General features: G+C 40.4%; 4 protein-coding genes across 7 annotated transcripts; 3 read left to right on the top strand and 1 right to left on the bottom strand.

Annotated features, from left to right (window-relative positions):
- Positions 1-66,859: 66,859 nt before the first annotated feature.
- Positions 66,860-185,123, top strand: Awh (LIM/homeobox protein arrowhead). 2 transcript variants are annotated; one of them, XM_019046648.2, is made up of 6 exons: positions 66,860-67,575; positions 126,862-127,043; positions 168,139-168,353; positions 177,414-177,659; positions 179,248-179,358; positions 180,409-185,123. In XM_019046648.2, exons 1-6 carry the CDS (start codon positions 67,516-67,518, stop codon positions 180,483-180,485), a joined length of 891 nt encoding a protein of 296 aa, XP_018902193.1. In that variant the 5' UTR covers positions 66,860-67,515; the 3' UTR covers positions 180,486-185,123. The 2 variants fall into 2 exon arrangements, with proteins under 2 accessions (XP_018902193.1, XP_018902192.1); XM_019046647.2 differs by having other exon boundaries at positions 66,861-67,575; positions 168,136-168,353.
- A 5,771-nt stretch (positions 185,124-190,894) lies between these two features.
- Uch (Ubiquitin carboxyl-terminal hydrolase) lies at positions 190,895-197,767 on the bottom strand. Of its 2 annotated transcripts, none has more exons than XM_072301880.1 (7): positions 197,627-197,767; positions 196,617-196,745; positions 195,927-196,072; positions 194,392-194,533; positions 193,313-193,388; positions 192,295-192,353; positions 190,895-191,445 (listed from the first exon to the last, which is right to left on the bottom strand). In XM_072301880.1, the coding sequence occupies exons 1-7, from the start codon at positions 197,750-197,752 to the stop codon at positions 191,359-191,361; spliced, it is 765 nt and encodes a 254-aa protein (XP_072157981.1). In that variant the 5' UTR covers positions 197,753-197,767; the 3' UTR covers positions 190,895-191,358. The 2 variants fall into 2 exon arrangements, with proteins under 2 accessions (XP_072157981.1, XP_072157982.1); XM_072301881.1 differs by having other exon boundaries at positions 197,744-197,767.
- Positions 197,768-199,403: 1,636 nt separating this feature from the next.
- Positions 199,404-207,127, top strand: LOC109033892 (uncharacterized protein CG1161). Of its 2 annotated transcripts, none has more exons than XM_019046741.2 (5): positions 199,404-199,583; positions 200,973-201,073; positions 201,797-201,911; positions 202,851-203,003; positions 204,540-207,127. In XM_019046741.2, exons 1-5 carry the CDS (start codon positions 199,515-199,517, stop codon positions 204,699-204,701), a joined length of 600 nt encoding a protein of 199 aa, XP_018902286.1. In that variant the 5' UTR covers positions 199,404-199,514; the 3' UTR covers positions 204,702-207,127. The 2 variants fall into 2 exon arrangements, with proteins under 2 accessions (XP_018902286.1, XP_018902287.1); XM_019046742.2 differs by having other exon boundaries at positions 199,405-199,583; positions 202,851-202,976.
- Positions 207,128-211,805: 4,678 nt separating this feature from the next.
- Positions 211,806-213,666, top strand: LOC109033896 (mitochondrial ribosome-associated GTPase 2). Its single transcript, XM_019046747.2, has one exon. The coding sequence runs from the start codon at positions 212,193-212,195 to the stop codon at positions 213,402-213,404; it is 1,212 nt and encodes a 403-aa protein (XP_018902292.2). The 5' UTR covers positions 211,806-212,192; the 3' UTR covers positions 213,405-213,666.
- The last annotated feature ends 1,626 nt before the right edge of the window (positions 213,667-215,292 follow it).

Here is a 215,292-nt window from a genome sequence, read left to right as displayed (position 1 = left end):
CCCCCTCCCACTCCCTCCCACTCCCTCCCACCCCCTCCCACTCCCTCCCACCGCCCTCGTCCACCCCCTGTGAAAAGTCCCGAGCTTTGCGGCTGGAGAAAATCCACTTTGAAAAAAAAGGAGCAGAAAATGAAGGAAAAAAGCGGTGAAAAGACAGCCAACGTGCTTGATGTTACTTGACGATTTGAAGCTGGCTCTCTCGGCTCTCGGCTACCGTTTGTGCCCCTTGTTGCCAATTTTTACGTGGATTTTTCAAGAAATGACAGTGAGAAAGTAAAACTTAGAGTCCCTTTATACTGAGCGATAAGACAATGTGAATCCATTTCTGATTGGTTACCTCGAGTTACGTCGAGAAAAGAAATTTGTAGGAAAGAAATTAAGTACCGGAGAACAAATTTGTGAGAAACGTATGGAATGGACTGTTCCGAGTGAACAGAGGTTTGAAACATACTTATGAAAATCGTCCGAAATGATTACCTCAATGCAGTCAATGGAGGCAGACAGACAAGTAAACAAACTGGCTGGCAGATTATTCAATGTGGAATGTGCAGTTTGTCGTGAGGCTCTCCCCCATTCCAACCCCCTCCCCTTCTGAGCATCCCCCTTTCATTTGTTAAGATGCGGCACGGTGCGACTAGTGTCTTTTCAACATTCCAACGCGGCACACTAATTTGCGAGCATTGTTTCAGTTGTCGAAACTCTGGAAGGCAAGGCAACGCCGTGAAACGGTGAAACCGCAACACGCACAGCTTCACTCGCCGCCCGAGGCCCGACTGTCACTGCAACATCCCAGCTGCATCTCCCCACCCACCCCTTTACCCTACTTCATGCCGCGAGCATGCTTTTCTTCTAATGGCAGCCGGCTGATTCTTGAAATTGATAGACAAAGAAGACAAACGAGATATAAAGGGATCCTACTGGTGGGAGCGAGTGGTTGCAAAATGCTCTTCTCAAAAAAGTCTCATTTCAACGAGTTTGATTCATTTTTGTTCGTGAGACAATCCTGTAATTGCGATTTGAATTTATAGATGAGCCGAATATGTCAAAATCATGCAAATGTCAAGTTCCTGCCTCCAATATCACCTATCAGTAATGAAGTCTTAGTACAGTGGAGTTGAGTATTTCAGCAGTGGCGTGGCGTGAATAATCGATTATCTATACCTCGCCATTTGAAGCTATGGTAAAGAATCGATTACTAAGGTGTTCGCTGCGAACACCCTGATAATCGATCTTTTTTCATAGGTTTAAATGGCATAACAATCGATATATCGCAATTCACGCCACGCCACTGCATTTCAGGGGTTCGAGGCGTCGCCGAAATACGCAAACCATGATTGCGCGCGACCGTGTTTCCGGTTCTTAGAATCGTATTTTTGGTTCCCAGCATTGGACTTTCCGTCCTTGTAATCGTATTTTCGACTCTTTTGACCCAACTTTTAAAGTATTAACCTATTTGACCGAGCTTAGAAAAAATTCGGTCTAATCCATCTGAATTATTGAAAATCTGGCTGATTATTGAAATTGATAGACACGGCGATAGACAAATAAGACATATGGAGCGATCCTGGTTTGAAACAGGTGGTTGTTATAGACTAAGGGAGAAAATGATGGACTAACAACTATAGGGTCTCGTGATTTGCCGTTAGTTTGTCTATGACTTACCTCCTTTGCCCATTTCAACCATCCGCTTCCACCAATACTACCGCTTTATTTCCCTTTTATCTTCTTTGTCTATCGCTCTGTCTATCAAATCAATGATCACCTCGCTGGAGGGTTAACATTCAGAGCAGTGGAGCCATCTCAGCCAAATTCAAGGGTTGACAAAAATTTGTGGGCGGAGGCATGTGCATGAGGATACGGTGGGAAGAGGGGGGGGGGGTGCGAAAATTTAAAAAAAATGATTTAAATGCTCTGAAGTTGATTTAAATTGATCAAAAAAGCCTCAAGAGAAGATAAACTTAAAATGCGAGGGGCGGGGGAGGACTAGCTGGCTTTTTCAATATTGACACCTCTGAACCAGAGTTGGTACCCTCTATGATGTGAAGTTAAACTCGCGTTAAATAAACGTTGCAAAGCTGTCACATTTTGTTTTCCATATGCGACCCTAGTGTTGAAATGAAATAAGTACTGCAGAGCCAAAAGGTGCCCAATTCACATTTTTTAAATAATCGAGTTAGTGTCGTTACGGAAATCTCCGATAACGATTCCGCGTGTGTGGAAAATTTAGTGGCCTTATCTTACGTCGGCTATGAGATACAGGATTTCGAAAATTGGGATTCACATTAGACCCTGGTAAAAATTGGCAGTAGATTCTGCGTCCCAAAATACCATAGACCTACAGCCGGCTGTAAGATTTCCAATAGCTTCTATAGCCGGCTACACAATTTCTTATAGCCTTTCATAGCCGATGGCGATTAAGCAACAGCCAGGCGATAAAGTTACTAATTACGGATGCTAGGACTTAGTGAATTTTTGGACTACCGCTCTCTTTTTGGGCCGTAGTATCTTGATTTATTTTGCGAGAAAAGCTCCGTACTTTTGATGGATGCCTGCCATTACTAATATATTAGAGCGCCTTCAGTTTCGTATGATACTGTGCAATACCTCTGGTGTGAAATAGTTGCTTCAAGCGCCGTGGCAGGCGGGCAGCCAGCGCGAAACACGCATTGGCGCCTACAAACCTAACTGGGATACTTCACGCGTTGCGCAATGCGTGAAGTATCCCTGTTAGGTTTGTAGGCGCCAGTGCGTCGCCGCTCCGCTTTGTGCTAGGCTCTAATATTTAATCTGGCGGAGTCAGCGTTTTTCAACTCATGAATTTGAAATGTTTGCACGCTCTGTATGGATTATTCTCATGGTAATTGATTAAAAAAAATATGTATTAAAGGAAAATATAATGTGTGTCTTGTAAATATTAAGGTGATTCCGTATCAAACTTAATGATTTTTAAAGCGCACGAATTTCTACACAATTTCTTATAGTCTTTCATAGCAGATGGCGATAAGGTGTATAATCCGGCGATAGGAACTATAGCCCGCCTTCATAATTTTTTATCGCTTCGTATAGCCCGGCTCTATGATTTTCTCCGCTTTCTACAGCCAGCTATATGATTTTCTATCGCCTGCTTTAGCCGGCTATAAGAATTCTTACAGTATTTTTCGCCGTATTTTTTACAGCTCCTATCGCCAATTTTTACCAGGGAGTCAATGGGGCCGACTCGCGGTTCTCTCCTGATATCTCGAATCAGAATGGCTATAATGGAGTTAGGTACTTTTTGGCTCTGCACTGAAAAAAAAATTGCTTGGCTCAAACATGCTGATTCTTGAATTTGCCGCCAAGAATATTTTCTATCTTGATTCGAGCTGAATTTTCCACGATACAAGAAAAATAATGCTTATGGGCTAAGCAAAAAATAAGTTTATACTAAGCATCAAAATTCTTGATTTAAAAAAAAAATACCTCTTGGCGGAAAATTTAAAATTCCTTGTTTTTCAGTAAGGGATCCTGAAATAGCTATTGGGCACTCAATATCCTCATTCTTTCGGTGAAGTCCAAACTATTTAAAAGTCGCTGCAACTAACTGAATCCCCATGCGATAGCGCAATAAAATCTGTGCAAAATGCGATCCACGTCCATACGCACTGGATATGTCACATGAACATTCTATACATCTCCCTCCCCCTCCCCCTAAGCACGACCCAGATTCAAGAGAGGGCGCCTCGTGAAATCCGCGACGAGAGGAAAAATGAGGCGGCGACACTATTATGACAGGAGGAATCAAAGTATGAATGGCAAACAGTCGGGGTTCAGGGCGCTAACGTAATTACCCCTTTCCCTATCTCGAGCGAGTCGAGTGTCACAGAGCGAGGGGCGGGGGGCGGCGACCGCAGGGGGTGGAATATGCCTGCCGGACGATGCGCCTTGATGATAGGCAACCCGAGTTGCAGCGGGCTATCATTACCTCATCTGAGACCACTCGACCACTCCTCTGCGAAGCCAGACCTCCACCTGCGCGCTGCGCCGACAATTGCGGAATATTGAAGCCGAATTTCCAGCAATTATACTTCTCGCGTCTTCTCCCTTTCACCCCTAGTTGCGCCGCCTCCGTAAGTTCCGTAACCTCGTTAGCGCAGCCACGAATATTTACTCAATATTGTTCCTCGGGCTTCAGCCTAACTCCCCGTCCAACAACCTATTGTCCGTCGATTATTCTGACGAACAGGTCCACGCCCACTTTCATTCGCTCATATTTACCCCGGCCCCTGTTTTGACGTTTCCTAAATGTTTCGTGTGTTTGCGTTTTTCTTGTATTTCTTTTCAACAGTTGCTGCGACAAGTGGATTAGTTCATTTGAAAACCCAAAATGTTCAAACCGTTAAATTTTTACGGAGGGGAAAAGGAACGTTTACTAACGGGATGTATTTCTATCAAACAGAACTATGTGCATTAAGACATTAGCCGTGAGACCCATAAAAATATGTGCATAACAGGGCTCACGTCATAATGCACATAGTTTTGTTTGATAGAAATACGTCCAAATGAGCAAAGTCTATGCCTAGGCCGTTGCAGAGGTTTAGAGCACAATGTGCATATGTGTAGTTTTTTTTTATTTCGATAAATATCTGTTTAAAGTTTCGAAATGGAATGGAGCCCTGTGGCGGATAGCAAGTTCAAGCTCACTTTTTGGTGCTTGAAAATTGGATTTTGGTAGTGAATTTTTCGCAGAATATTTTAAGACTAGTTTTAGTTGAAATCATTAATATCTCATTAAAATACAATTTTAAAAAGAAAAAAATTAATTTAAATACATTAAAAAAAAACTGTACGTGGGTGCCTTTTTCTCTGGATCCCTCATTTGTTGTCTCTTAGAGTGGTTGAAGTGAGTCAGGGCCAATGTCACAATTTTACTGGAGTGCTATTAAATTGATGAGCAAAGTACAATTCAGATTACAGTTAGATTACAGTTACAGAGTACAGTTTAGATTTGCGCGTGTTTGGAGGAGATATATTGTTTGTAAAACGCAAAACAGAATTTAATTACTCGTATCATGAAACATAGAGACTGGAGTGAAAAATAGGGGTGGCATAAAAACTGTCAGGTTAGAATTTGACATTATTTACTCCGCAGCGCAATTTGTGGCTACGACGAAAAACACAATCCCTGGAATAGATAATTATTGCTGCACAGAGAGTGTTATCTGGCCACATTCAAAATTGATATATATTTATATCATAATTGCTATATAATTATGCAAATTATGCAAAATTGCCAATTATGCAACGTTAAAATACAACCCTCATCCCGAGTAACAGAATTAATGCAAGGATAATATTGAAATAGTTTGTAATTTTTATTGCAATTGGTGCGTGAATGCCGATTATAAACGATAAATGAAATGAGTTTCAAGCGTAAGAACGGAAGGCAATCCAAAAAACAAAAATTGCAACTTATTTCAATTTGATTGCAATGAACCTCAATAAAAGGAGCTCCTTCAATTAATTAGTGAAGACAATATGCACAACACTCGGATACCATAGCAATAATTTTACCATGTAATGCAAATCGCAATCCGTGCTCTTTGGGATACTTCCTATTGTATCTGATTCCTCTAAATGTTTAGTTGGGAAACGCTATTGCGCGTGGCTTTTCAAATTCCTATTACATATTTCTGTGGTTCCGTCGAAATTCATTTCCCTCCTTGCGTGCGGAGGCTCAGAACTGAAAGAGTTGGTCCGGGCGACAGCGACATCGTTGACGAGGAGAGTGGAGCTGTTTCGTGAAACCGAAACCGATAATTGGGAACATTTTTGGTGTTTGCCGGTGAAATTATGAGGGGCTTTCAGGGAGCGGGAGAAATTCTATGCGGGGGCTCACGGCACGGAAGAAAGTTTGCTGACAGCATGGAAATTGGATCAAACTTGAAAGGGCTCCCGAGTTTGGAAGCGAAAACGGGGAGGTTTTAGCTCCAAGCATGAGATTTAAATGCAATGTTGTCAGATTCGTCGTTGGGTGAAAGTACGTTGCGTTTTGGGGAATAACCCACTTCGTTTCCGTCCGAAAGAGGGAAAAACCATTAAAAATTTTAAAAAAAAATTAACAAAAAAAAACCAACTGCCCATAGCATAACATTACTGACATAGCAACAAATAATTAAATGCTTTGAACAAAAAGAAGAAAAAATCACTAATAATGTGGCCCAATCTGCACGGAAAAAAATGTACTCGATTGATGGATGATGTGGATATTTCCAATTAATCTTGGTAGTACCCCAATAAATTAGATTCCTATCCCAACGGTGTGGCACAACCCCAACTTGAGTTGCGGCACTATCACAACGGACCACTAGACAAGGTACGAATTTAAGCATTCTGATACATGATACTCAACCAGAATTTCACGTAGAACACGATTCGCGCAACGAAAATTACTGAAACCAAATCCTGACGGCGATATTTAAATTTTTATTTCACATTGGTTACGAGGAATTTGAACTGCCCGCTCACAAGAAACTCAAAGCTCTACGTGAGTCAAATCGCGCACTACAACGGTTACAGCAAGCTTCTCGATCGAGCAATGTTCATTTCCCACCATGTGTTTTTCAAACTATAAGCAATTTGCTACAGCTGAGCCAAAGCGTCAAGATTGAGGTTGCCAGATTTTTATATCGCAGAGACGTTCATGATAACGTTTAGCGCGCGATGTGAATCACGTAGAGCATTGAGTTTTCATGAACGGGTGGTTTGAATTCACGCATCAAGAATCATTAAATATCTCCGTAAGGAGATAATTGCGGTAATTTTTGTTGTACGCATCGTGTTCTACGTGAAATTTTAGTTATGAAACATGTATCAGAATGCTGAAATTCGTACCTTGTCTAATGGTCCATTGGACGTATTTATGCTAAAAAGAACTGTCTCACGCAAACCCTATGCACATATTTCCTTTTAGCATAAATACATTCAATTAATGGAAATATCCATATCATCCAAGAAAGTGAGGTAGTGCCACAATTTTAGGGCATAGCCCCAACCCTTTTTTATGTGTACGTAGCAAAGTTGGTAAATAGTTCTGGGTCCTTTTTAATATGCAGAGAAAGCACGGCAAAGAAATTTCAAAAATTTCAGTTAAAATAAAAAAAATTTGAGCTCTGATAAGCAGCAGTAAAATACTGTGGGGGAGGGAGGAGAGTATTCACTGACAAGTGTGGTCTGATCTATTGATGAGGTCTAAAAAGATCCAAAACGTAGTAGATCGCTCTTGACGTGATCCCAGCTTAGTATTCTATTGCATCTGCCTGAGCTGAACACTCTCTCCCCTTCAGTCTTGTAAAGATATCTCTTGGTGCTCAAATTGTTTCCTCTAATTAAATTTGTTGAAAAGTTTTTGCCTTGCTTTCCCCGCAAAATAGTATGGACCCAGAACTATTTTACAGTGGCGAGGGAAGAATGGTCGATTATCGATATTTCCTAATCTTAAGTAGAGAATCGATTCCTAGAAAGTTCGTTGCGGACACTGTTTATTGATCCATTTCCATAGGTTTAAATGACAGATCAGTCGATGTATCGCAAAACAAGCCACTCTACTGCTATTTTACTACCATGACGCTTAGAATTGTCGATGGTATGTCACAGTCATTCTAAATGTATTAAGGACGCGTGTACTTTGGTCCTCTTTTAAAAGGTCTTCTAGTACAAGAGAGACAGTCGTAAAAATTTAGGACGGAGTAATGGCGTTTTTTTTCTTTCTCCTTTTTTTGAATGGCATTTTATATAGTTTTTGTTATTTACCTACGAGAGTGCTGAAATCCCTGCGGAGAATGGGGGATTTCTGTGGGCAGTCTGATAACTCTGTTCGGGGGATGCATCGACGCGGCGCGGGTGGATCCCTGCGCTGCTCAGCGTGGAATGTTGACTGTCCCGAGGGAGGAGATCCAAGGAGGAAGTCTTTCACGCCCTGTTGAGCATATCCCTTTTCCACGCTCCCGACCCCCTCGCCCACCCCCAACCCCGCCTTCCACGCCGCCGGCCAAGAGCCACCCCCCTTCACTCCCGCTCCCCCAAAACAAGCACAATTCCCCCGTATTTTTCTCCCCGTCTCCCTTATTTTCGCCTCCACTTTATTTTGATCTTCAATTTTACCCCCCCCCCCCCCCTTCTGTCCCATCCGTGCCTGCATTCTAATTCCCTTTTCCGCCCTCGTCACTTTTCCTCGAGTTCACCCCCTCGACGTTTCCGCCTATTTATCTACCTGTGTCTCTCTTGAACTTGCTTGTATTCTCTCTGTGAGATGTTTCGATTTTGCCTCCTTGGACGAATCGCCCTGAACTTAATAAAAAGCGGACTTATGGCGTTCCTTTAAAAATCAGTTGCGTGCATAATGGAGCTCTTGCATGTGGCAGGAATTTGAAATCGACGCAGCCAGCAATTTCTGATCACCTGTGACATATTGATGGACAAAAAACGAAACCTCGTTCCTCGTATCTTCATTGTGTAGTCCAGGCGCCTGGTAAGTCTACCTGGAATTTTGGGTACACAGCTATATTTTTTTGGATGTTTTTTGGGTCGCTGAATCCGAATCTGAAGTTTCCTGCCGCGTATCTGGTGAGCATTTTCCGCCATTTTGAAAAAATGGCCTAAAAAGGCCTTTTTTTGCGGTTTTTTTGATATAGCGGCTATACGCATGAGAAAAAGTCCCGGATTTATTTAATGTTTTGAATATCTGACATAATTTGGAAGAAAATGGTATATGAATATGCTAGGTTTGCTCAAAAATTGAGGAACCTCGGATCTCGGAACTTTGGAACGCTTCGGAACTTGGCTGACCGCGGCGAGCCGGATAGCGCGTTGACGGGTGCGCCGCGAAAACGTGAATGGGCACGATGTTCACGATGTTGTATCTTCCTCAATTTTTAAGCAAACCGAGCATATGTATACACCAACCTCTTCCAAATTACGCCAGCTATTCAAAACAACAACTAAATTCGGGACTTTTACTCATGCGTAGCCGCTATATAAAAAAAAACCGCAAAAAAGGCCTTTTTAGGCCATTTTTTCAAATTGGCGGAAAATGCTCACCAGACACGCGGTTGGAAACTTCAAATTCGGATTCAGCGACCCAAAAAACATTAAGAAAGCCAAAAAAATCTCTGTGTACTCGAAATTCCAGGTAGCCTCATTTTTAGCTACCAGGCGCCTGGACTATGTGAGGATCAAGTGGACTCCGTCTTGTCATCCTGACATCGCGAGGAGTCTCAGAGTTCGTGTTCCTTGCAAGGATGGGCATTTCAAAGAATTTCTAGGTTCGCCAACCATCAGTAAAAACCGGAAAATATCGAGAAATTCTATGTTAGCAAGAAAATGTACGAACATCGGTTATGGATTAGAAATATCTGTAGTGCTTCAAGCATTTTTCAAATATATTTGATTCACTTTATCCATCCAATATGTTTATATTTTAAACCAAACAAGTATCGATCCATTCGCGCAAACGATCAGGAAATCTCATGTAAAATATCAGAAAAATATAAAAATAAATGTTAGTTGACACTCTAGTTTGTGCAATTATTTCCGCAGGGACTGGCATTCTATTGCCCGAAAATAACAACATTTTTATCGTCTTGTCTGACAGAGGAACACAACAAAACCAAAAGGCTGTCGGAAGGAAGGCGGGCCGTGAGATCAGTCCGACATGCAACTATTTTAACTCTCCGGATCGCAAATTGCGTACGCGGCAAAATTGAAGGCGTTTGTGACTCCAATTAGACATGCGGGATTGCGTGCCGCTACCTCAGTATGAGATACAACTATTTTAACTCTTCGGAGTGCAATTTGCATACGCGGTAAATTTGAAGGCGTTTTTGGCTCGAACTACACGGTGCGTTGTACCGAATTTCAAGAAGTCTGTCATCTCATCTTGCAGGTTTCATCTTTATGTAAGGCGAGCAATGGGTGCAAAAAAGTACATCGCTATTTGAGGAAACCACGGTATGTCCTATTGGAATAGATGACGTCACACACATGTTCCTATGAAGGGCGATATCTTTATTGATACTGGACGTGGAAACCGGGTGTTTGGACAAATAGGTTCATTTTTTGCTCATCTGTAAGCTTAAATAATCAACACACGATTCCATGGCCAGCATAACTGACTCTCAGATACGGGACCTTTTTAATAAGGAACCACGAGTCCTGACTCATTGGTAAAAACACGTATGTGCCAGTGGCAAGGAGTGAATGGTCGATTATCGATATTTCCCCATTCGAAGCCATGGTGAAGAATCGATTATTAAGGTGTTCGTTGGGAACACCCTGCCTATCCATCCTTTTCCATATGGACTAAAATAGAAGATCAATCGCAGTGCTGCCGTTCTATTTTACCAAAGATTTCGGGGTTCGCCGAATTGATTCCAATTTCCCAAAATGTTTCGGGCAAAAATTTCGAAAATCGCCCGGATGATTTTCCAAAAATTGCCTAATGCGATAAAAAAAAAACTCATCAAAGATCAAATAATTGGCTAAACTAACATGCAAAAACCCCGAAATTCAAGAAAAGTAAGAAAATAGCTGAAAACTCAGAAAAAAGTTCCGATCGTTTGAAAAGCCCCAAAATTCGGAGTTAATGCCGGGAAATGGCAGCTCTGATCAATCGATACATCGCAAAGCACGCCACACTACTGGTACATGTACGTTGTTTTCTAAACTGAGCCAGAAGTTACGATTCCGAATAGATCATATTCGATACATCAAACGAGTGAGATTCAGGGCCGGATTTACCTATGGTGCATCAGTGCAGCTGCACAGGGCGCCAGATTTTGAGGGGCGCTAAATGTTGGGTTTTTTTCCAAACTCTGCAAAAAATTGAGAATTGCGTCGAAAGTTCAGAAACTCTGATTCTTGATTGATTGTATAAAGGCAATGGAGACACGGACAAGAACGGCGAGACAAGGTTGCGAGGCGGCTTGTCCCGCGTCGCGACAATACGTTTTGGTTTCTGCCCCAGAATCATTCACTCACTCGAAAAATTCGTATTTAGTTAGAGTTAGCACGTAGTAACCAAAGAAGACCGTCGGGTTGAGATATGCGCGGGCGGGGGGGGGGGGGGGGGGGCGTGCGAGGAGGGCGCCTCGAAAATTTCTGCACAGGGCGCCAAAAACGTAAATCCGGCCCTGGTGAGATTGTATCGATATCGATCGGTTCAAAACATAAACATAGCCTCAAAAGTCAATTGAGTAATCCGACGGAACGGGTTTCTTTTATAGATTTTAGATTCGTATGAGTGCTAATTGGCCAAAAATAATAAAATTGCTAAGAAATCTCTCATTTTTAACTTTTCTAATATATATCTTAAAATTTTGGTTTGAGGTTATGTTCTATTGTTTTGAACCAAACGATACATCGAGCCACTATCGGATACGATCCATTGAAAATGAAGTTTACATCGAGACGAACTAAATACCTCAATCGATGATGTCACCCTTTGGAAATCGACAAAATCTCAGCGGATTCCGCAAAAGAGCATCCCCTCCTCTCCTCCCTGTCTCGAGAAGTGGCGACAAGTGACAACTCGCAGTGGGGGGGGGGAGGGGGCATCGCACCGACGCGACGAGGCTGCGGTGGCGAATCGCTGATCCGCGTGGCGGAGGGCGGGGGCGGGAGGGTTCACACCCGAGGGAGAGAATGCGCAGAGGTCGGCGGGGCGAGGGAGGGGGTGCGAGGGGGCGGGGGTGGGGTTGAGCGCAGTAAATGGCAAGTGAAGTGAATAACAAAGAGGATACGGCGAGCATCGAACAAGCGGGTGCAATCAAAAATAAAACGTAATCAATGAGGAGCCCAAGTTGATGCTCCAACCCCCCCTCCTCCTCCCCCACCCAACGGGTCCACTATTTTCCTGCGCTAGGAAGAAACATAGTATGAGCATTCGAACACTGCCAGATTTCTCTAAACAATCGAGGAATCGAGTGAAAAACGCTTAGATTTTTCCTTTCGATTTTTCGGAGGGCTTCATTTGAGATTTAGTCCACTCCGCGGGATAATCTTTCGGGGGAGAATATGTATACCTCTGCCTGAGAACAAATATTTTACCAGGGACGATTCGTCAATGTTTGAATGTTCCTAGGTCGTTTTTGTTTAGCACGACTGAGCTCTGGGAGCTTTGGCCCCAAGCGCCGAGGAAGCTCGGCTCTGAGCTTTGCCCCACCTTCCTCATTCCTGGCGTTTTTGTCTCACTTTGACACTTTCTATGGCCTTTCCTCCTTCTTCTCGACTAACTTACGGAATCGTTCTGCTCCTCAGCTTTTCCTCACACACTCGCACCCAGTGTCCCCAAAGGCGAAATGTGAGTGATCGATTATCGATATTTCCCCATTCAAGCAGTGGTAAAGAATCGATTATTAAGATGTTCGTCGCGAACACCCTGTTTGTCGATCCTTTTCTATAAGTTTAAATGGCATAACAATCGATACATCGCAAAGCACGCCACGCCATTGCAGGATCGAACTGGAGCCACATATCGTAGTATCCGTGGGACTCTGCACAGTGGTAAACGATACCAGTCAATTTACAAACGTTAGTGCGCCTTCATTTTCGTCTGATACTGTGCAACACTTCCGAGGCGAAATAGTTGCTCAGAGCGCCTGCAGGAGTATCGCTTCGACTTGATAGCAGGAGATCACGATAGCCACAGTTCCACATTTTCTCTTCGACGACGGAGAGGTTAAGAACATTTTTACCTCAATTTGTGACGTTGCAAGTATTTCACTACCTATTTTGTGCGGGTAATCAAATACGAACACTTAAAAATCCGCCTTAATTTTTCCGAAATATCGAAAAATTTTATTTTAATGTTTCATCCAAGTCTATTTTGCCGTGAATGAAGTTTTGAGAAAATGGGCTCGGAAGTGTCTGAGCGAAAAATTTTATTAGGAGAATCCTCTGATATTTTTTAAATATGACGCCCAGTAATCCGAGAGACTCAGAATTTGGGCGGAAGATCAAAAATCGACTCATTTTATTTTCATTCACGTAAAAAGGATCTTTTTAATTTTCGCGTTAGGTTAATGTTAGGCAAGACAACCGTAAGTGTTATCTTGTTACACGTCCATGGTTGCGTTTTGAACAAACAACAAACAAACTTCTAGTTTAGAAATTGGCAAAAAGGCGCCATTTTACTCAAAGTCACAACACTCGTAGCTCTCTGGTGGAATAATGCTCTTGAAAAACCCTGCATAGACGATCAAGTTCCCGAACCAATTCCGATCAAAGTAGCATCAAAGTGTCGGGAGTCATCAGTCTCAAACTCATTAATTTGCTTCATTTATAAATGAAAACTTGGCAGAAATGTTTCCTGTGGCAGGAAATGATGAATGGTGGCACTCCGTTCTGATCTTACTTCGAACAAAAAAGTGCGGCCCGTCAAAATCTGATGGTAGATGGTGACCACCAGTCATCAGCATGTCTACTTTGATCGGAATTGGTTCGGAATTTGATCGTCTATCCCGGGCTTTACGACTGTTAAGTTCATAACAACGTCAATTGGACCGCGTTAAGCAGAAAGGAATCAAGCCACATTAGCTATTGCCAAAGTTAATCAGGCAATTTAATTTTCAATATGAATACATAAAAAGCTGAATTTTGGGCAAATTTCAGTAAATTTTCTGCATTGTACCAAATTCCTTAAAATTTTCAAAGGAATCCGCGCAAATTTCTCTTGTAAAAAATTAAATCGCCCAGTCATATTTAGCAATAGCTCATGTGGCTTGGTTCCTTTCTGCTGAATGCGGTCCAACTTTTGCGCACTTATGGCTCTCTTAAAAATCTCGTTTCTGTATAATGAAGACGAATTTAGCTCTTTTAGCGGCATCGGTGATTCCATGCATCTAGGTAAATCAGATTAGAGAAATTTCAAAGAAAACTCGATTTAAAAAATTTGAAACTCACGGCTCTCTTGGCTATGGCGGCAGAATTTGGACTATTCTGCCAAACGGAACTATGTGCATTATGACGGGAGCTCTGTTACGAATATATTCTTATGGGTCGCAGGGCTCATGTCTTAATTCAAATAGTTCCGTTCGGCAGAAATACGTCCATTTGTATGCTCTCCTTAAACTTGCCGCATTCCTCGTCGAGGCCCTATCGGAACATTTGGATCGTGAATAGCCGGACTTTGGGCGGTGGGTGGTAGGAGGGGGGAGGGGGGAAGGGGAGGAGAAAGGGGGTGAAGAAATCGGGGGAGCAGAGTCCGGACGCGGACTGTGTTGACACAGTGTGAGAGGACGCGGCCCGTGCCCGTAATGGAATTAGCCCCCGAAGCGAGGGTAGCGCTGTCCTCCGCCCCAAAAACCACCTATCTGGACAGGACGCCCGCTCGGAGTTGGGTGGTTGTTGAAGGGGTGCGCGGACAGGTCGCCCTGCTGAGCCGGTAGCGTCCGGATGCCGCAGCTACTCAATTAAGGGCACCCGACCATGTAAATTGTAAATTGTAGCTTTTCATTACCATAATTTGGATAAAGCGCCCTCCCTTCCTCCCTCGTCCCTCGACCCTCCCGCAACCCCCTCCCACGGCACCCCCACCCCGCTCCACCCCCCGCTCTCATCTTTGCGGTTCCCCGTGTCCGATTCCTACAAATTCTCCGTCCGATTCAGCCGCCGACCGCTCAACCCGTTCACTATTATAGAGTCTTGTCAAACTGCATATGCAAAATGAAATTTCAACCATTTTTCAGGGGCTGCGTATGCAACCCGCACCAATGGACCACTAGACAAATTACGAATTTAAGGTGATTCGATGGACGGTATATTTTGTGTCGGAACGACATGCAATATATCGCATCGATTAGTTCCATTTTTTCAGCTACTCGTCATTTTTCTCGAAGTTTGAGATCGCAATTCTGTTCTCAGGAGACTAAAGAGTTCATGTATCAATTTTGACGAACGAATTCAACGCAATAAAGGCGTGGTTTTTATAGAGGAAAAATGTCGCATATTCGATACTGACATCGAAACTGCACTCGAATGCATTTTTCTTCTAAACAAATCACACCTTTATTACGGTGAATCTGTTTGTCAAAATTGGTAAGTGGATTCTTTAGTCTCCTAGGAACAGAATTGCGATCTCAATATTTGAGAAAAATGACGAGTAGCTGAAAAAATGGAACTAATCGATGCGATATATCGCATGTCATTCTGACACCAAATATGACATCCATTGAATCACCTTAAGCATTCTGATACATATTTTAACCAGATACGTATGATACGAGTCTTGCATCAAAAATTACCGAAATCAACTCCTACCTAAGATATTTACGTTTAAATTTTACATTGGTTACGTGAAATTTGAATTGCTCGTTCACGAGAAACACAATACTCTACTTGAGTCAAATCGTGTACCACAACGATATTAGGCAGGCCTCTTAATCAAACGCTGTTCATTTCCCACCCTTCTCGTAAACAATTTGCTATAGCTGAGCCAAAGCGTCAAGACTGAGATTGCCATATTTTCGCATCACAGAGACTGCCACGATAACGTTTAGTTTGCGATCTGACGTACGTAGACCGTTGGTTTTTCATGAGCGGGAGAGTTGAATTTACGCATCAAGAAACATTAATATCTTGGGGAGGGGCCAATTTCAGTAATTTTTGTTGCACGAATCGTGTTATGCGTTAAATTTTGGCTAAGGATCATGTATCAGAATGCTTACATTCGTACCTTGTCTAGCGGTCCAATATCCGAGAGTTCGGGAAAAATCATGAATTTGATTCCAAGTTTCTTTTTTTTAGTAAGCTTTCAGTGTTGTAATGCGTACATCATGGCGTACTGAGTCCATCATTTTCCACCTCTTATACTGTTTACCGTAAAAACCACTTGTTTTAACAGGACCACTACCTTTGTTTCCTTTGTCTATCGCTTTGTCTGTCTCTCTCAAGATGGTAAAATATACTCATCTTCGAAGATTTTCTTTCGTTTTGTAACATGGTCAAAAACAGTCTCTTGATAAATTGCTCCTTTTTCGGACACTTGAGAAATACACTGAAATAGAGTAAAAATGAAACTTCGTCATTAGAGAAACCGCAGCGGCAGTTATTGCTTGAACTCAAAGCGGGTTTTATCGGCATAGAAATACAGTTTTCATTTTAAGAAATGCACAGCGTCGTATTTCAATGCCCAACAACGTACATTAAATCACCACAGTCAGTCCGAACCGGAGCTAAAATTATCGCAAAAAGTTTGTCTCATCATGAGGTTTCATTTGAACCACATGTTGATGAGATTCCCTGCAGGTTTCCAGAAAAGGAGGCAAAAACAAAGTCTTTTTTCCGACGGATCCTTAGTAGTGGACTGCAAAACAATTTTCCTGTGGAAAGTTTCACTTTTTATCTTTATCAATTTCATTCCCTGTTTCAGTGCTGAAAAGAGATCGCATGAGGAAAGTTGTATTGGGTATCCAAAGTTGGGTCTCATTTTGCCCTCGCCTGGAAATAGTTAACAGAATGATTGTTCCATGCAGTTCTGCAGTTCAATTGTGGATATTCAAATAGTTCTTCTCAAGGTGATTCGACGGTTGCCATTTTTGTGTCAGAGCGACGTGCGATGTATCACATCAATTCGTTGCATATAATTTCAGCTACTTGTCATTTTTTTCGAATTTTGAGATTGCACTTTTGTTGTCATGAAACTGAAGAATTCATGTACCTAATTTGACAAAGCAATTCACATGGTTTATTTAAAGGAAAAATATCGCATTCGATACTGATATCGAAACCGCACTCGAGTGCGATATTTTTCCTCTAAAAAAACCGTGCCTTTATTGCGTTAAATTTCTTTGTCAAATTTGGTACATGAATTCTTTAGTCTCGTGACAACAGAGGTGCGATCTCAAAATCCGAAAAAAATGACAAGTAGCTGAAATTATGGAACGAATTGATGCGATATATCGCACGTCGCTCTGACACAAAAAAAAAATGGCAACCGTCGGACCACCTTAAAGGATAAGGTGTTAAGTAAATTCTGAGAGATGACATACCTGCATCGACATTATTAACAGACGTTTTTTCGCTTTATAATGAAATTGCAGAAAATGCGAGAAAAAGTTAACTATTTTTGGCTGATTCCGAGTTAAAACAGCGGGAGGTTTTGGACATTGAAAGCTACCTTTGTTTCCGACGATGCAAATTTGAAACTGAACTTAAGTTTTAAAGTGGGTAGAGTTCATGGCAAAAATGTAAATATGCGCAATTCCAGACTGCGCCAGAGGATAGTCTGACGTCACTTTTACAAGTCAAATAAATGGAAGAATCACGATCGCGATCTTCCGTTGCAATCTAAAAGTGCGTCACCTTATTTGGTGTGGACTCTAATGATTATAAAGTGCAAAAGTTGCCACGTAGGAGCTTCTTGAGAGCGTTTTATATTTTTAGGCAACATCCGGTCCATATAGGCATGGGCATAGTGTGGACCTTTGTCTTCTCCTTCCAACATCAAGAAAAAAGCTTCCATTCCATATTTTTCTGCACGAAAATTCCATTCATTTCAAAGAGAATTTCGTCTCTTCCAAACAGAAATACATTATGAATGTCATCACCGCACTGTATGTGAAAATTTAATAAAAGAACATGGGTTTTGGTGCACAAAGCGGAAGGGTGGTTTCACGATAACTGGAATAGTTTTGTCGCCGTAACAGACAACACATTTTTTGGCCATATATTTTTAGTAGTAATTATCACTCGATTTTTTTGTATTAATCTACACAGGGTTACATTTTATAACGCTTTTCAAAGAGTTATCGCTCTACTTTTCAATTTAAATATATATATGGCCGAAAATGTGCTGTCTGTTGAACTGATTTTTTACTGCGTAACAGATGACACATATTCGGAAATTACATGATATTAATAAATTGAGAAGTAGAGCAATTAATCGCTTCCAGGACTTTATGTCCACCGCTATTAATGTCCACTAAACGTTAAGTCCAGTCTTTATTAAGTCCGCATGATTTAATGTCCAACCATGAATATGTCCAAAATCGTCCAAATTGTGGACATGTTATGTCCATATTTTTTCTTCTCATTTAGATGACAGGAACCACCTCAAAAATAAATGCATACTACTACTACCTTCCATTCTTAAAAACATTTCATTCATGAATCAAGTCATGAAAGAGAACAGACTCTAAGAGTAATTAAAACATATGTTCATGGTACACTGTACGGATATGATAAGATGAAAACCAAAGCGGGAGCCTAGGAAACGCTCCAATGCCAAATTAAACTTTTTTCAGTAACAGATGCAGTCAAAATTGAAAGTCCTCTTTAACTATTTATTTTGTGCGCCTTCAATCTTATAGGATACTGAGCAACGTCTCTGACGCGAAATAGTTACTTAAAGCGTTGCGGCACGGCAGGCAACCAGTGTGACCCGCGCACTGGCGCCTACAAACCTAACGAGATACCAAACGCGTTGCGCAATGCGTGAAGTATCCCGTTAGGTTTGTAGGCGCCAGTGCGCGTTCTCCGCTGCTAACACGCCGCTCCGCTCTGAGTTAGGCTCTAGTACTTAGACTCGCGGAGTCAGCGTTTTTCGACTCATGATTTTAAAATCTTTGCACTCTCTGCTTTGATTATTCCCTTTTAAACTGATGAAAAAGAAATATGTACTACTGGAAAATATAATGTGTTTTTTGTAAATATAATAGTAGTTCCGTGTCAAATTTAATGATTTCCAAAGCATTCAAATGTATTCTTTTATGTTTTGGGCTTTTACTGTGCTGCAGCGTGGTGTAAGCGCAACTAAACGCTCAAAATTGGACGTATTTGACTCAAGGAGGTCGATGTACAAATAAGTTAAAAACAAAAAATTGCGTGCTTCTTAGTTTTTTTCCTCTTTTATTAATTTTTGTATAGTTTCTTTCATCACAACTACGGCTCATCGAGATTCATATCGATGCCATTGCTTGGAAAAGGTTTTACAATAATATTTACCACGTTTTAAAAATGTAAATGTTTTTAAAATGAAGTAATCAATTTCATTAAAAAAAAAAGAATGTACATTTAAGGCATATTGTATATCGGAAATTTCAAGAATAGAAATGAAACCGAGTATTTACCAAAGACAATTTGAAAAGATGAATCAAAAGAAGAAATTAACATTTCATTTAAAATATGAGTTACGATAACAACACCTCATTCTCTCTTAATTTTCTCATTTCGATGTTGTCAATATAATTTTACACGCGGACTAAAATATGACGATTGAATTTGATTTTAGTGGACTTTACGTTTGTGGACTTAACTTAGTGGACTTCTAGGTAATGGACTTAACAATAGTGTGGGCTTTAGAGCTGTGGACGTAAAAATTGTGGACGAAAAGTCTGTGGACCAATTAATCATGAGAAAGCGTTATAATACGTGACCCTTCGAAGATTAATGCGAAAAAATTCCAGTGATTGAGTGATTATCATTTCTACTAAAAATATGACCGAAAAATGTGTAGTCTGTTACGGCGACAAAACTATTCCACTTATCGTGAAACCACCCGGAAAGGCCTTGTGGTCCATGTTACCCCTCCGCCAACGAGGTAAGTTCACGCTTCAGGCCTGTATCTCGTTCAGATCATATCGATGATCGAAGTGCAAAACCACGTAACTCCACTGCGTTGTTTCAAAATTTCCGCTCCAATTTTGATTTCTCTAGAGGAGAAACGAACTAACTCGCTAGCTTCAAATCGGTATTGAATATTCGACCAAAATCGAAAAAAAATCAAGGAAGCTTTTGAGAAACTACTTTGAGTATAGAGTTCATCAAAGAAAATATAAAGTATGATGGAAACAGTTTGCAACGTCGCTATCAGAGATACGTGGTTTTGCACTTTGGCCATCGATACACCTTGAGCAATGAAGCTTTTTCCTCGACCGATGAATGGACGGGTAACTTACGATGAGGGGACAGCGAGCAATGCTGCATGCCGCGTTAAGTGAGAACGCTGTATGAGCCTTTGGACGTTGCAAAATTTCTCCCAACAAAACTCGGATTTTTCAGAAAACTAGCAAACTTATTTTCAGAGTTTGCCACAGAATTTTACTATCTATGTATACTTAACCATTCATTTCTGAGAACTTCCTAGAGCAGTACTGCCGTGATAAGAAAGAACGCCGTATGAACATTCGAGAGTCGCCAAATTTCTCTTAATAAAAAATGTATTTTCGACGACATTCATACACATTTTTCTCTGAAATTCTCGGATATTTCAGATGAATTTGCGTACAAAATAGTCTAAAAATTTTAGAAAAACATACTCACAATTAACCCAGTAAATTCGGTTTCCGTCGAAGGAAACTTGGCAACGTCTGAAGGCTCATACGGCATTTTTCCTTAGGACGGCGGAATATAAGTGAGTGCTCTCAAAAATCATGATTTTATTCGATGAAGTTAGGCAAAAAATGACTGCACATACGACGTTTTCTCTTGAAACGAGAGTAATAGCTGGCGATTGTCGGGTTTGGACCACCAGGTTCCTTTGCCAAGGAGCCGAAGCGGATCGAGGCGAAGATCAGAGGTCGGTTGCGGCGCGTCAAGAATCGAGCCAGGTTATTTTACTTGCAAAAGCCCCTAAACGCCATCGGGATCCCGTCGTAGTTAAGTCTTTTTGGAAAAAAATTGCTCGATTGGACGTATTCGGCCTGGGTGCACGAGCGCAGGATGCGAGACAAGTGGACGCAGTGAAGGTGCGGGCGGTGACAGATGAAAAGGTTGCCAAATTTCCCTCAAAAGTCTACCTTTTCAGAATGCGCGTTTTGAGAGCCATTTTCATTGCTTGTAGTAGGGCAAACCGCGAAGGAGGGCAAAACGGAAGATACACGTATAGAAGGACATATGAAAACTTTGCAATTGATATTTTAAAAGTTTGGTGTGACTCGAAAGTCTGGAGACTACGAAATTTCAAAAAGAAAGATATGCAACATTCAATTCTGGGTCAATTATACGAAGCTCGCTTTCAAAAATGGCAAACAATGTAATTATCGCAGGCATTTTATCAAAAGCCAAGGCAGATTACTCAAATTTGGACCGCTCACGAAATTTTGTACATTTATCGCGAAGAGATCTTTCAATATTTTTTGAAAAATAACTCACCAAAGTTACGAACTCCCCTGATCCCTTCCTTTTCAAACACTTCTTATAGATCAATAAGTTATAATTTTAAAAATGATGTATTTTATGACATGGTGACAATTTCAAGATAAATTTTCGTTCAGAAGCTAAAAATTGTTTAAAATACAAATGTACGATGCACGGGTTAACAGGGAATTTTTTCTGACAGGAGGATGGAACTTTTTTGTCCGAAGTTAGGGGGAAAAATTCCGTATACTGTATTAGAAAAGCGGGATTTTACATGAAATCAAACTGAATTATGATGGACACATTTCTGTCAAACGGAACTATGTACATTATGACGTGAGCGCTGGTATGCCTGATGTATTCTTATTATGGGTCTCGGGGCTCATGCCTCAATGCACAAAGTTCCAGTTGATAGGGATACGTCCCTATGTGCCAAGCGTATGTGGAACTCATGAGTCGTGGACATGGTAATAGAGCCTTGCGGACAGGGCTCATGAGTAAAAGACTCGGATTCGCGGAATCGGAGTCTCCATCGTCGCCGCTGACGTCATTGGCACTTAATAATTCCCGTTCATTCTTAAGGCCCTCTATTAACAAGCACACCCCATCTTTCCCACCTGCGCATAGTTCTGTTTCGTAGAAATACCTTCATTTGAGGGAGAAAAAAATTTGACTTCCCAATTCAACTTTGGCTTCAATCAGTTTAAAATGCTTAATACCCTTAGTGCCGCGCCCCGGCCTCCAATAATGAAACCGTCTCTGGCCACGTAATTTATTAATCTGAGAATTTTAAGGAATATTTCAGGTCAAGTCCAGAAGGGTAAATCTCAAGAAATTTTGCCACCCTGGGCAGAAGCGTCGGATAGTGGCGTGTGCCGGGCCCTATTCACACCGATCGATGATTAATATCGCTCGGCGGCCAACAATTCAACAATCGCTAATCAAGGATTTCACCGCTGGTGCCGCATGCCGTCCACTGCCCGCCGCGCCGACCGCCACCAACATCGGTGAGCAACCCGTCTCAAAAACGCACAAGCCGCTACGACACGCCACACTTTGGTCCCACAGCCACATTTCAATGGCATTAAATCAGATTTGAGCGGCTTGGAGGACAAAGCGCATAAGTGTAGTTTTTGAGAAAATCGAGATATTAATGTTTACAAGTAAAATTAGTCTTAACGCATACCTATTCTGTGAAAAATTCGCTCCCGAATTCCAATTTTTAAGCATAAAAAAGTCAATTCGAACTTTCTTTCCGCCATAAGAATCCATGTCATTTCGAAACTTCAAACGAGTATTTCTCGGAATAGCAAAAACTGCACTTTTGCGCCTTGTACTCTAAACCCCTCATTTGTTGTTCGAACCGTGCAACATGAATTTTTTTTTGGGGGTCGCTGAATTTAGAAATTACCAACAGTATTAAAAAAAACCATGCTCTGTTTCAATTTACAGCTCTATTGTGCTAGCTCATTGTGTCCTCGATCAGCCGAAAAAAAAATCTACCAAGCTTAACATAAGCTCAAATGTATCTATATCAATTCAACGGAGAAGATACTATTTTCAATTCTAGGGGGTCCAGGTCCCCCGTGCCCCCCTTCGAAGTCCATGTCATGGATATAAAGCATGTTCCAATCGTGATATCGTCACCTTCCAGGCAAAGTATCACAAGCGCCATGCGACGTTTAAAAATTTCCGCCGCCATTATATTTTTTTACAGAGAAATTGTTCAACGAACCTGTCCGAAAATTACACCGAATTTTCTTTGTGCTGCCGTTAAAATTTAGTGAAATTTTCGAACAGATTCAACCAACAATTTCTCAGTAAAAAAATAAAATGGCGGCGGAAATTTTTAAACGTCGCATGGCGCTTGTGATACTTTGCCTGGAAGGTGACGATATTATCTTTGACAAAAAGAGATAAGCCGTTAACCACCGTCCATACTTAGGTCTTCTGTCTTTGAGTTGCAGGTGAATTCGTTCCTGTGACAGGTTGCTAATGGAAAAACTCTGAGATTACAGCGGCGAAGCGGAGTGTGGTGGCTACTTCTGCCCGGGACGCTCATATCATAAGCCCATAAGGGTGCGGGGGGGTGGGGTTATGGGTCATGCACGGCATGCGTCTCAGGTTGTGTGCTCGAATTTGAATATTTGTTTAGTTATAGGCAGGCGCCGCTCAGGCCGCTCAGGCCGCTCACTCACAGAGTTATTTTATGGCACTTTCAGTTCCTAGTCCATCCTTGGTTGCAAAATTACGCCTAAAAGTAATACGAATTTGTGTAAGGGTGTCTGTCTTTGTTTTCTCCGTTCTTAACACTCTATCTATCTGCTGTCTGCAAATTCTTCAGGTTTTTTTTTCCTTTCGATTTCTTAACTTTCAGTCAGACGCATTATGAGAGATCGCGGTTACCGATGGCGAGGCGCGAATATCGATTATCGATAGTTCCCTATTTGAAGCTGTGATGAAGAATCGATTACTAAGGTGTTCGTTGCAAACACCATTTTATCGATCCTTCCTCATAGATTTAATTGGCAGATCAATCGATATATTGCAAAGCACGCCACGCCAGTGGCGGTTACCCGTTTTTTGACTTTGAACGCCAAATTTCCGCCAAACGCTTAACTTCGAGAATCATTCAGACGTGAGTATCGTATGGATTCAATTCAAAAGATCCCTGCATTTATCAACTTTTTTGGCCCCTAGCAAAATCACATTTGAGTCTTTAGGATTGATTTTTCCCAATAAAGCTTTAGTCGAAATGAATCACATCTAACCACTTTCGGTGTATGCATGCAATATTTTTCAGTTATTCACGATTAAACTTCATTTTGGAATAAATAAACAGGGCCGGATTAAGGGGGTGGCCACATGGGCCACGGCCCATGGCGGCAAATCTAAGGGGCGGCAGAAATTTGAAACGTTTTAATGTGTAGGTATAAAAAAAACGGATTTAGAAAAAAAAATACAAACGAGAAAAGGCTACAAAATCTCTCATTTCCTGAGAGTTTAGCAATTTCTAATTTTGTCGTCTTCCAGTGATACAAGAGACGCCACCTTTACTCAGTCGAGTTAAGAGAAAAACCAAACACACAATTTGGCCTGGAACGGTGCGACTTAGGGAGAAATGATGACGAGGACTTGAGATGAAAGGGAGAAGCCCTCGGCGCGGCAATCGGCATGTAACATAATAGCGCCTACAAGACTGCACGAATACTTCACGCAGTGCATCAAACATAGTGCGGTCATTGCGGTCAGCGTGAAAACGGATAGCGCCTACAAGAATGCATGAATACTTCACGCATTGCGCCAAACACAGTGCGGTCAGCGTGAAACGCATAGCGCCTACAGGACTGTCGGAATACTTCACGCATTGCGCCAAACATGGTGCGGTCTGCGCGGCGGCGGAAGTTAAAATCATTGAGCCACATTTATGTTTGTTCTTTCATGATTTTTTCGTTCATTTCTTATGAATGGAAGGCCTTGTCCACACAGAGATAGGTTTACGGAACTTAACTTTCGCGCAAAGTTCCGTGAACTTTTGCTAGTAGTGTTGACAGGGCTTTCCCAAAAAATGTGTTCAACACGAAATAATGCGTCTTATGCACCCCTCCCCCGCTGGCACGTTCATTTGATGATTTTTATCGAATTTCAAAACGAATGAGAAGGGGGCGGCAAAATATAGGCGGCCCATGGGCGGCAAGTAGGTGAATCCGGCCCTGTAAAGAACCACTAATTTTGCTCATCAACACAACAGCACCTACCTGCACATGGAAACTACTAATACATATGCTGCCTCTCGAATGAGCAAGGCGTAATAGTTCCTCATTGCAAAGTATAGTCCAAGTAAAAAATGAAACTGGACTCATCATCCATAAATACTTTGAAGCTAAAACATTAGAAATCCATTTGGGGGACACACTCGGTGTGGAATAGGCATCGTCTAAAACTCTTTGCGAGTACTATCACATACGTTCATACTTCTCAACTGAGCGTATGATTCGAGATCTAATGGGGCGAGAGCTAGAGGAGCGAAATTCAACTGCAATGTTACAAAATTTCACCAGCAAGTTTTTTTCCTTATTCATTGGCTTGAGTATATTTTAAATCAAAATTGAAGGAGACATGATAAGAAATGAAGAAAATTCACTCAAATTTGGAAAGAAAATTCACAGCCATTCTTGAGTAAATGCACGTATCGTATTGTCGAATGAAAGTATGAAAGTTTGCGATGTTGCAATGCTATAGTAACCCTTCTGGTTCTCAACTTCTTACTCATTCAGCCGTCAGATTTTTAGGGGTCGAGTCCCCCCGGGTAGCTTCCCAATTTTTTTTGCCAATGTTTTAGATTTCTGTGCAATGTGCAATGTTTAGAATGGGATTCGTCAAGCCTATTCGATCCTCCATGCCTCACGCAAAGGAGTAATTTTCTTGAGGAGGGTGGCAAGGAGGCTTAGGCGAAATAATATTGCGCGCGCAGTGGGACGGTAACTTAAAACCGCGGTGCTTGACTTGAGAGGCGTGGCGGGGGGGAGGGCGAGGGAATAAAATCGATGAGAAATGGCGGGGAGGGGAGGGGGCGAGGCGGAATAAAAATGGGAGTAATTGATTGATTTACTGTGAATTAAAAGGCTGTTAACTGGAGAGCGGACTGCGGTGTGGTCCCCGGCGGGGCGCCGTATTAACTCCATATTAACATTGTATATTGTTTCCAACATTGTCCGTCTCTCTTTTATTGCTTATCACCCACGTGACCACCGGCCACCGGCCACCAGAGCCTCTCCGCCGTCCTAGGGAAGAACGCCGTATGAGCCATCGAACGTTGCCGAATTTCATTTACTGAAACACGAAATCTTCAGGGAAACTTTTGAATATTTTTCATTCAATTTTTCAAAGAATTGTATTCAAATTTACATCTGAAATATCTGAAGAATTCAAGGAGAAATATGGATAACTTTTTTTTTAAAATAAACGTTTAATTGGAAGACATTTGGCAATGTCCAAATGTTCTCACGGCGTTTTTCCTTGACACGGGAGATTCTTCCCTGGGTTCCTATTTCAAGTGTTATTCGTCCTTGCCACGTATGTGTCAGTGTCACACTTTATGCTCATCTGTTTGTCACAGAAAGTCCACTTTATGCCCCCTGGACTTAATTTTCAGTGTGCCACTCATTAATACTGTACATACAGTAGAATATCTGGATAGGGAGATTCTTCTTCATTCTTCTTCCGGGAAGATGGAGAAAGGGTACTGATTTCTCATCTTGTCCCGACCAATCCACACCTGCTGACCGTGCTACCGCTTTCTTAACATATTTCAGTCGAACGGTAAAAATTTCCCATCGGCACCGACAAAAGTTGGGAAAAACGGAAAAAATCCAGGCTCAACTTGGTCAGCCGGAAATGAGTGAAAGAGGACATGAATTTTACGTCCTTTCTTGATCAATTCCATCAACTCAATGATTGATTTTGCCGAGTAACCTCTTTTCGATCGATTTTTTTTTAGAAATTTCCATTTGTGTCAAAATATTGTTGTTCAAAAAACTCCATATCCTACGCTCCAATACTTATGAAGTATCTTTTACTTTCTCTCGTTGACTCTTCAAAAAGCATCTACGTGTCAAAATATCATAGTTCAAATAACTCAAAATTCCGTGCTCCAGATGGTCATCATTCGGGGAAAATGGCAACGAGGCAGGCTGGGACTGGTCATAAGACCAATCTGCCATCGGCGGATACGCCCCCTTGGCGCGCCGAAAACGCGCCCCTCTAACGGATAACAAAATGAGATGAGAAAAAAATTTACGACCGAGAATATATGCGGAAAATTTCTTAAATAAACGGAAGAAGAGAGAGTTAGAAGTAAAGAAAGGTGCTTTTACGTATGATAGTGGTAAACAGAGGTCCAATTAACTACTTTCTGAAGCGTGAACACTTTTCTGTGAAATTTTCACATTTTTGTTGACATGCAGGCGCTTTATTATCCCCATCCTTCATTCACTATGTGTAATTACCTTAGAGGCAATGGTCGGTTCGATTTTTAGATGTACGCACCCTTTATAGACCTCTTGAGAGACCTTTGAACAAATTTTTTCCTTTTCAAAATGACTATTGATTTGGGCATACCATAGCATATCTCGGGCAAACTTAACTGTCATTTATATCGAAATTAAAAAGTAAGAGGCATCTAAAGTGTAGAACGCAAGATGGATGTCTATTGCATATATGAAAGTAAGCACAAATGTAAGACGCGATGGCGTGAGTCGTGAACTCGCAAAACTCTGCTCTATGCTACTAGTTTGAAGCACCGTTCCGAATAGGACAAACGGACACAAACAAAATATGGAACTAGAGGGAGGGAAAGGATGCGTGTTTACGACGGCGCAGAGATACAACTATTCGTACTTGATGGACGTCCGTCCTGCGTTCGAAAAATTGAAGGCGCGATGACGCGAATCGTGAGCTCTCAATGTTCTGCTATATGCTGTCAAAGACGCTCAGATTTGGGAGAAAAGTTAAAACAGGGGCCCGAACACGTCTCTCCTACCTTCGGTTGTGTTTTTCACGTAGTCCTTGGAGCACCATTACGAATGAGACAAACGCAAACAAACACAATATGAAAATAGAGAGAGGGAAAGGATGATCGTTTACGACGGCGCAGAGATAGTACAACTATTCGTACTTGATGTTTCAATGATGGGAATTGTTTAATATGTAAATTTTTATAATTTTTGTAAAAAGCCATTTGTAAGACTTTATAAATTTTACACTTTTATACCTTAAAAAATGTCAAGAACTCGTTTTATAAACCCAAAATTCAAATAAAATACTATCTATCTATCTATCTATCTATCTATCTATCTATCTATCTATCTATCTATCTATCTATCTATCTATCTATCTAATTGAAATTTTGAAATGTTTTGGCCTCGATCTCCCCACAAAATGGTGTGAACTCAACATTATTTTGCAACCCTGTTGCATACAGTTGGCGAGTCGGGCCACATTTCTTTTCTTTCTCTCTTGTCAGGCAAATCGTCATCAGAATTATTTTGCACTTTAAGTAGGATCTTACGTTCCTTACGTTAGACTGCAAATTCATGGCATTTCACATAGATAGGTCAGTCATTGAGTTACTGCGATGCACCTGCATGAGGCCCCTTATCAGTTGGTCATTGTATTGCTGAAATGTATAACGACAGCAATTTAGATAGGGACATAGATCGAAGACACGCGCGAGGCATTTTCTGATCCCCTGCCGGGGCTCCCCTAGGGTGCGTCAAAAAAAATGAAAGTCTGAAATGTTCCGCTCCCCAGGCGGCAATCGATGACGTTTGGTAAAAAAACATGTTTGCCAAAATTTGGGCCAATTTCAACCATTTTAAATGGTGCCAAAGGTCAATTTTGTGATGAAATTATGATATTTTGGTTTAGACCTCGATTTCGCACAAAAAACTCAATTTTACGCTGAAATCGTGCGTTTACGAGAAAAATGCCAAAGAACTCGACTTGTAGAGGATGAAATTTTACACTAGGAAGACGTCTTCGTAACCGATAAAAATCAAATTGAACTAGAAAAACTCAACTCGGTATTTATTTTTTTGGTCCTCAGAATTTCCGAGGTCTTAGAAAGTAGAGGTGTAAAAGACTCATTTTTCACGAAAATAAGTCGAAAGAGGGTGTAAATGAACTGTAGGCAAGTGTTGAGGATGCAAATGTCATCAGAACTCCTCAGTTTCAAAAAAAGTTCCAACTATTTTGCACAATCCTCCAAAAAGTGCACGGCTCGAGAAGCAGGATCGTGCTATAATAGTAAGGGGAAAGTGCGGTTTGACCGGAAAAAATTGCGTAACAAACTTTCCCTATGTAATCGTCATCAGTAGGTCCCCCTGAACAACTTCCTAAAAGTTAAAAATGGCCCGACCCCGGAATACCCCTCAAAAAAGTTAAAATTGAAAATGGCGGCCGTAATAAGAGGGTCCGGAAAATCGGTATTTTAACATGCTCATTCTGTCTCATCATGTGAGGTATCATTTCCTATGTAATTTTGGTCGTAGATTTCATAAATGAATTCCACAAGGCCCTCCGGCCAAAGGGGGCGCGCTCTAAATCAAAGGTGGCGGCCAAATGTGAAAGGCAGGAGGCTGCATTTTTTTAAATATTCACCGAAGGAACAAGGAAAGTGAATTGTCTTTATTTTCATGTATTTATGGCCAAGAAACTTAAATTTGATGTTATAAATGTATTTAATAAAGGAAAATAAAGGAAACATACGACTACCGAGAGAAACGTAAGCTTAGAAGGGGCCTTGCGGAATTCATTTATGAAATCTACGACCAAAATTACATAGGAAATGATACCTCACATGATGAGACAGAATGAGCATTTTAAAATACCGATTTTCCGGACCCTCTTATTACGGCCGCCATTTTCAATTTTAACTTTTTTGAGGGGTATTCCGGGGTCGGGCCATTTTTAACTTTTAGGAAGTTGTTCAGGGGGACCTACTGATGACGATTACATAGGGAAAGTTTGTTACGCAATTTTTTCCGGTCAAACCGCACTTTCCCCTTACTATTATAGCACGATCCTGCTTCTCGAGCCGTGCACTTTTTGGAGGATTGTGCAAAATAGTTGGAACTTTTTTTGAAACTGAGGAGTTCTGATGACATTTGCATCCTCAACACTTGCCTACAGTTCATTTACACCCTCTTTCGACTTATTTTCGTGAAAAATGAGTCTTTTACACCTCTACTTTCTAAGACCTCGGAAATTCTGAGGACCAAAAAAATAAATACCGAGTTGAGTTTTTCTAGTTCAATTTGATTTTTATCGGTTACGAAGACGTCTTCCTAGTGTAAAATTTCATCCTCTACAAGTCGAGTTCTTTGGCATTTTTCTCGTAAACGCACGATTTCAGCGTAAAATTGAGTTTTTTGTGCGAAATCGAGGTCTAAACCAAAATATCATAATTTCATCACAAAATTTACCTTTGGCACCATTTAAAATGGTTGAAATTGGCCCAAATTTTGGCAAACATGTTTTTTTACCAAACGTCATCGATTGCCGCCTGGGGAGCGGAACATTTCAGACTTTCATTTTTTTTGACGCACCCTAGGGCTCCCCGGCCGAGGTCGAAGGGCGCCACGAGCCCCCCCCCCCCCCCCCCCCGAGAACCCGCGAGGGCGGAATCGGCACGAGAGGAGGGGGAGTTGCAAATGATACAAAGGACACATCTCGCCTGAGTCTACACGGAACACAATCCTATTTCGGAGCTTTATTATAGGATTCCCTGCATCCTCATTTATATTCGCTTTCAATTTGAACAGACAGTATTTTTTTCTCCCCTCCCTCCGCGCCCTTCTCGCCGCGAATTTATTCCCTCCGTTTTTTTCCTTCCTCTCTTTTTCCTTGCAGCGCTCTGTTTTTGAATCCATAACTACCCCTCCGCGAGGGATGAGGGTGGGGATCCCGTTTGTGTATTTAAACGCGTTTTATTTAAATATACTCGGAGCCGTAAATGACTTACTTGATCACCATCCGAGCCGAAGCTCACCTTTTTTCCGCCTTCGGCCTGACATGATAATGCGCTGAGGAAAAGCGTCCTATCAACATCCGCATGATGCCACATTTTTCCTTAAAAAAAGCCAGATTATCTTGAGAATTAGTTTCTTATTTTTCCTTTCAAATTTGCACTTTCAAAAAAAAAAAAAAAAAAAAAAAAAAAAAAAAAAAAAAAAAAAAAAAAAAAACACCCAATGCAAGACAACCTATTTCATCTCATACAATTTTCACTACTATCGCTTTATTTCTCATAGAATGCTGACATAAATCCCTACACCTACTATTACGCTTCTACCCTCTCATTCTAGTTATAACTAAAATTACTCTCCATTTTTTCAGCTCCTTTCCAGGGCCGCAGTATCCCTCGCATATAAAGCCTAAAATACAACTTGAGCAGCTTCAACAACAGTTTCAAGAGTTAGGGACTCGTTGATTTGTATAATTTTTTGCCGTGCTATTTTTACACCATTCATCTTGCATGGATTCTCTTAAAAGATTCAAATTTCCCTTTGGATTTTTTACAGAATTATCTTTACTTGTATTTTAAGATGTAAAAGACAGATATCCATAAATTGATTTGAAACTAAATATTTTGTTGGAAGAAATTTGGCAAATTTTGAGTGTTCTTGTGGGACGTTTCTTCCTTAATAACGCGGTTGTATGATAATGTGCTTTCGAGAGGTTACCCGCAAACGCTTCGTTCACTTTTTCGAGAACCTCTCCATTTTTATCACGTTGATTTACTCCTGAGGTGACTCAGTAGCAGGTGCATGTCGAAAATTATTCACATGATAACGCATTTTTTTACCCTTTTCATTTTCATAGATATATTCACGCTTTTCACTCAGCTCATCCTGTCCTATGTTCGTTGCCAAACTCGGAACGTTTTCTGATACCAAATGATCAATCGTATACTTTAATTTTATAAGGGGTTTTATTGGACAGCAGGGATTTTCGATCCCCCCCCCCCAAAAAAAAAAAATCATGCACATTCCTAGGTTTTCTGGCTCTTCTAATTTTCATTTTACATCAAATTCATGTAAATACCTCCAATATCCATGTTCACGATTTTACGATGATCAGTGGTTGACCCTGACGAAGGCTTTTAGATACTGAATCCCAAATCTGACCCAGATTTGATACTGCCTTGAAATGCCCGTCTTGGGATTGGGGCTCGTAGCGACTAAAAATCCTTTCCTGGTTAAAATCGCAGGACCACAAACGAAACACTCGGTGTTCCTTTGCGATATACAGGGTGATCCAAAAGTCCCTTCCACCCCCTCTAACTTTTTACCTAATTGAGGTAAAGATTTGAAACTTGGCGGATAATCCTAAGTCAAAGGGAGCTACTTTTTGGCCCCCCTAAAATTTTCAGGGGGGCCCCCCTTGGGGGGGAGGCAACGGCCCCCAACTTTTAATTTTCAAATGGGAAGACCCCCTTTGTGATAGCTCGTTCGAAAGAGCATAAAAAAAGAAAACTTTTCGCGCAAACCCGAAGTCAATAACTCAAACCGTTTCAAAATGGCGGCCGGTTAAAGTTCAAAATGGCCGAAAATTCACACCGGTTATTTGTCGATGGATTTGCGCGAAAATCGGTATGAAGGGGTATTTTGACACGAGAAAAACGAATTTGACGTTAGATTTTCAAAAAAACCGAAATTTCCAAAATGGCCGCCGGTTAAAGTTCAAAATGACAAAAAATTGATTTTTTTAGAAATCTAAGTTCAAATTTGTTTATCTTATGCCAAAATACTCTCAAATTCCAAGTTTAAGGCAAATCCATCAGCAAAAAACCGAGGTGACAATTTTCGGCCATTTTAAACTTTAACCGGCGGCCATTTTGGAAATTTCGGTTTTTTTTGAAAATCTAACGTCAAATTCGTTTTTCTCGTGTCAAAATACCCCTTCATACCGATTTTCGCGCAAATCCATCGACAAATAACCGGTGTGAATTTTCGGCCATTTTGAACTTTAACCGGCCGCCATTTTGAAACGGTTTGAGTTATTGACTTCGGGTTTGCGCGAAAAGTTTTCTTTTTTTATGCTCTTTCGAACGAGCTATCACAAAGGGGGTCTTCCCATTTGAAAATTAAAAGTTGGGGGCCGTTGCCCCCCCAAGGGGGCCCCCTGAAAATTTTAGGGGGGCCAAAAAGTAGCTCCCTTTGACCTAGGAATATCCCCCAAGTTTCAAATCTTTACCTCAATTAGGTAAAAAGTTAGAGGGGGTGGAAGGGACTTTTGGATCACCCTGTATAGATTGATCTGACATTTAAATCTATGGAAAAGGATCGATTATCACGAACACCTTGATAATCGATTATTTTCTACTGCTTCAAATGTAGAAATATCGATTATCGATCCTTCACGCCACGCCACTGTTCCTCGTCCTGTTGTTTGTTCGCCTGCCTGGAAAATGACTCGCTAGGTCATTGAACGAAGTAGGACACATCGCATCGGTGGAACACTGAAACACTGCCGAGACTGAATGTGCGCCTCCAAAATCGTGCATAGGCAATTTCACGACTTTGGAGCACGTTGATTTGTATCACATTCTGTCACGCTCTTTCCACGATCCTGCACACTAAACGCATTTGCTCATTACATCGGTTAAAATTATCACATTAGACGACTTCCCGCGGTCAAATATGATGCGTTCTTGTACCAAATTCGTTTGCTTATTTTCTTTTTTCCTACTCATACGAATTTTTCAGTGGTTTCAGTTGGAACTGATTTCAAGTTATGCGACCAAAAACGAAACATTCGGCGTTCCTTATTGTCTTCAAGTTTGTTTGTTTGTTTGCCTGGAAAATGACTCGCTGATGCATTGAACCAACTTGAAAACATCGGTCGAACATTGAAACGACGATAGTATCGTTTACACTAAATGCGTGCCTTCAAAATCGTCGCGTAGGCAATTTCACGACCCAGGAGCATGTTGATTTGTATCCTTTTAGCCGTCCTGTTTTCAGATTCTCTAACTAAAAACCTTCATGTTTTAATATCTCTTAAACAGAAGGCAGAGAGTTTTACCATTCCTGCTTTTTTAGATGATCATCGTATTATCCAACGTTACCCTGTAAATTTAATGCAGTTCGTTTAGTTTTGATTTTAAACCATGTAGATAGATACAAGGAAATACTTGTAGTAGTTACGTTATATTTAAATAAAATTCCCCTAAAAAAAACGATAAAAAAATATTCACGTAAAATGGACTTATTTTTCCAGGAAAAGCGGCAACACTTTAATATCCCCGCCCTCGGGCCGAGCCGTGGCTGGCCACAGGGACAAGCAAAAAGCGGGGCAAGTGCGATCCCAATTGAAATCGGAATCGTCGCGTATTTAGCTGAATGGATTTCGTGGACGAGTAAATTACAAGCTAATAACAAGTTGTCTCTTGGGCTGTTTGCGGAGCCCGCTTCTCCCTCCCCCTCCCCCGCCCCCGGTCCCCGGTCCCGTCGAAGTGGTGGAAGGGTTGAGCCCGCGCGGCTCTGGGCATGTAAGGTGCTAATCCTCTCAAATCCCTTTACGGGCATCTGTCGTCTCAATTCGCATTGTATGCACACCGCACCACCGCCACCGCGCCGCTACTAAGAGAAGGGACTCTGTGCTCATTGCTCTGATCGTCCCTTCCACTGAGGCCTCTCTTTTTTTGTCGCGATGCATTTCCATCCTCATCGTGAGACCTAGCCCTCGATATTCAAGTTAGAGATGTTGATAAGAGCTCAGCAGCAGCGCCTGCTGGAGGGTATGGATTCGATCGACATGAATCGATCGAAAAATAAAAGCGTGATTCAATCGACGTGAACCGATAGACGACGCGACGCTTCCTTCGACAAATGATCCAGAAACCGATGTCGATTTGATCGACATGAATCGATCGAAAAATAAAAGCGTGAATCGATCGACGTGAACCGATAGACAAATGATCCCATCGACAAATGATCCAGAAACCGGTGTCGATTCGATTGACACGAATTGATCGGAAAGTTAGAAGTGTACACCGTTCGACCAGATTCGATCAACAACCAGTGATCTTTATCCGCAATTTAATCCACGATAGGTAAACATTTCAAGGAAAAATTAACTGTATCTGGCAAAAAGGAACCAAGCCACATCACCTACTGCCAAATTTATTCGGGCAATTCAATTTTTTACATGGAAACGGTTCTGCGGATTTTAGTGCAAATTTCAGAGAATTTTCTGCATTGCACGAGAAAAATTCCTTAAAATTTTCAACGGAATCAACACAAACGCTCTTCTGTAAAAAATTAAATCGCCCGGTTAAATTTGGCAATGGCGGATGTGGCTCGGTTCCTTTCAGCTGAACGCGGTCCAAATATGCGTACATTTCCCAAAAAATGACTGTTCGGCATCATCCGGATGTTCTTACGGCATTTTCCTTTAAAACAGCAGTATACTTGGCATGACGAGTCTCTCGATTTTTCAAAATCGGTTCGGGAACGTTCCGACAGTTTTCCGCAAAGGGCCCGATCGGGAACCCGCGGAAAAGCCGAGGGAGGAACAAGATGGGCGTTCCCTTCACCTCCTCCCAGATCCACCCCAACGCGAACGACCCCCCCCCCCCCCCCTCCCGACGCGTGATACGCGATGGGGGTCGTATGAATGGCGAGCACGGCGCTCCATAATAGGAAAAACGTTCGAATTTTTCATACGCTCGGCAAATAACCGGAATTTGAAATGCAAATCGCCTGGAGCCCCGGTCCCCCCCCCCCCCCGGTGCTCGGTTTCGCGTTTTGAAATCTGTAGGAGGCACGTGCGACGTGCGAGAGTGCACTTACCGGGGGAGGAAACGGGGGTGGCCGACGTACGGAGGGTGGCGGGGACGGCGCGGAGGGGTGGGGTTGAAGGGCCATCGGGACGTGAAAAGGGATGTTTACCGACAATTTGATTTCGAGCTCGTCTTTTCGTCGTCGTCGTGTCGACACCGCCTGTTGTCAGGGCGACTGGAGACCGGACGCGCTGGAGTACCTGTGTACGGGAGAGTATTGCCATCTCTGTGCCGCTCTCTGATTGGTTCACCAGTTTCAGGCTATCGTGGAGCTCCAAAGTTGGACCAATGTAACTAAACCCGACCCAGAGGGACACGCATCATCGGCTGAGAAATGAATAATAATCACACTCAAAGCTTTATTTTCGGCAAAAATATTCTTCAAAGTTCAATCCGAACTCAATTCAGAAGTTGGATATTATATAAATAAACTATCACTTCCGAAATCACGTCTAAGACTTTGCACAACTTTTCCGCCATCTTGTTTCTTTACGTCGGGCCAAACTAGGAGCAGAGGGGCTGGGGTTTGTTCACATAGGTCCAACTTTAGGGCTCCATGATAGCCGATCAATCAGAGAGCGGGACACTTTTTATGTTGTAAAAGGATTGGGATGGCAATACTCTCCCGTATACAGGTACTCTAGGGCGCACTCGGCACTCGAAAGCCAAAATGCTCCCTTCCCGTGTTACAAGTGGAGTCTGCGACGAGCTGCGAGATACGTAAGAGCAGCCGGCTCATTATCGAAATTGATAGACAAAGCAATAGACAATGAAGATACAGGGAGTATGGAGCGATCCTATCCGTGGTTGAAACGGATGGTTCCTATAGACTAAGAGAGAAAATGATGGACGAACTATAGGGTTGCCGTTATTTGGACTGCGTTAAGCAGAAAGGAACCAAGCCTCATCAGTTATTGACAAAACCTGTTTTCTACAAGAGAACGTTTGTGTGGATTTTTTTGGAAATTGAAAGGAACTTGCTTCGGGCTATGCAGAAAATTCACTGAAATTTGCACAAAAATCTGCACTGCCGTTTTCATGTTAAAAATATAATTGCCCATTAAATGTGGCAATGGTTAATGTGGTTTGGTTCCTTTCTTTCCGCTTAGCGCGGTCTAGTCAGTCCAGTTCGTCCATTCCCTACCTCCTTTGCCCATTGCAACAACCCGCTTCCACCGAAAGGATTCCTCAATACCCCTTGTTTCTTCTTTGTTTATAGCTTTGTCTATCAACTATCCGTCTCCACCAATGAAATCGCTCCGTTTTCGCGTAGCTTTCTTTGCCTATAGCTTTGTGTGATTTCAATAATCAGCTCACTGGATTCACACCGGTCATTCCTTGAACAATTCCTATTTTTCTTGCGTTATTTTTTAAATATCTGTTCATGTGTATTGTATAAATCATGAAGGCTTGAATAAGCAAATAGAGCAAGAGTCAAAAGTGTCAAGTTAGATTCACTATGATTCCACTATGATTACACAAAAAACTGAGACACAACTCCTGAATAGGTTTAATGGACATAAATTTCTAAACGCGTAAGATTTTTCTGGCCTAGCTGTCAAATTGAAGGCGTCCTACGCCCAAAAATATACGGGCTCTGAGTGTCGTTCTCCATGGCTCGGATTGAGACTTAATGTCTTCAAAATTTTTCATTTTTGCAATTTCAAGCAAACATTTTTGTCTGTGCAAAGCTAAAACAATTCTAATCACATATTGTCATACTGGAATGCATTATGTATGAATCCGGAAAAATTAAAGTTATTTTATGAAAAAATAAGGGAGATATAGACATTTTAGTGGGACCCAAGTTTTCTCCCTGGTTTCAATGGAAAATGCCGCCTGCAGATGTCTCAACGTGGCAGATTTTCTCATTTCCAAACCTATTTTTCTAAAATTTCCCAAATTGGATAAAAATCATGAAATATACTGCGAACGCAGCTCATTGAGCACTAGATCGTATGTAGCAAAAAGGAACCAACACGATTACAGAGTTTTCAAATTCGTGCGACTTCTTCTTTTCTTCTAAAAATACATAATATATGTACAGTATTTAATTTTATGGAATTATTTCTCTTCAAAATTAACAATTTTTTGGTGGAAAGAAAAACTATTCACCATTTTGAAATGTTTTTTTATGATTTTGAAGAAGCAACATTTTTACTGCACTGTCATAACGCTGGTTCCTTTTTGCGAAATGCGATGTACTTACTCAGATGCAAGCGGTGCTAGGTCATTTTTCCTAATTATTTTTTTCCTACTGCAAGTTTTCCTAGTACTTTTTTCCTACTGGTTTTTTGTCCCATTACAGTAAGTCCTACGAGTGAGATCTCCCAATGGCTTTTTTCCTAAGACTGTTTGTCCTAATAATGATAGAAACGTAAAGATGAGTATAGAGCAGAGAGAGATTTTTCCGTCCTAACCTCGCAACTTGTATTTGTCTCTAGGAGACACCCTCGCTGATAACCTAAATATTTGATAACCTGTGCTTTTCTAATAAATTCAAGTGGTGACAACTGTTTTGCTGACAACATAAAAAATTTTCCGTAAAATCCCTTTTGTAAATTGATTGTTCAAACACCCTTAGGAAAAAAGCCAGTAGGACATTTCACTCATAGGACCAACTGTGATGGGACAAAAGACCTGTAGGAAAAAAGTACTAGGAAAACTTGCAGTAGGAAACAATGTTTTAGGAAAAATGACTTGCCACCGATGCAAGCAATTAAAGTTTTTCGTGCAAATTCTCCATTGCATTCCCTCGTGCAAATTCTCCATTGTTGTTTTAGCGTTTATCCGCTGAAATTAAAGGAGTTTTCCATCTAGTCGCGGCGCGGCGTCGGGCGGCCGGAGTGATAAAGAAGGGGGCGTGGCAATGATGACTCGACGCGCCGCGCGCCGATACACAAACATAATCAATTCGCCGGCGCTAGCCGCTCCTCGCCCTCCCCGCTTCCATCTCATTCGTCCATTCCTCCATGCGTCGCGACGCTCCATGGCGTCCCAAGTCCGTTTCCTGCTCTTCAGTTGAGAGACAGAAGCGTTTTCTCACTGAAATCCAATCAGACATTCTCAAAAAGACTTAAGTGTCAGAAATGAAAATACGACCCAGATAAGACATAATATTTTTACAATACTGGGCAAATATTGTCAGTATTGTCGCAATATTTACACAATACTTACAATTTTTTGATAATATTTTAATCAAAATTATTTTTTTAAAAAAGATTTAAATAATCTTTTTTTAGTATTTTTAAAAATAATATGTTTACCCAAAATATTGTAAAAATAGTTTCACAGCATTGGCACAGTATTTCACAGTATTTTAAAGTATTGGCACAGTATTTATGCCAAAAGGAAATGTAATGTACACTTTTAACATTGGCTCAATGTTTAACCAATATTGGTCCAATTATTGCATAAATATCCAAACAATATTCTTTAAATATTGGCTAAATATTTCTGTCTTATCTGGGGAGCAATATACTGCCTTGCTAAGGAAACACGCCGTATGAACCATCAGGCGTTGCCAAATTTCCTTTGATAAAATACAAATTTCCTGGTAAACTTATGAATATTTTTCTCCCAACTTTTCAGATAATTTTGTTCGCAATTTCATCTAAAGATTCTGAATATTTACAGGAAAAATATTTATAACTTTCCTCAAAAATAAAAATTTTATCGAAGGAAATTTGGCAACTCTCGAATGTTCATACAACGTTCTTCCTTGGCACGGCAGTATAGTAGACACCGTTTTAATCAACCCATTTTAAACCTAAAGATAATTGATAACGTGCTTAATTACTTCATGGCTTTAATATTTCACCGCTAGCTCTGAAATTCAGAGCGCGTCATAAAAACGATTTCTGCTGGGATTTTTTTCGAATTTCCTATTTTGGCGCTTAAGTTTGTTTGAGAATGACCGATTCAATTCGGAGGAAGTCGGATATTATGGAGCCTACGCGCATTCCTACCTCGCCTTCAATCTTTGAGATAGGCCAAACAACAACTTCAGCGCAGTTGCAGTTTTCCGTGGTGTCTAGGATTCTTGACAATTTTCATGATATTTCCTCGAATTTTCCTGATTTCCGGGCGCTCATTCCGAAATGAAGAGTCAAAGTTTTATCCCACCTCCCCAGGATTTTTTCTGAGAAAAACTGTAAAATCCCTCAGAGTTCCGGATATATTAACATGGATTTTTTCATCTCTTGGCCGATTTTTTGCCGTAATAAGATACTGCTAGGGAGAGAATAATTTTCTCTCGGGAGAAATTAGTTAGTGTTACGGAGAAGGCGTAGCCCCCTAGTATAATTACCTCCTCGATGATTTGCGTAATTTTGGTGTCTATGAATCTTGTCTCACGGTAAAATATGTCCTCCACATCAGACGGAAAGGAGCCTCCGCATTGAAAAGTCGAAATTGAATCATTACCTACGCACCACTTGGAAAAAATTGCATATAGACGGTGAAAATACCAGACCACGTTTTATATCAGACCGTTTCATCAATTTCACCAGTCATTCTTCAAACTTATTATATCTCTCTTTTGTTTCTACAGTTTCAATTTAAAGCTGCATCGTCGTTTCTAATCACTCCAAACATCGCGCGACCCCTAGTCAGCGCGTAAAGCATATTAGCGCCTGCAAGAGTGCAGGAATACTTCACGCATTGCGCCAAACGCAATGCGGTCGCTAGCCGGCGTGAGACGCATATCGATGGTGAAACTACCAGACCACGTATCTCGCATTGTGACGTTGCAGACCTCCTGTCATCTTTTTTTTTTAAATTGAAAAACCACTCAACGTCAATACTTGATAACTCCCATGTTTTTTTTTTTTTTTTTTTTTTTTTTTTTTTTTTTTTTTTTGCTTTATACGAAGAAAATTCTGTAAAAATTTCAAGAGCTGATGTTAATTTTTGCTTCTTCTTTTTCTTCTTCTTCATCTTCTTCTTCGAAAAAAAAGGAGTGGATATTTTTAAACACCACAAACGAGATACGTGGTCTGTAGTTTCACCGTCGAAATCAGTGACGTGGCGTGCTTTGCGATATATTTATCGATCTGGCATTTCAAGCTATGAAGAAGTATCGATAAACAGGGTTTTCGCAGCGAACACCTTAATAATCGATTATTTACCACAGCTATAAATGGGGAAATATCGACAGATCGCAAAACACGCCACGCCTTTGGTCGAAATACAAACATTTTGGCACAAACAAGCCCAGAATGATCACATTGAACCTAAGTTATGACAGTTTGGAGTTTTGAAGTTCAAATAAGTAGCTTTGAAAAAATGCTTAGCGAACTATCTATTTGCCACGGACAAAGCTCAAAACTGAGTCAATTCTTTAGCGAATCAGCGCGCCAAGTCCACTCTTTGAGCCGTTCAAAAATTGCCACAGGTGCAAATCAATTTTGTACAGGAATATTAGACAATCTCACCGGAGTGGAACCTCAATTATGTATTTAATTGATCTGAAAGAGTATGTTTTCCATACAGGTAATTCCTGTAATCAACCACCCACGTACAAAAGTAAACCCTGTCTTTGGCAATTTCGAGAGTTACGATGGACATACGTCCTCTGAAAAAAAAATGATTCACTCATGAGACAATGAAGCAACTCCACGCCGCACCCTCTGCTTATGTACATCGAAAACTGGCTAAATTGCTTGGAATTTAATTCCTGGCATTATATAGAATTGTAATATTCGAATAATCAAAGTTCATTTTTTTCACCCTTTAAAAAAATTGCTTCTTTCCGCTAACGGTCACAAATCAACGGTGAAATTGTGTAAAAACTAGAATCTCGTGTACGGCGGTGTTTCAAAATCTCCGCTCCCGTTTTATTGTATCAAAGGAAAGCGAACCAACAGAATTACTTGACATTTTCATAGCACAATGCTGACAGTTCCCATAAAGCATTTTCAAACTGAATGCGAGACAATATACTTCATGAATGTTCGAAAAGCGAAGGATTCTGTATGACAGCTTATGATACAAATATTCAAACTCCGGTGCGAGCGGTGCGAGGTATCCGCGAAACTGAAGGCGTTTTCGACTGGTGACTCAAGCTTGTACAGGGATTGAATAAACCTGCATCCTCCGTCATTTCTTTAAGGACGAGTCAGGGTCCATGAGGATCTTATACATTTGATAGAAAATTTGCAAAATGTTAACTTAAATAAAGAAGAACATTGAGGAGGAGGGAGGAGGTTTAAGAGCGACACTATGAATATTTTCCAACCTGTGGAAAATAAATTTTGAGAAGGGGTTTACTTTTTGCAGCGTAGCAAACCGAGATGCTCTGAAGTTTCACCATCCATATGTCACAGGCAAATAGTCAAATCAGGCAATTTTATCAAATACCCAGGCAAAAAGTCAAATTTTCAGCGTTCACAAGATTTTTCATGTTTTCTCAAAGACCTCTTGAATTTCCAATATTTCAGAGTAAAAATCCATCAAAGCGCAAACTGTCATCGTATTTTTCGTTAAAAAATGCTCCTTATATTTTCTAAATTGGCGAAATTGTGAAAACTCTTTATTTCATAGAAAAAATGCTGCATATTTTGAGATAAAAATGTGCAATTAAGTATTCAAAAAATGAATGAAGCAAGTTTTCACAGAGAATTCCTTCTCTCATAATCAGAGAAGTAATTAGGCCAAAATCAGCAAAATAATCAGAATTTCAGTCTGAGTAAAGAATATTTGATGATTTGTTTAGACATTTGATATGATGCCTGATTTGACTCTTTGCCTACGACAAACATACTGTTGAAACACTTAAAAAAAGGCATGCTTGATCCCATGGTCTGGTCGCGGAGCCTATAGTTTTGCTTAGAGTCTCTTTATACTGAGAGTCAAGACAATTTGAATCCATTTCTGATTGGTTGACGTATAGGCCTTCACAGTGTCACAAACGGGAATAAAGATTACAGTTTCACCGATTGCAAAGATTATAATCTGGAATGGACCGGGGAATTACGGGTTCGGCAAGGAACAAACGGAATGAGGGAAGGAACGGAAAAAGGAATTCGAGAATGGGCCGATCAAAGATTACGAAAAACGTTCAATTTCTTTAATCTTTATTCCCGTTTTTGACTCCATGAAGGGTGTTGTCTTGACTCTCAGTATAAAGGGACTCTAGTTTTGCTGTCTTAATCTTAAAAGTGGAATGACCGAGAGTGTTTACTTTGAAACATCCGCTGCAAAACTCCCTCGGGAGCACTTATACCGCGCAGCACATATATCGGGTCATCGGGCGCTGCCGCGCTGCCGCCCTCCGAGGAGAAAATCAAGAGTTTTCCTCTAATTAGCTTAATTGTCGGGAGACCAATACAAGACCCAATAATGGACCGCTAAGAGAGCTTCGCAAAGATCAGTGGCTTCGATGACGGCACAACTAATGGATTCTTGAAACGCGATGAAAACAATAGCTCTGCTCCTGTGTTGTCACTTATCATGGATTTTTTTCTTCATCCAAATCGTCCCGCTGCAACAGGTAAATTCTACTTGAACATTTTTACGTGACATCGAATACCGTCTGGAAAACTCATTACGATTTTGTTATATCTTTACGGTTATTCACGTACAGCACCCTGTCGTAAGCAGAAAAATTCATAATTAACAACATTTTTCCTAATACTGATGATTGAACGGATCGTTTCACATTCCGGATGTGTGTGATTTTTAATCAAGCGTGAGTATAGCAGACTTGAACTTTTCACTTGAAAAATGACGTGATGGCCAGCAGACAATTTTTTGGAAAAAAATTATCAACAAATGCGATACTTACTAATCCTTTGTTTTCTTTATCGGGAACTACGTGATTGACTTACTTACTTTCTTTTTCGCCCGATGAATTTTTAAAATTCATCGGGCGAAAAAGAAAGTAAGTCAAATGCTATACTTCTTTGATCTTTGTCCTATCTTCGATTTAAACATATTCTAGAGCCATTAATTAAATACATTTTTATGCATTTCAATTTTTTTTGCCATATATCACTTTTTCGGAATTATAGAACTCAGCAGTCATGGAGGTACAATTTTAACGTGTTCTGTGAAATCACGCAGGTGCGTCTTATGTGAATGTCCTGAATATTAGAGTTGACCTTTTTTGGGCCAATTTTGGTTTCCAATTGTAAAGTCCAATAGATTCACATTTTCATTCAACGTTTATTCCAATTTATTGTATGAAAACTTTCGCACTTTGCGATTCAAATAGGAAAAATTTCCATTCAACAGAGTCGGAGGAAAAGTGATACGAAAAATTTAACCGTGTGAATTGGGCGCAAACAATTTAGGGGCATACTTTAAGATTTCTTAAAGGATAACTCTTCTCCCCCCTCCCAAGCAAATTTTGCCCCCTCCAAAAAGTTTTCACCCTCTAATCAGATTTGGCTTAAATGACACACCGTATAAAACTCGATCCTCGGCAGTTATGTTTTTTATCTACGAAACGATTTAATTGACCTATTGGCAACGGTGCCATAGCTAAGAGCGGCGCGGCGGGCTTTGCGTATAAATCACGGGGGGTCGACTGACAGTGGGACCGGGGCCCTGGCGCGCATGCAAAGTCGGGAGGTCAGCACCAATGGGAAGCCGAGAAGAAGTAGTTAGTTGCAGCGCGCGCGACCCACCGGCTACCGTGCTACAGAACTTGCACCGCTCGCCATATACGCTATTAGCAAAATCTATCTAATCGATCTTCGCATCGAGGGAAATCTATGTATACTTATTATATCTCATTGGTATAGCGTGGAAACAGATAATGCCATTAAATTATTTGGATCCAATCTAATTTCATCGAGAATTCGTATGGTGACGTCACCATTATCAGCGTCTGCAGGCGAATTTCTACGACTGTATTCGGTCGATTTTTTTACCTTTCCAAATTCCATTGTGACAAAACGGATTTCTTTCCGGACGACGCCGTCGGTGCGTCTGCATCATTCGATTTTGATGCTGGCAGCAATGACGACCACATCGAAAATAGCCTGTGTCACACTATCAAAACTAGCCATCAAAATATCAAGGTTAGGTGTTGTGATTGGCTTATTCTATGACTTGGACCAATCAGAGCACTTGACCAGGGTCGGATTAAGGGGGTGGCCACATGGGCCGCGGCCCACGGCGGCAAATCTAGGGGGCGACAAATTTTGCAATTTTTTTAAATGTAGGTATAAAAAAATCGGATTTAGGAAAAAAAAAATACAAACGAGAAAAGGCTACAAAATCTCTCATTTCCTGAGAGTATAGTAGTTTCTAATTTTGTCGTCTTTCAGTGATACAAGAGACAGCACCTTTACTTAGTCGAGTTAAGAGAGAAACCAAACACACAATTTGGCCTGAAACGGCGCGACTTAGGGAGAAATGATGACGAGGACTTGAGATGAAAAGGAGAAGCCCTCGGCGCGGCAATCGGCATGTAACACATATTAGCGCCTACAAGACTGCATGAATACTTCACGCATTGCATCACACGCAGTGCGGTAATTGTGGTCAGCGTGAAACGGATGGCGCCTACAAGAATGCATGAATACTTCACGCATTGCGCCAAACACAGCTGCGGTCAGCGTGGGACGCATAGCGCCTACAAGACTGCGTGAATACTTCTCGCATTGCGCCAAACACGGTGCGGTCTGCGCAGCGCGGCGGCGGAAGTTAAAATCATTAAACCAAATTTTGTGTTTGTTCTTTCATAATTTGTTCGTTCATTTATTATGAATGGAAGGCCTCGTCCAATAGAGATAGGTTTACGAAACTTTACTTTTGCGCAAAGTTGACCGTGACCTTTTGCTAGCAGTGTTGACAGGGCTTTCCCAAAAAATGTGTTCAACACGAGTAAACGCGTCTCATGCACCCCTCCCCCGATGGCACGTTCACTTGATGTTTCAAAACGAATGAGTAGGGGGCGGCAAAATACCGGCGGCCCATGGGCAGCAAGTAGGAAAATCCAGCCCTGTCTCATTGTAGGGAGATCTCTACCGCATGTAGCACAGATACGTCCAAATAAGTCATGAAGTCTCTGTTCATCGGAAGCTGTGTTATACCTAGTAATCTTATAATTCTTCAGATTTTCACCGTACGTCCAAAATTCCCCGCTTCTGTAACATTTTGATCCTGGGGAATTTTTTTGAATGTCTCTGAGGTGCACTGAATTCTGATAAAGAAATTTTCAAAAGTTGTATTTAAAGAATGGAATTCACCATTTAGGGAAACGTACATTGGTTATTTCAGAGGGCAACATTGTCGGATCGTGCAAACTTACCTCTAGGGGCAGAAAGGGGGGGGGGGATGAGAGTGAGACGATGAGACAATAAATCTCAGTAAACACGTTTTATTGGTTTTAGAGAAAATTTATGAATTGAAGAGAGTTTCAATGTATGCGTGTGGCTTGAGAGCCGCATCTTGGAGCTTGTCTATTGCCCTCTTATGACATATTGCTTTACCGCTTGCGCAGCCTCCTGTCGCAATGTTGCCGAATCTAGTTCGGGAAAAATTTATCGCCTTAATAGAGCCCCAATGAAATCACCGAAAGGCACTAATCCATTTCGTCTTTTTCAACTTCCTCTCTCTTTCCCTCTACTATTTTATTTTTTTATTTGGCTCGCTGAACTAAAATAAGATACCGTTTATTCCTTTTACTTGTTATAATCGTATGCACACGGTTAAGATGAGAGACAGGTGACTCAGCGGCGTTTCAAAAGTTCCGCCTCAATTTCATTGACTTTGAAATTGAGTCATTTTTATCGCCTAAAAGTTTTATGACTGAGGCGAGAAATCACAGGTGTTTTAAAAAAATTACGTTGATCAGTTATTTTAGTCTACAAATTAAGTGCGATGCATGGAAAGCCCGCAAGGTTCTGACCTAAGATACGTGGTTTTTTAGATAAGCAACCAACGTGCATATGATACGCTAAAATTTTGACAATCATAACAGTTTATTTGATGCAATTTCATTAATCTTACAAAGAGGTCAATTTGAAATTGTGAGTTTAGTCTGTAGAGGCTAGTTCAAATCCTAAAGTAAGCAATTTTTAGAACCATGATAGTCTCAACTTTCCACTTAAACTTTTGCGATCAAAGATTGGATAGAAGCTTAATGGTCCTTGTAAAATTTACTTCCGACATAATTAATAATTATCAAAATTTTGTCGATGAATTTGCGTATTTATTGTTCTCCAAATGGAAAAAAACCCGGAAAAAAGCGTATAGTTACATGCAAGTGTGACTGATTTTGACGCAGGTAAGCAAGTTGGTATCATAAAAGGACAAAATTAGTGGTTTATACGTTTCGAAGCTTCAAACACGTATTTCTCGAAATAGCAAAAGCTGTATTTATGCGAAGCCCCTCAAATAAAGCTTTCCAAGGAAATGAGCTTTTTGAGGAACAACCGGACCACATTTTGCACCAAGGAACCACCATGTGTGGCTCATTTTAGAAACAACATATACGATTCTCTATGAAGAAAGGCGCTTTTAAGGAAGAGCCAGAGACAATGGTTCCTTATTGCAAAATATAATCAAGCTGTGGATATGACCCTAAGTTTGGCAACAGCGGTGCGGCGGGATGCATCCGCGCGAATGCAGGCGAGAGCCGTGAGCGACACTCGTCTCTGATTTGTGTCCGAAAGAGCTCAGAGCCCGAGCGGAGCGGCGAGTAATTATTTCGGCGTGTTTGTTTTTCTCGTTTCATTTCATCGTTCGCAGAAAAAGCTATCTTTGTATCCTGTCCACTGCCCAGTCCCACTGCACACTGGACCCAGACTCCAAGGCGTGTGCCCTGCTCCCCCCTCCACCGCGTTTTTATCACCCCCGCCCATCCCAGCATCCCCCGCCGACCGCGCGCTGAAGAGATACGAGATGAAAATGGAAATACCTCACGAATATATGAGATGCGCGCTTTGTTTATTCGGTTGCCTCGACTTAAAATTGCGTTTTTGTCGCCCGGAGCTTGCGCTGTTTGTTTATTGGCGCTCAAATAAAAGGATGTTTATTTCCAATTATTTCGTCGCCTTAAAATAGGACCGTCCATGCGGGAAAATGGAAAACCATTCAGGGGTTTTAACCCCCCTCCCCTCCAGCCCTGCAGATCGATTCCTTTCGCGAATGCAATTCTCGATTCGAGCTGCACCACGCGAGTGAAACAAGGCTATCTGCCGGCCGGATTTAAATATTATTATTACCTTTTATAAACTCGACGGCGAATATTGTCTTTTTACTAATTGAACGATTTAACCAAAATAATTCTGACTGGATTTCACGGTGCCTAATTTCTCTCATATTTTATTTTTGCAAAAGTTAACTTAACTGCATGACGCCTTTCAACTTTTTCTGGATTGCCACTGGCTCATGAAGTATATACTCCCAAAATTGTAAGTTTTAGTGTATAGTTTAGGTATATTTTCGATAAAATAAAACGTAAGAACAAATTTGCAACGTCTGATGCAGTTAGGCTAATTCAGAGGGAATCCGTGCGATGATTCCTCCTCTTGTAACAGTGCCCGTAATTTTTGACCTAAAGCAGCCTCCTAGCTCTCATCCATACCAAATCCAACCTTTTTACAGATGAATTTTTGTTCTAATTTTTCAATAAAGATAAGATAAAGTTCTTCTATATGAGCAACGCATCACTTGAATTTGTATGGCGCCGGGTGAATCATCGACTCATGAGCCCTGTCCACAACGCTCTTGTCGCAGCCCATGGCTCATGAGTGCCGCATTTAGTTGGCACATAGTTCCGTTTGGCAGTATATAAACTCTCGCTTTTCCATTTCTCCAAAGGGAACCAAGTCCACTTCTATACGTTGTTTTTTATCCAGCTTTCTAGAGCGCACAGAATCTATCCCACTCGTCTATAGTTCCGTTTGGCAGTATATAAACTCCCGCTTTTCCATTTCTCCAAAGGGAACCAAGTCCACTTCTATACGTTGTTTTTTATCCAGCTTTCTAGAGCGCACAATATCTTTCCCACTCGTCTATAGTTCCGTTTGATAGAGATACGTCCAATTCATCACCTAACTTAATCTACTCAGTCGGTATTTTTAGAATATTAGTATAAAATACTAAGTTTCAAACTTAAAACAGAACATAAACGGAAAGATAAGTATTAGTTCTACGTCAAAAATTAGAAGATCAATTGCAATGAAGTAAAAATGTAGAGAAAATGGAAGCCGCGATGATGTTATCAGTTCTATTCCTCATTCAAAGGTTGGAATTTTTCTCGAGAATTTGGAGACTTAGCTTCGACTATAAAACAAACAATATTAATTAAGGTTACCAATTGAATAGAGATCAATGTGTACATTATTATTATTAACATCTGTTTGATTTAATTTAAACTCCTTTTAATTGGAAATTAAAAATCTTTTATGTACTGATAAAAGAGTTAGCTTTAGTTATTATCAGTATCAAGAGCTGAGAATGAAATTCTCGATTCTTTGACTTGTGTTCCCATGAAGAGTGGGATATTGATTTGCTGACACTGATTTGCTCACCAAGTGTAAGGAGTGAGACTTGAAGCGGAAAAGCGACAGAGCTTTAATAGCATAATAATCAGGCGATGAAGAGGGTGAGGGGGCGTCGGCGGGCGCAATGGGCGCACGGCGGCGCGTGAGCAGTGAGCAGTGAGCAGTGAGCAAGTGCGCGAGATCCGTATTGTGGAGGAGCAATGACTGCGACGGGCGGGGCGCGCGCCGTGTTTAATCCCGCGGAAAGCTAACATTTTCCCTGGAGAACTCGACAAGTGCACATTGTGCGCGGCACACGCCTCAGAGGTGAGTCAATGAGTCCAGTCAAGTTCTCAGTCTCGCCGGGACATCGGGCATCCCCAAGACTTATCCGGAGGCATTACCAACCCAGGCGGAGCGTCCTTCCTCACATGCCTCATTCGTATGCTAGAAAAAAAAGTTGGAAAAGCTCAGCTCCCCGGTCTCCAATACTGCCGTGCTAAGGAAGAACGCCGTATGAGAATTTGAGAGTTGCCAAATTTCCTGCAATAAAATGTTTATTTTTGACGAAAATTATCAATATTTTTCCGAGAAATTTTAGACTTTTAAGATCAAATTACGAGCAAAATTATCTGAGAAATTGGAAGAGAAATATGCATGAGTTTTGTTGAAAATCAGTGATTTGTTAAAGGAAATTTGGCAACGGCTGAAGGCTCATCCGGCGTGAATACTGCCGTGATAGCTGAAAGAGCAGTATCGTAAGTGTCAAGTTTTCCAAATCGAGGTTTCTTCAAAATTCGTCTAATCTCTTTTAGATGAAATCACGGGATAACAGAATATAGCTAAAACAGCAGGATTAATCTTAGTTGTATAAAAACTAGACATATGAGGAAGCTGTTAGTGCGCAACGAATGATGTGGTTACAGACAAAACAGTAGTGAGTGACATTTTTCCTCCAGAGAACCAGTTAAAACAGTGCGTTCAAGTAAAGTGCCGCCGCTCTTCTGCCAATTTCTAACCTGAAAATGAGTTGTTTTTTTGAAACCCCGTAGCTCACTGAAAAAAAAATCTCGGTGTATTTACTAGGAAAAGGGTAAAATTACCAAGAATTCAGGGTTCTATATGATCCCAGTTTTTTCTTGGTAAAATTACCATTTATGGAATTGGCAATTTTACCAAGAAATCTCGGTAAAATTGTTGAACTTTCTCGGTAATTTTACTGGACCTTGGTAAAAATGCCAATATTTTTTATCGACTGTGGTAAAATTACCGGGATAAAATGGCAAAGTTACCAGGAATTGATTACCAATAAAAGTGGTATTCTTACCTGAAAACAACAGTAAAAATACCGGTTTTTAGGTAAGCTTACCAGTCTACCTTGGTAAAATTACCAATAATTGGTAAAAAAAGTGAGATGGTAAAGGTACCAATGGACCTTGGTAAAAACGCCGAGAATTTTTTTTCAGTGCTGCCCTTGTCCGGAATAAAGTGAACAACTGGGTGATTAACCTTTGGAGGACTTGATTAGGAGCTCAAAGACAGGAGTCGAGGACGGCAGAGTCCCCGGGGGAGTGACAACAGAGAACAGAGCTAATTCAATGATGAGCAACCTCAGCTGGACTGGATTCGGACAGGAGTCAAAGAGTGTCGCGTGACCGCGCACACGTCACGGCATGTTGCCTAACCAGGCGGGCGCGGCGCCACGCTTCAATCTCCACCTCACACCGCTCTATTGATTCTGGCCCAGTTAACACCCCTCTCCACCCCCCGCTACGCCCCGGGTCCTTCGTATCGCCAGAGGCAGATCCAGCTAGAATCTGTGGAGTCCGCACGCCAAATAAGTTTCCGCACTTCTAGATTCGGACAGAAGATCGTCTCACATCACATTCATATGTAAAGTAACCGAAAGAATCAAGATGACGGATCTTTTATCGCAGTCCAAAAATGGGTAAGCTCATTTGGTGTGGTCTCTACCTATGTAGCGACAAATTTGCCGTGTCTCTACCGCTATTTGAATCATTCACCAATTTTAGGCCTCTCGTGGGAATTTTTGTAAACAAATCTGATCCGAAAGGGTGTCGGAATATATTTTAAGGGATACAGCCAACGTATCTGCGAACATTTTTTGAAATCTGAGGTCTTTTCAATGTATGCAGTTTGATGACCTGACGCATTCGTGCATTGCTGGTTTTTGACACTCGATTAATTTCATGTAATGCAATGGTTAGGTACGAAATTTGTACGCGTGCGTATCATTGCATGCGTATCATGCAAATTCGTACAGGGGTGTACTTGAAAATCTCTGCAGGCAGATGGAACGACATGAAGTGGCTTTCGAATGGATCTTCAGTTTTGCAAAATGCAAACTGGCAATCGATTAGTTTCAAATTTTAACCATTAGATGGATGATTTTGGTAGAATCAAAGTTTAAATCGCTACATAAATTATTAAGTTACGCACCTAGAAAAATGTGTAGGGGGAGAAATAGGTGGATGGTATAGTCAGGTAAGAATCAGGGCCGGATTAAGGGGGTGGCCACATGGGCCGCGGCCCACGGCGGCAAATCTCGAGGGCGGCAAATTTTGCAATTTTTTAAAATGTAGGTATAAAAAAATATCGGACTTAGAAAAAAAAAATTACAAACGAGAAAAGAAGACAAAATCTCTCATTTCCTGAGAGTGTAGTAATTTTTAATTTTGTCGTCTTCCAGTGATACAAGAGACAGCGCCTTTAATTAGTCGAGTTAAGAGAGAAACCAAACACGCAATTTGGTCTGGAACGGCGCGGCGCAGAGAGCAATGATGACGAGGACTTAAGATGAAAAGGAGAAGTCATCGTCGCGGCGATCGGCATGTAACACATATCAGCGCCTACAAGACTGCCCGAATACTTCAAGCATTGCATCAAACACAATGCGGTCATTGCGGTCAGCGTGAAACGGATGGGAGGTTGTAAATTCCGCCGATTTTATTTTTCTGGAGTGTAAATTCCGCCGATTTATCATTCCCCCGATTTGTGAATTCCGCCGATATGACGTCCACCCAAAATGTAAATTCCGCCGGTCAATGTTTTTGAAACAGGATTTGTAAGTAGTGCAAATTTGCTTACCTCTATGTCTATGAGTTGAAGTCGGAGAGGAGAGCGTAGAAAATAAACATTTAGGGTGTAGAGAGCCCCACGTCAAAAAATAAAACAAAAAAGAGACCCATGTCGTAAGAAGACCAACAGTTTTTCACTTTTTCACTGTGCTGAAACGGTATGAAACTGGTGTCTGGTTGAGACGCAATAAAATCATCAGTGAACGAATCATCAACATCATCAGGGTCCAAGTATATCAGGCCGAAAAAATGATGGAGCCAAAGACCGATTTCGGATTTTTCATCGTTATAAGCTGTAGCGAGACCGAGCGCCAAAATTTTACGGTACCAGGACTGCGTAACATGAAATCGGCACAGAATAATATAAATATCGGGCCTGGTTTTTTTTTATCGCGGAGTGAATAGCGGACTCACAATCGAGAACGCACTCATTGTCAGTAGGTTTAAAGTTTGGGCATCGTTCTTTGATAAAATCGGTAATCTTGTCATATGCAGCTGTTTTTTTGTTCGGCAGGATGGCAAAAACTAATGGAATATAGTGACCATTTAAAAACCCGTGCACTGTAAACATCTGATAACATCAAGATAACATCTTAACTTAATGCTCTTGCCGAATATGAGTGCCGTTCCAAAAACATTTTCCTTTTCCTCCATCGGCGGAATTTACACTCGCTCGGTGGCACAGCTATCGGCGGAATTTACACTTTCGGTGGATGGAAAATCGGCGGAATTTACCCATTTTCGGCGGAATTTACTAGCGCCCAAACGGATAGCGCCTACAAGAATGCATGAATACTTCACGCATTGCGCCAAACACAGTGCGGTCAGCGTGGAACGCATAGCACCTACAAGATTGCGTGAATACTTCACGCATTGCGCCAAACACGGTGCGGTCTGCGCGGCGCGGCGGCGGAAGTTAAAATCATTAAACCCTATTCATGTTTGTTCTTTCATACTTTTTTCGTCCATTTCTTATGAATGGAAGGCCTTGTCCACACTGCAGAGATAGGTTAAGTTTTATAAACATAAAACTTAACTTTTGCTTGTACTGTTGACAGGGCATCCCCAAAAAATGTGTTCAACACGAGTAAACGAGTCATATGCACCCCTCCCCCGCTGGCACGTTCACTTGATGGTTTTTATTGATGTTTCAGTACGAATGAGAAGGGGGCGGCAAAATACAGGCGGCCCATGGGCGGCAAGTAGGTAAATCTGGCCCTAGTAAGAATATAAGAAATTATAATTTCCGGCCACGTTGCGTTGGCCTAGTGGTCAGCGCGTCTGACTCTAAGTCAATAGGTCCTGGGTTCGAATCCTGATGATAGCGTCTAATTTTCACGGAATTGACGAGTAGATCTGCTGAAACAGATTCTACTCGGCCCTAATCCCTGAAAATTTGAAAAGCCTGGAGCATGGTTGTGCCTAAATCCCTCGATGTCTACGGACAATAAACATACTCTAAAGTTAGCTGAAGGTGCTAGACACGCACCCATAAAACCAGCAAAAAATAAAAAAAAATTAAAAAAATATAATTTCTCTTGTGAAACATTATAATTTTCTCCTCCTCCTTTTTTTATTCCTTGTGCCAAACTGTATTGTATCAAAACCGAGGAATCGCATCTAAGAAATCATGGGTGGAGTCAGTGATGCATTACTGGGTTGCACCTTATTAGTATGCTAAAAAAAGTTGAAAAAATGTAGCTCCTCCATGTCCAATAGGTGATATTACTTTTAAAAAAAATTCCTGTAAAGTTTCAAACCGATCGGTACGTTTTTAGAACTTGCGCGAGCGACTTTTCTTTAAAGAAATAAAATCTCAAGTTGTCAATTTCTAGAATTGAATAATCGTGTCTATATGTTCTAAAATTTCTTTTTCTGCGAGAGAAACGCGTCTCGTAGAAAAAAAATACATCGGTACAAAAGTGAGGAGCGTAAATTTTACATGAAGATTACCTTCGAAGTGAAAATTATTTTCAAAATTATCACCGATTTAGCACATTACTTGGAACAGAATTCCTCCGAGGTCGGAAATAATTCTATTTGCTCTCCAATAGAATACGAAAAAAAGTTTTCCCTGTTTAAATTTTCGGTGAATATATTTTGGAATAAATTTAAGGAAAAATCACAGAAAATTTCAAGAAGACATATTTAATTTTAATCTTTAAAGAACATTAGACAAAAATAAAACACAAATGAAGGTGTGTAACGTTTCAACCAGAGATAAATAGGTTTTTTCGCGTGTAGCCATCGATATTTGACATCATTTAGGGAAGGCGTTCGTGAGATAACTATTCGACCACGGGTGACGCCCATATTGCCGCTCGCTGTGATTGAAGGCGCGAATACACGCAGGTGATGAATGCACTTAATCAGTGATGTTTTTGAAAACAATATCCACTTCAAAGTTGATTCTGATGGAAAATCGTACGCCTTTCACTTTTTCACCGATGCATTTTCCTGCTATGAGACGCTTTGATCTTGCAGAAAACCCCAATTCTTGATCATATCGATAGAATACACTTCCTGTAGATGAGCCCGCTCTATTCAGATTAACTTACAAGGAGCTTGCGCAGCGCCTTCGGCAAGTTGGGTGCCGGAGCTGCCAGGGGGCGTACCCCCAAGGACCATTCTACACATCAACGTAATCCGATACTAGAAAATCGAATTAAATATGAGGAGAGAGATGAATTTATTTGGGAAGGCGCAAAGCTCCGCGGCGAGAAAGAATTGAAAAATAATCGCTTGACTCGCGAGGAAAGTAGCGAAAGGTGGGAGAGGGGCAGAAAGGGGTTGAAGAGCTCCGTAATTAGGGGATTAAACAGGAAACTGGGAAACTCTTGCCGTTTGGACTCGGATGGATTCCGTCTCTCCCCCGGAGGGAGTCCCTTCGCCTTCTCGCTGTCTCTTGGGCGTTTCTCTCCCCCGCGAGTCGCGACTCAGGCCTCTTTGCTCTTCTTTTTCCTCCCCGCGCACAACAAGAAAACCGGAAGTCGACGGCAAAAAACCTGCGAGGCTCCAAGGGAAAGGATTCCGTCTTGTATCCGTCTGATTGACTCCATTGTCCTCGGCGAATACTCACGATGCTCTCACCACCGACTCATTCGCCCAGCTGTTTTCCATCCTCTGAAAATGAAATATCCCCGGTGGATGATCCTTGAAATTGATAGACTAAGCGATAGACAAAGAACTCAGGGTCGGACTGGCTCACATCTCAGGGCGTAGACCCTTAGCCGCGACTAAAGGGTCGTAAAGTGATATTTTGCCCCCCTCCCCGGGGGGGGGGGGGGCAGGCCGACGTGAAAGGCGGTCCAGAAATTTCTGGCAAATCAGCACAATTTTACGATATTTTCAGGTTCGAAGTTTATTGAGTAACCGCGCAGAGCGACAATTGCAAAATTGAACAATTTTAAGTAACTGGGAGACTTGGGAAATGAAACAAAAAAGAATATAAAATCTCTATATAGGTCTCTCAAGATTTAGACAACTTCTTTTGATGTATTGAAATTTCGTTAATAACTCTGTTCGTCGTTTTTCTATATTTATAATGTGTTAAATATATTTTAATACATCTGTTAACTCATACCTCCTGTATTGATTATTTTGTTGCAGCCCCTATTTCCTAGAGCTCACTGATTGATGGCGTATGGCGGATGAGCGGTCAGCGCGGCGGAAGGGGGGGGGGGCGACGCTGATCCGCCGCGCGCCACCATGAGCTTTTCGCGCCTACGAGTACGTCGCGGCATGCACGTATACCGACCTGTAGCGGCTAAACCATCAAAGATACGGCCAAACGGACGAAATTTACGACCTGAATGGCCGCAATTCGAGGATTTCCACTGGGAAACGACTATACTTTTGCCAATTTAACCATTTTTATACCTGCGCCCTTTAGGGCGCTTGAGAGACCCCTAAAAATTTTTTTAAAATTTTTTTTCAAAACGATTTCTTATTTTTTTGGGCCGCATCACGTTTTGAAAAAACTGCCCATGAAAATTTCTCAACTTTTAAAAATAAGGGACACCCTAACCCATGCATCATTATTTCCAGAAGAATTGAGCCAGAGTTTGCGATCCATAATGAGCCAGTTCGGCTGAATTTTTTTATTACATATTATGAAAGTCCTTGGTGAAATGAGTATACAGAATTTTTTTCAGATTTTTTTGAGCCCTCTGGCTCTGAGAAATCTTACTTCAAAAACGCCAAAAATTGAAGGTCTCTGAAACGCTGTTTGAATCGCGCGGGCTGAGAGCTGACGTCACACTTTAGGTGGTGACCACCCTTGGTTTATTCCGAGTTAGTCCGAACAATATGGCTGCTGCCCGGTTTGTTTATTTAGCGAAAGTTTCTAGCTGTATATTGTGATTTAGTGGTAAAATTTGACGAGAAATTTGTTGAAACATTTGGTTTCGTCACAAATTAACTCTTTCTTGATGAAACAAGGCGTTAAAGTTCGCGAAATTTATTCACCGGGCGACCGCGAGTGAGCATCGGCTATCGGAAACGACGGGCTCGTAAACAAACGAAGATTGATAACAGGAAGGATCCAAACAACTCGGAATCTTTTAATTTTCTTTACCTTTAAACCATTTCTGACTTCTACAAAGCATCTGACAATCAGTTTTATCGTATTTTACAACCTGGAGCTAGAGTCTATCGGCTCATTGTGATGTGTATTCAGAGCATTCTGAAACAGAAAGTCAGTTCTCATAAGTTCACACCCAGACATTCTTTTCTTGGATCATTCGCTTTTCATTTTCGCCTCAAATCAAGTGTTTTGTAGTTTCCTTATCTGAAGTATGTGGTTTTGAATTCATACAAGAGTTTGAAGTTCACCTTTTTTTAGCATTAAAGCCTGTTGAGCCCTCAAATATGGAAGTCAGAATATGGAAATCGGTCTCAAGTGCTTTCTCCGATAACTTTCAGAGTTTTTATTTTCATATTTAAGAGACAATTATGAGATGATTATCCTACTATTCCTGGTATTTCTGATTGAGAGTCAACTTGTTCACTTGATGCATTCACTTTCCTTTCAAAGAATGAAATATTAGAGGTGACTCTCAAACACTGCAACCGAGAAAGGGCCTTTTTGCATCCAGTGACTCAATTACGTATTGACTACGGTGTTCAAAACTTCTACTTTAAGTTTAGATTTTAAATGGAAAACAAGTCGACTTACTGCTCTACATATTCACAAAATTTTCTGCACGTAGAAGATATAAATATCGCACACATTTCAGAAATTTTGTCGAATAATTTTTCCATTGGGACATCAAGAGAAGCAATCAGACTAAAACTTAGTGAATGTAGGTAAGTACTTTCTCAGATTAGCCATGCCACTACTTTTCCTCGCTTTTTCATTAATCATTATCCACAAAGTTAAACATACTTAATCTAAATGTTACACTAAACTCGTGTATTTAACCTGACAGTACCTCAGTAATTATAATTATCTTACCTGTTAAACTGTATGATGCAATGAAAAAAATTTCACTTCGAGACAGATGATCATTTCCTGGTTGATACCTTCGCAAGTCTAGTTGGAATGTTGATTCAGCCGTGGCACTCACCGGAAAATTCCTTCCTCCATCGGACCTTTGATGATTCATTGTCGAATTAGCTTTGAACTGATTAAATATAAATGACACCATAAAGTGTCATTTATTAGTGAATCAGAGATCAAAGTATAAATTTGAAGCTGCAAGAGCAGTAATTTCATCTGGCAAAACTGATCATGCACCTACATGCAAAACCTCCTTGAGACGGATCTGAGAAACTTTGAGTCACCAAAAGGAGGTATTCATATTCACTTATTCATTACACACACAATTTTCTGCAACTGGTGGAATTTCTTTGCTAAATTACAACGCTTAAGAGAAGGTACTGCTAGTAGAAAATATGCGATAATACCTAACTAACCTACATTACCGGTGTATGCACTAGAGTGGTAACGCATAAAGAACAGACACGAACAAACACTGAAGGAAAGGGCAGGAGTGGATTAAGTTACTGTAGTCTCTAATTTACTTCTGAACTGTTAATTTGAAGAACCATAAGACACATCTTTGATGTGTAATCACTTGGTACGGACCAGAGGAACCTTGAACTGTAGGTAATCATATCGGTAAAGTTTGAGGGCTCAACAGGCTTTAATGCTAAAAAAAGGTGAACTTCAAACTCTTGTATGAATTCAAAACCACATACTTCAGATAAGGAAACTACAAAACACTTGATTTGAGGCGAAAATGAAAAGCGAATGATCCAAGAAAAGAATGTCTGGGTGTGAACTTATGAGAACTGACTTTCTGTTTCAGAATGCTCTGAATACACATCACAATGAGCCGATAGACTCTAGCTCCAGGTTGTAAAATACGATAAAACTGATTGTCAGATGCTTTGTAGAAGTCAGAAATGGTTTAAAGGTAAAGAAAATTAAAAGATTCCGAGTTGTTTGGATCCTTCCTGTTATCAATCTTCGTTTGTTTACGAGCCCGTCGTTTCCGATAGCCGATGCTCACTCGCGGTCGCCCGGTGAATAAATTTCGCGAACTTTAACGCCTTGTTTCATCAAGAAAGAGTTAATTTGTGACGAAACCAAATGTTTCAACAAATTTCTCGTCAAATTTTACCACTAAATCACAATATACAGCTAGAAACTTTCGCTAAATAAACAAACCGGGCAGCAGCCATATTGTTCGGACTAACTCGGAATAAACCAAGGGTGGTCACCTAAAGTGTGACGTCACAAATCGGCGTCCGCGCCACGGCCCGGATTCAAATAACGTTTTTGAGGGGCACGATTTTAAAATCGCATTTTCTCCCCTTAGCAATTTTTTTCAAAACTTTTTATTGTGCTCATCGTTTTTCTGGTGAAATTTTACATATAGTGCAATAGCTTTTAAGCCAATCCCTCACCAGCCGAACTGCCTCATACTGCTTCTAAAAACTAAAAGCCAGGAATGATCATTTTCGGGTTTTCGGGCTCATGAATCCGAAAATATGTACTCCAAAAGATATTTTAACCTCATCGAAAAATGAAACATTCAATCCAGAAGATACAAGATTTTCAGTAAGAAATTTAGAAATAAAGAGATAGGAATACGTGTACATTAAAAAATGTACCAGAGATCTAAAGTAGGCTGCAAGAGGTCCCATTCATTAATGATTTTGTTGGCGACGTCACCGAAAAATTGGAGCCTACTTTTGCAAGATTAAACATAAGTAAATTTTATTGAGATTCACTGACTGATTGTGGTTAGTTTCTTTTGGCTTCTCTCTTGAATCCTGAGGTTTAGCGAACAAGGTGCAGTTATATTTTAATGATATGTTCATTAACCCTTAGCTGCTGATGCCCGGTTAAATTGACAGGAGACTTGTTTAAAAAACGCGCCACGCGAGTTGTAGAGGACCGCGGTACATACAAGCCGTAGATGTAGGTCTGTAAATATTTGTACATTAAAAGAAGAATCAATAACTTCAAAATGAAAAAAGAAGAAAGAATTGAGGAATAACAGAGTCGAGACGTAATCGGGCCTAGTTTTTTAAAAGTGTCTCTTGAATCTGAGCGACACCTCATTGACAGCATCGGGCATTGCGAGTTCACGCCTAGCGTCATGGCGCCTCCAATTTTGCAGATGCAACACGGCCATCCATCATGTACGAATAGTTGTATCCCTGCGCCGTCATTAACGCGTCTCCTGTTACTTTGCTCTATTCCCATACTGTGTTTGTTGTAGTTTGTCTTATTTGTATTTGTAGCGGTGCTTTAAAAGATGTATGAGCAACACAGCCTTAAATACATGTAGGAGAGCCGTAATAATCGAGCCTCGTTTCTTAACTTTTCTCACGACACCTCATTGGCAACATAAAGCGGAGCTGCAGAACATCACGAATTCACAGCTCGCGCCGTCGCGCCTTCAATTTTGCAGATGCAACACAGACATCCATCAAGCACGAATAGTTGTATCTCTGCGCCGTCTTTCCATTTCATTTCCATATTGTGTCAGTTTCATTTGTCTTATTTGTAGAGGTGCTTCAAGCGCTACGTGAGCAACACAGCCGAAAATAGGATGTGCCTGAATCAATTATCCTATCCCCCCCGGGTCCCCCTTCCGCCACTCCCCGCTCCAAGTGTCAGGGTCCTTAGGCGAATCCAAACAACATGTACCAATCCCTCGAGATATATGCATCATCGATGAACATAAATTCAGTATTCTTTCACTTCGCGCTCTGGAAAAGCAGTTCTTATGATGAAGCGGATTTCCTGAAAGAAAAACAAATTGCTCGATTTTTAGGTAACTTCGGGGTTTATGAGCTTGAATTTTGGAAAATCTTACTTCATCAAAATCCTCTAAATCTCATCAGAGAACCCGATTCCAAAAGCGTATAAGTAGCAAGAGAAAATTTGCTCGAGACAATTTTATTCATTTACTCCATGCCACGTAAAAGACCTTGATGAGGTGCATTTACAGTATTTTTTTTAAAACACTTTCAGAATAATATGGAAAATTGGAGGAAATGGATTTAAAAGTGAAAAACCCGCTTGTAACGTCATAGAATAGCATGTCGCGGCACATGTATTTTAGAACATTATAGAGAATTTTTTTGATAACATCCAACAACTGCGCAATTTAGAAATGGAGGATATTCTCGTGCTCAAATCACCGAGCAGTTTCTAATTTTTTTTCTTTCTTTTTTCTCCTTTTTCTCCTTTTTTTCTAATTATAAATGAGATTCGTCCAATAAACATGTGAGGATTTGCCACGCTTGAATGGGTATCGGGTCTGAAAGGGAGCTTGGGGCTCCCCCTCTCTTCTCCGGAGATTCTACTTTGCTACTCCGAGGAACTTTTCGTGGGGTATAACTGCGTGATATTTGTATCATTTTTAAAACTTTATTTTAGTACATTTTTCAGTAAAAGCAGCTCATAATTTCACCTGAAACATCTCAATTTTAAAAATTTCCTCGAGGAAGACCCAGGAAATCTAGATGAGATGTCCCTCTGTGTAAAGTTTCTGAAATGCCAGTTGGCAGAATACAAAAATTCCCAGTTCCGCCCATGTAACTATGTTCGTGCTATAATGCTACGTGACTACATTGGTTGAGCGGCTTGAATGGTAGCGCATCAGACACGGGGCTGGAAATCTTGATCGAAGGAAAACACTGAAAAAGAAACTAGAGTTACAGCTGAAGCTTGATCTAGCTGTAAGGTCCTGTGAGGTGGCAAGGCCCGATCGGAACTTTTCATATCGTGCCAACGAAGAAGGGCGTATGAGCATTCGAATGCTGCAAAATCTCCCCAAATCAAAGATACATTTTTGAGAAAAAATTCGATAATTTTTCTTCGATATTTTCAGAGTCTTTAGATTAAACCGTGTATAAAATGTTCTTACAAATTGGGAGTAAAATATTCGAAAGATTTCCAGAAAATTTGCATTTTATAGAGGGTAAATTTGGCAACGCACGAAGGCTCATACGACTTTTCTTCTCGGGAGGGTGAAGCCGGGGTCGAGAGCGGGCATGCCGCGGCGGAAAAAACCGGGCAACGCTGCTGTGCTAGGGAAGAACCTCGTATGAGCCTTCAGGCGTTGCCAAATTTCCTCGGACAAATCAGAGGTTATCAGGGAAATTTGTGAATGATTTTCTACCGATTGTTCTGAGAATTTCGTTTCTAATTTAATTTAAAGTGTTTGAAAATTTCAAGGAAAAATATTCATGATTTTTCCCTGAAATAAATCTTTGGTGAGAGGAAATTTGGCAAGATTTGAATGCTCATACGGCGTTTTGTCTTAGGTCGGCGGAACGGTGCTCGTGGAGAGGAACCTGTCGCAATGAGATTATCTGTGGCGGTGGCTGGGTTGGGCGCGTGGGGCGCATCGAGGGCGCTACACGCACACACTCATACCCAGCGGGCGCTACACACACACACTCGCACAGAGAGGGCCGAGGCCGGGGCGTCACAAAGGGCGACTCCCGGATAAGTCTATTAGGAGCCAACGACATGGCAAATCGGATCAACTGCCTCCCCTGCCTCCCCATCCGAGGCGGCGCCGATGTAGCCAGTGGCCCCGAACAAAGCGATTATTTTCACGAGTCTCGTGGGAATCTCAACCCGAATCATCGAGTCGTTTTGACTTGTGCCATATTGTAAATATTATTTCATAGCCCGCCACCGCACCGCCCGACCGCACTTGTCCCGCCAACACGGGGCTATTAGCTACACTACACTCTATTAGTCCACCGAAAAATGATCGCTCCTCTGACGCAGGCGCCAGGGTGCTACTCCTCCGGGGAGGCTCACGTTGCCTAATCCAGGGATTGAAGGCGAACTGGTTCCATCCAATGGGGAACACAAAATGAGAAGAACACATACATATGTGAGGAATATATACATATACACGAGGAATTAAACCTATAGGATATTAATCGGTAAGATACAAGAAAATAAGCAAATATATGAAATGATTCTTCTTTTTATGATTTCACAATGAAAAAAAAGATTCGTAGAATTTACCATTTCATCACGCTGTATTTCACACAACGTTAATTTAGAGTCAATTCTGCCAGAAGAAAGGTAAACGTATTACTATATGGTACAGGTAGGTAACCATAACTCTGGCAAAATCGACTAGAAGATTGCGGTATAGAATTTGCAATTCCTTCACGCTGTGTGAAATACAGCGTAAAGGAATGGTAAATTCTATCGATCTTTTTTTACCATGTATATTGATAAAAATTAATGAATTCTTTAATTGAGGGGCTTGGAGACAAGGCGCATAAGTCCAGTTTTTGCTGTTTCAAGAAATACTTGTTTAAAGTTTCAAAATTACGTGGAGCCTTATGGCGGAAAGGAAGTTTAAACTCACTTTTTCATGTTCTAAAGTTGGATTTTAGTTTTGAATTTTTCACAAAATATACTTTCAAATTAGTTTTGGTCGAGTTCATGAATATCTCAATTTTTTTTAAAAAAAACTGCCCTTAAGAGCATTGTCCTCTAAGCCCTTCAAAAGAAGTCTTTAAGCAACAAAACTCTGCAATATACCCAAACATTAATTTAGAGCTAAAGTTAAAACTGAGTCAGTTTTAACTTGTTTTGTACGCAGTGAGCTTAAAACACGCTGAGGCTGTGATTACAACGAATGAACATACATATAATCAAACTGCTGCAAATAACTATACTGCTCCCAAGACGCTAACATTGCCTACTCAAGGTATTGAAGGCGAGCTGGTTACAATAAACAAAAATGAGTTAGACAGTGGGGTGCGTCACCGAAATGATGACATATTTTTGGTCGTCATTTTGGCGACGCGTCCCTGTGTTTACTTCCGATTCCAAATGTATGATGGTTCTGAAATGATCATATTTCATAACTGAGCAGTGTCTTCGAGGAAAAATTAATTTCAATGCATGAATAAAGTAGAAAACGTGGAGTAATGTGAAGGTTATGTGGTTGAAAGAAAAAAAAAATTGGCCTCCGGCCAATTTATGCGCGGCGCTTCGCGCCGCGTACCGGCGCTACGCGCCGGCATTTGGGGGGCTTCGCCCCCCCATCCGCTTAGCGGATTGGTGCGGGGACCGCACGGGACTTTCTCGCTCGAGCCGGCGCTTCGCGCCGGCATAGACACTTTTACTGGAATATTTAGAAAAATACTGCCAATTTTACAAAATCATAAAGTTTGATTGGAATTTTGATCACAGGATAATAGTTATGAAATTTTTATTCAAACCACTGAACTTTATTGTAAATGTCTTCGCGATATGTGATGAATTCATATATTCGGACTCGACTTGTTGATTTTATGAGGCATCTTCAATTAAATATGTAATTGATTAACAAAGTCTCCTGTCAAAGATGGCGATCCGTAAAAATCTTAGCTTTTCTACGATTCATTAGGATCCATTAGATTCATTGACATCATACTTCAGATACGATTTTATATTATAATCTCTCCTTAAGCACGGTCGAAAGCCATCAAATATCTACTTGAATGGGTAGAATGACTATTCGATGTTCAAATAGTCTTAAAACTAAACGGTTTTCGCATAGCATCTCCCAAATTTTAAATTTGGCGGGCGAATCTACCTGCTGGAAGGTTCACCACACGCCCGCCAGGAGCGCCATCTCCTTACCGCGTATCCCTGTAATTCAAAGCGAAAACAATAGAGAGCGCTGAGAGCGCCATCTCCTGTGCTGCTGTCGACAAAAGTCAACAATTTATAACCTCCTTTATTAAGTAACAAGCATTAAATCAGTCATATTTGTGCCGTATTATTATATTATATTATATTTGTGCTTAGTACCTCGTAAAAAGAAACCGCGAAAGATGGAATCTGCCGGGATTCTAAATTCATTAACAACAAACATATTAGTATTTAATAAAGATGTAAGTGTCAGTTGTTGCGTCAGCTTGATGACTCATAGTAACTATATAAGTATTGTAAGTACCTACCTAATTAGTTGTCTAATTTTGCTTGGTGTATACCTAAGGAGTAATTTTGGAAATAGTATATGATGCATTATATAATGCATTTGAATTCCTAGGTTTCACCTGACTCAAAGCGTTTGCTGCTATTATCTAGAAGCGTTCCGACTCATTTATCAGAGAATTGAGCGTTTCCTATCGGCCCCTCTGCAATTATGAGATTAGTCCAAGAATCCTTTAGGAACTTAAATTAATGACTCAGATGGTGCTTTTGAGCCAACTTTCAAAGAATTAAAGGCATTTTTTCAAAATCTACAGTCCATGAGCTCTCCGTGTGACCGAAGTGCTCTCCTCGCTATATGACGCGTAACCCTTCAATTTTTAGTTTAGTCCAAAGACCTCATAGGAACTTACATTATTGAACCAGGTGGTGCTCTTATGCCAACTTTCGAAGAAATGAAAGGCATTTTTTTTCAAATTTACAGTCTTTGAAAATGAGTTGTTTGTGTGATGTCGCGGAGCAAAGTGCCCTACTTTTGGGCCTCGTAATCCCTTGAATTTTGAGTTTAGTCCAAAGATCTTTTAGGAACTAAAATTAATGACCCAGGTGATGTGCTTGATGCCCACTTTTAAAGAATTAAAGGCATTTTTCAAAATTTACGGTCCCTCAAAATGAGCTTTCCGTGTGATTTTGCTGAAAATGGACCTTTAACCCAATTTGACCCTAGCCCCCCCAAATTTTAGCGTACCCCAAAATCGTTGGACGTGCATAAGGAGACCATAAATATGGTGTTCTGTGAGGATTTTGAATGAAATCGAACAGATAGATTCTGAGATATCGCTGTAGACAGATTTGGGGGACGTCGGACGGACGGACACACATTTTTTCAAGTATGGTTATTTTGACTCCTGGGACCTTAAAACGTCTAGAAATGATGAAATTTCAACTTTTTTTTTTTTTTTTTCTTGGAGGATGACAATACTTCCTCTCTACCCTAGGGGAGCGAGAAAGTAAAAACTCACATTTTCGCACCAATACCCTTCTTCAATTTTGAAATTAGCTCACATTGAACTCTTAAAAGTTTTTCCGTTTAAAATATGTTTGAGCCAACCTTGTTAGTGGACCCTTGGAAGACAAAAATAAATACATGTGATAATAAATAAACGGTGGTAATAAAACTTCGGCTTTTTGGCCTTTTAGGTGAAAAGGACCCTTAGGTTCATAGGCTTGAATTGTTACTACATCACTGAAAAAAAAGTATGGCAACACCTACTATAAGCCTACTTGATTTTTTAGACAGTGATACTCTGTAAGGCGAAAATAATCAGAATTAGCAGGATTCATCAGAACATTCAGAACTCTGGTGATACTAACCAAAATATGTTAAATGATACCGTAGAGTCGGTGTTTATTACCACACTCGGATTGCTGTGTCGGAGTATGATAAAATCTACCATATTTTTTTTCAGTGCGCAGTAGTACAGTAATAGCCATCTCTCCTGGTAAAACAATCCCTATGTTTCGCTTAAGAATTTAGTTACCAGCACTATGGGAAAAAATTCGCTTGGATCTAAAATCCAGCCTCTTAATAATATTGACAAGAAAAAATAATCTTGATTCAATCCGGTTTTTCCTTAAATCGAAGAGCCGAGCTTCTTGATTTAGGCGGATTTCCTTTTGATCCAAGCCAAAAGTCCGATTGAATCGAGAGTTTTTTTTCTTGTCAATGCTTTTAAGAGTCTGGACTCTAGATCCAAGCGACTTTTTTTTTCCAGTGAGTTCGTAAAATACGTACCTCTGAATTTCGGATTTTCGATCCCCCCTTCCCCCACCATCATTATTTGGGGCTTTTTCTCCGTGAGGCCGTATCCTTTAACACGTAAAAACAAAATGGTGTAACGCCCTGCTTCACACGTGGATTGTAACTTATTCAATGCATGGCCCCAAAATGTGACTAAAAAATTTCAATTTTCAATCCGCTGTCGGCACACTCGACAAATAGGTGAAATCTGATGGTAGGGCATAAGCTCTGAGAATCTGGGAACCAGGAAGAGTCGAAGGGAGACGCTGAAAGTGATTACACGCGGAGGGGAGGGGGCGAAGGGGGGCAGACGAAAACTTTCGCGGAGGTGGTGTGAAACAAAATATAATTTCAGGAACAAACATGTACCCGTGCACGCAGACACGCGCGCGCGAATCCGCGAAAAACCGCGCACGTTCAACGGGAGCCCCACGAAAAAACCGCGGTTCTTCCGTGAAACTCCCGTAAAAGTGTACGTTTCACGGGGCCGCGGCAAGGGGGAGGGGGGGATTTGTTTGAGTTGATAGGAATCCTGTACGGGAGCCGGGACGTGATTCCCGGCCGGGGGACCGTGGCCCCGCCCACCGGTGGGCGCCGACCAATGGGCGCGCTGGGCGGGGCCACCGCGCACTCGGCCAACCGCGGCCCGCTCCTCGCGGTCCTCAGTATCGCTTCGAACGAACGCGGCGCCCAGCGGTAGCGCGTATCCGCTCCTGACCGGAAACTCACTCCGAAACCGACGAATCAAAACAAACCACGCGCGGGAAAACGACATTTTTCAAAATCGACAAGCGTGACCTTCGTCTCATCGCGCCGTGCCTCAAAATTCTAGCGAATACAGTTGAATTATGAAATAATTCGCATTCCGGTCGCGATACCCTAATCTAACTTCCGAGTTTTTACATCTGAATTGTTTATTGTTTTTCTTCGTGATCGTAAGGGAAGGAACCCCTGAATTTTTAGTCTGTTGAATTTTTTAATCCTTTTTTGTTGCCAGGAGTGTGTCGCTCTATAGATCATCAATTTTTCCCTCGAGATATTTACTTTTTTTTCTTTCTCAGTTCTCTAATGTTTTGTTTTCGGTTGGAAGTGATGTGATTTTTTTTATTTTTTGCCATGTGGGCAAGCCGGGGGGTTCACCCTTCAAGGCTTCATTTTCGTTTCAAAATGGTGATAGTGCTGCCCACGAGGATTGTGAATAAGGCGTTTCTCATGAACGCAAGAATCACCCCGTCGGATCGATAGGAGGCAAAAAGCAGGGATCACCTTATCATGACTGCAGTTATCTGAGCGAGAAAATGCTGCAGGAGTCAAGATACAAACATTTCACGGTGCCCACCATCATCAAGGGCATGAAGGTAATTTAGGATTAAATTATTTGTTTTAACCCCCCCCCCCACCCACCCTTTTTTCGAGGATGACTATTTTTAAAAATGGCAAATTCACTGGAAAAAAAGTCGCTTGGATCTAGAGTCCAGACTCTTGAAAACAATGACAAGAAAAACTACTCTTGATTCAATCGGAATTTTGTTTGAATCAAAAAAAAATCCGCTTGAATTAAGAGGCTTGGTTCTCGATCCAAGCAAAAATCCGAATGAATCAAGAGTATTTTTTCTTGTCAATGTTTTTAAGAGTCTGGACTCTAGATCCAAGCGACTTTTTTTTTTTACCAGTGTATGTAATTTTTGAAATTGAGATGATTGTTTTACCTACGCCGATTCGTTATTATTCCTGAATTAACCGTTGCGAACAAGTATAATTAATAAATGGGGGGAAAGATCTCGCATGAGTGTCATTAAGGGAGGCATTGTCACCCCCTGATGTCGCTTACCTTTTTCTATGGCCCGTAAAGTTTTTCAAATAACTTTCCTGATTTTAATACTTTCTATCTCCCGGAAAATTTCTCTCCTTTTTGAAAACTTTTGGCCCCTCTTGGATTTTGCTGAAATACCACCCCTTTTAAAGTGTCAAAGGGGGGTGCACTCTCGGAGCGTCGAAAATTCCTTGGCATACGAAAAAATGTTAAATTCACACAAAAGTGAAAAAGTAAATTTGAAACGCATTATGTTGTTCTTGCGTGGATCTAGTATTAATCACGATAAAAATCTATAAATTCGGGTACGTTTAATTTGGAGGAAGGTATTAAAAGGAAGACATTTTATCGTTGTAATATTTTCTTTCTTCCTGGGAGGGAAAACCCGTTACAAGTAATGTTTAAGAACTAAACATTGTTCAATATTTTAACTCCGTAACATCTTGAGTATGCTCTTATTTGAGATTCTAAAATCACCAATAATTCTCGTTAAAATCCCTTGGTGAGAACACAACCACGAAAAATGTACATGTAAATGTAGTGATAATTCGCATTTTCTTACAAATAAACAGGAAATAGGTAAAGAGGAAGAAAAAAGATTGAACTTTCCTAAGTGGGCATGGTCGGACACGTTTTAAGCTACATAGCTCTTGCAATTTTTCATTCAAAGTTTATAGTTAGTAAGTTTTTTATCGACCAAAGTAATCGTGAACTTCAAAAGAAGCACCATTATGATATCATACTTTCAGATCACACAAGGTCTGTCAATTTTAGAGTTTCCCTTCCACGTAGAGCATCACGGCTCAAAATGAAAGCTGTAAAGATCACCGCAAAGACTTGGAAGATGCATGGTTATTTTAACTCAATCAATGATAAATTTCAAAATTAACCTCTTCAAAAAGATTGATAACAAAAAAAAAAAAAAAAAATACCTTAGATCTCAAAACCGTTCGTTTTCTACATTTACGCAGAATTTGAGTGATATATTTCAATGTTTTCAATAAACTCTGCCCCGCGTTAAAGACGCATAATTAATTCCATAATCTTTCCAAACTACTCCTGTGGTTAGTACGAGGATCCACAGTTTCAGTGAAAAAAATATGAAACCAGATTTGGCGTGCTGGAGTATGTAAAAGCCATGCCCTCACTACGATCCAATTCTATCATATAATAATGCTTTGTTTTGAAATTGATTTTATATGAACGCATAAATAATTTAGATACTGTAATAATAGCCGTGCATTACCTGAATGTGCACATGACACCTATTATTTTTATCCTTTCGTCGCGTTTATCGCATGCCTATTGTCTATAATAATCTGCGAGAAAGTTGAAAATGTGCGAGGCCCCCTATTAGTCGTAACAAATGTACTACATTTTGCGGAATGGTACAGCTATTTTCGGCTCATTCCAGAAACAGCATAAATAGATGCCATTGTTTCTCTCTGCAGATGTATGCTAGGAATAGGCTCCTCATTGCAAAATACGCAGTCCAAATGATATGGTCTTCGTTGTATGGTTTGGCCAAGATTGTTTTACGGTGCATTAACGCCAAAACCTATTAATAGAAACATCAAGATGGAAGCATACGTGTTTTCCATGGTACAAAATATGTATACTTTTTTTACCCTCCTCCCTCCGCCTTTCTATGACAGCGGCGATGTGAGAAAAGCCATTAGTTTTGTCATTTTATGAAAAAAATTGAAAGGAAGAAGAAGAAGAAAAAACACACGTGTTGAATGATTCGAGGACAAGATTGCTGGGATCTTCCGTTGAAGTAAAAAGTTATTAATAAGTAAAGCACTTCACCTGCCTGGAAACAGTTTGTTTCCCAGGAAATTTTTGTTGTGACGTCATGGCCCGGACTGAAAACAAGTTTTTTCGACCATGCTTTTAGCTACTCCGTTGCCACCTAAGACAGTATATCTGAATATTTTCGATTTTATTTTATTGTTGCCGTAACGTCGCTGAATTTTAAAATGAAAAATTCGGAACAATTTCCATGCTCATTTTTGCTCCTGAGTATTTCATACAAAAAATAACCATTAAATGTGACCTCGCAAACGTTGTCGCTGGAAAGATTTTTTTTTATAATTCAGCAGTCGAAAAATCGGAATTTGAGATTTCAACGAATGACTTTCTCTCTTGTCGGTATGGATGATAAAATTCTTGCAATATGGTCCATTTTTCATGTCATAGAGGAAGTTCGCTTGTATAATAATCCCCCATTTTCACACCCTGAACGTAGTAAATTAGAATTCTGAATAGATTTTACGTTAGAACCTCGTTTTTTGAACTGTAGACTTTAGACCATAACTCTACTTTGGTTTGACTTTCATGGATGTTTTTTGTCCCAACATTTTTGTAGGACCCCTTCCTATGCTCTATGCATTATAGCTCAATTTTGTTTTTCTGAATCAAGTCCCCATACCCTATTGACGATCGCAGACAGGGAGACAGATACTCTGAATAATAAATATTCTATCGTCATATATATTTATGATGCTTCATTTTTTAGTACAGAGATTAAACCATTTCAATTCGTAAATTGCACCTCCCATTGCACTACCTACTTTATTATGCTACTTATTTTATCGCCGCACATTACCTGTTAGAATAATTGATAATATTTTCACCCTCTGTTACGTAAAATATACATTTTTGAATGAGAATATACAACAGTAGAACGTTCGCTATGTCATAAATACAATAGTGAGCATATTTTAGTGCGATGTTGACTCTTACTTTTTTTCTTTAACTGAATTATCACGGCGTAAGATGCCTACTTAAACGTGAACATGAAACTTTGTAAAAAAAAAAAATTCCGTGCGTCACGCAGTAAAAACGCACGTTTGTTACTCTCAGACGCCACTAACTTTGATTTCTCTGATTAATATGTCGCAGGCAACTGTATAAAAGTCGCTGATAATTTGCAAGCAAGTGACTTGTATGCTGCCTCCGATGAGCGCAATAATTCGCATCGGTTAAAAGTTGAATAACCAAAATCATTGTTAATAATCCAGCCATTCAATTTCTTTCTGACCTGAAATATATTTGAATATTTTGGTGCAAAATAATATGTTTGTATTCCCTTGCAAGTCATTGTCGTTTCCTACACGCAATCAAGCTAAAAACATTTTAAAATCATATAATTACTTAATGCTTAAATCCTTGTATTTGAAAAGAAAGTGTTGAAATTGAAATTAATACAGATACATTTTTGTAGGCCCGGAAATATTTTGAAACATTTTTAGTTTTCAACTTTCGATGTCCAATTTTGCGCACGGTATAAAACTCGTTGAAAGCTGAAGTGAATATCATAAATGTTTTGGAAGTTGGAGGCTGACAAGGCGTAGCAAGAGATGTAGCAGCTGTTATGATGTGATGTCATAAATTTGAGGAAAGAAGATTTATGGCAGGTGGAATTGGAACGAGATTTATTTATAACGTCACATCTTAACGGATAAACAAAATTGGCACATTGAAGTAGGCTTCTTTAAACTACCAGATGCGTATTTGGCATCGTCCTGCGAGGGCGAATGTAAATGGAGTGACATGACAATTGGTTGCAGGTTTTTCTGTTTTTGGAGACGTACAAATGATTGCGTCATTGGGATCTCCACCCCTGCCGCTCATACGTTTTCTACGTTTTGCAACTGGAAAACATCTCCGATACAATGCTATAAGCACTTTAGGGGCTACTAGTGCTTCACATGAGCTATAGAAACACTTTTTCCTTATTTCCATGTGTTTCATTCGATGTATTGAATGGCTTTTCCGAGCAGCCAATGACATTGAGGATTCAAACTCCGGTTACTTTTTATTTGTATTTTTTGGCGTTTCACAAAATTATTCCTCTGCGTTAATTCCTTTAATTGAGCCTGAGAAAAGACATGGCCACAAATATCAAACCACTTTTTCCTTATTTCCATTTGTTTCATTCGATGTACTAAATAACTTTTTCGTGCAAACAATGGCATTGAGGATTCAAACGCCCAATATACTTTTTACTTTTATTTCTTAGTATCTCACAAAATTATTTCTCCGAGTTGATTTCTTTAATTGAGCCTGAGAAAAAGATTCCCTTGAGTTAATTCCTTTAATCGAGCCCGAGAAAAAGACATGACTACAAATATCAAACCATGATAGCGGTCATACGTCCAATAGAGTTTCGATTATCCTTGCGCGGTGACAAGAAGCTGAGCTATCGCGGTTAATCAAAAATCAAGCTTGGATGTTTAGCTTGGAGGAGTGATCAGAAGGCTGTATTTTAAAATCATCCTATCAAATCAAATTTCCAATCTATCAAATTTTAGACAGAAATGTACTTATTGGTTCAAAATACATACATTTCCCTGAAAAGAAGTAACTTTGACAAACATTCATTCCATCGCATATCTTAGTGTTTTAGTAGTATTTTAGTGATTTAAAAACACAAAACAGCCAGCCGAAAAAATCGTGGATAATCGAATCGCGGATATTCGAGACTCTGTATCTGAAATCGTGAAATATCTCACGTGAAACTTAAAGCAAAGACGTGGCTTGCTTTGTGATGTATCGATTGATCTGATCTGCCATTAGAACCTATATGGAAAAGGATCGATAAACTGAGTATTTGTAACAAACACCTTAAGAATCGATTCTTCACCATAACTTTAAATGGGGAAATATCGATAATCGATCATTCACGTCTTGCCACTGATTCTAAGATATGGCTTTTCATGAAATTCCTGGCTTCACCTTCGCGTCGTCGTAAACTCGGCCATGCCCTTATCGCGGACTTTTCTTCGAAAAGAACGTAAGAGTGGTGTATTCTCAAGGGCTTGCATTTCCATTTTTACCGAGTTTAAGGCTGATCTGCCGTGCTGAGGAAGAACGCCGTATGAACATTCGATAGTTGCCAAAAATCCTCCGATGAAAGTATCATTTTTGAAGAAAGTTATGAACATTTTCTCTCGAAATTTACAGATGATTTATATCTGGCTGCAAAAGAAATAATCAGAAAAATTGGAGGAAAAATATTCACAAATTTCGCAATAAATTCGTATTTTATCAACGGAAATTTGGCAACGCCTGAAGCTTCATACGACGTTTTTCCTTAGCGATGGCGATTATGCCGCGGTTTCTAGCGTGTGATCTGGAGCTGGCGGCGGGAGCGGCGGCGTTTAGCGGACAATGTCTTTTCACGTGCATCGTATGTTTCCGAGTGTGAACACTACTTTTCCAGCTCGGAGTCATGGTTCACGCGTCTGATCCGTCGGGAATATTCAAATCGGCGTGAAAACGAGAGCATGCTTTGACGAGATTATCCTTAAGTTGTTCTGTATTTATGCGCGCGGCGCTTGGGAAAAATAAAAAAGCTCTGGCCGAGTTCAAACGCTTATTTTCGAGCGGGCCGCGACATTAGAATATCCTCAACGCTTGACATTATCCACGGACAGCGCCAAAGCAAAGCGCGCCAACCATTCTTCCACATCTTATCGCGAGAAACCGTTGAAAGCGAATTGTCGCGCGTCATACTTACAGATTCTCGACGAATTTCACCAAGAAAAACTCGTCAACCAAGATGAACATGTTCCATGTTAAAAATTTGTATAAGTTCAATTCCAATTGGACGTATTTCTGCCGAAGGAACTATGTGCATCATGACGTGAGCCCTGTTATGCATACATTCTTATGGGTCTCGGGGCTCATGTCTTAATGCGCATCATAGTTCCGTTTGGCAGAAACACGTCCAACTGACCCGTTCCGCCGTGCTGAGGAAAAACATCGTATGAACATTCGAGAGTTGCCAAATGTTTCTCAGTAAAATATTTATTTTTAAAGAGAGTTATGCGTATTTCCTCTTGAAATTTTCAGAAAATTTAGTTCTGATTGCGAATCAAATTCTCTGAAAAATTGGAGGGAAAATACTCACAAAATTCTCGAAAAATTCGCATTTTAACAGAGGAAATTTGGCGACTTCTAAGTAAGTCTTCTTCTTGAAGTAGTAAGAAAAAAAGTTCTGAAGGCTCATATACGACGTTCTTCCTTAGCGCTGGCAGTATTAGTATTGTTCGTGATCAGATAATATATTTTAAGGGCTTCGCACTGCTATTTTTCCTGCAGTGTATGTAGAAATTATCTCGGATTTGCTTTATAATGATGAGTTTAGCGTTCGGTTTATCATTCGTAACCTAATTTACAAAAATTCGTCTAGCAAAGTGCTCACACCTACATCCATCAGTGACGAATTAGGCGAATTTTATTTCACTTTTTGCTCAAACGGTTGCTCGTCAATCATCATTTGGGAACAATTAACGTTGACCTTCGAACTAAATTTTTTCCTCGCTGATTACATTTTTCAGATTGTTAGTGCGGGGTTTCTAAAATATGCGCGGTCTCTGTTTTGCCGTGCTAAGGAAGAACGCCGTATGAACCTTCAGGCGTTGCCATATTTCCTTTGATAAATCACGACTTTCCCGGTAAAATATTGAATATCTTTCTCTCAAATTTTCAGATAATTTTGTTCTCAATTTCAACCATAGTTCCTGAAAATTTCAGGGAAAAATATTCATAAATTTCCTAAAAAATAAACATTTCAGTGAAGGAAATTTAGCAACTCTCGAATGTTCATACGGCGTTTTTCGTTAGCAAGGCAGTGTTCTTGTATCATCACAAAATCGCGTTTTTATCGTTCATGTGCACATAGAAGTTAAGAAAAAATGTAAATAAATTACGAAAAGACGATTATTTTCAGATTTTATAAATATTAAGAAAAGATCTTTCAAGGAGTGGTTTCCAAAGGGAGCTTTCTTATCTTAATTTACAACTAATAATATATATGAGTGAAAATGAGTGAATGATCTTGCAGCGCGGCACCACGAGTGCTCATTAAAATATTGCGGAATGCCGCCGCCGAAAACGTCCTCTGTAGAATGCAAAAAACGTTTGGTTGATGAACCACGAAAACCCACGATTACCCAGCCAAAGTGCAAAAACTTCAAATTTGGGAAAAAAAACTGTGAGGATCGCATAGACTTGCAAAAAATAACAAAACCCATTATATCCGCAAGTTTCTGCGAAAAATTTCACGTTACAAAATCCTGGCTTTTCATATTGATCGGTTGGTATATTGCTTCTGGCATCTTCGTGAGGAATAAACAGGAGGAAACAAAGCAATTCAGCCCAAAACTAAGTCTCTGTACTACGGTTCAAGAATTTCTTGAAGCGTTCAGCGGATAGGCAACCGCTTCTCGTTTTCGTTTTGCCACATGAGTTCTTCTACAGTAGAGCGCTCAAGCGATTGAATGGCTCACCCACTCACCCAGTTAAACTTGGCAAAAGCTTATGTGGTTTAGTTCCTCTTTGCGAAATGCGGTCCATGCATGAGTATTAGCGATTGAAAACTCGGGAAATGGGTCATTTCAAACGGTGCAAAATTTGCACTGTTACGCTTATGGACTGTCATAGATTTTATTCTGGAAGGGGGGGGGGATTGCGCCTGACCCTGAAGACCACTTCTCTGTGAGAGAACCTGAAATTTTCGGTATCGAGCCGTCTTTGAACCGAACGCTTCAATCAAATAGACATATTTCTCAGTGCATTTCTGAGAGGGGGGGGGGGGTTGCCTTAACCTATTCCTCTTTTCCCCCCTGCGTAGGTGGCGGGGCCCACAAAAAAACCACGGTACCTATTACGACTTATTGAGTTGTTAAACTCCCCGTTGGTCTCGTCGTGCCCTCCCGTTTCCTGCGTCCGCATCCGTCCCGCCATGTTGTCAAATTTCGCAAATTCTCAAAATCCATCGCCGGAAAGTGCGCGTTTTCCGGTGCGGATCGGCAACGTGGCCGTCAGGTGTGCAATGAAAAATGAGCGCGGGGCCCACGGGGCCCACGGGGCCGAATCGGCGGTAGGGCCCCTCGGCCGGCGACGGGGGGCCCCATCGCGTCGCTCATCACCTCCGATCGAAGCGATGAACGGATCCCGGGATCCCGAGGTTTTTTTTGAATATTCAAATTCGGAAAATCATTCACTCCTCATTGTCGTCATCGCCTCGTCATGCTCGACCCCTGCATGAAGTCGACGTATCTCTGCCCAACGGAACTATGTGCATTAAGACTTGAGTCCTGAGACCCACAAGAATATACGCATTACAGGGCTCATGTCACAATGGACATAGTCCCGTTCCAGCAAACACGTCCAAGTGAATCATGTCTGGGACAGCACCGTCCATCCTTGGGCTTCAGGAAAACTTGCATTGCTGCCTTTCCGAACGCCCTGTGTGAACTCGACCATTTGGAAGCTTGCATGCGAAAGGCGTCTAACTGAACTGAAGGTGTGGTGGCTACTTCCTCACCTTTCGGTCAAAGTATCACAAGCGCCATGCGAGGTTTCAAAATTTCCGACGCCATTTTATTTTTTTACTCAGAAATTGTCGGTTAAATCTGTTCGAAAATTTCACTGAATTTTATCGGCGGCGCAAATAAAATTCAGTGAGATTTTCGCATAGCTTCGTTGAACAATTTCTCTGTGAAAAAAGGAAATGGCGGCGGAAATTTTGAAACGTCGCATGGCGCTTGAGACACTTTGGCTGGAGGGTGACGTCTTTTGTTTTGGGGATCATCTTGATGATTAAGAAAGGTATACAAACATCGGGGAAGATAAGGAGTAAAAAGCAAGAGTGTGGGACCCGAAGTTGGGATGATTTGGATCTCCCAAGTTTTCGGATTGCGCATCCAGTGGGTCTACCAAAACAGGCTGGCTAAAACATCAGTCTGCCAAACATCTGAGGTATACCGAAATACTTCAGATGTACCTTTCCGTATGGGAATATCGGAAGACTTGACATGTTTGACCTAAACTTTGGCAGCTGGGCCTCAAGTTTTTCGAATGCGCAATCTGAAAACTTCAGAGATCCAAATGACCTCAACTTCGGGTCCGCGCACGGAGTCTTATTATCGTGCTGTGTATCATTAAGCAAACGGTCACAGTTTGGGAAGGGGCTCTGTTTTAGCGTTACAGACTTCATATCAAAAAGTCCACGTTCGTCTTACAACTACGACGTTTTAAGACGCACGGAGAAAAAAACTTCGTGCGTGGGACCCGAATTTGAGGTCATATGGATCTCTGAAGTTTTCGGATCACGTATCTAAAAACTTGAGGTCGAGCTGCCGAAGTTCGGGTCAGACATCTAAAGTACTTCCATATATATACCGAAGGGTTCGGGTCATACATCTGAAGTACTCCGGTGCATACCGAAGTGCCTCGATGTCTGACCCGAACTTCGGCAGCTCGACTTCAAGTTTTCGGATGCGTGATCAGAAAACTTCAGAGATCCATATGACCTCAACCTCGGGTCCCATGTACGAAGTTTTTTCTCCGTGCGGGAAGGGACCAAAATCCGTGGAAATAACGCGTTTTGAATACTTAAGCGCCCCCTCTCGACCAAAGAGGATACTGAACCATGTAAAGGCGGGAAAAGCAAGCGAGGACGGCCGGGGTATGAGACGCGCGCTACGCAGATTAGAAGATGCGCGTACTCATCCGATTAACTCGGTACGGACGGACTCGAGAGTACTCGAATTAATTTCCGCTATCATGCACCTGTTATGAGCCGCTAAGAGAGATGGATCCGCCCGAGTTTTCATCGTCTAAGAATCACCATCCTGGATAGAGGTCGGGGGGGGGGGGGGCGTTTATGAACTCCACTCTATTTGGAGTCCCGCTCCATCGCCTCCAGGTTGGAATTTGGATCCCCGCATGAGTGACCCACCAAGTGTGTGATCGCACTCGTGGCGAGATTGGGTCCCAAGAGATGACCCGTCATCCACATCAACGTTCCACCATCGAAATTCAACCAAGCCGCGTTGCCATCGCACGCTCTTCATGAATCATAGATTCAATGCAACTTAAGGTGGTTCGACGGTTGCCATTTTATGTGTCAGAGCGGCGTGCGATATATCGCATCAATTCGTTCCATAATTGGACGTACATTATTTCTATCAAACGGAACTATGTGCATTAAGACTTAAGCCCTGACATCAATGAGAATAAATGCATAACAGGGCTCACGTCACAATGCACATAGTTCCGTTTGACAGAAATGCGTCCAATTTCAGCTACTTGTCATTTTTTTTTCGAAATTTGAGATCGCACTTCTGTTGCCATGGGACTAAAGAATTCATGTACCAAATTTGACAAAGAAATTCAACGTAATAAAGGTAGGGCTTTTTCAGAGGAAAAATATAGCATTCGAGACTGATATCGAAACTGCACTCGAATGCAAAATTTTTCCTCTGAAAAAACCCTGCCTTAAAAACGTTGAATTTCTTTGTCAAATTTGGTACATGAATTCTTTAGTCCCATGGCAACAGAAGTGCGATCTCAAATTTCGAAAAAAATGACAAGCAGTTGAAATTATGGAACGAATTGACGCGTACATCGCACGTCGCTCTGACACAAAAAATGGCAACCATCGGATCACCTTAATATCGTACTCGTTGTCTCTCAGGTGAAAGATATTTTTAAAAAAACAGCGAACCGTGAGAGGACAGAAGCGCTGGGTCTTAGGGGCCGTTCAAGTGTTACGTGACGCACTTCGAGGGGGAGGTGGGTTTGAGCCAGCGTCACGGTGCGATACAGGGGGGAGTGTAAAATGTAGTACATTTTTTTTCTTCTTTTCCTCTTTCTGCTGTTTTCCTTTTCTTCTCTTTTTTCCCTCTGTTTTTGGCTCGAGAGAAGAGGTGTCAGCCGTCAACAAACGCTGTTCCTTTCGCCTGGCTACGTCATCAGAGCCCGCCAAAAATATTGTTTCTAACTGATCCAATTTTTGGCATTTTCAAAACGGGTTTCCATTTGGGGTTTTGAAAGATCCGAAAAAAATCCTAGAAGCTCAGTTCACACAGTATTTTCAAAAAATGAATTTCAAAAAAAAAAAAATGGGAACCACCGACGACCCATTCTAGGGAGAATTTTATGAATTTAGGATTCAGGTTTGGCAGCGTCGGAGGAAATAGCGGCGTCGGCGAATCCGCTTAGGTGTGATTGATACGCGATGGAGTTCGGTGTGGCACCCGATCCAACGCGATGACTTTGAAGCTTCGGCTGCGGCAGAGCTTCGCGCCTCTCCCTCTTTAACTAATGGTCCGAGCCTCATTTGCTCCGAGCGCCAGCATTTACCATCCATCTCACCGCCAGCGATAATTATTTGCCGGAATAAGGGATCGATTCAATTCCCCCCCCCCCACCCCCTCCGACCCAGTTCAAAGGCCCCCAGGTCGGACCAACCGATCCCATAGTCATGCTGAATAAGCTCACAGAATCTGGAAGGCACAAGGCTCTGCTATCGGTCGTGTATATAGCGCCTCGATGACTTGAGGCGCTCTTGCATACGTCGAGAATTAGCAATCAAGTGATTTCTCTTGTTTTAATTTTCGCGAGAAACACGATGGTGCCACAGGTTTCCTCTGAAATGATCTCCCAAGCTCAATGAAAGCCATGGGCGTGAACGGAGGCGATCCAGGGGGGCATGACCCCCCCCCCCCCCCCCAGAATTTAAAATTGTATCAGGTGGCTTTCCCAGAAATTCTGGATGGTGGGAAAGAATCTCGTCTAGGACGATTATCTCTGTTAATGTAGAGTCTTAAATAAAAACACCGTGTACATTCAGTTGTAGTATCTTCTAAAATTGTCATCGTGGAAGCCTGAAAATGAGTCCAAATAGATTTAGAGATTCCAGAATTTTTTGGGGGTGGTCCCGAGGCCCCCCTATAAACTGAGGTGTATTCCATACCCTCCAGACCCCCCAGTGATAGGGGGCCATGGCATCTTCTATCAATTCTATGGACCGTATTCGATGGTGGTTCGAGGTATCGTTTGGTTCAAAACAATAGAACACAACCTCAAACAAAATTTTTAGGATTTAAGTTGGAAGAGCTGAAAATGAGGAAATTCCTAACAATCTCACTTTTCATTGGCATTTGGTACTCAAAAGAATAAAAAACCTATCACGAAAGACCCGTTCCCTCAGATTTCTACATCGACTTTTGAGGCTATGTTTACACGTTGAACCGATCGATATCGATGCAATCTCACCTGTTCGATGTATCGAACACGATCTATTTCCGCCCCACGAGAACGAGTTCAAAATGGGCGCCACAAAGTATCCCACGACTCTCATTCAAAACGCAGGAATAAGCAACAATTTTTTTTCTCCTAGAGACCCCACAAAAACAATACGCGTTCAGGTCACCCGCTTTTTTCGCTTTGGGTCCCCGCACACCTTCCTCGATCGTCGAATGTATGGAGCTTGGCAGAAGGGAAATATTTACTTTGTCGGATGAGCCTTTGACACGCATTTTGCAATGATAAGGAGGGCTCATGTGAAAAAGGAGACATGTCCGCGTTGCTGAATATCATGCAACTGCTGCGGTGACGGCCGGCCCCTCGCTTGGAACAGGATTCCCACTCCATTCACGCAGCGTCGAACCGAGTTGGCACGCCATTCTTCCCGTTTTTCCGCACTCATTTTTTCAACGAGTTTGTTTACACTCACACACACTCACACGCGCGCACACTTGACTCGCATACTCAATGTAAAATGGCGGGGCGCTTCTGTATGGGTCCTGTGCTAAGGAAGGAACCTCATATGAGCAAATGAACGTTGTCGTATATTTGTCGATAAATTTCGAATTTTCCGGCTACGTGAGAATATTCTTCTTTGAATTTTAAAGAGATTTCGTGCGCAATCTGAACAGCATGAAGCTAATAAGTCATACCTACATCGGGTGAGCCGTGAAAAAAAGGAAAGAAATCGAGCATAATACGATATTTTGAAACGTTGCGATGAAGATACGCATGTCGAGCAATATGTTTCCAGGCCTACATAATGACATATCGATGACCAAAGCCGGAAACCGCGTATCTCTATTGAGATGTTTCAAAATGTCCGCTCTTATCCCATTTTTCCGAGGATAAATGGCCAACTTTTTGGCTTGAAAATTTTTTCAAAATATTCTTCTAACAGAGAAGAAAAATTAAGGAAGTTTTCAAGGAAACGTTGACTAGTTTTTCGGAGAAAAATAAAGTACGACAAGAATTTACAGCGTCGCTTGGCGAACGGAGATACGTGATTTTGCACTCAAGCCATCGATGTAGGTGTAAAGTTGACCTAACGCATTCCGCACTTCATCTAACATGTCTGAAAATTTCAGGGAAAATATTCACGAATTTCTTCAAAAATGAATTAATATCCGGGGAAATTAGGCAATATTGGAATGGCCATACGTCGTTTTTCCGTAGGGCGGGAGCACGGGTGCCCGGAAAGTTTTACTCGGACGCGACACTTGTCACTCTGGTTCCGACACGTCTCCATTCTTTCCTAGCACCCGAAACTCGTCAGCTGGCGCCCAACTTTTAGTTGACGCCACGCTACGCGGCAAGAGGAGAGGGGGAGGGGGGGGCGGTTACAGCTGTATTATTCAAGCCGGATCAAACTTGGCTCGGGAAACCTAAGAGAGGATTAGTGCAGAGCGTTACGTTTAATGATTAGGTCTCAAGCAACATCGTACTTTTTGGGGGTCAAAACGAAGTTCTTGCATGCCTCGAGGATTTGCGGTAGAAGTACTTTTTTACATATTTGATATCGTGAGAAATACGACTGTGCCACTGGTTTTCTCTGAAAGGACTGCTAAGTTCAAAAAAAGCTCTCACAGTTAAGGCCGTAATGAAGAGGGTCGATTTTCCAATGGTGAAAATCCACCTCTGTAATTCTTTATGGAGCGATAGGGACCAAATCGATGGCTGAAGTGGAAAACCACGTATCTCCATGTTGGTGTTTCAAAATCTATGATCCTATTTCCTTTTGCAAAGAGAGACAAGCCGACTGTGTAGCTTGAAATGTATACGGAATATTCCGCTCAATCGAAATCAAGGAAGTTTTCATGACATTAAGCTGACACGTTTCCAAAGGCGGAAATGAAGTATGCCGGGAAATCTGCGACGCGACGTCGCAAACACGTGGTTCCGCACTTTGGCCATCGATATGGGATCGGATCCGTGAAAAGGAACCTTATCTTACAGGATCAACTTTTTCCTCAAGTCTTTGCAAGAATGCATAGAGGAAGAAATGTTGAACATTTTGGCCTAATTTTGACCATGTAATCTCAAATCTCAAACAGGACCAGATTAAGGGGGTGGCCATATGGGCCGCGGCCCATGGCGGCAAATTTTGCAATTTTTTTAAATGTAGGTATAAAAAAATCGGATTTAGAAAAACAATTACACAAGAGAAAAGGCTACAAAATCTCTCATTTCCTGAGAGTATAGTAATTTCTAATTTTGTCGTCTTTCAGTGATACAAGAGACAGCACCTTTAATTAGTCGAGTTAAGAGAGAAACCAAACACACAATTTGGCCTGGAACGGAGCGACTTACGGAGAAATGATGACGAGGACTTGAGATGAAAAAGAGAAGCCCTCGGCGCGGCAGTCGGCATGTAACACATATTAGCGCATACTATTATACGTCATATTAGACTACACGAATACTTCACGCATTGCGCCAAACACAGTGCGGTCAGCGTTAAACGCATAGCGCCTACAAGACTGCGTGAATACGTCACGCATTGCGCCAAACACGGTGCGGTCCGCCCGTCCGCGCGGCGGCGGAAGTTAAAATCATCAAACCAAATTTTGTGTTTGTTCTTTCATAATTTGTTCGTTCATTTCTTATGAATGGAAGGCCTTGTCCATCAGAGATAGGTTTACGAAACTTGACTTTCGCACGAAGTTCCGTGACCTTTTGCTAGTAGTGCTGACAGGGCTTTCCCAAAAAATGTGTCCAACACGAGTAAACGCGTCTTATGCACCCCTCCCCCTGGCACGTTCACTTGATGGTTTTTATTGATGTTTCAAAACGAATGAGAAGGGGGCGGCAAAATACAGGCGGCCCATGGGCGGCAAGTAGGAAAATCCGGTCCTGATCCCAAAGGAGATTTTAGTCCTTAAATTTCATGGCACTTACTCATAGGTCGTGGACAAAGTGGATGAATGTTTGCGAAATGTTAAGGAAAATTGTCTCCCAGAAGATGAGGTCCCTTTTCACAGGTTTGGTCACATGCTCCCTATCTTTGCATGGAGAATTTGATTGAATATGGAAGTACGAACTTTTCGCATAAGGTAAGCAATTTCCTCCATTCGGGCCTCAACTTTGAGTGCTTTTATCATAGGCGTACTTAGGTCATTTTGCTAGAGGGGCCGGCGCGGGGTATTTCAATGACGTTTTCTGATTGGTTAATCAAACGACCAATGAGAAAGCAAATCGATACAAACTTGCTCACAAAAAAGGCTTATATTTTTTTAATATAAATAAAAAAATTTAATTTTTGAGTCAATTTGGCAGCGTTGAAATGTAGTTACGTTCTTTCTTGGGGGAAAAGACGAATTGAACAACGCACGAGTGCTCTGCCGTAGCACGGCAGAACGACGTATGAACATTCGAGAGTTGCTAAATTTCCCTCGATATAACATGTATTTTTAACGCAATTGAAGCATATTTCCCCTTGAAAATTTCAGCTATTATATGTAAAATAACTTGCGTACAAAATTGTCTGAAAATTCTGGAAAATAATAATCGCAATTTTCCCAGTAAATTTGCTTTTTATCGGTGGAAACTTTTCTAAAGTCTCGTTTTTTCTTTAGCTTTTCCATATCAACGTAATCCGATACTGAGATGCTACGATAAAAAACGTATTTTTTAAAGCAATTTAAGCATATTTTCCCTTGAAATTGTCAGATATTTCAGATTAAACGGCGTACGAAATTGTCTGAAAATGTTGAAAAATAATATTTACAATTTTCCCAGGAAATTCGGTTTTTATCGAAGGAAATTCGGCAACATCTGAAGGCTCATACGGCGTTCTCTTTTAGCACGGCAGTGTTGTTAGGGGATTTTTCCGGTGGCGGAGCAGCATGGAGCCGGAGCGAGGAGCGGAAGCTTGTTACTCCCAGGGAGGGGGAAGGGGGAGGGGGAAGGGTAAATGGGGAGGGCGAAGGATGAAGGGGGAAGGGGGTGAGGGTAGGGTGGAGCCAAAGCGCGAAACTTTGCAAACAAGGGGTTGGATTGCCATCTTGTTTCGATACCTGCTCGAGGGGTGGCACTGTCGCTGCGCCGCGCCGCGTAGGGTCCAAGCTCCCCTTCTCATCCAAACACGAAACGCCAACGGTGTGAAAAACCTCGCCGAGCATCCCGACATCGCTTTCGCCATCGTCCTCTCCGACACTCCAAACGCGTCGCACATCGTGCTATTAAATTGCAGGATCTAGCCAAAACTGTTAATGGCTCGAACTCTTCAATAATAATAATGAACCGATTTTTTTCCAAATCACGTAAGTGCAAAATTTCGAATGCGAGATAAACATGAAAAACCGTTTTATTAGCTTCCTTGACGATCTCCGAATTCCAGAAAAAGGTGTGTTCTTTTGGAAGGCTTTTTGAAATCAGGAATTGATTGATAATAATAGAGAAAACAAAGAAAAAACAACCCCTCTGCCACCAAAACAGAGATTGGAGCTTACGTGATTTGGAAAAGAATCGGTGCAATTGAGGAGCTTGAAGGACAACGCGCATACCTAAGTGTAGTTTTGGAAAAAAAAATAAGATATTCATGATTTCAATAGAAACTAGTTTGAAAGTATATTCGGTGAATAATTAACAACTAAAATTCCAATTTAAAGCATCAAAAACTGAACTTACACTTCCTTCCTGCCACAAGGCTCCATGTAATTTTGAACCTTTAAAAAGGTATTTCTTGAAATAGTAAAAACTGCACTTATCCTCGTCCTCCAAGCCCCTACATTAATTCATTCAATAAAGTGTATCACTACGATAAATTCACACATTTGTAAATGTACATCAAGATGGAAACGAGTTATATTTTCGTAAATATACCTACTCCATAAATAACTCCATAATGTCTGTTCATGCTCCACAATGTAAGGGCCGAAATCAGTCCTCAGCAGCGCTCCTCGATTTTTTTTTTTTTTTTTTTTTTTTTTTTTTTTTTTAATTCGAATTTTGGCCAGATTTTACGATCCGATACCGCAGTGTGCGTAACTGCTGGTGCGTAACCGTGGCGTATTGTAATGGGCTCGCGGTGGCAACGAGATCCGGAGGACATTTTGGCGGCGGCTCACCCCGTAAATTAATCACTTGACGTTAAACTGCAATGTTGTTTATTTTATTCTCCCCTTCCTGCCAACTCCCCACCACCATGGTGCGAGAGTGGATGCGAGTTGTTTCGGCGAATCTGAGCGTGGGTAGTGCGAGGCCCCGGCTCCCCCCTCGCTGTGACACTCTCGTTATTGGCATGTTTTACAAATTATCTTTTTATGTTAATAAATATGCTTTATCGGCCCCGAAGCCCCGCGGTCCCGCCGAGAGACCGATAAAAAAAGTGCGCCGTTTCATGCGCTTTTTCGGGACTAAACGCGGTAACTCCCGCTGTTTCAGTCGGAGATCAATTCGTCGCTCCTCAGACGTAAGCGCGTATCTCGATTTACACGTGAGCCCTGGGTTACATTCAAATCCATTTTTTCTGGGGCTCATGTGGAAATTGGGTTACGCCTTCACGTCTGAGGAGCGACGAATTGAGGCGTTGTTGGCTGCAGGAAGAGCATTTCGACGGCGTAAGTCCGCTATCACGTAACTCGTTTGCTGCGTCTGAAAATCTCCGCCTCTATGTTATTCTTTTGAAGGAGAACAAGTTGACATCATTCCTTGAAGTTTTTGCAGAATTTTCTTCGCACAGAGAAGAGCAATCACGGCAGTTTTGAAGAATTTCCGTTGGGTAGTTTTATCCGTTTAAAAGATAAAGTATGGCAGGAAGTCTGCGACGTCGCAAACCGAGTTATATGATTGCCGACTTACACCGTCGAAATGTTTAAGAGTGTATACTTTTCTTCCTGCTCTACAACGATCGGTGCTAGATATATTCACATTCGGACAAAAAATATTCGGGGATTTTGATTTCTTGACAGATAGCTGTGATGTACTTGTTTAGTTAAGACTCACTTAGAGCTCCTATACAAAAAAAAAAAAAAAAAAAAAAAAAAAAAAAATAAAATTATCTAGTTCCATGCAGCTCAACATGGTCGAATAGAACTTCCTGACACACTGAATAAAGTTTCAAAAAAATCCTGCACCGTTGAAAGTAAACTGTCGGTATATGACTTCCAAGAAATTGATTTTTGATCTGAAGACATTTGGCAACTTCTGAAAGTTCATGTTGTGTTTTCCTGTAGAGTGGCGGAACAACATTTAACCAAAAAGGGCACTCTTATTTTCACGTGAGCCGTGGTCACGCTTTATTGTTACGTAAAGATTGGATGCAAATTCACGACAAAGATCCGTGCCAAAATTTGTATAGAGACTCCTTTTCCTTGGTGCTGTCATATTTTGCACATCTTCGTACTTTTCTCTGTCTTTACGCAGACGCGAGCGACAAATTTCTACTCTGAGGGGAACTTTTGAAAATTCGAATGCTCTTTAAACTGATCAAGTGGTGATTCGGCGTGGCTGATTTCTAGCAAAATCAGGCTCATATTCCAATCTTAAGCATTTTGTCTTCCGACAAAACAGATGGTTTCAACTTTCCGAATGCACATACTCTTGCATGTTTCTGACGCAGAGATCTCGATTACCCAATATTTTGAAAATGAACTTAATTCAATCAATTCAATAATTTGAGAGATTTTTAAGGAGGGTTTTGATTTTCACGGCAAGGGCCCTTGAACGCAATCGGCACGAGCCCTTGCTTGGACCGCTCCCCACCATCCCCCTACGCCCAGGTGGTGTACTCCAAGGGATGAGATTAGCTGACTGGGGTATACAGGGTGTTTCGAAAGAAAGTATTCACCTTGAATACTTTTAATCCGAAGATCGAAAAACGCCTGAACAAGTATGTTCAATATGTTGAGGGGGGCATCTCTTGAGAGGAATGTCCCCTTAAAAATACTCAAAATTTTTTTCAAAGTATTTCGAGCTTCGAATCGGTTCAAAAGATATTCAAGGTGGATATTTTCTTTTGGAGCACCCTGCATATGTAGTGTCGCCGCGGCTTGACTCCTGACGGATGACCGAAAAAGTTCCCCCCTCCCCTTGCAGCGAGGTCGGGGGCCACAAGAGTGGCGTTTTGTGTGAGCCATTCTTCGGATCTCTATTCACCCGATGTTCCTACAAACGTCTTCGTCTTCGATCTTTTGTTCGTCTCAGTTGCATCCGAACGTAGCGTAGCATCTCGCTGTCGGCGTGTTGTCGTTTTGCCACAAAAACGCGCCTTGTCGTCAACGCCTACAACAAATTCGTAAAAATACGGTCCGGATATTGAAAACACAACTTTAAAGATGTACATATTCTGTCATGTTCAAATGAACATATTTTTTCGTTCAGTTTAGCACATCGAATACCTGTATGACAGATGCAAAGGCGAGATCGATAATCGATATTTCCCAATTTGAAGCTGTAATAAAGAATTGATTATTAAGGTGTTCGTTGCAAACACCCTGTCCATCGATTCATTTCCGTATAAGTTTAAATTGCAGACCAATCGATACATCGCACACTGGAAAAAAAAGTCGTCTGGATCAAGAGTCCAGACTCTTAAAAACATTGACAAGGAAAAATACTCTTGATTCAATCAGACTTTTTGTTTGAATCAGAAGGAAATCCACCTAAATCAAGAAACATGGCTCTTCAATTCAAGAAAAAGTCGGATTGAATCAAGAGTTTTTTTTTTCTTGTCAATGTCATTAAGAGTCTGGACTCTAAATCCAAGCGGCTTTTTTTTCCAGTGCAAAGCACGCCACACCACTGGACAGATATAGATGTATAAGGAAAAAGCTCGGTTATAAAGACCGAAATGTAGTATTTTAAATTGGCCGTATGGACTGTTCTGTGTCGTTCAACTGAAGGGTTTAGAGGATATAGAGCGCATGTGTGTGGTTTTTGCAAGTTCAAGGTATACGCACATAAAGTTTCAAAGTCTCATGAAGCCACATGGCGGAAAAAGAGTTCAAACTCTCTTTTTTATGCTTAAAAATAGGATTTTAGTAGTGAATTCTTCACAGAATATAACTTGAGAATAATTTTAGATATAGTAATTGATTCCTCAATTTTTTCAAAAACAAGAAATCAGGTATCATGTTGATGGTAGGCATGCCGTGTCATGCATTTTTTTTTTTACATAATATCGTTTTTTATGTAAAATCTGGCGGCAGCGCTCTATCACCTACCGCGCCCGATTGACACTCGTGCCTCCTGGTTTAATTTGTATACGATATCCTTTTAATATACTAAAACGGCCGGCCCTTTTGCGTCATTGGCTCAATATTTCACCTTTCCTCGAGTCTCGAGTCTCGAGTCTCGCGTCACCCCCAAGTGACCGCATCCCCCATTCTTCCGGGCCCTATTCACACCTCTCGGGAGACTTGCGACTAATTCGTGGCTCAGCTGACATAAGGGCGTAACTGCACATTGAAATGATCCCGGGAAAGCATTGAATTGTATGGAAGACAGGGCTCTTCGCAGAGTGTAGTCGCGCCCCCATGCCAGGTAGGCGACTAATTCGAATCGCGCGCCTCTTTGGCCCTCGTGGTTTCCCTGTTTTGCCTTTATTTTAACTAGCCCCCGATCCAGGGTTGTTTATTGCCACCAAGCACCCCCAACCCCCGCCCACCACTTAGAAGCGGAGCGCTTTGCCCATCTTCCCGCGATTAATAGCTTTCGAGGTTTCCACCCAGATCCTATTGACACCTTTTGTGCGGGATCTTTGTTTGGCGACCAGTAGTGGCACATGCCCCAGAGTAACACCTTTACTATTGTCACCAGTCATTCACGAGTCTGCATTCTCTGTGCTTTTTTAGACCGAGTCGCCGGTTCGTTTTCGATTCCGATTTTTACCGCTGACGTTTCTCGTGGCCGAAATTGGACGTATTTCTGTCAAACGGAACTATGTGCACTGAGACATGAGCCCTAAGATCCATCAAAATTTGTGCATATAACAGAGCTCACTTCTTAATGCACATAGTTCTGTTTGATTCTCAAGAAATGGAAACCTAACATAGATGGGGATTACTCCTTAACCCAAAATTCTGCTCGATTGCAGTATCCTACGAAGATACAAAATCGCGAAAAAAAATTGAGAAAAGAAAAGTAAAACCTTTCTACAATCTGTTTACATCAATTTGATCTAAATTGAGCATCTGCAACTCATCAAAATGTGAGAAATCTAGGTACGAAATTGTAGAAACTTCATACGCTATGACAAATTAAGCAAAGGATTGCATGTTGGGTATCTGCAACTTTTTAAAAGGTGAACAATTAATTATATATACACTTGATAGTCAAAGGCTTCTGCATGTAATCCAACTCTGCTCTGAAGCTTTTGTGCGTATTCCATCCTTCTTGGCCTCCGTTTTAATCCAAATGGACGTATTTATGCTAAAAGGAACTATGTCGCACGTAAAACCTATGCACATGGTTCCTTTTAGCATAAATACGTCCAAATGACTCGGCAGTCTACAAACTGCAGTCAAACGAATCACCGAAAAATAAATTAACTTAATTTGCATTGCTTGCAACTTTGACAGAGCCTAAAATGCAGTCAGGGTTGTGGAGGGTGCTTGCGAACAAACAGGGGTGTGTGCATGTAAACACCTCCTTTATGCAAGTTCTTTCACTGCACTCATTATTTGATCGGCTCTTGTTAAAAGGGGGATGCACTTTTACAGTTGATTTTTAAATGTTGTCTCAGCGCCACTGCTGCTCAATTTCAGCAGAATTTATGACTTTTATCCAACTTGGTCATGCATGGTCTGACATTTTCACAACTTTCAGTCAATCTGCAACATGAAAGTCTTCATTCCAATTGAGTTTTTTCCTCCAAAAGATTGCCCTAATTAGAGAGCGAATTAACTACATTTAAAGCTGAATTTCCCATATTTGCAGTCAAACAAAACAAATGAGCTATCAAACGGCTGGACAAAAAAGTCAAAGAGCTTTAAGAGTTTTTTTTTTTTTTTTTTTTTTTTTTTTTTTTTTTTTTTGCAATTACTTTTGATCCTCCGAAGTCGGTATTTGACATTCTTAGACGCTATCACACCTACTATTAACGCAGGTAAATCTCATCATGCACTAAATTTGTTTATATGATGTTTGTTTCATTCTTTTATTTTTTTCTATTCATCAATGACAGTTTATACAGAGGAGATGACTGCATTTTAGCTCGCTTGTAAAAGAGTATATTTGCACTATCACTTTCAAAACAAACAAACACTGTCACTTCTATTCAATTTTTTGTTTTCACAGAGTCCTCGGTTTCCGCGTTTTATACATAAACTGTCTACTTTTGCCGTATTTATACATCGTTGATAGTGCAATCACCGCAGATTTTTCATCTATGAGGTTGCAATACAAATGATGAAAATGAATCTGTGGTTTTAAAGCCATACCATACAGCTCAGCACCCAATGCGTAGGATGAAACCCTATAGTCCCTGAGACTTCAACGATGGACTAAGAAAACAAACCATCAAATTCGCCATGAATCGTGGCTATATGTTTGGGCACTGTGAAAGTTTTAGTTCTCCGTCAAAGGAAAATTGAGGTACTACTACACTGAAAAAAAATGAGTTAGCGTCAGATGACTAAAAATTGTTTCTATACACTAACTCAAATTGTGTGATTTGGACACACATGATTTTTGGTTTCTGTACACTAACCACTATTAGTGCTGGAAACTAATTCCGCTACTCTAATTCGCATTCGGTAGGGTTGGGTCAACCTAACCTCAAAACTTTTTTTTTTTTTTTTTTTTTTTTTTATTGAGAGTTTAGTGGCTTCTATTCCTTTAGGAATCTACAGCCATCTATAGGCACTATTTACTGTCCGAAGACATCAGGGAATTTGGTAGACATCCATGCTCGGGCTTACAAATTTTCACGGATTAAGGCCGAGCGAATTCTGCTTACAGATCCACTCGTCAGTTCCATGAAAATTTGTCGCCACCACCGGGATTCGAACCCGGGACCTATTGACCTAGAGTCAGACGCGCTAACCACTAGGCCAACCTGGCCTTTTGAAATTACGGGAGAACACGAACTATAGAAGTAAGCAGTAAGTTCACAGGTTTTCGTAAAATATAAACTGAACGCGGAACGCTTTAATCGCAATTTAATACAGAAGATTGACGACTCCAACGAATATCATGCTTGTTTACGTTTTGAATCGAACAGACGATTTCTAACCTTAACAGGTTTATTTATGTTGCTTTCGAACGTTTTCAAGAAAGAGAGGACACTATAAATCATACCGGGAGTATTTACATTGTCAAACGAGCCCGAAATTTCACATTTTAATTGATTTTCACGAGCTGACGCGATTGAGGCTGTTGTACCGACGCCACTTTTTCGAAACTAAATAAATGTAACGGACAATGTGGCAGTTAGTGTTGAGGGCGAATTAGTTTGACCCGAAGGTGAATTTGTCTTACCACAGCGCTAATTTTACAGCTAGTGCTGTTTTCCAATTCTGGTTCGCGCTCTAGTAAAGTGAAGTCAGCGTATGAAGCGAATTGATTGGTGCTTCAGTACAATAAATTAGTTCTGAAGCCTAATTTTGATTCTACTTGGCGAGAACTTACCAAATTAGTTCTCAACGCTAACTACTTTTTTTTCAGTGTAGTTCAAAATAGAGCTTTCAATGATGAAGCATATATCCCAAAGAAACAAAATGAGCAATCGCAATAATATGTCTCTGATGTAAAATCCTGTAAAAAATTATGAATCAAATCTGAAAGATGTTTCTTCACGTTTTTCAAAGATGGGGCTTTTCTCTTCTTTAACTGCTACCTATATTCTTTTTATTTTTTATTTCTCAAAAATTAATGGCGGGCTGAATTTTTAAATTGATAGACAAAGCGGAAGACTAAGAAGACCGAGGGAAAATGAAGCGATCCTATTATGGTTGAAACGGGTGGTTTTTATACAAACTTAGGGGGAAAATGATGGATTTACGACAGAAACTCTCTGAGACAGAAACTCGTGGGTTGCCGTTAGTTAGTCTATATGTATACCTATTATATGCCTGCTTTGCCCATTGCAACCACCCGCTTTCACCAATAAGATTGCTCCATTCTCCTTTGGTCTCCTTTGTATAAAGCTTTGTCCATCAGTCTGGACGATCAGCCCGCTGTAAGCAGTGGCGTGCAGGCATAGATGATCGATTATCGATATTTCCTCATTTGAAGTCATGGTAAAGAGTCGACTTTTAAGGTGTTCGTTGCGAACATCCTCTCTATCGATCTTCTCCCATACATTTAAATAACAGATCAATCGATATATCTCAAAGCACGCTGCGCCACTGGCTGTAAGTGTTCTGCGAAATTAGTCATAATACAATATTTTTCCTTAATTTTTACGCTCATTTAAATACTTTAAAAAAATAAGTCTTTTTTCCTCACACAAAAAAAATTATAGACTCCGAGTTCATGTCGAGGTAATTCACATGGTTTTCCAACGTATTCGAGGTAAATATTTGAAAACTAAACAATACCTTGAGTGATAACATAGGAGGTAAGAAAAGTGACGGTCTCCATTGGGGCCTTGACGCGAGAAATCCATCTAAAATTTAATTCAGTCATCTGAAGCGGCTTACTGTCTGAATCTAAGAGGCAGGAGTGCAGGCTCACGAGAACGACAAATTTATGGATTCATCACTGGGCCGTTGCTTTTTGACGGAACTATTACCCGGAGACTCCGGTCTATTCCTAATCCGACAGCTAGGTTGTCAAGTCGTCTCTTTCCTAATTTCTTGACTCGCTATACTGTGACGCACCGTTCCACGTCCGACAACACTGGCTCCCAGTTTGCTAGAGTCTCGAAAGTTTCACAATGTGTTTGATACGAACTTCAGCTAAAGCAAATACACGAGTCAATCCTTGAGGAGAATGACTAAAAGAGCACGATGAGTACATGATTGGCCACGTCCAAAATTCATTCACCACTATACCATCTGTGTTATTTTGAATTGAAGAATCGTAGTGATATTGTAATTGATGGAAAATCGTCAGTTTCCAGATGGAAAAGGCAACTTCATTTCAACGTTGAAAAATTTTCACTTGCAAATTGTACTTTTACTAAACAAATTGGTGGGCATTTTCTACAGATGAATTTTAATCCCTTGTGACGCATAGTTCGGGCCACGTTTCTCAGCGTTTTTTCTTGTTTATCTTTCGCGCAAGCCTCAACTGGTTTCTTGGATTCTTAATTTTATATTGAGTATTACACCAATTTCCATTCTTTCGAGTTTTTTTTTTTTTTTTTTTTTTTTTTTTTTAATTTAAAAACGTAAATTGGCAGGATTGAAATGGTGTTAAGTGAATGGAGGGCGTTTTCTGCCGTACTAAGGAAGAACGCCGTATGAGCATTCGAGAGTTGCCAAATTTCCCTTGATAAAATATGTATTTACGACGACATTTATGCATATTTTTCCTTGAAATTTTTAGATATTTTAGATTAAATTGCGTGCAAAATTGTCAGAAAATTTTTGGGGGAAAATATTCACAATTTTCCTAATTAAGTCGGTTTTTATTGAAGAAAACTCGACAAAGTCTGATGGCTCATAAGACGTTTTTCCTTAACACGGCAGTTTTGGAGTAAATTTTCGGAGTAGCTCCACGGTGCGCGCACCGGGAGGCATCGGGAGTCGACCGACACCGAAAAGACGAAAAATCCTAGGGCCTCGCGCGATTGATTTATCGGCAACTTTTTAGTGGGTTTTTATTGCGATAATTCAAGCAGCGATCGGAATAATCATTGACCCAAATTTAAACCTCCTCACTTTCCTTCGAAATTGTCCATCAAGTGACATTTCCCCTTTTTGACGGTGTCAGCTCAGCGTCTAGCCGCAATTTGAATACCCGTCTCTCTTATCGCATAAATCTTCTCAGCTCTGCTCTTCATCTCCTATCAGATTTAGCTCATTCCGACAAATCTCCCTTCATATTTTTTGTATTTCCAATTTCGATCCGCTCTTATTACTTGGCTGAAGTCATTTCCATCAAAGTTATCACCACTTTCGATTGATTCATCAATTTATGAGTTCCTCTTCCGTTTTTATACTTTCTTGCCATCATCCATTTTTTTTTCCACTTCTGGACGCTCTAAGCCCAATTGACACAGTTTACTTTGCTTCCAACTTTTGTCAAATTGGACGAAAATTTCTATTGTGCAGTTTAAATGGGAAAAATGTCCATCCAATAAAGTCGGAGGAAGAGTTGGATGGAAAATTGAATCGTGTGAATTGGGCTTTACTCCTCACTCAATTTGAAATGTTTACTTTTTTTAAAATATAAAAATCACCCCATTACCCTCCTTTTCTATCCCATCCTAGAGATATAATTTGTATTTATCTCACCTATTGGTGCTATTAATGAACAACATTGGTATTAAACACCAAATAGTTGATAATATGTTATGGGTGTGTATGTGCACTCTCGCGTACCGCATGCATACAACCATCTACCGCCGAGGTGATGCAGGATGCACCAAATTTGTTGGTGTGCATATACACGTGAAAACGCCAATTTTGACGGTATGTACAGTGTATACGCCTTCTTTTTTTTCTCGAGAGAAAAACCAATTTGACATTGATTTGTAATTGTTGTACTAGCTGCTTCAGCTCGCTACGCTCGCTTGCGCCGCTAGCCGGGGGCAAGCCCCCTGGACCCCCAGTTACTCGCTCCGCGAGTAACTGTTGGCTCGCGAAGCGAGCCAAATTTTGCTACTACCAGTGCTTAGAGGACTTCCTGGAGGCAAAATGATAAATTCAAAAATAAAGAATAGGAAACTAAAAATTACCTACTTTTAGAAAAAGAAACAACCTTGAAAAATAAATAACACTCCTGGAAAAGAAAATTGGAACACATTTTGAAAATGTAACGGTGCGAAAGGGTGAAGATAAATCACCAATTCTCTTGGAAGAAGACATGAGCCGACCCCCGACATGAGTGAAACTGCCGTAGGACCCATGCTAGGGTAGAAGGGTGACACGTGTTGTGAGCAGGTAGGGATGGGTTAACGTGGAGAGGGAAACGGAAAATCAGAGGGTGGGAGGTCCCCCAACCATATGACTCGTCCAGCGTCAAAAACGCAAATATGTCGTTATCAAATCGAGGTAAATTTTGCAACGTCGGTCGCGCAAATCGAAAAACAAAGGGATGTTGGCACGTCTACAGCCTAAGAGCTTTAATTGAAAACAAATCCGAGGAAAATCGGTCCAGTAGTTTCCGAGATCGAATTAGCACAAACTGTCCAGCGTCAAAAATGCAAATATGTCGTTATCAAATCAAGGTAAATTTTGCAACGTCGGTCGCGCAAATCGAAAAACCAAAGGATGTTGGCACGTCCACAGCGCAAGAGCTTTCATTTAAAACAAATCCGAGGAAAATCGGTCCAGTAGTTTCCGAGATCGAATTAGCACAAACTGTCCAGCGTCAAAAATGCAAATATGTCGTTATCAAATCGAGGTAAATTTTGCAACGTCGGTCGCGCAAATCGAAAAACTAAGGGATGTTGGCACGTCTACAGCGTAAGAGCTTTCATTTAAAACAAATCCGAGGAAAATCGGTCCAGTAGTTTCCGAGATCGAATTAGCACAAACTGTTGGAGGCCAAAAAAGGCCTTAGGATATTAAATATATAGATAGATAGACTAATCCTTAATTTTCTGTATGCATTAGTCTACTTGTATTTGATTCTCACACCCAGGTTTTTTTTTTTCTTTTCTTTTCTTTAATTTTATATAAAAATCACTCCATCACTGAATTCCACGAATGTTCATTCTTTCATTTATTTTTGACTGATGTCCTTGTGGCATTCTTTTGTTCTATATTCGCTCGTCTCACGCTATCACTAAGATAATATGTTATTTTTTACATCTAAAATGTATATTCTTCAAAATGAGGATCATAATTTGTGATCATTCCTTCCCCTTCATTACATCTTATATTCCATTGTTTTCAGACTCCAGTTTCGACGTCATTGAATCAATTCGACCGTTGATTCAAAATCGGTCTTACTATCGACAGAACCCTACTTAATCTTTTGTTTTATTTTAGACTGTTCACTCTCATACTATCCATCATTTTGCCTTTTGTCTCTATTTCATATCGAACTAATTTTTCCCCCCTCCCGAGTTTAGTTCATTGATTACTTTTTAACGATTGTTTTATTCGTACTTTAATACAATAATTCTTAATTTTATAGGTAGTTTCTAGATGAGAAAAAACTACTGGTGATATTTTAATTAAAATTACCGAAAAAAGAGAAAAAAGAAACCTATGCGGCCCTTATTCTATTGAACGATATTAATTCTATGTCATGCGAGCACGGACTTGCAATGCTCAAAAATAATAAAAATGCAGATATGTCAAAACGTTAGAGGTGTTTCAAGTCTAACTTATTGCATTGCCGGGTAGCTTCGGCTCTGAACATCTTACCTAACTGATTCCATCGAAAAATCAAATCTTTAGCTACCGACATGGTGATGATGCTAAATTGTTCATTTTTTGGTTCAGGAGAAATTCTGGGAGAGTAAAAAAATAACACGGAAAACTACTACGGGGAATACTATGAGCCGTGAATATCACGAAAAGTTTAATTGTTTCAATGACGGAGCAGAAACATTAGCCCCTTCTGATGGACGATAATAAACGTATTTGATCAAATGTTTAGTCAAATTTTGTTTGTGTTGATAGTGGTTTGTGGCGCCACCTGCGTTGTGGATGAGGTATCGAATCATCACATTGAGTGTGTTCATTGATCGGAGGATTTCAAAAGGATTAGCTATTAGCCGCTGAGTCAGGAGTCACCTGTCTAAACTCTCCAATTCAAATTCCATTAACCGGGATTGGGCAACAAGTCGATGAAAAAGCGAACGAAAGATCTCCACGGCTAAAATCAAATCAAGCTCACCTCTCATTGCGATGTTGCAACACCGAAAAAAAAGTGAAGTTGATTTAACATTCTGGGTGTAAAAAAAGTGTGCGAGAACTTACAAATTCTGAATTACCCGCTACAGCAATTACCTAGATGTAACACTAACTGCTGCAGCGGGTAATTAAGCATTTTATAAGTTATCGTACACTTTTTTTTACATCCAGAATGATGATTCAACTTCAGTTTTTTTTCGGTGAAGTCTCCACTCACGTTGCAATTTTTTGGAGCATTCTAAGGAAATTTCTTGAGATTATTTTGAGGCTTGATTGTGTTCACTTATCGGTTCCATTCGAAAGAAACAGAGATGAAAATTTACAATTATGTAAAAAAAAATTAGGTTTTCTTTCACATTGTAAGGTTTTTATTAGGTACTGCTGGTTGTATACCTAGCCCATTAAGAGAATACTTCAAATTCCTCATAATTTCCATAAGTAAACATACCTATAAATTTCACGAAAATTTTCAATGCTCAACGAGTTTCTCTCGTTTCATGCTACCCTTAAGAACTTCCTATTTCCGGCTTCGTCTGTTCGTCCCTGCACCTTCCAGTTTTTTTGAGCACCCCTATCAAAAACATATTTTTATCTTCTTTTAAACGTCTCATTGTTCGCAGCAATAATACTTAAACCCATTCCCCAAGCGAATGAATGAAAGTATGTAAAGTATAAAATTGTTTTTATCGCAGGGTACCGTGTTTTCTCACGCATAAGTCAAATTCGACGTTCAGCATACCTACGCCCTCTAGGTTCTCAAAAATGAATGAAAAAGACGAGGAAATATTACTATCTCTTCGGATGAGAAAGGAAGGGTTGGAGGAGGGTGAATCGAAAAGGACTTGTGAATGAACCAAGTTCACAAGTTCATCTCCAAACGGAAGGAAAATAGGAGTGTTTTGGAGAGCATTTGACATCGTAAATCTTTCACGGAGGAGGAATACAGTGATATATACTCATGGATGAGTGTTGCAAGCCACTTTCTTTGGGCGAGGAATCGTCCGTGAAGATTGTGATAAATAAATAATGTAATACTGTCACCCGGGCCATTGTTGCTTGCGAGGATATTGTTTAGGCGTTTCAATCCTTTGCTGGTAGCGCGGCGATGCGGCCACTAGCTCGCATCCTCACAATGCTAACATATTCTTTCTTCAAAATATTTATGTGACTTTCTTCTTCTTCTCGCTTTTTCCCTCGCTTCTCTTCTTTTCGGATATGACACACGGTTTCCGCCTCACGAATGCCAACTGTTCTTCAAGGGCCAAATAAAGGGACAGCTTGAAAATTGCTTCCGATCCAACGACATCATGCCAAGTTCGTTTGTCGTTTTACCCTCATTTTTCTTTAATATCTGTCAAATGCGAAAACGCACATCGGAGATGCAATGTTTTAAAATTTTCTATTATCTTCAGTTTTTTTTCCCCCCTAGAAAATATGTACCAACATTTTTAACTGTGATGCCTAAAGAAGTTTTGCAATGTGAAGAGGGAAAATTTGAGATAGGTTCGAATGTTAGCAACAGTAACAATGTTTAATACAGAAAAAACACAGACCGAAAGGATACCTGCCATTTTGCCTTCTTAGATCTGTAGTAATGTTGCTGTTGTTCCTCGATACAAGAGTCATTGATACAGAAATAGCTTTTGTACCCCATTATTTAATTTTTCGGTATACTTTCGCCTGCTCAATCAATTTCGTTCAATGATAGTGCGTTATTTTCGATTTACGATATAAATGATTATTATCTCTCTATCATTTCGATACAATCTGTATTCTTCTGACAGTACTTCATTCGATTATCGATTCAATTTAATTTATTTCCTCGTTAGAAGGAACGAGTTCGATGTGGTATCAATACACCTCGCTAAGAGGAAACACCGTAAGAACTTTTGGACGTTGCCATATTTTCTTTGATAAATTACGAATTTTCAGGGAAACTTGTGAAACTTTTCGTCGAAACTCTCAAACAAAATTCGCAATTTGATTTCAAGTATGTGAAAATTGCGAAACAAAAATATTCATAACTTTACTCAAAAATTCATGCTTTTTAATGGGAAACTTGGCGACTTCCGAATGTTTGTACGCTGTTTTTCATTTAGCACAGTACGATTTGTAAGTGTAGGCGTCAAGGAAAAAGCACAAAAAGATTCCGGGTCACCTCTGCTCGTGCGTTTCGTCATCCTCAAAATATCATCTGAATTTTCAACTTTCTTTGAGTTACGTCAAAATTTCGCAATAAGATAATGCCATAAATCGGAGAGATCGTCCGTTGCCAAATATAAGGAAAATAATCAATTAAAACCACAAAACGCATGCACCATCATCTATAATTTGTCATCTCCCAGACGAATAAACTTATCTCCATTCCAAGGTAGCTAAATCTGCCTACACAATTATTCTTCTCGGATATCTCCGTAAATGACAGAGCTTAAAACCCTAAGATTTCGTCGTTTCATCAAATGATCCTTCCTTGGAAAAATCTGTGACATTTTCAGTCAGTTCCTGATAATTTCCGAATACAGATATCGAGCAGTGAAAATTTAGCAACGTATAAATGGAGTCATAGTCTTTTTAATGGGAAACAACGAGTCGAGGCATGAATTAGGAGGATCTAATCATTTTAATTCATCAAAAAACGAAACGCCATCACTCAAATTCCTACCGTGCTAAGGAAAAACACCGTATGAGCCTTCAAACAATGGCATACCTCCCTCAATAAAAAACTATATTATCAGGGAAAATTGTGAAGATTTTTCCTCAAAATTCTTGATCAATTTCGTACGCCGATCATCTAAAATATCTGAAAATCCCAAGGAAAAATACACTCGACTTTCCTCAAAAATATATGTTTTATCTGAGGGAAGACACTCTGTAATGTTCATACAGCGTTCATCCTCAGCACGGCAGAATTGGACCGTGTTCATGCGGCCAAAAGGAACCAAACCACATCAGCCGTTGCTAGATTTAACAGGGCAACCTAACTTTTTACATGAGAGCATTGTCCGGATTCCTTTGAAAATTCAAAGTAATTTGCCTCGCAATACACAGAAAATTCACTGAAATTTGCACAAAAATCCGTACAACCGTTTTCACGTAAGAGATTAAATCGCCCAATTAAATTCGGCAATAGCTGATGTGGCTTGGATCCTTTCTGCTTAACGCGGTCCAATTGGGGAATGAAGGAGGAGGCACTGTCGAATCCGAATGACATCATGAGATTGAATTTTGAGGCGAAAAGGATCGACAGCCGAGTGCGTAAGAGCGCGGATGGAATGGGATTTATAGGTACTTGTCAGGCGTTATTACTCATTTCTCAATGATGCACTGCTATGATATGCCCGTAAATCACGGATACAGTCCGAGCGCCCGATCCCGATCTGCGCTTCGGCCCGCGTGCAAAAGATTATTAAATTTATCGCCTTATTTATCCCTTGACGAGCCATCGCTCCCGCGCACCAGGAAACCCATCGATCCATACGGAAAAGAACAGTACATCCATTTTAGAATGAGCCTCGAAACGCATTACAGTATGTCTTAACCGCGGCTCACTTGCGAATGGACATGCTGCTCTTTACCGCAACACGATAGATCGGGTCACCACGGCTCCGACCAGGAAAGCCCCCGTTCTACGGAAAAGAACAGTAACTCCGTTTTAGAATGAGCATCGAAACGCATGACAGTATGTCTCAACTGCGGCTCACTTGCGAATCGACGTACTGCTCTTTGCCACAACACGATAAATCGCGGGCTACCGTCCTGGAGACTTTAACGCACGGATATAAAGAAATCCATCGATTCTTTTTGCTTTTATAGCTTTCAAAATCAAAAATTCACGTTCTCTCATTCCCTCCGCTCTATTTGTTTCGTATATTGTTTTTTATTTTCAACCTTTCAAGATGAAATGGGCCGTATTCCATGGGAGGGAAAATGTTCGGGAAAGCGATTTTGTCCAACTCAGACGAAATATCAGATTTTGAGATCATAATTCAAGTATCTGAAAGAATAAGTCGATACTGCTCTTCCCCGAATACTATCAAAATGGTTTGCTTTGCTAGAGAAGAACGCCGTATGACCATTCGACTGTTGCCAAAATTCCTCTCAGAAAATCTTTATTTTTGAAGAAAGTTATGGAAAATTTCACTTGCGGACACTTTAGATAAAATTCCGGGTAAACTTCTCTGGAAAATTGGAGGTAGAATATTTACAAAAACTAGCTGCTTCAGCTCGCTACGCTCGCTTGCGCCGCTAGCCGGGGGCAAGCCCCCTGGACCCCCAGTTACTCGCTCCGCGAGTAACTGTTGGCTCGCTTCGCGAGCCAAATTTTGCTACTACCAGTGCTTAGAGGACTTCCTGGAGGCAAAATGATAAATTCAAAAACAAAGAATAGGAAACTAAAAATTACCCACTTTTAGAAAAAGAAACAACCTTGAAAAATAAATAACACTCCTGGAAAAGAAAATCAGAACACTTTTTGAAAATGTAACGGTGCGAAAGGGTGAAGATAAATCACCAATTCTCTTGGAAGAAGACATGAGCCGACCCCCGACATGAGTGAAACTGCCGTAGGACCCATGCTAGGGTAGAAGGGTGACACGTGTTGTGAGCAGGTAGGGATGGGTTTACGTGGAGAGGGAAACGGAAAATCAGAGGGTGGGAGGTCCCCCAACCATATGACTCGTCCAGCGTCAAAAACGCAAATATGTCGTTATCAAATCGAGGTAAATTTTGCAACTTCGGTCGCGCAAATCGAAAAACGAAGGGGTCTTGGCACATCTAGACCCTATGAGCTTTCATTTAAAACAAATCCGAGGAAAATCGGTCGAGTAGTTTCTGAGATCGAATTAGCACAAACTGTCCAGCGTCAAAAATGCAAATATGTCGTTATCAAATCGAGGTAAATTTTGCAACGTCGGTCGCGCAAATCGAAAAACCAAGGAATGTTGGCACGTCTACAGCCTAAGAGCTTTAATTTAAAACAAATCCGAGGAAAATCGGTCCAGTAGTTTCCGAGATCGAATTAGCACAAACTGTCCAGCGTCAAAAATGCAAATATGTCGTTATCAAATCGAGGTAAATTTTGCAACGTCGGTCGCGCAAATCGAAAAACCAAGGGATGTTGGCACGTCTACAGCGTAAGAGCTTTCATTTAAAACAAATCCGAGGAAAATCGGTCCAGTAGTTTCCGAGATCGAATTAGCACAAACTGTTGGAGGCCAAAAAAGGCCTTAGGATATTAAATATATAGATTGCCCCGGAAATCCGTGATTTGCTCAAGGAAATTTGGCAACATCTGGAGGTTTAAACGACGTTTTTCCTTAGTACAGTAAGGTTGCCGTTCAAGGAGACTTGAACGCAAGGGTAGAAAAGAAATCTATTTCTATTCCTTTTCCTTTTATAACTTTCAAAATGAAAATTTTACAACTTAATTTAAATAACTGGGGATTTTCTCTACTATTTCAACAATTTGCACGGGAAATCGTATAAAGACACTTGGATTAGTTTTCTATTTAAAAAATAAAATGGAATGTGAGCTTCTGAAAAATTGCAGCGGAAAAATACATTTTCAGCTCAAACCATCCATTTGATGTCACTGTATTACGAGCACTCTCAAGTATGATATGAAAAGCTCTCGAGGAGAGGGTCAGCGCTGAACACAAGGCACGACCCGAAAGAAAAGCGGAGGGCACAGTTGGCTCTGCCCCCTGAATTTCAGGGACGAAAGGATTTAAGATCGGCCGTACGTGTGCACACAGCGAGTGCACGTTTATTATTATTTATTTTTCGAATAGGAATCAAGTGGAAGGTTTGATTTGTGGCGGCGCGGCGGAAAGGAGAGCGGCATGATTCATGGGATATGAATAAATAAAATCGGAAACGGCGCGGCATCGCTGCCAGCTCGCATTAAAAAATACAGAATCCCCCCCGAAAACAAGAATATTTACTTGAGGATCTAGCAATATCGCGGTGGGGTGTCGGAGGAAGCGACGCGACGAGTCGAGCTTTGAGGTTAGGTTCGGCGCGCGTATATCATGGGAAAAGAAAAACCTGTGAACAATTAATAGGAGCGCGGACTCCCGTATATCACAACTGTGTCAGCGGCGACACTAGCGCGGGCCGGCGGCGGCGGCGGCCGGCGGAACCGCGCCCATCCACCGCCATTCATCTGCCCCGAGTACTCTTATTGTTATTTATCGTGTTTTATTTCATCCTCTCTTTTTCCCGCTTTTTTCTTCCCGTGTCAGGTCCGGTCGCCTGCTCCCCGGTCCCGGTCGCGCACTCAGAAGTCCTCGCCAGCTCCTTTTATTTATTTATTTAACATATATCTTGTCGACGCGACCCGAGCCACACTACGCGACTCCTAAGTCGGGAGCGCTACGTCCAGTACTACGTGGCGTGCTTTGCGATTAATCGATTCATCTGCCATTTAAACCTGTGGAAAAGGATCGATAAACAGGCTGTTCGCAACCAACACCTTAATAATCGATGCTTCACCATAGCTTCAAATGGGAAAATATCGATAATCGATCATTCAAGCGCCTCGCCTCTGGGTACGTCCGTCGCGAAGACGTACGTCTTCTGCTCGGGCGCACCCTCCAACCGCGAACGTAATCCTTATTCGAGTTGGCAATACTGTTATTTCTTTATTTTGATCCATCATCGCTAAGAAAAAATCTCACCGGTGTGTTCAAGGTGCCTTAAATCCTAAGGATTGAACCCCTCTTTACGCGAACCGATCTATCTCGGGTGATCGAAGCGAATTTTAAGTTGCTGAATCACTCCTACCGTTCATTGAACCGAGGTCTCCGTCCCTCCAGCCGAAAAATTTCGGTCGACAAGGATTATGCTCTATATAAACTTTTCTGCATCGAAAAAGGTCCATAAGTGCAAACCTGCAGATTTGAGACGATGGGTTGGTTAGTGTCTCAGCGATAGTGTGTACATACGTTAATCTCCAGTTTTTGGTAAAACTGTCAAAAATCATCCGAAAACCTCTCACAAATCCTTCAGATGATTTAGAATCGACAAATTTTTACCTCTAACTGTTATTAAAAGGGATGCAATATTTTATATTACACGCGGCAGCCGTTTATGAGACGCGAAACTCTTTTCTGCAAACTTATGCGTTCTTTTTTTTTTTTTTTAATCTGAAATTAATTCGCTTCTTTCTTTATTTCAGGTACGATCCTCTTGATATCAGACCAGTTGAATTTGACATTTTATCTGGTAAGCATAACCTCGATAAGTAACCAAGTTTTTGCAGTCGCGTGTGAAGTCTTTGAAGAGTTGGCCTTGAGAGTTCTTAAACTAGAGTGTCATAATGCCAAAGAATTACAGTCAGTAGAAAAACTAACAAAAAAAAACTAACAAAAAAAAAAGTGGAGAGCTTAAACTTTGAAAGTCGCAATGCTTTTCCGGTTTTCACTCTGTCATTTACTATACCTCCGAGAGCCGAGAGCACGGTTATTAGAGCAGAAAATACGCTTGTATCAGCCGAGGTATAGTCATATTGGACGTATTTCTATCTAAACAGACCTATGTGGAGGTGAGAAATATGGGGTGTGCTCGTCGAAGCTGCATATAAGAAGCATTGTAAAAGTGGGCGTGATTCCTTTTGAAGAATTGGAAAAGCGGGATTTCTTATTCTATCAAACAGACCTATGTGCCATCTGAATGCGGGACTTATGAGCCGCGGGCATGGCAAGAGAGCCTCGTGGACAGGGCTCATGAGTTAAAGCGCCTCGACAACGATCTCCCCGTTTCGCGTTCGCTCCCTCATTGCCGCTGACGTCACTGGCGCTTTATTATTCTCATTCACTCTTGCTGCCAGAGAACTAACAAGCACACCCCATATTTCTCACCTCCACATAGGTCTGTTTGGTAGAAATACGTCCATATAAAACACCGCGTTACGATTCAGAAGAGCTAACTTATGTATCATGAATGGATATCAGGAGATGATAAATTTGGCAAGAGCGCCATGGAGCATGGTTAGACAAGCTGGTGCCTTGTCGAGATTTGCTGGACCAGGAGGAGCTGACTGACAGCTCTGCCACCACCCCTGTTCGGGAGCCTCCTCGAGCACAACCCCGCTGTTGCCAAATCGCGGTACAACCCCCAGGGCGTGAAACTTCAGGAAACGGAGTGGATACCACAGCGTGGCACACTGGTTCCGAGCCAACGCCTCGACTTGGCGTTTCACCCCGCGACCCCGAAACAACCCCAGCGGAGCGTGACCAACACTCCAGAGGGTAAACACCCCTCGATTGCCGATAATCGACCGCGAAGCGTCACAGGTACATTGATTTCCAACATCGAGGGTCGAAAATTTGATAAAAATAACGCTGTGCCAAATTCGACTGGTACGCTTCAAGACTCGAATTGATCTATCGAATAAATCGAACTATCGATTGGTGTTGATCTTGGTGGCTTCGGGGCGTCCATATCGATCTGTCTGTTCGATAGGATCGAAACCTCCCCGGGGATGAAATTGCGTGAAAAATGGGCGCGGTGTAAATTATAGCTGTCATTTCCGAGTGCGTCAGAATATATTATCTGTTAAATAGATAAAAATGGGAATCCAAAAACAAACGCTGGGGCGGTTTGAGGTTGAGTCCTTTATTCTGTTTTGTATTATTTTATTTCCAAAGCAGTGACTTGAGGAGTGAAATTTGTTCTTTTATTGTGTTTGTACAAGAATCCCCTTCTGGATTCTTTATGGTATACTTCCCCTTTGCGACGTGCAGCTGAGAGGAAAGTAAGGGCGTTCTGCAGCGAAATTCGTATTCGATTTTAAATATATTTACAGAAAAGGTCGAAGCACCCTATATAAAAATAAATAGGTCAGATAAATAATGCATTAAGGAAAAAAGGCATTTATGCGTGTTGTTAGGTTCTGATTAAGATTGTGACAAGGGTTAAAAATCTACCAGAATATTCTCCTAGATCATATAGATCCTATAATACACCTATGCATGTCTTCCGCCTTGGCAAATCATCAACAAAAATTCCTCTAAACAACAGTTGGCTACGCGAACACCTTGTTTTAGTATTGTTGTTTTATTCCTTGTTTTCTGGTATAATTACTTATCGAAAGTATCTGTGTTGAGGGTAAAAGGGTAAATTATGCATACCCATCTTCAAAATTTTATGCTCTATCCAGGAAAATTCAACAACCATCGAATGTTCATGCTCTATCCGGGAAAATTCAACAACCATCGAATGTTCATGCTCTGATTTTCCTTAGCCCGAAGTAAAAATATAGTTGCAGGCTATATAGACATACCGTTTGTTCCGGGCTCAGAGGTCGGAAGTTTGGGTGCTAGAGCCATGGCTTCGACTGCTCCGGGTGCTACACCCGGAACGAAGACGGAGTGTCCATAAGGCCGGTAAGTACGGCTTTCACGGTCAGAGTTTTTATTTGAGTGCGGCAGTACAGATCAGAAGTGCGAAGACTCGCGGGTCGCACCTTTACCGCCCACGGATCCACCCGGCTGGATCTCATTCCAATGCCCTCCTCGTCTTTGACGGAGGCCGCTGCCCATTTTGATAGCCGCGAGATGTATTGGCCATTAAAAAGACCCAATGTACTCGATGTGACGGCCCGCGAGGAACGTATCCACCCGAGAGGAAGGTATCGACCTGTCATTTGTAACGCGTACTCGCACCGAAAACGTCAATGGGGAAAAAAATCGAGATCAAATTCCTAACCTGGAATCTGACGCGCTCACGCGGTCGGGAAGGGTTTGAGCGATGAGAGGCTATTTGTTTTTATTATAAGAGTCGGGCGGGCCCGCGTGTTTTCATGATAAACAAACGCTAGCCGCCCGGCTGTTGGTCGCTGGACCGCGGACTGGTGAACGCTGTTGCTCCGTCCACGATTTGGACGTGAAAGGCCGCAGCTTAAGTTCCACTCGATTCTCTTGTGCTGAGTAGAAATGACGTATGACCGTTCTCATGTCGCCAACTTTTGTCCGTTAAAGTATTTGATTCATTTCAAGGAGAGTTCCAAAATTCCAAAATAAATTAACAAAAATTTTCTAAAAAATACACGAAAAAAATCGAATGTTGATTCAGCATTTATAATGTCAATAAAATGTGCGGTAAGTATGAAATACTGATTTTACATTGAAAAAATGCTGACTCAACACAGAATGTATTCATTGAACCGTGGGTGGACGTAGTTGACATCGCATTTCTTTTACTGCGAACTCAGCATTTATACTTGTCGTGCATTTTCTAACATTTCAAATGTTAAAGCAACATTCAATTTTTTTCATGTTCGCTCGAAAAAAGAGGAGGAAGGAAAAGGGAAGAAAAAAAGGAGTATGGAACGGAGGAAAAAGGAAAAGAGGATGCTGAAATTTGTTATTATTCATGACGAAATTGATTCAGAATGTATATAAAATGCTTTAAAATTTCGAAAAATTTCCGGGAGAAGCCCCCCTCTCCTTTTCCACCCCCACCGTTCGAAACGTCCGGATCCGCCTATACAGGAAATTTGGCAACTCCGGAATGTTGTACCGCGTTTCTGTACTGGACAGCAGTGTTGGAGAGCCGATCGGATCGACACAAATAAAAGACAAAGTAGCAGGACTAATATCAATAAAATGGGATGAGAACCTGGAGTCTCGCGGCCCCTGCTTGACATGGGTGTATATTATTTTTATTGTGTCGGGCGGCCGAGTGACTTCTATTTGGCCGAGCCCGGGGGTTGAGCCCTGTTTTCGGAACAAAGCCCGCGGTCCCACTCCCCGGCCCTACAAATCGCCCCCCCCCCCCCCCCCCCCCCAGGGCCCCGACTGTTAAGGGGGAGTGAGCCACTCGATGATAAACTCGACTCGGCCTCGTGTTTACTAAAATATTAAAAGCGCGTTACAAGATCCTCGACGCGAATTCCGGATCTTCCCCCGTAATCGTTTCGGTGGTTTGTCGAATCCGAGGGAGGGATGCCAACCGCCCTGCCGCCGGAACAACAGCGTATCAACACGGGTTTCGCGAATCGAGTTGGGTGGTTTATTCATGACATTATGCTCGCGAGACATCGGAAGCTGCGAGCGCCGCATGAGGTCGGTTTCATCTCGACGCGCGCCGCGCCGCCCGGTCACCGCTCACCGTTCCCGCTTCTCAGCTGCTTGCTGCTTTTTGATTTTTGAAATTTATAGACGAAGCAATAGACAAAAAAGACAGAGAGAAAATGGAGTGAGCTTATTTGTTGAACAGGTCGGTGCGATAGATATAGACGGTGGTAAGTAATAGACTAGTAATGGTGACCCACGATAGATTAGTCAATAACAACTACCCGTTTCCATCGAGATAAGAGAATCGTACCGTTTTCCCTCATCATGATGGAACACTAGACAAAGTAAGAATTGAAAGAGAGCTGGTTTGTTTCCTCGTTAAAAATGGAATTTCAGCATGTTGAATGAGCTTGTTTAATGAGGAAATATAAATTGCGGTTTAATTCTTTACCATGCTGTTTCCTCGTTCCGAAGTTGTTTTCCGATTTTCCATTGCGAACATGACTTACTATATTAGTTCCCGACAAAAGGGACTTTAAATTGTGTGAGTATTCGACCCAATTTCTAAATAAGCATAGGTATCGTGCATTTTTTTAAGGTCTGGAACAAAGCTGTGTGAAGTTTCATGCGACAAATATCGAAAATAATGTGTAATTATACCTCTCCAACATAGATACTGGGGAAACGGTTTCATTCAGTAACATTCCGAGAAAAAATAACAATCTGCTCGACACACGTGCGTCATTTGATGGAAAAGATTTTTGAATAGTCGAGAGCCGCGCGCGTGTTTGAGTCTCAAGCAATGTGTTCTATTATAGAATGTGACGCAAATAATGATACATCGAATTCATAGAACCACAAAAGTGCAGTATATCCTTGCTCTGATGGATAAAAATCAACGGATGTTGGCGAATTTTTCAGAAATGGACAGGGAACATTTAAATTTTCCTATATAAAATTACCGAAAGATATGTTCATAGTTTGTTTTTTGCACCTATTGCGTGTCGTGCTTTTATCTTTATGACGTTCGTCTGAATTCAATTTTTGTGTTCGATGATGTCATTGATGAAAATGAGATTGAAGCGTGTTTTTGTGAAGAAAATGCACCCCTAATCGAAAGTCGATTGACGAATAAATAAAAAAAATAACTCTAGAATGCTATTACTTAAGTGAACGGAAGAAGAGAGTTAGGGGTAAGGAAGGTCGAAAAGACAGAGGTCCAGAACTATTCGACTTGATGGAGCGTCCGTAACAATTTTCTGTGAATATTTCACGCTTTGTTGACACAAGGCGCTTAGCATCTCCACCATCGCTCCTGCGCATGCGTGATACAACGAGCGTGTCAGATCGCAAGACCTTTGCGAGACTAAAGATAAAAGTTAAAAAAGAGGCCGGAACACATCTCTTCCTACTTCGGCTGTGTTACTCACGTAGTGCTTGAAGCACCATTACAAATAAGACAAACGGAAACAAACACAATATGGAAATAGAGGGAGGGAAAGGATGCGCGTTTACGAAGGCGCAGAGATACAACTATTCGTACTTGTTGGACGTCCGTGCTGTATCTGAAAAATTGAAGGCGCGATGACGCGAGGCGTGAGCTCTCAATGCTCTGCTGCATGCTGTCAATGAGGTGTCGCTCAGATTCGGGGAAAAAGTTAAAAAAGAGGCCCGAATACGATTTTTCTGTATTCGACTGTGTTGATACTCGTTCTTTTTTTTTCAGGTTCTTGTCTGACTCTTTTTAGGATGGATTTGCAGACCCACGTCCTAAGCTCGTGTAAACCGCAGCACTGGCTCGCTTTTTTGGAAATAACGGTGCTTGGATGCGTCTAGTGGCTTTAATTTTTCATGTTTTCTATAATTTCAGAAGCCTGTCGGTTACTTCAATACGTTCAATTTTGCAATTTTTACTCCGTACGATTAATAAACGTTGAACCTGAAAATAGCGTAAACTTGTGCCGCTTTGCCAAAATTTTCTGAACCCCTCTCCACGCAGGAGATGCCCTACCAGGAAATATCACATTGCGCCCCCTTAACCAGCCAAGGGTCTACGCCCTCAGATGCGAGCCAGTCCGACCCTGAAGTGCACCCCTAATCGAAAGTTGATTGAAGAATAAATAAAAAAAATAACTTCGCATTAAGGTGTTCGCTGCGAACATCCTGTTTATCGACCCTTTTCGATAGGTTTAAGAGGCGGAGCAATCGATATATCGCAAAGCACGCTTCGCCACTGTTTGCCACTACCATGGCTTAGTGGCACTCATTTTTTCCCCTTTCAATTTCTGAATGGAGTGAACTAAGCTCTAGGAATTTTTCAGATTTTTCCAAATCCTAAATGGCAAAGAAACCCCGTTTTGAAAATGCCGAAAGTGGTACCTATTCAAAAACGATATTTTTGGCGGCCCCTGGTGACGTAAAATGTCAAGTAAATATTTTATTAAATATCAACAAATCAGAACAGTGTGAGGGACGGCGTTTGCTGATTGGCTGAACAAACTTCAATGTCCGAATTTTGTTGGTGCGGTTTCCTTTTCTGAATATTCTTTACCCATACAATACAATCGCGAAAAATTCGAAGAAGATATTTTGGCTATACTTTAATTGAGAAATTTTTTGCTAAAAGGGCGTATGAGACTTCCAATGCTGCTAAGATTGTGCAAAGTAGTTCTCTAGTAGTAAGGAACTGATCCGACAGTTCTGTTATGAATTTTTCCCTAAATTGGCTCCAATTTTTTCCTCACTTTTGTAAGGAAATAGGTCGACTGTGCATGCATTTCATCTGCCGAAAACGTTATAAAGACTTGCACGATCTTGGCAGCATTGCAAGCCTCATACGCCTTTTTGCCGAAAAATACCTTCAATTTTAAAAATCGAACATGATAATTCGAGTTTTTCTTTAAAATTTTTCACTGAAAACATATGGACACGAAAGATAGAAATAACATTATAGAAACCCGTGACGCGTTGCCATAGCTGGATGCGCTGTCAACTCGTCACCAATGATGATGACTCCAGTTAACGCGACTGACAGTCGATCTTCGTCTCATCCAAGCTTTTTATCGATGCTTTTTAAAAGCGACGGGGAAATGAGTATCGAAGTAACCGTTCTTCTCTCTGCTGGAATCCAAGGACGATCTGAGACAATCCCCGCAGATTTAATTCCATACTCTCTTCCTCTCGCCAGCACAACGCCGCCAAGTCGTCCAATAAAATACGGATATCAAACAGGGGAAAAGTGTATATTTTTCAGGAGTATTCGGCAAACGATAAAGCACGAGACGGGAGCGACCTCCGCACAGCATTTCATTCAGGAACCGCGTATCTCCCTATAGACGAGGGGCGGCGGATAAGTGGTTTGAAAAGGCTGGGAGGTTTTTTGCATGAATCCGTGTGCGGATGGTAATTTTATGGACGTCTTATCAGCAATAAAAGGGGAGCCACACGCAGACTGGGAGCCTGGAGCGGGCGACGGGAGGAATAAGTTGGGATATTTATTTGAAATTTATTGGGAATTTATTCCGCGGGATTTCCGGTGGGCGCGGGAGCGCTAGAGACAAAAATGTTTACATGGATATGGCTGTAATTAAAAGCCAGCTCCTTTAAAGAGGCATATTTTATGCCCCGACTCCGAAATCGCCCCCTTTGCCTCCCCCCTCTGCCCCCCTTCGCGCCCCCCGTCAGCTGGGGTCCAGCCGTGCTGCGCTCCTCTGATGACCATACTCCCGCCCCACAGTGGATCCAGTCAATTAGAGAGGTCGGATATGAAATTTTGAATAAAAACTGCTAATTTTGATGTTTATTTCGCCACATTTTAATAATTTAAGAGGTAATTTTAAGAAAAAAATTTCACGAGGAAAGCAATGGAGCCACTTTTAGAGTATCCAAGTTTTGTATAAACAGAGTTATTAGCGTTTAAAGTTTTTAAATTTTGTCCGACCTCTCCTGTTGGCTCGATTCACCGAGCGCCGCGAAGAAGAACGCCGTATGAGCCTTCACATGGTGCCACCTTCAATTCGATAAAATGCGAATCTCCATGGAAATCGGTGAATATTTTCCATCCAATTTTTCAGAGAATTTTACTCGCGATCAGATCGAAATTAACTGAACATTTCGAGAGAAAATACTCATAGCTCTCCTTAGAAATTGACGTTTTGTCGAAGAGAGGCATGGCAACTTCAAAGGATCATACGACGTTTTTCTTCAGTACGGCAGCACAGAGAAAGCTTTCCCTCCATTGACGCAACTTTTAGAGGGAGCTTCGCCAGAACTTCTCATTTTGCGCTCTGCATAATTCTGCAGGGTTAAGGAAGAACAACGTTTTATCATTCGAATTTCGCCAAATTTTTCGTGATAAAATAGGTATTAGAAGGAAAAGTTTGTATATTTTTCTTTGAAATTGTCGGATTCATCAGAGCAAATTGAGAAAGAAAATTATCCAAAAAACCAAAGAAAATTATCCCAAGTCTAAAAAGAAAAAATCTCATAAATTCATCAAAGGGAATTTTTCAACAAAATAATACTCATTCGGTATTTTTTCTCAGTATGAAAGCATTACAGTTCGACGACGCTTGAACATCAAATTTCGCCTAACCCTAAATCTTCAACTTTAATCTTAAAATCCAAAATACATCTTGAGCAGATAGTAAATTGTTAGGAAAGATAAACATATCTTGCAAATGAAATGCTTCTGACTGACACATTCTTATCCAATAGATGATAAGAACCTTATCTTGGGTGAAACTCAGTTCATCTCAACATAGCTTTCTCTCTTTGCGTGAGTATTAACGATAAAAAAGAATTTAATTTTTCTAACGTGAGCGTTGAGAGGTAGGTGGCAACGATGGTGGTGGTCGCAATCGCGACTAGACGCCAGGGCGCCGAGCAATAAAAAAAACAATAAAATCCAAAATTTATTCAGTAACGCACACTAGAATGCCAGAGTGCCCTTATTAACCATAACTCAATCGTCCTCCCGCAAAATTTATACCGTTTTCTCTCCCCCCCCCATCCCTCCCTCCTATTGCTCCCATCCGTTCCAAATGCATCAGATGATGAGAGCCCCTCCCGCTGAAATGCATAGCTTTCAGCATTTCGACTGCAGTTGTTATATTAGATTCAAAATAAAAAAGAAATTAAGAATAATGCCTCATTAAGAGAATAATTTGATATAGTGACTACCTGGGAATTTGATGGGGCATGAGACTCTTACGTGTGTCAGGGAATTGCGATGTAAGTACTCTATTATATGTATAATATTGGATGTAACACGATGGTGCCGCTGGTTTTCTCTAAAACGAGCTTCCAAGCTCAAAAAAGCTCTCAATATTGAGTTCGCGATGGAGGAGGAATGATAAATTGACCCGACTTTAATGAATGAAATTTGCACTGTTTAGATTGATGTAGTTTGCGGTATAAATTGATCAGGGCCGGATTTACCTACTTGCCGCCCATGGGCCGCCTGTATTTTGCCGCCCCCTTCTCATTCGTTTTGAAACATCAATAAAAACCATCAAAAGAACGTGCCAGCGGGGGTGGGGTGCGTGAGACGTGTTTACTCGTGTTGGAAACATTTTTTGGGAAAGCCCTGTCAACTCTACTGGCGAAAATCCACCGAACTTTGCGCGAACGTTAAGTTTCGTAAACCTATCTCTGCGTGGACAAGGCCTTCCATTCATAAGAAATTAACGAAAAATTTATGAAAAAACAAACATAAATGTGGTATAATGATTTTAACTTCCGCCGCCGCGCCGCGCAGACCGCACCGTGTTTGGAGCAATGCGTGAAGTATTCCGACAGTTTTGTAGGCGCTATGAGTTTCACGCCGACGACCGCTGCTGAACGCACTGCGTTTGACGCAATGCGTGAAGTATTCACGCAGTCTTGTAGGCGCTATGCGTTTCACGCTGACTGCAGTGACCGCACTGTGTTTGATGCAATGCGTGAAGTATTCGTGCAGTCTTGTAGGAATGTAGGCGCTAATATATGTGTTACATGCCGACCGCCGCGCCGAGGGCTTCTCCTTTTCATCACAAGTCCTCGTCATCATTTCTCTCTCAGTCGCGACTGAACTGTTTGGTCTCTCTTTTAACTCGATTAATTAAAGGTGCTGTCTCTTGTATCACCGAAAGACGACAAAATTAGAAATTACTATACTCTCAGGGAATGAGAGATTTTGTTTGTATTTTTTTCTAAATCCGATTTTTTTTTATACCTACATTTAAAAAAATTGTAAAATTTGCCGCCTCCTACATTTGCCGCCATGGGCCGCGGCCCACGTGGCCACCTCCTTAATCCGGCCCTCAAATTGATGTGCCTTGCAGTAAGATTGATGCGACTTGCAGGCAGTTTTAGAAAAACCGTGTGAAAATCCAGAAAGTATGAATGGATAATTTGCACGAAAAAATTGTATTGCAACATCTGAGAGTGCTCAATGAGCTGAGCTCGTCGGAATATATTTTTTGTAATTTGTTTCCGCTGTGGAAAATTGCAGGCAAATAGATTAAACATTGTGAGAATGCACCACCTTGTGACGTCATGCATGAGGCGGCATGTCCCATTTAAACAGGATATTTTAGCAGATTAGGTCATTTTGTCATGTCTCCCCCAATATGTATTACCAAGGTGACCTCGTTCTCAGTTCACTCGGTAGTTTCCGCGTAAACATGGAATTCATCAAATTTCGGCCACCCCCATATTCTCCGTCGATCGAACTAAGATCGAATCATTCTCGACAGCACCGTGCACCCACCTAAGTCCTGCCCGAGTGAGCGTAAAAAACTCCGGGCGATTTTCCAGCTAACTCGTGGAATAAATCAGGAACTGGAAATTTGAATATGAATCGCGGCGTGGAAGCTCTCGGCGGGAGCCGCGCGGCAATTTTTCCGCCTCAGAAGTCCGAGTCCCGCGACACGCGTTTCCATCCTCCTCTCGAAACTGGTTCCTCTTTTCCACACCGCCACGATCCGGGACCGAAAGGTGGAGAGGGACCGAGTGGCCAACACGAGTCCTACTCCCGCTGAATAAAATCGAATTTATCGCCCCCCCCCCGCCCTCCCCCCCACTCCCCCGCCCTCCCCCGCCGTCACTCGATTACTCGCTCTTCTGCTGTCTTTATCCCCCTCCCCCTCCCCAACCCCAACAATCGCATCTATCGACATCCTGGTCCAGAATTTGAAAGGAGTTCACACAGAACTCGCCCGCTGTCGGATTTATGGGGTGTAGGTTTGTTTCGAAGCAGTGGCGAGACAAGAACGATCGATTTTCGATATTTCTCCATTTGAAGCTGTGGTAAGCGAGTATTGTGTGTTGTGAACACCCTGTTTATCGATCCTACTCCATAGGTTTACATGACAAATTAATCGATGTAGTGCAAAGCATCCCACGCCACTGTTTCGAAGAGAGCGCAGAACGCAGCCATATTGCTTGCTATGGATAAACGACATATCGACGGTGAAACTACCAAACCACGTATCTCGTTTGCGGTGTTTAAAAATCTACGCTCACATTTTATTTTTTTGAAGTAGACCAAAGCAATATCATTCCTTGAAATTTTCACAGAATTTCCTCCGCACGAGGAGGAAAAATCGCAGAAATTTTCAAGACTGGACGTTAAGCAGTTTTTCATTTAAAAAATAAAGTATGACAGGAAGTCTGCGACGTCGCAAACCGAGATACGTGATTTGGCAGTTTCACCGTCGATATGAGCTGATTTTTCGTTTCAAAATCATACATTTGGTTTCTGGTTTTCGCGGGCCGATAAAGTCAAATGGGGCATTGCAAGGGATTTTCACAGTCAATCTCACATTTTTTATCTGCTTATTGAAGGTCCATATTTTGCGAAGTGCATCATGATTTGGTCATTTTCTGGCCCTTTCCGGATCTAATTCTGACCTAAACGTGGGTCTAAACATCTGGCGCAAAGTGTGGGCTTTCCAGCCACCGACGAGCTGTTTCAAAATGATCCGATCTAATTTTTAGCCAATTTTTGTCGATATCAAACTTTGCGTTCATAGTTAAAATAAAACTTTGTCGAGTTTTTTAGTTTTCCCCAATTATTTAAAATGCATTGAAAACACAGCCAAAGCAAGGAGAGCCGTATTCAGGGCCTCGGTTTTTTATTTTCTCCCGAATGTGAGCGACATCTCTTTAGCAGCATACAGGAGGGCGTTGAGAGTTCACGCCTCGCACCATCGCGCCTTCAATTTTGCGCAGATGCAACACGGACATCAATCAAGCACGAATAGTTGTATCTCTGCGCCGTCATCAACGAGCGTCAAATCATTAATTCCCTTGCTCTTTTTCCATGTTGTGCTGATTCCGCTTGTCTTAATTGTAGTGGTGCTTCAAGGGTTTCGTGAGCAAAATCGCTGAAGATACGATAGACATATTTGGGCTTCGTTTTTTAACTTTTCCCTCAAATCTGAACGACACCATACTGGCAACTTAGAACTGAGCTTTGCGAGTTCACGTCACGCGCCATCGCGCCTTCAATTTCGGAGATGCAGCACGGACATCCATCGAGCACGAATAGTTGTATCTCTGCGCCGTCATCAACTCGCGTTGAGGTGTCTCCTTTTTATTAAACGTATTAACATTTCCGCTGATTTTCTTTAGTTTCCTTGGACAAAAGGAAAAACAAAGAGATTTGCAGCATCATTTTCATTGTTCGGCCTGAGCCGTTTATAAATTCTATTTCCACCTTAATTTTACCAACTAGGGTGACCGATGAGGTCTCACTAAGAAGCGGCAGGGTATTAACATTCATGACTTAAAAACTAGCAGAGGTTACCTTTAAGGATTTATTAGCATTATGTTTAAGCTTTTAAATGAATACAAATAATATTGTGATTTAATCATATGTACATTTCATGGAAGAGCAAGTATAATTACCGTATTTTTGGTTGATTGAGAGATCACTAAACTAAGAGGTAGTTTCAACTTGTTTCCCGCGGTGAATAAATATCTTATTTTGGACAATTAGTGCCTTCATATTCCTCTGACAGGAGAGCTACATTTTTCATAGTGTCCAAACAAAGCCGTGATTCATGCCGAATTTGATGGTTTGTTTTCTTAGTCCATCGTTAAAGTCTCTGGGATTGCAGCCACTTCTTCCCGCATGTCATCCCTCCATTTCCCATCACTTTCATTGTCTTTCGCTTTATCTATCAGTTTCAACAAACAAACCGCAGTCTTTCGTGAAAAATACGAGTCTCCTTTTGGCTGACGAAAACTTGTGTTACTTGAACTGGAATTCGGTTGCATGATGACTAAAAACTTCAGTTACGGAGACTGAAAATTTTGGTAATCCATATGAAGAGAATTTTTTTATCCCGCGATTTTCCCGTAGGCAGTCGTGCATCTCAGCAGAGAGTCAGCTCATATTCTGCGCTGTTAAGTAAAAACGCCATATAAGCATTCAAATGTTGCCTTTATCTCAGAAAATATTTATTTTTGAAATAAACTATAAATATTTGGATTAAATTTTGCAAAAAGGAACCAAGAGCATTTCAATGTCGCTAAGATTGTGCAACTTGTTTCATGTTGCAAATAAAAACTGATAATCTAAACAGGTCTTTCTCCACCCCCGATAAACAATGAATTCAAGACGAAAAATACCTTTGTCAATTTAATTTTTTGCGAAGGATGTAAGTTGCACAATCCTAGCAACACTGGAATTCTCTTGGTTCTTTTTTGCAACATGCGATCCATTTTCCCGTGAAATTTTCAGACTTTCTATATTAAATGGACGTATTTATGCTAAAAGGAGCTATGTGACAAGCAATCCCTATGCACATAGTTCCTTTTCGCATAAATACGTCCAAATTACGAAGGAAATCCTCTAAAAAGCGGTGAGAAATACGCACTAATTTTCCTGAAAGTTCGTGATTAGTCGAAGGTAATTTGGCAACGCCTGATGGTTTATACTGCGTTCTCACTTAGCGCGGGAACATTGGTGGCAGATTTTCCTCTATCTCTGCGAGGAACATCTTTCATAACTCGAATACACATGAAGCATGGACGTAGTAGTTCATTGATTTGGCCGCGCATTGCGCATAGCATCGATTAACGTCAGTGAGTGACGTGATTCACGAAAGGACGCAAGGCGCGAGTGCGTCGCCGCGGGAAAAAGAAAAGGGAAAAAGAAAAACAAATTAATAATGTTGGCGGCGTTTAATAGGTTCCGGAAACACGGTGCTCAACACTCAACGGCTAAGCTCATCGTCCATCGAGAACCCGGGGCGCGAATAGCACGGCCCACGACCCACATGCTGCGAATACAACGTTGACGCCCCGCCGCGCCGCCGCCAAAATCTAAAGCCATACTGCCATGCTAAGGAAAAACGTCATATGAACATTCGAGAGTTGCCTAATTGCCCCGGATAAAACATGTATTTTTGAGGAAAGTTAAGCATATTTCCCTTTAAAATTTTCAGATACTTTAGATCAAATTGAGAACAACATAATCTCAAAAATTGGAAGAATAATGTTTATAAGTTTACCAGGAAATTCGAGTTTTAGAAATGGAAATTTGGCAACGCCTAGAGGTTCATATGGCGTTTTTCCTTAGCACGGCAGTATGACGTAAGAGCGTATCTCGATTTCCGCACGAACCCTATTCTCCGTATGACTCTCTACTTTCCGGGATCATGTGGAAATTAAGATACGCCCTTACGTCAGAGCGGCGGCAATCTATACTCGGCCGTGATAAAGTAAAGCGCCGTATGAACATTCAGGCGTTGCCAAATCGCCCCTCTTGCACGATTAATTATTGAGAAAAAGTATTAATATCCCTCCTTGAAATTTTCCAAGACTTTAAATCACATTCCAAAGAAAATTCTCTGAAAAATTGAACGAATAATATTCGAATGTTTTCCTGAAAATTCGTGTTATATCAATGGAAATTTGGCAACGTACAAAGGTTCATACGGCGTTCTTCGAAAGAAGGCTGAGGAAGAACTTCTTCCTCAGCACGCCGCGCCGGTACTCTTTGCTTAAATCATGTGACAAGTAAGGCTACATCTGGCAACCTTGCCTCGCTGGTCCGGGTTATGTTATTGATCGTAGTTTTCAAATTTACATTTTACATGCGGTGCGTCGCCATGGGCTTTTCACGTTGGGGTTTCATCGTTAGGAAAATGTCATATGATCTAAAAATAATCCTCAACAATAAAACAATATTTTTCTCATCTTTTTCTAAGCATTTGATTAATGTCTCTTACGTAATTTTTAGCGATGAGCCCAAAATTTACGACCTCCTCTCTCCATGGCATTATCTTTCCTCCCCTTTCTTTCGTTTTCACCTGTTCTTCCACTTCTCTCCTTCTCTTTTTTGTCTAAAAAAAAATACAAATTTTTGTCTGAAGACTTTCTGATAAAATAATGAACTCATTCGAAAACAAAAAAATAAAGAATAATATTCGACAAGGCTAACCGAGCTATTTCTTGCTGCTGAAGCGGAAAATAACCATAATTTCTATTAATTCCTCAAGGGTTTACGGAAATCCGATTTTTTTTAAAAGTGTACCTTTTTCAGTCCGTTAAAAAAGCACACGCACACTTCCGACCTCACAATAAGAAAACAAGGGTTTTTTAATTTTTTTTTTTTTTTAATGTAGTTTCCGATTTTAAATGTAATAAAATTAGGTTCCCGAACAACTTTGATACAATTTCAGTCGTCCTACATTGTTCGGGCATAATCTAAAACATGTAGAGTATTCTCCAGTACGATTTATTACCGAAAATTTTTGGGAAAATTCCATTTAGAAATCTCATAAAATTCGCTAGCCTGGCCCAACCCCAAAGCTTTTCTCAGTGCTGACTATCTAAATTTAGAATTTATCGGAGAAAGGCTTGAGGAGTAACTCTGCCGTGCAAGAGAAAATCGCCTTATGAGCCTTTGAGCATCGCCAAATTTCCATTGATAAGTTACATTTTTATTAGGAAAGTTGTAAATATTTTACTTTTAATTTTAAAGAAAATTTTGTTCGCAATTCAATCAAAAATACATGAAAATTTGGATGAAAAATATGCATAACATTCTTCCAGAATCCGTTTTTATCAGGAGAAATTTGGCAAGATTGGAATATTCCTATACGGCGCTTTTCCTTAGCACGGTTGAATTCGTGTGAAGTTGAGCAACGCCGGTGCGGACGGGAAGGTGTGAAATCGTCGCCGGCAGACAAAAGGGCGTATCTATACACATTGAAATGAGCCCTGAACAACATTGAGTCATATGGACGAAAAGGCTCATCGCAGACTGTAGTTGCGTCCTTTGGTCGGAGGGGCGACGAAATGTCGGCTGGGTGCCTTTAAATCTGTCGCGGCGGTCGGCGGCGGTCGCGTATGTGGTGGGGTCCCGGGGGGTTTCGGGGGGGGGGGCGGATTTTTGACGGGGCGGGGATTTATGGAGTGTCAAGTAGTTTACTGGCAGGCCGTGCATATAATTGGCATAAATCGTCATAATTTTGTTTGACCGAACTCGCGGTGCTGCGCCCGGCTTTGGCCCGCGACCCGCGACCCGACCGGCCACTGCCAGCACCGACTTCCACTCCGCCTCTCTCCCGTCCTCAGGAAGAACGCCCTATGAGCCATCACCCGTTGCCGAACTGAAAACAAAACTCCGGTCATGGAAGCCGTACTTACAGGCTGTATAGACATACCGTCCTCGTTCCGGGCTCAGAGGCCGAAAGTTCAGGGCGTAGCACCCGGATCAATCGTCGATACGGCTCCAGCACCCGGAACTCTCCCGTCTTCAGGAAGAACGCCGTATGAGCCATCACCCGTTGCCGCACTGAAAACAAAACTCCGGTCTTGGAAGCCGTACTTACGGGCTGTATTGACTTACCGTTCTCGTTCCGGGCTCAGAAGCCGAAATTTCCGGGCGTGGAACCCGGACCAATCGGCGCTACGGCTAGCACCCGGAACTTTTCACCTATGAGCCCGCTACGGACGCTACGCGTCTAAATAGCCCGTAACTTTTTTTCCAGCAGGGCGTATTCCCTCTGATATAAAAAGAATTTGCTAGGGAAATTTGTGAGTATTTTTTTCGAATTTGTTAGACAATTTCGTTCGCAATGGAGAATCTACAGGAATAATATTTCTTATTTTTTATTATAAGAAGAATATTTTTCATCATTCTTTCCGACGCGGGAAATCGTAGAAAAATAGATTTATAGTGAAAAAATATACCGCCTTGGACGTTATCAGGCTATATTTCCCGTTTACTTATACGTATATTTCAGCAGATTATAGATGATGTGGTCATATCACCTCCAATAATAATTGTTCGATTTAGAAACCATGGATACTCTCGTACTCTTGTCAGTTCAGTCAGTAGCTTCCATTTAAACATGAAATCAATGAAATTTCACACACCTGCAAATCACCCATTTAATTTACAGTTAAAATTTTCAAGGAAAAATATTCATAAAATTCTTCAAAGTACATGTTTTATCCAGAAAAATTTGGCAACTCTCGAATATTCATACGGCGTTCTCCCTTAGCATTGTGCATCAAGTCATTGCGACATCTACGTCTGGAGGAAAAACACCGTATCAACATTTGAACGTTGCCACATTAACAGGGCTTTTCATAAAACTGATAACGCCCTCGGGGGAAGAAAGAGAACCGATTCTGCATCGCAGGGGTACACGGACTTTATGTCCACTTTTTTTACGTCCACAGACTTTTCGTCCACAATTTTTACGTCCACAGTTCTAAAGCCCACACTATTGTTAATTCCATTACTTAAACGTCCACTAAGTTAAGTCCACAAATGTAAAGTCCACTAAAATCAAATTCAAGCGTCATATTTTAGTCCGTGTGTAAAATTATATTGACAATATCGAAATGAAAAAATTAAGAGAGAATGAGGTGTTGTTATCGTAACTCATATTTTAAATGAAATGTTAATTTCTTCTTTTGATTCATCTTTTCAAATTTTCTTTGGTAAATATTAGATTATTAGATTATTTAAATATCAGAGCCTAACACAGAGCGGAGCGACGTGTTAGCAGCGCAGAACGCGCACTGGCGCCTACAAACCTAACGGGATACTTCTCGCATTGCGCAACGCGTGAAGTATCCCGTTAGGTTTGTAGGCGCTTATGCGCGTGTCGCACGTTGGTTGCCTGCCGCGGCGCAACGCTTTAAGCAACTATTTCGCGTCAGAGGCGCCACAAGGCGCACGAAATAACTAGTTAATGAGGACTTTCAATTTTGACTGCATCTGTTACTAAAAAATGTTTAATTTGGCATTGGAGCGTTTCCTAGGCTCCCGCTTTGGTTTTCATCTTATCATATCCGTACAGTGTACACATGAATATATGTTTATATCTGCTCTTAGAGTCTGTTCTTTTTCATGACTTGCTTCATGAATGAAATGTTTTTAAGAATGAAGGTAGTAGTCGTATGCATTTATTTTTGAGGTGGTTCCTGTTATTTAAATGATGTCATTTAATTGTGGACATAACATGTCCACAATTAAATGAAATGAAAAAAATGAAATAGTCTGAAAATGGGTGGCGGGACTCTTTAACTCATGAGCCCTGTCCACAAGGCTCTTGTCACATGCCTACGGCTCACGAGTTAGCGCTAAGCTCCTTTTAATTTGATAGAAAATCCCGCTTTTCCATTTTCTCAAAAGGAACTATATCCACTGACCACATTGTATCTTATCTAGCTTCCATGAGCACACCCCATCTTCCACTTGCACATAGTTCCTTTTGGCATAAATACGTCCAACTGAGTATTACGTAATTTTTTTTAGCGAATGCAAATCTTCGTCACGGGTGCATTACGCGTGGGGGTCCAAATATTTCCTCACCAATTTTCAGTTATAAATCTTAAATTAAACTCGGAGCAAAATTCTCCGAAAATCGGAGGAAAATATTCCAAAGTGCTCCGAAAAACTCTCAACGCTCGGTTGGCCCCTCGGTTATGCAGCCCCTAGGAGCATATTCGGCTCCACCGAGCCGACACCCCCCCCCCCCCCCGCTTATCCGGGGGACCCGAGCGGGCCGGCTTGCGACAGGTGGTATGCAAAGTGACGTTTATCCGTTTTGTCCCGCGACTTAAATCACGACCCGGTGCATATTTTACGGCTCCGGCCGTTTTCTGAATGGACGCGAAGCGACCGCGCTCGCTGCTCAGTTGCCCGTTCGTCTGCACCCCACCGGCGTCGCACAAAGGATCGAGTCAAAAGGAGAGGTCGAACAAAATTTAGAAACTTTAAAAGCTTATAACTCCGTTTATATACAATTTTTAGGCTCTAAAAGTGGTTTCATTGATCTTAAAATTTTCTTCTCAAAGCAACCCTTGAAATTTAAAATGTGACAAATTTAACATAAAAATTTGCAGTTTTAGTAAAAAATTTAAGGTCCGACCTCTCTAACTGACTCGGCCCACTGTGCGTCGGGCCTTCGTCGCTAGTATTCTCACCTCCCCGTGTCTCGGGCCATGGCGAACTAAAACCGGCAGCGAGCAGTATCCGAAACCGCCGCGCGCCGTGTCGGAATCGGAAAAGAAGTTTGGCCACTCTTCAAACTGACTTCGGTGAAGTTCCCATTCAAGCTTCGAGTGTGTGACTTTGGTGATTTGGACATGTTTATATTTTACTAGGAGGCTACGCCCCCTGACCGCTTTGCGGTCTAAACCCCCGAAGCGCTTAGCGCCTGCCGCGCTCCATGCGTTACGCGTTGGTCTGATGATTTCATGTTATAGGGTTGGTTTAAATAACTTTCAACGTTTTTTAGACTTTTTTCCTTACCGTAGATCCTGACCGGCAACTTAAATTCAAGGAAAATAAAGTTTTAAATGTACCTGCCCATTTTTGCCGTCATAACTCACTAGACCACATAGTACTCTTGATAAATTTAAAGAACATCACCGTCAATAGTTGAGTACCCCTCAGATTGGCACTTTCTGTATTAAGATTAAGAATATAATGTGGTCTTGTGAGTTACGACGGCAAAAAATGGTTATGAATATTTAAAACTTTATTTTCTTAGAATTTAAGTTGCCCTCCAGGGTCCACGGTGAAGGAAACTAGGGGAGCGAGAAAGTACAAGTCTAAAACTTGATAAATTTAAAGAGCATCACCGTCAATAGTTGAGTACCCCTCAGATTGGCACTTTCTGTATTAAGATTAAGAATATAATGTGGTCTTGTGAGTTACGACGGCAAAAAATGTTTATGAATATTTAAAACTTTATTTTCTTAGAATTTAAGTTGCCCTTCAGGGTCCACGGTGAAGGAAAAAAGTCTAAAAAATGTTAACATTTATTAAAGTAACCTTATAGGTCATGATAAGGAGCTACGAAGCACGCAAACCCTACTTTGTTCTGTGCCGGTCAATTCGTGCAACCCTTTCAGCATAACTATCTCGTTAAAATGGCATCGTCTTTTGGTGCCTCAGTAGTGAACGTTTTTTGAACAGCGAAAAGCTGACGTATTTATGTTAAAAGGAAATATGAGGCCAATCATTCCCCTCCTTTTTTTACCCCTCCTCAGTAATAATAATAAAAAAAAAATAAATAAAAAAAAACTCCGGTGAATAACTCCCAAACCATGTATTTCGTTGTGAAGCGTTGCAGACTTCCTGTCATACTTTAATAACCTTTGATGAAAAGCTACTTGGTGTCAATTTTTTTAAAACTTACGCGATTTTGCTTCTTTGTGATGGGAAGAAAATGTGAAAACTCCAAAGATGATGTTAATTCGTTCTTTTTCAAAAATTTAAAATGGGGAGTGTAGATTTTAAGACATGGCAAACGAGATACGTGGTTTGTGGTTTGGGAGCTTCACCGTACAGATGTATTGAAATCAAAAAGTTCTATAAAGTAGGTAAGCAAATCAGCGGGCCGATTATTGAAATTGATAGACAAAGCTATAGACCAAGTAGACAATAGAGGTATCGAGGGATCCTATTGGTAGAGGCAGGTGGTTGCAATGGACAAAGGAGGTAAGTAATAGGCTACCCAACAGCAACCCACGAGAGACCTGATATATAGTTAGCCCTAGACCCGAAACTATAGGAACCGCGCCCATTTCAACCTACAGGATCGCTCCATACGTCGTTTCTTTGTCTATCGCTTTGTCTATCACTTTCAATAATCAGTCCGCAGTGTGCATTCAATTTCTTTTCATTTTCATCACGAAGTCCATTCCAATGCTCTCCCTGCCAACTGTTTCTTAGACCATGATTTTATTAGCCTTGAAGTTTTAAGCTAATATATATTTGCACAGAATCCAGAAGGGAGAGCCAGGATTTCATGATACATCATGAATATACTTGACCATAAAACTTCGATTTCATATCAGACTTGGAGCATTTTCTCCGAGTAAGATTCAATCGTAAAGTCTGTGGATCGTCGAGTCGCGTAGAAGGAACCTCTGAAGTATAACTGCCTGTTGCGCTCCGAGAATTAAGCTGTGCGGGGAGTCCCAAAATATACACGGGGGGTCCAACCTTGGCCATATTATTACCACGCTCATGCAACAGGACAGCTTGTATTCGAGGATAGTGACATTATAATAGGCCGTTTCAAAAGACATTCAATAGGAGTTTAAGGTGGTTTACTCCTCGTAATCCTAAACAAGAGAGGAAAAGGTTAAAATCCATAATCTGTCATTCATACCTACACCAATCGGACCGCGTTTGGCAGAAAGAAACCAAGCCACATCAGCTATTGACAAGTTTAACTTAGCAATTCATTTTTCTCAAGAGAACTTTTGCGTGGATTCTTTTGAAAATTTTAAAGAATTTGTTTCGTACTATGCAGAAAATTTAACGAAATTTGCACCAAAATCCGGACAACCGTTTTTAAGTAAAAGATTAAATTGCCAATTAAATTTTGCAATCACTGATGTTGCTTCTTTCTTTTCTTCTTAACGCGGTCCAAATCATTTCCAATGATGACATATCAACGGTGTAAGTCGGCAATCACTTAACTCGGTTTGCGTCGTCGCAGACTTCCTGTCATACTTTATTTCTTAAAGAAAAAATTACTCAACGTCAATTGAAAAAGCTGTATGTGTACTTCGGGTTTAAAATGTAAGTTTTAGGATGGATTTTTGTTGACTCTGGATGAATTGGGAATGAGATACAAGGAGATTTAAGGGGCTTGGAGGACAAGGCGCATAAGAACAGCTTTCGTTATTCCGAGAAATACGTGTTTCCAGTTTCGAAATTACATGGATCCTTGTGGCGGAAACGAAGTTTAAAATAACTTTTCGGTGCTTAAAAATTGAAATTTAGGAGTGCATTTTTCACAGAATATGCATTAACACTAGTTTGAAATGGAAATAAAACATCAACTGATAGCAAACAAAGGTTACCAAGGAAACCAAGGAATGGAACTTTCATAAAAACAGTTTAGTGGAAAACAGCGTAAGTAGGGCACTTACGTTAATTACCGTTTATAAGTAAATGGTAAATGCGATTTAACCGAAAATCTATACAGTTCTTCATCAGATCAAAATGGACAAAATTACAAAATTTGAGACAGCTAACGTAAATCTAACGATAGTTATCGTGAACGAAAGAATTGCTGACATAGATCCGGTAACTATTATAGGTGGGATGGGATGGGATATAGGTGGGATCCTTATAGTATCTTAATTTTTTCAAACACATGCACTTATGCCCTCGTCCTCCAAGCCCCTCACTTGATTGAGTTTCAAATTATTTTTTTGATTCGTGTTGTTTCATAAGTTATGTCTTGTTCCTGTTGTATCACAATAAATTTCAGGAATGAATTTCAAAGTTGTGGGTGTTGGCTTTTGCAGACGGAGTTTCGGGAGTGCGTGGCATGCGGTCAGGCTATCACGGACAAGTACTTGCTCCAAGTCAACGATCGCTCGTGGCACGCGCAATGCCTTCGCTGCTCCATCTGTCAGATCGTCCTCGATCGCCAGCCCTCCTGCTTCATTCGCGACGACTCCATCTACTGCAAGCAGGACTATGCTAAGTCAGTACACACTATTTACTTTACTTTACATTCCATACAACTCATTTCTAGTAATACTAATCGTTATTGTACTAGCCGTTCTGGGCGCGCTTCAAGCGTCCGTCATTCCTGGCCAAGGGGCTGCGCCCCCTGGACCCCCGGTGACATGGCTCGCGGAGCGAGCCATTTTTCGGAGTAGTTGCACATTTAATCATTATGATGTGTACATTTTGGAGACTCTCAAGACAAAACTGATTTAACCTTGTTACCGGAACGTGCGCCATCATTTGCACATTAATAAATATATGGACAGGAAGCAATGATGGGGTTCGATCATTTCTTCATTTTTTCTTATAGTTTCATTGCATGTAAACTCTTATTTATTTATTTTTTATTTTTTATTTTGTTTTTTAATTTTTTTTTTACTCTCTCTCTGATTGCATGAGTAAATCATATCTTCATTTCATTTCATTTACTTTCCTTTTATAGCATCTGTGTCAGTGGCGTAGCAAGGAATTCTTAAGGAAGGGGGGGGGGGGGGTCCATTCGCCATTTTGTGTGTCCCTGATGTCCTGATAATATTTTATACCTACCTCCAAGAGTAAAAAAAGGAACAATTAACGAGGCTGGGGGGGGGGGGGGGGGGCTTGTGTACGCCACTGGTCTGTTTCCATTCACAATTATTGTTTGAAAATAGCTTTCCCTGTAGAATACATTTGATGCGATCAATTTTGAATCCTTTTGTGAGCGAAGGCGGGAATTTGGCACATTGGGCAAATTGCGGGTGCATTGGTCTTGGAGTTTGACATGCGAGTGGAGCCTGGAGCGGGGCTGGTGCGCTAATCCGGGTGTCAACAGCCTCGAGGAGTCGCTGCATTATCATAGTTAAATGGCGCTAATTAGAGCCACGCTCCGTTCCGCGCTCCTCTCACCGTGTGATAGATCGCATGATTTATGCCATTGCTCTCGCCAATTTATCGCTTTCCTCCGTCGAAACTCCCGAAATCGGCGCTTCTCACGAGCGCAACCACCTTCCGTCGAATCATCTCTCATCGCCACATTTCCGATCCAGCCTTGTCAAATTTTACCATTTTCTCACCCACACGCGCCTTCAAATCAACGGTGAAACTGCAGAAATGCGTAGCTCGGTTTGCGACGTTCCAGACTTCCTGTTATACTTCATTTTCGACGTGGAAAACCGCCAAAACGTACTTCATTTTCTGCGTGGAAAACCACCAAAACGTCTCTTCTTGAAAACCTCAGAGATTTTCCTTCTAGATATGCAAAGCATTCTGTGAAAACTTTGTCTCCTGTGGAAAGGGATAATAAGAGCGGAGATTTTGAAACACTGAAACCGATAGACGCACTTCTGCAGTTTCACCGTCAAAATCTCTTCTAATCCTCTTATCATTATATTTTTTCGTAAAAATAACTTAAATTAATTTCGGTCCTCATTGAACTGTAATATTCAGTCTATAATGTTCAGTTAGGTAATTGCTTTTACAAGTCCGGTTGCATGCACTTGATATTTTTTCGAACCATACGAAATTCCTTGCATTTGCCATTTACAGACCACCATCTGTGTCAGTGGTTTTCCTACGCAGAGCAGATGCTTTGACGGATTATAGCCAGGGATAGTAATTTCTCATCGCAAAATGTACTCCTTTTGAATAGCAGCATATATCATTCAATGAAATATTTTTAAAGAAGCCATGAATATTTTTCTTCGAAATATTTCAGGTTTGTGAAGTTCAACCAAGAGTAAAAATCTTCAGAAAATCCAAGGGGGAGATTGGCAAAACCAGGCATTTTTCAGAAAATCCGTATTTTATTAAAAGAAAAAGTTCGCAACGATGTAATACTCATGCGAAGTTTTTCCTCACTACGGAAGAAATGCTTCACATCTCAATTTGTCATCTTAGCGTTGTATTCCAGCATCGGTAAATTTTTGGCAACTCGGTAATTTACTAGAAGATTTATAGGCCATGATATTTTTTTTTGGATTCGCACTCCTCGCCATTTCCACAATTCCTCGAACCTGGGGATTTGTGTTGATTGTCCCTACCCAACGATGACACTGATCTTGTTTCCATTAATTTATGGAGGTTCCCGGCTCCCTCCATGCTGATGGGTGCTCTATGAAATTTATTGTCCTGCCGACCGACACCGATAATTATGCGCTGATAGGCGGTTACGACTAGCAGAAGCTCCCTTGTAAATGTTAAATACAATTAAACTGCTATTATCAATCATAATTTGACAGCTTTGTCCATAGCCTCGTCACCACTCGTAACAGGTTTGCTTTTACATTAGGAGCGTTAAAGTACCTTTTTTTAAGGAAATCAACGACAGGAGCGGGCCGATTCGTTGTTTCACCGAGTCAGATACGAGGTTTTTGAGAAAAAAATTCTTCGCTTTGCATTACTTTGGGCTTATTTTGTCACCAATTTAGCACGCATCACATTAATGTCAAACAGGTACTTGTTGACAGCATTTAAACGGTCTTGAGTTATGCGTGCGAATCTTATAAAACGCCCTTCGACCCTCACTAAAATTAGGGTAGTGGCGTATTTTGCGATAAATCGATTGATCTATCATTTGAACCCATGGAAAAGGATCGATAAAGAGGGTGTTCGCACCGAGCACCTTAGTAATCTCTTTGCTTTAGCTTAAAAAGGGAAAATATCGATGATCTATCTATCATGCCTCGCCACTGCTTCTCTTGTTCTTGTCCGAATCAAATACACTTTTTTGTGATCTTCTTTAGTCACCAATTAATAGACATAAAGTTCAATCTATGGAAGAGAGAAGGAGTGACAGCGTAAGAAGATACTCCATTAAAAAGTACATGAAACGGAATAAACATCGAGGATTTTTTTTCACCCACCCCCAAACCTCTTATTTCCCTCGAGAATAACACTGGAGTGTGTATCGGAGAAATTTTCGTGGAACCCACCCCGCGGGGATAACAAAGATCCATTTCTGCCATGCTATAGAAAAACGCCGCGCCGTGAGAACATTCAAGAGTTACCAAAGTTCCCTGGATAAAACATGTATTTTTGAGGAAAGTTAGTCATATTTTCCCTTAAAATTTTCAGATGTTTTAGATCAAATTGCGAACGAAATTGTCTGAAAAACTTGAAGAAAAATATTCATAATTTTCTCAGTAAATTCTGTATTCATCGAGGGAAACTCGGCAACGTCTGTAGGTTCATACGGCGTTTTTCCGTAGCACCGCAGCAATGATATACTCCTCTTGATGGGAGAACTTTACTTCCTAATAAATTGTTGCCTTTTTTTTTGTAAATGTACGGAAATAATTTTAGCCCACTTTTTTTAAACTTCGAAATTTTTTGCAGGAAATATTAAATGAAAGTTCCTCTCGATTCAAATGACAATTGTTTTCAATGCGAGTAAGTCACATGGTTCTTTCAGCGCATACAATTCGTATCACAATATACAAGGGGCTCAATGCGTTTTTTTTTTTTTTTTTTTTTAAAAGACAATTTTTTTTTCTGCCAACAAGAAGTGCCAAAAAATAAAAATATGCGATAGTTATTCTTCATGAGGAAACTTGTAAAATTTTTTGCTAAAATTTTCTAGTGTGGCATTGAAGCTGGTATCGGTAACTGGCGACTCATTTCATCGTTTGAGCCGTGCGATTACATACTGAAAGCAAAAAAATTACTTGAATTTTACACGCGCCGGCAATTGTCCCGTTAGGAGGAAAAGACAACGGCAGAAGAGGTACAAAGTTGTCAGCTATGACACATGTCAAAATCGTTTCGTTAAATCGCTTCACGCGGTGCACACATTCGACCGAGTTTTTCCACTCGCAACCGACTATTTAGACATATTTCTGCCGAACGGAACTGTGTGCATGAAGACATGAGCCCTGAGACCCATAAGAATACATGCATAAGAGGGCTCACGTCATAATGCACAAAGTTCCGTTTGGCAGAAATACGTCCATTTCACGCTCATTAATACCCGGCAGCGAAGACATCCGCCGAAAACTTCAATATTTGAGCTTTGTCAATTTTGACGGGAGCAATTAGGTGTTTGTTTAGGCTCGCAAAATGAGAAAACTTGGAATGCAAAGCGATCGCGTTCCTGAGAGTCGATTTTCGAGTCGATAGATAGCGTTGCTAATGATAGGGATATATCGATCGAGGGCTTTCGACGAGTCGAGGCCTCGATCGCCCACGTTTAATTGTTTTGTGACTTCCGTGAGGCAGAACGTAATGTTCTTGTCACCCGTACACGTGTAAATTGTGCTGTTCTAAGTTCATACATTTATTTTTTTGTGCATGTGTGTGTTGAAAGGCTCCATCAGCACTGAATTTATAGTCCCTCTTACTTTTTCTCAGGGGGATACTATGTAGTGGTGGCTAAATTTTGAAAACGCGCAACTTGATCAAAATCACCGTCGCATTTCTTATTTTTTTTTTTGTAAGAAAAACCAACGAATATTATGGTTTGAGACTTTGACGGAACAATCGCAATGACTGGGTAAAGCAAAATCAAAGAAACTTTCAAGGACCAAACGAGTACATGGTTCTGGCCTCAAAAAATAAAATACAGGAGAAAGTGTACAACATAGCGCATCCTGGGATCCGTTTTTCCAGAAATAAACATTGCCATGATTTATATTATTATTCAAGGAGCTTCAATGAGGTTTTAAGCAAAGCATAATTGAAAAACTTACCGGAAAATTTTCTCAAGGCTCAGTTGTTACGGAAGCATTCCGAGGAGCTCAAATTTATGCTTAGCCTTTTGTTCTCCCTCGATTCTTGACTCGCTCCCGGCTAATCCTCTTTTCCGACCTATTTTTCTGCTCTTTCGTTAGAGGGGAGAGGAAAGTTCGGCTTCTTTGATGCTCCAACTCACTAACGACATTCCTATGTCTTACTTCCGAGGTAAACGACCTCCCCGCAGAACTTTTCAACAGTGGCGTGGCGTATTTTGCGATGCATTGATTGAGCTCCCATTTAAACATATGGGAAAGGGTCGATAAACAGGGTGTTTGCGACGAACATCTTAATAATCATACGATAGCTTCAAATGGGGAAATATCAAAAATCCACCATCCATACGCATCGCTACTGCTTTACAACTCGAACGATTGAACAGTCATGTATATTTTTGAGGGGTTTTCTTTAAAAGAAAGGGGGGGGGATTTTTTACGTCTCGTTTTTGCATACTTTTGCTCAATTTTAAATGAATTGAATACAGTAGCTAACATTTCAATTCCACATAATATACCTGATGTATGCTTTGGTAATGTAAAATCGACTCCTCCTTTTCTAAACAGGCGTTTAAGTCACTTACAAAAAATCGTATACCTAACTTTTCGTTACTATTGCGACCGGAAATTAATAGAAGATATCCAAGTGAAAGGATACATGGTGATCAATTCTTTACGTGAAGTCCCGAAATCTAATGACCTGATAAAATTTTATCCGTTTGATACGGTTCTACATTTTTGGAGGTTCCGTAAGTCGTAGTCTCCGCTAAAATTTGATTGATTGAAGGGCAGAAATGTATGAGTGACTCAAGAGCTGAGGTTTTTTTCCACCAATAAAAACTCATCCATGTCAACTTCATGTCAGGACTCAAAAACATCTCCTCCCCCGTCATAAAAAATTATCATGCGAGAAAGTCGGGTCTGATTTTGAACAAAAAAAGAAATTTTTTTTCGATAAAGCCTTTTTTCCCAGGGGTGGATTATTTTTTCATTCATGGACTTGAGTTTTTCCAAAACTGTCAAAAACAGAAAAAAACATGATTTTAAGTAATCCCCATTTTGAGACTGCCGTGTCAAGAAAAAGAGCATTCGAAAATTGCTAAATATCTCCGGATAAAACATGAATTTTTGGGGAAAGTCATGCATATTTTTCCTCGAAATTTTATCAAAATTTTGATCGAATGGATCGCATTCGATACATCAAATACGCGTTCTATTACTGTAGTTGTATCGATATTGATTGGTTCATTATGTAAACATAGCTTCAGAGGGATTTGTAGTAACGATTTCTTGTAATTGACGTTTGACTCTTATGAATTCTACGTGGCAATAAAATTTGAAATTGCTAGGAATTTCCTCTTACCCAGATTTTTTAAACTTATATCCTGAAATTTTGGTTTGGAGTTATGTTCTATTGTTTTAAACCAATCGACACATTAAAGCAATACCATTATACGGTCCATTGCGAACAAAATCGCCTCAAAATTTTGAAGAAAAATCCAAAATTTCCCCCATTAGATTCGTATTTTATGGACAGAAATATGGTAACGTCTGAAGAATCGTACGGTGTTGATCCTTAGCAGGGAAAGAAAATTGACTACTTTGCCGTGCTAAGGGTAAACGCCGTATGAACATTCGAGAGTTGCCAAATTTCACAGGATAAAACAGATATTTTAGAGTAAAATTGTGCATTTTCAACTTGAAAATTTCAGATATTGTAGACTGAATTACGAGCAAGATTTTCTAAAGTTTCAAAAAAAATATGTCAAATTTCTTCAGTAAATTCGCTTTTTGATGAATGAAGCTTCTCTTCGACTCAAAAACAAATTTTTCGCGGCGAGGAATTTGTTCCACGTTCTGTACTGCCGTGCCAGGGGAAAACGCCGTATGAACATTCGAGAATTGCCAAATTTCCGCAGATAAGATATGTATTTTTTAGAATAATTATTAATATTTTTCCTTAAAATTTTCACATATTTTAGATTGAATTGCGAGCATAATTTTCTGACAAATTTGAAGCAAAATATTGGAAATTTCATTAGTGAATTCGCTTTTCATTGAAAGAAGTATGGCAAGCCTCATACAGCGTTTACGAGGGAGCCGGCGGGTGTTGGCCGATGAAGAGGAAGAGCCAGGGAGTGTAGGGTGCACAGGAGCGGGAACCGGGGGAAACGGGTGCTCCACCGGGGACCGGGGACCGGGGCTGAGGACAGGAACAAGAAAATTCATTAGCGGCCCAGGCCCACAACCAGACCAGGGAGCCCGGCAAAACAAAGGCGTTTGTCATCTACTCACTCCGAGATCGCGACGACGGGGGGACCAGAGGGGGCGGATTGTTGGCGGGGGTGGGGCTGCGAAAAGGGGCGGGGGCACCTCATCCAACGAGCTCCGCCGCGCGAGGCGATGCGACCCACTCCTGCCAAACCTCCGTCCGTGTATCTTCGCGATTCGATTGTGAGTGAGAGATTATGGTGGATATTTAGTCGTTTCTCGGACGAAGGAACGTAACTTCATTCAAAGCTTGCACACTGAAAAAAAAGTTGCATAGCTAGAAGCAAAGACTATACTGGCTATATAGACATACCGCCCGTTTCGGACTGAGAGGACGAAAGTTCCGCGTGGTGGAGTCGTAGCTTCGACTGTTCCGGATGCTACGCCCGGAACTTTTGGCCCCTTAGCCCGGAACGCGGGCGGTACGTCTATATAGCCCGTAAGTATTCGCTTTCCACGGCCACAGTTTTTTTTTCAGTGCAAAATTGACTCAAGCAATTAAATCATTTATAAAAATGTTTCAGTGCAATTTTCGTCCAAATCGTTCCCGATTTTGAGTGAGACCAGGAGGAAACTCAGCGAAATTTTCAGTCAGAAACGTCAAAGATTCCTCGTGACAAAGATGCAATTTGCGAGGCGAGATTTGGCAATATTCAAATGTAGTTGCGTTCTTCCGTGAGAGGAACAACAATTTGGCGTCGGTTCGGGAATATTCACTCATTTTCGAATGAAATCCTGGAAAAATAACTATCATAATTGCGACTAAGTTTTGAAATGAGGAACTACTATATTTCTCACAGTTGTATAACTTATCCATAAAGTCGCGTGACAGTAGTGTTACATATGATGTTTTCAAAATGGGCCAAAAATAGTACCTCCATAGAACTATCTTGCCTTATGTCTGCTTTGCCGTCAAGAAAATGTCCCCCTTGAAGAAAGTCCCCTGATGAAGCAGATTTTTGCATGACATAAGCGACTTTCTTCCTGATGTTGGTATAGTTACTGATTCACTCAAGAGAATTTTCCTCTTGGGTACAAATGCAATGATATTTTTACGCCACTACGGAGCCGTGAGCACGATGCGGCAGTAATGAATAGCGCCGTTAGAACCAAAAGAAGCTTTCATTGAATATTTTCCATTTATTTATTTTTAGATAATTCCAGTAAAAAGAGGCGAATTTGTTGTAAAAAAAAATATGCAAAATGTTAAGCTGTTCTGAAATTAGTTTTGGCTGATTTAAAGGAGATGATCAGTTTAAATAACTAGAATTCAGTCATTCCTCGTGGAATCGACTTCATCATAAAAGTTTCGGAACTGTGAACTCCGCAACGCTGCTCAGATTAAGAACTTGAAGCTTTATTGGCAACTTTACTTTAAATGTCCTATCAGAATTCAATTCCAAACATATACCATATTTTTTCTTTCTTTTATTATTTTATAAAAATTATTCGCATGCAGTTTCCTTTGGTTATTGCAAAGATTAGAATATGTCCTAGACAGTCAGAAATCGTCAAAAGTTTGCAAGCGGTATGCGTGATAACTCGCCAAATCACTAGTTCGCATCGACATGGTCAAAGTTTCATTGATTAGGAACTTCAAAACCACGACCTCGGTTTTGAGCGCCTTTAAATCCTGCTGATACCCTCCGCTCTACCAGACAGTTAGTTCAGTTGCCTATCCGAACCAAACCCAACTAAGATCTTCAATTTCACCGCACGGATTCGTGAGTGTGTGCTGGAGCACAGAAGAAAAACCATGGTCTGTTAGCGGTAGAAAAAGAGAAGCCCGGTTTTTAGAAGGGGTTCCCTGATTTTTCCCTTTCCTTTTTTTTGAAAAATTTTATACCTTGATGAGTTCTGGTTTTTTCTGATTATTCCCGGTCTTTGACACCTCGCTTGAAGCTCATACGTCGTTCCTGCACAGCGGCTGGAGTCTTTCGCGGGAAATGCTGAATGGAACTCCTCCTCGATTCAAAAACAAATTTTTCTCAGCGGAGACTTTGTCCCTCGTTCTATACCGCAGTGCTAAGGAAAAACGCCGTGTGCTCATTCGAGAGTTGCCAAATTTCCCCGGATAAAACATGTATTTTTTAAGAAAATTATGCGTATTTTTCCTTGAAATTTTCAGACGTTTTAGACAAAATTGCGAATTAATCTGTCCGAAAAAAATTGAAGAAAAATATTCACAATTTTCCTCGTAAATTAGGTCTCGAAGGCTGATACGGCGTTCTTTTTCAGGACGACAGTAAACCGCGAAGATGCGCGGTAGCTCTCCACGAGGCGTGACAACGAGGGCCTCCTCGCCCAGACGAGACCGGGGGGGGGGGGGGGGGGGTTGTGTGCTCCGTGTGTGGCGGAGAGGTATCGCACTTAAATAATTAGTCGGGAGTAACTGGTGAGCGGTGAGCGGTGAGTGTTGGTCAACGACGAGGACGTCGCAGTCGGTGTCGGTGGGAGCCGCTCGGTGATTTGTATGCAAGACCCGGCCTCGGCTAACATCACAGTTTTGTCCGCACCGTCCGCACCTCGCTCATGTCCCATTCGTTCCAGTTTCCAGCGCCCTCCCTCCTCATCTGCCCGCACCCCCTCCCCCGCGTGGCGCCCCGTGAATTTGGAGCCCTTCAATGTTCCCGTGCTAAGGAAGAACACCGTATGAATCTTCAGACGTTGTCAAATTTCCCTCCATAAAACACGAATTTCCTGGTTAACTCATAAATATTTTTCCCTCAATTTTACTGATAATTTCGCTCGCAATTCCACCGAAAAGCCCTAAAAATTTCAAGGGAAAATATTCATTACTTTCCTCGAACATGAACATTTTATCGATGGAGATGTGGCAACTCTCGAATGTTCATACGGCGTTCTTCCTTAGCACGGGAGAATGGGCCACTGGACGAGTCCTAGCACGCAGACGTGCCACGGGAATAACGGCGTGCAACCGTCCGGATGTTTCCGTGCGGATGGCGTGAATGATCGATTATCGATATTTCTCTATTTGAAGCTATGGTAAAGAATCGATTATTAAGGTGTTCGCTGCGAATATCCTGTTTATCGATCCTTTTCCATTGGTTTGAATGACAGATCTATCGATGTATCGCAAAGCACGCCACGCCACTAGTGGCGGAGCCTCAACTTCAAACTTCAAAAAACGTCAAAATTTAGAAGTAATACCAGGGGGTATACCGCACAGTGGATCGAGTCAATAAGAGAGGCCGGACAAAATTTGGAAATTTTAAAAAGCTTATAACTCCGTTTATAGACAATTTTGAGGTTCTAAAAGTGGTTTCATTGCTTTCCTCGTAAAATTTTCTTCTAGAAACACCCCTTTAAGTTTAAGATGTGATGAAACAAACATCAAAATTTTCAGTTTTAGTCAAAAATTTCATGTCCGTCCTCTCTAATTGACTCGATCCACTGTGCGCCGGTACATCCTCAGGCCACTTATCCCCTCCAAGGCGCTTCGGGCCTCTACACGCTCAAATTTTGGAGTGGAACTCTGGGGTCGGAGTTTATATAGCCTTGGAAAATATGAAAGCAGAATGGAATTTATTCTCCCCACGGAATGACGGAGCGATGTGTGTGACGGAGTCAATAATTACGGAGCGAAATTCACTGTTTTAGTGCAAATTTCACTTCACATTCATATCACTCGGCGTTTTTGGGCGCTATACCAACTGCGGCACCGAATTTCACTCCTCGATTGTTAACGAATTAATACTGATAAAGAATTGTATGAATTCATGAATCAAAAAATTCTGCCCAAACTCCATTCTGAATCACAATATTTGAATCGTTTCTCCCCATTTTTGAAATTAAAAAACCATGTTTTGATTTAAATGTTGCTAATTCAACGTTAAGTTGCCCGTGGCTAAATCGGGGTCGATTTATGTGAAGGCCGATTTGAAGAAAACTTAGACCCTGGGATTTCTCGAAGGTCATTGCAAATTCAGGAGGGAGGGGAACGGAATTCGATGGTGCACGGAGGGTGAAATGGTACTTTCACCAGTATCTAACACTAGGTAAAAGTATGAGGAAAATATTGCGTGAAACGCTACTCTTGTGGTTATGAGCAAAATTTTCATTGGAGTGCTTTACTCGAGTTAGGTTGAAAAATCGGATTCTCATATTTCAATAAAAAACTACACGGTTCCCCCAAGAATGAATTGCTATATGATTACAGACATATTTAAATGAAAAAGAAGTATCTCCACTGGGACTGAGACCAATATGAATATACGTATGACAGGGTCCAGGTCAGCGGCGATTCTTGCAATGCTGTTTTTTCTTCATTAAAAGGTATGTTGAACAATCGAATCAGCCTGTCTCACCTAGAATCGATATATTCAATGGATTTAAGAGGAGTGAGCACTGTTGCCAACTTGCAAGAATTGCCTTAATCGATTCTTTACCATAGTTTCAAATGGGAAAATATTGATAATCGATCATTCACGCCTCGCCACTAATGGGTAACACTCCTTCTTACCCCCTTTATTCCTTTTTACACCCTTTTTTGTAAGGGCTGAAAGGCGCATCTCAAAGTTCAGTTGCATCATTGTCGAAGTCCCTCGGCTGACATTATTGTCATCTTAGGGACGAGCCATGAGATAGCCTCGAGGATATGATTATGACAAGTCTCTTACATGACGACGGATTTTCATTCAGGTTCCTCTCCGATTTCGACTACTCATTTTCAGGGAGTTTTAACGGGCATGAAATGACCTTTGTAGAAACTCAACGGGCTGAGGGCGGGGGGGGGGGGGGGAGGAGCATGAGAGCCTCCAGACAACATCATCAACGTGTGTTTGACGACAAACCATCAGCGGGAGAACAGGATTTGCTCGGATCTTTAAAAACGCCTATCTGCATAGGGATACTTATGGCACATATGATGTTTCTAACATGAGCCAGGAGTTTTACTTCCTAATTGCAAAATTGAGTCCAACAATTTAATGTCTCGTAAGAATGTACCTGTGCAATTATTGTTCAAAATTGCTCTGACTTTTGAGGGAGATGCAAAATCAGTGAAATGATTATTTGGAAATGTCCAAGTTTTTTCTGATAAAAATGCGATTTTCGAAGGGGCATTTGGCAACATTGAAATGTAGTTACGTTCTTTCAAGAGGGGGACAATGATATGGACTACGTTTTGCAATTAGGAACTATAAATTGTGCCTCAGTTTAAAATCATCGTATGTACCATTAGTTTCTCTATCCAGATAAGTGCTCTTACAGATGGGTCGGAAGTTATGATTCCATATGATGATCCAAATCAAGTCCATACATAGGCGGTTCTACGGGGGTGCCAGTGGGTGCCAGGCACCCCCAAGAAAAAATTAAGTACGGTTATTGGAACCGTGAAATTACTGCTTTGAAAGATTCTGTATTCGCTCACTGTGAGAAAAAATCCCAGCAATTAATAGAAAATGCTCTAAACAGAATTAAAATTGATAGCCGTGTTTTACAAAGATTCCACTGTTTTTTTATGGTAAGATTGTAGTTTTGAAGGAAAGTTTTGCTAACAATTTTCTAAATTGAATTTACAGGTATTTAAGTGGAGAGGAAGGAGAGAAACAGAGAAAAGAGGGCAGGGAAGGGATAAAACTTGAGGGCAGAAACTTAGGCCTACCCTGAGCGATTGTCCCCTTTGGAGCCGGTCTCCGACATTTTCCACCTCTAGGCACCCCCAAGAATGAAGGTTTAGAGCCGCCTATGAGTCCATATGATGTTTCTAACATGAGCCAGAAGTTGTAGTTCCTATAGTTGCAAAATGCTATCCATTTAGACGTAATTGCCGAAGTGATGATTTTTGTGGCTGTACATGAAAAATCAAACTTTTTACCATTACTTCAAGACTTAGGTTCAGTTTTGTGAGCAGAAAATTCAAATGTTTAATAGCTAGTGCTAAATGTTGTTATCTTTGTCTATGGAATTATTTTCCGCGATTTAAGTTGCGCCAATCCTGTTCTAAGTGAAATTTTGAAGAGGATACACATATCAGAACGCTTGAATTCAAACCTTGTCTGGAAGTTTATATTGCAAGAAGTCAAATTTGTCGCATATGTAAACATTTTGTACTAATCACGTTAAAATTTAAGACCAAAAAAGGCCATAAAGGGGACGAGTTTCCTCTACAATAGCGGAGCGCTCAAAGGCAGGGTTGCTGAAGTGGGATGAAAAACATGCAAGATTGGGAATTTCCGTGAAATATTTCATGAAATTTCAGAAAACTGTGAAAATTATGAAACTTTTTTTAATTACTCAAATTTCATGAAATTTCAAGATTTCATTTTTCTTGAAAAATTGCAACCCTGTCCATATTTTTATTGAAACTTCACGAAATATTTCTCCTGAAATTTCAAGCTTTCATTTTTCATGAAAAATAGTAACCCGATACATATTTTTAATGCAATTTCATGAAAAATTTACATGAAAAATCAAGATGTGATTTTTCATGGAAAATTGGAACCCTGTCCAAATATCGATAGGGCGTTTATCTTTATCACAAGAGGTACACCTGTGAAGGCGGCGGCGGCGGCGCTGGGTGGCGTTGCCCGCTGGATAACTTTATTTTCTGAGCGGGGTGGGGGGTGGGGGGTGCGGGGTGCGGGGTGCGCGATGCTGGATGCGAGCCGCAACCCGCGAGCGGTGCAAAGTGTATAAAGGAACAATGATACCGGGCAATGATTCATCAAGAAGCGATGATAAATGTTCCCATCCCGCTGTCAAATCTCTCTTTCGGGCTCACGCTCCAGGAATGTGTCATTGAATTTTCATCGTCATCGCCATCGTCATCATCATCGTCATCGATTTCTCAGTCATCCACTCATCGCCCCGAAGCTACATCCAAAGCTCCCAGTGGGATCGGCAGGGTCTTCAAAAGCACCAACCGATAGCACCCTCCAAAGTTCATCGAAAGTTCCAAGCGATAGCACCCTTCAAAGTTCATCGAAAGTTCATCGAAAATCTAAAAAAACTGTAAAGATGTCGATGGTTCCAGTACGAAACCACGTATTTCCGTTTGCGACGTTGCAGACCAGTAAAATTTGCGGAATGATAATTCTGCCTTGCTAAGGTGAAACGCCGTATGAACCTTCAGGCGTTGCCAACCTTCCTTTGATAAGATACGGATTTATCGATTGATATTGGTATTTGATTCCGTATACAACGGAAAGATAATTGCCGAATCGTGAAAACATCACAATAGACATCAGCCGTTATTTCCTAAGCGCTTCAGTTTAAATCCATTTTACCGTTTCGCCTTCATTTTTCCGGGTAGGCCAGAAAGCATCTCACGAGCGCGAATAGTTATCTACTCGTAAAAATGTGCGAGTCTCCTAACCCTGCATTATGTTCTGCACTACTGTTATTTTTAATCTTTTCCCTCGGTGATTCGACGGACGCCATTTTCTCATGACGACAGAATTGCGATTTCAAAATTCGAAAAAATGACAAGTAGTTGAAATTATGGAACGAATCGATGCGATATATCGCAAGTCGCTCTGACACAAAATAATAAAGTTCGTCGAATCAACTTATATCTTCTTCTGCCATCCGCTGCGGAAGAGTAACCTTGAAAATTCACTGTTCGAATCACCCTATGAACAGCATGGCAATTATTTGGTAGATAATGCGAGTGGATTCAATGTTTCTCTGCTAAATATTATTCTACGAAAAGTTCAAGCAATGAAGCTGGCTCTTCCCCATTCGGCAAGAATTTAATAGAGGCGGAATTTTCGAAACGCCAGAATGGAGACACGAGCTCTCCGTGTGTAAGCATCGTTATTTTGATCTTAAAAGTTGTGAAAGACAAAAGACCAGGAAAACTAGCAAGTACACGATACTTTACGCACTGATGCAACTTGGAAAATTCCGAAAATCACTTTACACTTGCATGAGAAGTCGATCCGAGATACTTGGAATTTCCGGACCATTTACGTCATAGTCTCGTAGTTCTTCTAAGTATTTGAGCTTTTTATTTTGGATCAACGTTTCAAAAGAAACGGCTCGTTAGTGCACTTCAACCTGTAAGGCAGAGTTTCTACGTTCTATATACTTAAATACACTTGCTGCCATTTCAAAAAAAAAGGTTGCTGACGTCACCTTAAAAGCTATCTCTATTATACTGAAAGTAGAAACTTAATGCGTTTACGGATCTGGTTATTTTCTGCTCTTACGCATACGTGACCATCTATGTTGCGGAGCAAAGGAAAAACACAATATGAGCCTTGACACCAGACGTTGCCAAATATCCTTCGATATATCACGAACTTCCGAGAACGTAAATATTTTTCCTCCAATTATTCAGAGAATTTTCTTCGCAATTCATTCTAAAAAATCTGAAAATTTCAAAGAAAATAATTGATAGCTTCCCTCAAAAATTGACAAAATTTTGCCTTTCCTCTGGATTGGGGCGTTATTTTGTGCTTTGACAAAAATTGTCGACACCCAACATATGTCGCGCTTCTTTTAGCTCTTCTAGCTCTCTACCGTGCTGAGGAAAACCTATTATAAACATTCAATTGGAGTCAAATTTTTCTGATCACACGACGTTTCTCCTAAGCCCGCCCCGTCACTTCTCACCTCTTCGTTTTTTATCATTCTGTACTTACGATGATCTGCATTTCGATCTCGCTCTCACCCCTTCATTTTGAATCATCCTGTACTTACGATGATTTGCATTTCGATCCAGCTCCCACCCAATTTTGAATCATCCTGGACTTACGATGATCTGCATTTCGATCCAGCTCTCACTCATTTATTTTGCATCGCCCTGTACTTACGATGATCTGCATTTTGATTCAGCTCTCACCCCTTCATTTTGAATCACCCTGTACTCACGATAATCTGCATTTTGATCGAGCTCTCATCCATTTATTTTGCATCACCCTGTACTTACGACGATCTGCATTTCGATCCGGCTCTCACCCCTTCATTTTGAAACATCCTGTACTTACGATGATCCGCATTTCGATCGAGGACGTTCCTTGCTTCGGTTCTTTATGCCTCAATTATTTTTCGGGTGAAAGTTCGATGCACCAACGAAAGAGCAGGTGGTACCCCCAATTTGGGCGTGAGCGGGAGGGGGAGGAGGAGGATGAGGGGGGAGGGAATCGGTGGTCGGATCGGAGCGACGATTGGCGGTCTCCGGGGAGGCATCGCTGACCGATGTTGGATGATGTTCGGTGCCGAATCATCCATCAAAACCTAATATGTCCGTTTTTATATGAGCCCTCACGAGCGAGGATTCTTACGGAGTCGAGGTCTCATCGGAAAACGAATACGTTGGATTTTCGCCGTCGAGGACGAGGCGGCGATCGACACCGATCGACTCCCGACGAAACGAGACGAGGCGTCAAGTCAAAACGACGTAACTGCACCTTGTGTTGTCCATTTAATAGTATGTTTTCAAGGGGTTGCGTGGAAATTGAGTTGTGTTCTTTCGTCCTGAAACAGAGTGGAACTGTTTGGCTGTCCCGGGCGAAATGACAAATGAAGGATGTTCTGGACTCGGCGTCGGTCCCGATGCGGACTTTAATGCCAACTCATTCTAATTGTTTGGACTCACTCGTATACCACCTAAATAAACACTGACCTATAGACAATGCTTGCCTTCGCCTCTTTCGATACAGTCACTCCTCGCGCTTCCCTTTCTGCCGCGCTGGGGAGGAATACCTCATATTCTGCCGTACTAAGGAACAACGCCGTATCAACATTCCAGAATTGCCGAATTTCCTCTAATGAAATTTACATTTTTGGGAGAATTATGAATATTTTATGTTGAAATTTTCCAGATATTTTACATCTAATTACAAAGAAAATTCTCTGAAAAATTTAACGGAAAATATTCACAAGTTTCCCGAAAAATTCGTATTTAATGTAAAGGAAATTTGGCGACTGACGAAGGTTCATACGACGTTTTTCCTTAGCACGGTAATGTAAGCCTTCAGATCATGCCAAATTTTCTCAGATGAAATACGAACATTCGGAAAAATCTGTGACTATTTTTTCTCCACTTTTCCAGAGAATTCCATTCGCAATTAGATCTAAATCTTCTGAAAATTTCAAGGAAAAATATTCATAGCTCCTGTAGAAATGAAAATTTTGTAGGAGGAAATCTGGCTACACTTGAATGCTCATACGCTGTTTCTCCTCAGCGCGGCAGATTAAGAGTCAAAGAGGGCGGCCTTTGGTCGTCTATGGTCGTGGCGAATGAGAGGGGGATCACGGTGGACCGGCGGGCTGATTATTGATTTTGGTAGACCAAGTGATAGACAAAGGGAACATGGAGCGATCCTATTGGTGGAGGTAGTGGTTTTAAAGGAGGCAAATGACAGACTACAACGGTAACCCACGAGAGATCTTTGGTCCATCATTTTCCCCTCGATCTTAAACCACTATGTTTTGACAGCACGACACACAGTGGATCGAGTCATTAGGAAAGGTCCGACAAAATTTGAAAGCTTTAAAAGCTCATAACTCCGTTTATACAAAATTTTAGGGTTTTAAAAGTGGTTTCGTTGGCTTTTACGTGAAATTTTCCTTCAGAAACACCCATCAAAACGTAAAATGTGACGAAATCAACATTTAAATTTGGAATTTTAGTTAAAAATTTCATGTCCGACCTCTCTGATTGACTCGATCCATTGTGCGACAATCACTCCATTTCCTTTTGGCCGCTTTGTCTATCGCTTTGTCTATCAATTTTGATAGTCAATCCGTTATTCATTTTTGGAAAATGAAAATGAAAATACTTGCAGGAAGCAGCTTGAGGAGAAGAAAGTCCCATCTTTGAAAAAATGTGAAGAAACATCTTTGAGATTGGACTCATTATTCTGTGCTGGATTTTACATGAAGAACACGTTACAGGGATGTTTCACGAGTTCCTTTGGGGTGCATCATTAAGTGGAAACTCTATTTTAGTGCCTCTATATTCCTCTGACAGGATATCTAAAACTTTCATAGTGCCCAAACAAAGCCGCAATTCATGGCGAATTTTATGGTTTGTTTTCTTAGTCCATCGTTGAAGTCTCTAGGATTATGGGTTTACAATTTTACATCCCACGCATTGGATGCTGAGCTAATAGAGAATTTGCAGGTGTCTGAAATCTGATGAATTTCGTGTCTAAGTAGAAACTACTAAGTGAACTGAACACGAGGATACCCCTGGTTCATGTATTGAACAATCATTGGAGGAGATATGACAAAATGATCTAGTCTGCTAAAATACAAGTGTTTAAATAGGAAATGCCGTCAGATGACGTCACTAGGCGATGCATTTTCTCACTTTTCAATCTGTTTTTATACTAATTTTCATATCATAAAAAAAATTATAAAAAATACTGTGTAATCAGCTCTTTAAGCACTTTCAGATGAAGCAATAAAAAATGTATGATCAAATGTTTTAAAAAAGTACCAGACTAGGTCAAAGGTTAAAATATAAAATTTGCATGCAATTTCGCCATTGTATTATTATCATATTATATGCATGTAGTATTTATCACCGCGCAGGGAAAATTTGTATGATTTGGTTTTTTTTAGCTTTCTTTTCTACAGGAGAAAAACGAGATTTGATGAAATTCCAATCACACCCACCAAAATCCCTCTAAACTTAGCCTTGTCGTAAACTCAACTCTTTGAACTCATGTTGCGCACGGTAGTGCTCATTTTTGCAAGTCGATAAGAGTAACTTTCGTTTCTTCAAGGTATAACTATGGCGGGGTGAATCAAAAATTCATACATCAAATAAATTTTGCTAAAATACTTAGATGGATCCATCACACTTAATGCACATTTCAGCCGCTTATTTTCAAGAACTCTTCTGTAAAACCTGACTGAAAGTCGAATGTATGTGAACGCAAAAATTTGCAGTTTGTGATTCGTTTTTTGCCAGAACTTTCGTTCGATATCTCAATGTTCGTCAACTCTCGGTGTATATCAGTGGCGTGGCGTGCTTTGCCATACATCGATTGATCCGTCATTAGACCTATGGAGAAGGATCGATAAACAGGGTGTATGCAACGAACACCTTAATAATCGATTCTGTACCATAGCTTCAAATAGAGAAATATCGATAATCGATCATTCACGCCTCGCCACAGGTGTAGATTCACCTCGATCGATCAGTTTTTACGATAGATTCAAATGGAACTATACTGCCGTGCTTAGGAAAAACACCGTATAGACCCTCAGGCGTTGCCAAATTTCCTTTGATAAAACGCAAGTTTCTTGGTAAACTTGTGAAGATTTTCCTTCCAATTTTTCAGATAATTTTGTGTGCAATTTCACCTGAAATTCCTGAAAAATTCAAGAAAAAATAATCATGACGTTCCGCAAAAATAAAAATTTTATCGAAAGAAATTTCGCAACTTTCGAATGTTCATACGCCCTTCTTCCTTAGCACGGCAGTATATATAGAGCGTTGCCAACTTACGAGAATACCACTTTGCGAGGGTCAGGGAGGAATTTGCCTCGCAGAGTTTCGAAAAGTCATGTTTTTCCATGAACGTCATGTTTTTCCACGTTTTCCATCCATTTTGATGAAAAACAACATAAAAAAATATTCCCGATTCAGTGGGGATTTTCCAAACTGCGGTATAAGAAACAATACATGGAGACTGTAATTTTTTTTAATAAAAAATGGCAACGGCGGAATCCATACTTGTACAAAACTTGAAATGTTGCCAATTGCTAATATGAAATTTGCCCTACTGAACATTCTATGCATCAAAAATGGCAACATGTAAACATGTTCGAGTATTTGAAGAGGGGAGAAAACTGAGACTATTAGACGCAAAAACGCGCTAAAAAAACAGATTTCCCCTCGAGGGAGCGAGCACCGTAAAAACAAAACCTTGATTTCATGGAATTCTTTCCTGGCTATCCCCTCTGCGAGCTTTTATCTCATTTAGACTGATTTGAAAAAAAAAACAAGAAAAAAAATACTCTCGTTTTTTGACAGGAGCCCGACATCGATGACAGACTTGTTGCTTACTTTTACCAAAGGCAGGTGGTTTTTCATTGATACTGAAAGCATGTATCAAGTTTTTTATTATTTTTTTTTTTAAGATCGGCATTATTTTTTTTAGCCCGAATTTAAGTTCCATCAGAGAAGTTCCTAGAGGCTCTTGACAGAGACACGTCGTCGTGATTTTTTTTCTCTCATTAGCATGTCGCTTCTCCTTAGAGGTGACTGCAAAGTAGTGCTGAAATTGTGCTTTAAAACGGAAAAATATGCTCGGAGCTTATGACTGGAAAAAAAATTCCTCCCATTTTGCCCTCAAAATATTGATCATTTTTTTAAAGTCTGCAGGATTTGACAAACAGCACGTGCCCACAATCTGATCAATTTGATGAATCCGAGACAGACGAACCAAATTGAATATCTCCGTAATGAGCGAAAATATGCTGCATGAAAGTTTTAGGAATATCTACAATGCATAGTCATGCAATCACAAGTTTTGAAGAAGTTTTTGCAGCAGTCGTTTCAGCAGTGGTGTGGCCAAAGAATTCTCTTAAGAGTAGTCTACGGCTCAAAATTTCTCATAGAGGGGGGAGGGTTCAAAGAAGAAAAAAAGCTCTGGAAACCTCGAAAGATTAGTTTTTTTGGTAAAATTGTCCGATCTGGATGCCCCGTTTTCACGGCTACGCCACTGGGTTTTAGGGACTCGAATCGATGGCCAAAGTGCGAATCCACATATCTCCATTTTGCCGTGATAAGGAAGAACGCTGTATAAACATTGAAAAGTTGTCAAATTCCCTTCGATAAAATGTTAATTTTTTAGGAAAGGTATAAATAGTTTTCCTGTAAAGTTTCAGAATCTTTAGGTACAGTTGCGAAGTAAATTATTTGAAAAATTGGACGCAATATGCTCATAAATTTACCATGAAATTCGCGTTTTATCAAAGGAAATTTGGCAACGCCTGAAGTTTCATACGGCGTTCTTCCTTAGCACGGCAGCATTGCTGAGTTTAAAAAAAAATTTCCGATCCTTATTTATTTTTTCAAAGAAAAACGAGCCAACTTCATGGCTTGTTCATACAGGATATTTCTCTGATACAGGAGAAAAATCAAGGAAGTTTTCAATAAATTACGTTGGCTAGTTTCCAAAATAAGAAATGAAGTATGACAGGAAGTCTACAACGTCGAAGGCGGAGATATACGTGGTTCCGCACTTCGGCCATCAATATGTATTCTTCGAAAATGAAGGAATTATTTCAACGTACGTACTCTATTTCCTTCAACTCCGTATCCTCATAAAAACTTTTCAATATATAGTCTGTGTTCCATCAAATAATATATCTCGTACCTCATCTGTTTCTCTGACATTTCTAAAATTTTCGGCGCGAACCCCCGTCTTATCCGGTGCAAACCCCAGTCATATCCGGTTCCAGACTGGCTCTTTCAGACTCGAAGGTTTATGATAGAGATTTCAGTGCGCACACGGAAGAAATATCTAAAATTTTACGTAGATTTCAAGTAAATCACGGGAATAAACTTCACTACAAAATTTACGATTCTATTCTGAGCTGGAATCGGTTTCGCCGGAACGGCAACCAGTGGCGCGGCGTGAGTGATCAATTATCGACATTTTCCCATTTGAAGCAGTGCTAAGGAATCGATTATTAAGGTGTTGGTTGCAATCACCCTGTATAGCGATCCTTTTCCATAGGTTTAATGGCAGATCAATTGGATTGCATTTTGCAAAAAGGAACCACTAGCATTGCAATGTTGCTAAGATTGTGCAACTTCTTTTGTCTTGGAGGAAAACCCCGATTATCTCTTAATAGTTTCTATTTTACTCGCTAAAAACTGTAAATTTAAGAAAAAAATTACCATCTAAATTTCATAGTTTTTCACAATTTCCGCAATTTTATTGCAAAGGATGAGGTTGCACAATCTTAGCATCATTGCAATGCTAGTGGTTCCTTTTTGCAAAATGCAATCCAATTGATAAATTGCAAAGTACGCCACGCCACTGACGGCCGAGTGAGACGTGACACGATGCAACTTGGAGTAGCTCGGATTATATTGCGCTCGTCATTATGATTACCACGTTCCGTTTCATAAAATCAAGTAAAAAATTCCGGACAGAAAAAGCGGTCGTAGAAGCGCACCCATGCAAGGCCCTTGATTTTTCAAAATCCTCGGATCGGTTGTCTCCTATTGCGTCGCACTTTCAAGATAAAAATATTCCATACGGCAATTCACGGATGAGCATGACGGCAATTGCCTGACGGATAATTAACGGAGAAAAATTCTGACATCTCTTCCCTAGAAAAAAGTCGGGGAAAAAACATCGGAAGAGACGTCGCCCGTGTAATTATAGACTTGGATAGAAACTTCCGAGGGTCTTGCTAACAACACGTCAGGAAGGAGCAAAAATTCGTCGGACGATGTTCGATAGGTCGGAGCCGTCAGTGCTGACAGTGGTAGTTGCATTCATGAAAGTTCGAAACGACGATGATGATGGCGCGGCGTGCTTTGCGGTATATCGATTGGTCTGCGATTTAAACCTATGGAAAAGGATCGATGACACGGTGTTCAACACCCCCACAACGAATCCTCCGATAATCGACTCTGTACCACACCTTCAAATAGGGAAAAATTGATAGTCGATCATTCTCGCCACATGATAGACCTCGCCATAGACATCAATCCATCGAAACAAGAAAACGTGAACCGATCGACGTAATTCGATCGATTACCGTGAACCGATCGACAAACCCTTGAATCGATCGACAAATCCGTAACTTGTTCGACAAACTCGTGAATTTTTTGACTAGCCCGCGAATCGATCGACAAATCCGTAACTTGTTCGACAAACTCGCGAATTTTTTGACTAGCCCGCGAATCGATCGACAAATCCGTAACTCGTTCGACATACTCGTGAATGTTTTGATTGACCCGCGAATCGATCGAAAAATCCATGAATCAATTGACAAACCCGTGAATCGATCGGTTCACGTCGATCGATTCACTTTTTGACTTTTCGATCGACTCATATCGATCCATACCCCTCATCGGTGGATAGCATCGTTAAGATAGGGATTTATCGATTTATCGATCGATCGAAATGCGGTGGAAGTCGAAAGTGGACGGAGACGGCGCGGCGGCTCGGTGAAAGATTTAAGCGAAGAAAGGCGAGGACAAAAGGCGAACGGGGGGAGAAGGGGGGAAAGGATACAAAGTTCCAGACGGAGAGTGTTTATTTTGAGAAGTGACAGAGTAAAATCATAACAAAGGATTTCATAAGTTCCTTAAGCCGCGGCTCCTGGCCGAGGCATGTGCCGCAAAATTGCCAAATTGTGCCATTAAATTCGGATATTTGACACGGGTTTAAATGGGGAATATGGCTGATTTCTGAGCACAATCTGGCAAGGATGATGCCGGTCCCGGTGTCCGAGTCCGACATTGTCCGGCCGAGTCGTGCTCTGAAATACGTATCGCTCCGATTGGTTTCCACTTGCCAGACTCCACCGTTGGCGGCTCAGCATCCATCGATACTCCCGTTTTAACACCCAGCAACGGCAACAGTCATCGCCACCCTCTCGCCACGGGGCCTCGCTCCCGTCCTTCGCCCGGGAATCCGACCCACTTCCTGGGAATTATGATGACAAACGGGACATCATATCCATGACCAAAGTCAGAAACCACGTATCTCCATTGCCCATATTTTGTTTTTGTTTCAAAAACTTCCATTTTATTTTGAGACATCGGTCAAAACGTGCCGTGATTTTTAGCGAGGAGAACTAGTCAGCGTGATGCCTACGTGAGGAGAGATCTTAAATTCCGCGTCTAAATGACGTATCTGTGAGGTAGGTCGCGGAGAGAGACACGCCTTCATTCTGTCGGATAGGCCAAACATATACGCACTGTCAAGATACTGATATGTAGGTATTGTCAAAATATAATGGTCAGGTATGTATGCAGTATCAAGTATGCGTCCATTCTTAAAGCACGTACCCCAATTTGCGACGTTCCTCTTTCCGTTTCTAATGTTCTCCACTTGAAGCGAAAACGTCTAAATGAAAATGTTCAATGATAATTACTTTCCTGCTTTCCATTCAAAATATTCTGCGAAAACTCCAAACAGTGATGCTCATTTGTTTTCTTCCACGAATAATAACGATGGAGATTTTGAAATCGAGCTGTGCAATTGTGTGCTTCGACACGACTAACGTTATGTTTCATCAGTTCAGTTCATTGTTACTTTCTGAGAAATCCCCGCCATTCTTTCACACATTCGACATAAAACACCAAAAAAGGATAATTACTTTTTTCATCTTTCCCAGAGCTCTCTGCAGAGCGGTTAGCGCGATTTTTTCGTCATGTGCAATGTTCTCAAAAAACCTGAGTGCCAAAAAACTTTTTTTAAAAAAAACTTAATTTGTGAGGGGAAAATAAGAAAAAATGTCAAAAAACGGAAAATTTGAGACCTATCTTCAGAAATGTGTAAGAAAACGTGCTCTCGTATCGATGTGATTCACAAAAAAATTTGGAAAGCGGGGGAAAAAATTTGAAACTTTACGAACATTTGGAGAGGAAAATGAATCAGGGCAAAGGGGGATCACGCACCACAGGTCCCCTCGCATTTTCAACGCAAAAAACTTTATTTTTTCTTTCGGGCGGGGACAAAAACTTGGAATTTTATTCTTCTTCAAGTCAATCAAAGATGATTCATTAATTCTACCACGCCACGGAGAAATCCGCATGATCATTCGAATATTGCCAAATTTTTAATTTCAGATACTCATAATCAAAGTGCGAGTAAAACTATCCGAAATACTATCCGAAAAATATACCAGTGGCGATTCTTAGAAGTTGGCAACACTGTTTTCCCTTCCATTTGAATGTATGTAAAACAATCGATTCTTGGTGAGGCAGCTTGCTTCACCTAGATTCGATATTTTAAATGGAGGAAAAAGAGTGTTGCCAACTTGCAAAATCTCTAAAGCAGCAGCCCGTGACAATGGTGATATCAAAAACACGGGAGAAAAAACGGGAAACAAGGCTAAAAAGTACGCATAAAAATCCGAGAGGTTCGGCCCAAATCTGAGCCATTTTCAGTCGGAGGAACAAAAATAAAATATAAAAATTCCAAATGATAAAATGAAAATGGCTCAGTTTCGGGCCGAAACGTCTCGAATTTTTATGCGAACTTTTTGGCCTTGTTTCCCGTTTTTTTTCCTATGTTTTTGATGCTTGCAAAATCGCCACTATGTGCACGACTGCACCCACAACAGACCAATACGGCAAATACGCCGTCAACTTGTTCCTCCGAAGTTGCGGACGGCAGAAAGATACGTTGCCGCTCCCTGACGTATACCGACGTCATCACGATTCCAGGAATTTTTCTCCCCTACTCGATTTGACGTGATGCAGGGGGAGGGGGGCATGTTGCTAATCCCCCCCTATTTTTAAACACACTAAGGTAAACATGCACTATTGTGACGTTGGACTAATTAAACATGCTTTGTCTCATTCAGCGGTCTGTATATCAGTCCGACCGCACTTGACTTTATATGATAACAATATAACATTTGCCTGTACAGGCGGATCTGGGGGGGGGCGTAGAAGGCGTGCGCCCCCCTCCCCCCTCCCCCGTTCGCCCGAAAAAAAGGATGGAGAAAAAGGGAAGAAAGAAAACAGGGAGGAACGGAAAAAAGAAGGGAGGACACTTATAATCGGTAATCATGACAAAATTGACTCAAACTGCATGTATTAACGCTTCAAAATTTCGACAATTTTCGAGGGAGACGCCCCGGGCCCCCTTCCGCCGCCCTATCCGTTTGAAGTGTGTGGATATGTCTATGTTATTCTGACATATGAGTACTTTTAGGCCGTCATTAGACTCATTCAGGTTGACGCCATAGTGACTCATATTAACGTCAGACTGGCTCGTCACCCATGATGTGCCATTTTCACGCCAGCCTGGACCTTTTTTAATGGAGCATGGTCGGTGAGATAAACAAGCAAACAGCAGGGCCGGATTAAGGGGGTGGCCACATGGGCCGCGGCCCATGGCGGCAAATCTAGGGGGCGGCAATTTTTGCAATTTTTTTAAATGTAAGTATAAAAAAAAATCGGACTCAGAAAAAAATTACGAACAAGAAAAGGTGAAAAAATCTCTCATTTCCTGAGAGTACATTAATTTTTGATAATTTTCTCGTATTTCGGTGATACAAAAGACTGCGCACCTTTAATTAGTTGAGTTAAGAGAGAAACCAAACACGTAATTTGGCCTGGAGCGGCGCGGCGCAAAGAGAAATGATGACGAGGACTTGAGATGAAAAGGAGAAGCCCTCGACGCGGCGGTCGGCTTGTAACACATATTAGCGCCTACAAGACTGCATGAATACTTCACGCATTGCATCAAACGCAGTGCGGTAATTGTGGTCAGCGTGAAACGGATAGCGCCTACAAGAATGCATGAATACTTCACGCATTGCGCCAAATACAATGCGGTCAGCGTGAAACGCATAGCGCCTACAAGACTGCGTGAATACTTCACGCATTGCGTCCAACACGGTGCGGTCGGCGCGGCGCGGCGGCGGAAGTTAAAACCATTAAAACAAAATTTTGTGTTTGTTCTTTCATAATTTTTTCGTTCATTTCTTATGAATGGAAGGCCTTGTCCATTAGAGATAGTTTTACGAAACTTGACTTTCGCGCAAAGTTCCGTGACCTTTTGCTAGTGGTGTTCCAAAAAATGTGTTCAACACGAGTAAACGCGTCTTATGCACCCCTCCCCCGCTGGCACGTTCACTTGATGGATTTTATTGATATTTCAAAACGAATGAGAAGGGGGCGGCAAAATACAGGCGGCCCTTGGGCGGCAAGTAGGAAAATCCGGCCCTGGCAAACAGACTCAACAAAAGGTGCCTTTTATTTAGGAGGCCCGACAATTGCATTAAAATTTAAAGTAAAGGAGACCTTATAAAGAGAGAAGTCTCCGTCAGAATTTTCAGCTAGAGTTAAGAGCAAGTTTTGGCGATGCGAGGTTTTACGATTGTAGCATACGAAACGGTATTTATTAATGCGAAACATTTTAAACGCAGCAACGCTGTGTTATTGTAACTAGCTCCGAGTTCAAACTGAAACTTTCACTAGAGGCAACTGTCTCATCCTAAGGTCTTATTTTGTACGCAATGTCGCTATTCCCCCAGGAACCTTCCCCCTCCCCCGGATGTGTGCTCAGGGTGTCGTACGTCGTAAACACCCTGTTTATCGAACCTTTTTCATAAGTTTAAATGACAGATCAATCGATATATTGCAAAGCACGCCACTGTTTTTGACTCATTTTAGGAGCGACTTAAGTGCCGTTGAGGCAAAAACCACGCGGCACAGGGTGGCACGAAAATTAAGGAAGAAATGACAGATTGGACATTTCGGTGAAATATTTCATGAAATTTCATGAGGCTGTGAAATATTTCATATTTTTCAGGGGCTAGAGTATGCAACCTGCACTCCAAACCACAAAGATAGAAGAAATTCACAATTTTTACATTTTGCGAAACATGAAAAGGAATCGGTATTTTTCAATATCTCTTATAAATTTCCGAAATTTCATGAAATATTTCACGAGAAATTTCAAGATTTTATTTTTCGTGAAATTTTGCCACCCTGACGCGGCAACACGGTCATTATTTTGGCGAGGAGCGATGAAAGATGGAAAAGGCGCGAGCAGACAGCGATGACCGTTGAGCGCCGGCTGGATCTCGGCTGCCGGACCCCCGGATTTCGTGCGGAAACAACGTAACTCACGCAACCGCACGCGCGGATATTCGCTGTTTTTCAGGCGGACGACCGCCCTCCGACATGGCTCCGAGGACTGGATCTTTATTTATTTCCTCGTTATTTTTCTGATTGTTTTATTTGCGAGAGCCGGCTTCCAACTCCTGTGTTAATTAAAGCCTCCACGCCACGCCACCGCCCCAAAACCGCGTATCCATACTTTGGCTCTCCTGTGGATTTAAGTGGTTTTTGAGGGCGCGTTGTTCTTTACGGCCGCGCCGCGGGATATGTAAATTTGACCGAGTCTCTCTCGCACCACACATACAGCTCTCAATTCGTGTGCAATAGAAATAAGTACTCTTCGTTATTTTTTAAGGCCTGCTTTGAGAGAAGAAATTGACACGTCTACAGTTCCTATTAACCAGGTATGGACCGGCATCGGAAAAGTTGGGAGGCGATCATGATTTGGGTGCTTTCATGAGAAAAGGGGCCCGGAGAACCCCATACTGGCAAGTTTTAATAATGTCAGCCTTTCGAAACGCAATTCAAAGTATTTTTCGAGTCAAAAATAATAGTATTCCTAATGCAAAATGTAGTCCAAATATGTCAACTCATGGCATTTGAATAGGTTTGAGCCTATACTATATTCTGCACTGAAGAACCGCTATAGTTCTGACAAATTTTAGAAACAACATACCACCTATCAATTTTCCTAGGCATTTACGTGATGTTATGGATATCCCAAAAGTAGAAGTTCCTTACCACAAAATTTAATCTAATAATTGAGAAAAGGCTGATCTCCGTATGATGAACCAACGATGGGCCATTGGCAGGAGTCGGAATGTTGATTTCATTTTATTTTTTAAATATGAAAACCATCCGGTGAGCTATCCTTCTATCCTATTGGTTTTTAAATCAGACAAGGATTGCAAGTGTTATAACGAAATACGTGGATTTGCTGATATACACGGGTTTGAATGGGAAATACTGCCCATTGACGTTACGAGGCGGTCCATTTTCTCAACTTTAAATCAACTTTTCTCAGTAATCATACAGGTACAATAATCTCATATTGGACAGTTTTTTGGAGAAACTTTCTAAGCTCAGCTCATTTCATACTTTTACATAAAGCAATAAAGTTTCCACGTGCCTTTGACCCCATTTGGACGTATTTATGCTAAAAGGAACTATGTGCGTAGGGTTTGCGTGTAACATAGTTTCTTTTAGCATAAATACGTCCATTTTAAGTAAAGACGCGAATCGTCATTCCCCGGACGAAAGAACGTAACTTCACTCCAAGGTTGTAAAATCGGCTTAAACAATTCGATTTTCTACAAAAATGTACCAAAACAATTTTGTTCAAAATTGGTTGATTTTTGTGTGAGATTAGAAAAAAAAACAGGTTAAATTTTTAGTTATAAATGCCCAAGATTCTGCTGGTAAAAATGCAATGTGAGAGGAGAAATTTGGCAACATTGAAATCTACTTACGCTCTTTCGTGAAAAGAACGATGAGATGAATATTGTTTGAAGAGAGGTGTGAAAGGGAGAACGTCGTGTGGTGGCCGCGAGGGATGGGCGTTGTTTGGGAGGGGGGGGGGGGGGCTCACTGGAAATCAAGATAAAACTCGGCGTCAATTTATGCAGCTCCGAGTGTACACAAAGGAAAAGTTGCAAAGTTTAAGTTTGCAAACAAACTTTCCCTCGATGAGACGTGTTCGCCGAGTTGAATACAAAGTAGTATTCCCTCTCCAGGACTCGGCTCCGACTTGAATGGTATTTTAATAATTCCCACCCCCTCAATCACATTTTATCTTCAAACCCCACGTTGAAGGCGAGAGCCCTCATCCGAGGTTTCGATTTTCGTAAGAAAATTACAACAATGTTGTTTAGCGATTAAAAATGCATTAAAACAGGGTGACATGAACCGTTAGATAGAAATGAAAGATTGAAAATTTCAGTGGAATATTGCATGAAATTTCACGAGGCTGTAAAATATCTCATATTTTTCAGGGGCTAGAGTATGCAACCTGCACTCGAACGTACAAGAATGGAGGAAAGTCAAAGTTTTTACATCTTGCGAAACATGAAAAGAAACTGTATTTTTCAATATCTTTCATAAATTTCTGAAATTTCATGAAATTTTATGATGTATTTCACATAAAATTTCAAAGTTTTTTTTCATGACATATTTCCACCCTGTTTAAAAGTCATTGATCTTCGTTATTACATTTTTCTAAAATCTTGGCTCTTTTAGATTTTCATGCGGGCGCTCCCATCTCTGCTTGTACTTCCTATTCAAAACGAGAAAAAGAGAAAACATCTAGATTAAATGTAAAAGAAAGGAACCGGCCTACAATTTTTTAAAGTCTAATTGATAAACCTATCGATGATCACAGTAAGAAATCACGTATGTGTCTCTGTTTCTGACGTCGCAGACTTTCTGTCATACTTTATTTTTGTTTTGGATGACTAGTCAACGTAATTTTTCAAAAATCTCTTTGATTTGTCTTCTTAGGTAGCAGAATATTCTGTAAAAATTTCAAGCCATGAAGTTGACTTGTTTTGCTTTGACAAAATAAAATAGGAGCGGAAATTTTGAAACGCCGTAATGGAGATACGTGCGAATTCGCATTTTGGTCATCGATATTTGCTGAAGGGACCCTGTCCCTCAGACCAAAAGTACTGCACTCACGTTCAAAAACAATTTTGAAACCTGCAACTTCAAGTTAGAAAATTTTGCTTACCAACTGACCCGCTGTTTTTTTCTTTCTTTGTTTGCTTATGAGGAAAATTCGCTATAAGTGTCACCCAATAGAGAGTGCCGGCTTCCAGGACTGTATATCTACCTACCTTTCGTCCATCAAATAAATGTCCGCCGCTATTAATTTCCACTAAACGTTAAGTCCACTCTTTATTAAGTGCACATTATTTAATGTCCAACAATGAATATGTACAAAATTGTCCAAATTGTGGACATGTTATGTCCACATTTTTTTCTTTTCATTTAAATGACAGGAACCACCTCAAAAATAAATGCATACTACCAGTACCTTCATTCTTAAAAACATTTCATTCATGAATCAAGTCATGAAAGAGAACAGACTCTGTGAGCAGATAAAAACATATATTCATGTGTACACTGTACGGATATGATAAGATGAAAACCAAAGCGGGAGCCTAGGAAACGCTCCAATGCCAAATTAAACATTTTTCAGTAACAGATGCAGTCAAAATTTAAAGTCCTCTTTAACTAGTTATTTCGTGCGCCTTCAATCTTGTAGGATACTGTGCAACGCCTCTGACGCGAAATAGTTGCTTAATGCTTTGCGGCGCGGCAGGGAACCAGCGCAGCGTGACACGCGCATAGGCGCCTACAAACCTAACGGGATACTTCACGCGTTGCGCAATGCGTGAAGTATCCCGTTAGGTTTGTAGGCGCCAGTGCGCGTTCTGCGCTGCTAACACGCCGCTCCGCTCTGTGTTAGGCTCTAATATTTAGACTCGCGGAGTCAGCGTTTTTCAACTCATGATTTTGAAATGTTTGCACTCATGATGTGTTTTTGTAGATATATTAGTGGTTCCATGTCAAATTTAATGAGTTTCAAAGCATTCAAATTTATTCTTTCATGTTTTGGGCTTTTACTGTGCTGCAGCGTGGTGTAAGTGCAACCAAACGCTCAAAATTGGACGTATTTGACTCAAGGAGGTCGATGTATACAAATAAGTTAAAAACAAAAAATTGCGTGCTTCTTAGTTTTTTTTCCTCTTTCATTAATTTTTGTATAGTTTCTTTCATCACAACTACGGCTCATTGAGATTCATATCGATGCCATAGCTTGGACAAAGTTTTACAAATATTTACCACGTTTTGAAAATGTAAATGTTTTTAAAATGAAGTAATCAATTTCATTACAAAAAAAGAATGTACATTTAAGGCATATTTTATACCAGAAATTTCAAGGATAGAAATGAAACTAAGTATTTACCAAAGACAATTTGAAAAGATGAAACAAAAGAAGAAATTAACATTTCATTTAAAATATGAGTTACGATAACAACACCTCATTCTCTCTTAATTTTCTCATTTCGATATTGTGAATATAATTTTACACATACATACATAAAGTCGCGATTATAGCGCCGCCTCGCGCTCTGCGACGCCCAATCGCCATTGCCCCCTATCCTCCCAGAGATCATCAGGCAATTGGCACCTTCTGATCTCCTCCTCCACCCCTTGTCGCCAACCTTTCACAGGACGTCCACGCCGTCGCCTTCCGGGAGGAACCCAATCGAAGACCTGCTTGGGCAACCGATCATCTGCCATCCTTCGCACATGTCCATACCAGACCAACTGCTTGGACCTGATATCGTGCACGATGTCCTTTTCCACACCCATTATCTCGCGTACCCTTTCATTGCGGATACGCTCTCTTCTCGATATCCCAGCAGACCTTCATATAATTCTATATATAATTTTACACACGGACTAAAATATGACGCTTAAATTTGATTTTAGTGGACTTTACATTTGTGGACTTAACTTAGTAGACGTTTAAGTAATGGACTTAACAATAGTGTGGGCTTCAGAACTGTGGACGTAAAAAATGTGGACGAAAAGTCTGTGGACGTAAAAAAAGTGGACATAATGTCCTTGTACCGAGTGCCGAAACGCTACTCTTCATAGGGTGGCCTGCTGAATGCCGGACTTTTTGAAGATATAGAGAGGTTTAGATTTTCCCCCATGGGAAACTCACTCTAAAGATTTGAGCAAAGTAACATAAGCAAAAAAAAAGCCTATCAAAGAAGCTAAGAGCCCACAGATATAGACTACGTATTCTGACTATTGATCTCAAATATCACAAAAATTATATATTCCACCCTCGATTCAGGATATAAGGAAATTTAACTTTCATGTATGTAGATTTTTTTCAAGAAATACAGTAATTCATCTATGTTTGGGCATCACAAATGAGAGGGTTTTCTATTTCACAAAAATTATTTTGACAATATCAAGGAATTCTCGTAGAACCGACTATGCTGCCATGAACTGGCTTAAACCGGATTTCGCAAAACGCTCAATTCCGAATTAGTTTTTGTGTCTATTGGAGATCGCATGCAAATCCGGACTGTCAAAAACTTCACGAGTGCTAATGTGACGTTTTTTTTCGTCCTCTATTTTTCCCCGCATCAATGCCTCTTTCTATTCGCACCCTTTTCCATGCGATTTTTTCTCTCCACGCGGGGAGTTTTTGTGTTCTAATTTTTCCATGGTCACGAGAGAAACATAGAGAATGAAACTCAAGCCGGAATCTAGACATTCCGGGGGAGATGCTGGTCTAAGCATACGAAATTCCTGAAAATCGTGAAAAGTAACTTTCCTTGGGGGAGGAGAGGAGCCTTTGTCATAGGGGATTGCGGACAAGAATTGCAAGTTTTCATCCTGTAAAATTTCGAATTTGTAAAATATAATAAAAAATCAAACTTTAAAATTGCAGATAATCGACCTAATACCAAAGACCAATTGAAATTTATACAAACAATATTAAAATTTTGATGACGAAACGTCCATTTTGATGCTGAATTTATTTTTCTCTAGGGGTCCATTAGTTGTCGTTTGTCAAGTTGAAAGTGTAAGAGGCGACGGAGTCAGCGTGTTTATCCAAGCAACGACAAGCCAATCGTTTCCCCGCACTCTTTTATTGTATTCATTTATTCATTTTTGTATTTATCCACTTGCATTTCAATTTGCTGTGGTTTCTTCGACCGAAAGAGCAGGTTATGAAGTAAGAGAACCGGATGTGACGGGTCTTAGGTGGGGAATCGTTCCCGAAGCGAAAGCCAAGCCCAGGGGAGCATGGAGCGCCAGACCGGGGGAACGACATTGAGGATGAGGAATATGCTAAATATACAATCCCCCTGAGCCCGGAGGGAGGCAATAAATGCTACAAACATTTCACATAAACATCTTGTATCCTCTTGTTGCACATCTTCCACTTGTATGCTATTTCTTCTTGGTCGTTGAGAGGTCATTTTCACCTGTAATCGACGAGAGGGGTCAGAAGGGTGCGTCAAAAAAAGAATGAAGGTCCGAAATGTCACTGTCCCCAGACGGCAATCCAGTGGCGATTTTGCAAGTTGGCAGCACAGTTTTTACTGCATTTAAATCCATTCAAAGTATCGATTGTTTTACATACATTTGAATGGAGGAATGACAGCATTGCCACCTTGAAAGAATCGCCACTGCGGCAATCGGCGCCACTTGGTAAAAAAAAAAAAAAAAAAAAAAAAAAAAAAAAAAAAACTTCAACAAAATTTGGGCCAATTTCACTCATTTTCCCTGGTACCAAAATTCAAGGCTCCTGATGTGCCACCCTTGATCCGGGGTCTAAAAAAATGAATCAAATAAAAAGGAACTACGAGGTGCCCAACATACACAAATTTCTCCTCCTATATAGGTAGCTCCTTTTCATTTCTTTAATTGGACTGCATTTTGCAATTTGGAGCTATAAATGCTAACTCATCTATAAAAAAACCCTTATGTGCATAGGGAAACTAATGGCACATACGTTGTTTTTAAAACGGGCCGAAATTTATAGTTCTTGACTGCAAAATGTAGTCTAATTTTTCCATACTTCTCCAAGTATGAATACGTCCAAAACACGCCCTTCAGTAGATCTGAAAAACAGTAAAGGCGAATAAAAGTATGAAACGGCTCATTGACATTCAAAACACGCGCATACACGAAGTAAAAGGTAATCGCTGACGACTCAAGCTCGGGCGAAATCCACTTAACGGTTAGCGATCCTCGTCGAGGGCGAGAGACAAGAGAAGCGAAAGAATAACTCGGAATTATTAATTCGGCACTTCCGAAACTCGGGATCGTTTCCCGGGCGAGCTCGGAACCGCGAGGATTCCCCGAAAAAATATTTATATTCCCGGTAACAAGGTTCGGGGGAGGCGGATCCAGGGGATGGCGGTAACGCAATAAAAGGGATGATGCGCGGCGGGTTGCATCTCGCGCCGGGGCCGGGCGGAGCGGGGCCGGATTCTATTAATTTGTAAGTCTGTCTCGGGCTCGCTCGGCGCTGTTTGTTTTTCGTCCCCTGCGCCTGCTCCCGTCCTTGATTGGCTTGTAAATTCAATTAACCCCGCCTGAACGGCGCTCCTCAATTTGTTACGACTCGGCGTTCTCCCCCCTGCGCCTCCCCCTCCCCGGCCCTTCTCGCCCCGCCCCCTCGAGGCAACTTTTGCGCGGACGGACACAAAAACGCGTATCCTCTTTCTGTTTCCGTGACTTGGGAATGAATAATCGGCGCCGCGGTATCCTTGTCGCCCTCCCCGTGTCGCAGCCCCCTCCCCCTCCCCCTCTTTCTCCCTCCCTCTCGTAAGTCCCGAGGCTCCTCTTCGTCTTTTAAGCGAGCGCTCATGTAAGGTACTGCCGTTCTTGAGAGGAAAACAGGAATGGAAAAAAAAAATTTAAATGAATTTACACCGGAGATGAAAATTGCCGACCTAAGGAAAAACGCCGTATGAGCTTTCAGCCGTTGCAAAATTTCTATCAAGAAAATACGAATTCTCAAGAAAACTGTCCGAAATTTTTCCTCAAATCTGTCAGACAATTTTTTACCCATTCTAATCTAATCCACGCATACTTTCAGCCCTCCTTTAGCTTCTCAAAGGATAATTTTTATGAAGCTTAGTGAAATATGTGCCTATAAAGGTGTAATGTGTCTGTTTTCTCAAAAATGAAGTGAACACAGTAGATTTTAGCAAAATTTGTTTGATATCTTGTTTGCTTACTCTGCCTGTTGATTCATCTTCCACTGAAGAAAAAAGATTGGTAGAATTTACCATTCCTTCACGCTGTGTGATTTTCTCAGTGTCAGATGAGAACAGCATGTGTGAAAAAGAAACATGTTTTTGAACTTTTCAAGAATAACGAGAAAACAGTATGCGCATCGTATTGGCAAAATAAACACGTAAATAGATATCTTCTCAGGGCTTTAGATCAATTTGTTACGAAGAGTTTAAAACACAAAAACTCAACATTGTGTTTGAAATATGAGCTTGAGAGGGTGTTAAGTAAAAATTTTGAGAAACAAACGCCTTGTCAAAAAACCAGAGCAATAAGATGCTTTAAAGTTTGCTCTTTTGGTCTGAACTGCGCCGTATCATAATGTGATTTTACAAAAGTAGTAAGAGAAAATGAATAAAAATTAAGTTTTTCTAATTTTAAGTCAGATCATGGCCGGATTTACCTACTTGCCGCCCTCTTCTCATTCATTTAAAACATCAATAAAAACCATCAAGTGAACGTGCCGGAGGGAGAAGGGTGCATAAGACGCGTTCACTCGTGTTGGACACATTTTTTGCGTGAGCCCTGTCAACACTATACTAGCAAAAGTTCACGGAACTTCGCGCGAATGTTCAGTTCCGTAAACCTATCTCTGTGGGGACAAGGCCTTTCATTTGTAAGAAATGAACTAAAAAATTAAGAAAGAATAAACATAAATTTGGTTTAATAATTTTAACATCCGCCGCCGTGCCGCGCTGACAACACTGTTTGGCGCAATGCGTGAAGTATTCATGTATTCTTGTAGGCACTGTGCGTTTCACGCCGCGCCGCGCCGACCGCTGTTGACCGTACTGTGTTTGACGCAATGCGTGAGGTATTCATGCAGTCTCGTAGGCGTTAATATGTGTTACATGCCGACCGCCGCGTCGCGTCGCGTCGAGGGCTTCTCCTTTTCATCTCAAGTCCTCGTCATCATTTCTCTTTGCGCCTCGCCGCTCCAAGCCAAATTACGTGTTTGGTTTCTCTCTTAACTCAACTAATTAAAGGTGCGCAGTCTTTTGTATCACCGCAATACGACAAAATTATCAGAAATTAATGTACTCTCAGGAAATGAGAGATTTTGTCACCTTTTCTTGTTTGTAATTTTTTTCTGAATCCGATTTTTTTGTACCTGTATTTAAAAAAATTGCAAAATTTGCCGCCCCCTAATTTTGCCGCCATGGGCCGCGGCCCATGTGGCCACCCCCTTAATCCGGCCCTTAGTCAGATCCGTTATTTTAGCAAAAATCATTTTAGATTTATTCATAAAGAGGTTGGATTTTCGTGGGTGAAAGTGAAGTCAAGCCCATTCTAGTTGAAACAATCCGATTATGCCAAGTAATTATTTCTGTCACTTTATTTCGTGGATTATAAGAAAATTAAAAAGTAAAAGGTAAAAATAATGTCTTTGGCTCCGTTCCTCGCTTACATATCATTTGCATTGAGGATGTGTTTCACTGTTAAATAATCACCGACGGTTTGCTGCGCGCAATGTCTCCTGCGAATGTGTACTTGAAAACTTCCCCTTCAAAAAAAATGGAATTTGAAATGCGGACCAGCGCTAACAGAGCTGTCATTTTCATAATTATTTCTTCCAAGTTGGATCACAAATAAGTTTTTTTACAAGTTCATCGCACGATTCTCCCTTGAAAAATGTGCAATAGGTATGATATTTCTCAGAAATTTTCCTCGATTTCCGATGGATGCCTCTAAAAAATAGATGTACTTTTCCCCAAGTGGTGAATCAGAGGTTTTAATGAAGATGTTTCATTCGCGAGAGCTTAAGTTATCCTTGATTACTCTCCAGATTTTTTTTGAACAGAAAAAATGTAATGATTTTTTCGCAGAGTTTAATGTACAATGTGCTTGATTGGTGGCGTTTTTTACGATAATGCTTTAGAGATACTGCTCCTTCCAAGAAACACAGGAGTGTGTTACTATTTTTATATTTCTTGTATTTATTGTCGATCACAGAGACTTGGATTAAAAAAAAAATCAAAACGAGCAACATTGTGAGAGCAACCACGGGGTAGAGTTGGAATAAATTACTACGAGGCTAGATTCGTACACGAGACACAAATCCTCGAAACGACAACTGTCGCTGCATGGGGGATTTTCTCTGGTCTACCTTGAAAATTGAAGGCGAAATAGTCATGTGCGCGACTTCTATTCCCATACCCTCTCCCTATTCCCCCCTCCCCTCGAAATCCAGTCAGAACATGCCTTTGAATATTCTACCTTTTAACGTCGGCTGCATGACAAATATTTTTTCAACAGAGAACGAATCGAAATCCTGACCGAAAATTTTGTGAGGATGTTCCTTATAATCTCGAAAAAATTTACAGAAACTTTTAAAACGCCATAGTTTTCAGTTTTCTGTTTTAAAAAAAATTAAAACTCGAGGGAAAATCAGGCAGGTAACCCTGATTCTAATTCAATGCGTCAATTGGACCGCGTTGAGCAGAAAAGGAACCAAGCTGTTGCCTTTAAGTAGGCAATTTATTTTTTTTTAAGGGAACGTTTGTGCGGATTTCTTTGAAAATTTCAAGGAATTTGCATTGTGCTATGCAGAAAATTCACTGAAATTCGGTCAAAAATTCGCAAAACCGTTTTCATGTTAAAATCACTGCGTCCAATTAAATTTGGCAATAGCTGATGTGACTTGTTTCCTCTCTGCTTATAACACGATCCAATTATTATTACTTTTAAAGGATTGAGGGAAAACAGACGTGTTAAATGAATGAATCAAGGCGTGACAAAGTAACACCGGAAGGTTCATAACGATTTAAATAACGCGTCAGACGCTCGGCGAGTTCCCAGGTCGAACTGCAGCGCGGCCGGTGCCTTCGATTATTCCTCGAGGAATTTGTGGATCCCGGCGCGGCCGCGGCGTCCAGCGGCAAGCGAACAATCGCCCCCGTCCGCCTGGAATTTTAATTAATTTGGAAAAAAAAAATCAAAGCCGAAAAGTAAGTAGACTCCGGTGTAGTTAATTATTTTACAAATTTATGTGTGTACGATCGGCGGGCTACACGATTTAACCATTTGTAAATGGGCCCCCACACCGGCTCCCACCGCCCCCGTCTCCCAGAATGCACCTGAAAAAACAACAACAGTCTCCAATTAAACGCAAAATTACATCGAATCTGTTTAATTAACCGAGCACACTTCTTCCTCCCCCTCCCCGCCCCCTCGCTACCGGCCGGGTCCTCTCTTCTCCTCGCCGCACAATGGATCAAGTCAATAGGAGAGGTCGGACACAATTTGGAAACTTCAAACGCTTGTAACTCCGTTCATACAAAACTTTGAGGTTCTAAAAGTGGTCTCATTGGTTTCCTCGTGAGAATCTCGTTTAGAAACACCCCTTAAAATTTAAAATATGATCAAATTAACATCCAAATTAGCAGTTTCAGTCATAAATTTTATGTCCGGCCTCTCCGATCGACTCGATCCAGTGTGCGACGTTCGAGGTTCGACCCGATTAATTACCGTGATTCCGGATCGCTGCACTTGCACTTGCACTTGCACCCATTATCGATTACTCTCCGCGCCACCCCCCCCCCCCTCTTACCTACCCCTTCGCGCCCGCTTTAAATAAGTTATGTTATACTCACCTCCGAGAATGGAGTAACGCACCTCGAAAGGCACCGAAGGGCGTTATTAGTGGACTAAACTTTGCAATAAGGAACTTCAATTTTTAATTTCACATAAAACCGCTTATCTACCAAGGGAAACTAATGGCACATGCGTTTTTTCTACCCAGTGAGCCAGAATTTGTAGTTTTTAATTGCAAAATTCAATAAATTTTCAAGTCGGTAAAGCGACGCAACGGTTTTCAATTTATGGACTACATGTTCCAGTTAGGGACTAAAATATCTGGCTCATCTAACAGGTACAGAAAAAATAGTAGAAGCCTCGGAGAATATTCAGCGTTTGAAGTCGGATTTTTTTTTATTCACCCTCTTCTCCCCCTCGTAACGCTCCCATAACATAGCAGCCTGATTTTTGAAATTTTGTGTTTGTCGGGTAGACATAGATGACATAGGTTAAAAGGTGGAGCGTGATTGGTCGGCTATGTCTAATCGCTGTTTTGTCGCACCTACGTCGGGTGGAACTCACGACAAGCTAAAGGCACCTCTTATGTTTCCGCTAGTATGTCGTCCATTCAACTTCACAAAGGCACGATAAAGCAGCGATTAGACTTAGCCGACAAATCACGCTTCGCCATTTAATCTATGTCATCTATATGTCTACCGGACAAACACAAAATTTCAACAATTAGGCTGCCGGTCTGCATTCCTCAAAAATATTATGTGACGCTTTGATAGACTAACCCCTATTCCTCGCAGCGGTTTGAGATTCATTTTGGACAAAATATATTACCACCTAACGCCAAACTTTCATCTTAGATTTTCGAGAACTCGGCGCCGGCAATGCTAACGCGCCCCACTCATGGGAGCGATGGGAGCAACTTGATCGGGTCCAAGACGATGGGATCAGATGGACGCGAAAATTCGCTTAAGTCTATGATTTGTCTGCCTCAAATGTTCGGTATCTATAATTCCAGTGGTTACATGATAACGGCTGGGATCAGGTCGCCACTCGATTTTTATTTATTTTTTTGTGTTTTTAGCAGCTAAAAATGAGCTGGTAACAGCTCGAAACGTCCTGCTTTTCGGAGTTTTTAATGTTTTAGCCTTGTTTACCCATGTTTTAACTCCATTCTTATTTATTAATCTATGATTTGGACGGCATTTTGCAATTTGGAGCTATAAATTCTGGCTCCTCTGGAAAAACACTTATGTGCATAGGGAAACTAATGGCACGTACGTTGTTTTTAAACCGGGCTAGAATTGGACGTATTTCTGTTAAACGGAACTAAGCGCCATAGGGTGAGGAAGGTAGAGGAGGGCTGGGATTGGCGGCGGAACCGGGCGCTAGGCTCATTCCGTCCTATACTCGGAATGCTTTTCCATGGCGCTTATTGTTAGTTCCGTTTGATAGAACGCGCTATCCGGCATTCTAAATTCCTCGGAAGGAACTCAAATGGGCGCTTAGTTCCGTTTGACAGAAATACGTCCAATTTATAGTTGCAAATGGACGTATTTATGCTAAAAGGAGATATGTGCAAGTGGAAAGATGGGGTGTGCTCGTCAGTTGGGTCATGAGAAATAATGTAAAAGTGGATATAGCTCCTTTTGAGAAAATTGACAAGCGGGATTTGACATTAAATCAAAAGGAGCTAAGCGCCAAAATATGCTAACTCATGAGCCGCGGGCATGGCAAGAGAGCGTTGTGGACAGGGCTCATGAGTTAAAGACGCCGGACGGCGATCCCGATCCCGAAACCGTCACCGCTGACGTCACTGGCGCTTTATATTCCCCATTCATTCTTATGGCCCGACCACTAACGAGCACACCCCATCCATCCACTTCCACATATCTCCTTTTCGCATAAATACGTCCATGGGAAAACTTTGTGGATTTGTTTGAATGGGTTTTAAGGGTTTTGTGTGTTTGTTCCAGAAGTTTTGGCGCCAAGTGCAGGAAGTGCGGCCGGGGGATCAGCGCCTCGGATTGGGTGCGGAAGGCGCGGGAGCACGTGTACCACTTGGCCTGCTTCGCGTGCGACGCCTGCAAGCGGCAGCTGAGCACCGGCGAGGAGTTCGCCCTCCACGAGGACCGCGTCCTCTGCAAGACCCACTACCTCGAGATCGTCGACGGACCCGCCTCCAGCTCCGATGGTCAGTACCCACAACTCCCTAGCTACCCCCAACTGTCTAGGGCCGCGTCACCACGGGACGTTTTCATGGGATTCGTCCCAACTTCAAATCCCAGGAATGAAACGATTATGTAGCATCGCATCCATGAACCATGATATTGGACTCCATGCTCACCCTTGATATACTTGCCTGCTCATCTCGTCCAAGATCTTGGACTCCATGCTCATTATTGCTCATCGCCAAACTTTTCACTTCTTTGCTTGAGCATGGAGTCCAATAGCAAGTAGACCGTTCTTAGTTTTAAAGTTCATCATGATCAGTGGCGTGGCGTGCTTTGCGATATATCGATTATTATGCCATTTGAACCTATGGAATTGGATCGATAAACAGGGCGTTCGCAGCGAACACCTTAATAATCGATTATTTACCACAGGTTTAAATGGCAGAACAATCGATACATGGCAATTCACGCCACTCTACTGATCATGATAGAAAATCGTATACTTTTTTTGTATCTAATCTAACTGAGCCTAACCTAACCTAACCTAACTCAACCTAAACAATGCCCAATTTTTTACGAAAACACTTTTTTACGTCTTTATTTCACAAAAATTGTCTTTATAAATGTTTGGACCATATGCTCGTATATTGTCAGAGAATACCTGCATACCACAATTTTGGACGTTATGCTCACTTCGATTTTACTAAAAAATTATCCCTCATTAAAGTGATCATGGAGTCCAAGATCTTGGACGTGATGAGCAACCAAACATTTTATAGGTGACCATGGAGTCCAATATCATGGACACGATGCTACATTACCAATGAAACTTCTGGGATTTTTCCCAGTTACCGTCTCCACGGGACGGGGCTCATACAGTCCTGCGACTAGTTTGCGCGGGAAGATAAAGTAGTTAAAGTCGAGTATTTAACCGGGATTATAATAATAAATGCACTCATTTGACAATTAGACACATTATTTTAATTAAACAAACATTAACAATGTAGTAATGAATAAAATATCGCACAGTTCGTTTTCACTTCTTCTTCTTCTCTCAGTAGGTCCTAGGGGTACAAGTACAACTTCGTAATTGGGATTTTTCCCTCGGACAAATCTCGTGAAACGGCTCGTGGAGACAAGGCCTAACTCTCACAGACTCATCCCCATAAAATCCAACTTTTGTATGCAGGCTACAATCCATCGTAACAGAAAAACGTCAACCCATCGACACCGATTCGATTTACAAATTATTTTTTCAAAAAAGGCAGTGTCGATTCGATCGAAAAATAAAAACGTGGTGAACCCATCGACGTGAGTCGATCGGCATACCCGTGAATCGATTTTGTCGAATTATGTCGATCGAATCGACGCGGGTTTCTCAAAAAATTGTGTGATAATGACTCAGGGATTCCATCGATCGACAAATCCGTGAGTCGGGCTTCCTTCCCCCGATTTCCGTTTTTTCCGTTTTATGTTTTACTTTTTGAATAAAAAATATATATCTTATCTTATCTTATCTTATCTTATCTTATCGATCGACAAAATCCGGGAGTCGATGGACAAACCCGTGAATCGATCGAATCACGTCGATCTGTTCGCGTTTTATTTAATCGATCGAATCGACGCGGATTTTTTAATCATTTTTCGATCAAAGCGGTGTCGATAGGTTCATGTCGATGGAGCATATTTTCCGGTCGATTTAAATCGATCGAATCCATACCCTCCTCATCTAGTTGAGTCGGGAAAAGAGCTACTCTTTTATGCGTCACACTAGAAAAAATTCAGGGGTGATACCGCAGTCTACATGGCGATTTATCGATTGATCGGCCGTTTAAATCTATGGAAAAGTATCGATAAACAGGGTGTTCGCAGCGAACGCCTTAATAATCGATTATTTACCATAATTTCATATGGGCAAATATCGATAATCGATCATTCATGCCTCGCCACTGCCAAAGAGGCCTGAGACACATAATTTTACGTATAAATACTCGGAAATTCTTAAGAAATCTACTAAGGCCCATGCAGAAATTATCAGTCGATGGATCAACTAGTTCGCATACATCTCAATTAGCCAAATTGTATCTTGGTATCACTGAATCATGTAGCCATACAAATGCTTTTACTCACTTTGTTACATAGGTCCGTTCTGCAAAAAGTAATTCTCACCTATTTACCTTTTAGCGGAACGGACTTTTCCACTTTCAGCGCACTTTTCCGGAACTCACAATCAGACTCGTTCATCGCACGAGCGCGACGTGGATTTTAAACGTTCGGTGAGGCCAACCGCATTTAACTGTTCACCATCACGCGATCCGGACGATCAACGCCAAAAACAGCGCATTTAGACGTCCTCAACGCCGATTATGCGATCAATTGCAAATATATATCATATGACTTTAAATGGAAAAAGTACTGATTTTTCATCACGATTTGGTAACAATGACGAAGTTGCTAGGCCATATGATAAAATGGATTGCATTTTGCAAAAAGAAACCAAAAGCACTCCAGTGTCGCTAAGATTGTGCAACTTTCTTCACCCTCCAAATGTAAACCGATTAGGTATCGATAAAAGTTATATCTTTTCTCTCAATGAAATATGAATGCAACACAAAAAACACCTTTGTAAATCTGATTTGTTTCATCGTTTTAGTAATTTTATTGCAAAGCGTGTATGTTGCACAATTCCAGCAACATTGGAATGCTCTTGGTTTCTTTTTGCGAAATGCAATCCATATGATAAAATGTGGATATTTTATGAAGGTTTACTTGGAGGAAAGTGCTGATTTTTAGCAGTATTTGGCGATACGAGGTTGCCTGGTCAAAAAATAAAATGTGGATATTTTACATGGGTTTAAATAAAGAAATTATTTGTCTTTTTCGCAATACCTGCAATAATGCACGTACTCAAGTAGATTCGTCACGAAGGCCTGGAAATCTTCGGATTCCATGTCGATCTCGAAAAAAAATCACTGTATCGATCGATAAAAAAAATATTTCACTTCACTCGAGCTTGACTGAGTTCATAATGTTAAAACAAGTGTATAACTACAACAATAGAAATTGCGACAATAATAGAACCGAAGCTAATAAAAACCGGCACTCACCACCTTCCACATTTATGGAATGTTCATTATCCGAAAACAACATAAAAATAAAAAAGAAAACTTCAGTCGGGACTGTGTTGTGACGCTGAACTGGGATTTTTTTCACTTAATAATGTTTATTACGCGGAAAAATGTATGCTTTTTTGCGATTTAGACAAAAGCTCATCGTAAGTGCGTCATCAGGCTAGTTAAAGTTCTGCAATTTAATGAGGTCGGTAAAAGCTAACGACCGACCGTACTAGTGTTTGATCCAATGGCCTTACCTTTGCGTGCTGCACTTGTTCATTTCTAACTTTAGACATAGGTACTCACGGATCCATAGAAATGTAGAAAGGAATTTATTGTAACATAAAGAAAAAAAAGTTTTAAAGAACGAAAAATAATCCATTGTGTCAACATATTATGATGGAAGGTTTATTCTTGTAGTGTTCCTAGGACAGGAAAAACGGAGCAGCAGCTCAAATTTTAGAAAGACAACGTTATGTAATACATTTAAACAATTGAGAATTTGCAGGTGTCTGGAATTTGATGAATTTCGTGTTTAATGGAAACTACTGAGTGAACTGAAGACGAGGCTACCCACTACCCTTGGTTCATAAATTGAACAATCGTCCTAGGAGATATGACAAAATGATCTGATTTGCTGAGATACATGTGTTTAAAGGGGAAATGCCGCCAAATGACGTCACTGGGCGGTACATTTTCTTATCTTCAAATCTCTTTTTATGCACTTTTTCCCGTATCAAAACAAAGTATAAAAAATACTTCAAAATCAGCTATGGATCAATCAAAAATTTGCGTGCAAATTCTCCATCGAAGCATTTTTCGGAAAATTGATATTACAAATGTCGCGATAAAAATCAGTAATAATTGACTCCATCGGATCGATGGACGACGCTAGGATTGTGTTGAGCTGAAATCAAACGAGCAAAGCAACGAACACCGCGAGCAAATTTCATAACAACGCCTGGATGCAACTATTCGAGCTCCTGCGATGTCCGTGTTGCATACGCGCGAAAGTGAAAGCGCTTTGACTCTCCAGGCACTCACCACTTGACTCGCTACGCAGTGCGGCAGCAGGCTCTACGGCGAGAATCCAAAATGACAGAGCGCATTCGAATTCTTCGTTTATAATACAAAACATCCACTACGCACGGATAGTGCGCACATGTTTACAGGATGTGAGTGTCTTTTGGGTTTCAGTTTTGATATAGCGATGTGCTGAGAATGATTTATAGAAAAATTACTCGTGCCTCAAAGATATCCTCGTAATATAAACGAGGAACTGAAGGCGCTCTGTCATTTTGGATCCTCGCAGTTCAACTCGCCGTCGCGGGTGAAGTGGTGAGTGTCGGAAGAGTGAAAACGCCTTCAATTTCGTGCGTAAGCAACACGAACATCCGTGGAGCCTGAATAATTGTATCCAATCGTTTTAGCGAAATTCGTTTAGAGAAACTAACTATAGAGTGCTAAGCTTGTCTCACCTCAACTTAATTTCAGCGTCGCATATTGTGCCGATCAAGTGACCTCTTGCTAATTTTTATTGCAGCATTGTCAATTTTCCTAAAAATGCATTGATTTTTTAAATTTATAACAACGTTGCCGATCCTCGAAATAACAGAACATTTAGGCATCAGAGCAAGATTTGTGACAGTCCTTTCCTTGCTTACACGAACGCCTCGCCTCCGGGTTTTCCTTGTCAAGTTGTTCTTCAACCATCATTAGAACGTATTTCTGTCAAAGGGAACTATGTGCATTAAGACATGAACCCTGAGACCCATAAGAATATATGCATAACAGGGCTCACATCATAATGCACATAGTTCCGTTTGACAGAAATACGTCCAAAAAATTAGGATTGACCCCTAGCTTTGACTTTCGCTAGAGCCGGATCCAGGAATTTGGCAACACCGGATTCCCTCGCCATTTAAACTTATATCGATTTTTGTCAAAGCACCGAGCCCCTCCATAAATCGATACATTTCCATAGGTTTAAATGGAGAAAAACAATGTTGCCAATTTGCTGGATCCGCCAATGGCACTCGATGACATTCCTTAGATTGTTAGTCCGAAGTCTCCAGAGCATATATTGCCTCCACTGGTCCTCTACGAGCACCTATGATAGGAAACTGCGAGTGGGTGGTTGATGTAAGGGGAGGGGGGAGGGTCTGGAGCTCCGAGACTTTAATACAATTGCCGTCTGGCAAATTATGCATCCAGGGCGGAGGATGAATTTCAGGAAATGCGCAGCATTTGGAGATGAGGATCATTGGCAGAACTCAGGACGCCCATACACGGCTGTGTTGAGGTAAAACGCCGTATACAAATTCAATTATTGCCAAATTCCTCCCTGTAAAAGTCGTGTTTTTGAGAAAAGCTATGGATATTTTACCCTGAGACTCCCGAATACTTTCGATTAAAAAGCGAACTGAATTCTCTGAAAAATCGAAAGAAAAATACTCACGAGTTTCCCATAAAATTCGTATTCAATCGATGAAAATTTGGCAATAAACACAGGTCCATAGGCCGTTCTTCCTTGGCACTGCAGTTTATCGTGCTGCCACGATAAGTAAAACACCGTATGAGCCATCAAGCGTTGCCAAATTTCCTCTGACAAATCACAAAATTACAGGAAAATTTGTAAATACTTCTCATCTACTTTTCCACAAGATCCCGTTCGTAATTTGATCTAAAAAGTCTGGAAATTCCAAAGAAAAATATTCGTAACTTTCCTCAAAAACAAATTCTTTCGAAGAGGAAATTTGGCAACATCGGAATGCCTGTACGGGGTTTTTACTCAAGACGGGAGCGCACCCCCGAGTGTGCACTCTGCGGGCATAATGAGATTAGCGAGAACACGCAACACGCGCGCGAATACTCGCAAGCGGATTCCAAGTTCAGCGGAATCAAAAAGAACACCGTGGATTACAAAGTAATTACTCACTCGAGAACACAAGGGATTAGTTTTTTTATCGGAGGGGAGGAGGGTGAAGAGGGTGAGCGGCGGCAATCGAACATAGCTCCGACACTATTCTAATAGACAGTTACCAGATGCGATCTGCCAAAGTTCCCGCTGGGGTGGGTTCCCCCCAACCACCCCGAACAGCCCCGAACCACTCCTGCCACGCAAGAGAGACGGCTCGGCCCGCACTCTGCGCTCTTTCTCGTTGCCAAATTCACAATCAGGGAACCACTGGCCAAGATTACAATGAGCCACTTGATAACGAGTGTTTCATGCATGTTAAGGTGATGTTGTCACGGTTTCCGGCGTGCGATACATCGCATGCCAGCGTATCGCTCAAGTCAAAAAAAGCATACATACCAATACCACTGTATGTATCGTAATAAAGTTGTATAACGACGGTGAAAGTCGGCAATCACATAACTCGTTTGCGGTGTCTGAAAATCTCCGCCTCTACGTCATTTTTTTAAAGGAGAACAAATTGATATTATTTCTTGAAGTTTTTGCAGAATTTTCTTCGCATTGAGAAGAAAAATCATGACAGTTTTAAAGAATTGCCGTTGAGTAGTTTTCCATTTAAAAAATAAAGTATGACAGGAAGTCTGCGACGTCGCAGACCGAGTTATGTGATTGCCGACTTTCACCGTCGATAAGTTCTCCCAAATAAAATATTGAAAATGTTCATTTTCAGTCACAGTGCGTTCTAAATATCAAACGGGCCGATTTTTATGATTTTTGCAGATTTCGATCAGAGATGGATCGCGTCTTGCAAAAAGGAACTATGAGCATTCCAATGTCGCTAAGATTGTGCAACTTTTTTCACCTTGCAAATATAAACTAATCGCCTAAACAAGTTTTATACTTACTCCCAATAAAATTCAATCCAAAAATACCTTTGAAAATGTAATTTTTGCGTGAGTTCAGTGATTTTTTAGGAAAGAATGTAAGTTGCAAAATCCTAGCAACATTGGAATGCTATTGGTTTCTTTTAGCAATGTGCAATCCGGATAGTCCTCAGATGAGCCCGCTCTATTTGGCATTATTTGGATTGCATTTTGCAACAAAGAACCATGAGCATTCCAATGTTGCTAGGATTGTGCAACTTACATTCTTTGCAACACAGTTACTGAAATCCTGCAAAAAATTGAATGTGCAAAGATAATTTTCGTCATGAATTTATAGTTTATTGAGAGTAAAGATGAATCCTCTTTAGATGATCAGTTTATATTTGCGCAAGGTTGACAAAGTTGCACAATCTTAGCGACATTGGAATGCTCTTGGTTCATTGTTGCAAAATGCGACCCATTTCATGGGAGCTCGCGAAACGAGCTCTCGCACCCTTGAGGGTTGGGCCGCGTAGCGGCCAGGGGGGCACTCCCTACAAATAAATGACGTGTAATTTCTCCGGAGTGGAAGTGGTGAAACTTTACCACGGCGCTTGGTCCTGTCTAATTATCCATAAACTGGGAATCTGGCAAAGGCCAGGGCTTTGGAAGGGCGATTTGATAAGCGGATGCAACTGCGCGTCGGGATGCCCCCCTGACACCCGCATCTCAATTGCAAATCGCCGATGTTGAGGTATGGCGCCCCCTCCCCCTCCCCCTCCTCACCCCCGGCCCACGCCACCCCCTCGCGATCGGGGCGCCAAGGCCGGATACCCGCCGGGGAGTCTTGTAATCACTTCCGATAATTTTCCCGTTAAAATTGCTCCTTTTGTGTTTCCCGCTCCCAGCTCGCTGTTCGCGTCTGAATCCCGGCTTCATTTTTTTCTCCGCGTCCCTCCCGCTCTCCCCATCCCTGCTGTCCCTTTTCCCGAGCCAGTTTCAATGGCATCGCGCTCTGTTATCATCCTCTGCTTCCATGCAGGACGGAGAAATCAAAACTTTCGCTTGCTTTACTGCCGTGCTAAGGAAAAACGCCGTCTGAACCTTCAGGCGTTGCCAAGTTTCCTGCGATAAAAATCGAATTTACCGGGCAAATTGCGAATATTATTTTCCAAAATTTTCAGACAATTTTTTACCCGCGATTTAATCTAAGTTATCTGAAAATGTCAAGGAAAAATAAGCATGAATGTTTTCGAAAATACATATTTCATCAAGGGAAATTTGGCAACTCTCGAATGTTCATACGGTGTTTTTCCTTATCACGGCAGTTTAGGTAAAGCCGAGAAGACTCGTATGATCTTGTCCGCAACGCACAGCGCAGTAGCGAGGCGTAAATGATCGATTATCGCTATTTCCCCATTTGAAGCTATGATTAAGAATCGACTATCGAGGTGTTCGTTGCGAACCCGTCTATCGATTCTTTTCATAGGTTTGAATGGCAGGTCAATCGATATATCGTAGAGCTACGCCGTTAACGCAGTGACGCACAGTAGAACGAGCTGATAGAGGAGATTAGACATAAAATTTTTGGCTAAAATTTCAAATTTTCATGTTCATCCTGTCACAAATTCAATCTCAAGGGGTGTTTCTGACATAGGAAATTTCACGAAAAAACCTATGCAACCACTTTTAAACTTGTTTGTTTTATATTTCTAAAAATATAAGCTTTCCTATGGACCCGATCCACTCAGCAACGTCTTCAAGTCCTCGTTTCTGCTTTTTTCCTTCAAGAAATAACTTTCTATGCGACGGAAAAAAGAATTGAAATGGATAAATAGGCTTTTGGCTGATAATTAGTAGGATTTTTTTTCTGTGAATTGCCTAGTTGGACACACTTCTATCTAACGGAACTAAGCGTCATAGAGGGAGGAATGGGGAGAGGGGGGAGGCTTGGACTGGCGGGTGTTGCGGTACGCGATGCTCGTTCTGTCCTATACTCGCAATGCTTTCCATGGCGCTTAGTTCCGTTTGACAGAACGCGATATCCGGGATTCTAAAATCCTCAGAAGGAACTAAATTTGGCACTTAGTTCCGTTCAACAGATATACGTCCATTATATGCTGTTAAATGTTTGATAAATAGATGGGATCTGATGAACGTTGAGGATGGTTTTTTTTTCGGTTTCAGAGGGCGGTGACTGCGAGAGCTACGGCGGGAAAAACAAAGCGAAGCGGGTGCGGACGACGTTCACGGAGGAGCAGTTGCAGGTGCTGCAGGCGAATTTCCAGTTGGACTCGAACCCGGACGGACAGGACCTCGAGCGGATAGCCCAGATCACCGGTCTCTCCAAGAGGGTCACCCAGGTCTGGTTCCAGAACTCCAGGGCCAGGCAGAAGAAACACCTCCACACCGGCAAAATCAAAACTCAGCACCGTGAGTTCCTCCCCATTTCAAAGTAGAGTACCTATGTAGCGAGAGTATAGACCGATGTGAAACTCCGAAAATCCATCAGGCCTTCACCGATGCCTCCGCGAACAAAGTTCGGTTGGAGGCAATTTCCCTGGATAAAACATGTATTTTTGAGGAAAATTATTCATGTTTTCCCTTGAAATTTTCAGGAATTTGAGATCGAATAGCGAACGAAATTGTCTGAAAATTTTGAGGAAAAAGATCCATAATTTTCTCAGTTGCTTCGGTTTTCATCGAAGGAAATTCGGCAACGTCTACAGGCTCATGAGGCGTTTTTCCTAAGCACGGCAATATACAAATATATCGAGACACGCGCGCGTAGCTTAGGAAAAAGATCAAAGCGCCTTCAAATTTTCGCTTATGCAACAAGGATATCGTTTGGGCGCGAATAAAACCTTTTCTCTAATAAGTCTATTTGACTTTAAATGTTAGCCAATAAGTTGTTCGCATAAAATCCCTAATGCATGTGTCAATTTTATACTACCTATTGATGAGGCATTTCGGAAGATTTGCCTTGCATTTTTAAATATATTTTTGAAATGTAAATTTCCCGGACTTCTTCCGCGAGACAAACTCAACTGATTTATAGATAATACCTTCTATTCTTCCAATAGTATCCTAATCCTGATAAATAAAAATGAATCACACTCAAAACCAAGGAAATTTCTAAGACTAAAGGTCACTTTTTTTCTTTCTTTTTTGTTAAGTCGCGTTTTGTTGCCCTTGAAAAGGAAAGAACTTTAATAATTTATCATGCAGTTGGAATAGGTCGTCTTATTTGTCATCGTTGTGATGAAATGCAGTTTGATTTCTCTTTTTTAGCTGCCCATAATGTATCGAAAATAAAGTTTAAAAAAAGAAATAGAAATAAAGAGAACATTATCAATGGAATCATGATCAGAGCAAGAATGAAAGGTCGTTACCATTATAAAAAGATTTTTTTTTTTTTTTTCATGAAATACTCATTTAAACAAAGCTGTCATTTTTTTTTTTTTTTTTTTTTTTTTTTTTTTTTTTTTTTTTTTGTACAGGGAGGCGCTTACATTTTATAAAAACATGAATAAAATTCCACAGAGATGTTCATGCCATAAAAAACTTTGATTTACTCTTATCAGTGCTATCGTTGGCACCCCCATGGCAGTAATTCCTTGAAATTTCACTCAAAAAAAAAAAATTACAATCAAATAAAAACTTAAAAAGTTTAGACGAGGAAACTTTTGAAAACTCGTGCAGCTTTTCTGAGAATGGAGACACTTTTCCTGCTATTTTTTACGGATACGAGTGTAAAATGTTTTTTTCAAAATCTTTTTGCTAATTTTTTTTTAAAGGAATAAGTACTTTAAACAAATGTCTCATTTAGTTCAATGCCTTTCTTGAAGGTTTCCCAGAATTGATTTTCACTACGTTATGGAAAAATTGCTGAACCTAGGTAACTACATAGCTGATGAACAACATTTTTAAGCAATTTTTTCCGTGTATGTGAACGCTGTTGATTATATATGCAATTGGTGACCTAAACGATTGACCGTTTTCTTTTGCTTTTATATTTCAGTTCACCAGACAGGCGAGACAGGAAATTTCGGCCGGCATATTAATTTGCATTTAACTTACTCCTTCCAACAACAACAGCAACATAAATCATCTTACGTGCCACACCATTCTGGTAAGTTTTGTTTTCGTGTCATTTCCTCGCACTGCGTGTATTTGTTACAGTGCACATTTTGTTAAAAATCTGATAGATGACTAACAGACTAACAATTCGAATTGCTCTGGAAACTTTGGACAGCACATGGTCACGAATAATTGAAAAATCAAATGAGGGGCTTGGAGGACAAGACGCGTGCGTGCAGTTTTTACTGTTTCAAGGAATACGTGTAAATTGAAGTTTCGAAACAGCATGCATCCTCATGGCGGGAAGAAAGTTCAAACTGACTTTTTGATGCTTAAATATTGAAATTTGGGCGCGAGTTTTTCACAGAATAAACATGAAGACTAGTTTTACTTGAAATCATTAATATCTCAATTTTTTCAAAAACTGCACGTATGCGCCTTGTCCTCCAAGCCCCTCAAATATCTTGTAGGTGCAGAAGCTAGGAGGGGTACGACGCCCTACTTCTCCCCTCCCCCGCGGTTACGGCTAAAATTTCGGTTTTTTTACTTTCCGGCTCTGGTTGCCTAGGTAGCATGGGGTTCTATTTTCTATCCAGCACTAATTTAGAGATTGTCTATTTTCTAGACAGAAAAATAAAATAGGAAGAAATAATTGGAAAGAAAATAGATGTATCACATAGAAGTAAGAAAATCATTAAAAAACTTCTCTTTTCTGTCTATGTTCCGGACACTAAATACAAGGTAAACTGATAATTTTGTTGTCTACATTCTGCGTTTTTTCTATCTGTTTTCTGAATTTTAAATTTCTAAGTAATAGAGCAAGAAAATATCCAATTTTTCTCTATTTTCCATCAGGTTTTTGGATATTTTTTCTTGAAAAAATAGCCCTATCAATTTTCCAGGCGAAAAATAGATCCATTTTATAGACAGGAAATAGACCTAGTTTCTCTGGTAAATATTGACACTCACTTTAAATTTTCTGTCTACTTCCGTGATGCTAGCTACTTTTTCTTTATTTTCTAATTTTTTTTTTTTTTTCATATAATATTTTCATTTTGCTACTTGGTTGGTGACGTTAAGTAATTGAATTTTGCGTTCTCAGTTTCAGAATCCTCGTCGATGGATGAGCTATCGCTGGAGGATTCGATGATGTGCAGTATGAGAGGGGAAGGAGTATGAGATGAGGAGTGCGGCGGGGACGAACCGCCGCACTGAAACCCCACCATTTTTTCAACCCCACCATTTTTCAACCCCGTCATATTCGTCCTCGCCGCTGACGGCATCCTCACACCAACGGACCAACGCAACGGCCGCCGTTCCTGAAATCCTCGCTGAAATCCATGCAGCATGGACTTACACTACACATTGTATGTGCGGAGGATGTAAAGTGTGCACATTGCACGGAGGATGTGCACATTGTGCGAAGGAAGGATAACAGGAGCTCAAGATGGAACACACTAAGGCATAGGCGCCACGTGAGGGGAGGGAGGGGGGACTGGTACAAGCTCAGATTGAAAATCTCATAGGAAATAAGAATTTGAATTTTGCATTTCATTAAATTATCCGTGAAATATAATTTTTCGCGTTTAACATGAAAAAATTGAAATTTAAGTCTGGTTTTTCTTATGAAACTTCAAGAGCAGTCTCAAGGTGAAGAAGGAGGGCTAGAAGAACCCTCCTCGACCAAAACTTTCCTTCTCAAATCGTCATTTCTATTGATTTTCAGGTTTTTGTTTTTTTAACTATTGAGTCTCAGCTATAAAAAATGTTTGAATGACTGTGGCCCGATGTAAAATTTCTGACTATACGCTAAACTATACTACCGATGCCCGGCGTATACACATTGCTCCTCATGAATTGTACCAGGATCATGATTGTGATTGCACAAATATGCGTATGAATTCGTGCGAAGCGAGCATATTATTAAACCTCGCCCCCCCCCCCCCCCCCCCGTCAAAACTCCTATCCTTCTTCAATTTTCCAAAATGAAACCAAAAAACATTCCTGCATACGATTTTTGCAAAGTAGGTTTCTCGGAATAGGATGAAAGAATTTAATTATAACGTGGGAAAATAAAAAAAAATGTCGGCTTTCCGTAATAAAGTTATAATGGGACAAGAACCTCAGCAAGATGTTCGCAAGCTCTCAAAGCTAAAGTGTACATGCGTGTTTCCTCTATCCCTCTCCTCCCGGTGACGTCCTCTGCATATTCGCACATTGCAGAGACCAACTGCTTCCTCAAAAAAATTTGGCAACGATTCACTATTTTGCCATTGATTATTAATTTAGTAATAATCATATTATTACCTATCGATAATTGGACGTATTTCTGCCGAACGGAACTATGTGCATTAAAACATGAGCCCTGATACCCATAAGAGTATATGTGTCGCAGGCAATTGGCAATCGCCGGCAATTTACAAGCCAGTAGTAAATAAATGTAGAAAACCATTAAATTCAAAAATATAATAACACGATTAGAGTGCTGATTATGTTGCCTATAATGTGAATAGACACTTTTCCATCCTTAAAAACATGGCAGAAATGTGCACACTCAGAAGAGCGTGCAGTGGACTCCGTAACATTAGTTGGGTTGAGATCGGACAGGCAACTAAACTAACATCGTGACAAAGCGTAGAGTATCACACAAAATGAAGGCGCTTCCAGCCGAGCTCATACTCTTGACGACCATAACCCTTAGTAATTGCACTATGCCGATGCGCATTATTGCGATTTATTAAAAGAACGTGTGAACCGCCGACAAATTGCCGGCGATTGCTAATTGCCTACGACGTATGCATAACAGGCCTCACGTTATAATGCACATAGTTCCGTATGGCAGAAATACATCCAATTATAACCGCGCGAGTATCAGGTCTTGAAATAATTTCCAGTCGAGGTAAAATACAATTAACTGCAAAGTAAATTTTGTAGATCACAAGTCACGATACAAATTCTCGAATAGACGACTATTTGAAGGATGACTCCTGGCCTACCTAGAAAATTGAAGGCAAAATGATAGTGTGGCTCTACATTCCCTGTAGATCTGGACTGTAGTTTGCAATAAGGAACTACAATTTTTGGCTCATACGTAAAAACACCTATCTGCGTAGGAAAACTAACGACGTATATTATGTTGTTTCTAGAATGAGCCGCAAATTATGGTTGAAGTTCGTAATTATTGCAAAATGTAGTCCAATTCTGTTTCCTCTACATTTTCAGTCAGAAAACGCCACTGCTCTTCTCTTTTCACTCTTAAATATTTCGACATTTTTATATGTGATTAGGTTCTATATTATCACATTTAGTAGTGCATCGTTAGTCTGATAATGTTACGTGTAAACCGGCTGTATTTTACCAAATTCTCTAAACAAAGATAATACGGAGTATGTGCAATTTATGTTAAGAAGATTTGCTTGTCAGCTTTCAGTTTGGTTCAGTTTTCCATTTCTCTGTTGCCGATTTTTTTTATGAGTGACATAAGCCTTCAGCAGGCTGATTATTGGAATTGATAGACAGAGCGATAGACCGAGAAGATAAAAGGGAAATAAAGCGGCCTTGCGGGCCGATTATTGAAATTGATAGACAAAGCTATAGACAATGAAGACAAAAATTATATGGTGGGGTCCTATTGGTGGAAACAGGTGGTTGCAATGGACAAAGGAGGTAAGTAATAGACTAACTAACGTGAACCGACAAGAGACTCGACGTATAGTCCACCATTTTCCCCCTTAGTCTATAGGAACCACCCGTTTCAACCAATAGGATCGCTCCATATTCCTTATGTCTTCTTTGTCTATAGCTTTGTCCATAAATTTCAATAATCAGTCCGCTGTTGGTGAAAGCGCGTGGTTGCAATGTAAAAAGGAGGTAATAATAGACTAACTAACGGCAACCCATGGGATACCTTGTAGTTAGCCCATCATTTCCTCCTCAGTCTGTAACAACCATCCGTTTCAACCGATAGGATAGCTCAATGTTCCTTGTGTCTTCTATGTCTATCGATTTGTCTATCATTTTCGATAATCAGCCAGCAAGACTTTGTGTAAGAATGAGTAAGGACCCCTCACCCTCTGTTCCGCATTTAAAATGTATAACCAAGAGTCAAAATGTTCGAATTGACTACACGATTAAGGAATGCTTAGATCGGAGCCTTCAAAACGATGAAATTGGAAGAGTCAATACTGTGATTAAACTTTAGACTTGTAAGTCAAACATGTACCTAAAGTAGGACTTGTTTAATACCTACTTATTTGTGTATATCTTTTGTGTTACTTTACGGTAGCTTTTGTAAATATTTCGTCCAATTTTGTTTACTTAATGTCGAAGCGTTTGATCGCTGAAAGGGTGCCTCCAGCGGTTACTTTACTTCAAATTATTCACATGCCGCTGCAGTAAAGAAATTTAGGTTTCTTTGCAAGGGCTTTCTCAAACTGAAATTTTCTGTTTTCACTCTTGATTTTAAGATCTCAAACTGGAATACCTACCGGAAATATGTCATTTTTGCTTCACTCTTCATGGATTTTACAAATTTGATGGTGCTTATACTCTAAGTAAAGAAGATAGGTTGAATAGAATGTTCCACTTTTGTTTGCAGCTTTTTCAGGTTTCTAAAAATTGTCTGAAAAAAATAATTCTTTCACCAGTTTATTCCCTTTGAACCTTTTCGTTATATGCTTGTCACACGATTGAACTTTTTTTTGGAGAGGGGGGATTAGAAATATAAAATGAGAAATTAAACTGAATGGAAAATGGTTTCGATAGCTTATAAATTCACAAGGCGCGTTAAGAAATCAATTCAGTGACCAAGAGTGATACTGTATACCATCCTCTCAATTTTTGGAAGATCGAGTCACTAGTATCTAAAAGTTCTTCAATAAGAGCTTTATTTTTTTCTTTTCAAAAAATTGTCTGTAAAAAAATAGTAGCCCAACTTGGTTTTATTTCAAAAATCATGATTCACGTTTGAATCATTCGAATCAAATTGTGGTTTTTCCGGTAACAACTCAAAATCGTTAAAATGAAAGTTCACCTAGCCTTAGTGATCACAATGTCTCGAAGTTTCTGCTTCATTTTATTTTTGTACATCCGACTTTACTGCTCGAAACCTTCTGAGAAATACAAGGTAGGAAAATCAGCGAGTGAAAACAGAATAAATACAATTTCTACAACCTCGCAATATTTTGTTAATATTTTTAGGCGCAAACGAAGCGCCAAGTATGGGGAAAAGGAGTAATTACAGTTGCATTTTTTTATTTACAATTAATATAGGCGGAGATACCGCCGAAAGAATATAAATGTAAAATAATACATAAAACGAGACTCAATACTTATAGAAGTCACAATCCCTCTGTGGCCAGCAAAAAACGCCTTCAAAATGTGGAGTATGTAATAACCCATTCACAAGGCAACGGCTTTCCAAATCCGGCGGCCGATAGAAAAAAATATCTTTTCTCCAGTTCGTGTAGATTTTGATGCTCGATATTGAAGAGTATTTATTCATATTTGAATCTGATTTTGAGCACTATCCTTCAGAGAGAACTTAAAGAACCAAATGAAATCATTTGTACGCGATTTACGATATGAAGGAAACATTTTTGTGGGAAAAACGTTCAAACACACCTCTCCCCACAGTACTCGATGAGAGTTTAAGTACATAAGAAAAATGTAAAAATACAATGTATGTAGAATGTAAATATGTATTGTGAATAAAAGTAAAAATGGCTGTTATTAAATTGTATTTAAAGTTGAATAATATTATTTAGTGATTTTTTCATTTCATAGAAATATTCCTTCATAAACTTTCGTTCGTTACATGCTCTATACGACTTTAAATTTTGAACCAAATCTTCTGCTATCGAATACGAAAAATCATGGAGAATTTAAGTATTATGTTGACCAGCTTCTCGAAAAAATAATATAATTTCTACGGAAGTCTGCAACGTCGCAAATGGAGAAACGCCGTCTCTCATTTTGCCCAAAAATATGTATGTATAAGAGTGAAGGCATTATGACTTGCCTCTCTCAACTTATATTCGTCTATAATGATAAACAATGGGACGCGTTCGCCACGGCGCCTTGATACAACTATACAACCTCGACGGATGTCCGTATTGCGTTCAAAAAATTGAAGGCGTTTTGACTCCCTGCTCATACTACCTGCAGTTGATTCGATCGACAGACGCGTTGGTCGGCGGTGACGGGGACTTGATGCAACTATTTAAACTTGATGGATGTCCGTATCGCACCGACTGAAGTGCGAAACCACGTATCTCCATTGCGATGTTTCAAAATTTCCCTTCTTAATTCATCTCTTCCATGAGAAACAATCCAAATTTACGCCTTTAAATTTTGAACCAAATCTTCTGCTATCGAATACGAAAAATCATGGAGAATTTAAGTTTTATGTTGACCAGCTTCTCGAAAGAAAAATAAAATTTCTAGAGAAGTCTGCAACGTCGCAAATGGAGGAACGTCGTCTCTCATTTTGCCCAAAAGAATATGTATGAATAAAATTGAAGGCATTATGACTGGCCTCTCTCAACTTATATTCGTCTGCAACGATAAACAATGGGACGCGTTTGCTACGGCGCCCTGATACAAGACGAAATTACACGATGTGGCCACTGTGAAGGGGAAAACGGGGCATTTTAAAAGTAGCGGGGTAAATTTTGTTATTATTTTCGTAAAATACTCTAAACAGTGTTTTACTTTGAAAAATTTCAAATTCGTAGAAACATTTCAAAGGGAGGAAAGAAATTCGCGAAATGACGAAAAAACGCGTCTTCGCACGCCACGCTCGGAGCTTTAGGCTCTTTGAGGCGCGTTTTAAAATATGTTTTTCTCAATTTTTATTTCATCCCCGTTTTTCTCTCATCAAATGAAACCATTTGCAGGGTTCCGCACTTTAACCCCCGGATAGTCAAAAATTAAGGCCACCCTGCGCGAGTATCCTCTGTTCTGAAATAGCAATATCGACCATTTTCGCGCCAAAAACCGGTACTTTACGTGGGGCACAAGGACTTAATCGACTTGAAACCTTTTTTGACGATACTAGGGCATGATTTTTGAAACATTGAAACCAAAAATTATTGATTTTAGTGTTACTATCTTGATAGCGTGCGAGTACACCATTGCCAAAATAGCCATTTTGACCGTTTTGGCGCCAAATAAACCATTTTTTCGGTGGGAGCCACCATGCGTGAAGGCTTGAATTTTTTTTTGTAATAACTGGGTATATTACGTACATACTAAGGCAAAAACAAAAAATGTATGTGTCCTCATTTTTTTTAAAACCGCTAAAATCTGTAAAAATTTGGAAATTGACGATTTTTACGAATTTATTTAGGGGTCAAAATATGGTAAGATAAATTTTATTTTTGTACCCAAGAATCTAATTGGTCTGATATGTAATTGGTGAAATTTTGGTGCATTTTTATCGAAAAATGCGATAGATATGAAATAAAACGTGACAATACCCCAAAATTCCCCGACAAATGGGTTTTTTGGGGCTGGAGGGGGGATGGTTGGGGTCAAGAGGTGAAAATTGCCCAAAACCATGTTTTTAGGACCTCCTAAAAGGCTTTAGACCATTAAATTCAAAATCCGTGAGGAGGGGCATTTTGGTGCCCTTACCCATAGGGATAGGTACCCTTTTGCAGAATAATTAAAAATTAAGAAACAGGAATAATTTAACTAAATAATAAAAGGAACTTAAATCGACAAAATAATGCAATCAAATTTGTAAAATCTCGTCATGTAAATACAGAAGATTCGAAAACGCCTTTAATTGAAGCGTGATACCTCACGCGTTCCGGAGAGTTCAAATAGTTGTATCCCTGCGCCTTAGCAAGGCGATGGAAGTTGAATATTGAAGTAGCGTCCCCGCGTTGTTTTTCGGTTTTCCTGTACCGCTACTGCAGTTTCGACCGGTAAGGCCGGAGTTTAAGGGCGCTAAAGCCGGGATTGTACTTCGCAGAAAGATATTTTTTGCAGAATACTTAAGAATTTAGAAGCAGGAATAATTTAACTAGATAATAAAAGGAACTCAAATCGACAATATAATGCAATCAAATTTGGAAAATCTCGTCATGTAAATACAGAAGATTCGAAAACGCCTTTAATTGAAGCGTGATACCTCACGCGTTCCGGAGAGTTCAAATAGTTGTATCCCTGCGCCTTAGCAAGGCGATGGAAGTTGAATATTGAAATAGCGTCCCCGCGTTGTTTTTCGGTTTTCCTGTACCGCTACTGCAGTTTCGACCGGTAAGGCCGGAGTTTAAGGGCGCTAAAGCCGGGATTGTACTTCGCAGAAAGATATTTTTTGCAGAATACTTAAGAATTTAGAAGCAGGAATAATTTAACTAGATAATAAAAGGAACTCAAATCGACAATATAATGCAATCAAATTTGGAAAATCTCGTCATGTAAATACAGAAGATTCGAAAACGCCTTTAATTGAAGCGTGATACCTCACGCGTTCCGGAGAGTTCAAATAGTTGTATCCCTGCGCCTTAGCAAGGCGATGGAAGTTGAATATTGAAGTAGCGTCCCCGCGTTGTTTTTCGGTTTTCCTGTACCGCTACTGCAGTTTCGACCGGTAAGGCCGGAGTTTAAGGGCGCTAAAGCCGGGATTGTACTTCGCAGAAAGATATTTTTTGCAGAATACTTAAGAATTTAGAAGCAGGAATAATTTAACTAAATAATAAAAGGAACTCAAATCGACAATATAATGCAATCAAATTTGGAAAATCTCGTCATGTAAATACAGAAGATTCGAAAACGCCTTTAATTGAAGCGTGATACCTCACGCGTTCCGGAGAGTTCAAATAGTTGTATCCCTGCACCTTAGCAAGGCGATGGAAGTTGAATATTGAAGTAGCGTCCCCGCGTTGTTTTTCGGTTTTCCTGTACCGCTACTGCAGTTTCGACCGGTAAGGCCGGAGTTTAAGGGCGCTAAAGCCGGGATTGTACTTCGCAGAAAGATATTTTTTGCAGAATACTTAAGAATTTAGAAGCAGGAATAATTTAACTAGATAATAAAAGGAACTCAAATCGACAATATAATGCAATCAAATTTGGAAAATCTCGTCATGTAAATACAGAAGATTCGAAAACGCCTTTAATTGAAGCGTGATACCTCACGCGTTCCGGAGAGTTCAAATAGTTGTATCCCTGCACCTTAGCAAGGCGATGGAAGTTGAATATTGAAGTAGCGTCCCCGCGTTGTTTTTCGGTTTTCCTGTACCGCTACTGCAGTTTCGACCGGTAAGGCCGGAGTTTAAGGGCGCTAAAGCCGGGATTGTACTTCGCAGAAAGATATTTTTTGCAGAATACTTAAGAATTTAGAAGCAGGAATAATTTAACTAGATAATAAAAGGAACTCAAATCGACAATATAATGCAATCAAATTTGGAAAATCTCGTCATGTAAATACAGAAGATTCGAAAACGCCTTTAATTGAAGCGTGATACCTCACGCGTTCCGGAGAGTTCAAATAGTTGTATCCCTGCACCTTAGCAAGGCGATGGAAGTTGAATATTGAAGTAGCGTCCCCGCGTTGTTTTTCGGTTTTCCTGTACCGCTACTGCAGTTTCGACCGGTAAGGCCGGAGTTTAAGGGCGCTAAAGCCGGGATTGTACTTCGCAGAAAGATATTTTTTGCAGAATACTTAAGAATTTAGAAGCAGGAATAATTTAACTAAATAATAAAAGGAACTCAAATCGACAATATAATGCAATCAAATTTGGAAAATCTCGTCATGTAAATACAGAAGATTCGAAAACGCCTTTAATTGAAGCGTGGTACCTCACGCGTTCCGGAGAGTTCAAATAGTTGTATCCCTGCACCTTAGCAAGGCGTTGGAAGTTTAATATTGAAGTAGCGTCCCCGCTTGGTTTTCGACTTTCCTGTGCTGCCAGGGGCAGACTGGCCATGGGGGCGGGGAGGCGATCGCCCCCTGACAATTTGCCGCGGAGGTCCCGAAGGGGCCCCCGCGGCGAATTTTTTTTGAGTCATCGTTTTTTCCCGTAATGTTGGAATTTTCTTATCCTTTTCAATCACTAAAAGGCCCCGAATTCCTTAAAAATTTGTCCCTAAGAGACATGGAAGGTCGCCAGAAGCATTTGTGATGAAGGGACCCCCGATGAATCCTGAGAATCGATTATTTTGAAGTTCAAGTACCGTAGAATCCAACACTAATAATGCGTACGTGTTTAAAAAGTGTGAAATTTTCAAAATTTACCGGGGGAGGGCCCCTGGACCTTCTTAGAGGGGCCCTTACATTTAGGTTCCCTCCTAACTTTTCGACTACCAGTCCGCCCTTGCCAGTGGCAACCAGAATTTTGAGTGAAGCCAAGGTTTTCAAAAGGAGATATTTTTGGAAACACCCAGATGCAACATGGACATACATCAAGCATGAATAGTTGTACCTCTGTGCTGTCATGTTCGAGAGAAGTGAAGGTTAAGATATCTCAAAATATGCCAGAGTAAGTCTGTAGCAATATCAATTTTGGAAAAAAAGAATTAAAAAAAGTAAATAAAATTTAATAAAAAAAAGTTTAAAGGTATCTCAATGACCCTAAAGTGCGCACGTCTAAAACTTGGTTTTTGGGCGAGAGTTGTGTCGATTCAGAAAAATTAGTTTTGATAACTACCCCTGAAAATACCGACCGGACTATACTTCTTCTGAGGCGGTTACATATGGCGGATGAGGATGGGAAGGGGAGGGGAGGTGAAAAAACGCTAATATGTTGCCAAAAACAGAGTTTTTCCGACAATTGTTGCTACCAGCAACAGATAAGTCTGTGTATCACACCTAGAATACGTTTAAGAGTATCAGACAACCATAGGTGCAGGCATAGGCGTAGCTAGGTCATTTTGCTTTTGCTTGGGGCCTGGCCCCTCAAATTTTTAAAATTTTAACTCAATTTGAGCGCATCTCGAGAAACTTGTGGCGCTAATCTTCCTTCAATTTCTGCCTAAAAATCACCCAGTTTTATGCATTTTAAGGTTAAAATACTTTGAAATTGTAGCATTCAACAGGTTATTCTATTTATAGGCATCCTCTCACAGGCCACGGCTATAGAGACTTACCATTGAAGAAGGTGTTTTTGCATCATCCAGAATTTCTGGGGGGGGGGGGGGCAGATGATACTATTTCCAATTCTGGGGGGGTCCAGGCCCCTCTTCCTATGCCTCTAGGTGCAGGATTATTCAAAAAACTTAGAAATTGGTGAGGAAAAAATGCTACGAAGCACCCTTGGAGAACCCTTGAGTTTCCACATCAAGATTTTGTATAGAAAAATATGGGTGCTTAAATTTTGAAAGAAAAGCAAAAATTTAAAAATAAACTTTGTACATTAAAGCCAGATTCTGATTGTATGCGATGATAGAACCGGCAGTATTTAGAAATCATGCCTTGCATCCACGCTTTTTCATAAAAGGAATCTTAGAAATTGTAACAATTCAATTCCGATCTTTTCAACTGGTGCATCGACAAAAAGGTCTTACTGGCACTACAGGTAATTTTCATTACTTCGACCAAATAAAAAAAAAAAACAGCATGAATAAATTACAGAACACATGTGTCAGTGTTTTTGTAAAAAGAAAAATGTGATTTTTATTTTTAGAACAATCAAAGATCAGTAGAAAACTTTATGAAAAAATTATATAAACCACAGGAAGCAAATTTTAAAGGGTGAGAAAAAAATATAAAATTAAGTTAAAACAGTATAAATAAGCAATTCCAAATTCCATAAGTGATAACACCTTTCCTTAGAAGAGAGCGTACATCAAAAAATAAATCCTTGTAATCCATAACCTTGTAAAGTGTACGCATTATTCAATGAGAGAACATAAGATTGGAAATGGCTTGTAACTGGTTGGAACAATGCTGAGAGAAAAATATAACTAGGCGATGACATTACCATTATAATAGGAGATATGGAGGAGGAATACTTCCGCAAGTTAAAAAATGTAACGCAAAGAGAGTAAAGATATTAAAATAATTTGGTAAAATCACAAAACGGAAGAAAATTAAAAAAGTCAGATCCTAGGAATCCATGGTTAAAGCAACTAGTGTGAAGTGTAAATTATTTGGATCACGATCCATGTACGTTTTGGCAACTTTGACTGCATCCTGGAGGGGAAAAAAAGGAATAAATTTAAAGACCAACTTTAAAAGGGTATTAAATGATAAAAAAACATTCACTGTGAAGAGCGGTTTGACACTTAAAGTGATACAGTGATAGTGGCAGTGATACAGGCAGGTGAAGAAAATAACAATTAACAAGAAGAGGAGAGTCTACCTGTGTGAGGCAATCTTTTCTAATTTTTTATTTTCTTTATTTTCATTATTGGCACGTATGCGTAGTATACCGCCTTTGCGATCATTTTGACCTCCTAATTTAGCACAAAAACCCAAGAAAATATTTGCTGAAAGTTTTTGATTCAATTTAGGGCTTAAAGGAAGTTTGTTTGTGGAAACTTGGAGGTGAGTGGCGTTTCAACGTTTTAGATAGATGCCATCTGTCCATCTCAGTTTAGGAGTATCCAGCTTAATTTTCAGATTAAGGAACTTGCGTGCGTCTATTGTTCACCGTCACCTTCTTTTTCAGGCCGATTCCATCGCTGCCATGTTTAGACTTGATCCGGAGATAACTATTGCTACCCACAATATTGATTTGGTAGACTAAAAAAATTCTGCAGTAAACTTGAAGAACAAACGCCAGAATGCTCGTAATTTTTTTGCACCTATTCTACTGACGAATTTGACGTTAATTTTTGGTAAACTAACTTTCTGAACAATCTACGTACTAACACAGCCCAATGAAGTTTTTAGGTTTTTGAGAATGATAAGGTTATAAAGTTTTCTTAGTAAATCGTGATTTTACTTTGAAGAGTTCACAATGAGCAGCTATCAAAAAGAAAAGCTGAGTCACTTGCGCTCACATTCTGACAAACTGCTAAAAATGATGATTCAACATACCTCTAATATCGTATCCGGACTGGATGGACCATGGTTGACTGGGAAAGACATGCGACCATCTGAAAAAAAATTAGACAATGTATATGTTAGCAATGGTAAGGAGAGGAAACACCGAACAAATTATGAAAATATGAAAAAAAAAAAACTATAGCTGCAACATGCGTCAAGTGAACTACTGCACAATAATGCACAAGTTCTTGTAATAATTTCGTGTAAAACGTGATTTGTGCAAGGAAAATAATTCAAAATAACTCTTGACCAAGATAAAAGCGCTTATGATAAAAACCATTACCTACTTCAGTTAAATCATATACTAAACAATAATATGACAGTCTCTGCAGTATGAAAATATGGTATTCTTAAACTTGGCGCTTCAGCTTAGATACTGAACATTGTTGACACTTTGAACAACAAAGCAGGGAAGGAATGCTGCTTGATCAAAAAATTTGCCAAAACTGTTACAGTATGCAGTTTGATACATGTAGAGTCTAGGTTTTGCATCAGAATGCTTCAATTTACACCCTGTTATGAGGTCATGAAGGATAACTTTGCAAAGTTGCTGGAGAGAGAAAAATCAAAAATCCTTATGTAAGACCCTTCTTTGACATTTTTGGCATTCTTCTCTCCTCATTTGAAAAGAAAAGGTAGCAGTAAAAAAGCCGTCAGGTAGAATTCAATCTGATTTCTTGATTTTTTTCAATATTCAAGTTTTCTTGTTTTTTCCTTAGAGTTATTCAGTATCAACAGTAGATGGTGCGAGGATTGCACTCTAGTGTTATGCCTGTCATGACCACCCAGTAGTATTCTACCACCTTGTTACTTACACTTCAGGCTACATTATTGGTGGGTTTTTTTTTATCCTTGACCGATGTCTTATTATTTATCCATATAAGGTTTTCTGAAGATCTAAAATTACCTGCCACACTTTTTTTTACTTTCTTTAAAGTAAGCATGACTCAGAGCTTCACATAGACTGAATAAATTGAAAAATAGACAAATAATTTCTTGGAAAACTTACCAAGTTCGTACAGGCTGCCTTCTTTTTCAACTAAAGCAATAAAATGGTATGGAACTGGATCTGTTGGATCAGGTGCCTAGCAATGAAAAAAAAAATATCAAGTATGTATGAATATAAAAAAAGGATTGATAAGATGTCCGACATGAACTTGACGATCATGGTGCCACAAATCTTAAAAATTAATGACCTATTTCACTACGATATTTTCAATATTTCACTTCAGCAGAAGTTATAAGATTCTTTGATTTAATTTCAAGTTTTGTTCATTGAAAAGTTCAAAAAATTATTTCTGGTGGGAAAAAAAGCTATTAAAAATCCGACCAATCAAAAGTTATCAGTGGAGTGGATGTAAGAAGTGAATACCTGAGTATGAGTTCAGCCAATCAGAAAATACCATTTTCCTCTCCTGACTGCACTATCAGCCCCGCCAAATATACAATTTCAAATGGGTCTAATTTTTGGCATTTTCAAAACAGGGTTTCTTTGCAATCAGGAATTAAACAAATCTGAGAAAATTCCTAGGAGCTTGATTTACTCCACACTGTCAGTAAATTAATACAAAAAATTTGACCTGTTTTGTGACAAAACGGATTTTAGTCTCCGTTTCCCAATGGACTGAATTCCATTTTTTCTATTGAAAATCTGATCTGGCACTCCTAGATCACAAAAAAAATGAGGCAAATTTTGGGTCTTGGAGGCAATAAAGGAAAGAACTTCTTTCCTTTCTCTCGTTGCCTTGAAAAATTTAGGTGGATCTGACATTTTGAGCCTTTTCTCATAATACTAAATAGGAACTTTGCCGAAAAGCAAAATTGCTGAGTCTCGAAAAATGATCAGCATTTTGAAACCTTTTCTAGCCTTGTAAAGAACTGTTGCCGAGTTAAAAAAATTTTGCTGATCATCAAACTGGAAGACTACTGGTCTAATTGCTGAATGAGTCAAGATCCATTTTTGGGCAAAAAATAATCCAACATAACTCAGTGAAGCTCATTTGAACCTTTCAGCACACAGTAATCTACACTACGATTAACCTAAGAAGTTAGAATTGGAATTTTAAGGAGGCCAAAAAACGAGCTCACCTCTGTTTGTCCTTCTACAGCAATATCTTTGTGGGTGTTGATAATGCCTTCAGATTTTTGCAACAAATGCCCTCTATCTTCTGGATTAAGGTCTTTTGCCTGGTCTAGGAACTCCTTCAAATAACCGTCTTTAATTGTAACCCTATGTAAGTACAAAAAAATACATAAAAAAATTTGAACGAAATTAATATTGGATAAATATGTACAGGCACTAGAAAAAGGCTTCCAAACTGCTGTCTTCAAAACCAAGCGAGTCGTTTGACTGAGTAATTATTGTTATGAACATGGAAGGTATCAAAAAAATAAGTAGATAGGAAATGAATTTTATTTATCAACAGACTGCTTATGGCAAAATATTGGATGTGCTTTTTTGGACTTTGTTCTGGACAAAGTTTTGCTACTTTGATATTTGAATTTACAATGCTGTACTGTCATGATACCAAAGAAAACGTTAAAGCAAAAATGAAGTTTTGGAAAAATGGGCTTAATAGGATGTGAGCAAAAAATTCTATTAAAGAGGTATCCACTCTTTATAAAAATTGCTGCCAATCATCTGAGAGACTCTCAGAAATCGTTTGGATGATTCTGAATGAATCTGTGGATGGATGAAAAAACTAAGGCAGATTATCAATGTACAGATTAGAGATTATAATTAAGGAAGTTGGGGACAAAATTTGTTCCGAGTCGAACTCATTACTACAGAAAAAAGACAGAATGTAAGTTACGCCAAAAAAAAATCCTATATGAAGACAATTTGATAAGAAAGAAAAGGACTAAGTTCAACTACTCTTAATGACTAGTGATCAAGGCCTATGATCACTCATAAAGGGTTAAATCAATCATTTCCAGATGACAAGGCTGAAAAAAGAAGTTCAAAATTTTTTTTAATACACCATTCAACATTTCATGTAGAATACAATTTATACAACGAAAATTACTGAAAAAAACTCCTAACCAAGATATCAACATCTTTTTATGCATAAATTTGACTTTGCGCTCATAGAAAAACGATCATCCACTAGAGTTAAAATGAACACTGAACATTAGCATAAGAGTCTTCGTAGTATGAAAATGATGGAAGCTCAATCTGAGCACTTGGGCTCGGCTATAGGATGTTATTTATACTTTGAACAAGACATGGTGAGGAGGGACCACTGCGTTATTAAGAAGCCTACCAAAACCATGGTACGCCACTACTAGTTTCAAGTAGGATCTTGTTTTTTTTCTGAGTCGGAAATTCACATTATACAAGACTAATGCTAAATAAAAATGTTATTATCTTAGTTAGGAGTTATTATCACTCATTTTCCTTCTACGAATCATGTTCTACAGGAAATATTCATTTTGAAATTTCCAAGATAAACAATTATCAAAGTGCTTTAATTCATACTATGCCTGGTGGCCGATTGCATAAATGGAAGATAGTCACACGCTTACTTAGCAAAATCTCACATTGCTTGGCAGGGGCCAGCCCTCCCCCCCCCCCCCTGGTTCTGCCCATGCAGTGAATTGATCTTAGAGAAAAAACTGGTTACCTTTCTTGATTATTTGCTAAACTGTGAATGAGAGCGATGGTGCCGCATGCATTATGAACATACTGCTTTAGGAAGAACAGATTTTCTGAGACGGTTTGACCTTTTTTAACTATTTCCTTCTCCTGCTCAGTTTTGTACTCCGAATGCTGGAAGACACAGATGAGAAAAATGTCAAAATATTTGATGGCACAGAAGCAACAAGTAAAGAAAGAAAGGCTTGCATGACTTTATTTCAGAAAAGCTTTAATATTAAAGATGCACTGAAGGATCAAGAGAAAAAAATATTACAAGAGTTAATGGACGATGGTTGGGTTCTTTATTGTTTCATCATTACTTGATGCTTTATGATTTTCATAAGGTACCTTCAACTATTGGTGCATTTATCCAAATGAGGAGAGTCAGGATTGAGACCCTTTTTTTAAAAAAAAAAAATTAGAATAACAAAGAGGGCATTACAGAGCCTTTGTGAATGAATGGAGAAGAATAAGCAATAATAAACACCTCATTGCCAGGTACGATTTGTTTAATCTGAGAGCAGTTGATCGGACATTACGGCTGGAACAGTTCCTCTATGACTACAGTCAGGCGGAAAGACATATATAAGAGTTACATTCCAATTTTTGATCGTAAAGCAATGAAATTGAATGGAAGCTTAGTCGAAAAAGACAAGATATTTAATAAAATTTATACCTTATCAGAACAAGGAAATAGCATTATAAGAGCTAAAACTGGCCTAGGAACAACAGCTAGTAAATCAGGATCAATCCCATAGACATCAACAATTTGGACCGTGTCTGGAACACCTAGACTTTGCATGAACTAGAACAATATAAACAATACATTAGAGTGGACAATTACTTAAAATTATGTTCGAGTTGATGGTAAAATTCTGAAATATTATTGCGATGCTGTTGAGTGTGATATACTTTGACTTAAATAGCATCAACTGTTAGTCCCGTTCCTTCAGAGTCAATATTGTTATTTCCGAGAAAAATGGACATTTACGAATAAAATTCGTTTTTCACACAATGATGATAATGCTATTAAGGCTGCGGGTTCAAAAAGGGCACTTATAGGTTGCGGTGTCTTGAAATCTCCACTGCCAATTCATATTTTAGAGTGGAAACAATAGGGTGAATTTTCTGAAATGTTTCGGTATCATAATTGTAAAATTGAAAAGAAAATTCAGTAAAAGTCTCAGCGAATTCCATACATTTGCTTCAATTTTAATGGATGAAATGTTGGTGGTGATTCTGAGACACCGCAACCAAGAAATGCCCTCTCTGCACGCAGCACTTCAATTCTGTCCAAACTTTCGCTGATTTTCAACATTAAGTAATCCACAAAAAAGTCTCTGAAACGTTCAATAAAAAATGCCTAGTGGTCTTCCATTGAAAGGGAGAATGGGTCATGTTATAATCTTTTCATTTAAGTAGATGATTCTCCTTTCAGCCTTTTGGAACCAATTTTAAAATACCACAAATAAAAACGTGAAAGATTATACTTAAAATTAAACAGTAGGCCATGACCTGGCTTGTAAGGTAAAACAGATGCTGTAAAAAAATATTTATCTAATAATTCCGTTTACTTTACTACTTGTTCTAAGAACATTTTGACAAACTTAGTTACTCATGCTTCTTGAATGCATGTCTGTTGGATAATAAGAAAGTAATCATAATATTTGTGTGGAACTTATCAACATAAGCTTCAGAGGCTTGATGAGAAGGATTGCAATGGCAATTGGCATTGTGAATGTAATGTAGAACATGAGCTACAATGAAAGACAGGGCCAGCCATATCACCACAGTCGGACATACCTTGTTCATTACCTGAAAAAGAACAAAAAAGAATTTGTTTAAAATTTCACTAAGAAGATATTCTTTGAGTTGGATGATTAAGCTAGATGCATGACATTTTTGAAAAGAACGATAGTTGTTAAACCCTGTTGTCAGTAAGTACTTACATCTTATTCATGGATAAATCAAGGGATGTGATTAAAATCAAGGTCGATAGACCCAGGTCAGTTTGTTGGGAAAGTTGATTGTGACAATCCTTGGAAAACAACAGCAAGGGCTGTCTGTGTTGCCAAAGAATTTCTATGATATGCCTGGCCTACTCTGATGTTCCCCCGATCCAATGACATTGGTCTTAGGCAGATGGGAGGGCAATGCCTGCCCGACGTTGGAAAGAAGTGAAACAGTCAATGGGGGGCGTCAGTTGCCAGATCCAGATATTCCAAAGAACAACTTTTCAACAAATTGACCTGGGTCTATTGACCTTGATTAATATCAAAGCAAAAAATGTTCGCCGGTCAGAGCATTTGAGTCGCGCATCATCACAGGAATTTTGAGGTCCTTCGGAATAACTTATTTTATTTAAGTTGGAACTCTCCTTCACAGCTCTTTCAGAGCCCCACATCCTCCCTTGAGAATGTCATACAGAGTTACACAAGTCCAAGGATTTTGGTCCTTTGAAAACAGTAATCGCATTCAGACAGCATGACAAGCAGCTCGATGGGCAGTTCAACGAGCCCTCCGTCAAACGCTTTCAACAGTGAAGAAAGGGAGCGCCTCGGTGGAGGGCTCAGATCCCTATTCTCTAAGCTCGTCAAGTGGCCTGTAAAGCTGCACGTCAGGCAGCTGACAAACAACTCAGCATACAATCTGAACGCGCTTTAAGGAGGATGGATGTCTAGCCCCTGAAAGCTGACATAGCAACTAGAGATCGTAGCCATTGAGATGGATGACTTCGTACGTAAAAAAGAGTGTTTTATAAGCTGTAGGAGGAAGAGTGTTCCGACCGTCTAAAATAAATGACGAATTGGAACTACTTCCGGCATGGGTGGATGAACGGTAAGATGAAGCTCCAGCCGGCGAGTCTTTGTAGGTTAGTTGCTCATAAATCAGGATTCGTTCACCAAATCTCACCATCTGAGGGAAATGATATGGATATTATTGAATTTTTACTTACGGTGGGATTAGATTCCAGTGGCAACCAAGCCATTTTTTCTTTTTTCTTCGCAAGAAATAGGAGCAGAAGACCGAATTGGAAAATCACGAGTGCAATTCACAATCGCGATCACAAAAATACGCAGGATTCAACTTCAACTGATTAGGAAAACAACAGGAAAAACTCTAGCTCAGAGGAGAATATCACGGACTGTCATTGTGACGGCAGTCTTTCACGCATGATTAATAGGGTACTCAGATCAACCAATCAAAAACGCAATCTGAAGCGCGCGAAAACTTGTTCATAAGTTGACCACTGTTGAGATTTCTTAGGGGAATTTCTTGATAACATTTCCCTTGAAATTTTTCTAAAGCTGTGCAAGTCAGAAGACCAGAGCATTAAAGTGTAAACTGCATGCAACTTAAAAATTGACTAAAATTTTAGGAAAATCAGACTGACAACAACAGTAAACAAGCTATTTTCGGATGCGAGTACCCACTTTTATTTGAGGTATGTCTATGTTGGTCTATGCCTCGGTTAAACGTAAATACGAGATACGTCAGTTCGCGTATACACCAGAGACAAATTTTGATTTTCAATGGATTTCTCTCTCGTTTTACTATGATATTCTAATTCAGAATGTCTCTTTCCTTTCATCAGTTATTCGTATTTGGCGTTATCCTCTTGTCATGTGTTCTTTACGTACAGGTAATACAAGTTTTTTCCCTTAACCCAAGTACAAGCGCTTACGACATTGTGTAACCCTCTATCATCATGGTGAGCTTCAATGGGGAGATTAATCTTGTCTGTCAGATTTATTTATCTTTTACAAAACGAAAATTTCTATTTTGTAAAATTTGGAAAATTTTAGACAGGCGAATTTTCACTTTGGAACATTAATTGATAAATTTGACCTCCGTAATTTACTTGGACAATACACCCTCCGCTGTGTTCAAGAAACAACTTGCTTGATTCTCTCTGATCTTAACTTTTTTGAGACATGTGTACCTATGCAAGATGCATCAAGTACTCTCAGATACGTTCACTGTGAAGTCAAACTTCACCAACCATGTGCAGAATTGAAACATCTCAATTACTGCTTGGCCACCTAATCTCTAACATATGCTGCCTATTGTTACTAGAACTAAGTATATACCTACTTCTAGTAACAATGGGCGGCATGTGTTAGAGATTAGATCCTAACTATAGACGCTATTAGTGGCGACGTCATCATAGGGATTCTCCAATAGACGCTATTAGTGCAACGTCACAGAAAAGAGATATCTATCGATTTTTTCGCATTGGTAGCATTGAAAGAGGTTATGCCAATGTTATTGTTTGGATCCAATTCGATATAATGGAGAATCCCTATGATGACGTCGCCACTAATAGCGTCCATAGGTGCGTTGTCGAGGTGAACTTTCCGTTTGCGTTGGGTGCCCAACGCTAACGGATATCACGTAACCGTTAACTTACCTGTTGGGAAATGCGTTGTCGGTTGTCTCTGTCAACTAAAAACTGTTGTGTTTTGAGTGCACAATTACATTTAGAGGTTAGTTCAACGCTCTCAACTACCTCCTGAGAGCGATGACTTGTTGACTTCCGTTTGGTAAACAGTCCAGGACATCGGGCAATCCAAACGGAGTCGAACAACGCCGAGCGTTGGGAATCGGGTAATTCCGTTGGGCAACGGTCCCAAACAGTTTACTTCGACAATGCAGTTATTATATCGAATTGGATCCAAACAATAACATTGGCATAACCTCTTTCAATGCCACCAATTCAAAAAAATTGATATATATCGCTTTTCTGTGACGTAGCATTAATAGTGTCTATAGACACTGAAGCCCGCAGGTGATTAAGAAACATCAGTTTTGACTCATATAGATTCAGAGCCAGGTGATTTTGCCTCATTGCATCTTAGTTGTGTAATGCAGGGAAACATTTTTAGTATTCACCATTGTCAGAAATCCAATCTGTAACCCCTTGACCGCAGTATCTTTTCCTTCGCAATATGAAGGGCCACAAAATTTGATGCTAAGTCAAGATTAACTCTGAATCCACTCCTGATCTTTTCCTCCATTTTTTTCCTTTCAGGGTCAGTCGTACGAAGACGCACGATGCAAATGTGTATGCACTTATAAAAATGGAACAAGGCTTGTAAAAAAATTACGTGTTACCAGTGTCCCTCTCAGCAAGTAAGTTTTATTCATTGTTGTTCCTATGGCTGATGGCAGCAAAACTGCAAGAGAAGCTTCAATAAAGAATAGTTTCTGAAAAGATAGATGAGCAAGAAGTCCGACTTTTTTTTCACATCTCACATGAGAATCCTTAAAATGATGGACAGTGGCAAAAAGCAAAATGCATTATAAGTTATTTTCCTACCACTAACTACTATTTAAGGATTTTCAAAAAAAATTCTCATATGCAATAAGAAAAAGTTCATATTATTACCCATCAATTCTTTCAGGAAAGTCCTGAGAATTAATTTTTAAAGTTTCTATCAAGTAAATTCATTTTCGTTTTTGAGTTATTCCAACGAAAAAGAACCTATCCGTTACCTGCTAGGGTTGAAATCAGCACCAGCCAACAGCAAACAGGAGCAAGAACTATGAGCCTATTGGGGGTGACCTCGTCCCTGCGACTGGGCGGATGCAGTTCTGAAATTTGATTACACTGTGCAATTTGGAACTAAAATTTTTGGCTCATCCATAAAAACACTCATGTGCATAGGGAAACTAATAGCACTTACGTTGTATTTAAACTGAGCCAAAAATTATAGTTCCTAATTGCAAAATGCAGTCCTATTACAGCTCTTTGGGTCAGTAACATTTAAAATGGTGAATTAGTGAGGCCTGATGCATATTTTCTCAGATGCCATAATCTTTTTATAATACCTTTATTTTATTTTCTAACTGCAGTGACTGTGATGAAGTCGCCGGTCCCGTTGAAGAAATTGTGCATGGGAACACAACACAGGAAATGTGCTCTCGATGTGAGTGTACTTATGAAAGTAGGAACACAAACATTATCAAAGTAAGTAATAACCAAAACCACCAACAAATGACTGAAAAATTGCCATCTCAGGCTCTGTGCATAACCAGAATGCATGAGTTAGGCCAATTTTTGGTTGTACATGTCAAACATACTCATTATTTGGTAATTGACAAATATGACAAACGTCATTTTTGAGAAAAAGTATCACAAGCACCAATTTTGGCGATGGTAGCAAGCATTCTGCCATGAAACATGCATTATGCCAATTAAATCTGCCACCAGGCTGGGAGCTGCAATCGGCAGTGTATCTCAAAGGCTAATTTTTCAAGTGAAAGTAATTTTCTTCATAACCCTTAGGCAGTTTTTTGTAGTAGACGTATCCTATTTCTATGTGCTAAAATTCAAGGTAGAATAACATTTCTAGCAATGGCAAATCAGTCTTCTGGGTTACTTGTGAAGTTAACATTTTGATGCCTGTGATATTCTTCATAGAAAGGGACGACATGTTCCAAACCCATTGTTCTTTGTAAAGATCTCGAATTATTAGTGACAACTTAGAAAATCTTATCTGACATTTAAGGCTGGCAACAGAGGAATGGAAAATTGAGCTTACCAAGTGTCTTGAATTGTATCTCTTCTTAACTTTTCCTACAAATTTAAAGTATTGCTTCAAATCATCAATTATTCATTAATTTATTTAGTGTTGTTTTGTATATTTTACCCACTCGACCAGTTTGTTCCTTTTGTTCTTTGGGGGGGGGGGGGGGGGATGAGAGTTCTGTTCATTTTTCCACAATTCAACCGAAAAAATCAAAAGCAAATGTACAATTTTATTATCTTCCAAATACATTAAGTTTTGCAGTACGGAAAGAAAATGTTTCACGTATTTTAAAAGTAACATAACAAAATTTCCATTTACTTTTCTACACGTTCTTATAATACAATGATTTACTCTTGTCTTTTTTTTTTTTTTTGCAGTTTGTGGTCATAATTGTAATATGGGTCATTTCTTTGTTAGTAATCTATATGCTTTTCCTTATTTGTCTGGATCCGTTACTAAACAAACGAGTCAAGGGAAATTATGTTGAACACACGAACGACGATGTAAGTAGCCGAGAGTTCAAAATAATTGTAAGTAGCTTTGAAGTAAGACCCTTTTTTTTATTTATTTTGAATTACTTTTTTTTAATGAAAAACTCAGACTTCCTTAGCAACACTCAGGAATTGCTGTGAATATTGAGAAGAACTGGTTGTGAAGAAAGGAATTAAAAATAAAAATCTTGAATGATGAAATTGAATCATTGATGCCATCTAACATGAAAAATTTTTAGACAGCTTTTCTTCATATTTGGCAGTTTTCTAACTCATAAATGACTTGAAGGAACATGTTTGGAGGAGACAAAATTGTCTAAGTTTTGCTCTGTAAGATGGAACTTCTAAGAAATTTTGTTGAAAGGTTTTAATTCCTAACTGAAATATTGATGGCCCAAGTGCAAAACCATGTACCTCCATTGGGTTGTTTCAAAATGTCTACCCCTAATATGTTCTTTCTAAAAGAAACAAGCCACATTTTTGGCTTGAAATTTTTACAGAATATGTATTCTGCTAATAGAGAAGAAACACCAAGGAAGTTTTAAAGAAATTAGATTGCCTAGTTTTTTGAAGAAAAAATGAAGTGTGACAGGAAGTCTACAATGTTGTAATTGAAGATACATATTTTCGCACTTTAGCCATGGATACTGATATTGGTCATGAAGCCGAAAGAGATGCTGTAAAGTATGCCATATGAAAAAGGGAGTTTTCCACTACCTCCAGCGGGCTGATTATTGAAAGTCTAAAGCAGCCCGATAAGAAATCGAATTGTGATATATTGCGTGGTCAAGATAAGGCTATGTCTTGTTGTGTTGGGCCAACATAGTTTCAATAATTGGGCCGCAGGTCAACGACACCAATTAAAAGAGTCCATGTCAGAGGAGCTGAATGCCTCTGCTCAATCGCAAAATCTCTCGCAACAATTTATTCATTTATTCATGGACACTAGTAAATTTTTTCTTTCTACTTCTGGTATTTAATTTGCTTTGTGACTGTATGACCTCACAAAGGCTCAGAATATTTTTTATAAACCAAAATTTTTCAACTCGATAATACATAAAGAAATAATTTGTCAGATGGAACTGGCCACATTGCAATGCATTAAGTCTCTGGCTCTGACCCTTTCGATTTGGAGCTGGTTAGAAGTTTTTTCAACTCTACTCTTGATAATAATCTGAGGTTAAATGTAATTTTCACTTTTAAGGTTATTCTGTCCATTGAATTGAAAGAAATGTTAACGTCTCCATCTTCAGTTTTAATTAATTTTTCAAGAATTTTATCTAAATATGCCGTACCTTATAAAATTGTCAAGAACAATTTTTCGTATCTCAGTCTGCCATGAAATGCAATCTACCTTTGAGAGGTAAGAGTGACAAGTGGCAAGCCAATTCATATTTAGTGGTTCAACGGTCACTTTATCAGCTAGTCTACTGTCGAATAATGGACAGGTGTTCGAAGATTCCAACATCTGAAATATTATACATGATTTACACGCTAAATGAGTCACCATTTTAGTCATTCCAATATCATGATTTTATTTTAACCGGTAACTAATTAGACTGTGGAAATTTGCAGGATGATATAAGCAGTTCAAGTCAAGCGCCTGGAACTTCTCACCCGATGGGTATGCGAGGAAGCAATGTGTTGAACCGCGTGGGTCACCAACAGGATAAGTGGAAGAGGCAAGTTCAAGAACAGCGCAAGAATATTTACGACAGGCATACGATGCTCAACTAAGCTCTTCAAATTTCTAACCATTAAATGGAAGCTGTAGCAAATCGAACAGGGAGACAAAATTTCGTTTTCATCGTAGAATTTTCGATTTGAGACTTGATCCAGGTTGCTGTGAAGGAAGTCATGATCTCATATGAAAGGCTCCAAGTCATGGACATTTTTAGGAACATCTTAAAATTCGGCCACTATCAATGAATGTAGCAAGAGCATGGCTAAAGTAGCTCTTATGTAAGTGAATGAGTTCATAAATAGTGAGCTATTAGCATTGAATAAATAAGTACTTGATAAAAACTTGACTTGCGTAAAGACCTATTGACTCATTTTAACATGACTCTTTTGTCAAAGAGAGTAGAATTTTCATTCCTCTGCTTATTTATTCAATCTAAAGCAACTCATTTTTTCAGAATTTCTAGTCTGATAAGCTGAATTTTGAATTTTCATCGGAAAGAGGTAACCAAGTCAGCGATTTGCAAAAATCAGAAAAAATTTCTATCTAAATGGCAACAACAGATCTGCAAGCTGATATTTTTAAGAGTTTGATAAAGAATTGATTTTTGGGTATCCATAAGATAACATGATGGTATGTCAGTTGGGATTCATTACATACTGCATTGAGTAATTACTGCTCTGTTTTTATGACGTACATCAGTCAAATAAAAGGTTCGGGAACAGTGTTTAAAGTAAACTCAGATTAATTCCTCTGAAAATCAAATTTTATCGCGCAAAATTTGAAGTGAAACTATCATATCTCATTTTCACCTTGTCATTTTGACACTCAATTCTTGTAAAAATGTTGTCTTTATGTAATCTTGATAGTAATCAAACTCTCTTTCCCCACAACGATGAACAAATCATAAACCAGTTGAAAGATGGAAGGAGAAATCAAAATTCTTGTCACCAGCTTTTAGGTTTAGATGGTGTTAAGAATTTAGTAAAGTTTGTTTTTTCAATTGATGACAAATCAATGAAAATTTTGGCTGATTTGGTAGCTTTTAATAGCAAATTTTTAGCCTATTTATGCTTCAATGTGCTTGTACAACAATGTGTTGCTGCCAAACTGCAGGCCTCGAAAAACACCTAATTCTAATCCTAATACAGTTTCTTTTTAATGATGTTGCACTATGAACACCATTAAAAACTGAAATTTCAATCATCAATTCACTTTTGTTGAAGACATGCTTTACGGACCCATCATTTATGGTCGTGTTCCTAGGTTTCTTGTTTTTCTTATATTTTACAATACTGTTGTAAGTATACTGATTAATTCATGTGCAAGTTTGCAATAAAAAGTGAATCTTCATTGTAAAACCTTCTTTCAATGTTAATGAGTGCAGCCAATTTCATTCTATTATAAAACTATTCATTGTTCCTTGCTGTGGACTGACCGATTTTTTTTTTTCAGTATATATGTTACTTAAAAAAAGCTAAGTATTCACATTTAAAGGGAAGAAGAAAATTATAATTTATAAAATATATATTTATGTTAGAGGTTCAGGTACGGAAGGGCTTAGTTACATTGCAACATTGCTATTTTTCACTTGAAACTGTATTTAGCTATTTACTTAAATTTGGCTGTAAATCTTCATTGAAATGTGGTTCGACTAAGATTCCCTCTCAATTAAAAAAAAAAATCAGTTTTTAGATGAAACCTTGCAAAGTTGCATTGCAATTACTAAAGTCTTCCTGGATTTGCCTTTTTTTTTGGAGTTTGTATGGAAGGATGAAGCTTTTTTCTTTCCCTTCTGTGTTGGAGAACATCTTTAATATAGACATTTAACTGCTGTGAAATCGTTCAAACTGTCCCCATAATATTTTCAAGTGGAGTAATATCAGAGATTCATTGCAACAATGTTGCTATCAGTATCCCATGAGAAAACATCTGTTCTCTTGTTTTAGCTTTCATTAAATCTGTCTCTGATTTGCTGCGCTTAACAGAAAGGAACCAAGTCACATTAGCTATTGCCAAATGTAACTGGGCTTTTTAATTTTTTACAAGAGAACGTTTGTGCGGATTCCTTTGAAAATTTCTAGGAATTTGTTTCTTGCTATGCACGCAATTCACTGAAATTTGCTCCAAAATCTGCACAACCGTTTTCATGTGAAAAATTAAAATGCCCAATTAAATTTCGCAATAGCTTATGTGCCTCGGTTCCTTTCTGCTTAATGTGGTCTAATTGACAAGACATAATTGCATCTGTTGAATTGTCTGAAGAGGAGTGCCATAGCTGTTAATCTATTCATTGTTTTTTTAACCTGTGTCAAAATTTTACCACCTTACTGCATTCAAAATTCAAATAACTTTGTTGGCCCTCTGTAAACACGGCTTGTTCATTTGACTCTTCAAGTTAAACTCTTCTGTCTTCATTTGAATGCAGCCTGTACCCACATAATTTTAAATAAAACTTTGTTTTTTTAAAATGAAAGTAAAATGATTTTCCTTGACTACAGATAGCATTATGCATGAAGTCTATCAAAGGGGTTGTAAATGTGGTAAAAAGCTCAGCTCATGATTGAAAAATAAGTAAAATGAAGCATCAGCTTCTCAGATGCAAAAAGATCTTCAAACAAGATTCAACTGAATTATCGGGAAAAAACCTAGCATACATCAAGTCAAAACTGAGAGAAGTGTTTTAAAACTTATCGATGATGTAAGTCGGCAATCAAATAACTCGGTTTGCGATGTCGCAGACTTCCTGTCATACTTTTCTTTATAAACGGCAATTCTTTAAAACTGCTGTGATTTTTCTTCTCCGTGCGAAGAAAATTCTGCATATAAACTTCCAAGAATGATGTCAATTTGTTCTCCTTTAAAAAAATAACATAGAGGCGGAGATTTTTAGGCACTGCAAACGAGATATGTGATTGCGGACTTACGCCATCGCTATGTTTTAGCTATACGAATTCTTAGTCGGCTAGAATTTTTTGGCTGAAGAAAAACAATATAATATTAAGGTCAAAATTCACTCAACTCAATCCTCTCTAAAGTAAGTATTCCTCAGCCTCTTTCCGTTAAACGTAACGCATTTCGAAATTTTTTATTTTGAAAAAAAAAAATCTTTAATATGCTCCTTTGGCTATTTTCCTGATTGATCTCATCCAACGAATTTCCAGTCTGAAACAAAGATAATTTTTCTCTTATTTGAATGAGTAATTTGAGAAGACAAGTTGCATCGAAACGAGTACTGCCAACTTTATCATTTACGGAATATTCCAGGCCACTTGTAACATGCTCTCAACTAGTCAGTCATTAACTTTCTCTAGAATCTTAATTCATCATCTCAAAGCCTGATCGGCATATCTGAAGGGTATCCGATAGGTGGGGGCCGGGGAACCTTCATTTCCAACTGCCTTCTAGTCAATTCCTAGATCACCAAGCTATTCCTGACTTCATGCAACATGCAACCTAAGATTTTCAAGGAAAAAGCATGGACAGGTGGTCTGAATTACACAAAAGAATATTTCACTCAATTTTCCTACTCGTTAGGGTTAGTGAATCATGCCTGCAACATGGCAACACCTAGCTCCATAGCGGGTAGGCTACCCTCAATACTCTCTAGATCCTATCCCATGTCAACATTGACGAGTATGACGCGCCGTTTGGGCAGAAAAACGCACAACTCTGTGACCGCGGAGCATCAGAGTGCATCGTTCGCATCGGTTTCACCGGTGCAACACATAGGTGCCACCAGCCTTCCCCGGCTTTTGATTGGCTCGCAATTTTCCTCAATTTTCTTTAGTTTGAAAGAAAATTTCTCGTGGAAACCTCTCTGAAGTGCTTCTCAAAGCGACTACAAAGCTATTGATATATTACACCTACCATGTTTCTGTTTTTTTACTTTCAATTTGAATCAAGTCTCAAAAAAAAGCTGTACCTAACCTAACCTCAACCATGGGTGTTCATTTTCATTGCCAAGAGAAAACATTGCAAATAGCCACCAGCAGTTCTCGATCTGAAATTTGACAAATTTTCAATTTAAAATCATCTTTTGTGACCTAAAATGGTTTTTTGTCTTTCAATCAGTGTCGGCTTAATACCTTTTCACTTCAGTTTCTAAAGTTTATGGCATTTCTTCATTGTTCCTTTCGCTCCTAATGGTTGAAGCTGAAGCCAAGTAGCTCGTCGGTTTGATCTGCTTTTTTTCCTCGAAGAGGATTTAATTGTGCCTCTCCTTCAAGTCTCAGCTTTAGCAGTGTTACTTTTTCATCATAAACAATTACTTTGGTAATAATCAAAAGTTTACATTTCAGTTCTGTATCTACAAGTGTCTGCATCAGGAATCGTTCTCCGAGAGCAGCATCTCATGACTGCAGCATACAGATGGAAATTAAGCTTGTTTCATGGTTTTATTTAAACAACTTGTGCTCTAAATTTATCGTTGAAGTGACAAATGGTGTGTATTACTGTACCCGAAAGCCTAGCGTAGAAACTTTGAGCACCTGTCTCAGTGTGAGCGGTCCTTTGTTGCGGTCAAAGCTGCTCATTGATGACAGTTTCTCAAAGGAAAAGTCTTCGATGGATCAAGAAAAATTATCTAATGACTTATACTGATGACGCATTCTATGTCATTCTCTAATAATTCTTCCATGGCTTATGTATGTAGGTATAAATTAAGATTTAATATGTATTTCCTTGACGTGAATAAATCTTTCCTAGTGAGTGCTAATCGGACTCCGAATGATTTCCTTTACCATTCCTCTACGGATATTATAGGGAACAAAATGAATCATGTGATTTCAGCCTGATTGTTGAAATTTTTTGTTTGTCGGGACGACATAGATGACATCGGTTAAAAGGCGGAGCGTGATTGGTTGGCTATGTCTTATCGCTGCTTTGTCGTGCCTATGTCAAGTTGAACTCTTGACAAGCTAACGGCACCTCTTAAGTTTCCGACAGTATGTTGTCCATTCCACCTGACAAAGGCACGACAAAGCAGGGATAAGACATAGCCGACTAATCTCGCTCGGTTTTTTAACCTATGTCATCTATGCCGTCCCGACAAACAAAAAATTTCAACAATCAGGCTGCTCAGGTGTGTCTTGTGTTGTTCTTGGTCTAACTCAAAGCTCATAATCATTTAAAATCAATCATCATCACAGGTTTCCTAAATCTTTGAAATGTGCATTGAAATTTCATTGAAATTATTTCCAAGTCATGTCAAGAAGATTTTAATGGTCATTCACGTTTGGATAAACCTTCAAAAATGTCATTATGAGCGCTTTTATGAATGCTGTGAGCACTAAATGTCACTCAAAATTTCCTCGAACGAAGCGCCGCCCATTATTGTCACTGTTTTTCTTTGATACCTGAATTTATATCTGTTCTTTTTCCCTGAGAGGGGTGAAAAACATCCAAAGCAAGTTTTTAAACTTTTTTTTTTCTAAACAGAGTCATAATCAATGCCATTTCTCCCTGTATCGGGTTTGTACGATTTTGACTGTATCATGTATATCTCTTGTATGTATCTATGGTTACGCACCACCACTTGTCTTTCTGATCCTCTCTCACGTTCATACACGCTTTTCTGATCCCGATAGATTTGTCCTTATTTCCTTCCTATTCCCCCCTTTTCCCTACAGGGTTGAACCTTTGACCTTGCTTGTTCCTTCTCTGCTGCCCTAAGTTAACATCTTTTGAAAATTTGAATGTTTCTATAACCATCTCTTTGGGCTGGAATAAAGGTGAAGCTTCAGACTTTTGAGGTACGGATCCACTTCTCAGACTTTCCAACTTAAATTTTCCTGTTTCAGCATTAACTCCGTCTTCTGTAAAAGTTAAGATCCAGTAGGCATCCTCAAATAATAATCCAGAAATAGGGGGAAAAATCCAGCAACTACATCGAGCCCAGGGGGTGGTTAGGCTTTCTTTACATTTTTTGGACTAGGACAGTACCTTCCATTTGCCAGATATTGCTAGAGTCCCTTTGGCAGTGAATTTGAAAGGCGCCTCCCCAGGCAAATGAAACCTCAAGTGCTCACCCCTTCCGAATGCATGGTATTCTATTCATAGGATGATTTGAATTCAAATTATCTTTGCAGAGCAGATGGTTGAAACTTCTTACAGTGTTTAAAAATCTCAGCTCCTATATTCTTTTAATAAAAGAGTACAAATCGACATCATTCCTTGAAGTTCCTGCAGGATTTTCTTCGTAAAAAGAAGAAAAATCACGGCAGTTTTTAAAACCTTCCGTCAAGTGGTTTCCCATTTAGAAAATAAAGTATGACAGGAAGTCTGTAGTGTCACATACCGAGATAAGTGGTAATTAAAATATTCCAAATCATACCATGAACTGATCCTACAGAAATTGTGCACTTCTGATGACACCGCAACACCAAGGATAAAACTGAGAAATGGTCCCAAACTTAGGGCGAGGACTAAATTTTGAGATTGTCATGAAGAAAGGGTGTGAATTACTATTTCAGGGAGACGATCGAGAACTGCTGGTGGCTATTTGCAATGTTTTCTCTTGGCAATGAAAATGAACACCCATGGTTGAGATTAGGTTAGGTACAGCTTTTTTTTGAGACTTGATTCAAATTGAAAGTAAAAAAACAGAAACATGGTAGGTGTAATATATCAATAGCTTTGTAGTCGCTTTGAGAAGCACTTCAGAGAGGTTTCCACGAGAAATTTTCTTTCAAACTAAAGAAAATTGAGGAAAATTGCGAGCCAATCAAAAGCCGGGGAAGGCTGGTGGCACCGATGTGTTGCACCGGTGAAACCGATGCGAACGATGCACTCTGATGCTCCGCGGTCACAGAGTTGTGCGTTTTTCTGCCCAAACGGCGCGTCATAGACGTGTAATACAATCTAGACCGCGCATTAGGAAATTTCGGCAAGACTAGAGTCCCTTCAGGCGAGACGATAAGCAACCCAGCAACACTCAGTAAGTGTACCGACCGAGACAATGGAAATGCCAGTCTTCTCGGTGCCGTTGCCTGATACGGGTACACTTAGCTCGTATATCCGGCGGTATCAACTAGGCTGAAGGCGCGTCTTTACCCCCCTAGCTGTCTTACCTTCCCCGCCTAAAGTCGGGCCCAATGCGCGGTCTAGATTGTATTATACGTCAATGCATGTCAACAATAGAACATAACCTTTAAGTCCATGTTGTTTCATGTTTGTTGTGCTTCGTGATCGTGCTTCGTGCAGAGACGGCAGAGCCAAATTGTGTGGCTTCTTTGGCATCTCATGTCATAATAATCATTGATCACTGTTCAGTACATCAGGTCTTTGTTTCATTAAGTCAGCCGGTCAAGTTAATGGTTGTGAATTGAATTTGTTCATCGCACAAGATCTAGTCATGTCTTGGAGTCAAGCTGCGCCTTTCAGTTTCTAACTGTCAAGAAAAAGTCATTTTGTCCTGACAGTCAGTCAGAACTACTTCAAGTTTAGCAGTAAGTCTATCTATTGCGGTCAAGTCTATCCCTTATCATACAGTCTATCTGACATTTTTCAGTCTGTCTCACGCAACGTTAACCTAACGCTAGGAAAACATGTTGAGTGACCGCCTTCGCTCCATCCTAGGCATATTGATTACATCAAATCTCAGACATAATGTCAAATACTCGACAACTGTAGCCAAAGCTTTGCGGCCCAAAAAAAGGAAATCTATAAGAGATAATACACGAGGATTTCTGGATGTGAAAGTTGTTCGCACTTGCGCTGGTAATGGAGGAAACGGCGCTCTTTCGTTTTTAAGTGCTTGGTCCAACGCACGTGCAGGACCAGATGGTGGTGATGGCGGGCATGGAGGACACGTTATTTTTCAAGCAACAGATGGTGTTCGAGATTTGCATCATGTGCCCTCCGTCCTGCGAGGTGATAATGGAGAAAAGGGTTACAATAGGGATTGCAATGGAAGGAATGCCTCACACACTATAGTACCCGTTCCTGTTGGAACTCTAGTCAGAAACAAGGAAGACAAGATTGTGGCTGATCTGAATGAAGATGGCTTAATGTTTGTTGCAGCCCGAGGTGGCGCTGGAGGTAAAGGAAATCATTTTTTTGTCACTGATACATTTCAAGCACCAAAGATTGCGGAGTACGGAGGTGAAGGAGAGGATTATAAATACATCCTTGAAGTTGCCAGTATTGCACATTTTGGAATGCTGGGTTTTCCAAATGCTGGCAAGAGCACTTTGTTACAAGCCATCTCCAGAGCAAAGCCCAAAATAGCACCATATCCGTTTACCACCGTTCAACCCCATGTGGGCATTATCGAATACGAAGATTTTGAACAAGTAGCTGTCGCAGATTTACCTGGTATTATAGAGGGATCTCATCAGAACCAAGGGCTTGGAATACAATTTTTACGACATGCGAGACGTTGTACTGGACTGTTAATGATAATTGACACAGCTCTCCCTGAACCATGGGATACTTTGAAGAAGCTCCGGTACGAGTTGGAAAAGTTTGATGAAAGAATGTGCGAAAAACCACAAATTATTGTTGCCAACAAAGTGGATATGGCGGAATCGAAGGAAAATCTTAAGATATTGATGGATAAGTATCCAGACAATCAGGTGATTCCAATCTCTGCAAAATATGGTACAAATTTGGCAGATTTACTTTTGCAACTTAAAATCATCTATGATCAACAAAGAGCTCAGGGAGATGACCAGAGATGTTTGGCACAAGAACTTGTTCAAGAAAATTGTGAAACTGGAGAAGGAATTGAAGGAGATGATGAAAGTCCCAAAATCTAGATGAATTAAACAAAGAATCGGTTCCGAAGAGGATCAAGAAAATGTGTCTGATCACCTTTCATTTGATAAGGAACGAAACTTCTAGGCTGTGAATATATAAGGATTACGGAGATGGATTTCACTATCAAGTTATGTATGTAAAAAGGCTGAATTATGTCAGGTATACTGAATCTTGTCAGTATGACTACTGTTTACGCCCAGCCACCGGGGCTAATGTCGGGTAGGCATCTCTCAGTAAAATCCCTGATTAAATCCCTCTGTATCGAATTTGTCTTCTCTCTTGTCAGCTTCCTTCCTCATCTCAATCCTGAAGTTCACAGCACAAGTAGCATAGATTGCAATAAATTGTTATACCATATAGTAGTCAAAGTGCATCGCATTTAGGGAAAAGGACCCAGCGCGATTACAGTGTTCTCAAAATCGTGCAACTTCTTCTGTTCTTGTAAAAATACTCAATATTAGTACAGTATTAAAACTTACACCATCATTTTCCTTCAAAATTAACATGTTATCGGTGGAAAGGAAAAACTATTTGCTATTCTGAGAGATTTTTCGAGAATTATTATGAAGAAGCGACATTTTTACAACAGTGTAATTGCACTGGTTCCTTTTTGCCAAATATGATCCCATTATTGTAATTGCATCGGAGTGTTGTGTATGTTGCCTATCTACAAATTGAAGAGGCACTGCTTATTGCAATATAATCGAAATTAGTTGCAATTTTTCTTTGCATTGCAAATTGCCTATCTTTTTCTGATTCGTGGTGCACACCTCATTGATCGTTAAAAATCAGCATTTATTAACCAAACGTAAAAATATTGCGATTTTATGGCAAAGAAAGTGCTTTTTAACTGCATTAAATTAAAATTTTAATTCGACATTTTCTTTGCTTTGTGCCACTTGGGGACACTATTCATCTATTTTTTTCTTTTTGATTGAAATTGAGAGGGCATGGTGCAAAAAGGCTCTTACAAGGCCCCCACATTCCATTTTTTCCTCCAAATTTTAAAAAATTGTCAAAGTGATGTGTTTATTGTTTATTCTAAACGGAACAATGTTGCATGCAAACCCTATGCACATAGGCCCTTTTAGTAGTAATACGTCCATATAATCTTTGAATCAATAGTTTCTCATCACAAAAGAAAATACTTAAATTTTTAAGGTTGATGCAGAGGTTTTTGCTTAAAAAAAATTAAGATAAGATAAAGTAATTCAAAGTAAGATATTGAAAAATAGGCATACTCTTGAGCTCAGAAAGTTATTCAATGCACAGAGGCCCTCATTAAAGCTTTCATATGGACGTATTTCTATCAAACGGAACTATGTGCATTATGACCTGAGCCCTGTTATGCACATATTCTTAAGGGTCTCAGGGCTCATGTCTTAATGCACATAGTTCCGTTTGATAGAAATACATCCATATGATTCTCTTTCGAGTGAAATATAGCTTTGATTACACTGACGAATTCTGAGTACGGACACTTAAATGTCATGACAAGTGAAATAACATTTTTTTGGTGGTTACGTTTCAGTATTAAGTCCACAAATCAAAACCGAGACCACAGATGCTTTATTTCTCAAAAGCCAATTTGTAGGCTAAGGCCCAGGCCGTCTTCCATCTACCTCTTTAAAATTTTGTTCCAAATTGGTGAGGTGATGTCTTAAAAGTAATTTCAAGCAGGTGAAGCAGGATTTTAGGGCATCAGAGTTGAGACCCTCAATTTTTTTAACGGTTGACACCCTGCTTGAGTCAAAAATTTGAGGGTGGCTGTTATTTTTATCCTTCATACCTATCCAAGGTAGCTTTTTGCTGCTCCCTGGTCTTCAAAATAAGACGTTCCTCCACATTACCCCCCTGCAAATGTTTTAAGTGCCTGTATAGTCACTA

This window comes from Bemisia tabaci, chromosome 6 (genome assembly GCF_918797505.1).
Source record: "Bemisia tabaci chromosome 6, PGI_BMITA_v3".
NCBI lineage: Eukaryota > Metazoa > Arthropoda > Insecta > Hemiptera > Aleyrodidae > Bemisia > Bemisia tabaci.
This window is presented reverse-complemented; position numbering and strand designations above follow the sequence as displayed.

Bases quoted from the DNA above. Each gene is read 5' to 3' on its own strand.
- Awh (XM_019046647.2), top strand. From the start codon at position 67,516: ATGCTGCAGGAGTCAAGATACAAACATTTCACGGTGCCCACCATCATC. The intron at 127,044-168,135 runs GTCAGTACACAC...TGTTTGTTCCAG, and splicing joins TGCAAGCAGGACTATGCTAA to AAGTTTTGGCGCCAAGTGCA. The intron at 179,359-180,408 runs GTAAGTTTTGTT...TTGCGTTCTCAG, and splicing joins TTACGTGCCACACCATTCTG to TTTCAGAATCCTCGTCGATG.
- Uch (XM_072301880.1), bottom strand. From the start codon at position 197,752: ATGAACAAGGTATGTCCGACTGTGGTGATATGGCTGGCCCTGTCTTTC. The intron at 196,073-196,616 runs GTATAAATTTTA...TGTGTCTTCCAG, and splicing joins TATTTCCTTGTTCTGATAAG to CATTCGGAGTACAAAACTGA. The intron at 191,446-192,294 runs GTATGTTGAATC...TTTCCCCTCCAG, and splicing joins GTCCGGATACGATATTAGAG to GATGCAGTCAAAGTTGCCAA.
- LOC109033892 (XM_019046741.2), top strand. From the start codon at position 199,515: ATGTCTCTTTCCTTTCATCAGTTATTCGTATTTGGCGTTATCCTCTTG. The intron at 199,584-200,972 runs GTAATACAAGTT...TTTTCCTTTCAG, and splicing joins CATGTGTTCTTTACGTACAG to GGTCAGTCGTACGAAGACGC. The intron at 201,912-202,850 runs GTAAGTAATAAC...TTTTTTTTGCAG, and splicing joins GGAACACAAACATTATCAAA to TTTGTGGTCATAATTGTAAT.
- LOC109033896 (XM_019046747.2), top strand. From the start codon at position 212,193: ATGTTGAGTGACCGCCTTCGCTCCATCCTAGGCATATTGATTACATCA.